This window comes from Mustela putorius, unplaced genomic scaffold (assembly GCF_011764305.1).
Source record: "Mustela putorius furo isolate JIRA1106 unplaced genomic scaffold, ASM1176430v1.1 tig00001021_pilon_pilon_pilon, whole genome shotgun sequence".
NCBI lineage: Eukaryota > Metazoa > Chordata > Mammalia > Carnivora > Mustelidae > Mustela > Mustela putorius.
This window is the reverse complement of record NW_025421534.1, coordinates 875080-1163437: the sequence shown is the minus strand read 5'-3', so window position 1 is coordinate 1163437 and position 288358 is coordinate 875080. Positions and strand designations below refer to the sequence as shown.

Here is a 288358-nt window from a genome sequence, read left to right as displayed (position 1 = left end):
ACCCCGTGTGTGCTTCGCCCCAGTTTAGCCTCTGGAGCAATGTCCCTCAGCGGAACAGACTTTTAAAAGTCCTGATTTTGTGCTCTGTTGCTCTGCAGCTTGCCGGGAGCCGGCCCCTCCCCGCAGGGTCTATCTTCCCGTCGCTTTGGATTCAGTTCTCCGCCAGTCCTACCTTTCAGAAAGTGGTTGTTTTCTGTTTCTATAATTGCTGTTCTTCTCTTCAATCTGCCGATGAATTTGCAGGTGTTTGCAATCTTTAGATAAGCTATCTAGCCGATCTCCTGCTAGCTGAAGTAGTCTCAGCCTGCTACTTCTCTGCCATCTTGACTCCTCTCTCTATTTATATAATTTTAAATGTATATGTATAATTTTTTGCTTACTCATTTTTAGATTTTATCTTGCATTTCATCAAACAGTTCATACACAGGCATTTTGTAATATATATCTAACTATTCTAATAACTGAGGGAAGTCTTTGGGAGTTTGAATTTGCTGTTTGCAATGGCTACAATCACCAAACTGTGTAAAGAGTGAAGATGCCCTTCAACAGATGAAAGAAGATATGGTCCATATATACAATGGAATATTATACCTCCATCGGAAAGGATGAATACCCAACTTTTGTATCAACATGGACAGGACTGGAGATTATGCTGAGTGAAATAAGCAGAGAGTGTCAATTATCATATGGTTTCACTTACTTGTGGAGCATAAAGTATAACATGGAGGACATTAGGAGAAGGAAAGGAAAAGTGAAATGGGAAAAATCGGAGGGAGAAATGAACCCTGAGAGACTATGGACTCTGAGAAAGAAAGTGAGGGTTTTGGAGGGGAGGAGGATGGGGTGTTAGGTGAGCCTGATGGTGGGTATTAAGGAGGGCACTTACTGCATGGACCACTGGGTGTGGTACATAAACAATGAATCTTGGAACACTGAAAAAATAAAATTAAATTAAAAAAAATGAATCTGCTGTTTGCTTTTTTTTCTGTTGACACTCATTCATAATGGTTTTGTTCTTGTGTATTTGTGACCTTCTGTTCTATGCTCTTATTTTACTGGTCATCTGTGCATGTCCAAGGAGTTGAAATTAAAGGTACTTTCCCTCAGAGAATATTTGCTTTTGTCATTGTGTGTGCCAGGTTATACTACTAACCTGGAACAACTTTAGCTCCTTTCTGGATAGGGGTTTCAGCTTAATGCCCACAGCCTCAAATCCAGCTCTCCTGCTTGATGCTAAACCAAAGTTAGTCTTCGGACTATTTTAGTGATGATTAATGACATCCGCCCTTATATCTAAGCCATTTTCCTGCTTGCCTATTGCTATCTGCTCAGTTTCAGGTTACTTTCATTCTAGCTAGCAGGGAGTGTGTCTCAAATTTTTCTCTGATTTTCTAAGTCCAGCAGTACATTAAATAGTTGTTACATTCAGGATCTAGTGGATGCATTGTAAGAAATCTTCTCAATATAGGTAGTCCAGTACACTACTGGAAATTTTATTTCCATTCTTTCTTTAACTTACTGGAAACTGGCCAGTTTTATCTGAAATTGCCACCACCAACATTATCTAAAAGCTTCATATAGAGCCAAATCTAACATGTTTCTGTCCTTGTCAGTACTTAACCATCCAACCTTGACTCTTTCAGGTTCTTTTTTAATTTTTTATACTACCCATTCCTTAAATGTTGATGTTCCTTGGGGGTTTAACCTTAATCTTTTCCTTTTTAAACCCACACACTTTCTATGATCAATTCTAATCCATTGTGGTGATTTCAGCTCTCACCTATATATTGATGACCCCCAATACTGTGTCTCCATCACAGACAAAACCTATTTAGTGAATTATAGCCTTTCTGAATAGAGGATTCTTGGCTGAAAATTTTTGTTCTTTAGTATTTTGAAGATATCATTCCACTTCATTCTGGCTTGTACTTTCTTTCTTTTTAAGACTGTATTTATTTGTTTGTCAGAGAGAGATCACAAACAGGGGGAGTGGCAGGCAGAGGGAGAAGCAGGCTCCCCACTGAGCAAAGAGTCTTATGTGGGACTTGATCCCAGGTACATGACTGGGGCCAAAGGCAGATGCTTAACTGATTGAGCCATGCAAACAACTCTGACTTGCAGTTTCTGTTGAGAATCTCCTGCTAACCTTATGTGTTTTCTCTTATAATTTAATGCCTTCTTTTGTCTTGTTGCTTTTAAAATTTTTTCTTTATCACACTATATTTTACAAATTTCATTATAATATCATGGTGTGAATCTGCTTTTGTTGATTTTTTGGGGGGGGTTCTTGGTGCTTCTTGAATCTGGATATTTGGATATCTGTTTCTAGATTAAGGAAATTTTGTACTATTATTTCTTCAAATAAATTTTCTACTGCCTTTTCTCTTTTCTTCTTCTGAGACTTTTATAATACTAATATTAATACATTTGATGGAGTAAGTGAGTTCCTTAAGTCTATTTTCATTTCACATAATTATTTTTCCTACCTTTGTTTCTGTTTTAATACTTTACTATTCTCTTCCTCTAGGTTACTAATTTATTCTTCTCTTCTGTTGTTCTCTTCATTCCATCAAGAATATTTCTCATTTCATTTATTGTGCCCTTTTTTCCTACTATGTTTTTCCTTATCTCTGTGTTAAGGTTCTCATTCATGTCTTCTAATTTTTTCTCAAGTCTAATGAGTATCCTTGTGATAATTGCTTTAAATTCTCTATCAGGCATATTATTTATATCTGTTTGTCTTCGGTTTATAGCTGTGGCCTTGTCCTGTTCTTTCATTTGGGATAAATCCCTCTGCCTTCTCATTTTGTCTGCATTTCTGTGCCTGCTTCTCTATGTTAGAATTGTGAACTACATCTCCTGGTCTTGAAGGTAAATGCCTTTCAGAGACATCCTGGAGTGCCCTGGGATGCACTGTCTCCTGTTCCCCAGAACCTGACACTTCAGGAGATTATTATTTGTGTTTTGTTTATGCCCTTCTGTTTTGTCTGAGTCACTTTTCCTTTCAGTGTAGTCGTGCACACTGACTGTCTGCCTGTTGTGGGCTGTGCTTGCTCTCTGGTGTTAACTGGATCCATTCAGGCCAGCTCTGAGAGGATGTGCCCACCATCAGACTTGGAAGCAGGGTGGCAGTTAGTAAAATTTACACTGGGATACTAGTCCAATGCCAGATCCTTTGAAACAATGCTTTGACTTGGAGCTGTGCATGAGTGTAGCCTAGGGTGCAGTACTGGCCAGGGCGCATGAGGATGGCTGGTGTGGCTGGGTAAGGTGCACAGATGTGTGTGGTGCATGCTGGTAGACCTGCACCCCATGGCTGGACATGGTGCATGCATGACTTTAACAAAATTTGTCCTGAGCCCAGGGCCCAGACTAATAGGTTTGGAGTGGACAATTCCCCAGAAGAACTTGTGGGCCTGATGCACTGCTAGGAGGTTAGGTAACAAGTGTCTGTGCAGCTCTGCCTCCTGCTTGTGTCTCTGTTTATGCTGTGGGCAGAGGAGGAAAATGGCACCTGTCAGTTCTCATTTTTGGAGAAGTCCCTTAGCAGGCTCAGAAATCTGTAGGAACTGATCTTTCTCCCATTTTCCCCTAGCATTGTATAAACTACTATTTTTATGCTGCTTCTCCACACAGACTTCTGTCTCTTTAAGGGCAGCAATTCAACACTCACTACCCTCCCAGCTTGCCCAGTGCTGAGTCAGATGACTTTTAAAGCTTCAGGTTCCAATTCCCTAGTGTTATAAACTCATACAATTCATCCTTTCTGGTTTTTTTTTTTAAGATTTTATTTATTTGAAAGAGAGATCTCAAGTAGGCAGAGAGGCAGGTGGGGGTGGGAGGATGCAGGCTCCCTGCCGAGCAGAGAGCCTGATGTGGGGCTTGATCCCAGGACCCTGAGATCATGACCTGAGCCGAAGGCAGAGGCTTAACCCACTGAGCCACCCAGACACCCCTCATACCTCTGTTTTTTAAATCCAAACACTATGGAGATTAGTCTTCTCCATCTGAGCTCCTTGGTGTGAAGGCCTGTTTCTCTGCCCTCTCTTCACATGTATCTCCCTCCTACCTGTGGGCAGCCTCCCTCTATCTTTCTGATCTTCCTAATTTTTTAGATGCAGCTTCTTTTTATTTAGTTGTGGAGTTTGTTCTTCCAGTCTTTGGCTCACTCTCATTTATTGACTTGGATATGGATTGTATCTAGTTGAAAACATGGGACAGGGTGAGCCCAGGGACCTCTAAATCCACCATCTTCCCAAGTTCCCCTTGAAGTCCCTTTGAAAGTGTTGGGTTATAATTTAAGATATGTTTTCCAATTTATTTATCACTACCAAAAAATATTTCCTTCTAGTTAAAATGTGTTTTCATAGAACATTGTTGTTTATACTCAAGAACACCTTATGGTATTTTATCATTGCTTATACTGAATATTCTCTCTCTATATTTTTTTTCAACGAAATTAAGCTATTTTTGACAGTTAGTGCTAAGACTTAGAAGTTCTGTGTTTTCTATAAGAGTACATTTCTTTGAAATGTCTTCCTTTTGTCTACCTTCCCTAACTTATTTCAATATGGCCCTAATTTAATAGTAATTCTGATATTTGTTTAGGCAACTTTGCCTTAAAAAGTTAAAAGGGGCACATGGGTGACTCAGTTGGTTAAGCATCTGCCTTCTGCTCAGGTCATGATCCCAGGGTCCTGGAATCAAGTCCAACATCAGGCTCTCTGCTCAGTGGGAGCCTGCTTTTCCCTCCCTTCCCAGCTTGTGCTCTCTCTCTCATTATCTCTTTAGATATTTCTGTCTCTCTCTCTCTCAAATAAATACAATCTTTAAAAAAAAAGTTGAAAGAATAAGACTAATTTATCATGCTATTTTTTTCAGGGTGGTAGTGGTGGGAATTACTCCTGATAAATTACGTGCCTTCTTCTCAGTATTAAGTCCCTGGGTTTCCTAAAGCACAATGTTTAACATCAATATTTTTTCTTAATTAATAAATTTGTTGAATGACCAACTTATAGTAACATGTCACAATATCTCTTTTACCTGAAGTGACTTTTTGGTACAGATAAAATGTGCTGTTTATCTTTAGCTCCAGTACAGAATGTGAAAAAGAATCAATCGATGCATAAAAATGACATCAAGGTGACTAGGATTGTTCCATTATTATTGCTAATATCAGTGACTGTGACAAAAATAAATGCACTGGAAGGAATATCCTTAGATGCACTGGTTTCTAAAAGTAATAATGTTATCAATGCATTGACAGGTTCAAGAATTTAACCAAATATTTATCTGCAAACCTATGATGTGCCAACTAATCTAGATTAACAAGAGAGAGAAGGTCCTTGTTTTCATGGAGTTTCCAGTCTTGTGCCACAACAGAAAACACAAATAAAAATAATTCCAAATAGTGATGATTACTAGATAGAAAAGGATTATCCTTTAGATAGGATGGCTAGAGAAGACTTTTCTGAAGAGAAAATATTTGAGCTGACACTGAATGACAAGTAGCAGGCAACTTGGCAAAATATGATCCAGGCAGAGGGAATAGAAAGAACAAAGGCCATGAGGTAAGAGAAAAGGTACACATATGCCAGATCATGTATGGTCTTGTACATCACAGTAAGGAATGTAGATTTTATTCTTAGCTCAATTTATTTCAGTAGAGTTAAAATACCGTATATAATCTACCATAAAAAACTCGAAATCTTGATTCAGGATTTAACAGAATTAAGTGACAAATTCCTAACTCCTGTTATGGAGGACAAACCACTGGAAGTAAAACCTATTCTAAGTCCAATAAGTGATTACATTACTGCACCTTTTTTTTTTTTTACTAGAAATTTATGTTTAGAATAACAACCTCAGACACTACTGAGGCTTAGTAGTGATATAACTGGCTTAGTGATATAACTGCATTTTTGGAATGTTTTCATGTGGATTATGTTGTGATAGGAGAAAGCCTGACATTTTATTTGTATGAGTTTTAAAACCATATTTATGGTTTTAGGGGTCAAGCATGAGACACTTCAGACCAGAGCAATATAATAAACCACTTATTAATTACAATACAATCTTATAGAACTCATCGTATTCCAGCTAATCCCTATTCTTTGGAAAAGATAAGTTTTGGAATTAGGAAAGGGAATCTGGATAGTCATTGGGGTTTTGCCATTTTTATGGCCACTTCTTCACCCTTTCATCTAGCACTGTTTCCTGTCCTGCTTCAGAAAAAAGAACAGTGAGTTTTGGTAGGTCTAAATGTGATCTTAGTAAAGGACTAGAGTTACTAATAACCAGAGGGATGATGGAAGTGTGGAGAACTTTAAGAATTACTACTTCATCTGTTTGATGAGGTTCATTAGCTATCTCACATCACCACATTATATGGTGGATGAGAACCCTCCCCCCAAATATTTGTAAAGGGTGTAATATAAGAGTAATCTAAGAAGGCCTTGACATTGCTGCAGGTGATGATCCTGTTGTATTTCCCAGGAAACTAGATATGGAAATGACTTTTGTCACAACTCAGGGTAGCTTCCTGGTTATGGGAATATGTATCCTTCCTACAAAAAAATGATAATGGTATTTTCAGGTTAATATCCTACTACTGAAGTCATTTTGGCCTGGATTTGAACATTCAGAAGCAAATATCCTTCAGTAAATTTATTTGCATTAGCTGGGAACTCCTTACTCTTTTCCACACACCTATTTCTGGATACAGGTAATATTTCTTTCACACTCTTTCTGGTGGTTGACTCAGAACTGGTGGAAGATATGAGATTGGAATGATAGTGGTAAATTATTAGCAGGAAAAGTCATTCTTCAAATTTTTCACTTTCCTTTTGAAGTTTTTGATTGGAGTGGGAGAAGAAAAATGTTAATAAAAGGTTAGAAACATGATTTAAACCTACTAAACAAAAAAAACTCTAAATTTTGAAGTTTTTTTTACCACTTTTTATTTTTTTAATTTTTTTTAATTTTTTATTTTTTATAAACATATATTTTTACCCCCAGGGGTACAGGTCTGTGAATCACCAGGTTTACACACTTCACAGCACTCACCAAAGCACATACCCTCCCCAATGTCCATAATCCAACCCCCTTCTCCAAAACCCCCTCCCCCCAGAAACCCTCAGTTTGTTTTGTGAGATTAAGAGTCACTTATGGTTTGTCTCCCTCCCAATCCCATCTTGTTTCATTGATTCTTCTCCTACCCACTTAAGCCCCCATGTTGCATCACCACTTCCTCATATCAGGAAGATCATATGATAGTTGTCTTTCTCTGCTTGACTTATTTCACTAAGCATGATACACTCTAGTTCCATCCATGTTGTCACATATGGCAAGATTTCATTTCTTTTGATGGCTGCATAGTATTCCATTGTGTATATATACCACCTCTTCTTGATCCATTCATCTGTTGATGGACATCTAGGTTCTTTCCATAGTTTGGCTATTGTGGACATTGCTGCTATAAACATTTGGGTTCATGTGCCCCTTTGGATCACTACGTTTGTATCTTTAGGGTAAATACCCAATAGTGCAATTGCTGGGTCATAGGGCAGTTCTATTTTCAACATTTTGAGGAACCTCCATGCTGTTCCAGAGTGGCTGCACCAGCTTGCAGTCCCACCAACAGTGTAGGAGGGTTCCCCTTTCTCCGCATCCTCGCCAGCATCTGTCATTTCCTGTCTTGTTGATTTTAGCCATTCTGACTGGTGTGAGGGGATATCTCATTGTGGTTTTGATTTGTATTTCCCTGATGCCGAGTGATATGGAGCACTTTTTCATGTGTCTGTTGGCCATCTGGATGTCTTCTTTGCAGAAATGTCTGTTCATGTCCTCTGCCCATTTCTTGATTGGATTATTTGTTCTTTGGGTGTTGAGTTTGCTAAGTTCTTTATAGATTCTGGACACTAGTCCTTTATCTGATATGTCGTTTGCAAATATCTTCTCCCATTCTGTCAGTTGTCTTTTGATTTTGTTAACTGTTTCCTTTGCTGTGCAAAAGCTTTTGATCTTGATGAAATCCCAATAGTTCATTTTTGCCCTTGCTTCCCTTGCCTTTGGCGTTGTTCCTAGGAAGATGGTGCTGCGGCTGAGGTCGAAGAGGTTGCTGCCTGTGTTCTCCTCAAGGATTTTGATGGATTCCTTTCGCACATTGAGGTCCTTCATCCATTTTGATTCTATTTTTGTGTGTGGTGTAAGGAAATGGTCCAATTTCATTTTTCTGCATGTGGCTGTCCAATTTTCCCAGCACCATTTATTGAAGAGGCTGTCTTTTTTTCATTGGACATTCTTTCCTGCTTTGTCGAAGATTAGTTGACTGTAGAGTTGAGGGTCTATTTCTGGGCTCTCTATTCTGTTCCATTGATCTATGTGTCTGTTTTTGTGCCAGTACCATGCTGTCTTGATGATGACAGCTTTGTAATAGAGCTTGAAGTCTGGAATTGTGATGCCACCGACTTTGGCTTTCTTTTTCAATATCCCTTGGGTTTTCGAGGTCTTTTCTGGTTCCATATAAATTTTAGAATTATTGTTCCATTTCTTAGAAAAAGATGGATGGTACTTTGATAGGAATTGCATTAAATGTGTAGATTGCTTTAGGTAGCATAGACATTTTCACAATATTTATTCTTCCAATCCAAGAGCATGGAACATTTTTCCATTTCTTTGTGTCTTCCTCAATTTCTTTCATGAATACTTTATAGTTTTCAGAGTATAGATTCTGTGTCTCCTTGGTTAGGTTTATTCCTAGGTATCTTATGATTTTGGGTGCAATTGTAAATGGGATTGACTCCTTGATTTCTCTTTCTTCTGTCTTGCTGTTGGTGTAGAGAAATGCAACTGATTTCTGTGCATTGATTTTATATTCTGACACTTTCCTGAATTCCTGTATAAGTTCTAGCAGTTTTGGAGTGGAGTCTTTTGGGTTTTCCACATATAGTATCATATCATCTGCGGAGAGTGATAATTTGACTTCTTCTTTGCCGATTGGGATGCCTTTAATTTCCTTTTGTTGTCTGATTGCTGAGGCTAGGACCTCTAGTACTATGTTGAATAGCAGTGGTGAAAATGGACATCCCTGCCATGTTCCTGACCTTAGCGGAAAAGCTTTCAGTTTTTCTCCATTGAGAATGATATTTGCCGTGGGTTTTTCATAGATGGCTTTGATGATATTGAGGTATGTGCCCTCTATCCCTACACTTTGAAGAGTTTTGATCAGGAAGGGATGCTGTACTTTGTCAAATGCTTTTTCAGCATCTATTGAGAGTATCATATGGTTCTTGTTCTTTCTTTTATTGATGTGTTGTATCACATTGACTGATTTGAGGATGTTGAATCAAACTTGCAGCCCTGGAATAAATCCCACTTGGTCGTGGTGAATAATCCTTTTAATGTACTGTTGAATCCTATTGGCTAGTATTTTGGTGAGAATTTTCGCAGCTGTGTTCATCAAGAATATTGGTCTATAGCTCTCTTTTTTGATGGGATGCTTGTCTGGTTTTGGGATCAAGGTGATGCTGTCCACATAAAATGAGTTTGGAAGTTTTCCTTCCATTTCTATTTTTGGAACAGTTTCAGGAGAATAGGAATTAGTTCTTCTTTAAATGTTTGGTAGAATTCCCCCGGGAAGCCATCTGGCCCTGGGCTTTTGTTTGTTTGGAGATTTTTAATGACTGTTTCAATCTCCTTACTGGTTATGGGTCTGTTCAGGCTTTCTATTTCTTCCTGTTTCAGTTGTGGTAGTTTATATGTTTCTAGGAATGCATCCATTTCTTCCAGATTGTCAAATTTGTTGGCGTACAGTTGCTCATAGTATGTTCTTATAATAGTTTGTATTTCTTTGGTGTTAGTTGTGATCTCTCCTCTTTCATTCATGATTTTATTTATTTGGGTCCTTTCTCTTTTCTTTTTGATAAGTCGGGCCAGGGGTTTATCAATTTTATTAAATCTTTCAAAGAACCAGCTCCTAGTTTCGTTGATTTGTTCTATTGTTTTTTTGGTTTCTATTTCATTGATTTCTGCCCTGATTTTTATGATTTCTCTTCTCCTGCTGGGCTTAGGGTTTCTTTCTTGTTCTTTCTCCAGCTCCTTTAGTTGTAGGGTTAGGTTGTGTACCTGAGACCTTTCTTGTTTTTGAGAAAGGCTTGTACCGCTATATATTTTCCTCTCAGGACTGCCTTTGTTGTGTCCCACAGAATTTGAACCATGGTATTTACATTATCATTTGTTTCCATGATTTTTTTCAATTCTTCATGAATTTCCTGGTTGACCCATTCATTCTTTAGAAGGATGCTGTTTAGTCTCCATGTGTTTGGGTTCTTTTCAAACTTCCTTTTGTGGTTGAGTTCTAGCTTTAGAGCATTGTGGTCTGAAAATATGCAGGGAATGATCCCGATCTTTTGATAACGGTTGAGTCCTGATTGAGGACCAAAAATGTGATCTATTCTGGAGAATGTTCCATGTGCACTAGAGAAGAATTTATATTCTGTTGCTTTGGGATGAAATGTTCTGAATATATCTGTGATGTCCATCTGGTCCAGTGTGTCGTTTAAGGCCTTTATTTCCTTGTTGATCTTTTGCTTGGATGATCTGTCCATTTCATTGAGGGGAGTGTTAAAGTCTCCTACTTTTATTGTATTATTGTTGATGTGTTTATTTGATTTTGTTTTTAATTGGTTTATATAGTTGGCTGCTCCCATGTTGGGGGCATAGATATTTAAAATTGTTAAATCTTTTTCTTGGACAGACCCTTTGAGTATGATATAGTGTCCTTTCTCATCTCTTATAGTCTTTGGCTTAAAATCTAATTGATCTGATATAAGGATTGCCACTCCTTCTTTCTTCTGATGTCCATTAGCATGGTAAATTCTTTTCCACCCCCTCACTTTAAATCTGGAGGTGTCTTTGGGCTTAAAATGAGTTTCTTGGAGGCAACATATAGATGGGTTTTGTTTTTTTATCCATTCTGATACCCTGTGTCTTTTGACAGGGGCATTTAGCCCATTAACATTCAGGGTAACTATTGAGAGATATGAATTTTGTGCCATTGTTTTGCCTGTAAGGTGACTATTACTGTATATGGTCTCTGTTCCTTTCTGATCTACCACTTGTAGGCTCTCTATTTGCTTAGAGGACCCCTTTCAATATTTCCTGTAGAGCTGATTTGGTGTTTGCAAATTCTTTCAGTTTTTGTTTGTCCTGGAAGCTTTTAATCTCTCCTTCTCTTTTCAATGATAGCCTAGCTGGATATAGTATTCTTGGCTGCATGTTTTTCTTGTTTAGTGCTCTGAAAATATCATGCCAGCTCTTTCTGGCCTGCCAGGTCTCTGTGGATAAGTCAGCTGCCAATCTAATATTTTTACCATTGTATGTTACAGACTTCTTTTCCCGGACTGCTTTCAGGATTTTCTCTTTGTCACTGAGACTTGTAAATTTTACTATTAGGTGACGGGGTGTGGGCCTATTCTTATTGATTTTGAGGGGTGTTCTCTGAACCTCCTGAATTTTGATGCTCATTCCCTTTGCCATATTGGGAGAATTCTCCCCAATAATTCTCTCCAGTATACCTTCTGCTCCCCTCTCTCTTTCTTCTTCTTCTGGAATCTCAATTATTCTAATGTTGTTTCGTCTTATGGTGTCTCTTATCTCTCGAATTCTCCCCTCGTGGTCCAGTAGCTGTCCCTGTTTTGCTCAGCTTCTTTATTCTCTATCATTTGGTCTTCTATATCAGTAATTCTTTCTTCTGCCTCATTTATCCTAGCAGTGAGAGCCTCCATTTTAATTGCACCTCATTAATAGCTTTTTTTATTTCAACTTGGTTAGATTTTAGTTCTTTTATTTCTCCAGAAAGGGCTTTTATATCTCTCGAGAGGGTTTCTCTAATATCTTCCATGCCTTTTTCGAGCCCGGCTAGAACCTTGAGAATTGTCATTCTGAACTCTAGATCTGACATATTACCAATGTCTGTATTGATTAGGTCCCTAGCCTTCAGTACTGCCTCTTGTTCTTTTTTTTGTGTTGAATTTTTCCGTCTTGTAATTTTGTCCAGATAAGAGTATATGAAGGAGCAAGTAAAATACTAAAAGGGTGGCAACAACCCCAGGAAAATATGCTTTAACCAAATTAGAAGAGATCCCAAATCGTGAGGTGGGAGAAAGGGGATAAAAAGAGGTTCAAAAAGGAAGAAAGAAAAAAAAAGAGAAAAGATTTAAAAAAAAAAACAAATAAGAAAAATATAAAAAAGAAAATATATATATTGGATAAACTAGTTAAAAAACGTTAAAAAAGAAAAAGGTAAAAGTTAAAAAAAATTTACCAGAAGGCGAGAAAAAAAAACAAAAAATGAAAAAGAAAAAAATTAAATTAACTGCAATAAAAAAAAAATCACAGGCTAAAAGCCATGAGTTCCGTGCTTTGCTTTCTCCTCCTCTGGAATTCTGCTGCTCTCCTTGGTATTGAAACCGCACTCCTTGGTAGGTGAACTTGGTCTCGGCTGGATTTCTTGTTGATCTTTTGGGGGAGGCGCCTGTTGTAGTAATTCTCAAGTGTCTTTGCCCCAGGCGGAATTGCACCGCCCTTACCAGGGGCCGGGGTGATTAATCTGCTCGGGTTTGCTTTCAGGAGCTTTTGTTCCCTGATCGCTTTCCGTAGAGTTCCGGAGGACGGGAATACAAATGGCGGCCTCCTGGTCTCCGGCCCGGTGGAGCCGAGAGCCCAGAGCCCCACTCCTCAATGTGCCCTCAGAGAACTGCACCCTGTTACTCCCATCTGCCTGACCTCCGGCCGCGCTCCGAGCTCACCGACCCTGCGGCTGGTTCAAGGTAACACTGAGCTGTGAGCTTAGTCTCGGCTCTGTCTCTGTAGCCGGCTTTCCCGTTCCAATACCCGCAAGCTCTGTGACACTCAGACACCCCCGATCCTTCTGTGACCCTGCGGGACCTGAGGCCACGCTGACCCCACGTGGCTTCACCCCGGTTTAGCCTCTGGAGCGATGTCCCTCAGCGGAACAGACTTTTAAAAGTCCTGATTTTGTGTGCCGTTGCTCCGCCGCTTGCCGGGAGCCGGCCCCTCCCCCCGGGGTCTATCTTCCTGTCCCTTTGGATTCACTTCTCCGCCGGTCCTACCTTTCAGAATGTGGTTGTTTTTCTATTTCCAGAATTGCTGTTCTTCTTCTCTTAGATCTGCCGATGGATTTTCAGGTGTTTGCAATCTTTAGATAAGCTATCTAGCTGATCTCCAGCTAGCTGAATAGTCTCAGCCTGCCACTTTGCCATCTTGACTCCTCCCCTGGAAGTTTTTATTTAATTTCCAGTTAGTTAACATACAGCCTAATATTAGTTCCAGGTGTACAATTTAGTGATTCAACAATTAACATACAACACCTAATGCTCATCACAATAAGCACACTCCTTAATCCCCATCACCTATTTAACCCATCCCCCTGCTGGTCTCCCCTCTGGTAACCATTAGTTTGCTCTCTATAATTGACAATCGGTTTCTTGGTATGAATTTCTCTTTTATTCCTCCTATGCTCATTTGTTGTATTTGTTAAATTCCACATATGAGTGAAATAAGTATATATTTGTCTAACTCTGACTGACTTGTTTTGCTTATCATAATACTCTTTAGTTCATCCACATTCTTGCAAATGGCAAGATTTCATTCTTTTTTATGGCTAAGTGTATACACACACACACACACACACACACACACATATTCTTTCCCACATCTTCTATAACCTTTCCTCAGTCAATTGACATTGGGCTGTTTCCATAATTTGGTTATTGTAGATAATGCTGCTATAAATATTGGCATGCATATATCCCTTCAAATTAGTAATTTTGTATTCTTTACGTAAACACCTAGCAGTACAATTGCTGGATTGTAGGGTAGTTCTATTTTTAACCTTTTGAGGAACCTCCACACTGTTTTCCACAGGGGCTGCACAGCTTGAATTCCCACCAACAGTGTAAGGGGATTCTTATACTTTCTCCACAGCCTCACCTGACACCTGTTGTTTCTAGTGTTGTTGATTTTAGCCATTCTGAAAGGTGTGAAGTGGTATCTCATTTTAGTTTTTATTTGTATTTTTTTGATGATGAGTGATGATGAACATCTTTTTATGAGTCTGTTGGCCATCTGTATGTCTTCTTTGGAAAAATGTTTATTCATTTCTTCTGTCCATTTTTAAATTGTATTATTCATTTTTGGGGTATTGAGGTTATGAGTGAGAGAGTGAGAAAGAGCCCATGAGTGGGAGTGGAGCAGAAGGAAAAGCAGGCTTCCAGCTGAGCAGGCAGCCTGAGGTGGGGTTCCATCCCAGAACTCTGGAATCATGACCTGAGCTGAAGACAGATGCCCAACCAACTGAGCCACCCAGGTGCACCTGAGTGTTAAGTTTTATAAGTTCTTTATGTATTTCAGGCACTAACCCTTTATCAGATATGTCATTTGCAAATATCCCCTTCCATTCCATAGGCTGCCTTTCAGTTTATTTTAATTATTTTCTTCACTGTGCAGAAGCTTTTCATTTTGATGAAGTCCCAGTAGTTTATTTTTTATTTTGATTCCCTTGCCTCAGGAGATACATCTAGAAAGAAGTTGTTATGGCTGATGTCAGAGAGGCCACAGCCTGTGTTCTCCTCTAGGATGTTAATGGTTTCCTGTCTCTCATTTAGGTCTTTCAACCATTTTAACTATTTTTTTTTTAATCGTGTAAGAAATAGCCCAGTTTCATTCTGGTTTTATTTGCCTCAGGGGACATAGTTATTATGAACTACAACCAATGTAAAAGAAGTTAATGTCTGTGTAATACTGTATGATTTTTATGGTTTAATGTCCTGCATTTAGGTCTTTAATCAATTTTGTATTTATTTTTTTCTTTTGGTGTAAGAAAGAGGCCCAGTTTCATTCTTGTCATGTTACTGTCCAGTTTTCCCAAACACCATTTGTTGAAGAGACTTTTTCTTATTGGACATTCTTCCCTGCTTTGTCAAAGATTAATTTTCCATATATCTGTGAGTTCATTTCTGGGTTATCTATTCTGTTCCATTTATCTGTGTGTCTATTTTTGTGCCAGTACCATAGTGTCTTGATGACTACAGCTTTGTAATATAGCTTGAAGTCCAGAATTGTGATACTTCCAGCTTTGCTTTTCTTTTTCCAGATTGTGTTCACTATTCAGGGTCTTTGTGGTTCCTTACAAATTTTAGGAGTTTTTGTTCTGGCTCTGTGAAAAAGGTTGTTGGTATTTTAATAGGGATGTTCTAAATGTGTAGATTGCTTTGGATAGTATAAATATTTTAACAATATTTTTTTCTTCTGATCCATGAGCATGGAATGCCTTTCCACTTCTATGTGCCCTCAGTTTCTTCCATCAGTGTTTTATAGTTTTCAGAGTACAGGTCTTCCACCTCTTTGGTTAGGTTCATTCCTAGGTATCTTATTGTTTTTAGTGCAATGGTAAATGGGATTGACTCCCTATTTTCTCTTTCTGCTGCTTCATTATTGGTGTCTAGAAAGGCAACAGATTTCTGTACATTGAGTTTGTATCCTGTGAGTTTATTGAATTTTTTTGTTAGTTTTAGCAGGTTTTGGTGGAGTTTTTTAGTTAATAGCTATTTTCAAATTATTACAAAAAATAGGAAAGGAAGGAAACTTCTAAATTCATTCTATGAGGCCAGCATTACCCTGATACCAAAGCCAGATAAAGATGTCACTAAAAAAGAGGACTGTACGCCAGAGTCTCTGATTAACATGGACACAAAAATTCCCAACCAAATACTAGCCAAGCAGGTCTAACAGTAAATTAAAGAATCATTCGTCAGAATTAAGTGATATTTATTTGGGGGTTGTAAGGATAGTTCACTATTCACAATCAATCAATGTTGTATACCATATTAATAAAAGATAGGAAACATATGATCCTGTCAACAGATGCAGAACAACATTTGACAAAGTACAGCATTCATTCATGATAAAAACCCTAAACAAAGTGCAGTTAGAGGGAATACACCTTAACTCAATAAAGGCCACATAATGAAAAAAAACAAAACAAAACAGCAGCTAATATCATCCTCAATGGGGAAAGACTGAGAGGCTGTCCTCTATGGTCAGGAACAAAACAGAGATATCCACTTTCACCACTCTTATTTAACATAGTACTGGATTTCCTAAGCATAGTAATCAGACAACAAAAGTAATAAAAGACATCCAAATCAACAAGAAGGAATAAAAATTTCACTATTTGCAGATGTCATGATACTTTATATAGAAAACCCAGAAGACTCCACCAAAAAAAACTTTTAATTTTTTAAAATTTATTTTTTTCTTTTCAATGTTCCAGAATTGTTTATGCACCACACCCAGTGCTCCACACAATAAGTACCCTCCATAATACCCACCACCAGATTCACCCTACCTCTCACCCTCCTCCCTGCCAAAACTCTCAGTTTGTTTCTCAGAGTCCACAGTCTCTCATGGTTCATCTCTCTTTCCAATTTCCCCCAACTCACATCTCCTTTCGAGCTCCCCATGTCCTCCATGTTATTCCTTATGTTCCACAAATAAGCGAAACAATATGATAATTGACATTCTCTGCTTGGCTTATTTCACTCAGCATAATCTCCTTGAGTCCCATCCATGTTGATACAAAAGGTGGGTATTCATCCTTTCTGATTGAGGCATAATACTCCATAGTGTATATGGACCATATCTTCTTTAACCATTCGCACATTGAAGGGCATCTTGGTTTTCTCCACAGTTTGGGGACTGTGGCCATTGCTGCTACAAACATTGGGGTACACATGGCCCTTCTTTTCACTACCTCTGCATCTTTGGAGTAAATACCCCGTAGTTCAATTGCAGGGTCATAGGGAATCTCTATTTTTAATTTCTTAAGGATCTCCACACTGCTTTCCAGAGTGGCTGCACCAACTTGCATTCCCACCAACAGTGTAACAGGGTTCCACCTTCTCCACATCCTCTCTAACACATGTTCTTTGCTGTCTTGTTAATTTTGGTCATCCTAACTGGTGTAAGGTGGTATCTCAGTGTGGTTTTGATATGAATCTCCCTGATGGCTAGTGATGATGAGCATTTTTTCATGTGTCTGTTAGCCATTTTTATGTCTTCTTTGGAGAAGTGTCTGTGTCTTCTGCCCATTTTTTGACACGATTATCTGTTTTGTGTGTTTTGAGTTTGAGGAGTTCTTTGTAGATCTTGGGTACCAGCTCTTTGTCTATACCTTCATTTGTGAACATATTCTCCCATTCTGTGGGTTGCCTCTTTGTTTTGTTGACTGTTTCCTTGCTGTGCAGAAGGTTTTGATCTTGATTAAGTCCCAAAAGGTCATTTTTGCTTTTGTTTCCTTTGCCTCTGGAGACATATCTTGAAAGAAGTTACTGTGGCTGACATTGAAGAGGTTACTGCCTATGTTCTCCTCTAAGATTCTGATCGATTCCTGCCTCACATTGAGGTCTTTTAGCCATTTTGAATTTATCTTTGTGTACGGTGTAAGAGAATGGTCAAGCTTCATTCTACACATACCTGTCCAGTTTTCCCGGCACCATTTATTGAAGAGACTGTCTTTTTTCCACTGGATAATTTTTTCCTGCTTTGTCGAAGATTATTTGACCATAAAGTTGTGGGTCCATATCTGGGCTCTCTACTCTGTTCCACTGGTCTATGTGTCTGTACTTGTGCCACTACCATGCTGTCATGTTGATCACAGCTTTGTAGTAAAGCTTGATATCAGGCAATGTGATACCCCCTGTTTTGTTTTTCTTTTTCAACATTTCCTTAGCAATTCAGGGTCTCTTCTGGTTCCATACAAATTTTAGGATTGTTTGCTCCAGCTCTTTGAAAAAATGCCAGTGTAATGTTGATTGGAATGTCATTGAAAGTACAGATTGCTCTAGGCAGTATAGACATTTTAACAATGCTTATTCTCCCGATCCATGAGCATGGAATGCTCTTCCAACTTTTTGTGTCATTTTCAATTTCTTTCATGAGTGTTCTGTAGTTCTTCAAATACAGATCCTTTACCTCTTTGGTTAGGTTTATTCCCAGGTATCTTATGGTTCTTGGTGCTATAGTAAATGGAATCATTTCTCGTAATTTCCATTTTTGTATTTTCATTCTTAGTGTATAAGAAAGGAACTGATTTCTGTACATTGATTTTGTATCTGCCACATTACTGAATTGCTGAATGAGTTCTAGTAGTTTGTGGGTGCAGTCTTTTGGGTTTTCCATATAAAGTATCATGTCATCTGTGAAGAGAGAGAGTTTGACTTCTTCATTGCCAGTTTGGATACCTTTTATTTCTCTTTGTTGTGTGATTGCTGTTGCCAGGACTTCTAAAACTATGTTGAACAAGAGCGGTGAGAGAGGGCATCCTTGTCATTTTCCTGATCTCATAGGAAGGCTGTCAGCTTTTCCCCATTGAGGATGATATTCACTGTGGGTTTTTCATAGATAGATTTTATGAAGTTGAGGAATGTTCCCTCTATCCCTATACTTTGAAGCATTTTAATGAGGAAAGCATGCTGTATCTTGTCAACTGCTTTTTCTGCATCAATTGAGAGGACCATGTGGTTCTTCTCTCTTCTCTTATTGATTTGTTCTATCACATTGATTTGCAAGTGTTGAACCACCCTTGCATCCCAGGAATAAATCCCACCTGGTCATGATGGATAATCTTTTTAATGTACTGTTGGACCCTATGAGCTATTAGTCTTTGCCTGGTTTGGGGATCAGGGTAATGCTGGCTTCATAGAAATAGTCTGGAAGTTTTCCTTCTGTTTCTATTGTTTGAAACAGCTTCAGGAGAATAGGTATTCTTTCTTCTTTGAATGATTGGTAGAATTCCCCAGGGAATCCATCAGGTGCTGGGCTTTGTTTTTGGGGAGGTTCTTGATCACTGTTTCAATCTCATTACTAAATATTGGTCTATTCAGGTTGTCAATTTCTTCCTGATTCAGTTTTGGAAGTTTATAGGTTTCCAGGAATGCATTCATTTCATCTACATTGCTTAATTTATTGGCATATAACTGTTGGTAATAATTTCTGATGATTGTTTCTATTTCCTTGGTGTTAGTTGTGAACTCTCCCTTTTCATTCATAATTTTATTAATTTGGGTCCTCTCTCTTTTCTTTTGTATTAGTTTGTCCAGTGGTTTATCAATATTATTGATTCTTTCAAAGAACCAGCTTCTAATTTTATTGATGGTTCTACTGTATCTCTAGTTTCTATCTAATTGATCTCTGCTCTGATCTTGATTATTTTACTTCTTGTGCATGGGGTTGCCTTAATTTGTTGTTGATTCTTCAGTTCCTTAAAGTGTAAAGAGAGCTGGTGTATTCTGGATTTTTTCCTTTTTTTTTTTTTTTTTTTTTTTTGAGGGAGGCTTGAATGGCTATGTATTTCCCCCTTAGGACTGCCTTTATTGTTTCCCATAGGTTTTGGAATGATGTATCTTCATTCTAATTGGTGTCCATGAATTGTTTAAATTCTTCTTGGATTTCCTGGTTGATCCAAACATTCTTAAGTGTGGTGGTCTTTAGCTTCTAGGTGTTTGAATTTCTTCCAAGCTTTTGCTTGTGGTGGAGTTCCAGTTTCAAAGCACTGTGGTCTGAGAATATGCAGGGAATAATCTCAGTCTTTTGGTATTGGTTGAGTCCTGATTTGTGACCCAGTATGTGGTCTATTTTGGAGAAAGTTCCATGTGCACGTGAGAAGAATGAGTATTCTGTTGTTGTAGAGTATAGTATTCTGTGTTTATCTATGAAACCCATCTGGTTCAATGTGTCATTCAGTGCTCTTGTTTCTTTATTGATTTTCTGCTTGGGTGATCTGTCTATTACTGAGAGTGGCATGGTAAGATCCCCTACTATTAATGTATTCATATCAATAGGACACTTTATCTTGATTAACAGTTGTCTTATATAGATGGTTGCTCCTGTATTAGGGGCATAAATATAATTGTTAGATCTTCTTGGTGGATAGACCCTTTAAGAATGATGTAGTGTCCTTCTTTACTTCTGACTACAGTCTTTAGTTGAAAATCTAATTTATCTGATATGAGAATTGTTACCCCAGGCTTCTTTTGAGGCCCATTCGCATGAAAGATGGTTTTCCATCCCTTCACTTTCAGTCTGTATGTATCCTTAGGTTCAAAATTGTCTCTTGCAAAACATATGGACGGGTTCTGTCTTTTTATCCAATCTGCAACCCTGTGCTGTTTTATGGGAGCATTTAGGTCTTTCACGTTGAGTGTGATTATTGAGAGATATGTTTTTATTGACATCGTGTTGCCTGTTAAGTCCTTGTTTCTATAGATTGTCTCCATGAATTTCTTTTCTATGATGCTCTTGAGTTCTTTCTTCCTTTATAGATTCCCCCCTTTATATTTCTTGTAGTGCTGGCTTGGTCACACACTCTTTTAAACCTTGCTGATTTTGGAAGCTCTTTATCACTCCAACCATTTTTATGTCAGCCTTGCTGGATAAACTATTCTTGGCTGCATGTTTTTTTTCATTTAGTGCCCTGAATACATCTTGACAGCCCTTTATGGCTTGCCAGGTTTCTGTGGACAGGTCTGACGTTACCATGATGGGCCTTCCTCTGTACATAAGGAGTCTCTTACCCCTAGCTGCTCTTAAGAGCTAGTGTCTAAAATTATGATTCATCAGTTTCACAATCAGGTGTCTCCAGGCCTTTCTAGATTCTATGAACTTGGGGGAAAATCCTTCTGCCTCAAACGCTGGTTTCATTTGCCAGATTGGGAAATTTTTCATGAAGAATTTCTTCAACTATATCCTCTAGTCTTCTTTCTTTCTCCTCCACCTCAGGGATTCCAATAATTCTGACGTTGGAATGCTTCATGATGTCATTTATTTGCCTTATTCTGTTTTCATAGCTTCTAAGCTGTTTGTTCCACGCCTCCTCATTATCCTTTTTCTCTATCAGTTTGTTCTCTAGATCACTAATTCTATCTTCTGCCTCAGTTACCCTAGCTTTTAGGTAATTTAGATTAGATTGGAACTCATTTATAACATTTTTAACTTCTTCCCTGATGGCTTTCACTTCTGCCCTAATCGATTTCATGTTGTCATTAATGGTTTTCTCCAAACTCGCCATTGCCTGCATAATTGTTAGCCTGAATTCCCTTTCTGACATACTGTTTATGTCCATATTCAATAGCTCTGATGGGGAGGGCACAGTCTCTGAAATTTTCCTCTGTTGGGCATTCCACCTCCTAGTCATTTTGGTTAGAGATGTCTAAGGGGATATGTAGCTGAAGGTATCAACCATGATCCAGGCAAGGTGCACCCTGAAATGCTTCTGAGGAATAGGGAGTCCACACCAAAAAGAAAGAAAAAAGAAAAAAAAGAGAGAGAGAGAGAGAGAAAAAAAAAAGACCCAACCAGAATGGGCCCCAAAGGTAAGATTTATAAAATACACAAACAAAAACGGACAAACAAAAAGACTGACAAAATGACAAGGAAAAAAAAAAAAAGAACCCAGCCAAAATGAACTCCAAGTGTAAGATTTATATACCACCAGAACAAAAACAAATACACGGAAATACTGACAGAAGAAAAAGATGGGAGGGTGGTTATAAATCCTCAGTGTGGATGAGGAAGGTTATTTTCTTCCTGGGTGTATCTTGATATCTTTGTTAAAGAACTCAACTTTCTGGAAATAAAGGGGGATTAAAACTGGTTTATATATAGGGGTAGTATTCATCGGGGAAAGAGGATTACCTTGAAGCTTATCTCTATATGAATATTTTAAAAAATAGAAAAGCAAAAGAAAAACACAGGTAATATATCAAAAAGTTCAAATGAAAAGATTATTATGGAATTTGTTGTATTTAGCCTCTCATTGTGATGATAAATAGGTTAAAATTATAAAAAATTAAAATGAACAAGAATAGTGGGTACAAATTAAAACTAAAAGTTGTATCTATGAAGTATACAGGTTTTAGGGCAATACTGGGAGCTTAGTATTTTCTTTTCCCCTGATATTGGGGTTTTACAGTTTTATTGGAACCCTGTGGTGGTTGTCCTCTTGTTTTTGGGGGCTGGCTTTCTAGGGGAGGGGCCTACCGTGTGGTTTTTCAGGCAGTCTTGCTTGGGTTGAGTCCTCCTGCCCCCTGTTAAGGGGCTCGGCTCTGAAGAAACCTGTCCTTCAGGCTTTTGTTCTCTGGAGGTTGTGGGTTGTTTTTTTTTTGTTTGTTTGTTTGAGTGTTTGTTTGTTTTTCTCCCTTGGTGGCTTTTGGTGGCCCAGACCTCCACCTCAGAGAGAAGCTGTCTGTTCCCCTCTGGGTGGTCCAGAGAACATAGACTCCCCCTCTGCCACCTCCCACTGGCAGAGCACGTCCCCAGCCACCATCTCAGGGGTTGCAGGTGCTCCCCCTTGTCTTTGTACCCTGATGCTATTAAAACTGCAAGCAATATTGGTTCAGAGAGTCCACTTCCAGTGGCTGCTTTTGCTGAAGCTATTATCTGGGCAGGTCCAGACCCCCTGAGCCCCAAATCCCAACCAGAGACAGTGAGCTGAGATTTTCATTTGTGTCCAGGCTGGGAGTGTTCAGACTCTGGCAGGTCCTAGACGCACCACCTAGCCCCTTCCGGACCTTTCTCAGGGGAGGGTGTGGAGCATGACTCAGACCCAGGTTGTGCTGTGTGCATGGAGAGTGCAAAAGGCTGTGGTTCTAGAGAGCGCTGCCTGGCATCCACAGCAGACTCTCTCATGTGCACTGCCACCCAGATGCTCTCATGCTCAAGGGTGGCTCAAGGACCATGGCCTGGAGGCTTCTCTGCACTCTTTCTGGCACAGCACCAGTAGTGGCTGTCCTGAGTCCGTGGGCTTAAGCCTGTGTCCATAACCACCCGATTCCACCAATTTCCCCTTAAGATCTTTTGCTTTTTGAGTGCTTTTAACCTGACTCCAAGTTAATGCTGGGCCTCAATCCCAGGGCACTCTTGTATTGGGGTATTGCTTAGCAGTGGTCACTTCTAGTGGCTCCCTCCCCCTTCTGTTTATCCTCTGATATCAGTCCAATAATGGTCTGATCCTTCAAACTCCACTGCTCTAACTTACCACTGTCATCTTCTGACCCCATAGAGATCCAGAAGTGTATAATCCTACATCTCAGGCTGATTTCATGGGTGTTCAGAGTGTTCTGGTAGATAATCGGCTCACTTTAGGGGACCAATTGAAACAGCATCTCCTACTTCTCTGCCATCTTGCCCCTCTCCCAAAAAAACTTTTTTTTTTTAAAGATTTTATTTATTTATTTGACAGAGAGAGATCACAAGTAGGCAGAGAGGCAGGCGGAGAGAGAGGAAGGGAAGCAGGCCCCCTGCTGAGCAGAGAGCCCGACGTGGGACTCGATCCCAGGACCCTGAGATCATGACCTGAGCCGAAGGCAGCGGCTTAACCCACTGAGCCACCCAGGCGCCCCTCCCAAAAAACTTTTAATTTTTAAAGAAAATCTGGTATTAGTGACTTGTCCCAATTCAAGGAACCACACATTTTTTGCAGGCTTTTTTGAGATATAATTTACATATCATAAAGCTCACTATTTAAAATATATAATTCAATGATGTTAGTATATGTACAGAGTTGTACAATCATTACCTTAATCTAACTATACAACAGTTTATGATGTCAAAAAAATTAGCATACCCCACACTCTTCTCCCAAACACTAGGTAATCCTAATCTGTTCTCTGTTTTTATAAATTTACCTTTTCTAGATATTTTATATGAATGTAATTATATAATATGTGGTCTTTGTGACTGGCTTCTTTCAGTTAGTGTAATATCTTTAAGTTCATGTTTTTGCATGTATTATCAGTACTTCACTATTATTTATGGCTCAATAATATTCTACTGTATTAGTATATGGCATTTTGTTTATCTCATAAGTAGTTGATGGTCATTTGGGCTATCCTTTTGAACTCTTATGAATAATACTGATGTGAGCTTCTTTGAAAACCTTTTCATTTAAAAGTATGTTTTCAACATTTGGGTATATACTTTGTACTGGAATTGTTAGAACATGCTAACTCTATGTTTAACTTTTTGAGAAACTGCCAAACTTTTTCCAAAGCAGCTGCACAATTGCACATTCTCATCAGTAATGTATAAGCATTCTGATTACTCCACATCCTCACCAATGTTTACCATTTAAAAAAAATTATTATTATAGCCATCCTGCTAGATGGAAAGTAGCATCTCATTGGGGTTTTGAATTTGATTTCAATAATAAGTGTCATGTAGAGCAACTTTTCATGTGCTTATAGGCCATTTGTTTATGTTCTTTGGAGAAATATTCAAATCTTTTGCCCATTATTAAATTGGGCTGCTTTTCTTTTAGTTGTTGAGGTGTAATACTTCTTTATACATATCCTGGATACTAAACCCTATGTTATATATGATTTGCAACTATCTTCTCCCATTCTGTGAGTTATCTTTCACTTTCTTGATAATGTTCTTTGAAGCACAGAAGTGGTTAATTTTGATGAACTCCAATTTATTTATTTTTTTCTTTGGTTGCTCTTTTTAGGTGCTGTGTCTAAGAACTTACTGCTTAATCTAAGGTAACAAATATTTACACCTCTTTTTCTTTGAAAAGTTTTATAATTTTACCTTTTACTTTTAAGTTTTTGATCCATTTTGAGTTAATTTTTCTATGTTGCTTGATATAGTGGTCTAAATTCTTTTGCATATTGCTATCCTATTGTCCCAACACTAATAATTGAAAGAGCTGTTCTTTACCCCATTGAATTGTCTTGGCAACATTGTCAAAAATCAATTGATGGTAGACATATGGTTTATTTCTGGACTCTCAATTCTATTCAGTTGATTTACATGTCTATCATTATGTCAGTACCACATAGTGTCAATTGTAGTACCTTTTAGTAAGGCTAGAAATTGGGGAGTGTGAGTCTTCCAACTTTGCTCTTTTCAGTATTATTTTTGGCTATTTTTGGTCTCTTGCATTTCCATATGAATTTTTTAAGTTTCTGCAAAAAATCAGTTGGGATTTTGTTAGAAATTGGTTGAAAATGTGCATCAGTTTGGGTGTATTTCCACTTTAATATTGTCTTTCAAACCATGAACATGGTATACCATTCTAGTTATTTAGGCCTTCTTAATTTTATTCAGTATTTTGTAGTTTTCAGTGTATAGGTTCTGTAATAACTTTTGTTAAACTTGTGCCTATGTATTTTATTCTTCTGGATGCTATTATAAATGGAATTGTTTCCTTGACTTTATTTTTTGATTCTTCACTGATAGTGTATAGCAATATAACAGATTTTTACATATTTATCAAGCATTATGCAAAGCTGCTATATGCATTCTTTTGTTGTAACACTTTTTACATGCATTCTTTAAGATTTTCAGTATATAACAATGTAATCTGCAGATAAGAGATAATATTACTTCTTCCTTTCCATACTAGATGGCTTTTATTTATTTGCCTTGATTAAATGTTAATGTTAGGACTTCTAGGAAAATGTTGAGCATAAGTGAAGAGAACAGAAATCCTGTCTTGTTTCTCACCTTAAGAAAGTATTCAGTATTTCTTTATTAAGTCTACTACTTGTGTATTTTCACAGATACTCTTTATCAGGTTAAGAAATTTGTCTACTCACAGTTTGCTGCACATTTTTATCAAGATTTGGTGTTGGATTAGTAAAATTATTTTTTAATTTTAATGACAAGATCATGTGGTTTTCATTTTATTCTATTAGTATGGTATATTACATTGATCATATTTCTGATTTTAAACCAAACTACTTTCCTGAGATAAATTCCACTTGATCTTAGTGTATATACCTTTTTATATGTTACTGGATTTGCTAGTATTTTTTTACATTTTTTAAACCTATTCTCATAAGTAATATTGATCTACAGTTTTCTTTGCGATATCTTTGTCATATTTTGGTATCTGTATAATACTGGTCTCAAGAAAATGAATTGGCAAGTGTTCCTTTCCTTTCTATTTTCTGTAATAGTTTTTTTAAAATCACTGTTAATTTTTCCTTGCATATTTGGTAGAATTCACGAGTTAAACCATTTAGGACTGGGGTTTACTTTGAAGAAAATTTTAAAATTATGAATTCAACTTTTTTTTTGTCAGTTCAAGGTGTTATAACAAAAATAGCATAGACTGGGCTTCTTAAACAGCAAACATCTATTTCTCACAGTTCTGAAGGCTAGGAAGTCCAAGATCAATATACTAGCAGATTCAATATCTGGTGAGGGCCCTCTTTCTGGCTTGCAGGCACCCATCTTCTCCTTGTATCCTCACATTGCATAGAAAGTAAGTTCCAGTCTCTTTTTTAATGAAGACACTAACCCCTTCTTGGGCTCCACCCTCATGAACTCATCTAAAGCTACTTATCTCCCAAAGGTGTCACCTCCTAATACCCTCCCTTTGGGATTGTGGTTTCAATATATGAATTTTAGGAAGGCACAAATATGCAGTTCAAAAACACTTGTGATAGGTCTATCAAGATTTTCTATTTATTCTTAGTCAGTTTTGGCAGTTTGTATCTTTCCAGGAATTAGTCCACCCCATGTTTGTTATCTAATTTGTTGGCATGCAGTCTGCTATGGACTACTGTAGCCCTAATATGACTGTATTTGGAAATAGTCTTTAATAATCTAGTCCCTAATATGACTGTACTTGGAAATAATCTTTAAGCAGATAATTAAGGTTAAATGAAGTCATAAGGGTGGGAACTTCATCCAACATGATTGGTGTCCTCTTAAAAAGAGGAAAAAACATCAGGGATGCATGCTTGCAGAGGCCATGTGGGGAAACACTGAGGAGGCTGCTTTGTAAAAGAGAGAAGCCTCAAATGAAACCAACACTGTGAGCATGCTGATCTTAAACTTCCAGTCTCTAGAACTTTGAAACAATAAATTTGTTTTTTAAGCTACTCAATTTGTAGTATTTTGTTATGGCAGCCCTAGTGACTAATATACCACTGTTCATAGTATTCTCTAAAAATCCTTGATTTCTGTAAGGTAGGTTGTGTTGTCTTGTTTTATATTCCTGATTTTAGTAATTTGAGTCTATCTATCTTCATTTTTTCTTAGTGTATCTAGATGTTTTTCAATTTTGTTGATATTTTCATATAGTATTTTGTTTCATTATCTCTCATTTTTTCTATTCTCTATTTTTTATTTACACTCCAATTTTTTAAAAAATTTTATTTATTTATTTGACAGACAGAGATCACAAGTAGGCAGAGAGGCAGAGAGAGAGAGAGAGGAGAAAGCAGGCTTCCCGCTGAGCAGAGAGCCAGATGCGGGGCTCAATCCCAAGACCCTGAGATCATGACCTGTGCCAAAGGTAGAGGCTTTAACCTACTGAGCCACCCAGGCGCCCCTATGCTCTAATTTTTATTATTTCCTTCCTTCTGCTTGCTTTGGGTTTAGTTCTTCTTTTTTTAATTTCCTAAGGTAGAAGATTAGGTTATTAATTCAAGAGCTTCCTTTCTTTTTTATATAGGTATTTACAACTATAAATTTTCCTTTTAGCACTGCTTTTGCTGATCTCAAGTTTTGGTGTGTTTCATTTTTATTCATCTCAATGTATACTCTAATTTCCCTTATAATTTATCTTGATCAATTGGTTATTTAAGAATATTGTTTAACTTCTGCATAATTGTAAAATTTCGAATTACTTCCTATTGTCAATTTTCAATTTCATTTCACTATAGTGGGAGAACATACCATGTATGATTTTAATCCATTTAAATCTATCACAACTTATTTTATGGCTTTGCACATAGTATATTCTGAAGAATATTCCATGTGCACTTAAGAATGGGTGTCTTACTGTATTGGGTAGAATGTTCTATATATATGTCTTTTAGGTTTAGCTGGATTATAGTGTTGTTCAAGACTTTTATAACTTTGATTTCCTTCCTAGTTATTCTACCTATTATTGGAAGTGGGGTATTGAGTCATCAAACATTATTATTAAACTGTCTATTTCTCCATTTTGTTACTTTTTGCTGGATGTATTTGGGGATGTTATTAAATGCATTTGTTTATATCCCTGAGGGATTGGTCCTTTTATTATTATAAAATGAATCTCTTTATCTCTAATCAGTTTTTGTCTTAAAGTCTATTTTTTCCTTTTCCTTTTTCTTTTCTTCTTCTTTTTTTTAAAAAGTAGGCTCTACACTCAGCACGGAGCCCTTAAGGCTTATTTGAGCTTCTATTTACTATTTCCTCCCCACATTTTGTCATCCTTTCACTTTCTTCCTATGTGGATCTTTAACTCTAAAATGTCTCCTGTAAATGGTGTATAGTTTTTTTTACCCAGTCCAGCATATCTACCTTTTGACTATATTGTTTATTCACATTTAATGTTATTTATATGGTTAGATTTGCTTTTGCCATTTTAGTTTTAATTTTCTATGTCTTATAATTATTTTGTTGGAAACTGGATGTTTCAAATAATGTATTGCAGTGACTGTGGCTAGTGATCTTCCCTACTCAGGACTTATTGTTATTTGCATGTCTCTTTCTTTAGTAAATGGTTAGATTATTTTAGTGAGGTCTATTTTTCCTCACACAGTGTCCATAGTCTAATGTTGTTTCTTGGGGAGCTTCAGTTTCTGGTCTGCCACAATCACCCTAGGATGACAGTGGTTTGTGAAATGATGTCTTTCTTTCCCTGACTGCATGCAGCTGTTAAACTCCCCTAGTTGCAAGCTGATTACTCACTTGTTTTCAACAAGTCCCTGTGTAAACTGTTTTACAAACTAACTTTTTTGAGGTCAGTATTTGATATTCTAACCTTAGGAGGACTCCTCCCAATTGTTCTTTTAAAGATTTTTTTTTTTATTTGACACAGAGAGATAGAGCACAAGCAGGGGGAGTGGCAGACAGAGGGAGACAGAGAAGCAGGCTTTCCCCCCAAGCAGGGAGCCCAGTGCGGGGCTCAATCCCAGGACCCTGGCATCATGACCTGAGCCAAAGGCAGGTAACTGACTGAGACACACAGGCACCTCTCCTCCTAACTGTCTTATTTTCTGGTTCTCCCCTGCAAACTAGCCTCTCTACAGTTTAGCCAATTTCTTGAATCTCCTTTTAATTGTCTTTTACCACAATGTCAACTATTTTTGAGTGCACTTAAGCAAATAAATTCAGTTATTTCAGGAAGACATTATATACCTTTTTTAATGGCCTCCTTATTCCATCAGGCAAAATCTGGGTTGGGACTCAAGCCAGTGGTGGGGACAATGACAGGCTTCTCTCTCAGTGACACCCCCACTCTAGGAATTGAGCACTATGTTAGGCCATAGGCAGCAGCCTGAGGTTTTCTCCAGGTATAGAACCACTACAACATGAACGGTGGTAAAGATGATCAGGGGCTCAATCTTCTTAGCCCATAATAGCAAAATAGAGGCTGGACTGGGCAGAAGAAGGGAGCCTCCACCCATCAACCTCACTCATTTGGACTTAGCCTCAGTAGGGTATAGCTGGGGGAAGTTTGAGAAATGCTAATGTCCTGCTTCTATCTGGAAGAAAGCCCTTGGACTTGGAGCTGTGGGGAGAGAAAGCCTGTGTTCTTGGCTATAGCAGTCTACAGTCTCTGCCTTGCTGACCTGGGATGGCATAGGAAGAGGAGTCTTGATGTCTTGGTTTTGGTTCAAATACCATAGATTCTCATCTTTCTTACAGAATTTTCAAATTGTCTTAAATAGATTTTTTTTTTCTAGTTGCCATTTGCACTTAGGACAATTTCCAGAGGTTTTTTTGTTTTTTGTTTTTTTGGTTTATTTTTTAAAGTTTTCACCAGTTCCACTGAGAAGTCTGTGGAGTTCTTCACATTGTCATTGCTAGAAGTCAACATTTCTATTTACTTTTTTACACTTCCTAAATAGCATTTTGTAAGCCTTCTTTTGTGAAAATTGAAACCTAAAGCCGTCCAGATGGGATATTTGTCTCCAAATGAATAATTTAATTGGTAGGATAGTGGGATCATCAAGATTTCTAATTTATTCATGTGGGTGATACTTTTCAAAATCTACAATATTTGAAGTTAAAACAAAAAAAATGGAGAAAAAAGATTTCTAAGAAAATTGAGCCTCCAATAGAAGTATGTCTCAGAGAATAGGAAGATGCATAAAGAAAGGACAAGTAAGAAATTTAAAACAATAGAATCATAAGGACCTGCAAAATCATTTAGTAATTAGCTTCAACCCATGTAGCTAAACACTGAAACAAACAAACAAACAAAAACTGTGGCCAAAGACACTCAAGTCTCTGACAGAGGTAGAACTATAAAACTAGCCCAATGGGAAGTGGCATAATAGTTAAGCGCACAGCCTTTGTAAAAAGGACTGGAGTCAAATTGTAGTACAGCAATTCTGACATTAAAAGTCAACCATCACCACCAATGACTGTTTTGCAACCTCTCTTGCCTCAAATAACAAAAAAGTAATGCTTCCCCTAGCCTGTTTCTGACACTTCTGTGCTTGACACTCAAAACCTGAACATTAGGGGAATTTATTATTCATTAACCCTCTAAATCCCATTGCTTTCTCTCTTCTGGTTAAGAGAGACCTTAGAACTGAAAGTTTCCCCTTAGGTTTCCATTTCCCCTTACCCTCCACCATAACCACAATACCTGACTCCATATCAGGCTACTTCTACCTAAATACACATTGTCAAACAGAGGTCAGGTCACAAAATGGCATTTAACCACAGCATAAGACTCCAACTCAGATTTCTAGGTTACATTTTTCTAATGTAGGCAAGAATTAATAGAGATATTATCAGCAAAACCTGATTTGCTCTATCTAGCTAGAAAAATAAACTCTATTTTGAAACCCAAAATAAAGCAGAACTGAGTTTCTAGAAATTAGGCAGCAAGCCTAGAGAAAATTAATATACTCTATTTTCTACTCCCTTTCAGTTTAATTTTTACAGCAATCTTTGCTGATAGATAAACTCAATAGTCTATCTGTGAGACACCAGCATTTCTGTTCCTTAGATAATAATCAGAATGAGTAGAAAGTGGCTATGAAATATGCCATGGTGAATTATGAATGAGACCAATATAAATGCCATAAACACAATACAACTTGGACAGTCCTAATTGCTTTTCAAAACACACTGCAAAATCCCAGGAAGAGAAATCTACCACGTAACAAACACCTGGACCCTAAGTTAAAATAATTGAAAGTTTTTGTCCCAGATAGCCACATATATTCTACAGAGAGCAATTATAAAACTCAAATTAGCAGAGGTTCAAATTCAATATTACTGTATTTACAGGGCTAGTTAAACCACACCAACTAACAACCTCTCCCCAGAGTCTTAATTGGGAAAAAATCCTTATAATTAAGATGATACCGGGATGCCTGGATGTCTCAGTTGGTTAAGTATCTGCTTTCAGCTCAGGTCATCATTCTGGGGTCCTGGGATGGAGTCCTGCATCTGTCTCCTTGCTTAGTGGGGAGCCAGCTTCTCCCTCTGCCTGCCACTCCAGCTGAATTCCAGGTACCAGACAAAACTAAGGACCCCTACTCTTCCACCATCTTCCTCCCCCACCCTAAGCCTATACCATTGACATACTGTCTGTAAGAGACTCATTTTAGACAAAAAGACACCTCCTGATTGAAAGTGGGGGAGAACCTGATGATTTTGGGGAGACAAGATGGCGGGGAACTAGGAGGAGGTGCCGTTTCAACCTGTACCCTAAAGTGAGTTGATTACCTACCAAAGAACTCTGATCACCCATGAAATCACCCTGAGATTAGAATTATACACGTCTGGATCTCTACGAGGGCAGAAGATGCCAGTGGGCAGGTAAAGTGGAGTGAGAACATTGGACTGATATCAGAAGATAAACAAAAGGGAGAGGGAGCCACCAGAAGCGACCCATTGGAATGTAATACCCCAATATGAGAGTGCCCTGCGACTGGGGACCAGCATTAACTTGGAGCCTGGTTGAAAGCAATCAAAAAGAGCAAAGGATCATGGGGGAAATTGTGGGAATCGAGGCGGTTATGGACAGGGGCTTAAGTCCCCAGACCAAGGACAGCTACCCTGGTGCTGAGCCAGAGAGAGTGCGGCAAAGAAACCAGGTCTTGGTTCCTGAGCCGAGAGCAAGTGAGGCTAAGGGTTCGTGGGGTGCAGCTCCCAGGAGGGGCTGGGAGCCTCGCCAGCTGGCAGAACCACAGCCTTTTGGCATTTCCCAAGCACACTGCGCTGAGCTATCAGAATCTGAGTCGCGCCCACACCTCCCCCTGAGAGAGGTGTGGGCAGGAGCCAGCCCGGGTGCTCAAGGACCGGAGAGTCTGAGCACTCCCAGCCCAGACGAGTGGGAAAATCTCCATGTTCTATTGCTGCTTGGGACCTCTCTGGTGGTCTGGAGCTGCCCAGACAGCTGTTGCTGTCATGGTTTTGGGTACAAGCAGGAGTTCCTGCATCCCCAGGGACTGCTACTGGGAACATGCTCTGCAAGCGGCCAAGGGGGAATCTATGTGCTCTGGAGCACCCAGAGGAGAATAGTCTGAGGCTTCTCTCTGAGAGAGAGGTCTGGGTGCAGTTTGCTTTACTCTAAACCTCCAAAAACCATCAAAAGCTGTCAAGGTGAGAGAAAATGAACAAACAAAAAAACCTCCAGAGAACAAAAGCTTGAAAAACTGGTTTCCTCAGAGCCCACCCCCTTGAGGGGGGTGGGAGGACTTAACTCAGGAAACATAGCCTGAAAACCCATGCAGCAGGCCTCTCCTGCAGAAAGTCAACAGAAAAAAAAAAAAAAAAGACAAGAGAACAACCACCACTACTTCATAGATACAACTTTTATTTTTAATTCCTTCCCACTATTCTGGTTCTTTTTTGTTTATAGATAATTTTTTAACCTATTTACCATCAAAGGGAGATGTCCAGTACATCAAATTCCATAATAACCTTTTAACCTGAACTTTTTGATACATATACCTGTGTTTTACTTTTGCTTTTCTATTTTTTTAAGTTTTTTTTTAAATTTTACTTTAGTTTAGTTAAGTTTATTCTTTTTTTATTTTTATTTTTTAACATTCATAAAGAGTTAAACATCAAGGTAATCCCCTTTCCTCAATCAGTGCAACCTGTATAGGTAAACCTATTTTTAATCCCTTTATCTTAGCAAAGTTGAGTCCTTTAACAAAGATACCAAGATACATCCAGAAAGAAACAAAATAACCTTCCTCACCCACACTGAGAATTGATAACCACTCTCCCATCTTTTTCTTCCACCAGTGTTTCTGTGTATTTGTGTTTGTCCTGGTAGTATATAAATCTTATACTTGAGGTTCTTTTTGACGAGTTTCTTTTATTTGTTTTGCATATATATATATATTTTTTTTCTCTTGTCATCTACTTTCAACAGTCTTTTCGTTTGTCTGTTTTTGTTTGTATACTTCATAAATCTTACCTTGGGGGCCATTTGCGCTGGGCCTTCTCTTTCATTTTATCTCCCCCCCCCTCTCTCTTTTTCTCTAGTTTGGGTGGGGACTCTTGATTTCTCAGAAGCGTTCCAGGGTACACCTTGCCTGCACCATGGCCGATACATTCAGCTACATCAGTTCAGCCAACTCCCACCAAAATGACTAGGAGGAGGAATGCCCAACAGAAGAAAAATTCAGAGGCTGGGCCTTCTGCAAAAGAGGTAATGACTATCGACATAGACAATATGTTGGAAAGGGAATTCAGGCTAAAAATTACCCAGGCAATAGCTAAGTTGGAGAAAGCCATAGATAACAACATGGCATTGATTAGGGCAAAACTGAAAGCCACCAGGGATGATGTTCACAATGTTCTCAATGAATTCCAATCTAATCTAAATTCTCTAAAAGCTAGGATAACTGAGACAGAAGAAAGAATTCATGATCTGGAGGACAAACAAATAGAATGCATCAGGAGGAAGCCTGGAACAAACAGCTTAGAAGACACGAAAACAGAATTAGGGAAAATAAATGATGCCATAAAACGTCCCAACGTCAGAATTATTGGAGTCCCTGAAGGGGACGAGAAAGAAATAAGTCTAGAAGATATAGTTGAACAAATTCTCCATGAAAATTTTCCCAATCTCTCAAATGGAACCAGCGTTCATGGACTAGAGGCAGAATGGTCTCCCCCAAGATTATAGAATCTCGAAAGTCCATGAGACACCTGATAGTAAGAATGAGGAATCATAATTGTAGACAGGCTCTCTTGAAAGTAGCTAGGACAAAGAAGCTCCTTACATACAGAGGAAAGCCCATCAGAATAACGTCAGACCTGTCCACAGAAAACTGGCAAGCCAGAAAGGGATGGCAAGATATATTCAGGGCACTAAATGAGAAGAACATGCAGCCAAGAATACTTTATCCAGCAAGACTGACATTCAAAATGGATGAAGAGATAAAGAGTTTCCAAGACTGGCAAGGCTTAAAAGAGTATGCAACCACCAAGCCAACACTGCAGGAAATATTAAGGGGTTGTTCTATAAAAGAGGAAAAATCCTAAGAATATCATTGAACAGAAATATGGAGACAATCTACAGAAAGAAAGACTTCAAAGGTAACATGATGTCAATAAAAACATATCTATCAATAATCACTCTCAATGTGAGTGGCCTAAATGCACCCATAAAATGGCACAGGGTTGCAGATTGGATAAAATGACAGGACCCATCCATATGTTGTCTACAAGAGACCCATTTTGAACCTAAGGATACAGCCAGACTGAAAATGAAGGGATGGAGAAACATCTTTCATGCCAATGGGCCTCAAAAGAAGTGATTCTCATATCAGATAAATTAGTTTTTAAACTAAAGACTAGTCAGAGATACACAAGGACACTACATCATTCTTAAAGGGACTATCCACCAAGATGATCTAATAATTATAAATATCTATGCTCCCAATATGGGAACAGCCAATTACATAAGAAATCTATTAATCAAGATAAAGAGTCATACTGATATGAATACATTAATAGTAGGAGCTCTCAACACAGCTCTCTCAGTAATAGATCATCCAGGCAGAAAATCAATAAAGAAACAAGAGCATTGAATGAAACATTGGACCGGATGTACCTCCTAGATATATAGCACATTCCACCCTAAAACAACAGAATACTCATTCTTCTCAAGTGCACATTGAACCTTCTCCAGAATAGACCACATACTGGGTCACAAATCAGGACTCAACTGATACCAAAAGACTGAGATTATTCCCTGCATATTCTCAGATCACAATGCTTTGATACTGGAGCTCAATAACAAGGAAAAGTTCAGAGGCAACTCAAACACCTGGAAGCTAAAGACCACCTTGCTTAAGAATGCTTGGAACAACCAGAAGATCAAAGAAGAACTGAAACAATTCATGGAAACCAATGAGAATGAAGACACTTTGGTCCAAAACCTATGGCATACAGCAAAGGCAGTCCTAAGGGGGGAAATACATAGCCATCCAAGCCTCCCTCAAAAAAAACTGAAAAATCCAGAACACACCAGCAGTCTCTACACCTTAAAGAACTGGAGAATCAACAACAAATTAAGCCAAATCCACACACAAGAAGGGAAATAATCAAGATTAGAGCACAGATCAATGAGATAGAAACTAGAGACATAGCAGAATGTATCAATAAAACTAGGGGCTGTTTTTTTTGAAAAATCAATAAGATTTATAAACCATTGATCACATTAATCCAAAAAAAGGAGAGATAGCCCAAATTAATAAAATTATGAATGAAAAGGTAGAGATCACAACTAACACCAAGGAAGTATAAACAATCATCAGAAGTTATTATCAACAGTTATATGCCAATAAGCTAAGCAACCTAGATGAAATGGATGCATTCCTGGAAAACTATAAACTCCCAATATTGAACCAGGAAGAAATTAACAACCTGAATAGACCGATATCTAGTAATGAGATTGAAGCAATGATCAAAAACCTCCCAGAAAAGAAGAGCCTGGAACCTGACGAATTCCCTGGGGAATTCTACCAAACTTTCAAAGAAAAAATTACGCCTATTTTCCTGAAGCTGTTTCAAAAAAATTGAAGCAGAAGGAAACCTTCCAGACTCTTTCTTTTATTTTTTTTTTACAATATTAATTATTAGTTTGACAGAGAGAGAGCACAAGCAGAGGGAGTGGGAGAGGGAGAAGCAGGCTTCCCATAGAACAGGGAGCCTGATGTGGGGCTTGATCTCAGGACCCTGGGATCATGACCTGAGCCAAAGGCAGATGCTTAACAACTAAGCCACCTAGGTGTCCCAGACTCTTTCTATGAAGTCAGCATTACCCTGATCCCCAAACCACAGACCCCACAAGAAAGAATTTCAGACCAATATCACTGATGAATATGGATGCTAAAATTCTCAAGAAGATCCTAGTAAATAGGATCTAACAGCACATTACAAATATTATTCACCATGACCAAGTGGGATTCATCCCTGGGTTACAAGGATGTTTCAACATTCATAAATCAATCAATGTGATAGAACAAATCAGTAAGAGAAGAGAGAAGAACCACATGGTCCTCTCAATTGATGCAGAAAAAGCAGTTGACAAGATACAGCATGTGTTCCTGATTAAAATGCTTCAAAGTATAGGGATAGAGGGAACATTCCTCAACTTCATAAAATCTATCTATGAAAAACCCACAGCAAAAATCATCCTCAATGGGAAAAAGCTTGCAGCCTTCCCGTTGAGATCAGGAACACGACAAGGATGCCCACTCTCACCACTCTTGTTCAACATAGTATTAGAAGTCCTAGCAACCGCAATCAGACAACAAAGAGAAATAAAAGGTATCCAAATTGGCAATGAAGAAGTCAAAATCTCTCTCATCGCAGATGACATGATACTTTATAGGGAAAACCCAAAAGACTCCCACCCCAAACTACTAGGACTCATTCAGCAATTCAGTAATGTGGCAGGATACAAAGTCAATGTACAGAAATCAGTTGCTTTCTTATAGACTAACAATGAAAATACAGAAAGAGAAAGTAGAGAATTGATTCCATTTATTATAGCACCAAGAACCATAAGATACCTGGGAATAGACCTACCCAAAGAGGTAAAAGATCTGTACTCGAGGAACTACAGAGCACTCATGAAAGTAACTGAAGAAGACACAAAAAGATGGAAGACCATTCCGTCCATTCCATTCCATTCCATTCCATTCCATGGACTGGAAGAATAAACATTGTTAAAATGTCTATACTGCCTAGAGCAATCTATACTTTTAATGCCATTCTGATCAAAATTCCACCAATCAAAATTCCACCAGTATTTTTCAAAGAGCTGGAGCAAATAATCCTAAAATTTGCATGGAATCAGAAGAGACCCCAAATTGCTAAGGAAATGTTGAAAAAGAAAAACAAAAACAAAATGGGAGCATCCTGCTACCTGCTTTCAAGCTTTACTACAAAGCTGTCATCACCAAGATATCATGGTACTGTTATAAAAACAGACACACATACCAGTGGAATAGAGTAGAGAGCCCAGATATGGATCCTCAACTCTATGGGTAAATAATCTTCAACAAAGCAGGAAAAAATATACGTGGAAAAAAGATAGTCTCTTCAATAAATGGTGCTGGGAAAATTGGACAGGTATACGTAGAAGAATGAAACTCAACCATTCTCTTACACCGTACACAAAGATAAACTCGAAATGGATAAAAGACCTCAGTGTGAGACAGGAATCCATCAGAATCCTAGAGGAGAACATAGGCAGTAATCTCTTCGATATCAGCCACAGCAACTTCTTTCAAGATATGTCTCCAAAGGCAAAGGAAACAAAAGCGAAAATGAACTTTTGGGACTTCATCAAGATCAAAAGCATCTGCACAGCAAAGGAAACAGTCAAGAAAACAAAGAGGCAATCCACGGAATGGGAGAAGATATTTGCAAATGACAGTACTGACAAAAGGTTGATATCCAGGATCTATAAAGAACTTCTCAAGCTCAACACATACAAAACAGATAATCATGTCAAAAAATGGGCAGAAGACATGAACGGACACTTCTCCAATGAAGACAGACAAATGGCTATCAGACACATGAAAAAATGTTCATCATCACTAGCCATCATGGAGATTCAAATCCAAACCACATTGAGATACCACCTCACACCAGTTAGAATGGCCAAACTTAGCAAGACAGGAAACATGTGTTGGAGAGGATGTGGAGAAAGGGGAACCCTCTTCCACTGTTGGTGGGAATGCAAGTTGGTGCAGCCTCTTTGGAGAACAGTGTGGAGATTCCTTCAGAAATTAAAAATAGAGTTTCCCTATGGCCCTGCAATTGCACTACTGGGTATTTACCCCCCAAAGATTCACATGTAGTGAAAAGAAGAACCGTCTGTACCCCAATGTTTATTGCAGCAATGGCCACGGTCGCCAAACTGTGGAAAGAACCAAGATGCCCTTCAACAGACGAATGGATAAGGAAGATGTGGTCCATATACACTATGGAGTATTATGCCTCCATCAGAAAGGATGAATACTCAACTTTTGTGTCAACATGGACAGGACTGGAAGAGATTATGCTGAGTGAAATAAGTCAAGCAGAGAGAGTCAATTATCATATGGTTTCACATATTTGTGGAGCATAACAAATAACATGGAGGACATGGGGAGATGGAGAGGAGAAGGGAGCTGAGGGAAATTGGAAGGGGAGATGACCCATGAGAGACTATGGACTCTGAAAAACAATCTGAGGGTTTTGAAGGGGCAGGAGTGGGAGGTTGTGAGAGCCAGGTGGTGGCTATTATGGAGGGCAGGTATTGCATGGAGCACTGGGTGTGGTACATCAACAATGAATTCTGTTATGCTGAAAATAAATAAATTAATTTAAAAAAATAAAAAAAAAAGAAATTTGGGAAAACCATTGTGCCAATGGACATCAAAAGAAAGCTGAGGTAGCCATTTATATTAGATAAATTAGATTTTAAACCAAAGATTGTAATAAGAAGTAAGATGAGGAAGGACACTATATCATAATTAAAGGGTCTATCTAAAAGATTTAGGAATTGAAAATATTTATGCCCCCAACTTGGGAGCAACCAATTATATAAACCAAGTAATAACAAAATTAAAGAAATACATGAATAATACAATAATAGTAGGGGACTTTAACACCCCACTGAATGCAATGGACAGATAATCTAAGCAGATCAACAAGGGAACAAGGGCTTTAATGACACACTGGACCAAATGGACTTCACAGATATATTCAGAGTATTCCATCCTAAAGTAACAGAATGCAAATTCTTTTCTAGTGCACGTGGAACATTCTCCAGAATAGATCATATGCTGGGTAAAATAGGTCTCAACTGGTAGCAAAAGATTAAGACCATTCCCTGCATATTTTCAGATGACAATGCCTTGAAACTGGAACTCAATCAAAAGAGGAAATTTGGACAGAACTCCAATATATGGGGACTAAAGAGCATCCTACTAAAGAATCAATGGGTTGACTAGGAAATTAAATAATTAAAAAAAATTCAGGGAAGCAAATGAAAATAAAAACACAACTGTTCAAAACCTTTGGATGCAGCAAAGGTAGTCCGAAGATGGAAGAATATAGCAGTACAAACCTTTCTCAAGAAACAAGAAAGGTCTCAAATACACCCTAACATTACACCTAAAAGAGCTGAAGAACAGCAAACAAAGCCTAAACCAAGCAGAAGATAATTAATAAATATTAGAGAAGAAAATCAATGAAATAGACACCTAAGGAATAGTAGAAGAGATTAATGAAACTAGTAGCTGGTTCTTTGAAAAAATTAATAAGATTGATAAACCCCTATCCAGACCGAGAGAGAGACTGAATGTGGGAGATGATAATAAAATCTAGAATGAAAGAGGAGAGACCACAACCAACACCAAGGAAATACAAACAATTATAAGAACATATCATGCACAGCTATATGCCAACAAATTATGCAATTTGGAAGAACTAGATGCATTCCAAGAGCTGTATAAACTATCAAAACTCAAACATGAAGAAACATAAAGTGTGAAAAGATCCATAACCAGCAAAGAAATTGAAGCAGTAATAAAGAATCTACCAACAGAGTCCAGGCCAGATGGCTTCACAGGGGAATTCTACCAAACACTTAAAGAAGAGCTAATACCTATTCTGCTGAAGCTGTTTCAAAAAATAGAAATGGAAGGAAAACTTTCTAACTCTGAGGCCAGCATTACCTTGATCCCAAAACCAAAGTCCCCACTAAAATGCAGAATTACAAACCAACATCCCTGATGAATACGGATGCAAAAATTCTCACTGAGATACTACCCAATAGGATCCAACAGTACATTAAGGTGATTATTCACCATGACCAGGTGGAACTTGTTTCTGTGATGCAAGGGTGGTTCAACATCCACAAATTGATCATTGCAATACATCAGTGATACATCACATTAATAAAATAATACATCAGTGATACATCACATTAATAAAATAAAGGACAAGAACCGTATGATTCTCATTAGATACACAAAAAGCAATTGACAAAGTATAGCATGCTTTCTTAAGTAAAACTCTTCACAGTGTAGGGATAGAGTGAACATACCTCAATATCATAAAAGCTATCCATGGAAAGCACATAGTGAATATCACTGAGAGCTTTTCTTCTAAGGTAAGGAACATAGCAGGAATGTCTACTATTACCATTGCTGTTCAACATAGTACTAGAAGCCCTTGACTAAGCAATCAGACAATAAAAAAGAAATAAGAGGCATCCAAATTGAGAAAGAAAAAGTCAAACTCTCATTATTTACAGATGACATGATATGGTATGCAGAAACCCTAAAAGACTACATCCCCAAACTGGTAGAACTCATATAGGAATTCAGCAATGTGGCAGGATATAAAATCAATGCACAGAAATTGGTTCTATTTCCATACACTACCAATGAGACAGAAGAAAGACAAATTAAGGAGTTAATCCCATTTACAATTGCACCAAAAACCATTAACACACCTAGGAATAAACCTAACCCAAGAGGCAGAGGACCTGTTCTCTTGAAACTGTAGAACACTCATGAAAGAAACTGAAGAAGACACAAAGAAATGGAAAAAATTTCCATGCTCATGGTTTGGAAAACAAATATTGTGAAAATATCTATCTTACCTAAAGCAGTCTACACATTCAACGAAATCCATATTAAAATACCATCAACATTTTTCATAGAGCTGGAATAATCCTAAAATTTGTATGTAACCAGGGAAGACCCTGAACAGCCAAAAGAATGTTGAAAATGAAAACCAATGCTGGTGGCATCACAATTCCAGACTTCAAGTTATATTACAAAGCTGTAATCATCAAGGCAGTATGGTACTGGCATAAAAACAGACACAAAAATCGATGGAACAGAACAGAGAACCCAGAACTGGACTCTCAACTTCATGGTCAACTAAACTTTGACAAAACAGGAAAGAATATCCATCGGAAAAAAGACAGTCTCTTCAACAAATGGTGTTGGTAAAACTGGACAGCCACATGTAGAAGAATGAAACTGACCATTTCCTTACATCATAGACAAAAATAGACTCAAAATGGTTGAACTACCTAAATGTGAGACAGGAATCCAGCCAAATTCTACAGGAGAACACAGGCAAGAACCTCTTTGATGTTAGCCACAGCAACTTCTGGATAAACACATCTCCAAAGACAAGGGAAACAAAAGCAAAACTGAAATATTGGGACATCTTCAAGACAAAAGCTTTTGCACATTGATGAAACAGTTGACAAAACCAAAAGACAACCTACAGAATGGCAGAAGATATTTGCAAATCTCTCATCACATAAAGGGCTAGTATCCATAACCTATAAAGAACATATCAAACTCAATACTCAATGAACAAATAATCCAATCAAGAAACCAAGATGCCCTTCAACGGACAAATGGATAAGGAAGATGTGGTCCATATACACTATGGAGTATTATGCCTCCATCAGAAAGGATGAATATCCAACTTTTATAGCAACATGGACAGGACTGGAAGAGATTATGCTGAGTGAAGTAGGTCAAGCAGAGAGAGTCAATTATCATATGGTTTCACCTATTTGTGGAGCATAACAAATAGCATGGAGGATATGGGGAGTTAGAGAGGAGAGGGGAGTTGGGGGAAATTGGAAGGGGAGGTGAACCATGAGAGACTACAGACTCTGAAAAACAATCTGAGGGGTTTGAAGTGGCAGGGGGGTGGGAGTTTGGGGGAGCCAGGTGGTGGCTATTATGGAGGGCAGGTATTGCATGGAGCACTGGGTGTGGTGCAAAAATAATGAATACTGTTATGCTGAAAATAAATAAAAAATAAATTTAAAAAAAAAGAAATAGGAGACATGAACAGAGATTTCTCCAATGAAGAAATACAAATGGCTAACAGACACATACCTCAACATCACTAGCCATCAGGGAAATACAAATTAAAACCACAATGAGATACTACCTCACAAGGGTCAGAATGGCTAAAATTAACAAATAAGGAAATGACAGATATTAGTCAGGATGTAGAGAAAGGGGAACCCTCTTCCACTGTTGGTGCAAATGGGAGCTGGTATAGCCACTCTGGAATACAGGGTAGAGGATCCTCAAAAAAGTATAAAACAGAGCTGCCCTAGGACCCAGGAATTGCACTACTAGGTATTTACCCCAAAGATACAAATGTAGTGATCCAAAGAGGCACCTGAACTCCAATGTTTATAGCAGCAATGTCCACAATGGGCAAACTATGGAAAAAGCCCAGATATCCATCAGCAGATGAAAGGATAAAGAAGCAGTGGTATGCATATTCAATGGAATATTACTCAACTGTCAAAAAAATGAAATCTTGCCATTTGCAATGACGTGGATGGAACTAGAGGGTATTATGCTAAGTGATATAAATCAGAGAAAGACAATTTCATGATTTCACTCATATGTGTAATTTAAGAAACAAAACAGAGGATTATAGGGGAAGACAGGGAAAAATAAAAGAAGATGAAACCAGAGAGGGAGACAAATCACAAGAGACTCTCAATCATAGGAAACAAACAGGGTTACTGAAGGGAAGGTGGGTAAGGGATGGGTAACTGGGTGATGGACATTAAGGAGGGTACATCATGTCATAAGCACTGGGTATTATATAAGAGTGATGAATCACTGAACTCTATTTCTGAAACTAATAGTAGAGTATATATTAATTAATTGAACTTAAATTAAAAAATAGTGAAAAAAAGGAAGGGTGCCTGGGTGGCTTAGTTGGTTAAGCATCTGCCTTTGGCTCAGGTTATGATCCCAGGGTCCTGGGATTGAGCCCCACATCGGGTTCCCTGCTCAGCCAGGAGCCTGCTTCTCCCTCTCTCCCTCTGCCTGTTGCTCCTCCTACCTGTGCTCTCTCTGTCAAATAAACAAAAAAAAAAAAAACAAAAAAAAGTTAAAAAGATGGTTTTACTGCCTTAAAATTACTTGACTACACAAAATTCTGAAATATAAATTAACATGTTGCTATATAAATTTTACTTAGGGTTGTATCACAATAAAAATAAACTGCAAAAAAACCCTAAAAATAAATTCCACCAAGTAATATTAGTAACCTAAATCAACCAATCTGAAATGTTTTGATTTCTTCATATATTTACTACAAAATGTATTCTCTATAAATAATCATAAAGATGCTGAGCAGGAAAGCTGGCAATTCAAAGTTTATGCATTAATGAAAAGATACTCGCTTTTGAATTTTTTTGAATTCTCCAATATCAAATTAAACCTTAATTTGTTAATAATTAATAACTTAGATAAAATTATTAGGTATTTATAATCTCTAGATGAAAGATAATATGTTATTAAAGTAATTGCCACAGCTGGCAAATGAAAACATTCTAAAGTTGCAGAGAAAGGAAAGAAAAAGAAAAAAAAATCCTCAAAACTTTGGGAAAACATTGGTACCATAAAAAGTTTATTTTATTTAATGATATATTTGGTTTTCGGCAGTATGTAGCATAAAGTATCTTTTAAATAGTAATATAAAAGACCCAAGATTGCAAATGTAAGTGTATGGGCTTAAATATCCTAAGAAAACCAACTCACAGGCTCAATATATATCGACTTCAATTATTTTGTTTATTTTTGGCAAGTAGCTTTAAATCGTCAAGGACATATAACAGAGAAAGAGGGTAGAGAGTACTTTGTTCTTGACCTTGTCAACTAGGAAAAAATGGTTCTTCTTATGAATATTGCTATAATAGCTTGTTATAAAAATTCTTTATTTTAAGAAACCTAGCAGGTAAAGTCAGAAAACATCAAAGCCCACTAATAATTTTTAACATATACTTTTGTATCTTTAATAGTGCCACTTTTAACCAATCAAGCAACTAAACACAACAATCAATGTATCTTTGCCTCACTCTGCAAATGTGAAAATTCCTTTCATAGCCACAGAACACATTTAAGAAGTCAAGAATGATATTTTTTTCTAAATACCTTACTTCATGATTCTGAATATGTAAAACAGACAATATATGTATAAAACATGCAGCCCAGTCTTTGGCTAGCTTACTTACCTTGAACCAAGTGAAGTTCTTGTCACTGGGAAGAAAACTGTCAATGCATAAATTGAAAAAATGTTCCTGTTAGGGCTTTCAATTTCTGGATCAAAAATTACCTTTCAGTTTACTTCTCTCCTTCCTTACGTTACATTTATAATGTAATTAAGCCTCTGTGGGCAACACTACTATAAATAAAGATGCTATGGATTCACTGATCAGTTGTTAAAACTTATAACCCATAAAGACATTAGAAATCTATTGATTTCAAAACAAAATGTTGACTAAAGCTTTGCATGCTGTTATTTAATGCACCAAGCAGCCCACGTTTAAAATGTCAAAACATTACTTAAAAGTGACCCAAAGAATATCTGCAACGACTAAGGCAAAAAAAAAAAAAAAAAAAGCCTTAACTTTCTATGATAAGCACCCTACTTTTTCAAATAACAAATAGTAATATTATATTGCAAAGAAACAAAAAGGAAAGAATCAAGAGTTAAATGTTAAAATCTCTGAAGCTGAATAATGGAAACTCCTTCTTTCTTTCTTATTGTTAATTTATCTTCAGTACCTGAGTTAAAGCATAAAGCAGGAAGAGTGCAAGTGATTCCAAACACCTTGGAATTTTATTGTAAACATCCCATAAAGAATGGCAACAAATTAATCCAGTTTTTGTCTTTGAAGATAATTGCTTATAATGACTGGTAACTGCCAAACAAAACATCTTTTATAAACCAAGCCAGTTAGTTTACCTTTCTTTACTGAATTTTAGTTTAATGGACATTTTGTCCATATATAATGTCACATCAACTATTCACTCAATGACTTTCCATCTTAAAATTTTATGGATACTAAGAACAAACATAAGGTACAGTTTTGTTAATACTTTTTAAGGGATTACAAAAGACAAAGATGGTAAGTTACAGGACAAAGAAATAAATTACTGATTGCCATCACCACAGTATTGTTTAAAGAATTAACATTTCTAGTACTGCCTAATGTGTATCTGGTGACATATGTAAAAACACATTTCCCAACTGGGTTTCTAAATATTTTTGTATGTTATTTTAAAAGTCAATTACCAATGGTGATTACATGTATCAATACTTTTATTTTTTAGAAAATACTTATCATGCTTTTATATGTCAAAGTCTCATATTATAAATTTAATATAGGTATAAGAATAACAAATGGGCATACATATAAATAAACACACCTTAACTCTAAACTGCAGGGCCTTTCTACTGTACTTCTCCCATCAGTGAATCATAAATTGCCAGTCTTGTTGAAGTGTGTTAAATTAGGTGCAGTCTTTATTGCAGTAAGAGAAGTGAGGATAAAAATAAGCAGGAATGATTGAAAAGAAAATAATCAAGGCTATATAAGAAATAAATTCTAGAAACTTGAGGGTAATTCATATTTCACAAAATATAGCACCATGAAAAAAATTAACTTTATATTAGAATTTAAACAAAACTTGGTAAACTTTGTAATTAAAACGCAGTATAGAAACTTTACTAAGAGATAAAAATTTTAAAAAAGCATGAAAATATTTTCACACTAATTTTTTAAATAAGCTTTAAAAGTTATCATACTCTATTTTCAATAAAACTTTCATAAAGCCTCATGGTACCATAAAAATATTGGGGATAGGGTTAACATTTAAAACAGTGAATTTCAAATGTCAAAAGTTCTATTCCGTCCCCCAGAACTGAACTATATTCATTTTGGAACTCAGTGTGTTAGTAATTGTTTAAAAGTTTGGATATCGAAGTAAACTGAAAATTATACAGGATGTAAGCTTCCTTCTTGTAGATGTGAAAATTCCAACTTTAAAGATAAGTACCAGTTGGTAAATGTGCATAAAATAATTCCTAAGATATATAAGCAAGTAATAAAGGTGTTTATCACTACCACAAACATACAAATTTTGAAAAATGCTCAAAAAGCTTTTTCAAAAACTAAGAAGTGACATTCACATTTTTCTTTTCAATCACTCTGTTATTGTCTGATGACAACTTACAGGATTCCAACAAAACAATAAAATAGCAGATCACTCAAATTTCCTTCAAAGTATTACAAGGCCAAATTAGATATCTGAGCACACAGTTGTGCATTATGAGATTTATGAATTTTACTCAATTTCTTAGCTTCTGGGTGAAACAAAGTGCTATAAGAAGAATTCTAGCACAAGCCTGATCTCTGGGAAGGGAAACATTAAAAGAAACAAGTGTAAGAATAAAAAAAAAAAGATAGAGGGACACATGTATCTAATAAAAACCTAGTTTATCTAGAAGGCATAAAGAAATGGATGATGAAGCAGTATATATTCAGGCTAAGTGCTTTAAACAGAGGCAAAGACTGGTAGACTGTGAATACAGCTGTCTTCCATATAAAATATTGTTTTTTTAATGTCCAAGACAAAGTGTGTCAAGTTGGGGAAAAGATCTACACGCACACGCGCGCACACACACACACACACACACACACACACATTTAGTCATTAAGCTGACAGGTTAGTGAATGTTTTGGAAAGCATCCTATTGCTGGAAGAGTTACACACAGCAATACAGAAGACACAATTCTGTTTTCATAAACAGAAACACATGCTAAGACCTTAAAGTTGGGAATTAAAAGATTAGCATTCATGAGAAATATTATAGTTCAGTGACTATTAATATCCAGCATAGGATTAGGTTTATACATATGTATGTTCTCATGGACCTAAATATAAGTTAATTTCTTAGCAATTCATTTAAGATTAAGACTTTTCTTCAAAATTTTCACCTCATTTCCTACTTGCTTTGCTATGCCTGAACCTGAAATTGTTTAAAGGTACTCTAAAAAATTAAAGTGTACAATATTCAATGTGATACAAATTACAACACATTCACAGGAGGCGGCATTACAAACAAGCAAAGTATAAATTGGGGGAAGTGTTCAGATATAAAAGTAAAAATACTATCTTCCAAACTTTTATTTTCACACGTATTAAAATAATTTGCATGCAAACAGAAAATAATCTGTTTGTTTTGTAATAAATGGTAAATATGATCATCTAACATACCCTGGTGACTTTTAAATCCTAATAACTGAAATCAACATTATAGCAAAATGCTGTTCACTAGTATTTTCACAGTATTTCACTACATATAAAATGTGCTTAAAAATGTCTTCAGCCTTATTCTAATGATCTAAACCTAGAAAATCTTGACATATGGGAAATAAATGTGGCATTTTTATTTTTCAAAATAAATTATAAATAAAGCTTGAGATAGCTAAAATCACACAAACAGCGATTCTTCTACATTTGAAGGGGTCAGCTCTTCGTAGAAGAATGTCAACTTAAAAATTTCACACTAAAATGATACACGTAATACACATTTGAGAATATCCATGAATTTAAGTAGCTATGTTACTTTGATTAGTGTAAGTCAAAGTGTTATTGATTCTAGGAAAACACAGGCACAAATTTAGTCCAAATGCCCATGAGACGAATAATTAAAATAGTGTATTTTAGCAAAAATCAAATGCAGAGGTTCAAATGTGAATGTTTTTGAATTTATAGTATGGTTAATAGTGTCAGCTGACTTTAACCAGCAGTAGTTTTGGTTTAGTGAAAAACAACAACAGTAACAACAACAACACTACAACAACAAAAAAATCAGCTTGATCTACCTTCAGTAACAGAAGTTAGTGCCATTAACAATTCACAACAATACTTTCTTAAAGCCTGAACATCATTTCTACTGCAAGTGAAAATTGCTTAAAGTTGTTAGTACAGGAACAACCCCCCACCTGACCCAAACAAAAGAGCAAAGTTATGTGTGTACTCCTTCCTTTGCACTTAAGGATTTTCAGATGCATAAAACGACTGGAAACGTGAAACAAACACATTAGGTTAAGGAATATCCTGGGATTACTAGGCATACATTAAGAAGTTTCTTTTATCTCCAAAGTCTGATCTAAGTGCAACAAATCTGCTGTTATAATAACAGAGATTAATATTATCCCACTCACCAAAACAAATTAGTGAATTTGAAATTTCTCAAATTTGAGGACTAAAATTCATCTTGGAACTCAAGCTCATTTACAGAATCATGTGCACTCTACTGCTGTAAACAAGATTGTAAGGGTTTTAAAGATTTTTTTAATATATAAAATAATGACTTGAATATCAGTGTGCATTGTAATGAGGTTCTTTTCTAAAAGATTATAATAGAAGAACCCTTTGGAATGGTATGAGCAAAACTTATTAAAATTGTCTCAAAATATTTGCTAGCCAAAACATTCCAATTCAAACTAGCTGCTTTGTTACATTTTAAAATTCAAATGAAAACCAATCACTCATAGCTGTTAAGTAGCAAGTGGTAGCAGAGATACATAAGCAGTAGACCAAGTCTACTTACACAAGTATGTACTAAGAAAAGCCTAAGGTACAGCATACTACACGTAGGAAAGTTTGTTAATTACAACTATTAATTTGAGAGCCAATACAATTATTAACAACCTCTCAGCTTATAACATATGAGTATTCATTCCTCCCAAGATTGTTGTATTTTTTTTTAGTTGGTAATGAAAAACAGCATCTATTTTCCTTAACATTTCCAGTAGTTGTAGTTAATAGAGGTAGCTGAGCTACTATTCAAAGAAGTTATTCTTTGTGGATGAGGATTTTTTTCAAATGTTTAAGTTGTTCTTTAAACTACACAAGTTCTGTTAATGCAATAAAATATAATAGGAAAAAGAAAATGGATGCAAGTAACTTTTGCATTTGGCACCTTGTCTAGATTGATACCTCAAATACTCTTTTTTAATAAAGTTAATGCAAACATCAGGACACATCACAAAGATTTGCTACATATTTACAAGGCACCAACCCTTTCTCACCTTTAACATGAATTAAGCAAATCAATGAAAAGCATATCAAGTTCCCCCCACCCCCAAAAAACTGTAGTATAAATATATACTTCAGTTCAGTACAATTCATGAAAGTTTGGCCTGGGAAGAGTAAAATAATCCAGATCGTTCTTACAATATAGAAACTGTAAACATTTAATAGCTGCCTATAGGATTGGTGTACTGTGCAAAAGTTATTATTACTGGGTACAAGAATCAAAATGGCAAAAACAAACTATATAAAACTCTGTAAGAAGGTGCTATACTTCTGTGATACAAAAGCAAAAGAGGGATATTCAATTGAGATAAAAATGTCATGCTACTCCTAAGAAGCTGAATGCTCCTTTAATGTAGTAAATCTGTAGTGTGTTTGTGATGTGTTTTGTGTGTGTGTGTGTGTCTATATGTGGGCAGAATTTTTTAAAATTTAAGGCCTAATGAGTAAGGCTTGTTTGAACAAATGAAGTGTGGAGATCAAAAGTCTTGAAACAAATGTATACTGGCGTAATGGAAAAGCACCAATGTGAAAGGAAGCAGAAGTCCCCACACAACTTGCTTTGTAGATTTCCTAGTAAATTCCCTGCAGTAGAAGGCCATTGAATTTTTTTAAATTACTCTAAATTTATTAACTGTTAATAATTCCATCCCATGAGATGGCTAACCCTGGCTTTTTCTGTCATTTTACGCACTCTGCCTGATCTGGATGTACCAAGATTCAGAGGATCTTCAGTGGACACAAAATTGTCATTATCAGAATCATCATTATATAAAACAGTCCTCCTGCCTTGGTTTCTTGTTTTAATTCGAGGCAGTCTACTGAAACGTCCTGAAAACATTGTATCAAATTCATCATCTGCAATACGTGCACGTTTGGCTCTGGTGGATCCTCTAGAAGCACCTCTTCCTCCTCTCCCTCTCCCTCTCCCTCTAGTGGCACCTGCACCTCTTCCTCGACCTCCTCGTCCCCTGCCTCCTCTTCCCCGGCCTCCTCTACTCCATCTACCCCATCTTCCCCATCTGCCCCTTCCTCCTGTGCCTCTTGTCTTCCAGTTTCTTTTTCCATTGGCATATTGCTTTCTTAGTTTTCTTTTAGGCCTGGTTTGTATGAATTTGCTATAGTCATGGTCTCCATCTATGTAATCTTGATCTGTTCTGGAAGTTGATTCAGAATCAGAATCAGAACCACAGGTACTTTCAGAACTTAAACTGGATCCTAACTCTCCACTCTCTGAGGAGGACAAATGTGATTTCTCCTTTGTTTCTTTTTTCTCTTTCTCTTCTCTTCCCATGTTTTCATCTTCTTCTGATGCACTAAGTAGTTTTCTTTTGATTCCTGTCCGAGGCTCTCTGCCATCACCATTTGTAAGGGGTCCATCAAGGGAGTGATCTAAATGAAGATGAATAATTTTTTGAAGTTAAGCTTTGACATTGAAGATAGTTATTTAAATTCAAAAGTAAAATAAAAATTCTATCAAATGGGGCGCCTGGGTGGTTCAGTGGGTTAAAGCCTCTGCCTTCAGCTCAGGTCATGATCCCAGGGTGCTGGGATCGAGCCCCGCATGGGGCTCTCTGCTCAGCAGGGACCTGCTTCCCTCTCTCTCTGCCTGCCTCTCTGCCTACTTGTGATCTTTGTCTGCCAAATAAATAAATAAAATTAAAAAAAAATACTTAGCACCCAAAGATAGATGGGGTAAAGTAATGGAGAATATTGGAATACAGATTTAAATCTGTTAAAAATGGAAGATACAATTGTTCTGAGTTTTGTCTGATTGTGTTTTGGGGGGTGCAGGGAGGAGAGTATGGGGGGATAATAGGAGGAAGCTGGGCAGAAATTTCAAGGGCTTGAACTCTATATGAAGAATTATGTAAGAACATGTATCAGAATAATTTCATTTGTTCAATGAATATTTACTGTTACCTACTATATTGCTGGAAGTTTTAAATGTGGCAATAATGAGACAAAGTCCTTGCTCTTTGAATTTATATTTTAGTGGGGAAAGCATGATAGACAATGAAATAAATTAAAAAATATGATTTCAAGTAATGACATGATATAAAGAAAAAAGAAAGGAATATTAAAAAATCTCATGTGTATACATGGTGGATATTTTAGATAAGAAAGACTTTCATGTAGAGGTAGTATCTGAGAAAAGAACTGAATGAAATAAGATCTGGGAAAAGAATATTCCACTGGAGGAAACAGAAACCCACTGTAACTGGAATGGAAATAAAAACAGAGTGGAAGGAGATAACTGCCAGGGATGAAGGGTTTTAGAACAAGAAAATGACAGGATATGATTTGTATTTTTAAAAAAGCACTATGGTTCTTGTACATAGAACAAATTATGGAAGGGATTAGAAGCAGAGACCAGTTTGGGAGACCATTGCAACTGTCCAGATAAGACATGATGAGGGATGTACCAAGAGAGGTGATGAGGAGTGATTATATTTGGAGTGATTCCTTCTAGAGGAGCCATCAGAACCAACCTTTTATTTTTAAAGTATGAACTAATAGGAATTGCTGATGGATTGGATATCAAGTGGTAAGCACAGAATGAAGGTCAACTCCAGGGTTTTATGGCCTGAGAAAATGGTTGAATGGTAAAGATATTTTGCTTAGTTGGAGAATACTGAAAGAGGAATAGGTTTAAGCAGTCTGGTAGAAAAAAAAAATCAAGATTCCAGTTTTAAATACTAGAGTTCCAAGTAAAGACAATTAATAAAAAAAAAAAAAGGAAAAAAAAAGCAGGTATACATACCTGTCTAGTGATCAGGGCAGACTCATTTAGAGGTAGAGATATAATTTTGGAAAATTTCAGTATGAGATAACATTTAGGGTCAAGAGAACTGAGGGTACTTATTAAGAGAACAAAGAAAGAAAGAGAATGTGACCCATGACAGACTTGGGATATTCCAGCATCTAAAGATGAAGAACAACTGGCAAAGATAATTGAGAAGAACAGCTAGTGAGGTAGGACAAAAAAATAGGAGTGGACTGAAAAGCTTGGTAGGAGCAAAGATTAGGATTGTATGTGAAGCAACAAGTAACAAGTAACAAGTAACAAGATTAGTTTAACAGTCTAGAGATGTTATAGACTGGATTGTGTTCTTCTCTCAAAAAAATATACATATTGGTTTTGAAGAAGATGGCAGTGGAGTAGGAGAACCCTAGGCTCATCTTGTATCACAAACACAACAAAACCAATCAAATCATCCTAAATACAGCAGAAATTAATATGGAGACTGACAGAACAAACTCCACAACTGAAGGGAGAGAAGAGGCCTTATTAAATTTGGTAGGAAGTATGCAGATGTGACTTAGGAGAGAAAAGGATAATGGGCACTGCAGAGGGGAGGGAGGGAGCTGCAGTCACAGAGAAGGGTGAGAAAGAGAGCAGAACACACAGGGGAATGCAGAAGGAGAATATTTACCCAAAGCCACTGGCTTGGAACATGAGAGGGGCCGATTTTCATGAGTTCTTAAAACCAGTGAGGCTTAAAGCTCACAATTTTAAAGGTTAGTAGGCTTGGCTGGGACAAAGCCCTGAGGGCACTGCTGTGCTCTTGGAGGGAGAAGGCAGGCAAACAACCTGGGAACAGAACATGGAAAAAGCGATCTGAAGGATACCTGAGACATACAGGAGGGAGATTATTCAATCTCCTTGGAGGGCTTTCCTGAGAGGCAGCTTTCATATAGAGATGCCGCTCCAGAAACAAAGGAGTGGGCCAGAGCCATTTCCCTCCAGTAACCCTCAGCATAAACACAGAGCTACCAGTGGCAAACAGTGTAGCCCTGACAACAGCTAATTAACTTGCTTATACCAAGTCTCAAACCCCTGCAGTGGGATTGCCCATCTTAGTCAAGTTTGCCGAAGTCCCAGCATGTGCGCCCATCCCCCAGAATATCAGCACAAGCCCCTACCACACCACGTCTCTAAAGCCTGTTGCAGTTTAAAAGGTCATCAAGATTATTTGGGATAGAGCCTGGAGGACATTATACTTCTGGAGAGAAGGTAGGCAATCCCCCCCCCAAAAAAAACCTGAAGGTGTACAGTTTGAAAACAGAAAACTAGAAAATGCTTGGGGCACACAGGTGGGAGATTATTTGCTCTTCTCACAGTGCTTCCCTGAGAGGTAGCATTCATGGAGACTGCTCTCAGAGAACGAGAGCTGACTGGTACCATTTTTCTCCCCTGCTCCTCAGCATAAACAGAGCCAGCTGCAGGAAGCACCACAGCACATATACCGGCTGCCTAACATGGTTGCACTAAGTCCCACACCCCAGCTTTCTGATGAGACTGCCCTTCTCAGTCACGCTTGCCCCAGTACCAGCATGGTGGGCTCCTCCCTCAGAAGATCAGCAGAAACCCCTGCCCAAACTATGTATCCCTACAAGAGTTTTACAGGGCTTCAGTTGGAGTAGAAATAGTATCAGGTCTCATTTGATAAGCAGACCAGAGCACAGTAGTTAAAGCTCACCACATTTTGGCCAAGGAACAAATACTGTACACTGCAAGCAAGGAGAGCCTCTGCAGGCAACTTAGGAGTGATCCTGTCCTTTAGCCTGAAGGACAGAGCAATCAAAACACAACAGCAGAGCATACAAAGAACATAGCAAAGAGAAATCTCAGAAGTGACAGGTACTAGAAACTAAATGACTGTTTCTTCATAAAGCCATTAATTTCAGGAGCAGGAAACATACTGGTTTTCCTAACACACAGAAGAAGGCAGAAACCTAGACAAAATGCCAAGATGGAGGACTTCATCCCAAATGAAACAACAAGAAAAGATCACAGCCAGGGATCTAATTAAAGCAGATGTAAGTAATATGCCTGGTCCAGAATTTAAAGTAGCAATCATATGGATACTCACTGGGCTTCAGAAAAGAATGGGAGACATCAAGAAGATACTTATCTCAGAGACAAAAGAGTTAAAAAAACAGTCAGAAATGAACAAGGCTATAAATGAGATTGGAACTTAATGCAATGACAACCAGGCTGGAAGAAGCTGAGGAATGATTTAGTGATATAGAAGACAAAATAATGGAAAATAATGAAGCTGAACAATATACAGAGAGAATTATCTAATATGAGAATAAACTTAGGGGACTTAGTGATTCTATCCAATGTATAATCATTCTTATTATATGAGTCTCAGAAGAGGAAGAGATAAAAGGAGGCAGAAAATTTATTTCAAGAAGTAATAGCAGAAAACTTCCCTAATCTGGGAAAGAAAACAGACATCCAGGCCAGGAGAAAAGAGAACTCCCATCAAAACAAATCAGGCCAATACCAACACATATTGTAATTAAACTGGCAAAATCTAGTGATAGAGAAAAAAATCTTAATAGCAGCAATACTAAAGAAATCCTTAACTTACAAGGGAAGACCCATAAGGCTGGATGGATATTTCTCAATAGGAACCTGGCAAGCCAACAGGAAGTGACATGATATATTCAATTTGCTGAATGGGAAAAATCTGCAGCAATGAACACTATCCAGTAAGGCTGTTACTCAGAACAGAGGAGACATAGAGATTCCCAGATAACCAAAACTAAAAGAATATGTGACCATGAAACCAGCCCTGCAAGAAATATTAATGGGGAATCTTGGCATGGAAAGGACCAAAAGTGACAAAAACTAGAAAGGAACAGAGAAAATCTCCAGATACATTGACAAAACAAGTAATAAAATGGTACTAAATACATGTATATCAATGATTACTCTGAATGTAAAAGGACTAAACACTCCAAAAGACACAGGCTGTCAGAAGGCAAAAAAACAAAAACAAAAACAAAAACAAAAAAAACCCAAAAAACAAACAAACAAACAAAAACCCACAAAAACAAACATTAAAAAAAAAAAAGAACAAAACCAAAAAACCAAACAGACAAGACTCATCTATATGCTGTCTATAAGAGAATGATTTTAGACATAGAAACACCTGCAGATCTAAAGTGAGTGGATGGTGAAACATTAATGACACAAATCCATGTCAATAATTAGCTGGAGTAGCAATATTTATAACAGATAAACTAGATTTTAAAACAAAGACTGTAAGAAATGAAGAAGGCTATATATCATAATAAAGCAGACAATACAAGAAGATGACAATTGCAAATATTTATACACCTAATATGTGATCACCAAAGTATATATAACAATGAATAACAAACATAAGGAGATTAATAAGAACACAATAATAGGAGGGGGCATAAATACTCCATTTATATCAATGGACAGATAATATAAATAGAAAATCAACAAGGAAACAATGGCTTTGAGTGCCACACTGATTCAGATAGAGTTAACAAATATATTCAGAACACTCCATCCTAAAAGCAGAATATGCAATCTTTTCAAGTGTACATGGGACATTCGCCAGAATAGATCACATCCTACATCACAAATCAGGCCTCAACAAATAATGATAATACTGAGATCACACTATGCATCTTTTCTGAATACAGTGCTATGAAACTTGTCAAGCACACAAAAAAGTTGGAATAACCACAAATACATGAAGTTTAAACAACATGCTACTAAACAATTAATGGTTCAACTAGGATATTAAACAAAATGTATAAAAACAAATGAATATGAAAACACAAAACTACAATACAAAACATTTGAGATATAGCAGAAGCAGTCCTAAGAGGGAAGTATATAGCAGTATATGCCTACCTCAAAGCAAGAAAAATCTCAAAGAAACAACTTAATCTTACATCTAAAGGAGTGAGAAAAACAACAAATGAAGCTTAAAGCCAGATAAAGAAAGAAAATAATAAAGTTTAGAGCAGAAATAAATCATATAGAACAAAGAAAACAGTGTAACTGATCAGTGAGCCAGGAGCTGGATCTCTGATAAAATCAAGAAAACTGAGAAACCTCTAGGCAGGCTTAATCAAAAAGAAAAGGAAGGACCCAAATACGTAAATTCACAAATGAGAGAGGAGAAATAACAACCAACGCCACAAAAATACAAAAATTGTTAAGAGAATATAATGAAAAACTATAATTCAAAATTTGGACAACCTGAAAGAAATGGATAAATTCCTAGAAACATATAAACTACCAAAACTGAAACAATAAGAAATAGAAAACCTCAACAGAACAATAACCTGCAAAGAAACTGAATCAGTAATCAAAAATCTCTACAAATAAAAGCCAGGACCAGATGGTTTCATAGATGAATTCCATAACACATAACAGAAAAGTTAATACCTATCCTCAATCTATTCCAAAAATAAGAAAGGAAAGAAAACTCAAATTCATTTGATGATACCAGCATTACCAAGATTCCATAACCAGAGGAAGACTCTACTAAAAAAGAGAACTGTAGGCCAATATTGATGAATATGGATGCAAAAATTCTCAATAAAATAGTAGCAAACTATTTTATACAATAATACATTAAATACATACAACAATAGATTAAATACAGTAGATTAAAAGAATGATTCACCACAATAATGGGATTTATTCTTGGGTTGCAAGAGTGGTTTAATATTTGCAAAAAATTCAGCATTACACTTTATTAATCACAACATTAATAAAGGAAAGAATAAGAACCATATGATCATCACAATATATTCAGAAATAGTATTTAACAAAGTACAATATCATGATAAAAATGCTCAATGAAATAGGTTCAGAGGGAACATACATCAACATAATAAAGGTGATATATGAAAAACCCAGAGCTACTATCATTCTCATTGGGGGAAAAGCTGAGAGCTTTACCTCTAAGGTCAGGAACAAGACAGGGATGTCCACTCTCACTATGGTTATTTAACATAGTACTGGAAATCCTAGCCCTAGCAATCAGACAACAAAAAGTAATAAAAGGCATATGGATAAGCAAGGAAGAAGTAAAACTTTCACTATTTGCAGATGACATGGTATCATATATATTAAACCCAAAAGACTCCAGCAAAAAACTGCTAGAACTGATGAACAAATTTAGCAAAACTTCAGGACAAAAAATCAATGTACAGAAATCTGTTGCATTTCTCTAAACCAATAATGAAGCAGCAGAAAGAAAAATTAAGAAAATGATCCCTTATGTAACTGCACCAAAACTATGATACTTAGGTATAAACATAACCAAAGAGTTGAAAGACCTGTCATCTAAAAACTATACATCACTGATGAAAGAAATTAAAGATAACACAAGGAAATGGAAAGACACTCCATACTCAGGGAACAGAACAACAAATACTGTTAAAATATCTTTATTACCCAAAGCAATCTACATATTTAATGTAATCCCTATCAAAATATCAATAGCATTTTTCACAGAGCTAGAATTAATAACACTAAAATTTCTATGGACCTCAAAAGACCCCAGATAGGCAAAGCAATCTTGAAAAACAAAAGCAAAGTTGGAGGCATCAGAGTTCTGGAATTCAAGTTACATCACAAAGCTGTAATGATGAAAACAGTATGATACTGGCACAAAAACAGACACATAGATCAATGGAACAGAATAGAGAACCAGGAAATGAACCCACAATTATATGGCCAATTAATCTTCAACAAGGGGGGGAAAGAATATACAGAAAATCTCTTCAAAAATGGTGCTGGTAAAACTGGACAGAGACATGAAAAATAATGAACCTGACTCACTTTCTTACACCAAACACAAAAGTAAATTCAAAATGGATGAAAGACCTAAATGAAAGACAGGGAACCATTAACATCCTACAGGAGAACACAGGCAGTAGCCTCTTTGACATCGGCCACAGCAATTTCTTTCTAGATATATCTCCTGAGGCAAGGGAGATAAAAGCAAAAATAAACTACTGGGACTTCATCAAAATTAAAAGCTTCTGGGGGTGCCTGCGTGGCTCAGAGACTGACTAAGTAGAAAGGCACCTATAAAGTAACTGGACGGGGATGCCTGGGTGGCTCAGTCAGTTAAACACCTGCCTTCATCTCAGGTCATGATCCCAGGGTCATGATCCCAGGGTTCTGGGATTGAGCCCCACACTGGGCTTCCTCCTGCTTCTCCCTCTCTGTTGCTCCCCCTGCTTGTGCTCTCTCTCTCTCTCAAATGAATAAATAAATATCATTAACAAATAAAAATGAAAAACTTCTGCACAGCAAAGGAAACAATCAATAAAACTAAAAGGCAAACTACAGAATGGGATAATATATTTGCAAATGACATATCTGATAAAGGTTTAGTATCCAAAATACATAAAGAAGTTATAAAACTCAACACCCAAAAAACAAATAATCCAATTTAAAACTGGACAGAAAGGGGGAGGAGTCAAGATGGCGGAGAAGTAGCAAGCTGAGACTGCTTCAGCTAGCCGGAGATCAGCTAGATAGCTTATCTAAAGATTGCAAACACCTGAAAATCCATCGGCAGATCGAAGAGAAGAAGAACAGCAATTCTGGAAACAGAAAAACAACCACTTTCTGAAAGGTAGGACCAGCAGAGAAGTGAATCCAAAGCGACGGGAAGATAGACCCCGGGGGGGAGGGGCCGGCTCCCGGCAAGCGGCGGAGCAACCGCGCACAAAATCAGGACTTTTAAAAGTCTGTTCCGCTGAGGGACATCGCTCCAGAGGCTAAACCGGGGCGAAGCCCACGCGGGGTCAGCGTGGCCTCAGGTCCCGCAGGGTCACAGAAGGATCGGGGGTGTCTGAGTGTCGCAGAGCTTGCGGGTATTGGAACGGGAAAGCCGGCTACAGAGACAGAGCCGACAGTAAGCTCACAGCTCCGTGTTACCTTGAACCGGTCGCAGGCTCGGTGAGCTCGGAGCGCGGCCGGAGGTCAGGCAGACGGGAGTAACTGGGCGCGGTTCTCTGAGCACGCACTGAGGAGTGCGGCCCTGGGCTCTCGGCTCCTCCGGGCCGGAGACCAGGAGGCCGCCATTTGTATTCCCGTCCTCTGGAACTCTACGGAAAGCGCTCAGGGAACAAAAGCTCCTGAAAGCAAACCCGAGCGGATTACTCACCCCGGCCCCGGGTAAGGGCGGTGTAATTCCGCCTGGGGCAAAGACACTTGAGAATCACTAAAACAGGCCCCTCCCCCAGAAGATCAACAAGAAATCCAGCCAAGACCAAGTTCACCTACCAAGGAGTGCGGTTTCAATACCAAGGAGAGCAGCAGAATTCCAGAGGAGGAGAAAGCCAAGCACGGAACTCATGGCTTTTTTTCCTGTGATTTTTTTTAGTCTTGCAGTTAATTTAATTTTTTTTTTTTTTTTTTTTTTTTTTTTTTTTCTCGCCTTCGGGTAAAATTTTTTTTTTAACTGTTACCTTTTTCTTTTTTTAACGATTTTATACTAGTTTATCTAATATATATATTTTTTTTTCTTTTTTACATTTTTCTTAGGTGTTTTCTTTTTTAAAAAAATTCTCTTTTCTTTTCTTTTTTTTTTTTTTTTCTTTTTTTCTTTTTTTTTTTTTTTTTTTTTTTTTTTTTTTTTTCTTTTCTTTCTTCCTTTTTGAACCTCTTTTTATCCCCTTTCTCCCCACTCACGATTTTGGATCTCCTCTAATTTGGTTAAAGCATATTTTCCTGGGGTTGTTGCCACCCTTTTAGTATTTTACTTGCCCCTTCATTTACTCTTATCTGGACAAAATGACAAGACGTAAAAATTCAACACAAAAAAAAGAACAAGAGGCAGTACCGAAGGCTAGGGACCTAATCAATACAGACATCGGTAATATGTCAGATCTAGAGTTCAGAATGACAATTCTCAAGCTTCTAGCCGGGCTCGAAAAAGGCATGGAAGATATTAGAGAAACCCTCTCGAGAGATATAAAAGCCCTTTCTGGAGAAATAAAAGAACTAAAATCTAACCAAGGTGAAATCAAAAAAGCTATTAATGAGGTGCAATCAAAAATGGAGGCTCTAACTGCTAGGATAAGTGAGGCAGAAGAAAGAATTAGTGATATAGAAGACCAAATGACAGAGAATAAAGAAGCTGAGCAAAAGAGGGACAAACACAGCTACTGGACCACGAGGGGAGAATTCGAGAGATAAGTGACACCATAAGACGAAACAACATTAGAATAATTGGGATTCCAGAAGAAGAAGAAAGTGAGAGGGGAGCAGAAGGTATACTGGAGAGAATTATTGGGGAGAATTTCCCCAATATGGCAAAGGGAAACGAGCATCAAAATTCAGGAGGTTCAGAGAATGCCCCTCAAAATCAATAAGAATAGGACCACACACACCCCGTCACCTAATAGTAAAATTTACAAGTCTCAATGACAAAGAGAAAAAATCTGAAAGCAGCCCGGGATAAGAAGTCTGTAACATACAATGGTAAAAATATTAGATTGGCAGCTGACTTATCCACAGAGACCTGGCAGGCCAGAAAGAGCTGGCATGATATTTTCAGAGCACTAAACGAGAAAAACATGCAGCCAAGAATACTATATCCAGCTAGGCTATCATTGAAAATAGAAGGAGAGATTAAAAGCTTCCAGGACAAACAACAACTGAAAGAATTTGCAAATACCAAACCAGCTCTACAGGAAATCTTGAAAGGGGTCCTCTAAGCAAAGAGAGAGCCTACAAGTGGTAGATCAGAAAGGAACAGAGACCATATACAGTAACAGTCACCTTACAGGCAATACAATGGCACTAAATTCATATCTCTCAATAGTTACCCTGAATGTGAATGGGCTAAATGCCCCTGTCAAAAGACACAGGGTATCAGAATGGATAAAAAAACAAAACCCATCTATATGTTGCCTCCAAGAAACACATTTTAAGCCCGAAGACACCTCCCAGATTTAAAGTGAGGGGGTGGAAAAAGAATTTACCATGCTAATGGACATCAGAAGAAAGCAGGAGTGGCAATCCTTATATCAGATCAATTAGATTTTAAGCCAAAGACTATAATAAGAGATGAGGAAGGACACTATATCATACTCAAAGGGTCTGTCCAACAAGAAGATTTAACAATTTTAAATATCTATGCCCCCAATGTGGGAGCAGCCAACTATATAAACCAATTAATAACAAAATCAAAGAAACACATCAACAATAATACAATGATAGTAGGGGACTTTAACACTCCCCTCACTGAAATGGACAGGTCATCCAAGCAAAAGATCAGCAAGGAAATAAAGGCCTTAAATGACACACTGGACCAGATGGACATCACAGATATATTCAGAATATTTCATCCCAAAGCAACAGAATACACATTCTTCTCTAGTGCACATGGAACATTCTCCAGAATAGATCACATCCTCGGTCCTAAATCAGGACTCAACCGGTATCAAAAGATTGGGATCATTCCCTGCATATTTTCAGACCACAATGCTCTAAAGCTAGAACTCAACCACAAAAGGAAGTTTGGAAAGAACCCAAATACATGGAGACTAAACAGTATCCTTCTAAAGAATGAATGGGTCAACCGGGAAATTAAAGAAGAATTGAAAAAAATCATGGAAACAAATGATAATGAAAATACAACGGTTCAAAATCTGTGGGACACAACAAAGGCAGTCCTGAGAGGAAAATATATAGCGGTACAAGCCTTTCTCAAGAAACAAGAAAGGTCTCAGGTACACAACCTAACCCTACACCTAAAGGAGCTGGAGAAAAAACAAGAAAGAAACCCTAAGCCCAGCAGGAGAAGAGAAATCATAAAGATCAGAGCAGAAATCAATGAAATAGAAACCAAAAAAACAATAGAACAAATCAACGAAACTAGGAGCTGGTTCTTTGAAAGAATTAATAAGATTGATAAACCCCTGGCCCGACTTATCAAAAAGAAAAGAGAAAGGACCCAAATAAATAAAATCATGAATGAAAGAGGAGAGATCACAACTAACACCAAAGAAATACAAACTATTATAAGAACATACTATGAGCAACTCTACGGCAATAAATTTGACAATCTGGAAGAAATGGATGCATTCCTAGAAACATATAAACTACCGCAACTGAACCAGAAAGAAATAGAAAGCCTTAACAGACCCATAACCAGTAAGGAGATAGAAACAGTCATTAAAAATCTCCAAACAAACAAAAGCCCAGGGCCAGACGGCTTCCCGGGGGAATTCTACCAAACATTTAAAGAAGACTAATTCCTATTCTCCTGAAACTGTTCCAAAAAATAGAAATGGAAGGAAAACTTCCAAACTCATTTTATGAGGCCAGCATCACCTTGATCCCAAAACCAGACAAGGATCCCACCAAAAAAGAGAGCTATAGACCGATATCCTTGATGAACACAGATGCGAAAATACTCAACAAAATACTAGCCAATAGGATTCAACAGTACATTAAAAAGATTATTCACCACGACCAAGTGGGATTTATTCCAGGGCTGCAAGGTTGGTTCAACATCCGCAAATCAGTCAATGTGATACAACACATCAATAAAAGAAAGAACAAGAACCATATGATACTCTCAATAGATGCTGAAAAAGCATTTGACAAAGTACAACATCCCTTCCTGATCAAAACTCTTCAAAGTGTAGGGATAGAGGGCACATACCTCAATATCATCAAAGCCATCTATGAAAAAACCCACCGCAAATATCATTCTCAATGGAGAAAAACTGAAAGCTTTTCCGCTAAGGTCAGGAACACGGCAGGGATGTCCATTATCACCACTGCTATTCAACATAGTACTAGAGGTCCTAGCCTCAGCAATCAGACAACAAAAGGAAATTAAAGGCATCCAAATCGGCAAAGAAGAAGTCAAATTATCACTCTTCGCAGATGATATGATACTATATGTGGAAAACCCAAAAGACTCCACTCCAAAACTGCTAGAACTTATACAGGAATTCAGTAAAGTGTCAGGATATAAAATCAATGCACAGAAATCAGTTGCATTTCTCTACACCAACAGCAAGACAGAAGAAAGAGATATTAAGGAGTCAATCCCATTTACAATTGCATCCAAAACCATAAGATACCTAGGAATAAACCTAACCAAAGAGACACAGAATCTATACTCAGAAAACTATAAAGTACTCATGAAAGAAATTGAGGAAGACACAAAGAAATGGAAAAATGTTCCATGCTCCTGGATTGGAAGAATAAATATTGTGAAAATGTCTATGCTACCTAAAGCAATCTACACATTTAATGCAATTCCTATCAAAGTACCATCCATCTTTTTCAAAGAAATGGAACAAATAATGCTAAAATTTATATGGAACCAGAAAAGACCTCGAATAGCCAAAGGGATATTGAAAAAGAAAGCCAACGTTGGTGGCATCACAATTCCGGACTTCAAGCTCTATTACAAAGCTGTCATCATCAAGACAGCATGGTACTGGCACAAAAACAGACACATAGATCAATGGAACAGAATAGAGAGCCCAGAAATAGACCCTCAAATCTATGGTCAACTAATCTTCGACAAAGCAGGAAAGAATGTCCAATGGAAAAAAGACAGCCTTTTCAATAAATGGTGCTGGGAAAATTGGACAGCCACATGCAGGAAAATGAAATTGGACCATTTCCTTACACCACACACAAAAATAGACTCAAAATGGATGAAGGACCTCAATGTACGAAAGGAATCCATCAAAATCCTTGAGGAGAACACGGGCAGCAACCTCTTCGACCTCTGCCGCAGCAACATCTTCCTAGGAACAACGCAAAAGGCAAGGGAAGCAAGGGAAAAAATGAACTACTGGGATTTCATCAAGATCAAAAGCTTTTGCACAGCAAAGGAAACAGTTAACAAAATCAAAAGACAACTGACAGAATGGGAGAAGATATTTGCAAACGACATATCAGATAAAGGACTAGTGTCCAGAATCTATAAAGAACTTAGCAAACTCAATACCCAAAGAACAAATAATCCAATCAAGAAATGGGCAGAAGACATGAACAGACATTTCTGCAAAGAAGACATCCAGATGGCGAACAGACACATGAAAAAGTGCTCCATATCACTCGGCATCAGGGAAATACAAATCAAAAACCACAATGAGATATCACCTCACACCAGTCAGAATGGCTAAAATCAACAAGTCAGGAAATGACAGATGCTGGCGAGGATGCGGAGAAAGGGGGAACCCTCCTACACTGTTGGTGGGAATGCAAGCTGGTGCAGCCACTCTGGAAAAAACAGCATGGAGGTTCCTCAAAATGTTGAAAATAGAACTGCCCTATGATCCAGCAATTGCACTATTGGGTATTTACCCTAAAGATACAAATGTAGTGATCCAAAGGGACACATGCACCCGAATGTTTATAGCAGCAATGTCCACAATAGCCAAACTATGGAAAGAACCTAGATGTCCATCAACAGATGAATGGATCAAGAAGATGTGGTATATATACACAATGGAATACTATGCAGCCATCAAAAGAAATGAAATCTTGCCATTTGCAACAACATGGATGGAACTAGAGCGTATCATGCTTAGCGAAATAAGTCAAGCAGAGAAAGACAACTATCATATGATCTCCCTGATATGAGGAAGTGGTGATGCAACATGGAGGCTTAAGTGGGTAGAAGAATAAATGAAACAAGATGGGATTGGGAGGGAGACAAACCATAAGTGACTCTTAATCTCACAAAACAAACTGAGGGTTGCCGGGGGGAGGGGGTTTGGGAGAAGGGGGTGGGATTATGGACATTGGGGAGGGTATGTGATTTGGTGAGTGCTGTGAAGTGTGTAAACCTGGTGATTCACAGACCTGTACCCCTGGGGATAAAAATATATGTTTATAAAAAATAAAAAATTAAAAAAAAAAATAAAAATAAAAAAAAATAAAAAACTAAAAAAAAAAAAAAAAAAAAAAAAAAAAAAAAAAAAAAAAAACTGGACAGAAAAAAATAAATAAAACTGGACAGGAGACATGAATAGATATTTTCCAAAGCAGATATACAGATGGCCAATGGACACATGAAAAGATGTTCAACATCACTCATTATCAGGGAAATACAAATCAAAACTATAATAAGATATCACCGCACATCTGTCAGAATGGCTTAAAGCCAACCAGAGAGGAAACAACACATGTTTGTGAGGATGTGAAGAAAGGGGAATCTTCTTACACCACTGGGTAGGAATGGTAACTGAGGCACCCACTATGGGAGATAGTATGGAAGTTCCTCAAAAAGTTAAAAAACACAACTACCCTATGATCCAGCAATTGCACTACTAGGTATTTACTCAGAGAATACCAAAATACTAATTCAAATACATGCCCTCCCATGTTTATACCAATATTATCTACAATAGCCAAATTATGGAAAGAGCCCAGATGTCCATTGACAAATGAATGAATAAAGATGTGGTATACACAAACAATAGAATATTACTCATGCAATGGCATAAATGGAGCTAAAGAGTATTTTGCTAAGTGAAATAAGTCCAAGAAAGATAAATACCATATAATTTCACTCATATGTGGACTCGAAGAAAGCAAACAAATGAGCACAGGGAAAAATAAAGAGCAAGAGAAGCAACCTAAGAAAAATAATTTTTTTAAAGATTTTATTTATTTATTTGACAGACAGAGATCACAAGTAGGCAGAGAGGCAGGCAGAGAGAGAGAGGGGAGGAAGCAGGCTCCCTGTGGAGCAGAGAGCCCAATGCAGGGCTCAATCCCAGGACCCTGGGATCATGACCTGAGCCGAAGGCAGAGGCTTTAACCCACTAAGCCACCCAGGTGCCCCAAGAAAAAGAATTTTAACTGTTTAGAACAAACTAATGGTTATCAGAGGAGAGGTTGGTGGGTGGTAGGTTAAATAGGTCATGGGGATTAAGGAGTGCACTTGTGTTGAGAACCAACTATTGTATGGAAGCATTGAACCCACATATACTTGAAACTAATATAAAACATTGTATGTTAACTAACTAGACTTTAAATAAAAACTTTGAAAAGTTATATATGCTAAAGTCCTATGCCCCAATGTGTCTGTATTTGGATTATATTCTATAAGGAAGTCATTAAAATTAAATGAAGTCTTAAGTGTAGGTGTTAAAGTCCTAGAATTGTTGTCCTTAAAAGAAAAGGAAGAGAGCAGAGCTCACTCTCTCTTCCTGTCTGTGGATATACAATGAAAAAGTCATGTGATGACACATCAAGAAGGCAGCCATTAGCAAGCTAGGAACAGAGTCCTGACCAGATACTCAGCTGGCACCTTGATCTTAGACTTTGAGCCTCCAGAACTGTGAGGAAATAAATGTTTGTTGTACGTATATGAAAAAGTGCAAATCAAAACTTCAATGAGGTATCACCTCTCACCTAACAGAACTGTTAAATTCAGTAACACAAGAAACAACAGGTGTTGGCAAGGATATAGAGTAAGAGGAACACTCTTACACTGTTTTTAGGAATGCAAACTGGTGCAGCCACTCTGAAAAATAGCAGGGAAGTTCCTCAAAAAGTTAAAAATAGAACTACCCTATGATCCAGCCATTGCACTACCAGGTATTTATCCAAAGAATACCAAAATATTAATTCAAAGGGATATATGCACTCTTACATTTATTGCAGCACTATTTACAACAGCCAAATTATGAAAAGAGCCCAATTGTCCATTGATACATGAATGGATAAAGAAGGTGCTGTGTGTGTGTCTGTGTGTGTGTGTGTGCGCACGTGCATGTAATGGAATATTCATCAGCCATAAAAAGTGAAATCTTGCATCTACCATGACATGGATAGAGCTAGAGGGTATAATGATATACAAAACAAGTCAGTCAAACATAGAGACCATATAATTTCACTCACATGTGGGATGTAAGAAACAGAATAAATGAGCAAAGTAAAAAAGAGATTAAAAAAAAAAACAGGGGACATTTTTAACTATGGAGAACAAACTGATGGCTACCAGAGGGTGAAGGATGGGTGAGATAGGTGAAGGGGATTAAAGAGCACACTTATCATGATGAGCACTGAGTAATGTATAGAATTCTTGAATCACTATATTATATACCAAAAACTAATATAACATTGTATGTTAACTATACTGGAATTAAAACAGAAAACTTCATATAAAAGAGAGAAAAAAAAGACAAGAGGAGAGATGAGTTTGGGAAGATGATGGAGTAGGAGGACCCTGAGCTCACCCTGTCCCATGTTTTCAGTAGATTATCATCCATGTCCAAGTCAATAAATGGGAGAGTGATCCAAAGATGGGAAGAACAAACTCCACAACTAAATACAGAGAAGAAGCTGCATCCGAAAGGTGAGGAATATCATAAATGTGGGGGAAGCTGCTAGAGGAGAGAGCTATGTGAGTAGAGATGGCAGAGAAATGGGCCCTCACACCAAGGAGCTCACATAGGGAAGACTGCTCCCCCTAATGTTTGGCTTTGAAAACCACAGGGGCTGAATTCTTGTGTTTGTTTAACCACTGGGGCTTGGGAGCCTGGAGCTTTAACACTGGACAACTTTGGAGGGTGAGTGATACCTGGCTAGCTGCCCTTAAAGAGATAGCAGCCTGTGCCAGAAGGCAACATAAAAATGGCAGTTTACATAACCGTGGGGTCAAAAAGGAGACCTGTTCATACCGATTTTGGAGCATGTTGGGGGACTTCTCCAAAGACAAGAGAGCTGGCAGGTGCTGTTTTCCTCCCCTGCTCTCTAGCATAAACAATGGGCCATGTGCACGAGGTGGAGCTGCACAGATACTTGCTACCTAACCCACTAGCAGTGCACCAAGCTCACAAGTTCTCCTGAGGATTTGCCCACTCCAAGGCTGCTGGCCTGGACCCTTGACTAAGGGTAAATTTTGTTAATGTTGTGGGGACCTACACAGCCACCAGGTGCACAGCTGCCAAAGCACACCATGTCCAGCTGCCAAGCTCTGCCCTGTTGCCTGGCCATCCTGAGACACAGACATTGTGACACACCTAGCCACCCTGATGCATGGACCCAGCTGCTGTAGCACCTCAGGATTTTGACTTAAAACTAAAAATTAGTAGCCCAGCACAAATTCTGCTAACAATCCTTCCATGCCCCTACTTCCCTGGTGGGCTATCCCCCAGAGCTGGCCTGCCTGGTCCCCCTAATACCACAGAGAGCAGACACAGTCCAGAAAAAGCAGAGAGTCAGTTCAGATGACTGCATTGAAAGGGAAAGTGACTCGGACACAACAGCAAGGCATAAACAACACACAAAGGATACTCTCATGAAGGGACAGGTTCTGGTGAACAGGAGACTCTGCACTGAAGGTGCCCTTCTTCATAAAGTCACTACTTTTAAGAGCAAAAGACACAGATGACTTTCCTAATTCATAGACACAAAGAGAGGCACACAAAATGAAGATAAAGAGAAATTTATCCCAAATGAAAGAAGAGGACTAGGCCATGGCCAGAGACTGAAGTGAACTCTAAGTAACATGCCTGATAGAGAATTTAAAGAAACCATCATAAGGATCCTCACAGGACTTGAGAAAAAAGTGAAAGACAGAATTGAGAACCTTAACACAGAGATAAGGAAGAACATAGCAGAGATAAAGGGTACGATAAACAAAATGAGAAACACTCTTGATGGAATGAAGAGAACAACAGAAGCAGCAGAGGAACAAATGAGTAACCTAGAAGACACAATGACGTAAAGTATTAAAGCCGAACCAAAGACAGAGAAAAGAATACGCAAAATGAGGATATATATAAGGAACTCACTGACTCATCCCCAACAAGACCAACAAAAGCAGATCTATACTAAGACATATTGTAATTAAATTGGCAAAATACAGTGATAAAGAGAAATTTTTTAAGTCATCAAGACAAGATAGTAACATAGAAGGGAAAACCCCTAAGACTAGCAGGAGATTTTTCAACAGAAGGGAGTGGAATGACTATTCAGAGTGTAGAACGGAAAAAATCTACAGCCAAGAGTACTCTATCTAGCAAGGGTATCATTCAGAAAAGAAGAAGAGGTAGAGTCTCCCTTTCAAGAACTAAAGGAGTTTATAACCATTAAACCAGCCCTACAAGAAATATTTAAGGGGACCCTGAGTCCCCTTAATAAGGGAGAGACCAAAAGTTACAATATAAAGGTAGGAAACATTAAAGCACTAAAGATGAATATTTCTCTGAAAACATCAGGAAAGGAACTCACAAGATAAAAGGATATAAAACAACATGTATTTAAAGCATGGGGAGAGGAGTAAAGAATGAGTTCAACCTTAAGGATTACCAACTTAATATACACTCCTATATATACAAGAGGTTACATATAAATGTACTGGTAACTATATATTAAAAACCTCTAATAAATATGCAAAGAATAAAGAGAAATATATCACTAAAAAATCAGCAAAACATGAAAGAGAAAATTCAAAAAAGGATCAGAGAAAATCTTCAGAAAACTACAAAACAAGTCATAAAATGTTACTAAATACATACCTATCTATAATTACTCTGAATGTAAATGGACTAAAAAATGTTAAAATCAAAATATACAGGGTAACAGAAAGGATTAAAAAAATGAGATCCATCTATAAGGTACCTATGATGAGATTCATTTTATGTGTTTATTTGCTTATTTATCTATATTTGGGGGGTTATTTCATATTTTATTGGATTGATGTACATTTCACCATTTCTGAGACATAAAGGTAGCATAGGACTAAGAATGTGTAACGGGAAAGGGAGAGAGGACTTCCACAAATTTGACTAAACTAGAAAGGTACATAATTTTTTGGGTTGGAATATAGAGATAAACCTGCTCGAAACTGAAAGGAGGTCCTTGGTTTCTATCAAAAATCTTCTAAAGTCTCTATGAATACAAGGGCCAACTTATGGAAAAGTACCCAAATGGCACAAAAACCCATTAGGCAGGAGAAATGGGCAGGACAGAAGGATATGGGTTGCGGGGGAAGCTGGTCTACAACATGGACGGACAGCTGGGTTGGAGGCCATGGCTCGGGCCCAGGAGCTGGAGGTAGGAGTAAGCTGTGAAGAAGTCTGTAGACAGAGGTTAGTACATTCACCCAAAGCCTGGGCTTCCCAGTCAGTCTCCAGGATGCAGATGCTTTCCTCAAATAAGGGAGATTCATTTTAGACCTAAAGGTACATGCAAACTGAAATTAAAGGGATGGAGAAGTATCTATCATACAAATGTATGTCAAAAGAAAGCCAAAGTAGCAATACTTATAAAGAACAAACTAGCTTTAAAACAAAGACTGTAAGAAGAGACCAAGGACACCAGCTGATGAAGAGTTCAATAAGAATATAAAACAATTGTAAATATTTATACATCTAACATAGGAACACTCAAATATATACAATTAATAACAAACATAAAGCAACTAATTGATGATAATACAACAATAGTAGGGGACTTTAACAGCACATTTACATGAATGAACAGATCCTCTAAACAGAAAATCAATGAGGAAATAATGGCTTCGAATGACATATTGAAACAGATGGATTTAACACATATATTCAGAACATTCTATCCTAAGATAGCAGAATATACATTCTTTTCAGGTGTACATGGAACTATCTCCAGAATAGATGCTGCATTAGGACACAAAAGAAGCCTAAACAAGTTCAAGAAGATCAAAGTCATACCATGCATCTTTTCTGACCATAATGCTGTGAAACTAGAAGTCAACTACAAGAAAAAAATGAGGAAAGACCACAAATATATGGAGGACAAATAGAATGGTACTAAACAATGCATGGTCAACTAGGAAATTAAGAAGAAGTAAAATATATATGGAAACAAATGAAAATGAAAACAGAATGGTCAAAAACTTTTGGAATGCAGCAAAACTGGTCCTAAGAGGGAGGGTAATAATAATATATGCCTACCTCAAGGTGAAAGAAAAATCTTAAACAATGTACCTTTATACCTAAAGGAGCTAGAAAAAGAAAAACAAAACCTATAGCCAGCAGAAAGAGAGAAACAGCAAAGATGAGAGGAAAAATAAATGATACAGAAACTAAAACAATAACAGAATGGATCAATAGAACCAGGAGCTGGTTGTTTGGAAAAAAAAAAATCAATAAAATTAATAAATCTATAGTTAGACTTAAGATGAAAAAAGGATAAAGGATTCAAGTAAAATCACAATTAGAGAGGAGAAATAACACCCAATACCACAGAAATACAAACAACCATAAGAGAACACTATGAAAAACTATATAAACCAACAATATACCAACTGAACAACCCTGGAAGAAAAGCATACATGCTTAGAAACATATAAACTATCACAAGTGAAACATGAAGATATAGAAAATCTGGACACACTAAAACCAGCCAAGAAATTGAATCAGAAATCAGAAACAAGGAAGAAACAAAAGTCCAGAGCCAGAAGGCTTCACAGGAGAATCCTACCAAACAGTTAACAAGCGTTAACACTCATTCTCTTCTAACTACTCCAAAAAATAGAAAAGGAAGGAAAATTTCCAACTTCATTCTATGAGGCCAGCTTTACCCTGATACCAAAACTAGATAAAGACACCACTAATAATAGAATTACAAGCCAATACAATACCTTTGGTGAACATAGATGCAAATATCCTCAACAAAATAGTAGCAAACTGAATCCAACAATAAATTAGAAGAATCATTCACCATCATCAGGTGGGTTTTATTTCTGGGTTGCAAAGGTAGTTCAACATTCACAAATTAATGTGATACATGACATCAATAAGAGAAAGGATAAGAACCATGATTATTTTAATAGACACAGAAAAAGCATTTGACAAAGTACAACATCCATTCATGATAAAAACTTTCAATAAAGTAGGTTTCAAGGGAACATACCTCAACTTCATAAAGGCCATATATGAAAAACCCACAAATAAAATCATCCTTAATATGGCAAAACTAAGAGCTTTTTCTCTAAGGTCAGGAACAAGACAAGGATTGTCCACTCTCACTACTTTTATTCAATATAGTACTGGAAGCCCCAGACAAAGCCATCAGGTAACAAAATGAAATAAAAATTCATCCAAATAATGAATACTGTTATGCTGAAAATAAATAAATTAATAAAAAATTCATCTAAATAGCGAAGGAAGAAATAAAACTTTCACTATTTGTTGACGACATGATACTGTATACAGAAAACTTGAAAGACTCCACACACATACAAAACTGCCAGAACTGATAAACAAATTTAGTAAAGTCACAGGATAAAAACATCAATGTATAGAAATCTGCTTCATTTCTATATATCAATAATGAAGCAGCAGAAAGAAAAATTAAGAAAACAATTTCACTTACAATTACTTAGGAATAAAACTAACCAAAGAGGTGAAAGAGCTTGACTATAAAAACTACAAAATGCTGATGAAAGTAATTGAAGATGACACAAAGAAATGGAAAGACATTCTATGCTCATAGATTGAAAAAATAAGTATTATCAAAAAATCTGTAGTACCCAAAGCAATCTACAGATTTATTGGAATCCCAATCAAAATACCAACAGCCTTTTTTTACAGAACTAGAACAAACAATCCTAAAATTTGTATGACAATGGAAAGACCCCAAATAGCCAAAGAAATCCTGAATAAAAAAAAAAAAAAGCAAAGCTGGAGTCATTAGAGATTTCAAGTTATATTACAAAGCTCTAGTAATCAAAATAGTATGGCACTGGCACAAAAAAAGACAAACAATAATGGAACAGAATAGAAAACCCAGAAATAATCCTACAGCTATATGGTGCTGGAAAGAAAAGTGGAAAGAAATATCCAATAGGAAAAAGACAGTTTCTTCAACAACTGATGTTGGGAAAACTGGATAGCAACATGCAAAAGGGTAAAAGTAGATCCCTTAATTGAAACACACATAAAAATAAAATCAAAATGGATTAAAGACCTAAATGTGAGACCTGAAACCACGAAAGTCCTAGAAGAGAACACAGGCAGTATCCTTTTTGACACTGGTTGTAGCAACTTCTTACTACATATGTCTTCTGAGTGAAGGAAAACAAAAGCAAAAAGAAACTATTAGGACTACATCAAAATAAAAAGCTTCTACACAATAAAGGAAATATATATAAAGAACTTATAAAACTCAACACTCCAAAACAAATAATCTAATTAAGAAATGGGCAGAAGATATGAACGGACATTTCTTCAAGGAAGACATCGAGACATTCAGATGGCCAAAAGACACATGAAAAGATGTTCCTCGTCACTTACTGTGGAGGGAAATGCAAATCAAAACTATAATGAGATACCACATCACACCTGTCAGAATGTCTAAAATCACCAAGACAAGAAACACAGGTGTTGGCGAAGTTGAGAGAATGGAACCCTCTTGCACTGCTGATGGGAATGCAATCTGGTATAGTCACTGTGCAAAACATTATGGTCCTCAAAAAGTTACAAATAGAACTACCTTATGATCCAGTAATCACACTACTGGGTATTTACCCAAAGAATAAAATACAAAGACATACATGCACCCCCACATTTACAGCAGCATTATCAACCACAGCCAAGATATGGAAGGAGCCCAAGTATCCACTGAATAAATAAATGGATAAAGAAGATGTGGTACATGTACACAAATGTGCACGCACATGCATGAACACACACACACACAGTGGAATATTATTCAGCCATAAAGAGAATGAAATATTGCCATTTGCAATGACATGGATGGAGCTAGAAAGTAATACATAAATGAAACAAGTCAGAGAAAGACAAATACCATATGACTTCATACACTGAATTTAAGAAACAAAACACATGAGCAAAAAGAAGAAAAGAGAGAGAGACAGATCAAGAAAAAAGAGTGCACTTTTTGTGATGAGTACCAAGTGATGTATGTAACTGCTAAATCACATATTATATACTTGAAACTAATATAACAGTGTATGTTAACTAACTGGATTTATTTAGTTTTTTAAAGATTTTATTTATTTACTTGACAGAGAGAGATCACATGTAGGCAGAGAGGCAGGCAGAGAGAAGGAGGGAGAAGCAGGCTTCCCACTGAGCAGAGAGCCCGATGCGGGGCTCAATCCCAGGACCCTGAGATCATGACCTGAGCAGAAGGCAGAGGCTTAGGCCACTGAGCCACCCAGGTGCCCCTTAACTAACTGGATTTAAAATAACAATTTTTAAGGAAGGTCAGCACCCAATGTGGCTGTGGGCATGATACCACATGTCTATGTCCTACTGTCCTGCTTCTTCCAACCATCATCCATACCCTGTACCAGTACACTTCATTTTTCCCAGTTCTCATGCACTTTGCCACTGAGGGAGGAAATGCAGAGAATGGGAAATGTCTGATATACATGGGCCTATAGTGGTCTTTTTGTACACTCACCTTGTTTTACAGAAATAAATATTACCGGCCAAGTTCTCTTTCTTTGAAAAAAAAAAAAAGGTAAAAGACAACAATTGTTGGCAAGGATGTGGAGAAAGAGAAAATTAATATAGCCATTATGGAAATATTTATGGGGGTTCTTCAAAAAATTAAAAATATAACTATTATTTGATCTAGTAACCCCACTTCTGGATATATATACAAAGGGACTGAAGTCAGGGTCTTTAAGAGGCATCTGTACTCCCATGTTCACTGCAGCATTAGTCACAGTAGCCAAGATACGGAAATAATCTATATGTCCTTCCATAAATGAATGTAAAAAAATATAATGCACACACTCACACCCCACAGTGGAATATTACTCAGCCTTTAAAAAGAAGGAAATTTTGCAATTTGTGATAATATGTTCAGAGCTGGGAAGGTACTATGCTAAGCAGAATGGGAAGATGGGGCAAGAGAAATACTGCATGTCACTTACATATATAATCGAAAACAGTCATATTCATAAAAACAGAGAGTAGGATGGTGGTTGCTAGGGGCTGGAGGAAGATGAATTTATTTATCTGACACAGGTCAAAGGGTATAAAAATTCAGTTATTCAGAATGAATAAGTTCTGGGTATCTAAGGTACAGCATGGTGATTACAGTTAACAATACTATACAGTATACTTGAAATTTGCTAAAAGGAGAGATCTTAACTTTTAACACACAGGGTAACTATGTAGAGGTGATGGATCTGTTATAATTAGTTTGTGGTGACCATTTCACAATGTATACATATACCAAGACATCAAGTTATACACTTTAAATATATACATTATTTTATATGTCAGTGGTATCTCAATAAAGTTGCTAAAAGCAAATATCTGCTTTTAAGCCATCCAGTCTGTGGTATCATATTGTAACAGCCCAGACTAAGAAATATAGTAGGCTAGAGACTAAGGTGATAGCAACAGAAACTGTGGACAAAGGATTTAAGTGGTATTAAAAAGTTTTAGAATTCACAAAACTTAGCAACTGACTAGATATGAGGGGTGAAAGAAGTGTCTAAGAACACTGCAAGATTTTAAGTTGGATGACTAGGAAGATGGTGGTGACATTAACTAAAATAGTGAGTGCAGAAATAGAAATAAGTTTGACACAGAAAGATGGATGATAAGCACCCAAGGAAATTATCTTAGGAAGCACATGGAGATAAAACTGGTAGAATAACAAAATGTTAGGGCTAGATATGTGAATTTGGAGAGTCATCAGCATAAAGATGATTGACATAGTTACCAGATAATTTGCAGAAGACCCCCCCCCACAAAAAGCCCAAAACAAACAAATCAAGAAACCTGTGGAAAACTCTGCAAATAGGAGGTAAGTACAGTCAAAGAAAAGAAACAGAAAATACAGAAATGTAAGAAAACAGAGATGTACGATAAGATCAGGAAAGAAGCCTGGCAGGAGAGTTCCTAGGAGCGGTATTTAATAGTATGTAAAGACAGATAAAATCAAGGATATAGAGTCTAAGAACAGAACACTGGTTGGTTACTAAAGAGAATAGGTGATTCTGGAGAGAACAGCTTTTGGAGAGTGGTGGTGTCAGAAGCCAGACAATAAAGGATAAAGGAATTTTTAGATAGAAAGAAAAGAGAAACAAGAAATAAAGGCTATTCTAATAGCTTGACAGTGAAGGGGAGGGGAAAAAGACAAGAAAGTGGCACGAGTTAGTCAATGTGTAGCACAATCAGAGAAGATAATAAAGATACAAATTGGGAAAAATAAAGGCACTAAATATTTTAAGTAATCAAATATTTCAATACTTTTCATATACCAATACAAATTATATGTTAAATATAATTAATTTAATATATTAATATAAATTAATATAAATATAATTAATTAAATATAATTAATTTAATAAATTAAAGTCCATTTTTAAGTCATTGATAGTTCAAGAATAATGGATATGCTACTTAATCATTCATTAAATTTATAAAAAATAAAAATGTTTCATATATTAAACTATATTAATAACAAAGGAAAAAAATTCCAAAATCATCTTTAGATAGGCTTTATATTTTTAAGGGCTATCTCAATTTCAAAAAAGGATTTGGTTTGAAATACCTCTTCATTTAGTTTTTCCTCTTTATTATTTCATATTTTATTTTAAAAGACTAAAATATATTTTGAAGTAGTTATTGAAATCTGCTCATGGCTTGTTCCTGATTGTGGATATGAACCCCTATCTTACTCAAATTTAATACAACATTAAAATTGGCATTAACTATAAGGGAATGCTAATTTTTACTACCTAAACACATCAGCTTTTAAATAATTCATCTGTCACCAAAAGAGAACAGAGAATAAATGCCCTGTCCATATTTATTTCCTACCTTGTTTAATTGGTAAAACTCTATTCCGAAATGATTTGGCTTTCCCTGGGTCATGGCTATTTCCACTTCTGCTATAACCACTGAAGCTCGATGAAGAAAATGGCCCATCCATTTCATCATCCAGTAAATATAATGAAAGGCCTTCAGCAGCATCTGAAACTTACATTTAAAAAGACTGTAATATTAACATATATTAGAATGTTTTCAGGAAAATTAAACAAGCTGTTTTTAAAACTATATCTCACTCAGTTACTTTATACCAACATCAAAAATACAAGCTGTCCGAAGAGGGAAATATGAATATATTGAGAACAAATATTTTATCACATCATTAAGTTTTCAAGCACAGAATGTCAGAAAAACTTGTCCAATAAAACCACCTCCCCAGATGATGAATTTTTAATTTTTATGTTTGCAAATATGTTATAAATGAGTGCTCTGAGATATTATAGAGTTAAAAATTATAGTTAACAGAATTGTAAAACAAAAAGACTTCAAAATTCATCTAGTCTCAATACTTTCATTTTAAAATTAAAACTGAATTCTATGGCCTAATGTCTTACCCAGGGCCACACAGAAGAAATGGGAATAAAGCACAACTTTCTACATCCAAATCCAATGCTTTTCATACTATAAATCATGCTGCCTCTTCTACATGCTTAATATCAGTATTAAACTGAAATACAGAACAGCAAAAACAAAAGATATTTACCAGGAGACGAGAAAGGAGAGCTAGTCCTGGCATAAGACACTGAGGTATTCTGGTCATTTTTAGGCTGCAACTTCATTTGTTTCTGCTTCCCTTTGGGACTATAATTTAAAATATATAAAAATGAACATTTTTTCTACTACCAACATATTATGATAGACAGTATGATACAAATGCTTAAGCTGACTAAAGAAATGCCTTATAATTTAAGTGAAATGCTTCAAACTGGTAATTATCAAAATTAAAAAAAAATAGCTTTTGGCATAATAAAATCCACATAAACAAAGCTTTGGGTTACCAACTCCATCTTTACACAATAATAAGAGTTCTTAAAAAAATCTTTTTGGTCTTTGGATCTTCTCAAACTATTCAATAAACCTTAAAAAATGAGATAATATATACAAAGTGCCTTAAAACATAAAATCCTACATATGTGTAACATACCTAGGAGCTCTGCTACTAGATAATGAGCTGCTACTGCTTCTTAGACGTTTTCTGTACCGTGGCCGCCTCCTCTTCTGACTCTGCATTCCTGACTTATATTCAGAGATGATATTTTTAATATGACTTTCAAATAAGGCAGATAATCGCAGTGTCATGCTATAGATCTGAAAAGGTAGAAATCAACTACTTTAATTATATAAAATAGAAAGTATAAATATACCTAAGACTAGCATCAGCGTCAGTCTTTCAGACAAAATAAATGTGCAATTTCATATACTTGAAAATCTCTTCCTAAAGAATTAAAATATAATTTTAATATAATTATTAAAAAAATCATATCAAATGTTGGGAAGGGTAGAAAAAAGATTCTCATACATTGCCAGTGAATATTTTAACTGGAACAACATTCTAAAATAAAATTTGCATTATATACCAAAAATATTAAAAATATATTGATCCTTTCACTAATAATTTTGCTTCTGGGAATTTATTCTAAATAAATATCAGAGAACTGCACACACAAAATAATTATGTTCAAGGATGTTAAAGATGAAAGCCACAGCATTATTCATGTAAAGTTAAAAACTAGAAACCACCTAAATCTCAAGCACTAGGGTACTGTTTAAGTAACATAAAACAACCACAAAGCAGAATACTATGGAGACATTAGAAGTATTCTCAAAGAGTCGTAATGACATGGGAAAATGTTCATAATATATAAGTTGATAAAGGGCTTCAAAATATGAAACTTAGAGTTTCAAATAGTATATAAACATATGTCATACTGTAGGAAGAAAACCAAAAGTGAAAAAAATTATGCCTGCAGAAATTAGTGAAAATTCATTTTATACAAGTTGAAAGTGGGCAAATATATATCTAGTGCACAACTGATTTAAAAGTTAATTAGACACCAGTGATTACAAAAAACAAAAATTATTATTACTACTTTTTTGTTCATAAGATATTTAAGTTCTAACAAAACATAGGGAAAGTATCACACTCCAGTAACCATGTCAGAACTGTAATATACTTCTTTAGAAAGTATAAGCAGTTTTAAAACTAATGAAAGAAAACTACCTGATATACATATATATGTAAATACTTAAGTAATTAATCCACAGAGTATTTTTTTTTGCATACCCTTGACTTTTTATTAGAGGTATAAGTTTTAGAGTTGCTGAATATTTGGCGAACATCTTTATAAAATTCCAGAGGACTACCATAATTTCCTGCTTCCAAAGTTTCTTTCACAGTGCTGAAGTCCATAGGCGTGTCTGTAATATCTGGAAAATCCTACAAGGAAGGATGTGTTATTAAATATACAAGCTGGGTAACAATACTACATAATACAATGGTACTGAGATTTGCATCACCAATCCACCATGAAATAAACACACTGCTTTTCAAACTGCCAACTATCTACTCTAATCAAAACCATTCATTTAAACAGAATTCTTTTGGTAGCTCAGGAAAAGAGCAGGGTCTCTGGGAGAGTCTTAGCCTTCACCCTGAAATTGATAACCATATTCTCTCAAGAGACAGAATAGAAAATGCACAGCCACTGGCTTTATCCCTACAGAATACAAAATTCCATTTTTTACTTAAAGGCTGAAGGAGCCCCCAATTGCCTAGCAAAGTGCCCAATGAAGGTATAAGATGGGTTTATTCACATATAATTAGTTCCATGTCACAAATTAATTACACATTTCCAAGCTATTTCTAGATAGGAGGGCATTCTACCTAAAATGTCATTAGTTGAAGGTCAAAGTCAAACTGGCCATGTCTGTGGCTAGCTCCTATATTTTTGCTTTTTAATGAATATGACACTTGTGCTTCATTGGAGGTCTGTGTCTCATAAATTATGAATTAGTTTGATTTTTATTAGGGAAGGGAGAAGATTCTATTTTAACCTAAATCTGTCAAGTCTTGTTAAGATATGCCTAGGTTTATCATATAGAATGTAATCTAAAAGTCATACTTATATATATCATAACCATCAAGAACTAAACATTTTGGAGTGAAAACCATAGTCAATATTAGATCTCTCATCCCATTTAAATTCATTAAGTAACAATCACCACATTTCTTTCAGAGAAGAAGCCAAAAATCCAGAAGAATGGGCAGAGGAAAAGTGTATTATAAATTACAAATTATAAAAAAAAGTGAAAATATTTTTCCAAGTGTAAGAGACCACAATTGCTCTTAATCTATCTTTAAAAATATTTTTGTCTTAAATCATAACAACAAAAGTATATTCCTACATACATAGCTTAGGAAACAAAGATTTTCATAGAGGAAGTATGTTGGACTTGTAAAATGTAACCAAAACTCAAAAGATCCCATAAGGTGGCTGAATGAAGTCCCAGTGGATATAATCAGCTGCAATACAGACATATTGTGCAATTAATGTTTTCTACTCCACTACAGTAACTTTAGGTCTATAGAAACAATTATGTGTATGCAAATGCCATAAAGAACATACTTGGAAACACATGATGATTTAAAAACCAAAAACACAAGGGTGCTTGGGTGGCTTAGTTGGTTAAGCATTTGATTCTTGGCTTTGGCTCAGGTCATGATCTCAGGGTCTTGAGATCGAGCCCTGTGTCAGGCTCCGCACTCAGCACGGAGTATGCTTCTCTCCCTCTCCTTCTGCCCCTTCCCACTGTTTGTGGTCTCTCTCAATCTAAACAAAATTAAAAAATCTTCAAAACAAAATAAAACCTTAAAAGAACCAAAAAAACCCCACAAACAAACAAAACAAAACAAAAACATAAACCACCAAAAAAAATCAAAGACAAAAAAAGTACGAAGAATTGGAAAACAGCTTTACAAATTATAAAAGTTTCATTTACAGTATGGAAATTTTAAAAAGTAGAACAATATAAAAACAACCAGTGCATGTCTTTTAAGAGACAACCTAGGTCTACCTCAGAAAGAGACGGCTCTTGTCTTTCTGCAACAACTGACTCTGAAGATTCTCCCTCTTGTTCTTGATGGCCCTATTAGGGTAAAGAAGATATATTTTATTTCCAGACTACTACAACGAAATATCAAGTTGGCAAAGCAATAATGATTTAAAGCTTTAAGTAATAAATAGGATTTAGGTTTTTACTGACTATACTTTAAGATGAAAGAATTCTACATTCACCATTGTCCTCTACTATGAGAAACACAAGACTGATTTATTCTAGTCAAACTCCTTACAAACAAAATGAGCTTCGTTGAACATAATTTTGTTTTTTATTTGAATATTTTTTTCCCAACTAAAACCTGTATATGCAGAAAACATTTATGTTTACTAATTTCAGAGGATGGTCTGATGCATTTCTGAAATACTGCTATAACTTTTCTCTGAAAAAGTTAAGACAGATTTGCTATCTACACTGAACAGTTATTCAACAGATACACTCCTAAAAAAAGAATCCTATAATAGGTCTCATGTTTTTATCTTTGATGAAAAGTAATATGGCATACATTAATTACTCTAAGTGATCCTACTGGATAACACATTAAGTATAAATTAAACAGGCTGATATGTTATGAGGGGTCTCCAGTGAGTAGAAATGTATTAGAAATCAGTAAAATTTATTTAAAAATATCCAAAATGAAAGCAGGAAGGGATTGCAAAGATATTTAGATTCAGATTTGGTTCACAACTATATAATTTACACACAAAGTACATGACTGGAATTTCATTATCATTAATCATACTACCTACTTTCACAATTAAAAGACATATGAAAAAGGAAGGAAGAGGAAGGAAATAGGGAGGTAAGAAGGGATGGAGGAAAGAAGGAAGGAAAAAAAGAGGAAAAGTGGCTTCAAATTATATTTTAGCATGTGTAGTTGTGGGGAAATTACATATTGGCAATTATTTAAACAAGTGTATGTTTACTAGATAAGAAAGATGATCGGCTGGCTGTCGAAATGGCTCTGCATCTTCACGTTCATAAATGAGGCTCAACAGTTCTTTGCATTGTTTTCTCCAAGCATCAGGATTACACCTTAAAGACTGTTTTCTGCCTCGGCATTTGACCTGTAGATTTTAACAGAATTATATATAAAAGCTCTTTTCTTAACTATTCATTGATTTTCTCCTGCGTTCCTATGTTAATAAATCTATGTAACATAGAGGAGCTGCTATTTAAGTTTCTTAATTTAGACATTATTCTGCCTGACAAAAATATATATAATAAAAACTAGACAGTATATGCATGGAAATAGCAAGAATTCTAGTATTCTGAAATTTCATTTTAAGAAAATCTGAACCACAAATAAAACACAGAGGAACATATATTTTTCCTTAATATTTACTGGTAGTTAAGTATACTTAACAATGGCATTATAATTTTCTCAAAACTCAAACAAATATATGTTTATATATTATCTATTTATTAATTGTGTATGAGTATATATATATATCTTTTGTTGTGTATGTGTGTGTATACATATATATATATATCCATATTATCCATATGCTCTGTGTATCTATATCTATATATCCTTTGTTGTCATGGTCCATTCTAGCCTTTACCATTTGATGCCTTTTTATAAGATTTCTTTCAGTATTTCAAAGAAAATATTCCTTATATAAAATAAGAATTTGTTTAATTACTATGGAAGGGAAGTGTACAGAACAGAGCTAACATAACAGACCTGAGGCTGTTTATCTTTACCAGGGCTTGCTTATAAGGTTGGCCTTTGGTTGGCATTCTGGATAACTGGCACGTGAAACATTCCTAAATACTAAAGGTGGTTTACTGTGTCTACACTGTTTGTACAATGTGATTTGTATGGGACACTTGCTTTCCTGTACTTTTCCTATGCCTTCTTGCTTTTTGGGAGCCTGGAATCTTGGGATGTACTAGACAGACAGTGTCTATATATAACCAGTTCCAAATAAATTCTTGGGGTGTTAGTCTCTAATCACATATACATTGCTAAATTTTCATTGTACAGGAAGAGTGTGCTCTGTTTGGCCCCTCAAAGAAGGGAGAAAGCAAAAAAAGCCTACACGTGGATTCCTCCAGATTCTGCCTATGTTTATTTCCCTGTGATCCAACTGTGCATCCTTTATTATACGTCACTGTAATAAACCTTAGTAATGAATCACAAGTATATATACTGAGTTCTAAGAGTCTTTATAGAAATTTTCCAAACAGGTGGAGTTGGTCTTAGGGATCCCTGACACGGGAAGCCTGAAAATTCTTCTTTTTGGCAGGTTATTTTACTCACTCACCCTTCTCCCAGATGAAGTACCAGGACCATCTGAATCTAAATCAACCAATTCTGTATCCTAAAATTAAAAGGGACGAGTGAGAAAACATGTTAATTTAAATTCAAAGTCTTACAAATTTGATAAACATTTACAAAGAAATGGCAAATACAATCACAATTAACTCCCTCATTGGAGCAGGCAGCAGGCAGAACGAAGTTTAAAGGAACAATTACTCCAAACTTTGCCTATATGCTAGATACAAACTGAGAAATATATAGGGAGAGAAGGAATAAACAAGGTCTCTTTAAATCAGAATAGGAAATGAAGAAAATAGTATAGTGACTGGTGTCTAAAGTTGTACCTAATATTAATATTTAAAAAAAAAACTTACTCTATATAACATGCTACTTCAATATATTATAATCATGAATTATTCATGATTAATCTTTTACTATGTCAAGAAATACATCTATTTTCTATAGGGAACTATGAATGTATATTAAAACTTAAGATTCAAATGGCAACATTTCGTTTCTTTTGATGGCTGCATAGTATTCCATTGTGTATATATACCACATCTTCTTGATCCATTCATCTGTTGATGGACATCTAGGTTCTTTCCATAGTTTGGCTATTGTGGACATTGCTGCTATAAACATTTGAGTGCGTGTGCCCCTTGCGACAACATGGATGGAACTAGAGCGTATTATGCTTAGTGAAATAAGCAGAGAAAGACAACTATCATATGATCTCACTGATATGAGGAAGTGGTGATGCAACATGGGGGCTTAAGTGGGTAGGAGAAGAATAAATGAAACAAGATGGGATTGGGAGGGAGACAAACCATAAGTGACTCTTAATCTCACAAAACAAACTGAGGGTTGCTGCAGGGGGGGGGGTTTGGGAGAAGGGGGTGGGATTATGGACATGGAGGAGGGTATGTGCTTTGGTGAGTGCTGTGAAGTGTGTAAACCTGTTGACTCACAGACCTGTACCCCTGGGGATAAAAATATATGTTTATAAAAAATAAAAAATTAAAAAAAAAACACAAAAAACCCCTTAAGATTTAATTAAGTATCCCTCTGAGCAATAGTTTTTTAATACAAAGAGGCAAGGCCCACATACCATTATTACCCTGGTGGTGGTAAAGCACATAGGTAATGCGTAGGAGAAAATAAAAGCATCAAAATCCACGAGGTACAGATAACCCCCCTCAAAATCAATACGAACAGGTCCACACCTCATCATCTAATAGCAACATTTACAAGTCGTAGCGACAAGAAGAAAATCCTGAAAGCAGCCCGGGACAAGAAGTCTGTAACATACAATGATAAAAATATTAGACTGGCAACAGATTTATCCACAGAGACTTGGAAGGCCAGAAAAAACTGGCATGATATTTTAAGAGCACTAAATGAGAAAACATACAGCGAAGAATACTATATCCAGCTAGGCTATCATTGAAAATAGGAGAGGTAAAAAGCTTCCAGAACAAACATAAACTAAAAGAATTTATAAACACCAAACCGGATCTACAGGAAATATTGAAAGGGGTCCTCTAAGCAAAAAGAGAGCTTAAAATTAGTAGATCAGAATGGAACAGAGATAATATACAGTATTAGTCACCTTACAGGCAATACAATGGCACTAAATTCATATCACTCAATAGTTACCCTGAATGTAAATGGGCTAAATGCCCCAATCAAAAGACACAGGGTATCAGAATGGATAAAAAATACCATGAATATGCTGTCTAGAAGAAACTCATTTTAGACCCAAAGACACCTCCTGATTTAAAGTGAGGGGGTGGAAAACAAATTACCATGCTAATGAACACCAGAAGAAAGCTGGGGTGGCAATCCTTGTATCACATCAATTAGATTCTAAGCCAAAGACTATAATAAGAGATGAGGAAGGACACTATATCATACTTGAATGGTCTGTCCAACAAGAAGATCTAACAATTTTAAATATCTATACCCCTAACATGGGAACAGACAACTACATAAACCAATTAATAATAAAATCAAAGAAATGCATCAACAATAATACAGTAGTAGTAGGGGGACTTTAACACTCTTCTCACTGAAATGGACAGATCATCCAAGCAAAAGATCAAGAAAATAAAAGCCTTAAATGATACACTGGACCAGACGGACATCACAGATATATTCAGAACATTCCATCCCAGAGCAACAGAACACACATTCTTCTCTAGTGCATGTGCAACATTCTCCAGAATAAATCACATCCTGGGTCATAAATCAGGTCTCAACTGGTATCAAAAGATTGGGATCATTCCCTGCATATTTTCAGACCACAATGCTCTAAAGCTAGAACTCAATCACAAGAGGAAATTTGGAGAGAATCCAAATACATGGAGACTAAAGAGCATCCTTCTAAAGAATGAATGGGTCAACCAGGAAATTAAAGAATAGTTGAAAAAATCATGGAAACAAATGATAATGAAAACACAACGGTTCAAAATCTGTGGGACACAGCAAAGGCAGTCCTGGAAGGAAAATATACAGTGATACAAGCCTCTTTCAAGAAACAAAAAAGGTCTCAAATAAACAACCTAACCCTACACCTGAAGGAGATGGAGAAAGAACAACAAAGAAAGCCTAACCCTAGTAGAAGAGAAATAATAAAGATCAGAGCAGAAATCAATGAACGAGAAGCCAAAAGAACAGTAGAACAAATCAATGAAACTAGGAGGTGGTTCTCCGAACGAATTAATCTGATGGATACACCACTGGCCAGACTTATCAAAAAGAAAAGAGAAAAGACCCAAATAAATAAAATCATGAATGAAAGAGGAAAAATCACAACCAACACCAAAGAAATACAAACCATTATAAGAACATACTATGAGCAACTCTACGCCAACAAATTCGACAATCTGGAAGAAATGGATGCATTCCTAGAAACATATAAACTACCACAACTGAACCAGGAAGAAATAGAAAACCTGAACAGACCCATAACCAGTAAGGAGATTGAAGGAGTCATCAAATATCTCCCAACAGACAAGAGCCCAGGGCCAGAAGGCTTCCCAGGGAAATTCTACCAAACAGTTAGAGAAGAATTAATTCCTATTCTCCTGAAACTCTTCCAAAAACTAGAAATGGAAGGAAAACTTCCAAACTCATTTTATGAGGCCAGCATCACCCTGATCCCCAAACCAGACAAGGATCACATCAAAAAGGAGAATTATAGACCAATATCCTTGATGAACACAGATGTGAAAATTCTCACCAAAATGCTAGCCAATAGGATCCAACAGTACATTAAAAGGCTTATTCACCACCACCAAGTGGGATTTATTCCAGGGCTGCAAGGTTGGTTCAACATCTGCGAATCAATCAATGTGATACAATACATTAATAAAAGAAAGAACAAGAACCATATGATACTCTCCATAGATGCTGAAAAAGCAATTGACAAAGTGCAGCATCCCTTCCTGATCAACACTCTTCAAAGTGTAGGGATAGAGGGCATATACCTCAATATCATCAAAGCCATCTATGAAAAACCCACTGCAAATATCATGCTCAATGGAGAAAAACTGAGAGCATTTCCGCTAAGATCAGGAACACGGCAGGGATGTCCATTATCACCACTGCTATTCAACATAGTACTAGAAGTCCTAGCCTCAGCAATCAGACAACAGAAAGAAATTAAAGGCATCCAAATCGACAAAGAAGAAGTCAAACTATCACTCTTTGCAGATGATATGATACTATATGTGGAAAACCCAAAAGACTCCACTCCAAAACTGCTAGAACTTGTACAGGAATTCAGTAAAGTGTCAGCATATAAAATCAATGCACAGAAATCAGTTGCATTTCTTTACACCAACAGCAAGACAGAAGAAAGAGAAATCAAGGAGTCAATCCCATTTACAATTGCACCCAAAACCATTAAGATACCTAGGAATAAACTTAACCAAAGAGGCAAACAATCTATACTCAGAAAACTATAAAGTCCTCATGAAAGAAACTGAGGAAGACACAAAGAAATGGAAACATGTCCCATGCTCCTGGATTGGAAGAACAAATATTATGAAAATGTCTAGCTACCTAAAGCAATCTACACATTTAATGCAATCCCTATTAAAGTCCCATCCATTTTTTCCAAAGAAATGGAACAAATGATCCTAAAATTTGTATGGAACCAGAAAAGACCTCAAATAGAGGAATTTTCAAAAAGAAAGCCAAAGGGGCGCCTGGGTGGCTCAGTGGGATAAAGCCTCTGCCTTCGGCGCAGGTCATGATCCCAGTGTCCTGGGATCGAGCCCCACATTGGGCTGTCTGCTCCGCGGAGAGCCTGCTTCCTCCTCTCTCTCTCTCTCTGCCTACTTGTGATCTCTGTCTGTCAAATAAATAAATAAAATATATATATAAAAAAAAAGAAAGCCAAAGTTGGTGGCATCATAATTCCAGACATCAAGCTCTACTACAAAATTGTCATCATCAACTCAGTATGGTCCTGGCAGAAGAACAGACACATAGATCAATGGAAGAGAAGAGAGAGTCCAGAAATAGACCCTCAACTCTATGGTCAACTAATCTTCGACAAAGCAGGAAAGAATGTCCAATGGAAAAAAGACAGCCTCTTCAATAAATGGTGCTGGGAAAATTGGACAGCCACATGCAGAAAAATGAAATTGGACCATTTCCCTACACCACACACGAAAATAGACTCAAAATGGATGAAGGACCTCAATGTGAGAAAGGAATCCATCAAAATCCTTGAGGAGAACACAGGCAACAACCTCTTTGACCTCAGCTGCAGCAACTTCTTCCTAGGAACATCGCCAAAGGCAAGGGAAGCAAGGGCAAAAATGAACTATTGGGACTACATCAACATCAAAAGCTTTTGCACAGCAAAGGAAACAGTTAACAAAATCAAAAGACAACTGACAGAATGGGAGAAGATATTTGCAAACGACATATCAGATAAAGGGGTGGTATCCAAAATCTATAAAGAGCTTAGCAAACTCAACACGCAAAGAACAAAGAATCCAATCAAGAAATGGGAAGAGGACATGAACAGACATTTCTGCAAAGAAGATATCCAGATGGCCAACAGACACATGAAAAAGTGCTCCACATAACTCGGCATCAGGGAAATACAAATCAAAACCACAAGGAGATACCACCTCACACCAGTCAGATTGGCTAAAATTAACAAGTCAGAAATGACAGATGCTGGCAAGGATGCGCAAAAAAGGGAACCCTTCTACACTGTTGGTGGGAATGCAAGCTGATGCAATTACTCTGGAAAATGGCATGAAGGTTTCTCAAAAAGTTGAAAATAGAGCTACCCTAGGACGCAGCAATTGCACTATTGGGTATTTACCCTAAAGGTACAAACGTAGTGATCCAAAAGTGGCACGTGCACCTGAATGTTTATAGCAGTAATGCCCACAATAGCCAAACTATGGAAAGAACCTAGATATCCATCAACAGATGAATGGATAAAGAAGATATGGTGTGTGTATATATATATACAATGGAATACTATGCAGCCATCAAAAGAAATGAAATCATGCTATTTGCAACGGCGTGGATAGAACGAGAGCGCATTTTGCTTAGCGAAATAAGTCGATCACAGAAAGACAACTATCATATGATCTCCCTGATATGAGGAAGTGGAAATGCAATGTGGGGAGTTTGGGGGGTTGGAAAAGAAGAAATGAAACAAGAGATCAGGAGGGGGACAAAGCATAAGAGACTCTTAATCTCACAAAACAAACTGAGGGTTACCAGGGGGAATAGGGAAGGAAGAGGGTGGTGGGGTTATAGACATCGGGGAGAGTATGTGCTATGGTGAGTGCGGTAAAGTGTGTAAACCTGGCAATTCACTGACCAGTAACGCTGGGGCTACTAATATATTATATATTAATTTAAAAATTAAAATAAATAAAATACACACAGAATAAGAGAATTTCAGACCAATATCCCTGATGAATATGAATGCCTATATTCTCAGCAAGATCTTAGCTAATAGGATCCAACAGTACATTATAAAGATTATCCACCATGGCCAGGTGGGATTTATTCCTGGGATGCAAGGGTGGTTCAACATTTGCAAATCAATGTGATAGAACAAATCAATAAGAGAAGAGAGAAGAACCACATGGTCCTCTCAATGGATGAAGAAAAAAGTATTTGACAAAATACAGAATCTGTTCGTGATTAAAACACTTCAAAGTACAGGGATAGAGGGAACATACCTCAACTTCATAAAATCTATCTATGAAAAACCCATAGCGAATATCATTCTCAATAGAGAAAAGCTGACAGCCTTTCCTTTTAGATCAGGAACACAGGGATGCCCACTCTCACCACTATTGTTCAATATAGTACTAGAAGTCCTAGCAAAAGCAATCAGACAACAAAAAGAAATACAAGGTATTCAAATTAGCAAAGAAGAAGTCAACCTCTCTCTCTTTGCACGTGATATGATACTTTATATGGAAAATCCTAAAGACTCCACACCCAAACTACTAAAACTCATACAGCAATTCAGTAATGTGGCAAGATACAAAACCAATATACTCAAAAATCAGTTTCTTTCTTACACACTAACAGTGAAAATACAGAAAGGGAAATTAGAGAATCAGTTCCATTTACTATAGCACCAATAACCCTAAAATACCTGGGAATAAAACTAATTAAAAAGTTAAAGGATCTGTACTCAAAAACTTATAGAACACTCATAAATGAAATTGAGGAAGACACAGAAAGATGGAAGACCATTCCATGCTCACGGATCAGAAGACTAAAACATTGTTAAAATGTCTATACTGCCTAGAGCAATCTATACTTTCAATGCCATCCCAATCGAAATTGCACTGGCATTCTTCAAAATGCTGGAAGAAACAATCCTAAAATTTGTATGGAACCAGAGGAGACCCCAAATTGCTAAGGAAATATTGAAAAAGAAAACAAAACTGGGGGCATCACATTTCCTGATTTCAAGCTTTACTACAAAGCTTTTCTAATCACCAAGACAGCATGGTACTGGCACAAAAACAGACACATAGATGAGTGGAAAAGAGTAGAGAGCCCAGATATGGACCTGTACCTCTATGGTCAACTAATTTTGACAAATCAGGAAAAAATATTCAGTGGAAAAAAGACAGTGTCTTCAATAAATGGCGTGGGGAAAATTGGACAGCTATATATAGAAAATGAAACTTGACCATTCTCTTATACCATACAAAGATAAATTAGAAATGGATAAAAGACCTCAATATGAGACAGGAATCTGTCAAAAGCTTAGAGGAGAATGTAGGCAGTAACTTCTTTAACATCAACCACAGCAACTTCTTTCAAGGCATGTCTCCAAAGTCAAAGGAAACAAAAGTGAAAATGAACTTTTGGGACTTCATCAAGATTAAAAGCTTCTGCACAGCAAAGGAAACAGTCAACAAAATAACGAGGCAACCCACAGAATGGGAGAAGATATTCACAAATGACACTACAGACAAAGGGCTAATATCCAAGATTTATAAAGAACTCCTCAAACTCAACACTCAAAAAACAGATAATCACATCAACAAATGGGCAGAAGACATGAAGAGACACTTCTTCAAGGAAGACATACAAATGGCTAACAGACACATGAAACATGTTCATCATCTTTAGCCATGAGGGAAATTCATATCAAAACCACATTGAGATACCACCTTACACCAGTTAGAATGGCCAAAATCAAGAAGACAGTAAAGAACAAGTGTTGGAGAGGATGTGGAGAAAGGGGGACCCTGTTACACTGTTGGTGGGAATGCAAGTTGGTGCAGCTGCTTTGGAAAAGTGGGAAGATACCTTAAGAAATTAAATTAGAGCTACTCTATGACCCTAAAATTACACTACTTCAAGATACAGATGCAGAAAAGAAGGGCCATGGGTGCCTGGGTGGTTCAGTGGGTTAAAGCCTCTGCCTTCACCTCAGGTCATGATCCCAGGGTCCTGGGATCGAGCCCCGCATCGGGTTTTCTGCTCAGCGAGGAGTTTGTTTCCTCCTCTCTCTCTGCCTGCCTCTCTGCCTACTTGTGATCTCTGTCAGATAAATAAATTAAAAAAATCTTTAAAAAAAAGAAAAGAAAAGAAGGGCCATCTGTACCCCAATGTTCAAAGCAGCAATGGCTCCAGGTGCCAAACTGTGGACAGAGCCACGATGTCCTTCAACAGATAAATGGATAAAGAAGATATGGTCTATATATACAATGGAATATTATGCCTCCATCAAAAAGTATGAATACCCAACTTTTGCATGAACATGGATAGGGCTGGAGGAGATTATGCTGAGTCAGATAAGTCAAGCAGAGAGAATCAATTATCATATGGTTTCACTTACTTGTGGAGCATAAGGAATAACAGGGAGGACATACGTAGAACGAGAGGAGAAGTGAGTTGGGGGAAATAGGAGGAGGTGAGGAACTATCAGAGACTGTGGACTCTGAGAAACAAACTAAGGGGTTTGGAGGGGAGGGGACTGGGGGTTGGGGTGAGCCTTGTGGTGGGTATTATGGAGGGCACGTATTGCATGGAGCACTGGGTGTGGTGCATAAACAATGAATCTTGGAATACTGAGAAAAAAAAATGAAACTTGACCCATATCTTATCTTATCTTATACCAAACATTAAACTCAACACAAAATGGATTAAGGACTTGAGTCCTTAATTTAAAGACATGAAACTTTAAAACCCCTAGGGGGAAAAAAAAAAAAAAAACACATGGCCTGAGTGCATTGACAGTGGTCCTGGCAATGAATATTTTTGGATTAGACAAAATCCAAAAGCAACAAACAACAACAAAAGCAGAAGTAAACAATTTCAAAGTACAAAGCTTCTGCCCAGCAAAGGAAACCATTGACAAATGAAAAGGGAACCTACAGAATGGGAGAAGGTATTTGCAAATCTTGTATATGATAAGGGTTTAATTGTCAAAACATATAATAATTTCATATAATTCAATAATAAAAATAAGATCCAATTTAAAAATGGGCATCAGGGTCCACTGGGTGCCTCAGTTGGTTAAGCAGCTGCCTTCATCTCAAGTCCTGATCTTAGGGTCCTGAGATGGAGCCCCACATTGGGCTCCCTGCTCAGTGGATAGTCTGCTTCTCCCATTCCCTCTGCTCCTCCCCCACCTTGTGTTTTCTTGATTGCATGTTTTCACTCTCCCTTAAATAAATAAAATGATAAATTCTCTTAAAAAAACAAAAAAATAAAAATGTGCATTAGAATTGAATAGACATTTTTACAAAGAAGACATCCAAATGGTCAACAAGCATATGAAAAAGTATTCAATGTCACTAATCATCAAGGAAATGCAAATCAAAATCACAATGAAATATCACCTCACACCTATTAAAATGGCTATCATCAGTGTGCCTGGGTGGCTCAATGGGTTAAAGCCTCTGCCTTCAGCTCAGGTCAAGATCCCAGGGTCCTAGGATCGAGCCCTGCATCGGGCTCTCTGCTCAGCAGGAAGCCTGCTTTCTCCTCACTCTGCCTGCTTCTCTGCCTACTTGTGATCTCTGTCTGTCAAATAAATAAATAAAATCTTTAAAATGGCTATCATCAAGAAGACAAGAATAAGTATTCATAAAGATATGGAGAAAAAGGAACCCTTGAGCATTTGTTGTTGGGAATGTAAACTGGTATACCTATTATACAAAACAGTATGGAGAGTCCTCATAAAAATAAAGATAGAACTATCATATGATAGTTCTACTGCAATCCTACTTTTGAGTATTTATCCAAAGACAATGAAAACAGGATATCAAAGAGAAAAAGCTGTATTTACATATTCACTGTAGCAATATCCACAATAGCCAAAATATGGAAACAACCTAAGTGTGCTCAACAAATGGATGGATAAAGAAGATGTGATATATATACACAATAGAATACCATTCTGTCTTGAGGGAAAAAAGTAATCCTGCCATTTGTGACAGTGTGGGTGGACCCAAAGGGCATTATGCTAAGTGAAATAAGCCAGAAAAAAACAAATACAGCATGGTATCACTTACAGATGAATCTTTTAAAAAAAAAGTTAAACTCATAGAAAGAGAGAATAGAAAAGTGGTAGCCAGGGGCTAAATGATGAGAGAAAGAAGGAGAGACTGGTAAAATTAAATTTTCAGCAAAATAAGTAAGGTCTGCGCATCTAAGGCTCTCATGTAAAACACGGTGACCATGACTGATAACACTGTATTGTATAATTGAAAGTTGCTAAGAGAGAAGAACTTAAATGTTCTCACCAAGATAAAAAAGAAAGTTGCTGAATTACATTTTACTTTCAATTTTCCATTCTAACATAAGTAGTGCTACTCTGAGGAGTAATTCTTGCTCGATCAAATCCCGAGTCAAAATACATTTATATGAAAGGTCAGAGAAATTATCAGAAGAAAGAATGACAAATTCTTCACTAGTTTCAGGAGGATAATATCTAATTGAAATATCTCAGTTTTCCTTATTATATCAATAAGGATATTGATTAACTCTGATAATACAATATTATATAGTCAGATACATTTTTAGGGAAGATTGAAAAACAACACTAGGACAGAGAACAAACTGATGGTTGTAGGAGGGAAGGGGATGGAGTTGATGAGTGAAATGGGTGAAGGGGAGTGGGAGGTACATACTTCCAGTTATGGAATGAATAAATCACAGGAATAAAAGGTACAGCATAGTGAATACAGTCAATAATACTGTAGTAGCATTGTATGATGATAGATGGAAATTCGACTTGGGGTGAGCATTGTGTAACATGTAAATTAGTTGAATGACTATGTTGTACACCTGAAACTAATGTAACATTGTGTGTCAACTATACTCAAATAAAAGAAATAAAAAACAAATAAACAAAAACAAATAAAATGAGCAGAGAATCTAAATAGACATTTTTCCAAAGAAGATATAGATGACTGACCAGTAAATGAAAAGGCGTTCAACATCAATAACCATCAGGGAAATGCAAATCAAAACCACAATGAGATATCACCTCACACTCGTTAGAATGGCTGTTATCAAAAAAACCAAGAAATAACAAGTGTTAGTAAGGATTTGGAGAAAGGGAACACTTGTGCACTTTCGGTGGAAATGTAAAATTGGTGTAACCTACGGAAAACGGTATGGAGGTTCCTCAAAAAATTTAAAAAAAAGAAAAAAGAACTACCTTATGATCTAGGAACTCCACTCCTGGGCTTTCCAAAGAAAATGAGAACACTAACTCTAAAAGATAAATGTATTCTCATATTCATTACAGGATTATTTACAATAGCCAGCACATAGAAACAATGTTTAATTGCACATTAATGAATAAATGGATAAACAAAAAAATGGTAATATATACCTAATAGGATATTATTCAGCCATAAAAAAGGAACTTTCCATTTGGAACAAAAGTAGATGGACCTTGAGAACATCATGCTTAGTGAAATAAGAGAAATGCATCTATAATCTCATTTGTATGTGGAACCAAAAAAAAAATTACAGAAGCACAAAACACATTGTAGTTGTCCGAGATGGGGAGAACTAGAGAGAGGCTGGGGGGCAAAACACATGTAGTTGGTAAAAAGGTGCAAGCTTCAGTTACAAAATAAATGAGTCTTGGGGATATAATGTACAACATAATGGCTATAGCTTAATAATACTAGGTTGAATATATGAAAGTGGCTAAGAAAGTAAATTTTCAAAGTTATTATCATGTGAGAAAAACTAACTATGTATGGTGACTAGTCACATTTTGGTGATTCTTCCAAATATATGCAAATATAGAATCATTCGTTATACCTCTGAAACTAGTATGTTACATTAACTATACTTCAAAAAATAGAGAAAAAAACATTGGGGACTTACTGTTCTAGATAATAACAGTAGAGACAACATAAACATGTAATTATCTCTATACAATAGCCATTTCAATAAAATCTAGCATGTCTGAGTCACTCATCCTTGGGGCAAATTGTTTTCCACTAAAGATATTTGAACTATCACATTCCATTATTGTTTCATCCTCTTCTTGGTTTCTCCTTCTCTCTATCATAGCTTTCAGTCAAAAATGGTTTTATGTAAACTGGGAATATGGCTAGGTGGGGAAACCAGATATGTGAAGATCTGCTGATAATATGAATTTAATTTCATTAAGGAAAACTGGCTTATGCATGCAAATTTCCAAAAAGGAAATTAAAAAGCAATCTGAGGGTTTTGAAGGGGCGGGGGGGGGAGGTCGGGGTACCAGGTGGTGGGTATTATAGAGGGCAAGGATTGCATGGAGCACTGGGTGTGGTGCAAAAAGAATGAATACTGTTATGCTGAAAATAAAAAATAAATTTAAAAAAAAGAAAATTAAATAGCAATTCCATGAAACTACTAAAAATGTACTCTGAAACCTAAAACTTAAGAATACTTTAATATATTGCACATATTGCATAGAAAATGAATCCCTATTAAAATTTCTAAAAACTAATAATTCTTTTAAAATATTTAGTGCTTTGTCTTGTTTTTAAGACTGGAAAATGAATTGTTGATTTCTCATCACTGAAACCCACTGAGTCAAACATGATAACTGGCAACCTGTCTCTGACTAAAAATTGTAGCACCACTACATTTCTAATATATACCATCTAAATACAGGTTAAAGAGTTTTATATAAAAAGATGCGGGTGCTCAGCCAGCTTTTAGAAATCAGCTTCAGTGCTTATCGCCAGTTATAACACACACAATACTTACTGTACTTCAAAAAACAGAAAAGGAATTCATGCCTATTAATCACGCTCTGATTCTCACCTCCTCTGCATCTGTACTGTTTAGTTCTTCTGCTTTAATTTTATTATAAGTATCCAGTATATCAGTACAGCTCTGATCCCTAAGAAATAAGAAAGTCAAAACACTTCAATATATATATTTTTTAAATCAGAAATCAGCTCTTGTGGAAGATAAAGCTGCTACTTACCCAATAAATCGAAGTAAGACATCAGTTACAATTTTGGCTGCTTTAACTATAGGACTGTCTGGCTCATTGAAAGTCCTGGCATTATGCTCAATGTAGCGCACCTCCCACATTAATGCTGATATTCTCCTATGAAAGAAAAACATACCCTATTACTCTTGGTTGATACATTTAGAGTCTATTCTAAGAATATACAACATAGAACAACTAGGCACTCAATCATGGTATGTCAAGGGTGTTCTACTATCTGCATGTGACTTAATACATGTGTATAATGGATGTTCACTAATAAAGATATATAGTTAGAGTATTTGAGCACAGGTAAGCATTAAGAATCATTGGACTTCACATTAAAAAGAACTGACCCAGGACATTATGAGGAAATAGTGATTTAACCATTTAAGTATAAACACAAAGAAACAGTGTTTTGATAAAGTCCAAAGAATGTTCAGTTTTCAAGGGAAGAAATGAGAACATCATGGAAAAAAATAAACCAGGTTTTAGAAAAAGATTTTTATCCAGTTACTTTTATGATATATTTTATTAAATAAAAATTATAGGCAATGTTATAAAATATACCCAACTGGTTATATTTATAACCAGTTCATGTTGGGATGAATAACTATGGTTAGGATATAGTAGACTTTGGGATGAGAGAGGTACCAAAAGCTGCCCTCTACCGCTCTCTCAAAATTACTCCACTCCCAAATGAAACCAACAAAAAAATTATTTGGCTCTTTATCTAAACATATTTTGGGGCTGTTAATTAAATCTAGCTGCTGCCTAATTCCTCAACAGGGGATTTAATCATGCTCCAACTTTCTGTAGCACCTTAATTATGATGAATCCACAAACTAATCTGCCTCTAATTAAACTAAAGTTAACTGTAGTTTTTGTTTCACGTGATTTGTGCTACTCAAAATTTCATTTCTGTCCTTTATTCCATACTCCTCCTTACCCTGGAAGACTGAGAATCTATTGAATAAAGGGAAATGGTGTTCCAAATTTTTAGAAGAAATTTTGGAGTGGGTATATTGAATGATTATTTTACACTGCTAAAATACAGATTCTCACTGTATCATCATACAAAAAGGAAAACAAAAGATGTGAAGCTATGAACTTTATAGTAAATAATAAAACTAAACAAACCTGTAAAAGCGATTTTCAAGTCTCCGCCTAATGGTGTTGAGGTCAGTTGGATAAGCAACTACAGTGCAATACAAGGGATAGGCACTGAGATCCACTGGAACAGCAAAAGGGCTGGCAAAATCTATATTACCAAAATAAGAAAAGGTAGTCATAAAAGACATTAATATTTCATATTAACAAACAAAAAACTCATATATAAATAAGAAGAGAGGGCAATATACTACATTACTAAAATGATAATGATTCAATTATGCAAATATTAGATGAATATTGTTAAAATGTCATTCTCTTTATTTGGACATAATATCTATGAATCGTGCATGACACACTGGTTCAAATCAGGTGAAATCAGGCTAATTAAAGGAGAACTGGGTTTAATTTCAAACTGGTATGTTTTCTAGATAAATCCCAAATAGCTCAAGTGATATAGTTTAGATAATATAGCTTAGGTATGTGAGTAAAATATATTACTCATCTACTATCTACCAAAAAACTCATCCAAAGTCAGGCTCAGGAAATACTTGGAGAGCCAAAGTGATTCAAGAAAGTAAAAGATAATTACATGCCTATTTTTACTACTGTAAGTCCCAAGAGAATAGAATACATTTATCAGTCATTACATTGGCCAAACATATCAAAATATTAATGTTAAGCTAGAAACACTTGATTAAAAGTGCCTCTTAAGTTAAAAGTGTACAGTGAAAAAATGTATTTCTTCTTGTAGAACTTAAAATTTTGCTGGTTTTCCTTGTTTCTTCCTAATATCCTTTCACAGCCACCATACCCAGGGAAAGAAGGTGGTTGATGCCCTGAATAACCCGTTCACATTCCTCATCTCTGGAATGAGCCCCCCACTCTCCTTCCTGGGGTTTGTATAGCAAAGCAGTCAGTTCCTCCTGGGACACAGGAACACCAGCACCAACTTCATCTGGAAAGGCAGCTATGTATAAGATGAAAAATCAGGAATCATTAGTTTCCAATATTATGCTATTGGTATTTTTTAGAAGAATTTTAATTCATTTTTAAAAGCATATTTACTTCCTTCTGGAATTGGCTCCATATCCCAGGGGCTCATCTTTTCTCTCTCATTATTGTCCCAGCTATTGAAAAATAATAAGATACTAGTGAAATTCACACGATACTTTCATATACTAGCATAATTTGCATGACTTCTTGAGGTAAAATTCTGAAAAGGGCAATACAATTTTCCTTAAAGTATAATTTCACTTACATAAAGATAGTAATAAACCTTAAATAGAGAAAACAAAAAAAAATAGAGAATAGTCTACCAATAGGAAATACAAAGAGCAGTAAGCTTACACTTAGTTTTACCTGGCTTTTTAAAAAAATTCCAATCGAGCATATATTCAATATTAAGCCAGGATACAGAATGAAAAGATCTTTTTGGAAAATTTCTTTCAGGTTAAAAAAGTCAATTTGATAGATCAATTCTTTCTGTAGGATAATCTACTTTATACTAACAGACTAAGTATTACAGTATCTCCAAAGTTTTATGATTCCCTTTTCATCAGCAATATGGAGATTAAAAGTCAATCTTCACAGAATAAACCTTTATCACTCTTGAGAAGAAAGCTTCATTATTAGGAATCTTACAGTGATGGGATTTAATGAAGAACTAAAGTAAATGTTGTAGACAAATAGTATACCCAAATATGATACCTCTGCCTAGAATTCATACCATTAAATAAAAGACTGGGTACTAATATTCATTGCTATATTCCAGCTATAACAATTACTTTAAACATTGAATTAATTTTAGTATTCTTCCTGAAATAATATTTGCAATTCTCGTTTAAAATAGAAATATTTAAAAGAAAATACAGGCATAAGGGCGTCTTATGTTATCTTATGACTTAATAAGTCTTCAGTTCCTGCTTTGTTTTAGCATGTATATTGGACCAAGAGGTTTATCATCAAATTTCTTCCTTACAGGTACTATGATTACTTCTTTACAGGTCAGATAAAGATAAGGTGAAGATAAAATTAACAAGGTGTTATTCCTAATAGGGTTTATAGAAAGTCCATATAGTACTACAGTATTATATCAGGCATAAAATACCATAACTATACTTACTGAACACTGTAACACTGGAAAGAACTATCAGGATACTCTGGTTGAAAAGGCTGCTGACTCTCCACAGTCCCAAACCACCAGGCGTCATCTATTATACTGCGGAATCTATCACCTACAATGTTTTTAGAAATTCTTAAAAGGATGTTTTTGAGAAAAATCGCTTTGTTCACATTCTGAATTGCTACTTTGTGTTAGACACAGAAGCAGCATTACTAGAGTTTTCAATCTGAGTTTTCCAGATAAGTAAATTTTATACTTTACCTTAAGGATTTTGATTTCTAAGTACTAGTAATCTTTCTGAAATAAATCAAACATGTCCATGTCTTCTTATATAAAAGCTACAAAGTATAATCTTTTATTAATTATTTAGGATCATCATTAAGCGTACTTTTTCTTGTACTATACATGTTACTACAGTTGTTTCTTTTCCTTATTGCTTTCAGCTTTTTGCCTTTTTTTAAAAAAAGATTTTATTTATTTATTTGACAGACAGAGATCACAAGTAGGCCGAGAGGCAGGCAGAGAGAGAGAGGAAGGGAAGCAGGCTCCCTGCTGGGCAGAAAGCCCAATTCGGGGCTCAATCCCAGAACCCTGGGATCATGACCTGAGCCGAAGGCAGAAGCTTTAATCCACTGAGCCAACAAGGTGCCCCTCAGCATTTTGCCTTTAAAAATCTCTTCATACTAATTTTCTGCCTCTAAAGGGATAAGGATTATAAAACCAAATCACTGTGAACAAAAATTTTCTCCCACGTAAAAAAGGAGAATTTAAAAGTACTAATAGCAAACAATTACATAGTATAAATTTTAAGTACTTAGGTACCATTTTAAGTGTTTTTAATATGTCAACTCATTTATTGCTCATATCAACCTTATAGGTGTGTTTTGATGATTCCCACTATAAAGATAAAGGAAGTGGGACAGAGATTAAAAACTTGCCCAAGATCAAATAGCTAGTGAGGAAGTAAGGAAGGTGGAAGAGGAGTGAAGGAGGGGGAGAGGAAAAGAAAAGGGGTAGAAAGAGGTAGAGGTACAGAGAGAAACAGAGAAAGAGAAAGAGTGACAGACAGACAGAGGGAGAAAAAGAGAAAGAAAGAAAATCACAATCAGTAATGGTCTGCTTAAGAGCCCAAGTGTTAAGTATTTTATACTAGGGCAACTGACATTTGATGCTTTTCTTTGTAATTCATATTTGTATTCTAACAGATTAGATATTTGCAGAGAGTTTAGAGGCTATATGCCACATAGGATGTACATAAAATCACCTCAACATAACTGAGAAGGAAAATTTAATTTGATCTAATTTGGCTAAGAGCTTTACCAATTACATATTAAACTAGTTTATGTCTATTAAACTGGAGTTAAAAAGTTACATTATTTCAAACTTAATGGTTATTAAGTAAGAATTTTATATTTACCTATCTGCCAGTTCCTTTCTTTGGCTTCATTATAAAACTGATGTAGTACAAGGAAGTCAATGACATCTGGCATGTCATGATACCTATTCAAGAAATAAAGCACATATGAATCAATATACAGAGCACCATATGTTACTAAATATCCAGAGATATATGTTTAATGTGGAGCCATTTAAAAACTGTTGAAAGCCTCAAGATTTCTGCAAATGTCTTTAATTAAACTCCATCTGCTTTTATTTGTTTGGGAGTTCCCTACCTACTACGATATCACTTCAAAAACATAAAGACACCAATGAAGATACTTAAAGCTTAATATAAGGTATTATATATTAAGACCTCTTTAAGAAAGGTATGAATTGATGTTCTTTCAACTCCTTAGATTTCAAAGTTCAAGAAATGAGCCACTGATTAGCTATTCCTATTATTATTAACAGAAATAAAAGCAACTACCATGTCTCAACCACACTCATATATTATATATATGATATATGATTATGATATGATATATAATATTATATATATATGTGTATATATATATATATATAAAATCTCCAATTGACCCTTGAACAATATGGGTTTGAACTGTGCAGGTCTATATGCAGATTTTTTCAATAAATATAGTACTGTAAATATATTTTCTCTCCCTTACAATTTTCTTCTTTTTCTCTTTTTTATTAGATTTTTTTTTCATTTGTCAGAGATAGAGCACAAGCAGGGAAAGTGGCAGGTAGAGCAGGCAGAGCAGGCAGAAGCAGGTTCCCTGTCAAGCAGGGAGCCCAGTGTGGGACTGGATCCCACAGGGATCATGACTGGAGCCAAAAGCAGATGCTTAATTGACTGAACCACCCAGGCATCCCATCCCTTATGATTTTCTTAAAAATGTTTCATTTTCTCTAGCTTACTTTATTGTAAGAATACTAAATATAATACATATTAGTCAAAAGTTTTTGTTATCAGTAAGGCTTCTGCTCAACAGCAGGTATTAGTTAAGTTTTGGGGAATCAAAAGCTATATATATATGCAGATTTTCAACTGTGTGGGAGTCAGTGCCCATAACCCCTTACATTGTTCAAGGGTTAACTGTATACACACATACACACACACACTACATTACATATCTATTAGCTACACACATGCATGCATACACTATGCAAGTTTTTATATCTACACACACACACACCACACACACACTATTATGTGGAGAAACAAACCAGAAATTAAACATTAAACCCTGGTTTTTATTTGTTTATTTTTTAAATTTAAATTCAATTAGCCAACATACAGTACATCATTAGTTTTTGATGTAGTGTTCAATGATTCATTAGTTGTGTATACACCCAGTGCACATCAAGTCTTTAAAAATCTAAAGCCTATAGTGCTATAGTATTTTCTCTCCCATTAAGCCCTGTACTCCACAGAATACATGATAGGGATTAAAACACACAGACACACAGACACAAACAGAGATAGCTACTCACTTAATGGAAAAAGATTCTCCAGTCATTTTGCCTGAAATAGGGTCCAGAAATGCAAGCTTCAAGCAACATAGTGTAGGTGGTCCAACCTCATATTTGATTCCTACAATCTTAACAAATTCTTGTTCCTATTCATGAGAATACCAATGAATTATTACTTTCAATATAAATAATTGCCTGATATTTGCATATTATTTCACTATTTTTCAAACAATTAAAAATTATCTGAATATCCACCAAATATTAAGCATTCCACTAAGTGCTAAAGACAATAAGACATGGTTCTTGACCTTTAATACTTAACAGCAGGCTGTAGCATAATGCAGGGCTCTAAACCAAGGATAAGCAACAGAATCCCCTTAAGAACATTTTTAAAATTCATATTCCCAAACCCTACTCCTATAGAATTGAATTCAGTAGGTCTGGGGTACAAGCTTAGTCATGCATATTTTGAAAGAACTCCCCAGGGGAGTTAAAAACCAAGTAATGAGTGAGGAAGTAGGGAAGGGAGGGAGGAGTGAGGAGGGGGGGAAGAGATAATAGTGGAAAGAGGCAGAGGTACAGAGAAACAGAGAGAGATGGAGAAAGACAAGAATGACAAAGAGGGAGAAAAATGAAAGAAAGGAAACCACAATCAATAATGGTCTGCTTAAGAGCCCAATTGTTAAGTATTTTATATTAGGGCAACTGAATTTGATGACTGTTAAGATTCTTAGTTAAGAATTACTCCTTCAGCAGAAATATGGTATGTAAGAAGGCAGGTAGAAATGTATGTATACATTTGGGGAAAGGACTTATATTTTTTTAATGCCCACAATATTATTTTACAAACCATCCTTGTAACTGATTATTAGTAACACTTAACAGATGACAAAACTGAGCCTCATTGGTATAGTGACTTGCTTAAAGTTATGTACTTGGGTATGTGTATATATATATCAGATCTGGATTGAAATTCAGGTTATATTCCAAAACCCACATTCTTGCACCCACACAAATGCTGCCTCCTATAATTTCCTAGAGCCACAATGTTAGAATTTAAAAAATGAAAAATCGTGTTTTATTCATTCTTGATTTAAAAACAACAACAACAACTCAACTTTCACCTGATTCAGAACAGATGATGGTATCACTATCTACCAGGAGATGACTGTGTAAAGGTCACTTGATAAGATACTTTGGTACCTTACAACCTTAATGTAATATTTTACAAGTATCTATATCTTTATTTAAATAAATGTACCCGCTTTCATGTATCCTTCCTGCTATACATCATCACACAACAATCCTTCATTTACCTGGAAACCACTCTAAAATTGCTCTTTAGTCTCTTTTTCTTCAATTGGAAAAATAAAAGAAGAAAACACCCATAAACCTAACTAGAAATGATGGTGTATGTATACTTATGTCTGTTTCTTTGTATGTATCTATGTATACATGGATAAATGAATGAATGAATATGTATTTATAGTCAGAAAAAACTCCTCTAAAAATAAATATATCTATCTTACTTAATACAATGTAGCTATAAGGTAATATATCAAAATAGGTAATTCATAAAACACCATAAAATTCTGAGTTTCTTGGGATTTATAATTACTAATTATCTTAATGTCACTGTAACCTCAAGGATGTCTGTAGTCCACACATGCAGTCAGCTTCCAGAGCTTCCAGAATGTACAAAGCTGCTGAGGAAAATATCCATACCAGGGAACTGCTGTTTTGCAGTATAATATATATTATATGTAATAATATAATATAATATAATATAATATATAATATATAATATACACTAGATAATTTGAAGCATGAAGGAAATTAGGTCAAATAATCAAGACAACAGGTAGCATACAAATTTCGGGAAACATAAAATATGACCCATAACACTCAATTGTATCAGAGTATGGTACATCATGTTATCTTAGACACACAATCAACACTGAAATACGTAGGACACAAAAACATATAAGCAAATAACTTAATTCCGAAGTTATTTCAACTGCACACTTATGAATATGTCAAATTTACCCTGAGATCCATTTTATTCCATGGCTGTTTTTGTAAATTAAGGCTGTATATTTTTGACTTCCTTACAGCCCGCACATAAGCTTCATGTCCTTGCCTGAAATAGATAAGCTAAAACAAAAAACATATGGTATTAAACAGCAGCATCTTATTTAACAACTCTATATATCCCAATATATACTCTTACAAATGTCCTCTTCTGTTTAAAACAAACATATTTATAATTTTAAAAAATGTATAATAAAGGTATTTGTCATCATTAAATAATGTTCATTCAGTACTTATAACTGTGTTGCCCTGCACTAAGTACTGCATATAAATAGAACACTGTATACACAATCTTTATCCCCCTAGCTGCTTCAAAAATTTCTGAAGAAACAGGGATCAATGACATATTGTACAGAACACTGGTCATATTTTAAAGTACTATATTTCAAACTGTAATTAACATTCTAAACATCAACATTTTAATAGTGAGCCTATACATTTTTTGTGTGTATGTGTGTGTGTGTGTACACATATATATACACATATATAAAATTCTAACCACAGGCTACTAAATAGAGTAATTTCCAAATAGACTAGAATTTTTATTTCTAAGAATTAACATCAGAACTGGCATAGTATGGAAAGAAAATGAATTCAAGTGCTTAGTTAACACATTTCACCTCCTCAGGACAGCATTAATATTCCTTTTTTTTAAAAGATTTTATTTATTTATTTGACAGAGAGAGATCACAAGTAGGCAGAGAGGCAGGCAGAGAGAGAGAGAGGAGGAAACAGGCTCCCTGCTGAGCAGAGAGCCCGATGCGGGACTCGATCCCAGGACCCTGAGATCATGACCTGAGCCGAAGGCAGCGGCTTAACCCACTGAGCCACCCAGGCGCCCAGCATTAATATTCTGATTCGTTAAAAAAGGTTTCTTGTTCTCAATAATTTTAAAGTGGTAGTAGAGTTAATAAAATTTTTTAAAAAATGTAACATTGAAAAATACTGAGATTTAAAAAATACACTGACATACTCTACCAATCAACTGTCTTTTTTTAATTTTTATTTTTTAAAGATTTATTTGTTTATTCATTTGACCCAGAGAGAGAGAGAAACAGCGAGAGAGGGAACACAAGCAGTGGGAGTGAGAGAATGAGAAGCAGGCTTCCCACTGAGCAGGGAGCCTGATGTGGGACTTGATCCCAGGACCCTGGGATCATGACCTGAGCTGAAGGCAGACACTTAATCAACTGAGCCACCCGGGTACCCCCAATCAACAGTGTCTAAGTCAGAATTCTTAATACTTAAAAATACAAGTAGAACACTAAAAAGATTTAAATACTATTATATAAACATAATTATAAGGGTAAAATATCAATAATAAACAAGTTATTTATATATCATTAATTATATATTTATTCCTGTACTCAACAAATATTGATTGAATGTGTGTATAAGGCATTAGGTGCTGTGGTTAACATATCAAAATACAATCCTTTCCCTCAAGGATATGGGCAGACATGTGAGTATAAAATAAGGCAGAATATACCAAGTATTATAAGAGATAAATAAATAAGGTGTGAAAGCTCAGGAGGAAAGAGTGATAGGCAAATGGCAAGCAGAAGTTGGCATTTAAGTTAGACTTTGGCCAATGAGCATTTTCAAAGGCAATGACCTGTGGGTATGGCCAGTCCAGGCAAAATACTGAAGGTTTAACATTTACAGTAAAAAGTAATGCTGTCATTAAGAACTTATTTTATAAAAAGTATGAGTTTTATGAGTTCTTTAAAAACATTATTTATGTATTTCACTAAATCACTTATATACCTCCTCCAATATCTAAACAACTATCATTACCTAATACACACTAATCTTGAAGCATATAAGCATATGCTAAGTTTAGTGATACAACCAAGATAAATATGATCCTATAGAGAGGAGTCTCATAATATTAAAGAATATACATATCCTTGTGTTGCTTTATAAAGTGATCTTTTTGTACACTTTATTTATTTATTTATTTATTAGAGAGAGAGAGAGAGAGAGATTGAGAGACAGCGTGAGCAGAGGGAATGGGCAGAGGAGAGAGAATCTCAAAGAATACTCCCCATTGAGTGCAGAGCCCAACATGAGGTTCAATCTCATAAATGAGATCATGATCTGGGTCAAAATCAAGAGTCAGATACTTAACTGACTGAGCCATACAAGTTCCCCACATCTTATAAAGTCTCCTAAAATTAATTAAAAATTACTCCCCTTAGACAAAGATGGCAGCCAAGTAGGATGACCCTAGGCTTGCATGGTCACCAAAACACAACTAGATAACTATCAAATCATCCTAAATATCCCAGAAATATATCTCAAGAATGACAGAACAAACTCCACAACTAAAGGTAGAGAAGAGGCCTCACTGAAGAAGGTAGGAAGGTAGGAAGTATGGAGACACGTAAATTTAAAAAAAAAAAATGATTTCGCGTTTTTACATTTAAATTCAATGTCTTCCTTCCCATATGTTCATCTGCTTTGTTTCTTAAATTCCACATATGAGTGAAACCATATAGTATTTGTATTTATCTGACTGACTTAGTTCACTTAGCATAATATACTCTAGCTCCATCCATATTGCTGCAAATGGCCAGATATCATTCTTTTGTACACACATGCCACTTCTTCTCTACCCATTTATCAAAGGCCATCTGGTCACTTTTCATAATTAGGCTATTATTGATAATGCTACTATAAACATTGGGATACAAGTGCTCCTTTGAATCAGTAATTCTGTATCTTTTAGATAAATACCTAGTAGAAATCTTCAGTCTTAGGATAGTTTTATTTTCAACTTTTTGAGAAACCTCCATACCGTTTTTCAGAGTGGCTATACCAATTTCCATTCCCACCAACAGTGCAAGAGGATTCCCCTTTCTCCACATCCTCTCCAACACCTGTTGTTTTTAAGTTGTTAATTTTAGCTATTCTAACAGATGTGAGGTGGTATCTCACTGTGGTTTTGATTGGCACCTCCCTGATCATGAGTGATATTGAATATTTTAACACATGTCAGACTTCTGAAGATCTTGTTTGGAAAAATGTCTATTCATGTGTTCTGCCCATTTCTTAACTGGATTATTTGGCTTTTCGGATGTTGCTTTTTGTTAGTTCCTTATATATTATGGATAATAACCCTTTATCAGATACATCATTTACAAATATCTTCTTCCATTCTGTGGGTTGCCTTTTAGTTTTGTTGATTGCTTCCTTTGCTGTGAAGAAGCTTTTTAACTTGAAGAGGTCCCAATAGTTTATTTTTGCTTTTCTTTCCCTTGCCTCCTGAAACATGTCTAGAAAGAAGTTGCTATGGTTGATGACAAAGACACTTCTTCCTTGTTCTCCTCTAGGAATGTGATGGATTCCTGTCTCACATTTAAGTCTTTAACCTATTTTGATTTTAGTTTAGTATCTGGTGTACGAGAGTGGTCCAGTTTCATTCTTTTGCATGTTGCTCTCCAGTTCTCCCAACACCATGAGTTGAAAGTGACTGTCTTTTTTCCACAGGATATTCTTTCTGCTTTGTCAAAGATTAGTTGACCTTCTAGTTGTGGGTTCATTTCTGGGTTCTCTACTAGGTACTACTGATCTATATGTCTGTTTTTGTGCCAGTCACATACTGTCGTCATTGCTACAGCTTTGCAATACAGCTTGAAGTCTGGAATTGTAAGGCCTCCAACTTTTTCTTTTTTAAGATGCCTTTGGTTATTCGGAGTCTTTTGTGGTTATACTAGTTTTAGGATTGTTTTTCCTTGCTCAGTGAAAAATGCTGGTAGTATTTTGATAGGGATTGCATTAAATGTATAGATTGCCTTGGGTAGTATACACATTTTAATAATACTAGTTTTTCTAACCCATGAGCATGGGATATTTTTCAATTCCTTTGTGTCCTCTTCAATTTCTTTCATAAGTATTCTAGCTTTCATAGTGCAGATCTCTTCTGTGGTTAGGTTTATTCATAAGTATCTTCTAGTTTTTGGTTTTTGGTAAATGGGATGGATTCCTTCATTTCTTTCTGCTGCTTCATTACAGTGTTTAGAAATACAAAATGTTTCTATACATTGATTGTGTATCCTTCTACTTTATTGAATTCATGTACAAGTTCGAGGAATTTTTAGTGGGGTCGTTTGGGCTTCCTACAGAGTATTATGACATTTGTGAATAGTGAAAGTTAGTTCTTCCTCACTGAGTTGGATGCTTTTTATTATTATTATTATTATTATTATTATTATTTTGTCTATTTCCTGTGGCTATTATTATTATTATTATTTTGTCTATTTCCTGTGGCTAGGACTTCCAGGTATGTCAAATAATGGTGATGAGACTGGACATCCATCCCTGTTTTCTTCCTGACTGAAAAGGAAAAACTGTTTTTCCCCATTGATGGTATTAGCAGTGGGTCTTTCACATAAGGCTTTTATAAAAATGTTGAGTTATGTTCCCTCTATCCCGACATTGTTGAGGGTTTTTTTCAAGAAAGGATGCTATACTTTGTCATATGCTTTTTCTGTATCTATTGAGAGGTCATATGGTTCTTACTCTTTATTAATATGGTGCTACCATGTTGATTCATTTACAAATATTTCATTACCCTTGCAGCCCAGGAATAAATCTCACTTGATTGTGGTGAATATTCTTTTAATGTATTGTTGGAGTCAATCTGCTAGCATCTTCTTGAGAATTTTTGCATCCATGTTCATCAGGGATACAGGCTTATACTTAACCACTTCTCCATTTTAGTCTATTTTTTTTTTTTAAGAGAGAGCAGGAGGAATAGAGGAGGGAGAGGAACAAGCAGACTGAGTGTGGAGTCCAGAGTAGGGATCAAACTCACAACCCTGAGTTCATGACTTCTACTGAAACTAAGAGTTAGTGCTTAACTGATTTAGCCACCCAGGTGCCCCCGTAGTGGGGTCTTTGTCTGATTTTAGAATCAAGGCAAGCCTGGCCTCGTAAAATGAGTCTGGAAGTTTTCCTTCCAATTCTATTTTTTGCAAAAGTTTGAGAAAAATGGATATTAACTCTTCTTTAAATGACTGGTAGAATTTCCCTGTGAGCCCAACTGGCCCTGGAATTTTGTTTGTTAGATTTGTGATTACTGATTCAATTTTTTGGGTGGTTTTTGGTCTCTTCAAGTTTTCTATTTGTTCCTTATTTCAGTTTTGATAGTTTATGTGTTCTAGGAATTTATCCATTTCTTCTATATTTCCCAATATGGGCCATACAATTTTTCACAATACTCCCTTATATATATTTTTTAAATATTTTTTGTGGTGTTGTGATCTCTCCTCTTTCACTCATGATTTTACTTATTTGGGTCCTTTCTCTTTTCTTTTTGATAACTCTGGCTAGGGGTTTACCAATTTTATTAATTCTTTTAAAGAATCAGCTCCTAGTTTCACTGATCTGTTTTACTGGTTTTTCTTTGTTCCTATATTATTTATTTTCTGCTCTAATTGTTATTTTATCCTGTCCTCTTCTGACTTTCTTCTACTTTAGAAGTAGACTTCTTCTGATTTCTTCTACTTTAGGCTTTGTTTGCTGTTCTTTTTCTAGATGCTCAAGGTATAAGGTTAGGTTGTATGTTTGAGATTTCCTTGCTTCTTGAGGTAGGCCTGTTTTGTATACACTCCCTTCTTATGACTGCTTTTTCTGCATCCCAAAAGTTTTGGACTATTGTGTTTTCATCTTCATTTGTTTCCATGTATTTCTTTATTTCTTCTTTAATTTCATAGTTAACCCATTCGTTTTTTAGTAAGATATTCCTTAACCTCCATGTATATGTGGTCTTTCCAATTTTTTTCTTGTAGTTGACTTCATGTTTCATAGTGTGGTCATAAAATATGCATCGTATGATCTCAATCTTTTTTATTTGTTGAGGCCTGATTTGTAACCCAGTATGTGTATATTCTGGAGAATACCCCATGTGTACACAAAAGAATGTATATTCTGCTGCTTTAGGATGAAATGTTCTGAATAAATCTGTTAAGTTTACCTCATCCAGCCTGCCATTCAAAGACATTGTTTCCTTGTTGATTTTCTGTTTAGCTCATTTGTCCATTGCTGTAAGTGGGATGTTAAAGTCCCATAATAAACTTGTACTATTATCACTGAGTTTTTTATGTTTGTTATTAATTCATTTATATATTTGGATGCTCTCAAGTTGGCAGCATAAATATTTATATGCATTATGTCTTGTCTTTTTGTCGGATAGACCCCTTTATTATGATATAGTACCTTTCTTCATCTCTTGTTAAATAGTCTTTGGTTTAAAATCTAGTTTGTCTGATATAAGTATGCTTACTCCAGCTTTTCTCTTCTTTTCTTTTTTCTTTTTGATGGCTATTAGCATAATAGATGGCTCTCCATCCCTTCACTTTCAGTCTGTATGTGTCTTTAAGTCTAAAGTGAGCCTATGGTAGGTAGCACATGGATGGGTCTTGTTTTTTGATTCATTATGATATCCTTTGTCTTTTAATTGGAGCATTTAGTCCATTTACATTCAGAGTAATTATTGATAGACATAAATTTAGTGTCATTGTGTCAACTGTATTACCTCATTGTTTCTGGAGATTTTCTCTGTTCCTGTCTAATCTTTGTTGCCTCTGGACTTACTTTCCCACTCAAAGAGTTCCTTTCAATATTTCTCGCAGGACTAGTATAGTGTCCATGAACTCCTTTAGTTTTTGTTTGTCTAGGAAACTCTTTATTTCTCCTTCTATTCTGAATGAAGGCCTTGTTGGATCAAGTATTCTTGGCTGCGTATTTTTCCCATTCAGCACATTGAAAATACCATGTCATTCTCTTCTGGCCTGCCATGTTTCTGCTAGTAAGTCTGGTGCTAGCCTGATTGTCTTCCTTTATAAGTTAGGGATTTCTTTTCCCTTGCTGATCTGAAGATGTTCTCCTTATCTCTATATTTTATAAATTTTACTATGAAGTCTTTATTTTGGCCTGCTTTTGTTGATTTTAATGGGAGTCTTCTGTGCCTCCTAGATTTGGATGTTTGTTTCCTTTCACATTTTAGGGAAGTGTTAAGTTATAATTTCCTCAAAAACACCTTCTGCCTATTTTCCCCCTCTTCTTCTTCTTCTGTGACTCCTATGACATGAATGTTACTATGCTTTATGGAGTCACTGAGTTCCCAAAGTCTGCACTGATGATCCAATATTTTCCTTTCACTGTTATTTTCAGCTTGACTTTTTTCCACAATTTTATCTTCTATACCACTTATTCGTTCCTCTTCTTCCATCCTTTTCATTACATCCAATCTGTTTCATATCTCAGTTATAACATTTTTTATTTCAGCCTGACTAATTTTTGAGTCTGCAGTAAAGGACTCTCCAGTGTCTTCTATGGTTTTCTCAAGCCCAACTACTACCCTTATGATTGTTGTCTCAAATTCTAGTTCAGGCATATTATATCTGTTTTGATTAGATCCTTGACTATGATCTTGTTACTTCTTTGGGTATGAATTCCTCCAATGTGGCATGTTGTCTAGGTCTCTGCCTTCTGTCTCTTAGGAAAGCCTGTTATGCTTCCTGTTCCTGAGAGTTATGGCTATATGAAGAAAATGTCATATATTGACCAGGACCTAGTGCTTCAGGAAATATTTCTGTGTCTCTTGTATGCATTCTGCTGCTGTGTTTTGACTGCTTTTTCCCTTTTGTTGGTCCTCTGCATCATTTCTTCTTGCCTGCAGTAGGGAGTGTTTGGACCTTGTCCAGTGCAGTTTTAGCTAGGTTTTCTCTGGTCAGCATGTTAAAAGAAGCTAGATCCAATTTCCACTAGATCTTAAGTTTGGCCACACTCTATGGTCAGTAGACTTGGTGAGGGCAGGGTAGTTTGTGTTGGCTTTCTGGGGGAGGTGCCTGTTGCTCTGGTTCTCAGGCAAGCCTGCCTTAGAAAAAAAAAGACCTGCAGAGCTCAGGCGGACAGGGTTTAGTGCACGCAGCTCCAGGCTCCACTTTGGGCACTATGCTGTTCACTGAAGTCTGTCTGTGCTTCCACAATGTGGCCTCTTTTCTCCCTCTAGTTGTTCAGTTTGTTATCTCAGTCCTCATACTGATTTTGTGGGCTTTTGGAATGACCCAATATTTATCTAGCTGTGCTCAAGAGGCAAGGCAAACATAGGGTACCCCTACTACTCTACTATCTTAACTCTTTATAAACCTGATCATTTCAATAGATGCAGAAAAAGCATTTAACAAAGTACAGCCTCCATTCATGATAAAAACCTCCAACAAAGTAGGTTTAGAGGAAACATACCTCTCAACATAATGAAAGCCATATACCCAAAAACCCCCTACAGTTAATATTGTCTTTATAAGGGAAAAACTGAGTTTTTTCCTGGTCAGGAACAAGACAGGGATGGCCATTCTCACCACTCTTATTTAACAGAGTACTGGAAGTTATAGCCTCATCAATCAGACAACAAAAGGAAATAAACAGCATCCAAATCGGCAAGGAAGAACTAAACCTTCCACTATTTGCAGTTGATGTGATACTCTATATAGAAAACCCTAAGGATTGTACTAAAAGAGTGCTAGGATTGATACACAAATTCAGTAAAGTTGCAGGATACAAAATGAATGTACAGAAATCTGTTACATTTCTATATACCAATAACGAATAAGTAGAAAGAGAAATTAAGGACTCAATTCCATTTACAGCTGCAGCAAAGCTAGTAAGATACCTTGGAACAAATTTAACCGAAGAGGTTTAAGATCTGTATTCTAAAAACTGTAAAATGCTGATAAAGGAAATTAAAGATAAGACAAAGAAATGGAAAGACACTCTATGCTCAGGGATTGAAAGAACAAATATTGTTAAAATGTCTACAGAACCCAAGATAGCCTACACATTTCACACAATCCATATCAAAATACTATCAGCATTCTTCACAGAACTGGAACAAAGAATCGTAAGATTTCTATGGAGCCACAGAAGACATCCAAATAGCCAAAGCTACCTTGCAAAATATAAGCAAAGCTGGATGAATCACAATTTCAGACTTCAATTTTTATTATAAAGCTGGAGTAATCAAAATAATATGGAATTGGCACAAAATCAGATATGTAGATCAATAGAAAACCCAAAAATACATCTACAACTACATGATCAATTAATCTTTGACAAAGGAGGAAAGAATATCCAATGGGAAAAAGACAGTCTCTTCAACAAATGGTGTTGGGAAAACTGAACGGCAACATACAAAATAATGAAAATGGACAACTTTCATATACCCAAAACCAAAAATAAATTCCAAATGGAATAAAGACCTAAATGTAAGACCTCAAATCATAAAAATCCTAGAAGAAAATGTAGGCACTAACTTCGTTGACACTGGTACAGCAACTTCTTTCTACCAACTTCTTTCTACATATGTTTCCTGAATCAAAGGAAACAAAAGTAAAGATAAACTATTAGGACCACATCAAAATAAAATGTTTCTGTGCAGCAAAGGCAACAATCAACAAAGCTAAAAGGCAAACCACAGAATGGGAAAATATATTTGCAAATGACATTTCTGGTAAAGGGTTAATATCTAAAACATATAAAGAAGTTATAACATTCAAAACCCAAAAAACAAATAATACAATTAAAAAATGGACAGAAGATATGAATAGACAATTTTTCAAAGAAGACACCCAGATGTCCGACACATGTGAAAAGATACTCAACATTACTCATCATTGGGGAAATGATAATCAAAATTACCATGAGATACCACCTCACACAAGTTAGAATGGCTACAATCAACAACACAAGAAACAAGAAGTCTTGGCAAGGGTGTGGAGAAAAGGACACCCTCCTGCATTGTTGGTGGGAATGCAAAGTGGTGCAGTCACTGTGGAAAACAGTAAGGAGGGTCCCCAAAAAGTTAGAAATAAAATTACCCTAGGATACAGAATTTAACCTACTAGATATTTACCTAAAGAATACAAAAAATACTAATTTAAGTGGATACATGCACCTCAATGTTTATTACGGTATTATGCACAAAGGCCAAATTGTGGAAACAGCTCATGTGTCCCCTGACTTATGTATGGATAAAGCTTTATCCATACACAATGGAATATTACTCAGACACTGAAAAGATGGAATTTTGCCATTTTCAAGGACATAGACTTACCTAGAAAATATTATGGTAAGTGAAATAAGTCAGTCAGAGAAATACAAATACCATGAATTCACTCATATGTGGAATTTAAGAAACAAAACAAAGTAACAAAGTGAAAAAAAGAGCAAGGGAAATCAGGAAAGAGACTTAACTAGGGAGAACAAACTGATGGTTAATAGAGGGGAGGTAGGGGGATGGGTTAAATAGGTGCTAGAGAGTATGGCGTACACTTGTGATGAGCACCAGGTATCATATGGAAGTACTGAATCAATATACTGCATACTTGAAATAAACTAATATAAAACTATACATCAAGTAACTGGGATTAAAATAAAATCTTAAAAAATTTACTCCCCTAAAGCCTCCATAAGAATAGGCAATAAGTTCAACAAATAATGATTTTGAATATGCCCCTGAAAAAGTTCTTTAGGTTCTTTTTTTTAAATATACCATTCATCAGAGCATGTTCTACTAAAACAACCACACAAAAAAGCATTGCTCCCAATTTCAATACTCGTTTGGAGACAAAATTATGAAAGAGAATCAGCAAGTAAGTATAAGACTACTTGATCACAGAAGAGGAGTCAAGATGCTGGAGAAGTAGCAGGCTGAGATGACATCAGGTAGCAGATCAGCTAGATAGCTTATCAAAACATTCCAAACACCTACAAATCCAACAGGAGATTGAAGAGAAGAAGGGCAACAATTCTAGAAACAGAAAATCGATCACTTTCTGAAAGGTAGGACCTGCAGAGAAGTGAATCCAAAGCAATGGGAAGATAGACTGCCAGGGGAGGGGCTGGCTCCTGGCAAGCGGCAGAGCAATGGAGCACAAAATCAGAACTTTTAAAAGTCTGCTCCACGGAGGGACATTGCTCCAGAGACAAAACCAGGTTGAATCCCACGCAGAGACAGCATGGTCTCAGGTCCAGCATGATCACAGAAAGATCGGGGGTGTCTGAGTGTCACAGAGCTCACAGGTGTTAGAGCAGGTAAGCCAGCTACAGAGACAGAGCCGAGGAGTGAGCTCTCAACTCGGGGTTACCCTAAACTATGATCTGTCGCAAAGGCAATGGCTCTGTTAGTGGGGACCCCACAAGATCTGGAGACACACCCCTGGAAGAGTGCAGGGATGTGCGGGGTTTGGAGACTCCAGGAGGGGCTGTGTGCCAGAGACAGCTGTGTGCCAGAGACAGAAATGCTTGGTCACAGGCTGGGTGAGCTCGGAGCGCAGCTGGAGGCCAGGCAGACAGGAGTGATTGAGGGCTTTTCTCCAAAGGCACACTGAGGAGTGGAGCCCTGAGCTCTCGGCTCCTCCAGGCCAGAGACTGGGAGGCCACCATTTTCATTCCCATCCTCTAGAACTCTATGGAAAGTGTTCAGGGAACAAAAGCTCCCCAAAGCGAACCAGAGCGGATTACTTGGCCTGGCCCAAGGTAAAGGTGGTATAATACCGCCACAGGCAAAGACACTTGAGAATCACTACAACAGGCCACTCCCCAAGAAGATCAGCAAGAAATCCAGCAGAGACCAAGTTCACTGACCAAGGAGAACAGCGGAATTCCAGAGGAGGGGAAAGCAAAGCATGGAATTCATAACTTTCTCCCCATGATTCTTAAGTCTTGCAAAGTTAATTAATATTTTTAATTTTTTTTTCTTCTGTTAATATTTTTAACTTTTACCCTTTCCTCTTTTAACATTTTTTAACTAGTTTATCTTAACAATACCTTCCAAAAAAAAATCATTTTTGAACTTTCATTACTATAGTCATATTTTATCATTCATTGTATCTAACTTTATTTTTTGTGCACACATAGGATTTTTTATTCTAAAAAAATTCTGGGATACAACTTCTTCTAAGAGATAAAAATATAGCCTAAATCTAGCACAGGGCTTTGTTTTAGTCTCCAGCCTGAGCAAATTCTCTGCACTTTCTTTTTCTTTATTCTTCCAAACATCTTATCAACCCCTTTAAAGAATTTTTAAAAAAAATTCATCTTTATAGTCATATTCCATCCCTTCACCATGTTTACCTTATATATGTTTTTCATTCTTTAAAATATTGGGAGGTAGTTTCTTCTAAAAGACCAAACTACTCGCAAAATTAAGTGGGTGACCCTGTTCTATTCACCAGTCTAATATATATGTATATTCTTTTTTATATTTTTCTTTATTCTTTTTATTTTTTTTAATTTATTTTTTTCTTTTTTTAATATTTTTTTCTGAACTTCTTTTTATCCCCTTTCATCCCCCGACGATTTGGGGTCTCTTCTGATTTGGTTGAGGCACATGTTCCTGTGGTCTTTGCCACCCTTTTAGTATTTTATTTACTCCTTCATATATTCTTATCTGGATAAAATGACAAGGTGGAAAAACTCACCAAAAAAAAAAAAAAAAAAAAGAAACAGGCAGTACCGAAGGCCAGGGACCTAATCAATACAGACATTGGCAATATGTCAGATCTAGAGTTTAGAATGACAATTCGCAGGGTGCTAGCCAGGCTCAAAAAAGGCATGGAAGATATTAGAGAAACCCGGTCTGGAGAGATAAAAGCCTTTTATGGAGAAATAAAGAACTAAAATCTAAGCAAGTTCAAATGAAAAAAGCTATTAATTAGGTGCAATAAAAAATGGAGGCTCTTACTGTTAGGAAAAATGAGGCAGAAGAGAGGATTAGTGATATAAAAGACCAAATGACAGAGAATAAAGAAGCTGAGCAAAAGAGAGACAAACAATTACTGGACCGCAAGGGGAGAATTCGAGAGATAAGTGATACCAAAAGATGAAACAACATTAGAATAAATGGGATTCCAGAAGAAGAAAACAGAGAGAGAGGAGCAGAAGGTATATTGGAAAGAATTATTGTAGAGAATTTCCCTAATACGGTAAAAAGAACAAGCATTAAAATCCAGGAGGCACAGAGAACCCCCCTCAAAATCAATAAAAACAGGTCCACACCCCATCATCCAATAGTAAAATTTACAAGTATAAGCGACAAAAAGAAAATCCTGAAAGCAGCGCAGGACAAGAAGTCAGTAACATACAATGGTAAAAATATTAGATTGGCAGAGTACTTATCCATAGAGACCTGGCAGGCCAGAAAGAAGTGACATTATATTTTCAGACCACTAAACGAGAAAACATGCAGTCAAGAATACTATATCCACTTAGGCTATCATTGAAAATAGAAGGAGAGGTAAAAAGCTTCCAGGACAACATAAACTAAAAGAATCTGTAAACACCAAACCGGATCTACAGGAAATATTGAAAGGGGTCCTCTAAGCAAAAAGAGAACCGAAAAGTAGTAGATCAGAATGGAACAGAGACAATATACAGTAATAGTCACCTCACAGGCAATACAATGGCACTAAATTCATATCACTCAATAGTTAGAATGTAAATGGGCTAAATGCCCCAATCAAAAGACACAGGGTATCAGAATGGATAAAAAATACCATGAATATGCTGTCTAGAAGAAACTCATTTTAGACCCAAAGACACCTCCTGATTTAAAGTGAGGGGGTGGAAAACAAATTACCATGCTAATGAACACCAGAAGAAAGCTGGGGTGGCAATCCTTGTATCACATCAATTAGATTCTAAGCCAAAGACTATAATAAGAGATGAGGAAGGACACTATATCATACTTGAATGGTCTGTCCAACAAGAAGATCTAACAATTTTAAATATCTATACCCCTAACATGGGAACAGACAACTACATAAACCAATTAATAATAAAATCAAAGAAATGCATCAACAATAATACAGTAGTAGTAGGGGGACTTTAACACTCTTCTCACTGAAATGGACAGATCATCCAAGCAAAAGATCAAGAAAATAAAAGCCTTAAATGATACACTGGACCAGACGGACATCACAGATATATTCAGAACATTCCATCCCAGAGCAACAGAACACACATTCTTCTCTAGTGCATGTGCAACATTCTCCAGAATAAATCACATCCTGGGTCATAAATCAGGTCTCAACTGGTATCAAAAGATTGGGATCATTCCCTGCATATTTTCAGACCACAATGCTCTAAAGCTAGAACTCAATCACAAGAGGAAATTTGGAGAGAATCCAAATACATGGAGACTAAAGAGCATCCTTCTAAAGAATGAATGGGTCAACCAGGAAATTAAAGAATAGTTGAAAAAATCATGGAAACAAATGATAATGAAAACACAACGGTTCAAAATCTGTGGGACACAGCAAAGGCAGTCCTGGAAGGAAAATATACAGTGATACAAGCCTCTTTCAAGAACACAAAAAAGGTCTCAAATAAACAACCTAACCCTACACCTGAAGGAGATGGAGAAAGAACAACAAAGAAAGCCTAACCCTAGTAGAAGAGAAATAATAAAGATCAGAGCAGAAATCAATGAACGAGAAGCCAAAAGAACAGTAGAACAAATCAATGAAACTAGGAGGTGGTTCTCCGAACGAATTAATCTGATGGATACACCACTGGCCAGACTTATCAAAAAGAAAAGAGAAAAGACCCAAATAAATAAAATCATGAATGAAAGAGGAAAAATCACAACCAACACCAAAGAAATACAAACCATTATAAGAACATACTATGAGCAACTCTACGCCAACAAATTCGACAATCTGGAAGAAATGGATGCATTCCTAGAAACATATAAACTACCACAACTGAACCAGGAAGAAATAGAAAACCTGAACAGACCCATAACCAGTAAGGAGATTGAAGGAGTCATCAAATATCTCCCAACAGACAAGAGCCCAGGGCCAGAAGGCTTCCCAGGGAAATTCTACCAAACAGTTAGAGAAGAATTAATTCCTATTCTCCTGAAACTCTTCCAAAAACTAGAAATGGAAGGAAAACTTCCAAACTCATTTTATGAGGCCAGCATCACCCTGATCCCCAAACCAGACAAGGATCACATCAAAAAGGAGAATTATAGACCAATATCCTTGATGAACACAGATGTGAAAATTCTCACCAAAATGCTAGCCAATAGGATCCAACAGTACATTAAAAGGCTTATTCACCACCACCAAGTGGGATTTATTCCAGGGCTGCAAGGTTGGTTCAACATCTGCGAATCAATCAATGTGATACAATACATTAATAAAAGAAAGAACAAGAACCATATGATACTCTCCATAGATGCTGAAAAAGCAATTGACAAAGTGCAGCATCCCTTCCTGATCAACACTCTTCAAAGTGTAGGGATAGAGGGCATATACCTCAATATCATCAAAGCCATCTATGAAAAACCCACTGCAAATATCATGCTCAATGGAGAAAAACTGAGAGCATTTCCGCTAAGATCAGGAACACGGCAGGGATGTCCATTATCACCACTGCTATTCAACATAGTACTAGAAGTCCTAGCCTCAGCAATCAGACAACAGAAAGAAATTAAAGGCATCCAAATCGACAAAGAAGAAGTCAAACTATCACTCTTTGCAGATGATATGATACTATATGTGGAAAACCCAAAAGACTCCACTCCAAAACTGCTAGAACTTGTACAGGAATTCAGTAAAGTGTCAGCATATAAAATCAATGCACAGAAATCAGTTGCATTTCTTTACACCAACAGCAAGACAGAAGAAAGAGAAATCAAGGAGTCAATCCCATTTACAATTGCACCCAAAACCATTAAGATACCTAGGAATAAACTTAACCAAAGAGGCAAACAATCTATACTCAGAAAACTATAAAGTCCTCATGAAAGAAACTGAGGAAGACACAAAGAAATGGAAACATGTCCCATGCTCCTGGATTGGAAGAACAAATATTATGAAAATGTCTAGCTACCTAAAGCAATCTACACATTTAATGCAATCCCTATTAAAGTCCCATCCATTTTTTCCAAAGAAATGGAACAAATGATCCTAAAATTTGTATGGAACCAGAAAAGACCTCAAATAGAGGAATTTTCAAAAAGAAAGCCAAAGGGGCGCCTGGGTGGCTCAGTGGGATAAAGCCTCTGCCTTCGGCGCAGGTCATGATCCCAGTGTCCTGGGATCGAGCCCCACATTGGGCTGTCTGCTCCGCGGAGAGCCTGCTTCCTCCTCTCTCTCTCTCTCTGCCTACTTGTGATCTCTGTCTGTCAAATAAATAAATAAAATATATATATAAAAAAAAAGAAAGCCAAAGTTGGTGGCATCATAATTCCAGACATCAAGCTCTACTACAAAATTGTCATCATCAACTCAGTATGGTCCTGGCAGAAGAACAGACACATAGATCAATGGAAGAGAAGAGAGAGTCCAGAAATAGACCCTCAACTCTATGGTCAACTAATCTTCGACAAAGCAGGAAAGAATGTCCAATGGAAAAAAGACAGCCTCTTCAATAAATGGTGCTGGGAAAATTGGACAGCCACATGCAGAAAAATGAAAATTGGACCATTTCCCTACACCACACACACGAAAAAAAACAAATAGACTCAAAAAATGGATGAAGGACCTCAATGTGAGAAAGGAATCCATCAAAATCCTTGAGGAGAACACAGGCAACAACCTCTTTGACCTCAGCTGCAGCAACTTCTTCCTAGGAACATCGCCAAAGGCAAGGGAAGCAAGGGCAAAAATGAACTATTGGGACTACATCAACATCAAAAAGCTTTTTTGCACAGCAAAGGAAACAGTTAACAAAATCAAAAGACAACTGACAGAATGGGAGAAGATATTTGCAAACGACATATCAGATAAAGGGGTGGTATCCAAAATCTATAAAGAGCTTAGCAAACTCAACACGCAAAGAACAAAGAATCCAATCAAGAAATGGGAAGAGGACATGAACAGACATTTCTGCAAAGAAGATATCCAGATGGCCAACAGACACATGAAAAAGTGCTCCACATAACTCGGCATCAGGGAAATACAAATCAAAACCACAAGGAGATACCACCTCACACCAGTCAGATTGGCTAAAATTAACAAGTCAGAAATGACAGATGCTGGCAAGGATGCGCAAAAAAGGGAACCCTTCTACACTGTTGGTGGGAATGCAAGCTGATGCAATTACTCTGGAAAATGGCATGAAGGTTTCTCAAAAAGTTGAAAATAGAGCTACCCTAGGACGCAGCAATTGCACTATTGGGTATTTACCCTAAAGGTACAAACGTAGTGATCCAAAAGTGGCACGTGCACCTGAATGTTTATAGCAGTAATGCCCACAATAGCCAAACTATGGAAAGAACCTAGATATCCATCAACAGATGAATGGATAAAGAAGATATGGTGTGTGTATATATATATACAATGGAATACTATGCAGCCATCAAAAGAAATGAAATCATGCTATTTGCAACGGCGTGGATAGAACGAGAGGGTATTTTGCTTAGCGAAATAAGTCGATCACAGAAAGACAACTATCATATGATCTCCCTGATATGAGGAAGTGGAAATGCAATGTGGGGAGTTTGGGGGGTTGGAAAAGAAGAAATGAAACAAGAGATCAGGAGGGGGACAAAGCATAAGAGACTCTTAATCTCACAAAACAAACTGAGGGTTACCAGGGGGAATAGGGAAGGAAGAGGGTGGTGGGGTTATAAACATTGGGGAGGGTATGTGCTATGGTGAGTGCTGTTAAGTGTGTAAACCTGGCAGTCACAGACCTGTACCCCGGGGCTAATAATACATTATATGTTATTTTAAAAAAATAAAGCACCAAGCCAGCTAAAAATCAGCCTTGTTTTTAAATATTTCTTGAATAAATGAAAATAATTTTTCTCTGAAAAAAAAAAAGAGACTACTTGATCACTATGTCTGGTATAAGATATCTATAAATGTCAGTTACAGAGGCATTTGGTGGAATTCTTATTGGTCCCATGGCTTTTAAATCCATTTGCAAAGTTTTTCCCCTTTTTGATTATGATGACAATATTACTTTCCTATTATTAGTCTTAAATTAAAAACTGCAAACATTTATTCAATCCGAAATGAATGACTATCAATATATCAGAGAACATACAAGATAATTTTAGTTAAAGTATTGCAATTATTACCATAATTTTCAAACAGAAAATGAAAATTTTCTCACAAGATAGAATTTAAATCAATTATTGACTGACCACTGACCAGCGTGTTCCATCACGCTTAGCAGGAAGGACTTACTCACAAAATAATATTCTTCTAATCACTGAAAGGGGTAATTGTCCTACAGTAGGCATTCTATCAGGTTGATCATGGGCTTTTTTTTAAAGGACTCAAAATACAACTTTATTATTTTAATTTAATTTATTTTAATTTTTTAATTTATTTTATTTTCAAAATACCACTTTATTTATTAGGACTCAAAATACCACTTTAATCTTACTAAGTTGCAATTAGGCTAAAAATAAATACAATTATTTTCATGAGTTCATTAGCCAATCAATTTATTTAAATAGTCTCTGAGCATCTATTATTTTGGAGATTCTATGCTAAATACTACAAGTGAAATCATTTAAAGCATGAAGTTGAACAGAAATCAAAATGGCTATGTAAAGCAAAATAAGTCAATCAGAGAAAGACAATTATCGTATGATCTCGCTGATATGTAGAATTTGAGAAACAAGGCAAGGACTATAGGGAAAGAGAGGAAAAACAGAAACAAGATGAAACCAGTGAGGGAGACAAACCTTAAGAGACTCTTCATCTCAGGAAACAAACTGAGGGTTGCTGGAGTTGGGGAATGGCAATGGGAGGGATGGGGTGGCTGGGTAATGGACAGCGGGGAGGGTATGTGCTATGGAAGCACTGTGAACTGTGTAAGACTGATGAATCACAGACCTGTACCCCTGAAACAATACATTATATGTTAATAATAAAAAAAGAAATCAAAATGACTACAGTAATGCTTCAGTGAAGCTAGATTTTAAAGTAACCTTTTACAACTCTTTTGCAAACCTCCCTTCCTCCCTTCTTAACCTTTTGTTTCAGGAACCTGTTACCACCCTAAAGACATGACAAAACAGCTGGTAGAAAGTACACAATTCCTATCAAAACTGGTTTGATTTTATATTTCCCTAAACACCCCTATCCCCTTCTTCTAGTGAAACTGCAGTTTTTGAAGGCCATAGCCTGCTGTAGCTGCCTTTGCCTGGGAAGGTTAATAAAGCTACTGTTCCTCTTTGCCCAAACTCTGTCTTCAAGTTATATGTTTCTGAAGTACAGAGGTAGGTTTTTGACAACATTAAGGATATAAAAATTATTAAGATTCCATCCATATATAACAGAGGTGGGCAGTAGACAGTGTACATATAACTATAATAGAATTGAGAATATAAATGCCCTAAGACTGACTAAAGTGAGTGTTCTTGAGGTTCTAAGAGAAAAAGATTATAACAGGTAACAATTACCTCATCTCCCATCTGTGGGACAAATGGGGAACGTCGTGGTATGGTATCCAAAATCCACTGAGGGGCAAACCATTCTTCATTGGGTTCACCTGCCATAGAAAGCAGTCCTCCTTTCTAAAATATAGTTCACAAATATATAAACCATAAATATATGAATAGTAGTATGAAAAATAACAGAATGTTAAAAAAAATCATGTTATAATAAAACCTAAAATATACAAATTTTAAACATTTCATTTATCAATTACAATTATGTACAATCTTGTACCAATAAAATAGTCAAGTGAATTCTTTAATATTTGCTCAATTTTGGCTGACAGATAATAATATGACATTATATACTATGTAAGAACCACAAATTTTCAAGTCCCCAAAATACCATGTGAATTTGAGTGTAAGTAACACGGGATCTTTTTGCCAATAAAATGGTGACAAGAAGATAATTCTACTAAAGCAACAGGATACTGGATACCTGATACATTGTATATATGTACAATATGTACATAGCTAATTTTTAAAATAATATTTAAATAACTGTGTGGATTAAGTCTTTACCTGAAATTATAGTGAGGAAGAGAAACCATCATTGGGATGAAATAAAAACATATAAAGAAATGGAAGAACCCCTATAAGATTTATTATACCCTTCCATTTTAAAAGTCAAAAATGTATAGAAATTTATGACCAGAAACATGACAAGAATAACTTTTTTATACTACAGTAGCTTATTATTTAAAACTCAACTATATTTTAAAAAGTAATTATCAATATTTTAATTTAACAATAACTAAATAATAATGTAGATATTCTAGCCTCTACTTTTGATAACAAAAAAATTAAAACATCTTTTTATTTTAAAGTCATTTTAAACAGTTTTACTCATTTGCTCAGATGGAATGTTATTTTTAGAGAAAAGTTAAGTGTTACTATTTTTCAAGTGTCAAAGGCAAAAACAAAAACAACAGAAACAACTTATAAATTTACAAACCTTCTTTCTAGTTTGTTTAGGTTTCTTTTGCCTTTCTTCTAGTGACTTCAAGTTCTCTTCCTCCGAGCTGCTGCATATTTTCCGTGTTGCCTGTCTGGTTTGTCTTTTTGGAGGTTGCAAATTTATTCCAGCATCTGCTGTCCAATCAGAATATTCACTTGATGAATCACTATAAATATATCAAAATTATGAATATATAAGTTTAGGAAAGGAATACTTTGTCTCCTAATTTAAAGATGGTCATTTTGTAATAAAACAGCATTATAAAAGACATGACTTGATTTTGTTCTAACTGAACAGAAAAAATATCAATACAGATTTTAGATAATTAAGTGATTTCAGTGAAAACCTTCTTGGATAAAGTATAATGGTTAGTTTCCCATAAAAGAATTTAAAATTCAAAATTCCTGTCCAAGTAACAAAAGCCTCTTTAAATAAAGATGCCCCTAATCCCTAGAAATGTTAAATGTAGCTGTTTTAAAACTCAACTAAATAAATATAGCCTGCTAAGATGCAGAATCTTGGATTTACAAAGCATCTTATTTTACAAATGAGGAAACTAAAGCCCATAGTGACATGCCCAAAAAGATACTGGTAGAATCAGGATGAAAGAAGTCTCTGAATATCCAACCCAGTACTCTTTCTACTATAAAATACTATTTTAACTCTAGTTTTACCAAATTCCTCCTAGAACATAATTTCACATTAAAATGGTCAGATAATTTTGACCAAATCAAAACCATTAAAACTACCTGGAAGAACTTTCACTTTGCCATTCAATAACAGGATCCTCTACAGAAGCATCACTTGTGCCAATTGTTTCATCTTCCTGCAACAAGGAACCAGCAGTTGAGATATATGGTTATTAACTAGTATATTATTAATTAGCACATACTACCTATTTTATAACACTTTTTGTATTTCCTCTAACCAAAACAACAATCCAGGTAAAATGAACATAATTAGGGGCACCTGGCTCAGGAGGTTGAATGTCCGACTCGGTTTTGGCTCAGGTCATGATCTCATGGTGGTGGGATTGAGCTACACGTCAGGCTCTGCACTCAGTGGTGAGTCTACTTGAGATTTTCACTCTCCTCTCCCCCTGAACCTTTTCCCACTCTCCCTTTCTCTCTCTCTAATAAATAAATAAATAAATTTTAAAAAATAATCATTTTTCTACATCTATCTATAACTCACAATTAAGCCTACCAGGTATTTAAAACCTTCTAACATCTACTATCTTATTGATATGGGACATCTTTTATTACTTCAAAGACTGAACAGACTCCTTAAGGTTCCCAGATATAATCCTCTTAAATATTAAAACCATTGCTTAAAAAAATATATCTGTATGCCTCTGCCAAGTTAATGTAATTACTCTTCATAAAATAATCTTTTTATTACGTAAAACTTCAAACATTCCAAAGTAGAGGGAATAAATTACTCTTGTGTACATAATCTCCAGTATAGACAATAACTCACTGCCTATCATGTTTTATCTGTACCATCACCAACTGCCTCATACCCAAGAGATTATTTCAAAGTAAATCCTTACCAAAAAAAGCATTTTAACTATAAACATTTAATAAGATTATGATTCTTTTTAAACAGAAAACCATACCACTATTATGACCTTAGAAAGGAAATAGTCCTCAATACCTGACTATTCCTTTTAGTTCAAGATTTTCACAGGTGAAGGAGAAGAGGAAGGACATCATAGGTAAGAATTAAAGAGCTGTGAATGCTGGAAGAATAATAGGAGGGCCATATATTATCAATGAATAATTAAGCCCACATTATCCACTTAATAATGAAAGTTGTTAAGAGAACAAAAGGAAAGGACTGGAGAAGAGAAGAAAAGAATTGGTAAACTCTATTCTATTACCATAAAAATGTAGGTCTGAAAAAAGCCATCACTTCATAATCTCCATACTAATGAAGTCAACAATAACGGAAAATGTGCCTTTCTGCTGATTACACAGTAAACCAGTTCCGGGACTGTAAATTAGTTATTATTGTTTATATTCTACTTCTTATTTATGGGCAGATTTCCTTTCACTCTTTTCTCATTGTCCCAAAGTTAAACTTACTGGCATATTTGATACTCTCAAACAAGATAGTATCTTAGGTATAAATCAGAGAAGATACCTAAAGGAATTCAATGTAATGTTCAAACTTGCCTATTAAATACCTTAATAATGGAAAATCTTAAAAGAAAATCATTAAAATTAGTTTCTATTAAAATCACTATTAAAAGTAAACCCAAGGTAATGATACTAACTGGTAAACAAAAAATTACACTGAGTAAATAATTGCAGATATCTAACCTCTGAGGAGCTGTCTGAGTCTTCCTGTACACCTGAATTTTGACACGATGCTTGTGAATTATGCTCTATGTTGGACCGTGTTTGGTAAGTATGTTGACGTTTGCGCTGTGTCCTCCGTAAAGACCGCCCACAGCTAGGCTGATAATCAGTCTATAAAACAGAAAGAAAATTTCGAAAAATGAAAGGCCTGGAGTGCCTGGGTGGCTCAGATGGTTACGTGACTGCCTTTGGCTCAGCTCATAATCTCAAGGTCCTGGGATCGATCCCCATATTGGGCTCCCTGCTCAGTGCAGAGCCTGCTTCTCCACCTTTCTCTGCTATTTCCTCTGCTTGTGCTCTCTGGTTCTATCCCTCTGTCAAATAAATAAAATAAAAATCTAAAAAGAAATGAAAGGCTCAATGAACAAACACAAATATATAAAGCAAATAATTTGGGTGGGGGAGGGGAAAGGGATAGATAAAATAATTAGGAATAAATCCCCAAAAAGAAAATATAAGATATATCTATATATATTTCAGCTATTTTCATTAATATTTATTACTCTCCTATTTCAAAAATTTTGTGATCAAATTAAAGAGTGTGCTGAAAGTTTGGGCTGCAAGAATGGGCCCACTCAGAATTTACATATACTGTATTACTCACAATTTATTGCAAGATAAAGCAAGATACATATACCATACCTATGTATATGTAATTCTTAATATAATATGTACTTCTTTGTTCATTAAAAAAACTACATTTAATAAACTGACAAAATATTTAATTTTTAACAACTTAAAGCAAAAACTATTTTCTTCTAACCTTTGCAAGTATAAAATATTAATGATATTACCTTATGTTAAACTTACAACCATAGCATGCTATCAGGAGTAAACAAGTTTAAAAGTCATAAATAAATCAGTAACAAGGACTAGTTTCTTGCCCCATATGTAAATATTTCTCATTTTTGATATAAATAAAAATGTTTATAGACCCAACAACCCTGTTTATTATTAGTAGTCTCTCAGACAATTATGATATTTGAAAAATCAGCTTAGCAGGAGAAAATAATATAAATCATAGATCTGAGTCATTCAAAATGTCTAAGAAAATAACATTAAGAGAGAACATCAAATAAGCTACCAAACCTCAACAGAAATTAAGAAAGTGGGCATCAAAACGATCTAAGGATATTTAAAGATATTCATAAGATACTTACCTAAAACTGTGTTTATCAATACTGAAAAAAAAACATTTAAAATTCAGTGCCCATTGCCTAGATTTCTTTAATAAAATTAAAATCACCTAGACTCTCCAAATTACCATACTTTTTAGGAGTTACAGTTAGATCTGGGAATAAGAATATACATCGTTATGCAACTAGTTTGTTCGATCTCAGAATACTAGTAAGGGGTTTACTATGTACCTAATGAAGTATAGGAATCTGACTCCCTGCCTAGCTGTTTCTACTGGGAGTATGAATCTTCCCAATGTATAGATCAGATTGTGCTTCTATATGATTAGGTAGGCAAAGAGTGGGCCTTTCTGTAAAGGGTCAGAGTGTAAATGGTTTTGGCTCTGCAGGTCATATGATCTCTGTTATAACTACTCAACTCTATAGTGTGAAATCAGCCATAGATAATATGTTAATTAGTAAGTGTGGCTGTGTTCCAATAAAACTTTTATTAACAGGAATAGGCTATAGACTAGATTTAGACCATGCATAGTAGTTTGTCAACCTCTGACCTAGGATATCTAAACATTTATTTTATACTGTGATTAGTGACCAGCCAACAATTTTAAGGTTTTACTCTAACCATATGAAGATGTTATTTTAATACAAATGTTTTATACCTACAATGACCACATGTCCTAAATTTTGGAGGACAGTCCTGACTTTGAGTGATTTTATTTTTATTAATAATTGCCATATATTTCAATTTCAGGATTAAAAAACAGGTTATCCATACATGTAGTTAGCTAGCAAAATAGCCCCTTAATACATAATTGCTACCTTCGAAAAACCCAGTATCTGCAAATATTTACAAGTAGTGTAACCCAATGGACTGTAAAACTAAACTTACCCTTTGGGTAGTATAAGATGGCTTTTTCTTCTTTTCAACTGTATAAAGACTGATTTCTATGTCACCTTTTGCAGTTCGACATTCTTCCTGAACCCTAATAACAAAGGTCAAAGTGACAGAAAATCATAAAAATAAAACCAACAGTCTAAAGGTCAGATAACAAAAATACCTTCAAATGTAAAATTTTCCATTTTAACTATTTTTAGGTGTATGTTAATGACATTTACAAAGTTGTGTAACCACCATCACCACTCTTTCCAAAACTTTTTCATCACTCCAAACTTTGTAACCATTAAGCAGTAACTCTCAATTTTTCCTTCTATCAGTCCTTATTAACCTCTAATAAACTTTATGTCTCTATAAATTTGCTTTCTCTATATATATCATATAAGTGGAATCATATGCTGTTTTTACTATTTATCCACGTGAGAGCAGTTATTAGAACTTCATTCTTTTTTATGACTGAGCAATATTCCATTTTATGTATATATCACATTTTGTTTATCCATCCATTTGAGGACAGACACTGGAGTTATTTCTACTGTTCTGGTATTGTGAATAATACAGCAATGAACATTGGCATACAAGTATCTATTTGACTTCCTTAATTGTACTTTAATGTTGTGAGTAAAGAATTATTTCAAATTCCTCTACTGCTAAGACTTCATAAATTACCTATGTTTCCCTAAGAAAAGGCAAAACTAAATCATGTTTGATGCCTGTTGGATGAGAGGGTAAAAGGATTGGGAAAGGAAATAGCATTATTAAGAGATTTTTGTATGTTCTCTGTCAAATGTCCTTTTTCTTTACTAAGTCTATTTCCAGCCTCTGTGGATTATCTGTTAGGATTTATAAATAAGAATAGGTATTCTAAATACCTATAAATAAGAATAGGTATTCTAAATTAAAAATTCATCCTAATAAATTCCTTTCATACAAGGACATCTACTTAAAGGGCATTTCAAAATATGCCTTAAGCACTGGGGTCTACAACATATCTATGCTGCATTCCCAAACTATTCCAATATCAAAGTGATGGCCTTTTTCCTCAGAACCACTGCTGAATTTTGGGTCTATATACCAAGGACATATTTAATAACATATGGTCTCATATTCTTACTTAATACTATTTGTATTTTTATGTTCTAACCTAGACTATAAACTCATGGAAAACAAACAATGTTTTTCATTTTTCAGTATTTCCCAAACCATTTAGTACAGAGCCAAGTAAATAAAAAATAATCATTAAATAGTTGTTATGGAATGAACTAACTGGAATAATATAGAAAAACTAATACAAATCTCAGCTTGATTAGAATATACCTTAGTTATTAAAATTTCCTAACTAAACAATAAAGTTCTCAATTTTCTTATCAATGCTATCTTATTGACTCACCTGCTAACTCCACTATTTAGTTCATTGACCACCACCCTTCTGCTCCATGCCATGAGATCTCGTTCAGTGGCCATCTGGCTTCGAGGAGCATTGTTATGCATTTGTCGGACACCTTCAATCTGACCACTGCGTCGAAGCCCAATATTTGGGGATGAATATATGTCCATATTTGGACTTCTCAGAGCTAAAATAAAAAGAAAGGTACCACTTTCTCTGAGTAAAGGCACAAATTTTTAGAGATCAGTACTTCAGAATAGGAAAGTCTAAGATGGTACTTCTAGACAATATTGCTATATTTTTGTTCTACATTTTCTGTACCACCCTGAATAAAGTAAGGCACTAAATAATTGTTTAAAGTTTCTATCACTCTTTTAAATTTTTTCAAAGTACATTCATATCTGTCATCTAGTAAATACTGAGGAAATACAAAAAGTATATTTAATATGATTTGGTAGATTCACAAATGTTTAATAGTACTATTTCAGAAAGCAGCTTTTAATCTAAATCCTGCATTAAGCCCATGAAAAGGTCTATGAATAAAATTTCAATAGGCTTTTGAATATAGTAATAAGAGAAAAAATATAAGCAAAAAATATTTTTTACTATCAAAATTTCATTTTCAAAACTGGTAAGCAATGAAAGAAAGGGGAAATAAAGTAATGAAACCTTTTTTAAGCACCTAGACATTCTCTGTTAATTTATTTTGTTGTATTTGCAAATAAAATAAAAATGGAAATTGCATGATTCACTCAACTGTTAAAATAAGCACTCAGGAAAAACAATAAAAATAAACATTGGAAACAAAAGTCAGTGGGGTCGCTTTTACTATGGCATTTCAAATCTATCAACAGAAATCTAGTATTGAGGGTAGAGCTGAATGTGGATTTCATTAATGAATCTCTAAATCAGGGTTCTAAGAAAGTTTTATGTCAAGAAACAAAAAGGGCCTGGTTATGTAGGATTATCAGCTCACTTCTTGTTTTGTTCCAGGTTAAGGAAAGCCAATCTGAGTTAGATGCTCCTTGGGTGAACAAAGAATGTTTTTATTTTAATTTTATGGGATACTTAAGAATCAGGAAATGAGTATAATACCTTGTGAATCATGTCTAATTTAAATTGTTTTATTCAATTCTTGGACTCCAAAAGCTATGATACCCAAATAAACCCCAATTTATATGAATGTAAAAAGAAACACATGCCAAAATCCCTTAAGATGGCATTTTGGAATACAACTAATAGTTCTTGATAAAAGTAAAATTGATGGTGCTCACTTTGGCAGCACTTATATTGAAATGATACAAAGAAGATTAGCATGGCCCCTGAGGATGACAGGCAAATTCATGAAGTATTCCATCATTAAAAGAAAAAAAGTAAAACTGACAGAAGCTAAGATTTATATAAAATTCAGATATATAGGGCACCTGGGTACCTCAGTTGGTTGGGTGTCTGCCTTCAGCTTGGGTCATGATCCTAGAGTCCCAGGATCAAGTCCTGCACTGGGCTCCCTGCTCAGCAAGGGAGTCTGCTTCTCCATTTGGCCCTCCCACCTCTCGTGCTTTCTCTCTCACTCATTCTTTCTCAAATAAATAAATAAAATCTTTAAAAGATTCAGATGGACAGTCACATTTCATGTAAAGTGAAGAAAAGATACAATAAATTAGAATACTGCTAGTATTTAAACTGTTGTGAAAATCAATCCACAAGTTGCATCTGTATTTCCTATGAATAGGGCTTATCTTCCAGTGTATTTTTGTAAATTCAAGAGTTGAAGGAGATAATGTTGCCTTTTTTTTTTCTTCAACAAAGGTGGATAAAATTTTTCTTAGTTATTTTTACATTCAAGTGGTTTTAATTTTGAAAACATTATAGGTTGGTTCTTCTTTTACAAAAATCATGTACTTACTACAGTACCTCATTTACTATAACAAAAGTGAAGACTGAAAATACATTCTTGAGTTAAGAGAAAACAGTATATTAAAATATACCACCCATATTTCATGAGATACATTAAGACCTTTAGCCACAAATGACATGAGATTATGGCAATTCAGTGTATTTGATATCACAATTTTAAATTAATAAAAATGTTCTTATTTAAAAACCTAAAATGTTCCTTACATGTGATTACTTAGTGCAAATAAAATGAATAAAGTATATCTATCACATATATACATACTTACCACCATTAGCAGAATATGATCTATTAACTGGAAAATGTGGAACATCTCCTTCATTAATTAGTCTAAGATCTTGTTCTCTCTGTAGCTCCCTGATTATCCCATCAAGAATGCTTTCGTCTTGGTCATTGGTTTGTTGTCCAATTACTTGTTCTACCACCTCACCATCACCTTAATGAGACCAAAGATATAAGGCCACAAAATTTTAAATAACCTAAATGGAGTAAAACAATATAGTAAATACAGTAAAAACAAACTTAATCTATAACTTTTTAGATAAATACTAAAAATAAGATTAAAATGAAAATAAAACATATATCAAACAGTACTTATAAAGAACTTTTAAATTTTAATTTAATTTTTTCAGTGTTCCAAGATTCACTGTTTATGCACCACACATTGCTCCATGCAATATGTGCCCTCCTTAATATGCACCACAAGGCTCACCCATCCCCCCACCCCACTAAAACCCTCAGTTTGTTTCTCAGAGTCCACAGTCTCTCATGGTTTGTCTCCCCCTCTAATTTCCCCCAATTCACTTTTCCCTTCCTTCTCCTAATGTCCTCCATGTTATTCCTTATGGTCCACAAGTAAGTGAAACCATATAATTGACTTTCTCTGCTTGACTTATTTCACTCAGCATAATCTCCTCCAGTCCCCTCCATGTTGATACAAAAGTTGGGTATTCATCCTTTCTGATGGCTGAGTAATATTCCATTGTATGTATGGACCATATCTTATTTATCCATTTGTCTGTTGAAGGGCATCTTGGCTCTTTCCAGTTTGGAGATTGTGGGCACGGCTGCTATGAACATTGGGGTACCTATGGCCTTTCTTTTCACTATATCTATATCTTTGGGGTAAATACCCAGTAGTGCAATTGCAGGGTAATATGGAAGCTCTAATTTTAATTTTTTGAGGAATCTTCACACTGTTTTCCGAAGTGGCTATATCAACTTCCATTCCCACCAACAGTGGAAGAGAGTTCCCCTTTCTCCACATCCTCTCCAACATTTGTTGTTTCCTGTCTTGTTAATCTTTGCTATTCTAACTGGTGTAAGGTGGTATCTCAATGTGGTTTTGATTTGAATTTCCCTGATGGCTAGTGATGATGCACATTTTTTCATGTGTCTGTTAGCCATTTGTATGTCTTCTTTGGAGAAGTGTCTGTTCATGTCTTCTACCCATTTTTTGATGTGATTATCTGGTGTGTGTGTGTTGAGTTTGAGAAGTTCTCTATAGATCTTGGATATCAGCCCTTTATCTGTAGTGTCATTTACAAATATCTTCTCCCATTCCGTGAGTTGCCTCTTTGTTTTATTGACAGTTTCCTTTGCTGTGCAGAAGATTTTTATCTTGGCATAGTCCCAAAATTTCATTTTCACTTTTGTTTCCCTCGCCTTTGGAGACGTGTCTTGAAAGCACTTGCTGTAGCCAATGCCGAAGGGCTGACTGCCTATGTTCTCCTCTAGGATTTTGATGGATTCCTGTCTCATGTTGATGTCTTTCATCTATTTTGAGTTTATCTTTGTTTATGGTATAAGAGAATGGCCGAGTTTCATTCTTCTATACATAGCTGTCCAATTTTCTCAGCACCATTTATTGAAGAGACTGTCTTTTTTCCACTGTATATTTTTCCTGCTTTGTCGAAGATTACCTGACCATAGATTTGAAGAACTTTTAAACTGTTTGCTATGTCAGTTTGTGTGTATGTATGATGTAACAAATATCCCCAAATTAGCCATTATTAGGAAGGTCTTAAGGAATAATTATTAAATTATGAATTTCCAAATGTACTTTTTTGATGAAATATTCCAAGCAGAAAGTCCAGAGTAGAGATCTGAGTAAAGTTTAAAGTTCAACTACAGATATAGAAAATGTTCTGCATCATTCTTTCATGAGAATTTCCTTTCCGAAATAAATCAAAATGATTTATTTATTTCAAATACTATCTCTTTTGAAAACACCTCAGTATATTGATAATTACAGAAATTATTTCTATTTATACACTGAAACACAATGATTACATCTGAATACTTTATTTATTTCTATACTATTTTTTCTTTTAAAGATTTATATACCAGAGTGGGGAGGGAGAGGGGAGAGAAAGAGGGACAAAATCCACAAGCAGACCCTATGCTGAGTATGGAGCCACAGGGGGCTGGATTCTAGGTACCTTAGATCATGACTTGAGACAAAATCAAGAGTCAGATGTTCAATAAATTGAGCCACCCAGGCACCCTTATATTCTTTTTCTTAAATACATCTTAGACATGTTTTTCACCTTGTCCTCTAGGTGAAATGTGAAGATTATCTGCCCATCTCAGAGTGTGTCCCAGAGAGACAGGATACATGGAAAGACCTATATGAGAACAAAATAACTGGCAGCTGCCATTTCCCTCCCCATCAGCATAAGCACAGGGTCACCTATGGGAAACAGTATAGCACCAGAACTTACTACCTAAATTGCTTATACCACATCCTACCCCATTGTGCTCAGATGGAACTGACCTTCCACATCACACTTACCACAGTCCCAACACAACAGTTCTTTTCCCTTGGACCAGCCCAAACTCCTGCCAACACTGTATCTCCTGACCCAGGAGTTTTGCAGAACCTGGATTCCAGTGGCAGTGACAAAATACCCCATTTCACAAGCAGACCAGAGCACAAATAATTAAAGCTGACCACAACAGGCCAAGGACCAAAACTGCTGAAAACAGGAAAAAACAGCATCTACAAAAGATGGGCCTAAAGAATAAAGTGGACAGCACACAACAGCAGAGTGCATGTACCACACGTTAGAAAAACTCACTGAAGTGCCAGGGCCTAGGGAAAAGGGGACACTACACTGAAGGGGACTGCAAGGATTTCTTCTTCAAAAGGTCAATACCCCCAAGAAGAGGAGACATAGCTGACTTTCCCAACACACAGAAACAGACACTGAGAGGCAAACAAAATGAGAAGTCAGAGGAACTTCTCCCAAATGAAGAAAGAGGACAAAGCCACAGCAAGAGGTCTAAGCAAAACAGATATAAGTAACATGTTTGACAGAGAATTTAAAGTAATGATTATAAAGATACATACTGGACTTGAGAAAAGAGTGGAAAACATAAGTGAGACACTTAAAAGATAAGGAATAATATGCCAGAGATAAAGGATTCAATAAACAAAATGAATAATACACTTAACAGAATGAGCAGCAGTCTGGAAGAAGCAGAGGAACAAATCAATGACCTAGATGACAATAATGGAAAGTAATCAAGCTAAACAAAAGAGAGAAAAAAGAATTAGGTAAAAGAATTATGGAGGTCAGTGACTCCATCAAACATAATAAAATTCATATTATGGGAGTCCTAGAAGAAAGAAAGAAAGGGAGAAAAGAGGGCAGAGAATATATTAGAAGAATTAATAGCTGAATACTTCCCTAATCTGGGGGAGGAAACAGAAACCCAGATCCGGGAGACACAGAGAACCCCCAAAAAAATAAAAAAAAAAAAAAAAGCAGATCCACATAAAGACATATTATAATTAAAATGGAAAAATACAGTGATAAATAAAAAGAAAATTAAGTCAGCAAAACAAAAGAAGACAGTTTCACATAAGGGAAATCCCTTAAGGCTATCAGCATAATTTTTCAGCAGAAATGTTACAACAAAAAGGGAATGCCATGATATACTCATAGTGCTGAATGGGGAAAATCTTCAGGCAAGAGTACTCTATCAAGCAAGGTTATTTCAGAATAGGAAAGCTAAAGAGTTTATCAGACAAATAAAAACTAATGGAGTTAATGACCAATAAATCAGCTCTGTAAGAAATATTAAAAAGAATCTTGAGTGGAAAGGAAAGACCATTAAGTGACAGTATCAAGTAGGAAATACAAAAGCAGTGAAAATGAATACTTCTGTAAGAAATCAGTCAAGGAAAACACAAAATAAAGGAACACCATATACCTAAAATGTGGGCAGTAAAGAATGGGTTGACTCTTAAATGACTTTCAACTTAATATAGATATCTAAAAGATGGTGGTGTAGTAGGTAGACCCTGGACTTGTCTCATTCCTCAAATACAACTAGACAACTATCAAATCACTCTGAATACCCAAGAAATAAACCTGAGGACTGACATAACAAACTCCACAAAGAGAGGGAGAGAAGAGGCACATCAAGAAAGATAGTTGAGTGTTGGGGCGCCTGGGTGGCTCAGTGGGTTAGGCCGCTGCCTTCGGCTCGGGTCATGATCGCAGGGTCCTGAGATCGAGCCCTGCATCGGGCTCCTCTGCTCAGCCGGGAGCCTGCTTCCTTCTCTCTCTCTCTGCCTGCCTCTCTGCCTGCTTGTGATCTCTCTCTGTCAAATAAATAAATAAAATCTTTTTAAAAAAAGAAAGATAGTTGAGTGTGAAGACATGGTTTGGGGGAGAAACAGAATGGGTGCTCTGAGGAAAGGGAGTGTTGGTCACAGGGAAAGGTAGAAGAGTGAGGAGCACACAGGGAAATAGCAAGAACATTTCCCCAGTCACTGGCTGGGAAAATAAGAAGGGCTGATTTTGTGAGATTTTGCAACCAGCGGGGTTTGAAGATGGAGGTTTAAAAGTTGGTGGACCTGGCTGAGATAGAGCCCTGAGGGCACTGTGTTGCTCCTGGAGATTAGGTAGGCAAACAACCCTGGGGCAAACAGCATGAAAACTGCAACTGAAAAACACCAGGATACACTGGGAGAGATTATTTGCTCTTTTCAGAGTGCTTCTCTGAGAGCAGCAAGCAGAGACCCCTCTCCTGGGACAAAAGAGCTGGCTGGCACCACTTCCCTCCCCTGCCCCTCACATAAACATAAGCTACCTTCAATAAACAGTAAAGTGCCAATGCTGGCTGCCCAACTTGCTTACACCAGGACCCACACCCTTGCACTCTGTCCTTCTAGGAAAAGATTGCCTCGGTCCTAGCACAGCAGGCCCCTTGCCCAGAAGACCAGCAGAAATCCCTGCACACACCACAACTCCTGAGCAAGGAGTTCTGCAAGGCTTCAGTTCTAGTAGAAGTACCACCAAGTCTCATTTAACAAGCAGAACAGAGCACACATAATTAAAACACACCACACTCTGGCCAAGGTACAAACACTGCCCACCACAGGCAAGGAAAACCTCTGAAGAGGAATGGTCTGAAGGACAGGGCAACTGAAACACAGCAGCAGAGTACACTCAGCACACACCAGAGACATTCCTTGAAGCACCAGGCCTTGGACACTTTATGACTTCTTCATAAACCCATAATTCTCAGGAGCAGGAAGCAATAACAGGCTTTTCTAACACAGAGAAGTAGACAGAGACTTGGAAAAAATGCCAAGATGGAGGAATTCAAACATAAGATAAGGTAATGGCCAGAGATTTAAGCAAAACAGAAATAAGTAATAGGAAGATGGAGAATTTGAAGCAACAGTCATAAGGATAATCACTGGGCTTGAGAAAAGCCTGGAAGACCTTGGGGAGGCCCTTAACCCAGAGATAAAAGGGTTAAAGAACTGTTAGAAACAAAGAATGCAGTAATTGAGATTCTAAACAAACTGGGTGCAATGAAGTTAATATAGACAGCTACATGCACAAGTGATTCTACATAAACCTAATGATAACCACAAATCAAAAAAACATTAATAGATAGGCAAAGAATAAAGAGAAAGGAATTCAAATACATTACCAAAGCAAATCAGCAAAACTTAAAGAATGATAAGAGAGGATCAAGAAAAACCTTCAAAATAACCACAATACAAGTAATAAAATAGCAATACTACATATCTATCAATAATAACTTTGATGTAAATGTAAATGGACTAAATGCTCCAATCAAAAGACACAGGGTGACAGAATACACTTAAAAAAAAAAAAGAGTTATCTATATACTATTTACTGGAGACTCACTTTAGACCTAAAGATAGATGCAGACTGAAAGTGAGGAGACCAAAAAACAATTATCATGCAAATGCATGTGAAAAGAAAGCTGTAGTAGCAATATTTACATCAGAAAATACAGATTTTGAAACAAAGACTATAACAAGAGACAAAGAAGGACTCTATATAATAACAAAGGGGACAATCTACTACAAAGAATGATTGTAAATATTTACACATCCAACATGAGAGCACTAAATACATAAAACAGTTAATAACAAACATAAAGGAACCAATCAATAATAATACAGCAATAGTAGGGAACTTTAATATACTACTTACATCTAAACATAATTAAGAAACAAACAATGACACAGTGCACCGGGTGGATTTAACAGATATATTTAGAACATCCCATCTTAAAACAGCAGAATACACCTTCCTTTCATATGCACACAGAACATTCTCCAGAAGAGATCAAATATTATGCCAGAAAGAGAGTCTCATCAAATTCAAAGAGATTTAAGTCATACCATGCATATTTTTAATGACAAAGCTATGAAAGTAGAAGTTTAACACAAGAAAAAATCTGGAAGACCACAAATACATGGAGGTTAAATAACATGCTACTAAACAATTAATGGATTAACCATGAAATGAATGAAGAAATACAAAAGTACACGGAAATAATGAAAATGAAAACACAATGGTCCAAAAGCTTTGGGATGTAGGAAAAATGGTTCTAAATGGGAACTTTATACCTATACAGGACTTACTCAAGAAGCAAGAAAAACATCAAAAAAACAACTTACCCTTATATCTAAAGGAGTTACAAAAAATACTAAACTACCTAAAACCAGCAGAAGGTAGGAACTAACAAAAAGTAGAGCAGAAATAAATGACATAGAAACTAAAGAAACAGTAGAACAGATCAAAGAAACCAGGAGCTGTTTCTCTGAAAGATAAACAAATTTATAAACCTCTAGCCAGACTCATCAAAAAACAACCAAAAAAGACACAAATAAATAAAATAAGCATGGTGGTGGGTATTATGGAAGGCACGTATTTCATGGAGCACTGGGTGTGGTGCATAAACAGTGAACTTTGAAACACTGAAAACAAACAAATAAATAAATAAATAAATAAAATTGCTAAGGAAAGAGGAAAAATAGCAACCACACCACATAAGTACAATTAGAATATTATGAAAAACTATTCGCCAATAACAACGTAGAAGAAATGGATAACTTCCTAGAAAAATACAAACTATGAAAGCAGAAGCTGGAAGAAATAGAAAATGTGAATAGACTGTCAGCGAGAAGGTTGAATCAGTAATCAAAAAACACCCAAAGAACAAAAGTCCAGGACGAGAAGGCTTCACAGGTGACTTCTACCAAACATTTAAAGAAGAGTTAATATCTATTCCTCTCAAAGTATTCCATAAAATAAAAGAGGAAGAAAAATTTCCAGAATTATTCTATGAGCCCAGAAATATCCTGATAACTAAAAACATGCAAAAATCCTCAACAAAATACTAACAAACAGAATCCAGCAATCAAGTAGGATCTCCTTCTTGGCTGCAGTGGTGGTTCAGTATTCACAAATCAATCAATGTGATACATCACATTAATAAATGAAAGGATGACCTGGGGAATTCTACCAAACTTTCAAAGAAGAAATAACACCTATTCTCCTAAAGCTGTTTCAAAAATCTGATGCAGAAGGAAAACTTCCAGAATCTTTTTATGAAGCCAGCATTACCCTGATCCCCAAACCAGGCAAAGACCCCAAAACAAAGAATTTCAGACCAATATCACTGGTGAATAAGCATGCTAAGATTCTCAACAAGATCCTAGCAAATAGGATCTAACTGCACATTAAAAAGATTATCCACCATGACCAGGTGGGATTCATTCCAGGGTTACAAGGATGGTTCAACATTCACAAATCAATCAATGTGATAGAACAAATCAATAGAGAAGAGAGAAGAACCACATGGTCCTCTCAATTGATGCAGAAAAAGCATTTGACAAAATCCAGCATCCGTTCCTGATTAAAACGCTTCAAAGTATAGGGATAGAGGAAACATTCCTGAATTTCATCAAATCTATCTATGAAAGACCCACAGCTAATATCATCCTCAATGGGAAAAAGCTCACAGCCTTCCCATTGAGATCAGGAACACGACAAGGATGCCCACTCTCAACACTCTTGTTCAACTGAGTATTAGAAGTCCTAGCAACATCAATCAGACAACAAAGAGAAATAAAAGGTATCCAAATTGGCAATGAAGAAGTCAAACTCTCTCTCTTTGCAGATGACATGACACTTTATATGGACAACCCAAAAGACTGCACCCCCAAATTACTAGAACTCACACAGCAATTCAGTAACATGGCAGGATACAAAGTCAATGTACAGAAATCAGTGGCTTTCTTATATACTAACAATGAAAATACAGAAAGGGAAATTAGAGAATCGATGCCATTTACTATAGCACCAAGAACCTGGGAATAAACCTAATCAAAGAGGTAAAGGATCTGTACTCGAGGAACTACAGAACACTCATGAAAGAAACTGAAGAAGACAAAAAAAGATGGAAGACCATTCCATGCTCTCAGATTGGAAGAATAAACATTGTTAAAATGTCTATACTGCCTAGAGCAATCTATACTTTTAATGCCATTCTGATCAAAATTCCACCGGTATTTTTCAAAGAGCTGGAGCAAATAATCCTAAAATTTGTATGGAATCAGAAGAGACCCCCAATTGCTAAAAAAATGCTGAAAAACAAAAATAAAACTGGCGGCATCATGTTACCTGATTTCAAGCTTTACTACAAAGCTGTGATCACCAAGACAGCATGGTACTGGCATAAAAACAGACACATAGACCAGTGTAACAGAGTAGAGAGTCCAGATATGAACCCTCAATTCTATGGTCAAACAGTCTTCGACAAAGCAGGAAAAAATATACAGTGGAAAAAAGACAGTCTCTTCAATCAATGGTGCTGGGAAAATTGGACAGGCATATGTAGAAGAATGAAACTTGACCATTCTCTTACAATGCACACAAAGATAAACTCAAAATGGATAAAAGACCTCAACATGAGACAGGAATCCATCAGAATCCTAGAGGAGAACATAGGCAGTAATCTCTTCGATATCAGCCACAGCAACTTCTTTCAAGATATGTCTCCAAAGGCAAAGGAAACAAAAGCGAAAATGAACTTTTGGGACTTCATCAAGATCAAAAGCTTCTGCACAACAAAGGAAGCTGTCAACAAAACAAAAAGGCAACCCACGGAATGGGAGAAGATACTTGCAAATGACAGCACTGACAAAGGTTGATATCCAGGATCTATAAAGAACTCCTCAAACTCAACACACACAAAACAGACAATCATATCAAAAAATGGGCAGAAGATATGAACAGACACTTCTCCAATGAAGACATACAAATGGCTATCAGACACATGAAAAAATGTTCATCATCACTAGCCATCAGGGAGATTCAAATTAAAACCACATTGAGATACCATCTCACACAAGTTAGAATGGCCAAAATTAGCAAGACAGGAAACAACGTGTGTTGGAGAGGATGTGGAGAAAGGGGAACCCTCTTACACTGTTGGTGGGAATTCAAGTTGGTGTAGCCACTTTGGAAAACAGTGTGGAGATTCCTTAAGAAATTAAAAATAGAGCTTCCCTATGACCCTGCAATTGCACTACTGGGTATTTACCCCAAAGATACAGATGTAGTGAAAAGAAGGGCCATCTGTACCCCAATGTTTATAGCAGCAATGACCACGGTCGCCAAACTGTGGAAAGAACCAAGATGCCCTTCAACGGACGAATGGATAAGGAAGATATGGTCTATGTACACTATGGAGTATTATGCTTGTATCAGAATGGATGAATACCCAACTTTTGTAGTAACATGGCCGGGACTGGAAGAGATCATGCTGAGTGAAATAAGTCAAGCAGAGAGAGTCAATTATCATATGGTTTCACTTATTTGTGGAGCATAACGAATAACATGGAGGACATGGGGAGATGGAGAGGAGAAGGGAGTTGAGGGAAATTGGTAGGCGAGATGAACCATGAGAGACTATAGAGTCTGAAAAACAATCTGAGGGTTTTGAATGGGCAGGGGTGGGTGGTTGTGGGAGCCAGGTGGTGGTTATTATGGAGGGCACGTATTGCATGGAGCACTGGGTGTGGTGCAAAAACAATGAATTCTATTGCCCTGAAAAGAAAAATAAAATAAAATAAATAATAAATGAAAGGATGAGAACCATATGATCCTTTCAATAGATGGAGAGAATACATTTGATATAGTATAACAGACATTTATGATAAAAACTCTCAACAAAGTAGGGATAGAGGGGACATGCCTGAACATCATGAAGGCTGTACACAAAAACAACAACAACAGCAACAACAACAAAACACAAAACAAAAAACCAGCTAATATAATCATTGATGGGGAAAAACTGAGAGCTTTCCCCTTACAGTAAGGAACTAGAAAATTGTATCTGCTCTCACCACTTTTATTCAAGATGGTACTGGAATCCTAGCCATAGCTATTAGATCATACACAAAAAATATAAGGCATGCAAATTGGTAAGGAAGAAGTTAACTGTTCACTATCTGCAGAAAACCCACTATATAGAAAACCCTAAAAACTGTGCCAATAAGCTACTGGCACTGACATATGAATTCAGGAGTCATGGGATAGAAAATGTGCAGAAATCTACTACATTTCTATATACTTATAATGAAGCACAGAAAGAGAATTTAGGAAAAAAAATCACAATGAAAATGATACCAAAAATAATGTTACCTAGGAGTAAATCTATAACAAAAGAGGTGAAAGACCTATCCTCTGAAAACTATAAAACACTGATGACAGTAATTGAAGATGACACCAAGAATTGGAAAGACATCCATGCTTATGGATTAGAAGAACAAATATTTAAGAATGTCTATACTGGGGAGCCTGGGTGGCTCAGTCCATTAAATGGCTGACTCTTGATTTCAGTTCAGGTCATGATCTCAGGGTCCGAGGATTGAACCCTGAGCTAGGCTCCATGTCAGCAGGAAGTATGCTTGGGAGTTCTTTCTCCCTCTGCCCTTCTCACCTCTCTCTTTCTCTCATAAGTAAACACATCTTTTAAAAAAATTTTAAAAGACCTAAATGCAAATTCTGAAAACATAAAAATCCTAGAAGAGAGTATAGGCAATGATTTCTCTGATATCAGACATAGTAACATTTTTGTAGATAGGTCTCCTGTGGCAAGGGAAATAAAAGCCAAAATAAATTATTGGTACTGCATCAAAATAGAAAAGTTCTGCACAGCAAAGGAAACAATCAACAAAACTAAACATTATCCTACTGAGTGGGAGAAAATAGTTGCCAAGGACATATCCAATAAACAGTATCTAAAATACATAAGGAACTTAGCTAAATCAACACTCAAAACCAAATAATCCAATTAAAATATAGGCAGAAGAAATAAACAGACATTTCTCCAAAGAAGACATCTGAAGTTCCAGTCAGAATGACAAAAATTAATGAGGTAGGAAACAATAAATGTTGGAGAGGATGTGGAGACAGGGGAACCCTCTTACACTGTTGGTGGGAATGTAAGTTGGTACAGGCACTTTGAAAAACAGTACAGAAGTTAATCAAAAAGTTAAAAATAGAGCTACCCTATGACCCAGCAATTGCACTACTGGATATTTACCCCAAAAGTATAGATGTGGTGAAAAGAAGGGGCACATGCACCCTAATGTTCATAGCAGCAATGTCCACAATAGTCAAACTGTGGAAGGAGCCGAGATGATCTTCAACAGGTGAAAAGATAAAGAAGATGTGGTCCATATATACAATGGAATATTATTCAGCCATCAGAAAGGATGAATACCCACCATTTACATCAATATGAATGGAACTGGAGGGGATTATGTTAAGTGAAATAAGCAGAGAAAGACAATTATCACATAGTTTTACTCATATGTGGAACATAAGGAATAGCATGGAGGATATTAGGGGAAGGAAAGGAAAACTGAAAGGGGGGACATCAAATAGGGAGACAAACCATGAGAGACTATGGACTCTAGGAAATAATCTGAGGGCTCTAGAGGGGAGGGGGTGGGAGGATGGGTTAGCCCCATGATGGTTACTAAGGAGGGCATGTTTTATAATGAGCACTGGGTGTTATACACAAATAATAAACCATGGAACACTATATCAAAAACTAATGATGTACTGTATGGTGTCTAACATAACATAATAAAAAAATAAGACGTCCAAATGGCCAACAGACACATGAAAAGATGCTCAACCTCACAATCAAGGAAGTGCAAATCCAAACTACAACGAGATACCACCACACACTCTTCAGAATGGCTAAAATCAAAAACAAAAGAAACATCAAGTGTTGGCAAGGATGTGGAGGAAAAGGATCCCTTTTGTGCCTTTGGTGGGAATTCAAACTGGTGTAGTTACTGTGGAAACAGTAACGAGGTTCCTCAAAAAATTAAAAATAGTGGGGCACCTGGGTGGCATAGTCAGATAAGTGTCTGACTCTTGATTTTAGCTCAGGTCATCATCTCAGGATCATGAAATGGAGTCCAGTGTTGGGCTCTGCACTCAGCGGGGAGTCTGTCTGAGACTTTCTCTCTTTCTGCCCCTCCCCGCGCTTGTGCTCTCTTTCTCTTTCTCTCTCAAATAAATAAATCTTCTTTAAAATGTTAAAAATAGAAGTACCCTAAGATCCAGTAACCACACCACTGGGTATTCACCCAAAAAACACAAAAGGCCAATTTGAAATGATGCATGTATGTTTATAGCAGCATTATTTATAATAGCCAATATATAGAAGCAGCCCAAGTGTCCATCAAGAGGTGAAAGGATAAAGATATAGTATACATACACACACATACACACATACACACACAAATGCACAATGGAATATTACTCAGCCATAAAAAAAAAGAATGAAATCTTGCCATTTGCAATGACAGGGATAGAGCTAGAGAATGTAATGTTAATTGAAATAAGTCAGTCAGAGAAAGACAAATACTGTATTACTTCATTCATATGTGGAATTTCAGAAACAAAAAAAAAAATGAGCAAAGGAAAATAAAAGAGAGAGAACGAGTCAAGCCAGGAAATAGTCTCTTAACTATAATGAAAAAGCTGATTGTTAGTAGAGGGGAGTTGGGTGGGGTGTGGGTCAAACAGGTGACAGGGATTAAGGTGTGCACTTGTGGTGATGAGCACAGGACGATACAAGGAATTGCTGAATAACTATATAGTATATAGTATGCTGAAATAAATGTAACAATGTATGTTAACCATACTGGAATTAAAATTTGAAAAAGAAGAGTTGCTTTGACAGGGACTAGCATAGTTCAGTGTCTTATTCTAGTATCCTTACATCATGTATCATGCTCATCACTGCTTCCTTTACATCCTTCAGAAGTGACTGTTATTTAAACACTAAATAATTCTTTGCATTTCATACAAGAGAATGGGTAAATGGCCATATCCTAGTTTATAGTTTTTGAAATTTCTTTATCTTTGGTCTATTAACTACAGACTGTCAAATTAAAATACCAATAATATGAGCAGTGGAATTTCACCAATGAGAAAAGCTTGACACATTAAAGTTTGTAAATTTAATGTTCAGGGTTCTAAGGAAGCAGGTCAATACATTTTCTGCTTGAGCACATGCCTATTGTCTTAATCCATTTTTCTGTGTTTAAGTGACATAAAAAATATAAAACTACTCTGGTAAGTACTATAAAACTGCAAATTAATAGATTAGGTAAAATATATTATAACTTACTACAGAGTTTAGCAAGGGACATATAGAGAGAACAGCAGCAAGTGTAACATTTTGTAAAATGTTTTACATTTAATTTTGGAAATAACATACCATTAGCCACATATCCCAGCTGTGGTATAAGTTGTTCATCTTTACAATTTTCCCGTCCTGGTACTAGTCTTTGGAATTTTGTAGGATGAGGATTGCCATCAACATCCACCAAGAATGGGGGAGGCATGAGGTGAGGAGCTTGTTGGGTTTGTTCATCCAGTACATAGTTGTTGGCATCACGGATAAGGGGTCGATAATCCGTGTGGAAGAACATCTGATCTGGAATCTTTATGACAGATTTTAAGTATTTAACATGCATAGGGAATTAATTTTTATTCCTAGAGAGAGTGCATTTTTCAAATCAGACACTTTTTTACATCCTCTTATAGCCCTCTATTGCTTTGTGCTCCCTCCAGGTAGAAATCAATCACCTAAATGTTAATCTTATCTCTTCTCCACAAAAATCCTATAATCGGTATTACTTTCTGGCCCTATATGTATTTCTCCAATTAGCACATGAAGGAGAGCAATAACACAGTGGATAAAGTTAGTTATTTCCGTTTAAGTTGCAAACATCATACAAACTATTACAGCTATTTTTATTGCTTATATATACCCAAGTAAGGATAGATGGGAGTATAATATAAATGGCAAAGCAGGTAAGTACAAAATACATAAAAAATACTCAAAGATGTTATAAGTATTGAGCTAAAAATGATTCTGAGTTCTCTTCCAACTTTAAGAATCTATAATCTATTTCAAATTCATAGCTAATAAAATATAAAGAACCAATTAAATTAGCTTCCAAAGTATTTTAACAAGATGACTAATAAAGTGGCCAAGCAAGAAAATTAACATTTTGTTACCAGCTGTTTATTTCTAACTTATGATGAGTTATAAGATGCAACCTGGTAAAGTTGTTCTCCATTACACCTGAAGGACAGTACAGGGAATATGTTCTAAGCCAAAGGATTTCCTAATGAATTTTTATATCTACATCACCCTATATCTTAATAGTGATTAAAACTGCCAAGCCTATGTTCTGGCAGTGATGAAAACTTTTATCAAGAAAGGTGACTTTGTTATTTTGTGTCTACTGACACACAATGACCCTTATTAAATTGAAGACTTGAAATAAAATTTATGAATGATACAATCCAAAATTAGAGTCTGTAACAAAAAATTAAATAGACTAACCTTTTCATAGTATTTACTGCATCCAAAACCAAAAAGCAGCAAGTGACCATGAGAGTCTGTGCAGGCAAAATGGTTTCCATCTGGTGAAAATTTACAATCAAACACTGCACCATGGCCTTGGCCTTCAATCTGAAATTTAGAGGAGTCACTCTAAGTCATCTTTAAGAGGTAATTTTCAAATAATAAGTAGGCAATAGATTCAGCTTCCTAATATCTTGGAATCTGTGATGCATCAGCATTCCAATGTACTCTCTGGCTTCTGTAGCCAGAACCCTACTGAAACAGTAAAGCTCTGAAAGAAGTTAAAAAGAAGATATGCAATAAATGGTAAATGCAATAGATGGTATCAAACATTACTAGCATGGTCATATCTCAAGAAGTACTAAATGAATGACTGAGAATAAGAAAAGACCTAAACACAACCAAAATGACAAATGTGCTATTTAAGCAAAGTCAAGATAATATCTTCACACCTTAAATTTTAATGCAACTAAGTCTTTAAAAAATCTTCTTAAAATTAAAGCACACAAATCAATTTTACTAAAAAAAAGACAAGGTATTATTAACACTCTAGAACTATACAAAGCCTATAAGAGAGGGCTCAAAGGTTGACAATTTAGAAATGTTTCCTCAGAACTGTTCTTCAGAGAGGAATATGAAATATGGAGGATATGAGTATTCCCATTACCATAGGAGGATGTTCTACTGAGAGAAAAGATAGCTACCAGATTTTTCCATGGTTTGAATGAAATATATCTTAAGAGTATCTATACCTTCAATTCCATGTTTGCCAAACAACTTCCTGATTACTAACTAAAGCCATACGGGGTTTACCAGAAGCAGATACAATATAGTCACTATTAGGATTTACACATTGTGATTATTGTTTAAGCATTACACTTCCTGTGATTTTGGTTACTGTTAGCTCCAAAAGCTTTTAAACTTTAGTTTCTAGAATTAAGAGCTGGGGACAAGAATTTAGAAAATACTAATGCCATGACAACAGAGTCACTCTGAAATGTGTAACTCTTGATTGGCCTTACTCTCAGGTCTTGAGACATTCTCTAAGTTATTGTATGGAGTTAAACAAAGATGACAGAGGTTCCTTGGCACTAAGTATACTGTAATTACCAAGTTGTCATATAAGAGATATCTGCCTTAATATGAATTAAATACAGATTTTTCTTACCATGTTAAAATAATTCCGAATTTTGGTCCCCCGGTCAAGGTCCCAAATAAAAATGTTCCCATCATGACCCGCTGAAAGTATGATCCTTTGATCAAATGGATGTGCTTCTAAAACAAATACTTCATCATCATGTCCCTGTGATAAAAATCAATATTAAAAATGAAAAGCGACACCAAGTATTTGGTTTATTTGGCCAAAAGTTCATGGGAATGTGCTATTAATCCCACTCAGATGAATTTATGTACATAACAGCATTTACTACACGGTCACTACAAGAAATAGTTCAATTAGAGTTCCTTCTATGTTTAGGTGCTGATTTCAAGAAGTATTTAATACAGAATACCCAAAAAGGGGTTTAAAGTACAGTCCAAAACAATTATAGCTCATTAACCAGGCCCCTGAAATCGAATTTGTATTTCTATGACTCTGCTATTTAAAATACCCACAGAAAATGGGACAAACAGAATCTTTCATTAACACCCAATTCTGCCACAGAGATGACACACAAACCTTTACTATTCTTTATCAAATTATTTGAATAAATCAAATTTATTCAGATTATACCTTGGAAGACTCCATGGTACATTCAAACAAAAAAGTATAGTGGCTCTGCTCTTTTATCTACTTTATAGTTGAAGGTTTCATTTAACATGCTTTCTGAAAAATGGGTTCGCTGCTAAAAAATGCTTAAAACCCAATGGGTGGTTGGGTTATGGACATTGGGGAGGGTATGTGCTATGGTGAGTGCTGTAAAGTGTGTAAACCTGAGGATTCACAGACCTGTACCCTTGGGGCAAGTAATACATTATATGTTAATTTAAAAAAGGGAAAAAAAAGTAAACAACAACGACAATACTCTGTATATATGTTTCCTTTACTAATGAATATCAGTAGATAGAGACCTTAGATCAGGAGTCTGCAACTGTAGCCGGCAATCCAAATCTAGGTCCCAGACATTTTTGTACACACAGTCCATGAGCGAAGAATGGTTTTTACATTAAAAGGCTTTAAAAAACAAAGAATATACAACAGAGACCATACGTGGCCTGCAAAGCCTAAAATACTTACTATCTAGCCTTGAAGTAGTTTGCCAACACTTGAATTTAGATCATTGATAAGAATACATGATTATACATGATTAACGATAGGCAAAGCATGTACGACATAGTGAAGTGGCATTTCACTTAGGAACACATGAGCATATTACACAATAGGAGCTTTTAGAAATCATCATATAGGGTGCCTGGATGGCTTAGTGGGTTAAAGCCTCTGTCTTCAGCTCGGGTCATGATCTCAGGGTCCTGGGGTCGAATCCCGCATCGGGCTCTCTGCTTGGTGGGGAGCCTGCTTCCCCCCCAACCCCACCTGCCTCTCTACCTACTTGTGATCTCTGTCTGTCAAATAAATAAATAAAATCTTTAAAAAAAAAGAAATCATCATATCTTATGACCCTAAAAAGTGCATTTTATCCCAAATCATTATAAAACATGTAATAATAGAGCACCTTACCATATCACCTTTATATAGAAAAAATATAACTTATTAAAACCTAACTGCAGACTGGCTCAAAATGTGTAGGTAAAATCCCATTGCAATAAATACTTTTACAACTGATAATCTACTAAAACTTTTTTTCCCAGGGACCACTAAAAAATCACTTCGTTATATGCTAAATAATCAATCTGATATAACAAATAGTTTCTCAGGTCTCTAACAAGTAAACAGTAAATTACTTTGTTAAACTCAAATGATAATGATACAACTATTTCACTGTACATTAGAAAATAAAAGATTTTAAATAGGGGATTTAATTTGTTGGTCCTGTCATAGGATAGGACATAATCACTGGAGCATAGAGAACAAAACCTAACCAAATTCAATAATGTCTTAATATATATCATCTGTCTTATTATTATTTAATTAATTATTAAGCACACCTCTATTTTCACAACTGCCACAAAAATCCAAATTATTATCATGGCTCATCCTACCATAGACTCCTACAGCATACCAGAATCACTCTTATCTTCATTTCAATCTATTCTCTCTATTCTGTTGCCAGAATTATAGAGTATCCTTCAAAAGCAAAATTCACATGTCATCCCTTAGCTTTTAAATCTTTTAATGGTTTTCTATTGGTCTAGAATAGATCCTATATGACCCTGAATGGTCTGGTCTCTGTCTATTTCCCCAGTCCTATCTGGTGATACTTTCTGTTCTCTGTGCTCTAGCCAAAAATTGGCTTTATTTCAACTCCATTCTACCTGAAGACCTTTGATGTGCTTTTCCCTCTTCCTATAAGGACCTTCCAACTCTCTCACATATCTAATATATCAAATATTTATTGATATCCTACCATATTGAGACAGAAAAGAAAAAAATATCAGATACTGATAAATGCTATGATGAAAATAAAGTGAGGTGATAGAATAAGACAAAGACTGCAAGGCTACTCTAGAATGTTTGATCAGGGAGGGCCTTGTCAAGGAGGTAACATTTAGGCTGAGACCCAGGTGATTTCTATCTTTCAAATCTTAACCCAAATTGAACTTCCTTAGGAAACCTCTCTGACCCTATTTTGACCAGGGTCAAGTAGTTTTAGACCAGGTTTGGTCACCCTATTAGAAACTTGCATTGTATTTTGCACTTCTTTTCTACTGACCATTTATTTTAATTAATTTTTGTGTGGCTTTTCTTGTTATTTTTATTTTTTTCTTAAAATGCTGTAAATCCCAGGATGATGGGAACTCTCTAATTTACTGTTTATTCCTAATATCTAACTCAGTTGCTGGCACACAGTAAATGCTCAGTAAGTATTTGCTGAGTGGAAGAACTTTACACTACACTAAGACCCCAATAAACAAATTGTTAATACAGAAAATATAAATATCAAAACTAAATAGATTTGACTATTACAAGGACTAAAAATAAACATATTCTGTTCTAAATTTTTTTAGTAAAATTCACTGAAAACAGATGATCCATGAATCGACCCATGGGAAGAGTCCCACTAAACAAAATTCTAAATTAAGGTACTTGTTAAGACAGAATTTTACATAGATCTATAAAGCCAGTGGCTATGACACAAACTTTGAAATTGTGATTTTGAGAGATACAGACCTGTGCAGTCTCATATGCAGTTAGCCCCATGTGGCTATTAAGCATCTGAAATGTGGCTAGTCCAAATTGAGATGTTATGTAAATATAAAATACACACTAGATTTCAAAGATTTTGTATTTTAAAAACAGAAAATAGTTAATAATTTTCATATTAGTTACATGCTGAAATGCTACTATTTTGGATATACTGGGTTAAATAAAATATATATATATATTTTTTTAATTTTTTATTTTTTTATAAACATGTATTTTTATCCCCAGGGGTACAGGTCTGTGAATCGCCAGGTTTACACACTTCACAGCACTCACCAAAGCACATACCCTCCCCAATGTCCATAACCCCACGCCCCCTTCCCGTCAAGCAGAGAAAGACAACTATCATATGATCTCCCTGATATGAGGAAGTGGTGATGCAACATGGGGGCTTAAGTGGGTAGGAGAAGAATCAATGAAACAATATGGGATTGGGAGGGAGACAAACCATAAGGGGGAATAAAATATATTTTTAAAATTAATTTCACCTATTGTGCTTTACTTTTTCTCTTGCAGCCACTAGAAAAACTATTTATTACATATGTGGCTCATACTATATTTCTACTGAAGCATGCACACAGATGAACATTTTTTAATCAAGAATCAAGCAAATAGTATATATTTTTCTACACATAATTAACAGAAACTTCTATCAGGGAATAGGGAAAGGCAGAAGGGGATAAAAATTGGTTAAGCAAATTAAAAAAAGAATCTAAAACTCCATTAACATAGTGTTAGCAAAGAGAATTGGGAGGTATATGGAAATCTTCCCAAAATTAAACAGATCTTTAGAAAACCTGACATAGGAGTCAAATAAGGATGATACCATGGTATACTACAAAGTGAATTTTGTCAGGAGAGCTGGATTCTAGTCCTTATCACTTAACTGCTTTGTAAACTGCATGGAAATCATTTGGCCCTGTCCTAAAGTATTTAGGAACTGATAATTGAAGCAGATAGGAAATAAGGCTTTTAAGTGGTATTTAACCTGAAGTGTGCATGATAAACCAATAAACAACCCCACCTATGTGACTTCTGTTATTAATCCTATCTTACTACAACAAATACATTTTTAGAAGAGGAAAAACCACCTTTTCTCTTACTTTTTCCCCTTACCTCTATGTCTTGCATAAATGAATCCCTGAAAGTAGAACATAAAGGAGGCTCTTGTCAAAATAAAGTTAGCTCTACCCCTAAAACAATAATAACAAAAATCCCAACTACTGCTAAAAACAGAATAACTTACATATCCTTAAATGCATTTTACAAAATAAATAATTACCAGACTTCAAAAGGATCTTGAAATGTTTTCATATCTGCTTTTAGCAGCTATACCATGTGCCATCCTTATTTTGTAGATACGTCAACAAAGGTAACTGAAATATTTACTTCTCCAAGGGTAAGTAAGTCATAGAAAGTAAACTAAAATTTAAATTTCCTGTATTCTGGAATAATGCCCTTTTTGATCAGTTCAATTATTCCAAAAATACTTACAGATAAAGTATGAAGAAGTTGCCCTGTGATAGAATTCCATACTTTCAAAAGGAAATTGTTCACTGCAGTAATAACTGTGGTGTCATAGCGATCCCAGGCCACCATAGTCACCTTAAGTTTAGTGACCTTGTCTTCTCCAGATGGCACATTATTCCTAAATAAAATAATTTGCAGTATTCACACACTGTAAATTACTGACAACGGTATATCTAAAATAGCAAATTATGGAAAAAAAAAAACCTCTCCAGTAGCTTGCAAATTTTTAGATAAAAAAATCCTAAACTATGTTTTTAAGTACTCACAAAATAAAATAATAAAAAGTACCTAAGTAGGGCAAAACCCATAATCTTATGTTAGGAAGAGAGAAGACACAAAATGACAAAAAAAATTTGTTACACTAGAACAAAAAAAGTGAAACTACAAAAAAAATCTATAATCCCTTGAAAAATAAAATATAAGATCATGTTGGCTACCAGAAAATATGAAGGAAACATAAAATGGACACTTGATTCCCTTAAGTAATACATTTTGAAACTAACAGATCTTGTAAAAGAGCAGCAAGAAATTCATTAACTTTTAATTTAGTTGAACATGGTAAGAATAGCTGGCTAGGACTACAATGTCAGTTCCATATTGTTATTAATGGGAAGATAATTGATTCCAGAGCCTTACCCTATAGAAACTGTAATGCCCTAAAGATGTAATCATGTATCTTCCAATCAACAGGGAAGAGGATGAAACAGAATGCTGATTAAGTGTACTTATACTATTGAGTAGGAATGCTAACAATATGTAACATTATAAAGGTAACCCCAGTAAGACAGATAAATAGTTAAGCTTATGATGACATTTGGACAACCCTCAAAGTAGAAAGTAGTATAGACAGATATTAAAAATGACCTATAGAAAACTAAGGCAGAAATAACTCTGAGGGCATTAGCAGAGTAGAGCTCTTTGGTTCACAAGAGATCAGAATTTTGAATGACTATTAATGTTTCTATCATACAGTCTGTCAACAGCAAAAGGCAATTTACTTAGAGACTAAATATAGGTGTATACTTCAAGTCTACCAAAGAACTACAAACTGTTTACGAATCCATATAATAATATATAATTCAGTAAATCAAAAGACAGTATACCATATGAGAACCACTGAAATATCTAACAGCCAATCTTACCCAGTCATTTTAGTAGCCATATCTAGCACTATACTCTTCCATTCTTGTTGCTGATATTGCCAAATTCTTGCTGTTCCATCTCTACTTCCACTAACAAATCTTAAACTGCAGAGAAACAGTGAAATACCCTTATTACTTTTTTCCAAATTAAGAAATCACTTTTTTTTTCAATTATGAAAGTAATACGTTCATCCCCATACACTACTGGGAGGAATGAAAATTATACACTTTGGAACACAGTTTTGCAGTTCCTCAAAATGATAAAGAGAGTCACCATATAACTCAACAATTCTACTCCCAGGTATAAATCCATGAGAAACCAAACATTAAGTCTACATAAAAACTTGTATAAGAATATTCATGGTATTATTCATCACAAGCCAAAAAGTTATAACAATCCAATGTCCATCAACTAATAAAGGGATGAACAAATTGTGGCATCCATACAATCAAATATTATTCAGCAATAAAGAGAAATGAAATAATGATACATGTTGCAACAGGACTGAATCTTGAAAACAATACATTAACTGATAGAAATCAGTCACAAAAAATACATTGTATAATACAATTTATTTAAAATCTCCAGAAGAGGCAAATCTATAAAGATAAAAACTGGATTAAAGGCTGCCCAGAGTTAAGGGTGGGCAGGTAAAGATACTGGAGAGTGATAGCTGAAGGGTATGGAAATTCTATTTTGGGGTGATAAAAATGTTCTGAAATTGTGGTAAAGGCTGCACAATCCTGTGAATATATCAGAAAACACTGAAGTTATGTTATTTGCATTATATCTCAATAAAACTTACAAAAATACATTCATTCACCCATAATTCTATCACTGTTTATACTTTCATTTCTATTCCACCAAACTTAATTAAAAACATACATAAATACTTTTCTATTTTCCCCTACAGGAAACAGAATTATACTACATATAATGTTTTATGTTTATTTTATAGATACATCTCTAGGTTTATAGAAAACTACTGTCACTTTTAATAGGTACTCAGCTATATGGATGCATAAAAATTTAATAACTCCCTAATGAAAATATTTATACTATTTCTATTCTTCACCATTAAAAATAATGTTGTGATGAATATCTCTGTATGTATCTTTGTACAACCTTATACATATCTTTGCTGAGTCAAATGGTCAGCACATTTTTAAAGCTTTTGGTGAGTTATTTGCCTCAAAAGTTTTTTTTTTTTTTTTAACATTTTACTATCTCTTAAAAGTTGTGGGAGAGTGAGTGCTCACTTTTCCTAAACCCTTGGCAATACTATATGCTAAAGTACTTTAATATCTTGTTATTCTGAAAGAAAAAAAATGTTACTTTTATTCTAAACTGCATCTTTATTAGTAAAATTGGACATCCTTTGTTTATTGTCCACATAACTAATGTAAGATAAAATAATGTTTTTCCTTTAGGGAAAAGGCAAAGAATTAAAAAACTTCAGATTCCTCTAGCATGAAAGAATCATAGCTGTACAAACCTTCAAGTGTATACCTCAGTATAGTGCAATAAATCAACCTCAAAAAATTATCTGAAGGTTTTCTCATTCCTAATATAAACTTCACTCTATGTGGACCATCATTATTTACTCTTGCATTTAATAAAGATGAACAAATTCATCATAGCAATCACCCACTGTCTGAAAAATATTTAAAAATAAAACATGGTCAAAAAATTTAAAAAAATAAATTTAATTAACATAAAACATGGTCACCCACATAAAGTTCTTATAGAAATATATGGTTACACATTTATGTTAAGTGGTTACATTTTAAAATCTATTCTAGGTTAATTTTTAGACCAGGGCAAAAAGATTATCAACCTTTTGGGGTCAAACATTTGAGAGGGTGTACAAATACCTGTACATAATTTCTGAGTTTACAGATACAGGAAATACATATCATATGAGTAAGAGAGACAATAAGTAAAACAGATGTTCAAAGGAAGACAATATGGATAAAATCTGGAGCAGTCAGAAAATGGTTCAGGTAGAACATGGGAAGACAGGACTCAGAAGAGAAAGGGACTCGAGGGAGAAGAAAAGTAGAGTAAAGGAAAGCAGAAGGGAGAGGGAGACTGTAGGAGGGAAAGAGAAGTGAGGGGGAGTAGAGGGTGATATTTCTGGTTAAGAATGGTGTGAGGTAAAGTATAAGCAAATCAATGAACAGGAGAAAAAATACAGATATATGGATGTAACAAGAGCAATGATTAAGTCAATTAGGTTAAATGTAATGATTTATATGGGAGATAGTAAATGAGAAAAGAATGTAGGTCTAAGTTAAGTTATAAAAAGTTTTGAATTCATAAGACATTTGAATTCTATTCTATAGACAAAGAGGAAACACTAAAGATTTCTGAACAGAGCAATGTGGATTTGGCAGAAATAGACAGGATATATTTTGAAAGGAGAAGAAAACTGGAGGTAATGGGTTAAATAATGGAATCCTTGGCCAAGGTGAGTGATAATAGGAATGGAAAAAAACCAAAATAAACAAAAAAGAAATCACTCAGAAAGGAAGAACTAATAAAGTATGGCTACTACTTGGATAGGAGTTTAAAAAGAACAGGGTAAGGATGTTATCAAAAATAGACAAGGGCTTTCAGCTTAAGAAACTGAACAGAAATAAAGTACTACAGTAGAGGGAGCTACTTCTGAAAGAATAGAGGTAAAATATGTCAAACATCTGTATACACAGATATGTACTACATAGTTACCTGTCTCCATTGTTACAGAACTGAACAGCAACAACTTTGTCCTAAGACATAAAACAACAGATTTTTGGTTAGAGTTAATTTATTTGTAAAATAAAGTACTCTTCCCTTCAAATTCACATGCAAAAGCATCATGGAGTAGACTTTTTAATGCTATAATTTTCTCAGAAAAAACCTCCAGCTTTCTTTAAAAAAATTAATGAAGGTTGAAACAATGCATTGACTGAGGAGGAATACTTATTAGCAGTAATTTGAGACAAACCAGAATAAGCAAACCTGTTTCTAAATCATAATCTCAAGAGACAGTTTTGAATAGATATTGGTTTTTATGTCCCCCATAATAGGAGCACACTAACCTACAATATGACCTTAAAGTAAGACTTAATAGAAGTTGAACTAATTTTCCCACTTATTTTTTAATTTCAGAAAATAAATCAATCATTTCCTGTTTCTCAGACGGATTCTTTCTTTTACAAAGGATTCATCTGTCTTTAGGTACAATATTTCAGATACTTCTCTTTGAATCTTCTTTTATAATGACTAAACTAGTAACTTTTACAAATATAATGTGTATTATAGTGATGAAAAGATTAAAGTATAAGGCAGAATATGCACTTTTCTTCTCTTTATTCCTTGGTAATAAAGCTAAAATGCACCCTCAAATGTTGTACATATTTTCACAAAACACTCAGTTACTGAACTGCATTTGAATTTTTAATAAAAGCTCAGACATTAAATATCTTTATATTTATTTTTCATTTTTAAAAATTAAACTGTCTTCATATGTTCAGAGGTATATTTACACTGTTCCATGATTTCACTATAGTATATATTTGACAAATTCTGTATTCTCACTGCCAATTGCAATAACTGGTTTTAGATGTTCTGAAAGTACATCTTATTTTCAGTGACTAACAATAGCCACTGACTTCAACAGGGAGTATTTAGGCTTTCTGACTTTGTCGTAGCAGCACCCTGGCAAAAAAACGCACAAAACTCTACTAATCAATTTTTCTTTATCTTTCCCCCAACTCAATTCTTGCCCATTGTTTCTACTACCACCTTTTCACTCAGCTCTCAATAAACTTGACTGCACTTGTATACATACCCTGCTTGGGTGGTAATTGTAAAGATGCCTCCTTTGCATACTCTAGTACAAATGGATTTCTCCCAATGGATAGTCTCAGATTGAGATCTTTATATATTTCCTAAGTTTTTCTCTTTCACAATTTAAATAATACTCCAGGATTTTAGTATCTAGGAATAAGTAACAGCAAGGTGAGAGCTCAGCTTGGTTCAGTAATGGTTTATAAGTAACTGTTCAGTTATGTTTATGGGATAGGACAAAACCAGGGGATTGTTTCCAAAAGCTCAAGGTTTCTAACAGGTCTCTTTTACTACAAATTTCAGGAACATGACTGATTTTGTAACTCACAAAGTATCTTTTTCTAATAGTGATGATTCAGGAAAACTGTGTATTTTGTTGATGTGCACTAATGCTATCCCAAATGAGAGATCAATAGTACCGAAAACAGTAATCTTAATTAAGACTTGCAAAGCTGAGTGCTTTCAACTGCTGACTATACAGCTTTGACAATAAGGTATATGAGGTGTACAGTGAGCTGAAAAACATGTACTCCTATATTCCACAGTGAATAATTAGAGAAAAAGGTATGGAAAGGAAGAGGAGAAAGAGATGAAAGGTACACAGAGATATGAAAACAAACATTACTGGCGCCAAGCTTCCTAAATAAAGTAGAAATAGCTTTGAGGAAAAGGTCCAGACACCAATGGCCAGTCACCAATGGCTGTCACCCAGGCATAAAGCTGTTCCCTGCCGTTGTTGATAACTAAGTAGAATTAGATTTCAGAAGTCTGTGATGGCATTCTGAAAATAATCAAACTAAAATCAACAAGCTAAATTAGTAAATTATTTTTTTCCTCAAGATATACTTAATATGTCTTTTATTATTTGAGGTAAAATGGGCCTACAGCATTATATAGGTTTCAGCTGTAAATATTATAATTTGATATTTTCATATACTACAAAGTAATGACCACTGTTAGTTACCATCCACCACCATACAAATAAGCTCTCTCACCCATCCCCCAACACACTTTCTCCTCTGGTAATCATGGATCTGTGTATCTATGAGTTTCTTTTTGTTTGGTTTGGTTTGTCCATTTGTTTTGTTATTTTAGAAGCCACATATAGTAAAATCATGTTATTTGCCTTTTTCTATCAGATTTTTCACTTAGCATAATACCCTCAAGATCCATCCATATTGTCACAAATGGCAAGATTTCCTTATGTGTGGCTAAGTAGCATTCCAGTGTGTGTGTGTATGTGTACCACATCTTTATCCATTCATCCATGGATGGACACTTAGGTTGTTTCCATATTCTGGCTACTATAAATACTGCCGCAATGAACATAGGGGTGCATATATCTACTTGAATTAATGTTTTTGTATTCATCAATAAATACTCAGAAGTGGAATATCTGGATCCTACAGTCATTCTATTTTTAATTTCTTGACAAATCTCCATACTGCTTTCCATAGTGGCTACACCAATTTACATTTACATTCCCACCAATAACATATAAGAGTATCTTTTTCTTCACATATTCTCCAACACTTGTTACTTCTTGCCTTTTTGATAATAGCCATTCTAATAGGTATGAGATGACATCACATTGTGTTTTTTTTAAAAGATTTTATGTATTTATTTGACACAGAGAGAGAGAGAGAGAGATCACAAGTAGGCAGAGAGGCAAGGAGGGGAAGTAGGCTCCCCGCTGAGCAGAGAGCCCGATGCGGGGCTTGATCCCAGGATCCTGAGATCATGACCTGAGCCAAAGGCAGAGGCTCAACCCACTGAGCCATCCAGGCGCCCCGCACATTGTGGTTTTCATTTCACTGATAATTAGTGATATGGAACATGTTTTCATGTGCCTATTAGCCATCATTATATCTTCTTTAGAAAAAAAAAAGTCTATTTAGTTACTCTGCCCATTTTATAATTGGGTTGTTTTTTGTTGTTGAGTTATATGAGTCCTTTATATATTTTGGATATTAACCCCTTAATAGATAAATTATTTGCAAATATTGTTTCCCATTTACTAGGTTGCCTTTTTGTTTTATTGATGTTTTCCTTCACTGTGCACTAGCTTTTTACTAAGAAGTAGCCCCATTTGTTCATTTTTGCTTTTGTATCCCTTGCACTTAGAGCCAGAATTTTTTAAAAATCACTAAGACCAACGTCAAGGACCTTACCAGTGCTGGAGAGGGTCATGAAAAAGATATGACCACCAGGTTACCTGTGAGCTGGACCCCAGGCAATTAAAAGCTCCTTACCCTCTTCCCTATCCTAGGATATACGTTCCACTTGCCTTTCCTGCTCCCAGAGGCTGCTCTAAGGACACAGCCTTGAGACGATGATGTGATATTGAGAACACCTGCACAGTATACTTGACTGAACCCAGTTAAGGCTTCTTTATAAACTTTTAAGATTTGGTGGGTAGGTTGGGGGCACCTGGATGGCTCAGTCAGTTAAGCAGCTGCCATCTGCTTGGGTCATGATCCTGGTCCTGGAATCGAGTCCCGCATAAGGCTCCCTGCTTGGCGGGAAGCCTGCTTCTCCCTCTCCTCCCTGCTCATGCTCGCTCTATCTCTGTCTGTCTCTCTCTCAAGTAACTAATAAATAAAATTAAAAAAAAGAAAGGTTTGGTGGGCAGGCACAAAGATCCATTCATCCTGCTGCCACCCAAAACAAACTTCATATTTAAATTCCCTTTGCTAATTAAAACTACCACCTACCAACCCAGAGTGGACTACCTCTTTCTTTGGTCTTTCTTTGTCCTCTGAGTATAGGGGTCAGTTTCAGATTATAGCTAAGAAGCTCCCAAGAGGGCTATAAAGACAATTGGCAAGCCAGCACAGAGACCAAAGAAATAGGCTTTGGGAATGAGGCATCCACAGGAAAAACCCCAAATTAGCCATCAAATTCTTTGTAAGGAAATGTGGCCTGTATTTTCGATGCCTATGGACTACTACATGAATATGTGGACACCCAGAAAATGCCAGCCAATCTAAGGTAAACTTGGAGGAAATGCACATATCACACTGGGACAGAGAAGGGAAACATGGTTGCTATAGTGGGCTTCTGCTGTGGGTAGTTCAGCTGGCCAGTGATGCCCAACTAGAGGCTGAAGAAAGAAGAACTGAGTTTAGAAAAGGAGAAGTGAGGGGCACCTGAGTGGCTCAGTGGGTTAAAGTCTCTGCCTTTGGCTCAGGTCATGATCTCAGGGTCCTGGGATTGAGCCCCACATTGGGCTCTCTGCTCAGCAGGGGGCCTGCTTCCTCCTCTCTCTCTCTGTCTGCCTCTCTGCCTACTTGTGATCTCTCTCCCTCTGTCAAATAAATAAATAAAATCTTTAAAACAACAAAAAAAAGAAAAGTGAGTTGGGGGAATTTGGAGGGGGAGACAAACCATGAGAGACTGTGGACGCTGAGAAACAAACAGGGTTTTGGAGGGGAGGGGGTTGGGGGGTTTGGTGAGCCTGGTGGCGGGTATTACAGAGGGCATGGAGCACTGGGTGTGGTGCATAAACAATGAATCCTGGAACACTGAAAAGAAATAAAATGGAAAAAAAAAAGGATATGTGACTGTCCACTACTCTGCTAGCTCTGGGGGTGGCAGACAAGATGGGAGAGGAAAGCAATAAATTGGAGACCTTAGTGTCCTGTTTTACAAAGCAAAGAGGGTACAATGTATTAAGATATGAGAACTTAGAAGAAAGCCTGACTAGGATGCTATGGTAATTGATGAGGAAACAGACAAAATGCCCCATACCTTCTAACCCCTACTTTTTTTTTTTAAAGATTTTATTTATTTCTTTGAGAGAGAGACAGTGAGAGAGAACATGAGAGGGAAGATGGTCAGAGGGAGAAGCAGACTCCCCTTGGAGCTGGGAGCCTGATGTAGGACTCCATCCCAGGACTCCAGGATCATGACCTGAGCTGAAGGCAGTTGCTTAACCAACTGAGCCACCCAGGTGCCCTCTGACCCCTACTTTTAAATAGCAATTACCCCAAAACTCCTAGGAGAAAACTTACATCTTTCTCTGTCCCCTTAAGTTTATAAATCTTATCATGTCTTTGAAATATAAATACTTCTGGAGATAACAAAAACATTGCCAGAAAAAAAAAGGGAGGGGCTTTTAATAATAGAGCTATAGTTCTCTTGTTCATTGCATAATAATGAACCCTCATCAAATCAAATGACCATTTTTAGGCTTCTGTCATTTGCAGTTACTGTTTTGCTCTGATGCTTTGCAAAAAGTGTCCCTACAACAGTGCTTCATCTTTAAAAACACTCATGGAAAAGAATTTAATAGGTTTCTGATAACTAAGATTAAATTGCTTTCATGTTGGAGAGATAATAATGAACTTTACAAGTGCTCCCCTAAAATTATGTGTACAAGTGCCACGATATGTCATACAATGGTAGCTGGGGACCTATCCCTATTCTCCTTCCCCACATCAGCAAAATGGGCCCAATACACTGATAATACAATGTTAACATGTAAAGATTTTACCTCTGCTGCAGGACACCTGCAGGCTTTGCTCAGGAACATCTGTGAGGAAGAAGATGGGCAATGAACCCAAAGAAAATTCAATGCCTACACACTGCTAGAAGTTTTAAGGTATGATCTGGTAGGCTAAGAGTCATAAAGCTGTAACTGAAAAGGTACAAGGCTATCCAACTTCTAAGAATGGGAAAGAGGTGCAGTCCTTTATAGGGATTTTGGGGTTTGGGAAGACTTTTAAGGTCTACCTGGCACAGTGCTCCCATTCCTTATGCTGCCTGGTAAAAAAAGGACACATATAAGACTGGGGGCAATAGCAGCATGTTGCCTTTGAGAAGGCAAAAATATTAATAAAACAGATTAAAGCTCTGGCCATCTCCTAAGTATTGCTACTTTTTAATTTGATGTGTCTATGACTCCAAAAGATATGGGTCAGACACTATGGCAGAGATAACAAAAGGGGAGAATGCCTCTGGAATTTTGGTTCCAGCTCTGGAAGGGGGCAAAACCTCAATATACCCCCAAAGAGCAACAGTGCCTAGCAATGTACACAGTGCTCCTCCAGGTAAAACTTCTCACACAGCAGCCAGTATAGCCACTAGTATACTGAGCTTATGGTGGTCTGGCTACTGATCACTCAGGAGCTATTGCCATTAACCCTTTGTACTGATAATTAGACTGTTTTGAGGGATTAAATTTATGGCTTGAACAATGGAAAGCTCATCATTAGAAAGTCTCTGTGGGGTCAAGATATATATATAATATGACATTCGGGTCCATCTTCAAGAGCCTGAAGTGATTCTCAATGTTCTTCATGTCCCAGTTCTTAAGACACTGACACCCCTCTAGCAATCAGGAAGTCGGTGCCCTAGCTTGGGAATGAGCCCTAGCTACTGACCCGTCAGTAGTTTAGGCAAATTGGGTGCATATAAAGAGTGGCTCCCACAATGCCCAAGTAGGATGGCATATTGCTAAAGATGCCAGGCCGCCCTCATAGTACACTGACTTGATTAAAGTAATAACAGCATGCTGTGTGTCCTAAATAACACCAAAGGCAACTGCCGAAAGAATCAGGCCATCCACTGGAGTTCCTAACCTGTGAGAAATTGGCAAATTGATTATATTGGCCTCCTCTAAGTGAGGGTTCTAAATATGCCTTGGTTTATGCAGATATTGCATCTGGTCTAACCCAACCCACACTTTTCCCTGCCACCCTACAAACCAGGCTGTCATCATTAGGGGATTAAGGAACTGAGTACCATGTATGTAAAAACCCCATCAAACACATAATTATCAGAGGTCAAATTTGAAAGGCCAGGATGTGCAAGAATGAATAATAAAATGTGACATTAAACAAAGGTTCCATCTCCCCTACAACCACAAGCAGCAGGATTGGTAGAAAGGAAAATGGGTATTAAAACAGCCCATTAAATACTTTGCAAATACTTTGGCAAAGTTACCTCAGCCAACTGGACAAAAAGTACTGTCTGAGGTTTTAATATATTTAAATGACCAAACAATAGGGCCTATTGCCTCATATGCCAGACAAGGGATCCCTGCTCAGAGACCCAATACTGTAAAGACATAGAAGTTTCTGGAAACAACCAAAGCCCAAAATCTCACAGTGGATCAAAACACTATGTTGTGGAAATCACATCCCTCATTCTTGAAAAAGGAATTACCTACTAAAATTTACAATGCAATACCACACTGAGACAGGTGAGTTTCTTCACACCCTTAGGTGAAGAACCACTCAATCTCCACTAAGATCTTCCTGTCCTGCTGCACGCTGGAACTGTTAAAACGCACTATATCTGAAAAGAAGCATGTACCACGGAAAGAATAGAGAAAATGGGGGTCCTGGTAATGGCATATCCTGTCCCCAGTTCATGTCTTCACACCTGACAGTGCTGCTTCCCGTGGACAACATGTATGGTATGTACAACCAGGTCAAGTTTCTAAAGGTGCTAACCTCCCTTTCCTCAAGTCAGGGGAAATGTTTGGTTTTTCCACTGGTAAGACCATTTTGCCATGGTCTCTGTCCCCTCCATTGGCTTAGATTTAGAAGACATTAATAGCAAACGTGAAGCCCTTAATAGATTCACTCAGCAAGCACTGAATGATAGCAATAAAGCCTGTCCTTAATGAATACTGAAATGTCTCTGGTAAGCTGTACTTACTTATTACTTATAAAGCTGTACTCCAAAATAAAATGGCCTTAGACATTCTTACTGACTCATAAGGAGGTACCTGTGCCATTAACCAAACACAATGTGTGTTCATCCCAATGAATCTGCTAATGTGTCATCTTTATTAAATCACATGACATACAAGTGAATGCCCTAAGTAATCCAATCCTCAGCTTAGGAGACTTAATAAATCAATAGCTCAGATCAAGGGTTCTTATAAAAGAACTGTCATCGATTTTGTAATCACTGTCTTATTTAATCTGTGTTTCCTTACATGCACCTGTATTGTTGCTATAGCATTAGACTCCAATGCAGCAAAACAGTCACCAAAGGAGCCACTCCAAGACAATAAAACCTCTTGCTGTGGGGCGCCTGCATGGCTCAATGGGTTAAAGCCTCTGCTTCAGCTCACGTCATGATCCCAGGGTCCTGGGATTAAGCCCCACATTGGGCTCTCTGCTTGGCAGGGAGCCTGCTTCCCTTCCTCTCTCTCTCTCTCTCTGTCTGGCTCATTTCACAAGGGAGCACATGAGTTTATAAAAGCTGGTCATGAGGGGTGGAATATTGGGGAAGCTCATTGAAAAGATGTGACGACCAGTTGACCTGCGAGCTGGACCCCAGGCTATCAAAGGCTTGCTACCTCCTCCCTTGGAATGTGGGTTCCTCTTGCCTTTACTGCTTCCAGAGGTTGCTCCAAGGACAAAGCCTTGAGATAATGATGTGGTGCTGAGAATACCTGCACAGTATACGTAACTGGACCCAGTTATGGTCTCTTGCTAAACTTTTAAGATTTGGTGGGTGGTCATGGGGATCCATTTGCTTTGCTGCCACCCAAGACATGCCTTACATGTAAGTTCCTTTTACTTATTAAAAATATCACTTACCAACCTGGAGTGTCCTACCTCCTTGTCCTCTGAGTATAGGGGCCAGTTTCAGATTACACTCAATAAGCTCCTGAGAGGATTACAAAGTGACAACTGCATACCTTTTCTTCTAGGAATTTTGATTACACGTAGGTCTTACTTTTGAGTTAATTTTGGTGTATTGTGTAAAATATTAATTCTTCCAGTTCATGAGCATGGAGTATCTTTCCATTTATTTGTCTTCTTCAATTTCTTTCATCAGAGTTTCATTCTTTTGCATATGGCTATCCAATTATTCCAACACTACTTACTGAAGAAACTACCATTTCTCCATTGTATATTCTTTGCTCCTTCACTGTAAACTTATTGACCATGTATGTGCAGGTTTATTTCTGGGTTGTTTATTTTCTTCCATTGATCTATTTGTCTGTTTTACAGCCAATACATTCCTGTTTTGATGACTAGAATTTTGTAGTACAGTTAAAAATCAGAAAGTGTGATGCCTCCAGTTTTGTTCTCCTTTCTTAAGTTTGTTTTGGCTACTTGTGATCTTCTGTGATTTCTACAAATTCTATATCTGTTCCAGTTCTAAGTATCTGTTCCAGTTCTAAAAATTGCCACTGGGATTTTGATTTTGATGGGGATTGCATGTAACCTCTACATAACTTTGGGCAGCCAGCCTGAACATGATATTAATTCTTCCAGTTCATGAGCATGGAGTATCTTTCCATTTATTTGTCTTCTTCAATTTCTTTCATCAGTTCTGGCTTTCAGTGTGTAGATCTACGTTTCCTTGGTTAAATTTATTCCTAGGTATGTCATTCTTTTCTAAAGAATTTGAAATTGAAATTTGAAATTGCTTCTAGCAATTGTAAATGGGACTGTTTTCTTAGTATATATATATTTTTCTTATAGTCTATTCTCAGTGTATAGAAACACAAAAGATTTCTGCATATAGATTTTCTATCCTGCAACTTTACTAAATACATTTATGAGTTCTAATAATTTTTTAGTGGAACCTTTAGGGTTTTCTATATATAGAACTATGTTACTTGCAAATAGTTTTACTTCTTCCTTTCCAACCTGGATGCCTATTATCTCTTTTAGATGGCTAATTACTGTTGCTAGGAATTCCAATACTATGTTGAATAAAGTGGCAAAATGGACATCCTTGTCTTGTTCCTGATCTTAGAGAAAAGAGTTCACCTTTTCGACATTGAGTATGATGTTAGCTGTGGATCTTTCATATATGACCTTTATTATATTCAGTTCCTTCTGTCACAATTGATATTTTATCATAAACAAATGTGGAATATTGTCAAATACTTTTGCTACAACTATTGAAATGATGATATGATTTTTATCCTTAATTTTGCAATGTGGTGTATCAGGTTGATTGATTTGCAGATGTTGAATCATTCTTGCTTGTAGGAATCCCCACCTAATTATAGTATATGATCCTTTGAATGCATTGTTGAATTCAGTTCACTAATTTTTTTTTGAAGATTTTTGCATCTCTATACATCAGGGATATTGGCTTGCAATTTCCTCATTTTCAGTGTCCTTGTCTGCTTTTTTTGTTATCAGAAATTGACCTTATAAAATGAGTTTGGAAGCATCCCCTTAATTTTTAGGAAGAGTCTGGGGACAGTAATTAAATCTTTCAATGGTTAGCACTAGTCAGTGAAGCCATCTGTTTATGGACTTTTTTATGTTAGATGGATTTTGATTACTGATTTGGTCTCCTTTCTAGGAATCAATCAATACAGATTTTTTATTTCTTTATCATTCATTCTTAGGAAACTGTATGTTTTGAGAACTTATCCATATCTGAGTCCAAGATGGCATAGGAGTAGGAGACAAAATTTCATCTGGTCCCAGGAATTCAGCTAAATAGGTATCAAATCATTCTGAATGCCTGTGAACTCAACCAGGGACCAAAGAATAAAATTGCTGCAACTATATGAATAGAAAACAACCACTTTCTGCAAGGTAAAAGATGTGGAGAAGTGAATCTGAGGTGTTAAATAGGAAGACAGACATGGGGGTAAGGAGCCTCTGTCATCCAGCTGCTCCCAAGTAATATAGCAGCAGAACACAAAATCAGAACTTTTAGAAGTCTGCTCCAGTGAGGGATGAGGTCAGGGTGGATCCCCAGATAGGACAGTGTGGTCTCAGGATACTCAAGGTCACAGGGAGACCAGGGGTGCCTGAGTGTGGCAGAGCTCCCAGGCATCAGAGTGAAAAACCCAGCTGCAAAGAATGGGCACATAAGTGGGCTCTCAGCTCAGGATAGCCATAAACTGTGAAATGCAGCATTCAGGTGACTGCTCTCTAAGAAGGTGCCCAGTAAGCAGCAGAACCTGTGAGATACCCTCCCTCCCCCAAGAGAAGCAGCATAGGAGCACCCAGGAGAAATCTGCAGGGTTCAGAGACTCTAAAAGGGGTGGCCTGCCTGAGACAGAAACACTCAATCACAGGCTGTGTGAACAGGACGTGTAGACAGAGACCAGGGAGATAGGAGTGATTCACTGTTTTTCCGAGGGCACATTGAGGAGTGCAGCCCCAAGTGATAGATTCTGAGGATAGAGATTGGGAGGCGGCCATTTTCATTCTTATCGTCTGAGATTGTGGGGAAAGCTTTAGGGGAAAAAAGCCTGGCCCCCTGGCAAGGGCTGTACAATTCTGCCTAGAGCAAATACACTTGAGAATTAATGCTACAGGCCCCTCTCCCAGAAGATCAGGAAGAACATCCAGCCAAGACCAAGTTTACCAATCAAGGAGAACTGCAAAACAAAATTCCAGTTCTAGGGGAATACAGCACATAGAACTCATGGCCTTTTTCACATGATTCCTTAGATTTTCAACCTTAGCATTTTTTAATTGTTTTTCTTTTGATTTTCAACAAAATTTCTTATTTTATCAATTCGTTTTTAAAATGTTTTTAAATGTTCATTTTTACAATTATATCCTATCCCTTCATTGTATTTAATCTTATTTGTGTGTATACATAAGTTTTTCTTGATTTATAATTTCAGGAAACAGTTTCTTCTAACAGAACAAAATACACCCAAAATCTAGTGCAGTCAGATGCTCTACCACTGAGCTATACCCCCACCCCCACCACAAATATAGTGTAAGGCTCTGTTCCAATCACCTGTTGGATCATTTTCTCTTTTAGGTTTGGTTTGGTTTTGCTTTGTTTTTGTTTTTTATTTCATCTTTTTCTGTTTTCTTTTTTTATTTTGTTAAAGTCTTTTATAATTTTCATGTTTACAGTCATATTCTAGCCCTTCAAGGTATTTTAGATTTGTATATTCTCTCTTCTCAATTTATTTAATTTTATTTTTGTATATACATGGTTTTCTTTCCTTAAAATTTTGAGACATAATTTCTTCTAACAAACTGACCAAAATAAACTCATGGGATAGTGTACTGCTTTGTGCTATTCACCTGTTTATCTCACTTCCATTATTTTTTCTGCAGTTATTTTATTTTCCTCTTTTGTTGTATTCTTATATATGATTTCCATATTTACAGTTACATTCTATCTTTTCATTGATTTAATTTTATTTTTGTACATATATATTTTTTTTCCTTATTGATAATGTTGGGATCTAGTTTTCTAAAAAACAGACCAAAATACACAAAAGAACCCAGTGTATTGCTCTATTCTGCTCACCTGTCTGATTATATTCTCTTTTTTCTTCCTTTTTCCCTTTTCTTTAACTCTTGGTTTCAGATTTCTTCTGATTTGTTTAGTATATAATTCTCTGGGGTTGTTGTTGCCATTTTAGTATTTTGTTCTCTCATTCAGCTATTCTCCTCTAGACAGAATGACAAAATGAAAAAAAACTCACGTCAAAAAAAGAGAATAAGAGGCAGTACTGACTGCCAGGGACCTGATTGGGATGGAAATAAGATGTAAGATCTAGAGTTCAGAAAAAATTATTATAAAGATAGTATCTGGGCTTGAAAAAAGCATAAGAGACACTAGAAAATCCCTATCTGGAAAAATAAAAGAACTAAAATATAACCAAGTCAAAAACAAAAAGGCTATTAGTGAGATGCAATAGCAAATGGAGGCTCTAACTGCTAGAATAAATGAGGCAGAAGAGAGAATTAGTGATATAGAAGACAAAATGATGGAGAATAAAGATGCTGAGAGAAAGAGATATACAACTACTGGATCAGGAGAGGAGAATTTGAGATATAAGTGATACAATAAGGTGAAAAAAATATTAGAAAAATTGGGATCCCAGAAGAGGAAATGGGGGCTGGGGAGAAGGTATACTGGAGGAAATAATAGTGGAGAACTTCTCTAATCTGGGGAAGGAAAAAGGCATCTAAAGTCCAGTAGACACAGAAAATCAATAATTTGATCTATTAAAATTAAATACCCAACTTTTGTATCAACATGGATGAAACTGGAAGAGATTATGCTGAGTGAAATAAGTCAAGCAGAGAGAGTCAATTATCATAGGGTTTCACTTATTTGTGGAGCACAATAAATAACACGGAGGACATGGGGAAATGGAGATGAGAAGGGAGTTGAGGGAAATTGGAGGGGGAGATGAACCATGAGAGACTATGGACTCTGAAAAAACAATCTGGAGGTTATGAAGGGGCGGGGGGTGGGAGGCTGGGGGAGCCAGGTGGTGGCTACTATAGAGGGCACATATTGAATGGAGTACTGGGTATGGTGCATAAATAATGAATTTTGTTACACTTAAAAGAAATTAAATTTAAAAAAATGGAATCTTTAAAAAAAAAAGAAAAGAAAAAGGGAAAACAGGTCAAAACACCGACATATAATAGTGAAACTTAAAAATCTCAGAGACAAAGGGAAAATCTTAAAAGCAGCCAGGGACAAGAGATCTCTATGTAACATACAACGGTAGAAACACTACACTACCAGTAGACCTATCCACAGAGACCTAGCAGACCAAAAGGGACTGACTGGCATGATAACTTCAGGTTGCTAAATGAGAAAAATATGCAGCCAAGAATATGTTTTCCAGCTAGGATGTCACTCAAAATAAAAGGACTGATAAAAAGGCTTCCAGGACAAAAAGAAACTAAAAATTTGTGATCACCAAACCAGCCCTACAGGAAATATTACAAGGGATCCTCTAAACAAAGAGAGAGCCCAAAACTAATACAGATATATATATATATATATATATATATATATATATATACACATATATATGTGTATATATATATTAATATATATTAATATATTAATATATATTATATATATAGCAGTCATCAACTATATATATATTAATATATATATACACATATATATATTATTAGTAAGAGTCACTATACAGATAATACAATTTTACTCAATTCACATCCTTCAATAGTTACTCTGAATGTAAATGGGCTAAAATGTCCCATTCAAAGACACAGGGATTCAGATTGGATACAAAATCAAGACTCATCAATATGCTATCTGTAAGAGATTAATTTTAAACCCAAAGACACCTCCAGATTTAAAGTGACAGGGGTGGATACAATTTATCAAGTGAATGGACATCAAAGAAAGCTGGGGTGGCCATCTTTATACCAGACAAATTAGATTTTAAAACAAAGACTGTAATAAGAGATAAGGAAGGAGACTATATCATAATTCAAGGGTTTACCTAACAAGAAGATCAAAAACTATACATATTTATGTCCCTAACATGGGAGCAGCCAATGACATAAGCCAATTAATAACAAAACCAAGAAACCACATCAATAATAATAAAATAATAGTAGGGGATTTTAACACCTCCCTCATTGCAATGGACAGTTTGTCCAAGCAGAAGGTAAACAAGGAGATAAGGGCTTTCTTTAACACACAGGACCAGATGGAATTCACGGATAGATTCAGAACATTCCATCCTAAAAGTAAGAATACACATTCTTCTCAAGTGCACACGGAACATTTTCCAGAATAGATCATATACTGGGTCACAAATCAGGTCTCAACTGGTACAAAAGGATTGTGACCATTCCTACATATTTTCAGGACACAGTGCTTTGAAACTGGAACTCAATCAAAAGAGGAAATTTGGAAAGAACTCAAACAGACGGAGGCAAAAGAGCATCTTACTAAAGAATGAATGGGTCAACTAGGAAGTTAAAGAAGAATTTTTTTAAAAATCATGAAAACAAATGAAAATGAAAATACAACTGTTCAAAACATAGGGGGTGTAGCAAAGATGGTCCTAAGAAGGGAGTATATTGCAACACAAGACTTTCTCAAGGAAAAAGAATGGTCTCAAAAGCACGACCTCCCTTTACACCTAAAGGAGCTGGAGAAAAAAACAGCAAATAAAGCTTAAATCCAGCAGGAGAAGACAACTAATAATATTAGAGTGGAAATCAACGAAACAGAAACTAAAAGATCAGTAGAACTGATCAACAAAATTAGGAGCTGGTTCTTTGAAAGAATTAATAAGATTGATAAACCCCTGGCCAAACCTAAAAATAAGAAAAGAGAAAGGACCCAAATTAATAAAATCATGAATCAAAGAGGAGAGATCACAACCAATACCAAAGAAACAAAAAGGCTATTAATGAGATGCAATAAAAATGGAGGCATGAAATCCTAAGTACATACAAGCAAGTATATGCCAACAAATTAGGCAATCTGAAAGAAACAGATGCATTCCTAGAGACATATAAATGAACAAAACTGAAACAGGAAGAAATAGAAAAACTGAACAGACCCATGACTAGCAAGGAAACTGAAGCAGTCATCAAAAATCTCCCAACAACCAAGAGCCAAGTGGCAGAGAGCTTCTCAGGAGAATTCTACCAAACATTAAAGAAGAAATGCCTATTCTTCTGAAGCTGTTTCAAGAAACAGAAAATGGAAGGAAAACTTGCAAACTCTTTCTATGAGGCCAGCATTATCTTGATCCCAAAACCAGACAAAGACCCCATCAAAAAGGAGAATCACAGAAGAATATCCCTGATGAACACTGATGCAAAAATTCTCACCAATATACTAGCTAATAGGATCCAAAAGTACAATAAAAGGATTTTCACCATGACCAGATGGGATTTATTCCTGGGCTGAAAGGGTGAGTCAACATTTACAAATCAAGCAATGTGATACACTGCATAAATAAAAGAAAGAAGAACCATATGATACTCTCAAAAGATGCAGAATAAGCATTTTACGAAGTACAGTATCCTTTCCTGATTACAACCCTTCACTATGTAGGGACAGAGTGAACATACCTCAATATCATAAAAGCTATCCATGAAAAGCACCCAGCAAATATCATTCTCAATGGGGAAAAACTGGAGCTTTCTTCCTGAGGTCAGGAACATGGCAGCAGTGTTCACTATCACTGCTGCTATTCATCATAGTACTAGAATTCCTAGCCTCAGCAATCAGACAAAAAGAAGAAAAAGGCATCAAAATTGGCAAAGAAAAAAATCAAACTCTCATTCTGCAGATGACATGATACTTTATGTGAAAACCCCAAAAAAACTCTACCACAAAATTGCTAGAAAAACCATCACTCAGCATCAGGGAAATACAAATCAAAACCACAATAAGATACCAACTCACACAGGTCAGAATGACTAAAATTAACAAGTCAGGAAATGACAGGTGTTGGCCAGGATGTGGAGAAAGGGGAACTCTCCTACACTGTTGGTGGGAATGCAAGCTGGTACAGCTATGCTGGAAAACAGTATGGAGGTTCCTCAAAATGTTGAAAATAGAGCTACTGTACAACCCAGCAACTGTACCACTGGGTATTTACCACAATGATAGAAACGGAGTGAAACGATGGGGCAGCTGCCTGCCAATGTTTATAGCTGCCATGTCCATAATAGCCAAACTATGGAAAGAGCCCAGATGCCCACTGACAGATGAATGGATAGAGAAGATGCGGTATATATATAAACATATACAGTGGAATGTTGCTCAGCCACAAAAAAAATGAAATCTTCCCATTTGCAAGGACATGGATGGAACAAGAAGGTATTATGCTAAGCAAAATAAGTCAATCAGAGAAAGATGATTATCATATGATCTCACTGATATGTGGAATTTAAGAAAAAAAAAAAGAGGATCATAGGGGAAGAGAGGAAAAAATAAGATAAAACCAGAGAGGGAGAGAAACCCTAAGAGACTCAATCACTAGAAACAGAGGGTTGCTGGAGGTGACAGGGTGGAGGGATAGGGTAACTGGGTGATGGACTCTAAGGAGGGCATGTGATTTAATGGGCACTCCGTATTATATAACACTGATAAATCACAGGCTTCTATTTCTAAAACCAATAACACAAATATGTGAATTAATCACATTAAAATAAAAATTTAAAAAAAGAATTTTTCTAGGTTATCCCATTGTAGGCATATAATGGCTTATATGCTTTTTTTTTTAAAGATTTTATTTATTTATTTGACAGAGAGAAAGATCACAAGTAGGCAGAGAGGCAGGCAGAGAGAGAGGGGGAAGCAGGCTCTCCGCTGTGCAGAGATCCCGATATGGGGCTTGATCCCAGGACCCTGAGATCATGACCTGAGCCGAAAGCAGAGGCTTAACCCACTGAACCACCCAGGCGCCCCGGCTTATATACTCTTTTATGACCCCTTGTGGTTTTATGGTATCAACTGGAACTCCACTTTTGTTTCTGATTATACATTTGCGTCCACTCATTTTTTTCTTGATGAATATAGCTAAATATCTGTCACCTTTATTATTTCAAAGAACTAGCTCTTATTTTCATTGATCTTTTCTACTGTCATTTAGTCTCTATTTCATTTATTTCTCCTTTGATCTTTATTTCCTTCCATTAGTAACTTTGGTCTTTTTCTTTTTCTTTAGATCTTTTATGTGTAGAATAAGATTATTTTTTATTTCTCTTTTGAAATATGTATATATATATATATTTATACACTACTCTCTCTCTATATATATATACTTTATATATATATACTACTCTCTCTCTCTATATATATATACTTACTCTACACATATATATATTTGAAATATATATATATATTTCAAAAGAGAAATCAAAAATAATTTAACTTTACACACACACACATATATATATATATATATATATATGCGCCTGTATTGCTGTTAAATTTAACTCTTAAAACTGCTTGTGTTGTATTATACCTGTTTTGGACTGTCATATTGCCATTTTTATTTGTCTCCAGGTACTTTGTTTTCTCTTTTGATCTCTGAATCAATCCAGTGAATATTCAGTAGCATCTTGTTTCATCTCCACATATCTGTGATTTCCTACCAGTTGTCCTTGTATGATTGATTTGTATTTTTATAGCACTGTGATCAGAAAAGATAGTTGATATGGCTTCAACCTTTTTGAATTACTGAGACTTCTTTTGTGGCCTCAATATGATCCATCCTAGACAATGTTTCAGGGGTATTCTGTACTTTTAGATGGAGCATTTTTTTAATGTATCTATTAAGTCCATCTGGTCTAATGTGTCCTTTAAGGCCAATCTTTACTTATTGTTTTTTTTGCCTGGAAAATCTATCCAGTGATGTCAGTTGGATATTAAAATCCCCTACTATTATTTTATTGCTTTCAAATTCTCCCTTAAACTCTGTTAATCTTTGCTTTGTATATTTTGGTGTTTAAATATTTACAAACACTATATCCTCATGTTGCACTGATGCTTTTATCATTTGGTAACACCCTTCTATACCTTTAATTACCATTTTTGTTTGAGAGTTTGTCCGGTATATGCAGTTTCACAAGGGTTCATTTTTTTCTCCTTGAAAGCTTTCATTTTTCAAAGTTTTAGTTTAAACCCAGTTAGTTAAAATTCAAGGTTATATTGGTTTCAGGTGTGCAATATACTGATCACCACATCCATACAACACCCTGTGCTCATCACAAGTACACTCCATAATCATCAACAACTTAATCCATTGCATAACCACCACCCCTCTGATAACCATCAGTTTGTTCACAATTGTTAAGTCTGTTTCTACATTTGCCTCTCTTTTTTGTTCCCTTTGCTGTTTTGTTTTGTTCCTTAAATTCCACACATGAGTGAAGTCGTACGGTATTTGTCATTTTCTGATTGACATTTTTCACTTAGGATAATATCAAGTTCCATCCACATCATTGCAAATGGCAATATTTTAATACTTCTTATGGCTAATATTCCAGTGTGTATTTATGTGTGTGTGTGTGTGTGTGTTCTTTATCCATTCATCAATCTATGAGCACATATTTTTCCATTCATCAGTCAATGGACACATCTAATTTATCCATTCATCACTTGATGGACACGTGGGCTGTTTTCATAGTTTGACTATTATAAAAACTAGAATGCATGTATACCTTTTTTAATTTTTTAAATTTTTTATCCCTTTTTAAAAAACATAGCCATTTTAACTTTTATTTCATTATGAGTATGTATCCCTTTGAATTAGTATTTCTGTATTCTTTGGGTAAATACCAAGTACTGCAATTGCCAGATCATAGGGTAGTTCAATTTTTAACTTTTTGAGGATCCTCTGTACAATTTTCCAGAGTTGCTACACCAGTTTCCATTCCCACCAGCAGGGTAAGAGGGCTCCCCTTTCTTCACTTCCTCACCAACACCTGTTGTTTCTTGTGTTGTTGATTTTAGTCATTCTGTCAAGTGTGAGGTAATATATCAATGTTATTTAATTTTGTATTTCCCTGATTATCAGTGATGCTGAGCATCTTTTCATATGTCTGTTGGCCTTTTGCATGTCTTCTTTGGAAAAAAGCCTATTCATGTCTTCTGTCCATTTTTTAACTATATTGTCTTCAGAGGGTTGGGGGTTTGTCTTTTTTGTTTGTTTGTTTTTTTGTTTGTTTTTTGTTTGTTTTTATGGGGCATCTGGGTGGCTCAGTTGGTTAAGCATCTGTTTTCGGCTCAGGTCATGATCCCTGGGTCCTGGGATCAAGCCAGCATCAGGCTCTGTGCTCAGAGGGGAGCCTCCTTCTCCCTCTCCCTCTGCCCTTCCAACCCCACTCATGGTCTCTCTTGTTCTGTTTTTGTTTTCTTGAGAGCGAGAGTGAGTGGGGGCAGGTGCAGAGGGAGAGGGAGAGAGTATCTCAAGCAGACTCTATACTGAGCAGAGTCTGATGCAGGGTTTGATCCAATACCCTAAGACCATGACCTAAGCCGAAACCAAGTGTTGTACAAAACCAAACCACCCAGGTGCCCCTAGGGTTTGAGTTTTATAACTTCTTAATATAGTTTGGATACCAAACCATTAATAGATATATCATTTGAATATATCTTCTCCCATTCCATTGGCTGACTTTTATTTTTGTTCATTGTTTCCTTCCATATCCACTAGCTTTTCATATTGATGAAGTCCCAAAAGATTATTTTTGCTTTGGTTTCATTTGCCTCAGGAGACATATCTACTAAGTTGCTACAACCAGTGTCAAAGAGGTTAATGCCTAGGTAATACTCTAGGATTTTTATGGCTTCAGGCCTTGCATTTAGATCTTTAATCCAGTTTTTTTTTTTTTTGGTGTAAGAATGAAGCCTATTTGCATTCTTTTGTATGTTGCTTTCCAGTTTTTCCAACCCAATTTGTTGGAGTTACTGTTTTTTTTCCATTGGATAGTCTTCCGTTTTGTCAAAAATTAATTCACCATATAGCTGTGGGCTCCTGGGTTATCTATTCTGTTCCATTGATCTATGTGTCTATTTTTGTGCAGGTACCATACTGTCTTGATGATTATGGCTTGTTGTAGTTCTGTGAAAAAGGCTGTTGGTATTTTGATAGGTACTGTATGAAATGTGTACATTGCTTTGGGTAATATAGACATTTTAACAGTGTTTGTTTCAATCCATGAGCATGTGATGACCTTCCATTTCTTTGTGTCAGCTTCAATATTTTTCATCCAGTGTTTTATAGTTTACAGAGTAAAGGTCTTTCATCTACTTAGTTAGGATTATTCCTAGGTACATTATTTCTGATGCAATTGAAAATGGAACTGATTTCTTAATTTCTTCTTTCTGCTGCTTCATTATTGGTGTATAGAAATGGAACAGATTTCTGTACATTGATTTTGGATCTTGCAACTTAACTGAATTTCTTTATCAGTTCTAACAGTGTTTTGGTAGTCTACTGGGATTTCTATATAGAATATCATGTTATCTGTAAATAGTGAAAGCTTGACTTTCCTTACTCATTTGGATGCCTTTTATATCTTTTTGTTATCTGATTTGTGATTAAGACTTCCAGTATTATGTTAAATAACAGTGGTGAGAGTGGAAATTCCCACCTTGTTGCTGAGTGTAATTCCCCATTAAATATGCTGTTAGCTGTGGGTTTTTCATATTAGGCCTTTATGATATTGAAGTATGTTTCCTCTAAACCTACTCAGTTGAGGGTTTTTATCAAGAATGGATGCTGTCAAATGCTTTTTCTGCATCTATTGAAAGGTTCATATATTTCTTATCCTTTCCCTTATGAGGTGTATCACATTGATTGATTTATAAATATTGTACGACCCTTATCACTGAGTAATAAATCCCATTTGATCATGGTGAATGATTTTATCAATATACTGTTGGATGTGTATTACTGGTATTTTATTAAGAATGTTTGCATCCATGTTCATCAGGGATATTGGCTTATACTTCTCCTTTTTATTAGTCTTTATCTGGTTTTGGTTCAGGTTAATGCTGGTTCACAGAATGAATGTGGAAGTTTTCTGTCCTTTTCTACTTTTTGGAATGGTTTGAGAAGAATAGGTTTTAATTCTTCTTTACATATATGTTAGAAATTGCCTCTGAACCATCTGACTCTGGACTTCTGTTTATTGGGAGTTTTGGGGATGCAGGAAAACTGTCCTCAAAAGGTAAGTTTACAGTAATACAGGCCTCAAGAAGCAAGAAAAATATCATATAAGCATTCTAAACTTACACCTAAAGGAGTTAGAAAAAGAACAACAATGAAGCCTAAAGCCAACAAAAGGGAACAAATAATACAGATTAGAGCACAAAATAATGATATAAAACCTAAAAACAACTACAACAACAACAAAAACCAATAGAACAAATCAAGAAACCAGTAGCTGCTTCTTTGAAGAAAAAAAAATTGATAAATCATTATTCAGACTTAACAAAAAGCAAAGAGAAAGAACCCAAATAAATAAAATCACAAATGAGAAAGGGGACATAACAACCAACACCACAGAAATACAAACAATTATAGGAGAATACTGGGAAAAACTATATGACAACAAATTCAACAATCTTAAAGAAATTAATTCCTAGAAACATAAAAACTACCAAAAACTGAAATAGAAATAAATAGAAAACCTGAAGATACCAATAACCAGCAAAGGAACTGAATTAGAAATCAAAAGTTCCCAACATGCAAAAGACTAGTTTTCTTTTCATTTCCATTTGCATTGAACATCTTTTTCTATAATTTCACTTTCAGTTTCTTTGTGTTCTTAGACCTGAAATGAGTATGCAGGCAGCATAATAATGAGTTTTGGTGTTTTTTTTTTAATCAATTTATCTACTCTATGTCTTTGACTAGAGTATTTAGTCCATTTAACCTTACAGTATTTATAGATAGGAATGTACTTATTGACAATTGTTGAGTATTTTCTGGCAGATTTTTTACTTCCTCTCTTTTCATTTCTTCCTTTCTTTCTTTCTTTCTTTTTTATTCAGCACTCTTACTTGTGGTTGGGTAATTTTCTTTAGTGTATGTGTTTTTCATTTTCTGTGTTCTACTATAGATTTCTGCTTTGTATTAAGTGAGTTTCACATTTAATATCCTATACATATCACTCTATTTTAAGGTGATAGTATCTGATGCATGAATACATTCTAGAACTACACATCTTTATCGCCCCTCACGTGTTATTTTTTTTATGTTTATTTTTTTAACTTATTTTTTATTGATGTTGATTTTAACTCTGGTCATTTTGGATGCCTACCAGGAAAGATGGTAGAGAAGGAGGACCCAAGCTCACCCTATACCACGAGATATAATCCACATCTTAGTCAATAAACTGGAGAGTAATCTGAATACTGTCAGAACAAACTCAACAACTAAATACAGAGGAAAAGCTGCATCTGAGAGGTTAGGAAGCTCAGAAAGGCAGAGAGAGGCTTCTGCAGAAGGGAGGGAGCTGTGTGTATGGAGAGGGTAGAGAAACGGGCCTTAACACCAAGAAACTTGCAGTGAGAAGAATAATCCCCATAATGTTTGACTTTGAAAACCAGAGGGGCTGAATTTTTTAAGATTGTATAATCAGTGGGACTTGGAGCCTGCAGCTTTAAAACTCAGCTGACTCAGCACTAAAGCAGCCAGGAGGGTGAGCAATTGCTGGGCCACTGCCCTTAAAGAGACAGCAACCTGCACAGAGAAGCAACATAGAATTAGTAGTTTACACAATGCTGGGGAGCAAACAGGAGACAGATCTATTCGTACTGATTTCAAAGCAAGTTGGGGGACTTTAAAAATGAAGGACCCAACAGATAAGATTTTTACCCCCACCTCTCAGCATAAACAAATTGTCATCGGCAGGAGGTAGAACTGCACAGACACTGGCTATCTAACTTACGGGCAGTAGTTACCTCCGTGAGTTCTCCTGAGCACTCAACCACTCCAAGCCTGCATCCCTGTGACTGTGGGCTCAGGGCAAATTTGCTAAAACCACACACTCTTCACCCACTCACCAGTGCATAGGTGCCCCTATCCACTAAGCCCAGCCATCTCATAAGATATAGCTACCTTGCCACACTGAGCCATAATGACCATACAATAACCAGCTGCTGAGTGGTGCTGCTGCTGCAGGCCACTCCTTACCATATGCTCCAAGCCACTATCGTGTACCAAGCCCAACCACATCCAGGCATCATGACGTACAGCTCCCAGCCTCTGACCCCAGGCCAACCTGGCAAGCAGTTCCCAGCCAATGCAGTATTTCTGTGGATGCAGCATAGGACTAGTGGCCCAGTACAACTGTTGCTAACACTGCTACCCTACTCCCAAGTTTCTGGGTAGGCATGACCCTTATAGCTACCCTGCTTAGATCCCACTAACAATACAGAGAGCAAATACAGCCCACAACAGGCAGAGAGAAAATACAGCCCACAACATCCCACAAAGGAAAAGTGACTCAGACACAACAGCAGAGCACAAGCAACACACAAACACACACAGAGGATATGCTCCTGAAATGCAAGATTCAGGCAAACATGGCATAGTGCACTTGAGAGAACTCCAGGATCTCTTCCTTATAAAAGCACTACTTTGAAGAGCAGAAGACATAGCTGACTTTATTAACACAGAGAAATAGACACAGAGAGGGAAGGGAAAGGGGAAAAATTTCTCCCAAATGAAAGAAGAGAAAAAAGCCATGGCTAAAGATCTAAGTGAAACAGATATAAATAATGTGCCTAATAGAGAATTTAAAGTATTGTTCATAAGAATACTCATGAACTTAAGAAAGGAGTAGAAGACATGAGAGACCTTAACACCCAGATAAAAAATAACATAGCAGAGATAAAGGGGCCAATAAACAAAATGAGACACATACATGCTTGATGGAATGAAGAGAACATTAGAAGAAGCAGAGGAACAAATTAGTGATCTAGAAGACAAAATAATGAAAGGTATTCAAGGTGAACAAAAAAAGAGAGAAAAAGAATTATGCCTAATGAGAATAGACTTTGGGAACTCACAGACTCATCAAATTTAATAACATTTGTATTATGGGAGTCCCAGAATAACAGCAGAAAAGGGGGCAGAAAATTTATGTGAAGAAATAACAGCTGGAAACTTCCCTAATCTAGGAAAAGAAACAGATACATCGATCAGGAAACAAAGAAAATTCCATCAAAATCAACAAAAACAGGCCAACACCAACACATACTGTAATTAAATGTGCAAAATATAGTGACAGAGACAAAATCTTAAAAGCAAAAAAACAAAAGAGACAGTAACTTAAAAGGGAAAGCCAACTATCAGGACACTTTTAAATGGAAAATTTGCAAGCCAGAACAGAGTGACATAATATATCAAAGTGCTGAAAGGGAAAAATCTTAAGCACAGAATACTTTATGAAAGGCTACAATTCAGAATAGAAGGAGACAGAAAGAGTTTACGGACAAACAAACAAACAAACAAACATCAACTTAAAAGAATTCATGACAACTAAACCAGCCCTGCTACAAATAGTTAAGGGGACTCTGAGTAGAAAGGAGAAACAAAAAGTGACAGTATAAACAAAGATTGACAGGAAACAAAAGCAGTAAAAATGAATATTTCGGTAAAAAGTCAGTCAATGATTTCACAAAATAAAAGGATATAAATTATAACAACATACACATTAAGCATGGGGATTAGAGCAGTAAGGAATGGGTTCAAACTTAAAAAACCATCAACTTAATATAGACTCCAATAAAAAGAACAGGTTACATACAAAACTAATGGTAACCATATAAAAAGAATCATCAATAAATATGCAAAAAATTGAGAGAAAGAAATCCAAATGTTACAGTAATGAAAATCAGGAAAACATGAAAAACAAGAATCAGAGAAAATATTCAGAAACAACTACACAATAAATAATAGACAATAAACACATATCTATCAATAATTACTTTGAATATAAATGACCTAAAAGCTCTAATCAAATAATAGGGTGATGTAATGGGTACAAAACAAGACCCATCTATATGCTATCTAGAGAAGACTGATTTTAGACCTAAAGAAACCTGCAGATTGAAAGTGAGGGAATGGAGAAACATCATGCAAGTGTTAGCCAAAAGAAAGTTGGACTAGCAATGTTTACATCAGAATGTTTACATCAGAAAAAAAAAGACGTTAAAAAACAGTAGGAGGGAAAGATGGCAGAGGAGTAGGGACCCTATTTCAACCAGTCCCCTGAATTGAGCTATATATCTACCAGACCACTCTAAATACCCATGAAATCAGTCTGAGATAGAAGATATATCTGGATCTCTACAAACAGAATATCTCTGGTGGCTGGTATCAAGGTATGACGTGGGAAGTTGTGATACTGGACAGATACTGGAAGATAAATGGAAGGGGAAGGGAAGGATCCAGGAACCTCTGCAGCCAGAGTACAAAAGCCTCCCGTGCCGGGAACTGGGCAAAGACTCACAGACTGGTAGTGGGGTAGGGAGACAATGGGGCAACCCCCCAGACTGAAACCTGGCGCTGCAGGAGCACACATGCAAACTGGGGGTGGCTGGCAATTTTAGAAGCACAAAGAGCAGTAACATGCCTGGACCTGGAAGTGAGGGCTGGGAGTGCTACTGTGGGGCTCACAATCCAGGACACTGTGGGTTTTAGCAGCACAAACAAAATGGAGACAGTGTGGGGCTCACAACCCAGGACACTGTGGGTTTTAGCAGCACAAACAAAATGGAGACAGTGTGGCATGGAGAGCGCACTGAGAGGCAGACTGTGATCTCTCTGTTCTGAGATAGAGCTTTGGATCAGTCAATTCTGCTCTGACTCACGAGGGGGGGAAATGCAGAAAGCCACCAGAGAACAAAAGCCCCCCAAAACTGGTTTTCACTGAGCCCATCCCCCCATAGGGGACAGGGCAACTCTGCCCAAACAGGGTTGCCTGAGTAACAGCATGACAGGCCCCTCGATCAGAAGACAGCCTGGAAGAACAAAAGGTCAATAACCCTAACGTTCCTAAAAAACAGATACATCTCATTTGGGTGGTAGTCAGTAATTTGGATTCTATACATTCCCTAAACCACACTGCAGCAGAATGACTAAGAGAAGGAATCCCTAACACAGGAAAAATTCAGACTGTGACCTCTGCCACAAAACAAATAGATACACACATAAGCAAGATGTCGAAAACAGACTTCAGGGTAAGTTATGCAGACAATAGCTACAATGGAGAAAACCATTAATGGCAACATAGATTCTCTAAGGGTAGAACTGAGAGCTGATCTAGAGGATCTTGAAACAGCTATCTATGAGATCCAATCTAATCTACATACTCTAACAGCTAGGGTAAACAAGGCTGATGAAATAATTACTGATCTAGAAGACAAACTGATAGAAAAGAAGGAACAGGAGGAATCCTGGAAAAATAGCTTAAAATCCATGAATACAAAATTAAAAAAATAAACAATGCCAACACACATTCCAAGGTCAGAATTATTGGGATCCTTGAGGGTGGGTGGACACAGAGAGAGGCCTAGAAGATACATTTGAGCAAATTGTAGCTGAGAACTTCCCTAATCTGGGGAAGGAAATGAGTATTTGTGTCCTAGAGGCAGAAAGGACCCCTCCCAAGATCAAGGGAAATACCAACGCCCAAGTATATAGTAGTAAAACTCACAAATCTTAGAACCAAGGAAACCATCTTAAGGGCAGTTAGGGGCAAGAGATATCTTATGTACAGAGGAAAGAACATCAGAATAATGTCAGACCTGTCCACAGAGCCCCAGCAAGCCAGAAAGGAAAGGCAAGACATACTGAGGGTAATAAATGAGAAGAACATGCAGCCATGAATATTTTATCCACCAAGTCTGTCATGTGCAATGGATGGAGAGATAAAAAGCATCCAAGACTGGCAAAAACTGAAAGACTATGTGACCACTAAACCAGCCCTGCAAGAAAAATAAACTGGGATTCTATAAAAGAAGAAGGACCCCAAGAGTGATATGCAAAAGAAAAGTACAAAGAAAATCTATAGAGGGGAGCCTGGGTGGCTCAGTGGGTTAGGCCGCTGCCTTCGGCTCGGGTCATGATCTCAGGGTCCTGGGATCAAGTCCCGCATCGGGCTCTCTGCTCAGCAGGGAGCCTGCTTCCCTCTCTATCTCTGCCTGCCTCTCCATCTACTTGTGATTTCTCTCTGTCAAATAAATAAATAAAATCTTTAAAAAAAAATCTATAGAAACAAAGACTTCACAGACAACATGATGACAATAAACTCTTATCTTTCAATAATTACTCTCAAGGTGAATGGCCTTTTAGGCCATTTTATGCTCCTCTTAAACAGCACAGGGTTGCAGATTGGATAAAGAGACAGTACCCATACATATGCTGTCTATAAGTGACATATTTTGAACCTACAGATACATCCATACTGAAGGGAAACAGATGGAGAACCATCTTTCATGCCAATGGACCACATAAGAAAACTGAGGCAGCAATTCTCCTATCTGACAAATTAGATTTTAAGGTAAAGACTACAGTTAGAGATACAGAAGGATACTATATCACTCTTAAAGGGTCTATCTAATAAGAATATCTAACAATTGTAAATACCTATGTCCCCAACATGGGAGCAGCCAAACACATAAGTCAACCCTTAACCCAAAGACACATACTGATAATAAAACATTAATAGTAGGAGACCTCAACACTCCACTCTCTGTAATAGATCATCTATGCAAAAAATCAACAAAGAAACAAGAGCTTTGAATGACACACTGGACCTCATAGATATAACATTCCACCCTAAAACAACAGAATACTCATTCTTCTCAAGTGCATAAGGAACTTTCTCCAGAATAGACCACATACTGGGTCACAAATCAGGTCTCAACCCATACCAAAACACTGAGATTCTTTCCTGCATATTCTCAGACCACGATACTTTGAAACTGGAACTCAATCCCCAGAAAAGTTTGGAAGAAATTCAAACACTTAGCTAAAGACCATCCTGCTCAAGAATGTTTGGGTCAAACAGGAAATCAAAGAACTTAAACAATTCATGGAAAACAATGAGAATGAAAACACTTTGGTCCAAAACCTATGGGATACGGCAAAGGTAGTCCTAAGGGGGAAGTACGTAGTCATCCAAAACTCACTAAAAAAAAAGTAGAGAAATTCTGAATACACAAACTATCTTTTATACCTTAAAGTACTAGAGAATCAACAACAAATTAAGCCTAACCCATGCATGATAAGGGAAATAATTAAGATTAGAACAGAGATTGATGAATCAGAGATAAAAAAAATATAGTAGAACATATCAACGAAACTAGAAGCTGATTCTTTGAAAGAATTAATATGATCAATAAACCACTGGCAGACATGTCCAAAAGAAAAGAGAAAGGACCCAAATTAATAAAATTATGAACAAAAGGGGAGAGAACACAACTAACACAAAGGAATAGAAATAATCATCAGAAATTATCATCAACAGCTATATGTCAGTAAGTTAACCAATCTAGAAGAAATGGATGCATTCCTGGAAACCTATAAAGTACCAAGACTGAAACAGGAAGAAATTGACAACCTGAATAGACCAATATCTAGTAATGAGATTGAAGCAGCAATCAAAAACCTCCCAAAACACAAGAGTCCAGGACGTGAAAGATACCCTGGGGAATTATACCAAACATTCAAAGAAGAACTAATACCTATTGCCCTGAAGCTGTTTTAAAAAAACAGAAATAAGGAAAACTTCCAGATTCTTTCTAGGAGGCCAGCATTACCTTGATCCCAAAACCAGGCAAAGACCCCATCAAAAAGGAGAATTTCAGACCAATATACCTGATGAATATGGATGAAAAAATTCTCAACAAGATACTAGCTAATAGGATCCAGCACTACATTAAAAGGATAATCTACCACACCAGGTGGGATTTATCCCTGGGATGCAAGGGTGGTTCAACATTGTTAATTAATTAACATTAATTAATTAGCAACTTAATCAATAATTAATTAATTAATTTTTGAAAGTTGATATAAATTAAGTAATTTAATTAATAAAATTAATAGAAAAATAATAAATTAATAAAAATTAATAGAAGAGAGAAAAATTATAGAAAAAATTAATAGAAGGAGAGAGAAAAACCACATGTTCTTTTGAATGGATGCAGAAAAAGCATTTAACAAAATATAGCATCCTTTCCTGATTAAAACTCTTCAGAGTATAGTGATGGGGGGAACATTCCTCAATTTTATAAAATCCATCTATAAAAAACCCAGAGTAAATATCATTCTCAATGGGAAAAAGCTGATAGCCTTCTCTTTGAGATCAGGAACATGATAAGAATGGCCACTATCACCACTGTTGTTCAACATAGTACTAGAAGTCCTAGCAACAGCAATCAGATAACAAAAAGAAATAAAAGTTATTCAAACTAGCAAAGAAGTCAAACAAATTCTCTCCCCCCACAGATGACATGATACTTTATATGGAAAACCCAAGACTCCACCCCCAAAGCAATTCAGTAATGTGGCAGGACACAAAATCAATGCACAGCAGTCAGTTGCTTTCTTATACAATAAAATATAACTGCAGAAATAGAAATTAGAGAATCAACTGCATTTACAATCGCACCAAAAACAAGATATCTTGGAATAAACCTAACTAAAGGGGTGAAGGATCTATACTCTAGGAACTACAGAATACTCCTGAAAGAAATCAAGGAAGACACAAAGAAATCAAAAGAAGATACAAAGAAATCAAGGTAGACACAAAGAAAAATATTCCACACTCATGGATCGGAAGAATAAATTTTGTTAAAATGTTGATGGAGCAGCCTATACTTTCAACACCATCCTGTTCAAAATACCAACAGCATTTTTCAAAGTGCTGGAACAAAAAATCCTAAAATTTATATGGAACCAGAAAAGACCCCAAATTGGCAAGGAAATGCTGAAAAAGTAAACAATGCTGGGGGCATCATGCTTCCTTATTTTGAGCTATATTACAAAGCTGTGATCACCAAGAGAGCATAGTACAGGCACAAAAGCAGATACATATACCAATGGAACAGAATATAGAGCCCAGATATGGGCCCTCAATTCTATGGTCAACTAATCTTCAAAAAAGCAGGAAGAAGTATCCAATGGAAAAAAAGACAGTCTCTTCAATAAATGGTGCTGGGAAAATTGGACAGCTATATACAGAAAAAGGAAACTCGACCATTCTCTGACACCATACACAAAGATACATTCTAAATGGATGAAAGCTCAATATGGGACAGGAATCCACCAAAATCCTAGAAGAGAACATAGGCAGTAACATCTTTGACATCAACCACAGCGGCTTCTTTCAAGACAGGGGGAAAAAAAGCAAATATGAACTTTGGGGCTTCATCGAGTTTCCTGCCCACCAAAGGAAACAGTCAACAAAACCAAGAGGCAATCAGGGAATGGGAGAAGAAATTTGCAAATGACACTACAGACAAAGGGCTGATATTTAAGATCTGTAAAGAATTTCTAAAACTCAACACTCAAAAAACAAATAATCAAGTCAAAAAATGGGAAGAAGACATGAACAGACACTTCTTCAAAGAAGACATACAAATGGCTATCAGACACATGAAAAAGTGTTCATCCGCATTAGCCATCAGGGAAATTCAAATGAAAACCACACTGACATACCACCTCACACCACATAGAATGGCAAAAATTGACAAGGCAAGAAACAACAAATGTTGGAGGGGTTGTGGAGAAAGGGGAACCCTCTTACTCTGTTGGTGGGAATGAAAGCTGGTACAGCCACTTTGGAAAACAGTATGGAGGTTCCTCAAGGCATTAAAAATAGAGGTACCTTACAACCCAGCAACTGGACTACAGGGTGTTTACCCCAAACAGAGACATGTAGTGAAAAGAAAGGACACATGCACCCCAATGTTCATAGCAGCAATGTCCAGTATAGCCAAACTGTGGAAAGAGCTGAAATGCCATTCAACAGACAAATGGATAAAGGAGATGTGGTCCATATATACAATGGAATATTACTCAGCCATCAGAAAGGATGAATATCCAACTTTTGCATCAATGTGGATGGAACTGGAGGAGATTATGCTGACTGAAATAAGTCAAGCAGAGAAAGTCAATTATCATATGGTTTCACTTACTTGTGGAACATAAGGAATAGCATGGAGGACATTAGAAGGAAGGTTAAAAGGAAGGGAGAGAGGAATCAGGAGGGAGATAAACCATGAAAGACTATGGACTCTGGGAAACAAACTGAGAGTTTTAGAGGGCAGGGGTGTGGGGGGATGGTTTATTAGCCCGCTGATGGGTACTAAGGAGGGCATGTATTGCATGGAACACTGGGTGTTATACACAGACAATGAATCATGGAACACTGCATCAAAAACTAATAATGTAGTGTATGGTGGCTAACAAAAACAAACAAACAAATAAGTAAATAAATAAAAATGCATGGTAATCCAGGGCAAAAAAAAAAAAAGACACTATAAAATGACTAACAAGAGACAAAGAAGTACACTATATAATAATAAAAGAGGGACGCCTGGGTGGCTCAGTTGGTTAAGCAGCTGCCTTCGGCTCAGGTCATGATCCCAGCGTCCTGGGATCAAGTCCCACATCGGGCTCCTTGCTCAGCAGGGAACCTGCTTCTCCCTCTGCCTCTGCCTGCCATTCTGTCTGCCTGTGCTCGCTCTCTCCCCCTCTCTTTCTCTGATAAATAAATAAAATCTTTAAAAAAAAAAATAATAATAATAAAAGAGAAAATCCAAGAAGAAAATATAACAATTATAAGGATTTATGCACCTAACATAGCTGCACACAAATATATAAAACAGTTAATAAACAATTATGAAGGAACTAATTGACAATAATACAATTATAAAGAGTATTTTTTTAAGATTTATTTTTTAATTTGACAGAGAGAAATCACAAGTAGGCAGAGAGGCAGGCAGAGAGAGAGGGAGGAGGAAGCAGGCTCCCCACTGAGCAGAGAACCCGACGCGGGCAGAGGCCAAAGGCAGAGGCTTAACCCACTGAGCCACTCAGGTGCCCCGACAATAATACAATTATAGTACAGAATTTTATCACCCCACTTAGGTTAATGGACAGATTATCTGAACAGAAATGCAAGAAGGAAACAATGGCTTTAAATGACACACTGGAACACATGAATCTAACAGATATATTCAGAACATTCCTTCCTAAAACAGCAAAATACACATGCTTTTCAAGTGTACATGGAACATTATCCAGAATAGATCACATATCATCCCACAAAACACCCTCAACAAATTAAACAATATGAAATTCATACCATGCATCTTTTCTGACCAGAATACTATGAAACTAGAAGTCCATTACAATAAAAAATCTGGAAAGAGTACAATAAGTGGAGATTAAATAACATGTTAACTCAACAATGATAGGTCAAAGAGGAAACAAAGGAAGAGATTTAAAAATACATGGAAGCAGATAAAAATGAAAATACAACAGTACAAAATCCCTGGCACAGAACGGTGATTGTAAAAGGAAAGTTTGTGGCAATATAGACCTTCTTGAAGAAGCAAGAGAAAAACCCAAATAAACAACCTAACATTACACCTAAAGGAGCTAGAAAAGGCAGGACAAACTATACGTAAAGCCAGTAGAAAGAAGGCAATAAAAAGGGTAGAGCAGTAATAAATGACAGAGATACTAAAACAAACAACTGAACAGATCAATAAAACCTAAAACTTGGTTTCTTGAAAAAATTAATTAAACTGATAAACTTCTAGCCAGACTCAAGAAAAAAACGAGAAAGGGCTCCAATAAATAAAATCCCATATGAGAAAGGAGAAATAACCAATACCACAGAAATAAAAAGAATGAAAATAAAATAAAAAGAATGAAAAATATGCCAACATATTGAACAACATGTAAGAAATGGATAAATTCAATAAATATATTACCAAACTGAAACACGCAGAAACATACATTTTTAAAGATCTTATTTATTTATTTATTTAATTTGACAGAGAGAGAGAGAAAGAGAGAAAACGAGTAAGGAGAAGGAGCAGCAGAGGAAGAGGAAAAAGCAGGCTCTCCACTGAGCAAGGAGCTCAATGTGAGGCTCAATCCCAAGACCCCAGGATCATGACCTGAGCCAAAGGCAGACGCTCAATGACTGAGCTACCCAGGTGCCCCAAGAAACATAAAATTTGAACAGACCAATAACCAGCAAAGAAAATGAGTCAGTAATTAAAAAAACTCCCAGCCACAAAAGTCTAGGACCAAGGGGCTTTACAGGTAAATTACACCAAATACTTAAAGAGTTAATACCTCCTCTTCTCAAACAATTCCAATGTAAACTTCCCAATTCATTCTATAAGGCCTTCATTACCCTGATACCAAACCAGATAAAAGACACCACTAAAAACAAATGACAGGCTGATCCTTGATGAATGGAGATGCAGAAATATTCACCAAAATGCTAGTAAACGAAATTCATCAATACATTAATAAAATCATTTAACAAGACAAAGTAGAATTTATTCCTGGGTTGGAAGGGTGATTCAATATTTGCAAATAAATCAATGTGACACATCACATAAATAAGAGAAAAGATAATAATCATGTGCTGAACATCTGTTGAACGGTCAACAGATGCAGAAAAAAGCTTTTGACAAAGTACAGAATCCATGATAAAAAACCCTCAACTAAGTAGGTTTAGAGGGAACATACCTCAACATGATGAAGGCCATATACAGAAAAACGGACAGCTAACATCATCCTTAATGGGGTACAACTGAGAGCTTTTCCTCTATATTCAGAAACAAGATAGGGATTGTCTATTCTCACCACTGTTAACATAGTACAGGAAGTCCTGATCACAGCAATCAAACACAAAGAAATAAAAGGCATCCAAATCAGTAAGAAGAAATCAAATTTTCACCATTTCCAGTTGTCATGATACTTTATATAAAAAAAACCAAAGACACCACCAAAAGACTGCTAGAACTGGGGCGCCTGGGTGGCTCAGTGAGTTAGGCCGCTGCCTTCGGCTCAGGTCATGATCTCAGGGTCCTGGGATCGAGCCCCACATTGGACTCTCTGCTCAGCGGGGAGCCTGCTTCCCCCTCTCTCTCTGCCTGCCTCTCTGCCTACTTGTGATCTCTATCAAATAAATAAATAAAATCTTTAAAAAAAAACACTGCTAGAACTGATAAATAAATTTAGTTAAGCTGCAGGATACAAAATCAACATAAGAAATCTGTTGCATTATTATACATTAATGATAAAGCAGCAGAAAGAGAAATTAAGGATTCAATCCAACTTATAATCGCACAAGAAATAATAAGATACATAGGAATAAACCTAACCAAAGAAGTAAAAGACCTAGACTGCGGAAAGTATAAAACACTGATGAAAGAAACTGAGGATCATAGAAATAGAAGACATTTCATGCTCAAGGATCAGAACGAATATTGTTAAAATGTCTATTCCACCCAATGTAATCTACACATTTACTGCAATCCCTATCAAAATACCACCAGCATTTTTCAGAGTTAGAACAAATAATCCAAAAATTTGTAGGGAACCACAAAATACCTTGAATAATCAATGCAATCCTGAAAAAGAAAAGCAAAGCTGGAGGCATCACAATTCTGGACTTCACATTATATTACAAAGCTATGGTGATCAGAACAGTATGGTAGTAGTACAAAAATTGACACATATATTAACAGAAAAGAACAGGAATCCCAGAAATGAACCCACAAATATATGGCCAATTAATCTAGAAACACAGAAAGGGTCGCCTGAGTGGCTCAGTGGGTTAATATCTGCCTTTGGCTCAGGTCATGATCTCAGGGTCTTGGGATCGAGTCCCACATCTGATTCCCTGCTCAGCAGGGAGCCTACTTCCCCCCTCTCTCCCTGCTGCTCTGCCTACTTGTTATATCTCTCTCTGCGTCAAATGAATAAATAAAATCTTTAAAAAAAAAACAGGAAAGAATATCTAACAGGAAAAAGAGAGTCCCTCCAACAAATGGTGTTAGGAAAACTGGATAGCCACATGCAAAAGGAAGAAACTGTACCACGTTCTTACACTGCACACAAAAATAAATTCAAAATGGATGAAAGACCTAAATGTGAGACAGGAAACCATCAAAAATCCTGAAAAAAAACAGAGGCAGTAATCTCTTTGACTCAGCCATAACAACTTCTTTCTAGATATATCTCCTGAGGCAAGGGAAACAAAAGCAAAAATAAACTACTGGGGGCACATCAAAATAAAAAGTGTCTGCACAATGAAGAAAACAATCAACAAAACTAAAAGGGAACCTAAGCAATGGGAGAAGATATTTGCAAAGGACATATCTGATAAAAGGTTAGTATCCAAAATATATATGGAACATATAAAACCAACAACTCAGAAATCAAATAATCCAGTTAAAAAATGGACAGAAGAAATAGTCTTCCAAAAACAGACATACAGATGGCCCACAGACACATGAAAAAATGTTCATCATCACTTACTATCTGGGAAATTCAGATCAAAACTACAATGAGATATCACCTCATACTTGCCAGAATGGCTAAAATCAACAACACAAGAAACAAAAGGTGTTGGTGAGGATATGAAGAAAGGAGAACCATCTTGCACTGTTGGTAGGAATGCAAACTGAGTGCAGCCACTCTGGATAGTATGGTGGTTCCTCAAAAAGTTAAAAGTCAAACTACCCTATGATCCAGCAACTGCAATACCGGGTAATTACCCAAAGAATACAAAAACACTAATTCAGAGGGATATATGAATCCATATTTTTATAGCAGCATTTTTTTACAATAGCCAAGACACATACAGCAACACACATGTGCATCAATTGATGGATAAAGAAGAATACAGACAATGGGATATTATTCAGTTTTTAAAAAGAATGCAATCTTGTCATTTGTGATGACATGGATGGAGCTACAGAGTATAATGCTAAGTGAAATGGCAGTCAGAGAAAGACAAATACCGTTATGTTTTCATGCACCCGTGGAATTTAAGAAGCAAAAGAAAGGAGCAAAGGGAAAGAAAGAGACAAATCAAGAAACAGACTCTTACTTATAGAGAACAAACTGATGGTTACCAGAGGAGTTTTTGGGGAATGGGTTAAATAGGTGATAGGGATTAAAGAGGGCACTTTTCATGATGAGCACCAGGTGATGTATGGAATTGCTGAATCACTATATTGTCCAGCTGAAACTAATAAAACACTGTTAAGCAACAAAATTTAAAACTAAAAAAGAAAAGATTCAATAAATAAAACTTTTCATTTTGTGTATCCCTGTACCAATTACTATATAATTTTATCAATTTTTTTGTTCTGAAATTCATATTAGCTTTATATATATTTAATCCCCTATCTTTAATACATGCTTGTCTTTTTCAGTGAGATATTTTACTTTCATACAATTTCTTATTACTAGTTAATTCCTTTTCTTTTCTGAAGAAAGTTATCTCAACATTTTTTTTTAGATTTAATTTTTTTTCAGTGTTCCAAAATTCATTGTTTATGCACCATACCCAGTGGTCCATGTAATACATGCCCTCCACAATACCCACTACCAGGCTCTCCTTACCCCCACACCCCTCCAAAACCTTCAGTTTGTTTCTCAGAGTCCACAGTCTCTCATGGTTTGTCTCCCCTCCAGTTCCCCCCAACTCACTTCTCCAACATTTCTTTTATGACTGTTTTAATTTTGACAAGTTCATTTATTTTTTGCTTGTCTGGAAAACTATTTATCTCCCCTTAAATTCTGAATAATATTACCAAGTAGGATTCTTGGTTGGACATTTTCTTGTTGTTTTTTTTTTTTTTTTCCTTTCAGCACCTTCAATATACCATGTCATACCATGCCACTCCCTTTTGACCTACAAAGTTTCCAGTGAAAAATCAGCTGATGGGCTTATGGGGGCCCTTTTTAAAATATTTTATTTATTTATTTGACAGAGAGAAAGATCACAAGTAAGCAGAGAGGCAGGTAGAGAGAGAGAGAAGAGGAAGCAGGCTCCCCACTGAGCAGAGAACCCAATGTGGGGCTTGATCCCAGGACCCTGAGATCATGACCTGAGCCGAAGGCAGAGGCTTTAACCCACTGAGCCACCCAAGCACCCCTGCGGGGGCCCTTTTAATGCAACAATTCATTTATCTCTGGCTGCTCTTAAGATTATCTTTAATCTTTAACATTTTAAATTGAATGTTCTTTATTTTTTTTAAAAGATTTTATTTATTTATTTGACAGAGATCACAAGTAGGCAGAGAGGCAGGCAGAGAGAGAGAGAGAGAGAGAGAGAGAGAAGCAGGCTCCCTGCAGAGCAGAGAGCCTGATGTGGGGCTCGATCCCAGGACCCTGAGATCATGACCCGAGCCGAAGGCAGCAGCCCAAACCACTGAGCCACCCAGGCGCCCCTTGAATGTTCTTTAATGTAGATCTCTTTTTTTCTTATTTGGAACTCTGTGGGCTCCCTGGAACTGAATATCTGTTTCCTTCCCTACGTTAGGGAAATTTTTAGCCATAATTTATTGAAATAAGTTTTCTACCTTTTTTGCTTTTTCTTCTGTCTTCATTTGGGACTCCCTATAATGCAGATGTTATTCTGCTAGATGTTGTCTAGTATGTACCTTAAACTATCTTAATTTTTCTATTTTTTTCCCCTTTTCCTATTCTTGGTACTTCTGATGTCTTGTCTTCCATGTTGCTCATCTGTTCTATTTTGTTTATTCTGCTATTGAACCCTCTAGGTATATTTACCACTTCACTTATTGTATTCTTCAGCTTTGTGACTTCTCTTTGTTACTTTCTTGTGGTTTATATCTCTCTGTTGAAGTTTTCACTGTGTTCATCCATTCCTCTCCTGAGTTTGGTAAGCATATTTATGACCATTACTTTGAATTCTTTATCAGGGAGATTACTTATCTCTACTTCATTAAGGTCTATTTCTGAGGTTTTCTCATTCTTTCATCAGGAACATATACCTGTCTGCTCATTTTGCTTGACTCCATTTATGTTTCTATGTGTTCGGTACAATAGTTACCTTTCCTCTTTAAAAAAAATTTAATTATAGCTAACACACAATGTTATATTAATCTTAGGTGTACAACATAGTAATTTGATAAGTTTACACATTATACTATGTTCACCAGAAGTATAGCTACTGTCTGTCACCATATACTGCTATTAAAATATGAATTACTACATCCCCTATTTGGTAATTTTTACCCTATGATTTATTTATCCCATAACTGAAAACCTGTATCTCTCATCCCCTTCACCCATTTTACCAATTACACTACTTCCTTCCCGGATGGCAATCACAAGCTTCTTCTCTGCATTTATGGGTCTGCTTCTGCTTTTTGTTCATTGGTTTTACTTTTTAGATTCTACATATAAATGAAATTATATAGTGTAATCTTGCATTGGAGATAAATCTTATCAGTTCAACCATGGCCTAGCTTATGGCTGTTTCTCATACCCCTGAGATTGTCTATAAGTAGCACAATTTGTTCTTGATAGGTCTCAGTTGTTGAGGGTATGCCAAGGAAGGGATCTCAAGACAGTGTCTAGTTTCAGGCTAATTTTAAGACAGATTATCAGGCAATATATTCTTAAGATATGCAAATTTGTAGTCTTTGGGTCCACAATCATAAACCCTGTTGACTTCCAGACCAATTCCAGAGGTGTCCCTGCACAATAGTTGCAAAAATCATAGATTTAGACGTGTGTATAACGTCCTTTCTGTGAGGTATCAGTGAGCTACAATGATGTCAAGATAATGCCAAGTGAGGGTTCTAATATAGTGAATACCCCTGCCCATGTGCCCTGAGAGCCTTTCTATAGCCTCTGGATGTGTGAGCTGCCCCCATGACAAAAAAAATAGGAATTTTTTCATATCAAGAACAGGGGTGTATTTTAGTCTTAGTTGTGCAATTCCCTGGGTATGATAGCCTGTCAAAAACTGTCTCTCTAACTTCTTCAAACACATTGGATCCAGAAACAATATCCTGGGCCTCTAGAGCCAGGTGGTCAAGGGGTGTCCTGTGTGGGGTGTGCATGCCCACCAACTATGGCAGGCAGGCTGTAAATGTGGTAGGGGGGTGGGGTACTCAGCCCACCTGGTTGTGGTGGGATAGGCCACAGCTGCAGAATGCATGGGTAGGGTGCTCCCATTGAAGCTAGTGGACTTAAAGACTTAAAGGAGGGGTTCCCAACAGTGCCCATCTACACCATCACCAACAAGGGAGGAGAATCCAAAAATGGTGCCCACTTCTGCCCCTGGAGAGAGTCCCAAGAGGTTCCTGCTTCTCCAGCAGATGCATTAAGAATAGCAAAGGAGTCTCCTTCACATAGAGTCTAGTTGGCTTGCAAACTATTGTTTTTGAGCTGGGTCCCATGGCAAGTGAGTCTGTGCAGGACCCTTTAAGAGTATATTTTTCATTCCCTACAATTCTCCTAGAAGTAAGCCCCACTGGTTCTTATAGCCAGATGCTTTGGGGGCTCATTTCTCCACTGCAGGTCCCAAGGGTTGGAGTGTCTGATGTGGGACATAGATAACTTGCTCCTCAAGAACAAGTTCCGTATTATGAGATCACTCCCAACTGTGGATTGCTGCTCCTGAGGTGGAGTTTTTTTGAAGGACCACATCTCTACCTCTTCTACCCTTCTCAATGTGGTCCATTTATGCTTTGTTGTAGAGCCACTGTTTACCTAGCTTTCAGGTCCTTTTCAGAGGGAATTGTCCCATATATAGCTGCAGATTTGTTGTGTTCATAGAAGGAGGTAGTTTCAGGATCCTTCTAGGCCACCATTTTTCAATGTGTCTTTTAAAAAGTATGTAGATTGTAAATGCCTAAGAACAACTGATTGGTCATATTTGAGCATCACCAATACATGCTACTAAAGAGAATATGGTTTATTTATTTAAAAAAAGTATGTAATTTTAAAGTAACAAACAGCTCACATAATTAATTAAATACAGCAGGCTCAAAGAGGATTTTCATTAACTGTTACTATAATATGTGTTTTCTTCCTTTCTATGTAATCAAATAGAACTTGTTTTATATACTACAGCCATACTAAATCCAGAATTTCACACTGATCTTCATTACTACCGAGATATCTTACCATGTAGATTTCAGCACCAATATATATTAATTAAGGTACAGATCAGAAAAGAAGAAATAAAACCAACTTTCCAGAGATATGAAAAAAGAAAGCAACATACTTAAGTTTCTCATTTTGCTCTTACCGTATGTGATTCTAATTCAGCAATTTTCTCAGGGGTCTCAGAACCCAAATAATATATTCTAATCACATGGTCAGTGCTACCTGTTGTAATGAACATACCACCTGGAAGATTAAAAAACAAACAAGCAAACATTACACCAAGTAACTTTAAAAAACCTTTTAATTGCCTTCTTAGTTATATGCTACCTTATATTAATAAGAGGATATCTTATCATTAAAGACAGGTTATCTTCTAATCATTAAAGACATATAAAATTTCAGAGAAAAATACATAAAATTCAGGAGAAGTATTTAAAGGACAACTATACCACTCACCCAATAAAAATCCAACAACTATACACTAAATACAGGCCTTTGAATAATAAACATTAAAGGTCAGAGCCTTGAGGAATTCTTTATAATTTATGCAAAATCCTAACGCTCAAAATTTTTTTATAAAATGACCTATAGCTACAGTTCTCTTTACAGTGGCTATAATGGTGTAACCTAAAAACTCAACCACTTTTTGGATTATGAAAAAATTCTAGAGATGGAAGGTGGTAATATATCAAAAACATTGTGAATATACTTAATGTCAAAAAACTACTCACCTAAAAATAATTATTAAAATAGTAAATTTTAGGGGCACCTGGGTGGTTTTGTCAGTTGAGTGTGCCACTCTTGGTTTCAGCTCAGGTCATGATCTGTGGTCCTGACATTGAGCCCTATATCCATGCTCAGCATGGAGTTTGCCTGAGAGTCTCTTCCTCTGTCCCTTCCCCAACTCAAGTGCTCATGGGCACATGTGTGCACTCTCCCTCTCTTTGTCTCAAATAAATAAATCTTTTTTTTTAAATAGTAAAATTTATGTTAAATTTACCACAATGAAAGAAAAGGTCAACTAACATATAATTCTTAGCAGTAGAAAAGCAACCTTTACACACTGTAAAAGTGACTTCTATATGGAACTACAGTATATATTTTCTGAAACGTCAGGTCAGGATTTTAATGTTGAACTGTGTGTGTATGGGGGGAGAGCTGTACTTTTTACCAACCAAATTCTGATTTATATAAAAACATATTAGAAAAATTAAAAAAAACCTTCAAAAGCTATTACATGTTAGTTAAAATCCACAAAGGTCCATCTATTATATCATATGGTTCACATTTTGGGTATGTTTCTATTAAAAAACATATACCTTTTTCTCCACAAAATTAAACATATATCTTTTACAACTGGATCATTTAGTATTTTGGGTACTTGAAACTTTCAATTTTTACACATACCAGAACTGAAAGATGAGCAAGATATCTGAACTCCAGGTCTGGATCTCTCAGTAAATTTCACTGGGCGATCTCTAAGGGAAAAGTTAAGACATTTGTATTTTCCATCATGTTCATTTAACATACAAGAATCTTTGCACACTGCTACATATTGACAGATTTAACATCAGCATTATAAAAAACACAACTGAAGTAGTCAGTACTATTGCCATCATTTGGGTTAAAAATACATTAAACCTTGCAAATATACATTAAGATACCAGTATTATTATTATAACTTTACATATTACCACATAACTTACTACCATTAAGAAGTTCAAAGTCTTTTTTAAATTTTTTATTTCTTTTCAGCATAACAGTATTCATTGTTTTTGCACCACACCCAGTGCTCCATGCAATCCGTGCCCTCCCTAATACCCACCACCTGGCTCCCCCAACCTCCCACCTCCTGCCCCTTAAAAACCCTCAGATTGTTTGTCAGAGTCCATAGTCTCTCATGGTTCACCTCCCCTTCCAATTTCCCTCAAGTCTCTTCTCCTCTCCATCTCCCCTTGTCCTCCATGTTATTTGTTATGTTCCACAAATAAGTGAAACCATATGATAATTGACTCTCTCTGCTTGACTTATTTCACTCAGCATAATCTCTTCCAGTCCCGTCCATGTTGCTACAAAAATTGGGTATTCATCCTTTCTGATGGAGGCATACTATTCCATAGTGTATATGGACCACATCTTCCTTATCCATTCGTCCATTGAAGGGCATCTTGGTTCTTTCCACAGTTCGGCGACCATGGCCATTGCTGCTATAAACATTAGGGTACAGATGGCCCTTCTTTTCACTACATCTGTATCTTTGGGGTAAATACCCAGGAGTGCAATTGCACAGTCATAGGGAAGCTCTATTTTTAATTTCTTAAGGAATCTCCACACTGTTTTCCAAAGTGGCTGCACCAACTTGCATTCCTACCAACAGTGCAAGAGTGTTCCCCTTTCTCCACATCCTCTCCAACACATGTTGTTTCCTATGTTGCTAATTTTGGCCATTCTAACTGGTGTAAGGTGGTATTTCAATGTGGTTTTAATTTGAATCTCCCTGATGGCTAGTGATGATGAACATTTTTTCATGTGTCTGATAGCCATTTGTATGTCTTCATTGGAGAAATGACTGTTAATAACTTCTGCCCATTTTATGATATGATTATCAGTTTTGTGTGTGTTGAGTTTGAGGAGTTCTTTATAGATCCTGGTATCAACCTTTTGTCTGTACTGTCATTTGCAAATATCTTCTATTTGCAAATGACAGTACAGAAAAAAGTTCAAAGTCTTCTTACCAGAATAATAAATGATACAAATACTCTTTACAAAAATTTTGTGTATAAGTTAAATCGTCTCTTCAACACTAGTTTCATAAGAATTTTATTCTAAAATCTCTAACATCTAATTGAAGTAGGTATAGATGTATTTTATATATTTATACACATGCATACATATATTTTATACTTAAATACATGGACTAAAGAATTTCTCAAGGTAATAAAGAAAAACAAACAGGATTGATTTTGTACAAAATTTCTAATCCAATTCTAAACTTACCTAAACTTCATTGTTTTTACATGCCATTGCCAGAAACAGATTGTTCCATCAGCACCAGTAGAAGTGAGGTATCTGGTTGTGCCTTTAGTTGATGGACAGAACTAAAAAAAAAAAAAATCTAATTGAAATAGAAAGCTTTCATGTTCAAATTTATTTTAAACACAGCATGTTCTAAAATTATAATCATTTAAAAAATAATTTAAATAAATTCAATCAAGAATTTCAAGAAATCAGTTAAATTTCCTAGATTAATGGATACCTTACAAAAATTGAAAATATCAAGAAACTGTAGAAAAAAAAGTCAGTCAACAAATTTAGGATTAAATATATTAGTCTTAAAAATAATTACTTTTAGGGGTCCCTGGGTGGCTCAATCAATAGAGCATGCAACTCTTGATCTCAGGGCTATGAATGTAGAGATTACCTAAAAATAAAATCTCAAATAACTATTTTAAAGTACTGAATATCACACTTTAAAAGATTACTATTTCATTGCTTCTAATGGAGAAAAAAAAAAATCACAAGGTGGTTACTAGGTAAACCATTACAAATTTGCTAAATATATGTTTAACAGCAATGACTGTGGAATTTTCATAGTTTTTATGACCACAGCATCAGAAACCATTCTAAAATCAATGCCTAGGAAGTTACTATCTAAATATTTTGGTATTAATGCTTAACTTTAAATTCCAGCTTTAATGACATATGATATAAATTTTGTCCTTTTTAAATTTAAATCATTTTCATTTGTTATAATAGAATAAATAAAATGGTCAAATCACTATATCATTGTAGAAAAAACAGATTAAAAAAATATACTTAAGTTGACAATTTAAAGGATGACTAATACCCTAGATGAAACATGGACAGCCTTATCATATAGGATTCTCAAGCTGTGACTCTCAGTATTTTATACATCCTCAGAAAAGAATCACAGATAAGGGAAGAGCCACTGGGCTCCTGATGCCTGAGATACAGGAAAAAGCTGAAAATCAAACCAGGGTCTCTGCATGCCATGAGTTTTAAAAATCCCAAATAGAGATAATCAACACCATGAAGATAAATATTAAGAATCAAGATGCATAGGGTTTGAATAAATTTTGACCACAAATCTGAAGAAAATGGTCACTACAGATTAGAAATCATTTATACAGTTCTCGATTGGAAACACATAACTTCTTAAAGACTAGAGTTTAAATAAAAAATTATCAATTAATGTTAGCCATTAATAATTGATAATATAGTAAAGAAACCAGTACTCAGGTAGCATGCCTACACTTTCCTTTCTGAGATAGAGAAGCTTGCATTGGAGAACTTAATCCACAATTTATAGGCAGAGTCTGCAAGCTACAGCCCACAGGCCAATTCCAGCTTGCTGCGTATTTCTGTAAATGAAGTTTTACTGGAACAAATTCACCTTACACTGCCTATGGCTGCTTTTGCACTGGAATGCAGAGTTAAGTAGGTGTGACAGAGACCATATGGCCTGCAAATCCTAAAATATTTACCTATCTGATCTGTAAAATTTGCTGATCACTGATTTATACAAATGGGAAATATGAAACTCTATAATTTTATTAAGTTTGAAGAAACACTAGAACCTTTATTATCACCATTATATTTAAATAAATTCAGTCACAAAGGGGTATCTGGCCCATTAATGTAGTCTAATTGAATTGTTTTTAAATAATAAATCATGTTAGAGATTATAAAACATTTGTATTTGTATTTCTTAATATAAATTAATATATCATTATTGAAGAAAATTTAGTAAATACAGAAAACAATAAAAGATACTTATAATCCCACCATCCAGAGGCAACCACTATTGAAATCATACCATTTTATCTCAATTTTGCTTACAAAAAAGAATCTGGAAAGATAAACACCATGATGTTAAGAGAGACAGTTAATTAGCCCAGAGTAAGTAAAACATATAGAATGCTAAATAAAATTAAGAGGAGATAAAGAGTGCTGGTGCAGGGAACAACTTAAAATTTTAGAATGGTAAAATGGTCAGAGAAAGTCTCCCTGTGAAAGACAATTTGCACAAGGTGGTTAGAAAGGGAAGGAGGGGCGCCTGAGTGGTTCAGTGGGTTAAAGCCTCTGCCTTCAGCTCAGGTCATGATCCCAGGGTCCTGGGATTGAGCCCTGCATCGTGCTCTCTGCTCAGCAGGGAGCTCTTTCTGCCTGCCTCTCTGCCTACTTGTGATTTCTGAATTTCAAATAAATAAATAAAATCTTTTAAAAAAATTAAAAAAAAAAAGAAAGGGAAAGAATAAGCCATGTGACTATGCAAGAAAGAGCCATTCCACGGCCATGAAACAGAAAAAGCAAAGGCAGCAGTGTAGATAGAGTGATCTAAAAAGGCAGAGAGGTAGCAGCTAAAGCAGAATGGAAATGGGAAACAAGTAGTAGACAATGAGTTCAAAGAGAGAAAGGGGTTGAGAATATACGCCTTACAATGTGGGTCATTTAGACTTCCACTTAAATCTGAATTTGGAAGCTACTGAAGTTTCTGAGTACCAGTGAAATGATTTAACTTCCATTTAAAAAATCACTCAGCTTGCTATGCAGAGGTTAGACTGGGGCAAGAAAGAGGGAAGGGAAGAAGCAGGAAGATCAGTTAGATGTCTGTCTCAATAATCTAGGTTACCAAGGATAATGGTTTGAAATGGAATAGTAATGATTAAGGTCATGATAATTTGTCAGATTCTGGATTTATTCTGAGGGTAGCCAACATGATATGCTAACAAGTTAGATATGAGATATAAGAGAAAGAAAAAAAGCCAGGGATGACTACTCTGAGCAACTGAAAGGATAAAACTGCCGTATGTTGAGTTGAAGAAAGCTCTTGGAAAAGTAGATTTGAGGAAGAAAGACAGAAGTTCAATTTTGAATATGTTGAATTTGAGATTCATGACATTTATGTGATGGTACCAAGTAGGTATTTGAATATATAAGTATGGAACTAAAAGAAAGGTCCCAGAATAAAAATTTAAGTTTGAAAATCATCAGCCTACAGATAAACCTAAAGCCATGAAACTTAATGAGATCACTAAGAGAAAGAATGTGATAGAGATCCATGGATCTTTAGGGATTTCCCACGTATAAATGAAATGAGATAGAAAGTAGAAAATCAAACTATGAAGGAGCCAAACAGTATCATAAACATTTTTCAATATAAGCAGTTTTTTTTTTATGTTATGTGAGAGTTGCTTCCAAATTCCAGAAATAATCTGTCAGATAAGATGGTAGAAATACAAATAACTAAATAATCACCTAAAACAAAGTCCACGAAATAATTTCCATTGATCAAAAATTTAAATCTAATATACGTTAAACCTAATTCATGAGGCGCCTGGGTGGCTCAGTCGGTTAAGCAGCTGTCTTCAGCTCAGCTCATGATCCCAGAGTCCTGGGATCAAGCCCCAAGTTGGGCTCCTTGCTCAGCAGAGAGCTTGCTTCTCACTCTCCTTCTGCCTGCTACTCTGCCTACTTGTGTGTGCTCTCTTTATCAATTAAATAAATAAAATCTTTTAAAAAATCTTGCTAACTCCTCATAAACAGGTGATATTAAATTAAATAACAGACAAAAATTAATGGACATACTTTCTAGTGACCAAAGAACAAAGAAAAGTAAATGGGAGTAATTATCTCATCCACAAAAGTAGTCTCCTTGACCATAGTATAAAATAGAGTTTCAGGATTCCTTTTTGCTCTCAACACAAAGAAGAGAACAAGTTCAACTTAGTTTTCTTAAATTAAAGGTATTTTTGGAGGTATCCAGGATTTTCACTATCAACATTTAGTAAAAACACTCTGTGAACAAGAACTGAAAAGAAGTCAATGCATTTTATGTCAAACATCAAGCTAAAACAGGAAATCACTGAAACAAAGAATAAAATTTTAACATTAAACCATACACACACAATCTGACTGACAAACATCTTGCATTAAGTATTAACACAAAGTATGCCAATATTCAAATTAGAACCTGTTTCCAACCTAACAGGTATCAGTGTTGCTTCCTTACAATATTTGTAAGTCTTTTCCCTTCTTCACAAATACTAGTCAGATAAATGTCTTGCCCTATATTTGGAAAACTAATTCAGTGATTTTTGAATGATCTCTAAAACAATAAATTTATATGAAAAAGGAATTTAAAAAATACCAGAGAAAGGTAGGGCAAAGCCCTTAGAGATCATTTTTCTGTTGCCATTCTTTATAATAATATCCACACAAAATAACAAAAACTGAGAGAATTTTCATCCTCATTACATAGGTAGTGATACCTTTTCATTTTTCTTACCTGTATGGAAGTAATAGAAGCTGAATGTCCCTGAAGGACTGCAACTGGTGCACAAGTTCGAAGACACCACACTCTTACAACCTTATCACAGCTGCCTGCAGCAATAAGAGTGTTTTCATAGTTAACAGCCATATCAGAAATTTCAGCAGAGTGCCCTCGGAGTGTAGCAAGGAGACGTCCATCATCCGTTGCCCAAATTTTCACCAAACAGTCATCTGAACCCTATAGTAACACAGAATGACAGATTCCCAATGAAGCAAAAATTTGCACCACCACCCCTCTTCCCGGAAAAAAAGAGCCAAAATGACAAAGGGAGGATTTTTCTTTAAGATTTTATTTATTTATTTGACAGAGAGAGAGAGAGAGATCACACATAGGAAGAGAGAGAAGCAGAGAGAGGGGGAAGCAGGCTCCCTGATGAGCAGAGCCGAATGCGGGGCTCCATCCCAGGACCCTGAGATCATGACCTGAATGAAGGCAGAGGCTTAACCCACTGAGCCACCCAGGTGCCTCAAAGGGAGGATTTTTATTAAGTTACTTCTAAGCCTTTACTTTCTAATCTCCTCTGTCCATATAATATGGATCCAGGAAGAAATATAAATGATCTTCAAATGACAGCGTTGACAAAGCATTATGTAAACTGATGAAATTTGTGAAGAACTCCCCAAAACTACCAATCCTGACAACTCAAATATTAAAACTCACTTTAAGTGATTTGGCATTAAATATATCTGACATTATTTATTTTTTTTAAAGATTTTATTTATTTATTTGACAGAGAGAGAGAGATCACAAGTAGGCAGAGAGGCAGGTGGGGCGGGGGAGGGGAAGCAGGCTCCCCACTGAGCAGAGAGCCCGATGCGGGACTCGATCCCAGGACCCTGGGATCATGATCTGAGTGGAAGGCAGAGACTTAACCCACTGAGCCACCCAGGTACCCCTGCCATTATTTCTTTCCTTATGCCTGACAGCCTTTTATCATGATTCCTTGAATATTTTTCTACAAATATTTAAAAATTTAGCCTAAACTCTACATGCATTTCTCAATAACTTGTGTCCTTGTTAATAAACTCTGCTGAAAATGTTAAGTTGAACTTCCTATTGATAATTTCAAGAGCTTTAAAAATAGTAAAAAGCAATTCTACTCCAATGTAGTAAATAAGTTAGTTCATAATTATTGGTTTATAAAAAGATAATGGGACATCTGGGTTGCACAGCCAGTTAAATGTCTGCCTTCAACTCAGGTCATGATCCCAGGGCCCTGAGATCTAGCCCAGAGCCCCAGGTCAGGCTCCCTGCTCAGCGGGAAGTCTGCTTCTCCCTCTCCCTCTTCCCCCAACCCCACCACCCCTGCTCATGTTCTCTTTCCCTCTCTCTCTCAAATAAATAAAATCTTAAAAAAATAAAAAATAAAAATATAGCAATTGTCATTCTCGTCATGATCATTAACATCCAAATACTTAGGTGATGCATTTGGAGTTAAGAAAATGTCAATGGAAGAGTCTTTAATGAACTCCAAGGAGTCATAAGTTCCCAAAATGCAAACTATTTCATTTACTATAGCACAGAAAGTTAAAAAGAAAATTATGACACTAAATACACTTCTATGTTAACTTACTACTAAAATAGTGAGACTAAAACCCTTCTTAGAAATATTAGCATGCTACAATTTTGTACTCAAAAGCCCACAATATTATCTGGTTAATAAAATGCTAAGCAAAGTAAGTCAGTCAGAGAAAGACAAATACCATATGATTTCACTCATATGTGGAATTTAAGAAACAAAACAAATGAGCAAAGGGGAAAAAAGGAGAGAGAGAGGCAAACCAAGAAAGACTCTTAACTATAGAGAACAAACCTATGGTTACCAGAGGGGAGGTGGGTGTGGGGAAGAGGTAAAATATATGACCAGGATTAAGGAGTATGCTTGCTGTGATGAGCACCAGGTGATGTATTGGAAGCGCCTAATCACTATATCGTACACCTGAAACTAATATTACACTGTATGGAAACTAACTGGAATTTAAATAAAACTTTAAAAACCCAGATTTAAGGATGCCTGGGTGTTTCAGTTGGTCGAGTATCCAAGTCTTGATCTCAGTTCAAGTCTTGATCTCAGTTCAGGTCTTAATCTCAGGATCCTGAGTTCAAACCCCATGTGTAAAACTTTTTAAAAACTTAGTATTGGGGCACTTGGGTGGCTCAGTCAGTTAAGCAGCTACCTTTGGCTCAAGTCATGATCTCAGAGTCCTGGAATTGAGCCCAGAGATGGACTCTCTCCCTACTCAGGCGGGAGTATGCTTCTCCCTCTGCCCTTTCCCCCTGGCTCTCTCTCCCAGAAAAATAGATGAAATCTTAAAAAAAAATTATTAGTACTGAAATAAAAGAAAGATATACACAATAAATGTAATTTTGGTTACAAACTGTGTATGGAGTACAATTACTCAACCATAAGAATGACATAATCATTTTAATTAAGAAGAATAGGCACCATTTACACTAAGTGACAAATGCAAAATGCATTTTAATAAATGTTTGCGAAAATGAAATAGAATGGAGTAGATAAGTTTGTTTCACACAAATTAACCTCTAGAATATAAGGCCTTCTTAAGATTTAATTTTTTAAATTAGATTTCCCAAAACATAGAGAACATTATAGTTCACCCATTTATTTATATAGAATGAGCAAAGATTTTCAATTTCTTTTTTTAAGTTACATATTTCTTCCCTTTTTTTTAGATTTTACTTAAATTCAAATTAGTTAACATATAATATATTATTAGTTTCAGAGGTAGAATTTGGTGATTCATCAGTTGCATATAACACCCAGTGCTCACTACATCAAGTTCCCTCCTTAATGTCCCTCATCCAATTATCCATCCCGCACCCACCACCCCTCCAGCAACGCTGTTTGTAAATTCATCTTTTTACTCATCTTTGTACTCATCTTTCCTTGCATTCATGTGTCTAAGAAGGATGAATTGCTTACAAAGCATAATTCAATACCATGAAGCCTACCTTCAACTGTAGTAAATAGCAAACATGCTACAGTATCATTAATTTTAAACTCACTGTAAAAATTCTTCTCCCACTTCGGTCAAATGCTACACAATAGACAGAAGACAAGTGCCCCAGAATTCTCTTATGCATCTTAATGTGCTGATAAGCAGATGAAGGGAAAATATGGCTGAAGCGACTGCATCCAGTTAATTGCCGGGCAGAGGTGATATTCACTGAAAAACATAGAATAGAAGATTCCTTCTTAAAACCTAAAAGCAAAACGTTATTCATAAAGTCAAATCATAAGTATTAAGATGAGATAAAATAGGGTACACACACCATAGCAATTTTACCCTGTGAAAAGCCTAAATTCCATTATACATTTCATGATTTTATGAATTCAAGTTTAATACCACAAAGCACTAAGAATACTCTTCTTTTAAATCCCGTAAGTCTGATTTTCTGTTTGCCTTACTATGGGTTCTCAAGTACATTTTTGTTTTACCTTTCTTGGTAAACTATAGTCAAAGACACTGTCACTTTAAATATATAGGTAAATCATACCATAACATAAAGGAATTTTAGAATACAGACTGCATTTGATTAAATAAATACATTTTAAAAGTTACATAGGGAACTGTATGAACTCCTATCCTACCTCCTCAAACCTATTCACTGCATATGCAGCTACACAGCTGTCTCTAAACTTTCAAGAGTAATAGGCTTATACAGTGGGATGCCTGGGTGACTCAAGTCAGTTAAGCATCTGCCTTTGGCTCAAGTTATGATCCCAGGGTCCCAGGACAGAGTCCTGCATCCAGCACCCTGCTCAATGGGGAGCCTGCTTCTCCCTCTACCTGCTCTGCCTGCTGCTCCCCCTGCTTGTGCTCTCTCTCTGACAAATAAATACATAAAATCTTAAAAAAAAAAGACTTATACAGTGAAAAAAGAAAGGAAGCTATGATAATACATTAAGCTTTTAGTAACAAACAATCCTTTCTAAGTTTGTATATAGGTTCTCCATTTTTTGGTCTCTGAAACAGTAGACTCTCCACTAGTTACCAATAAATTTTTGAAACTGCATCTCCTATATAAAGTCATCATAGTTCTTTTTGTTTGTTGTTTTGCCTTATTAATTTCCTTTATAAAAACAGACAGAATAAACCAGAAGTCTGCCCAGTTCTCTTTCAAATGCCACCTGGATTCTTCTCACTTACCTAAAATGGAGATCTTAATCCCCATGTAAGGATTTACAAGCAGCCGCTTGCTCTGTGAAATTCCTCCAGTCTTCCCTTATACACTAAAAATATTTAACATCCCATACATTATATTTTAATCAAAACATAAGATCCTTATAAGCGCGAAGTTACCTTGAAACAACATAACATTTTACTGTAGTGCATAAATAATATAGTACAGATGGTAACAGCTTTATGTTGAAGTAAGGCAAAATTAAGGCAAGAATGGGTTTGTAGCTAGATTAAAACAATTAGAACCATGCCACAACAGGGGTGCCTGGGTGGCTCAGTAGGTTAATCCTCTGCCTTCCGCTCAGGTCATGATCTCAGGGTCCTGGGATTGAGCCCCACATTGTGTTCTCTGCTCAGCAGGGAATCTACTTCCACCTCTCTTTCTGCCTGCCTCTCTACCTACTTGTGATCTCTCTCTCTCTCTCTGTCAAATAAATAAATAAAAATCTTTAAAAAAATGTCAGGGTCATGTTAAAAAAAATGCCACAATAAAAAATATGGAGTTTTCACACATCTCAATCTTAAAAGCAAAGGAGTCTTTTTTTTTTCAAAGGCAGATCCACTGGCCATTTTAAATTCAAAAAATGACAAAAAATGAATGATGAATAGCAAAACCAATTAGACTTTGAATGCCAAACAATAGAGATCTGAGGATTTATAGAACACTGTGAGATGCTGAGTAAATAATGGTAGAAAACCCACAAGCATCACTACTACCAGCTCGGAGGATTTCTTTTTGGCACCTTTCCCCATCCCAACCTCTAGAAATTTTCACAACTCTAAGATGGAAAGAGCAAACACCATTAACTTTGGGACTTAGTAATCTTCCTTTACCAGTCAAACATTTCTTACTGCTCTTAGTTCTTAAAACAATCAACCATCACTTCTGCTTTGCTTTTTTTCTACCCATACTTTTCAAATAGATAGAAGAAAAGGTGTGTTACTTTAAGGCAGGGTTTTTCAGCCTCAGCAATACTGGACTTTGGGTCTGATGAACCTTCACTGTGTGGGGCCTGTCTACTGAAAAGTATTCCTTAGCCTCTACCCACTAGATTTTAGTAGAACCCTACCACCATTAAGCTGTGACAAGAAAAAATATCTCTAGACATTGCCAAATGTCTACTGGTGGTAATAAACAAAAACAAAAAACATTACAACTGTCCCCAGTTAAAAAACACTACTTAAAGTAGAAAAACAAAAAACAATATCAATAGGAATAAAAGTAATCAGAAAAGCAACTCTAAGAAGAAAAGCAGAAACATAAGGAAAAAGAAGTAGTGAAAGACACAGGGTAGAGATAAAGAGCTACCAGAAAGCTACCAGAAATCATTCCTCTAATAAATACCTGCATTTTTTGAAGGCCAAAGGAATATAACTAAGCATATAAACAGTATATTCTTAACCCCACTAAGAGATCCCATTAGTACCACAGGTCAAAACTATTAAATCAGGAAAAATGACTAAAAACTTTATGTATCTTTACAGTCTATACCAATTAGCTTTTACTTTTTAAGACTCCTTTACAAAGAAAACTATTAATTGAAAAAAAATGGAAAATATATCCAACAAATATGACAAAATCTTAATATTTTAAAACACATATAAAACTAACCATCTATAAGAATATCATTAAGGGGGCGCCTAAGTAGCTCAGGTCCTGATCCCAGACTCCTGGGACAGAGTCCCACATTGAGCTTCTAGCTCAGCAGGGAGCCTGCTTCTCCCTCTCCCTCTGACCGCTCCCCCTTGATCTCTTTCTCAACTCAGCTCTCTCTAATAAATAAATAGAATCTTTAAAAAAAATTCCACTAAGATCTAATAGATGAACGGATAAAAGGAAATTAACAGGTAAGTCACAATATAGGAAATACAAATAAACAGAATCATAGAATATATTTAACTATTTTGCCAACTATCAAAAGAAATTTAAATGAAAATAATAAAATACAGTACTATACCTAATAAATTAGCATTTTAAAAATTATAAAACCTAAGGCCAGCAATTACTACTTGAAACTGTTATATGCCTACATTTCTAGATAGACTATAAAGTGACATGATCCATTTGGAAAATAATTTTGGCAATACACCTCAAGAGTCATGAAAATAAACACACTCATTGCCCAACCCTTGAGAATCTATTCTAGTGACACAACTTATTAGCAAAAATGAGCTACATGCACAAATGTTTAATGAAGTACTACTTACACTACCAAAGAATGATAAATAACCTAAGTCCAACAACAGGGGAATGGTTGATCAAATTACAGAATATGTGATGGACTATTCTATAGAAATTAACAATTAAAATACAAAACTAGGCACTGTGGAAAAATTTAGGAACTACAAAGCACAAAATATAAAATGCAACCTTACAAGTATACTATGACTTAAATTATGGGAAAATATGCAAAATATGCATAATAAGGACTTAAAAGAAACAAAGGAAATGAAACTATCTGCTTTGTGATTAAACTATAGGTAAATTTTTAAAATTTCACCTAACACACTTAACAATACATTTTTAACTTAAACACAACTTTTCTATTGGGTTCTTCCTAGTTACTGTTAATAGCTATTCAAAAAATTTCTAATATAAGGTACATTGTATATTTGACAGCAGCAGCATCAAATATTCCTTCTTTCCAACCTCAGTGATTTTTTGTTTATTCATCTAGCACCTGAGATGCTAACATTTATATATTTTCTGTTATTTGATATCAACAGGGCTTAAGTTCTATATACACTAAGGAGTTCTGTCAACACTCTTTTTTGCATGCATTGTCCATTTAACCAGTATTTTTCACAATTGCTGCTTTCTGTTTTTCTTATATATTTACAGAGCACTTTATCAGAAACATTTTCCTCAATTGTTAATGGCTGATAACTGACTACAAAGATACAAGAGTTCACTTTTAACCAACACTTGAGTATTTTACTAAGAAGAATTGGGTCTCATTCTTCTAAGCCTGAATATTATTCATGCTCCCTTTAAGAGAGAAGAATGCTCAAAGTCATTATTCTTTTGTTCAAAATTAACAATAAAATAAATGACACACATAAACACACACACAATTATCACAGTCCTGTATCTGAATGTTTCTACCTAATGTACTATTTCAGTGAATTTTTTTCTATTTTAAGTATAATGCAAGTTGAAAGATAAGCAATTTAAAATTTAAAATTTAAAAATTCCCACAATCTTATGCCAATATATCCACTATAATGTCATTACTGCATTCTCACTATTAAGCCTTCCTAGTAAATCCATAGGTTCTTCCCCTATATGCTAATTGGGACTTTTAAGACTGCTGAATGGTCTTTGAGAAAAAGCACAGAAAAATGTCATAATTTGAAGTGCATGATATTCCAGTAATCCTTTATGGGTTGAGCTGAATGAAACTTGGTATTTGACTACTTTCTACATAAAAATAGTGATTTTAGATGGCTCAGTGTAATACCTATAATTGGAGTGCAGGGATGGGCAGACATCAAGCTTTAGTTTGATGTAGGTATCTTGCCCTATTTACTTCTCCATTAAGAAAGCATCATCCACACTGTCAGGTCTATAGTATCATCCCACATAGATTTCTCATTTCTTTTATCTCTACCCATTGTTTTTCATAGTATAGTCACATTTATACCATTTCAAGTTTGTATCTCCTTATGTGAAATTTTCTAGTTCACTTTCTTGCATTATACCTAGTAATTATAAATAGTCTGTCCAACCTAATGTTTTCTCTTGTGACTTACTGGTCACTTCCACCTTTGTGGATTTTTTTTTAAGATTTTATTTATTTATTTGTCAGAGAGAGAGAGAGAAAGAGAGCATTGACAGACAGAGTGGCAGAGGGAGAAGCAGGCTCCCCACGGAACAAGGAGCCCAATGTGGGACTCGATCCCAGGACGCTGGGATCATGACCTGAGCTGAAGGCAGCTACTTAACGAACTGAGCCACTCAGGCGTCCTTGTGGATCTTTTTCCTATGTTACAGGCACTGTTTTTCATCATGCCCTTTTCTTAAAAACTGGGTGATTTTATAAGTGTCCCTAACAAGCAGTAAAATTAACTTATTTCAGTTTAATTTTCTATGCTTCCTCAACATCAATTAGAAGTGCTAGTGAATAGGGGCACCTAGGTGGCTCAGTGGGTTAAGCCTCTCTTCGGCTTGGGTCATGATCCCAGGGTCCTGGGATCAAGTCCTGCATTGGACTCCACTCAGTGGGGAGCTTGCTTCACCCCCTCTCTCTGCCTGCCTCTCTGCCTACTTGTGATCTCTCTGTCAAATAAATAAATTAAAAAAAAAAAAAGAAGTACTAGTGAATAGTAAAAGGGAGAGAATATGAGATCACAATTATCCCATAAGAAGACTCAAAATTTTATCAAGCATTTTTTTAAGATTTTATCTATTTTTTTGAGAGAGACAGAGATAGTGACAGAAAGCCCAAACAGGGATGAGAGAGAGAAGCAAGCTTCCTGCCGAGCAGGGATCCCGATGCAGAACTCGATTCCAGGACCCTGGGATCATGACCTGAGGTAAAGGCAAACACTTGTACAACTGAGCCACCCAGATGCCCATCAAGAATATTTTAAATAATTAATTAAAACTGAGTAAAATTCACATAAAGGTTCTCCTGAAATGTTATTTTTTCTAATACCATTTTATTATTTATATTTATTTGAGAGATAGAGAGAGAGAGAGAGAGGACAGAGCACAAGCAGGGGGGAGAAGCTGAGGCAGAGGGAGAAGGAGACTCCCTGCCAAGCAGGAAGCCCGATGCAGGGCTTGAGATCATAACCCAAGCTGAAGGCAGATGCTTAACTGTCTGAGCCACCCAGGCACCCCTCTATTAACATTTTAAACGCTACTGAAATGCCTTTAGAAATTAAGACTGCTGAATGGTCTTTGAGAAAAAGCACAGAAAAATGTCATAATTTGAAGTGCATGATATTCCAGTACATGCTACGTATTAATACATCATTTCATATACTAAAATTCTATTTGTTTTGTAATTACAATATGGAATGCTGTAACCCAAATTAATAAGGTTCAAACGAGACTGTTTTTTTCAGGTAGTCTTCAACAATAGCTTTGCCTTGCTCACTCTGTGGCATTCTGAATTTATTATAAGGATGTGCTTCTTTTCTTATGTTAAACCTTTCTTCACTGTTCTCTCCATTAGTGATCCATGCTGTCATTTTAGAGGAAAAAAGCTACCAACAACCCGATAAAATCCTGGTGTTACAAAAACTGTGTCCATTTAGAATATTTGTTGCATGCAGCACGAGATGTACTATTTATTATCTTGGTTAAAGCTTAGTATTAGAATTTCAAATATTAAATGGTAACAAAAACCCTGAAAAACAATACAGGACCCAGTATCAAGAACACTTAAGAATAAACCAAGGGGCGCCTGGTTGGCTCAGTGGGTTAAGCTGCTGCCTTCGGCTCAGGTCATGATCTCAGGGTCCTGGGATCGAGTCCCACATCGGTCTCTCTGCTCAGCAGGGAGCCTGCTTCCTCTCTCTCTCTCTGCCTGCCTCTCCTTCTACTTGTGATTTCTCTCTGTCAAATAAATAAATAAAATCTTTAAAATGCAAACTATAAAAAAATACAATAAACCAAAATCAAAGATTTATTACAGGGTTACAATACTAAGAAAACTTTATTACTATATAAGCTTTTCTTACAACAGTTAAGACCATGCAGTCTGTTCTCCTAAATTCAGTCAATCATATCACAAGACCTAGGTCAGTAAGCAAGAAGAAACAGAAGGATCACTGCAAATGCATAACTTCTGTGAAAAACACCTCAAAGCAAAGTAAGAAGGGACATTACTAAACCAAAAAGATCAGGAAGCATATGCAGAAAGATACTGAAACAACTGTGTAACAAGTAGGATAAAAATTGTAAAGTAATAATTTAAAAACTGGAAAAAGTACAAAAGTAGTAATAAAGTATACAATATTTATTTTATACTAAACTTAAGGTTTTACATTCTATATATTTAGCAAAGAAAAATCTGACTTTCCATGAGTCTGACTTAGATTTCTAAAGTATTTTAAGAGTCCTAGCTTATTACATAATATATTCAAAATAATTCCATTTTAGAAATAAAATTATTTTTTCTTCTGGAGTCTCATATCACACATGCTTTGCTAGGATACAACCATCAATAGCAAAACCCAAATTTAAAGTTTGTTAAGGGAATGATGTCAGCATCATGGCAGATTAATTGTTCTACTTTTCTCTCCACTTTGATTAATAACTAATTAGACATTCATAGCGGAACAAAAGTGCTTCTGCACATCATACCAAAACACCCCGGAGGTTTTTACCTACCTGTACATGTATGGGTAGACAGGGCTTTGGTGGAGGCTGCAACCCAAGGTTTGGGCAAGCATGCCCCACCTCAACTTATAGTGATCATGGGATAAAAGTAACCTGGACAGCACAAAAGAAGTGGATATCCACAGGCAATAGAGACTTTGTGGAGGTCCAGCCTGCATGAAGGGAAAATCTGGCATGCTATCAGAGTGGAATAAAGATGAACTTTGACACAGAGGAGATGGAGGAACTTGCCAAGGATGCACTGCTTCCCAGGATGACAATGCAAGGGTCCGAGATTTTGGCAGCTTCAGTAGCACCCTCTTCAGTAGAGGTGGAATACTGCAACCACTCCCACAGAGAAGGAAGAAATCAAAAGTGGTTAAGTGACTGCCCAGCTGCTGCAAAAGTGCAGGTTACAACTGAAGGGACCTATTTCTCTCAGGCAGCACCAGAACTTTCGAGGACAGACCTCCTTGACTGGGGGGAGGGAGAGGAATAGGGGAAAAGCAGATGAGAATATCAAAGGGCACTGAAGGAACAAGTTTCATGCTGTCTGCTTCAGATCAAAAGGTCTACCCCACCGATCTCTGGGAGTGCTCTAACTTAGAGGATCCACCCACTGGCCAGTGGGCACCCTCAAAGCCCCAGGTGCTAAGCCCATGCGACTCTCACTCCACTGCCAGGTCCCAGTGCATCTGAGGGAACTAACGCCAGACGGAAGAACCACACACATGAGTTACTGTGATATATTCTAGAATAAAAAAAAAGGATTCTAATAGCCAACCTGTTTAATTATAAGGATCAAAGAAGACATAAGAAAAATTAAGGAAACAAAACTGAAACATACTTTAGACCAAATAGATATAACAGACATTTATAGAACATGTCATCCAACATCATGAGAATACATTCTTCCAAGTGCACACATAACACTCTCCAAAGATAGATCATATGATAGTACACAAAACAAGTCATAGCAAATTTAAGAAGACTGAAATCATGCCACTTATCTTTTCAGATCACAACAGCATTAAACTAGAAGTCAACAAGAGGAAAGGTGAAAATTCTACAAATGTGAAAAATAACCAAACTTCTGAACAATCAATGGGTTAAACAAAAAAAAAAAATCAAAAGGGAAATAAAAAATACCTTGAAAAAAAATGGAAACACAACATATCAATTCCTACGGGATGCCAAGAAAGCAGTTCTGAAAGGAAGGCTTATAAAGATAAATGCATATATTAAGAAAGTATAAAAATCTCAAATAAACATAATTTTACACCTTAAGGAACTAGAGAGAAAAAGAACAAATTAAGCACTGATTAGCAAAAAGAATGACAATAAAGATAAGAGCAGAAATAAATGAAATAGAGGCCAAAAGAATAAGTATAAAGATCAACAAAACTGAAAGCCAGCTTTTCTGAAAGATAAAATTGCTGCACTAAGAAAAAAGAGAGATAAGACTCAAAAAATATTATAAATGAAAGAGGACATATTACAACAGAAATGCATAGGACTATGAGACTACAATCGAAAATTATACGCCAACAAATTAATTAAACCTAGAAAAAACGAATATATTCTTAGAAATGAACAGCCTAAAAAGACTGAATCAGGAAAGAGACTGAATCAGTAGTCAAACCCCCCCACACACAGAAAACCTCAGGACAGGAAGCATCACAGGCAAATTCTATCAAAACTTAAAGAATTAACGCCAATCTTTCTCAAACTTTTTCAAAAAATTGAAGAAAGAACATTTCCAGAATCATTCAACAAGACCAACATTACTTTGAGACCAAAGTCAGATAAAGACACTACAAGAAAACTATTATAATAGACCAATATCCCTGGTAAACACAAAAGCAAAAATTCACAACAAAATATTAGAAATGAAATCCAAGCACACATTAAAAGAATTATACATGAACGAGTATGATTTAACTCCAGGATTCAAAGATAAATCAACATACTCAAACCAATAAATGTAATACACCACATTAATAGAAAGATAAAAATCACATGATTATATCAATAGATGCTGCAAAAAGTATTTACAAAATATGACATCCTTTCATGACAAAAACCTTCAAAAGGATTGGTATAGAAGGAGCATACTTCAACATAATAAAAGTCAAATACAACAAACCCAGAGGTAACATTATACTCAATTGTGAAAAATTGAAAACCTTTCCTCTATAATCATGAACAAGACAAGGATGCCCACTCTCATCTTTCTTTCCAATATAGTACTGGAAGTCGTAGATATAGCAATTGGGTAAGACAAAGAAAAAGCATTTGAATCAGAAAAAAAGAAATATAATTGTTATTTGTACATAATATAATTTTAGAAAATTCAAGCTTTAAACAAAAAACTTGGAAAAAAATCACACTCTCAGTAAAGTTGCAGGATATAAGATCAACATGCCATTATGTTAGATTTCACTTATTTTATAAAGTTTTTATTTAAATTCCAATTAGTTAAATACGGTATACTATTAGTTCAAAAGGTATGCTTTCATTAAACACTCTGTGAGTTCAAGGCTTTCACTAAACACCCTGTGCTCATCACACCAGGTGTACTCCTTAATACCCATCACTTATTTTACTCCCACCACCACCAATCTACCCTCCTATAACCAACAAGTTGTTCCCTATACCTAAGGGTCTGTTTCTTGGTTTGCCTGTTTTTTCCCCTTTCTTTTTTGTTGTGTTTCTTAAATTTCACATATGAGTAAAATTGTATGGTATTTCTCTTCATCTGATTACCTTGTTTTGCTTAGCATAATACACTCTAGCTATATCCCCACTGTTGCAAATTGCAAGACTTTATTCTTTTCTGTGGCTAAAAAGTTCCATTGTATATACATGTATATATCACTTCTTCTTCATCCATTCCCTGGTTGATGGAGACTTCAGCTGTTTCCATAAGTTGGCTATTATGGATAATGCCAATATAAAAATCAGGCTGCATATATCCCTTGGAATTAGAATTTGTGTATTCTTTGAGTACTTAGAAGTGTGATTCCTGGATCATAGGGTAGGGCAATTCCATATTTAAGATTTCCAGGAACCTGGGGCGCCTGGGTGGCTCAGTGTGTTAAGCCGCTGCCTTCGGCTCAGGTCATGATCTCAGGGTCCTGGGATCGAGTCCCACATCGGGCTCTCTGCTCAGCAGGGAGCCTGCTTCCCTTCCTCTCTCTCTGCCTGCCTCTCTGCCTACTTGTGATCTCTCTCTGTCAAATAAATACATAAAATCTTAAAAAAAAAAAAAAAAGATTTCCAGGAACCTGTATCCTGTTTCACGAAGTGGCTACACCAGTTTGCATTCCCACCAAGAATGCAAGAGGGGTACCATTATTCCACATCCTTGCCAAAACCTGTTGTTTCTTGTGTTGTTAATTTTAGCCATTCTGAATAGTGTGAGGTGATATCTTATTGTACTTTTGACTTGTTATTTCTCTGATGATCAGTGATGCTGAGTATCTTTCCATGAGTCTTGTTAGTCATCAGTATGTGTTCTATAGAAAAATGCTTGTTCATGCCTTCTGCCCACTTATTAATTGCATTATTCATTTTGGGGGCATTCAATTCTTTAAGTTCTTTGAATATTTTGGATACTAACCCATTACCATGTCATCTACAAATATTTTTTTCCCATTCCACAGTATAGCTGATTGATTCCCTCACTGTGCAGAAGCTTTTTATTTGTATTAAGTCCCAATACATTATTTCTGCTTTTATTTCCCCTGTCTCAGTAGACATACCTAGAAAGAAGCTGCTACAACCAATGTCAAGAGGTTACTCTCTATGTTCTCCTCTAAGGTTTTTAGGGTTTCAGGTCTCATTTTTTAGATCTTTAATCCATTTCCTTTTTTTTTTAAAGACTTTATTTATTTATTTGACAGAGAGAGATCACAAGTAGAAGGAGAGGCAGGCAGAGAGAGAGATAGAGGGAAGCAGGCTCTCTGCTGAGCAGAGAGACCGATGCGGAACTCGATCCCAGGACCCTGAGATCATGACCTGAGCCGAAGGCAGCGGCTTAACCCACTGAGCCACCCAGGCGCCATCCATTTTGAATTTATTTTCCTGTGTGGTGTAAGAAAGTGGTCCAGATGCATTCTTTTGCATGTTGCTGTCGTTTTCCCAACACCCATTTGTTAAACAAACTGTCCTTTTCCCATTGGATATTCTTTCCTGCTTTGTCAAAGATTAATTGCCAGATAGTTGTGGGCTCATTTCTGGGTTTTCTATTCTATTCCATTTATTTGTGTCTATTTTTGTGCCAGTTCCGTATTGTTTTGATCACTACACCTTTTAATACAGCTTGAAGTCCAGAACTGTGATGTCTCCAGATGTGCTTTTCTTTTTCAAGGAAGCTTTGGCTATTCAGGAACTTTTGTGGCTCCATACAAATTTTAGAATTGTTTATTCTAGCTCTGAGAAAAATGTTGGGTTTTTTTTATTTTTTTAAATTTTTTATTTTTTATAAACATATATTTTTATCCCCAGGGGTACAGGTCTGTGAATCACCAGGTTTGGGTGAGTGCTGTGAAGTGTGTAAACCTGTTGGTGTTATTTTGATGGGGATTGCATTATACATGTAGATTACCTTGGCAGCATGCATATTTTAACAGTATTTGTTCTTCCAATCCATGAGTATGGAACGTCTATTTCTTTGTGTCATCCTCAATCTCTTTCATCAGTGTTTCATAGTTTACAGAATTTGGGTCTTTCACTTATTTTGTTAGGTTTACTCCTAGGTATCTTACTGATTTTGGTGGAACTGTAAATGGGACTGATATCTTGCTTTCTTTTTCTGCTACTTCACTGTTGGAGTATAGAAATGCAGCAGATGTCTGAATATTGATTTTGTATTCTGTGACTCTACTGAATTCATTTATCAACTGAAGGTTTTCCATTTACAGTATCAAGTCATCTGCAAATAGTGAAAGGTTGACTTCTTCCCTGCCTATTTGGGTGCCTTTTATTTCTTTGTGTTTTTATCATTGCTGTGGCTAGGACTTCCAGTACTATGTTAAATAACTGGTGAGAGTGGACATCCCTGTCTTGCTCCTGACTATAGAAGAAAATGTCTCAGTTATTCCCCATTGAGAATGATTATTAGCTGTGGGTTTTTTTTAATTTTATTTTATTTTTGTGTGTCCCAAAGTTCATTGTTTATGCACCGCACCCATTGCTCCATACAATATATGCCCTCCATAATACCTACCACCAGGCTCACCCAACCCCCCACTCCCCCTCTTTTCCAAAACCCTGTTTGTTTCTCAGAGTCCACAGTCTCTCATGGTCCATCCTCCCCTCCAATTTCCCCCAACTCACTTCTCCTCGCCATCTCCCCATGTTCTCCATGTTATTCCTTATGCTCCACAAGTAAGTGAAACCATATGATAATTGACTCTCTCTGCTTGACTGATTTCACTCAGCAAAATCTCCTCAAGTCCCATTCATGCTGATACAAAAGTTGGATAGTCATCCTTTCTGATGGAGGCATAATACTCCATTGTATATATGGACCATATCTTCTTTATCCATCAGTCTGTTGAAGGGCATCTTGGTTCTTTCCACAGTTTGTGGTCATTGCTGCTATGAACATTGGGGTACAGATGGCCCTTCCTTTCACTACATCCGTATCTTTGGGGTAAATACCCAGTAGTGCAATTGCAGGGTCATAGGGAAGCTCTATTTTTAATTTCTTGAGGAATCTCCACACTGCTTTCCAAAGTGGCTGTACCAACTTGCATTCCCAACAACAGTGTAAGAGGGTTCCACTTTCTCTACATCCTCTGGCCTTTCTGATGTTGAGGTATATTCCCTCTAAACCTATTTCATTGAGGGCTTTTATTATGAATGGATGTTGTACTTTTTCAAAAGCTTTTTCTACACCTATTGAAATGACCTATGGTTCTTATCATTTCTTTTATTAATGTGGTGTCTCACATTGATTGATTTGCAAATACGGAAGCATGCTTGCAACCCAGGAATAAGTCCCATTTGATGGTGATGAATGACTTTTTTTAATGTATTGTTGGATTCTATTTACTAGTATTTTACTGAGAATTTTTGAATCCATATTCACCAGGGATATTGACTTGTAGTTCTTTTCCTTAGTGGTGTTATTTTGTTTTGTTTTAAGATTTTATTTATTTATTTGAAAAAGAGAGAGAGAAAGAGAGAGAGCATGAGCAGGGTGGAGAGGGAGAAGCAGGATCCCCACTGAACAGGGGGCCTGATGTGGGGCTAGATTTTAGGACCTGAGCCAAAGGCAGAGGCTAAACCAACTGAGCCACCCAGACACTCTCTTAGTGGTGTTTTTATCTCATTTTAGTATCAGAGTAATGCTGCCCTCATATAATGAACTTAAAAGTTTTCCTCATGTATTTTTTAGAAGACTTTGAGAATAGGTATTAACTCTCCTCTAAATGTTTGTACAATTCTCCTGTGAAGCCACATCATCCTGGGTTTCTCTTTCTTTTTAATTTCTTTCATGTTTTTTGTTTGTTTATATTTATGTTTACTTAAATTTATTTGAATTCATTTATTTAAATTGATTGACTGAGCATGTAGGGGGCAGGGGAGAGAGAGAGAGAGAATCTCAAGCAGACTTCTCATTGAGCATGGAGTCTGATGAGGAGTTCAACCTCACATCCCTAAGATGAGCCAAAACAGAGAGTCAGAAGCTTAACTCACTGAGCCACCTTGGTGCCCCCAGGCTTTTCTTTGTTGCAAGTTTTTTGATAACTGATTCAATTTCTGTGCTGGTTATCAGTCTTTTCAAGTGTTCTTTTTCTTCCTATTTCAGTTCTGGCAGTTTATATGTTTCTAGGAATTTATCCATTTCTTCCAACTTGTCAAACTCCTGACATAAAGTTTTTCATAATATTCTCTTTACTTGTTTTTATTTATGTATTGTTGGCTGTCATTTCTCCTCTCCTTCATTTATTTTATTTTATTTATTTTGGGTCTTTTCTCTATTCTTTTTGATATGTCTAGCTAGAGGTATTCCAGTTTCATTATTTTTTTTTCATTATTTTATTTTTTTTAAGGTTAGGTTGTTTCTTCAAGATTTTCTTCCATCTTGAGGTAGGCCTGTAATTCTGTATATTTCCATCTTAGGCCCATTTTGGCTGCAACCCAGAGTTTTTGGACTATCATGTTTTCATTTTCAACTGTTTCCATATTTTTTAATTCCTTATTTCCTGGTTGATTCATTCACTGTTTACTAGCATCTTGTTTAACCTTCATATATTTGTGGGCTTTCCAGCCTCTGTGTGTGGTTTACTTCTAGTTTCATAGTGATGCAGTCAGAAAACAGGCATGGTATGATTTCCATTTTTTGTATTTGTTGAGGCCTGTTTTGAGGGCTACTATGTGATCTATTCCGGACACTGTTCCAGGTGGGCTTGTAAAGAATGTGTATTCTGTTGCTTTAGGGTGGAATATTGTAAATATATGTTAAGTCCATCTGGTCCAGTGTGTCATTCAAGGCCATTGTGTCCTTGTTGATTTTCTACTTAGAGGATCTGTCCATTGATGTAAGTGGGATGTTAAAGTCCCCTACTATAATTGTATTATTATTAAGTTCCTTTATGTCTATTATTGTTTTATATATTTGGATGCTCAGATGTTGGAGGCTAAAATATTTACAATTATTAGATGTTCTTGTTGGATTATCCTCTTTATGATTATATAATGCCATCTCTTTGTCTCTTTCTGAAGTATTTTTATTTTTATTAAGATTTTATTTATTTATTTGTCAGAGAGAGAAAGCACAAGCAGGCAGAGTGGCAGGCAGAGGCAGAGAGAGAAGCAGGCTCCCTGCTGAGCAAGGAGCCCGATGTGGGACTTGATCCCAGGACCCTGGGATCATGACCTGAGCAGAAGGCAGCAGCTTAACCGAATGAGCCACCCAGATCCCCAAAGTATTTGTTTTAAAGTCTAGTTTGCTCAATATAAGTATTGCTAATATGGCTTTCTTTTGACGTCCTTTCCCATGATAAATGTTTCTCCATTCCCTCACTTTCAATCTGTAGGTGTCTTTACTTCTAAAATGAGTCTTTTGTAGGCAGCATGTAGACGGGTCTTATATTTTTATCAACTCTGACATTCTGTCTTTTGATTGAAGCATTTAGTCCATTTATATTCAAAGTTATGTACTGATAGATATATATTTATTATCATTTTATTTCTTGTTCTGTTGTTGTATATGGGGATTTTCTCTGATCCTTTCTTGCCTTTGTCACTTTTGGAATCTTATTTGCACTCAGAGTCCCTCTTAGTATTTCTTACATAGCTGGTTTAGGGATCAGGAACTTCTTCAGGTTTTGTCTGGGAAACTATTTTATCTCTCCTTCTATTCTGAATGATAGCCTTGATGGAAAGAATATTTTGGCTGAAGATTTTTCCCATTTGATACTCTGAATATATCATGCCACTCCCTTCTGGCTTGCCGAGTTTCTGTTGAGAAATCTCCAGTTAGCCTTATGGGTTTTTTTCCTGCAACTTAAGGATCTCTTTTGTCTTGCTTCTTTTAAGATTTTTTTTTATTTATCACTACACTTTGCAAATGTAATTACAATATATCTTGGTGTTGGCCCACTTTTGTTGAATTTGATGGGAATTGTGTGTGTCTCCTGGATCTGGATGTCTGTTTTCTTCTCCTGGCTTAGGGAAAGTTTCTGCTATTTCTTGAAATAAATGTTCTGCCCCCTTCTCTCTCTGTCCCCTTCTCCTATAATACAAATGCTATTATGTTTGGTGGAGTCACTGAGTTCCCTAAGTCTATTCTTGTGATGCATAATTCTTCTCTCTTTTGTTCAGCCTCATTATTTTCCAATATTTTGTCTTCTGGATCACTAATTCATTCCTCCACATCTTATAATGTGCTGTTCATTGCATCAAGCCTGTTTCAAATCTCATTTATTGCATTCTGCATCTCTGACTCTTTTTTAAATTTCTTTTATCTCACTCTGGTTATTTGCCTGCCTTCTCTCCAGGAGCAGTTTAGTGTCCTCCTTGGCTCTATTCCAGCCAAGCCCACTGGCATTCAAAACTCCAGGCTTTAAGTCTTGCTGTTTTCAAGAACTCATGAAATTCATCCCCTATTATTTTCCAGGCCAATGGCTTTGGGGGAAAATTCTCTTTATGCATTCCCCTGTGTCCTCCTCTCTCTTGACTCTTATGCAACCACAGCTCTCTCCCTTTCACAGCACCGAGGACCTTTTTGTCCCCTAAACAACTCTTCTCTTCACTTCCTACCTTCTTTGATGTGGCCTCTTCTTTCCTTTCAGATGTGGAGTATTTTTCTGTTGGTCATCAGGTCAGTTTCTGGGGTATTTAGGATGACTTGATAGTTATCTCATTGTGTTTATGGGACAAGACGAGTCTAGGGTCCTCCTACTCTGCCCCCATCTTCCCCTCCATCAGTTGCATTTCTATATACTGATAATGAAACACTAGAAAACAAAACTTCCCTATTCACAGTAGCATCAAAAAATAAGACACTTAGGAATAAATTTAACCAAGGAAGTAAATGATCTGAACAACAAAAACTACAAGACTCTGTTGAAAAAAAAATCAAAGACATAAACAAATAAGACATCTCATGTTCATGCGTCAGCATTATGAATAATATTAAAATGTCCATACTACCCTAAGCCACCTATAGATTCAGTGCAATCTCTATCAAAATTTTAATGCCAGGGGCAACTGGGTGGCTCAGCTGGTTAAGTGTCCAACTCTAGGTTTCAGCTCCAGACATAATCTCAGGAGGTCAGGTTCTGCCCTCCGAGCAGAGTCTATTCAAGTTTCTTTCTCCCTCTCCCTTCCCCCTCCGCTCTTCTCCTTGCTTTCTTGTTCATGTGCACACTTTCTCTAAAATAGGTAAATAAATAAAATCTTTAAAAAAATCTTAATGGCATAATTCACAGAAACAGAAGAAAAATACTCCTAAAATTTGTATGGAACTATAGAAGACTATAAGTAGTCAAAGAAATCCCGAGAAAGAACTAATTCAGAGGTATCACACCTCCTAATTTCAAATTATACAAAACTATGGTAATAACAACAGTATCGTACTGGCATATAAACAGACACACAGACCAGTGGAACAGAATACAGACCCCAGAATGAATCCTATCATATACAGTCAACTAATATTCAAAAAAGGGACCAAGAACACCCAATGGAAAAAAAATGGTCTCTTCAATAAATGGTGTTGGATACCAACGGACCACATGCTGAACAATAAAACTGGATCTCTAGAGCTTATACCACTCACAAAAATCAACTCAAAATGGATTTAAACATAAGACCTGATGCCATAAAACTCACAGAAAGAAACAAGAAACTCTTCAACATTGGATTTGGTAACAATATTTTGAACATGACACAAAAAGCACAAACAATGACAGCAAAGAGAAACAAGTGGGACAACATCAAATTTAAAAATTTATGCACAGTAAAAGAAATAATCAGTAAAATGAAAAGGCACCCTAAATAATGAGAAAGAAATGTCTGCAAACAGTATTTTGGACAGAGGGTTAATATCTAGAATATATAAAGAAATGTACAACTCAATAACAATAACAACAACAATAAAACACAATATTTGATTTAAAATGCACTTTAAATCCCACTGAGCCAACCAGGCACCCCTGAAAACAGGATATTAAAGAGATATATGCACTTCAATATTTATTGCAGTACTTTTCACAGTAGCCATAATATGAAACAACCCACATTCCCATCAATGGATGGGTGAATAGAAATAGAAAAAATGTGGTATTGAGGCACCTGGGTGTCTCAGTTGTTGAGCGCCTCCTTCAGCTCAGGTCATGATCCCAGTGTCCTGGGATCAAGCCCAGCACTGGGCTCCCTGCTCAATGGGGAACCTGCTTCTCCCTCCCAAGCTCCCCCATGGCTTGTGTTCCCTCTCTTGCTATCTCTCTCTGTCATAAATAAATAAAATCTTAAAAAAAAAAAAGATGTGGCATATATGTAAATGGAATATTATTCAGCCATGAAAAAGAAAGGCATCCTGACATTTGTGACATGAATAGACCTTGATCAAATTATACTAATTTGATGAAAGAACTCAACCAGGGATCACTTATATGTGGAATCTAAAAAACTCAAACTTGTAAAACCAGAGAGACAAATGGTAGTTACCAGGGGCTGGTGGTAGGGGGATAGGATAGTTGTTGTATGGGTACAAACTTGCAACAAATAATAAGTCCTAGGGATCTAATGCATAGTAGGGTGACTATAAACAAATATATTGAATTAAAACCAACAAAACTACTAAGAAACTAGAACTTAATTATTGCAATAAAAGGAAACGATAATTATATAATGTGATAGAGTACTAATTATTGTCACAATGGCAATCATATTACAATATATAGATATATCAAATTAACATAGTACAATTTAAATCTATACAATGCTTTACATCACATATATTTCAATCTGAAAAGTACATTAAGAAGGCCTTTTTCTAGAAAGCATAGGTTCAAATAAGCATTTGAATCAACCACATGAAGAGACACTTGTCCACATATATAACTAGAAATTTAATATTTCTACTCATTTTCTATGACTTCAGGAAATTTTCATTGTGATTATAAAATTTTACTGAGCTTTGTGCTCTTTAATTCTAAACACACAAAATGCAGGAGACAAAAAAACAACCAGCTGCCTTTGGCAAGAGGTAAATGCAATCCTACCTTCTGTAACAACAAGGATGAGCTTGGTGGACATTATGCTAAGTGAAAGAAGCCAGACAAAGACAAAAATCACATGACCGAACTGATACATGGAATCTTATAAAAAAAGTTCAACTCATATTAACAATAATTTGAATGGTGGTTACCAGAGGCTGGAAGGGTATGGGAAAAGGGGAAACACTGATCAAAAGGTATAAACCTTTAATTACCTCATATACAGTATGGTGACTATAATAGCTAATAATGTACTGTATACTTGCAATTTGTTAAGAGAGTAGATCTCAAGTGTTCTCTTAAAAGAAATGATTACTATAGTAGTTGATGAACATGTTAATTTTTTATTGCAAAAATCACTTCACAACATAGACATATATCAAAACATCATGTTGCACACCTTCAAAATACACAATTTTAATTTATTGAAAATAAATAAGAAAAAAATGCAAACCATCAACAAGGAAATAAAGATCGAAACACCAATGAGATATCACCTCACACCGTCAGGATGGATAAAATTAACAACACAGGAAATAAGAGATGTTGGCAAGGATCTGGAGAAAGGGGGATCCCTCTTATACTAATGGTAGGAATGCAAACTGGTGCAGCCACTATGGAAAACAGTATGGATGTTCTTCAAAATGTTAAAAATAGATCCTACAATCGAGAATCATACTACTAGGTATTTACCCAAAGGATACAAAAATATGGATTCAAAGGGATACATGCATCCCTACGTGTATAGTAGCATTATCAGTAGTAGCCAAACTATGGCAATAGCCCAAATGCCCATGGACTGATGAATGGATAAAGATGTGGTACACAAACACACGCGCGCACATGTGCGCATAAAACATACTGGAACATTATTCAACCATCAAAAAGACTGAAATCTTGCCATTTGCAATGATGTCACATGTATAATGTTAAGTGAAATAAGTCAGAGAAAGAAAATACCATATGGTTTCACTCATATGTAGAAGAAAGAAAACAGATGAACATAGTGGAAGGAGGAAAAAGAAAAAAGAGAGGGAAACAAGCCAAAAGTAACTCATAACGATAGAGAACAAACTGAGCGTTCATGGAGGGAGGTGGGAAGGGGATGGGTTAGATAAGCATTAAAAAGGGCACTTGTTGTGATGAGCACTGGGTCTTGTATATAACTGATGAACTGCTGGGTTCTATTCCAGAAACCAACATTGCACTGTATGCTAACTAACGAAATTTAAATTAAAAAATTACCCATACTACTATGAACACTGGGTTACAGATGGCCCTTCTTTTCACTACATCTGTATCTTTGGGGTAAATACCCAGTAGTGCAATTGCAGGGTCATAGGGTGGCTCTATTTTTTAATTTCTTAAGGAATCTTCACAGTTTTCCAAAGTGGCTGCACCAACTTGCTTTCCCACCAACAGTGTAAGAGGGTTCCTCTTTCTCCACAGTTGCCAAACTGTGGAAAAAACCAAGATGCCCTTTTACAGACGAATGGATAAAGAAGATATGGTCCAAATATACAATGGAGTATTATGCCTCCATCAGAAAGCATGAATACCCAACTTTTGTATCAACATGAATGGGACTGAAGAGATTATGCTGAATGAAGTAAGCCAAGCAGAGAGAGTCAATTATCATATGGTTTCACTTACTTGTGGAGCATAAAGAATAACATGGAGGACATGGAGAGATGGAGAGGAAAAGTGAGTTGGGGGAAATTGGAGGGGGAAACAAACTATAAGAGACTATGGACTCTGAGAAACAAAATGAGGATTTGGGGTGGGGGAGGGCGGGGTAAGCCTGGTGGTAGGTATTATGGAGGGCACATATTGCATGGAGCACTGGGTATGGTGCATAAACAATGAATTTTAGAACACTGAAATAAAATAAAATTAAATGAAATTTTAAAAATTACCCATACTTTTCTGACCAAAATTAACAAAAACATCCTTTGCTATATATAACAAAACTTAACATTTAAGACTTTCCATGTGCCAGGCATTGTGCTAAGCACTTTATATATTTAACTTATTTAACCCTATAAATTATTATTAATACCCCTTTTTAAAGATATGGAAAATGAAAAATAGAGGGGTAATCTCCCCAAGATCCCTATCTAGTAAATGGCAGAGCAAGGATTCAAACCCAAGCAATCTGGCTTCAGAGATTAAAATGAGAAAAAAAATTTAAATTTTCATTTGCCCCAAAGTTATACTATGTTCCAATGACTATAATAGTTTTCACCCAAAACTTTAAATTCTAGCTCAAACCAACCTAGAACATAATTAAATCTGTCAAATCATCCAATTCCAAAATTGCAATATAAAAATAGCAGATGGAGTATGTTTTAAAAGAATTTGAATACTTCTAGAAATAATAGAAGAACTAAATCAGGCAGGAGGAAATAAGATCAACAAACACAAATTAATTGCATTTCTATACACTAATAATGAACACAGAAATCAAAATTAAGAATATGATACCATTTACAATCATTCAAAAATTAAATACTTAGATATAAATTTAGAAAAGCATGTATAATATTTGTATAGTGTAATTGTAAAATGCTGATGAAAGAAATCAAAGACCTCAATAAATGGAGAGACATACCATGGTCATGGATTAGAAGGCTCCATATAGTCAGTTTTCCCAAATTAATTCATAGGCTGAAAGCAATTCCTTTCAAAAGGCTTTTTCAGATACCAACAAGCTTACTCTAAAATATATGTGGAAGAGGTACCTGGGTGGCTCAGTTGGTTAAGTGTCCAACTCTTGATTTCAGATTAGGTCATGATCTCAGGGTTGTGAGATCGAGCCCTCCATCAAGCTCCATGCTGGGCATGGAACCTGCTTAAGATTCTTTCTTCCCCTCTTCCCCTCCTTCCTCCCTTTCAAACATAAAAAAAAATAAAATAAAAATAAAAATTAATAAAATAAAATAAAATGGAAAAGCACTGACCCTAGAATATTGCAAATAATCCTGACAAAGAAAAAGTCGGAGGTATTACTCTTCTCAACATTAAAGCTTACTATGCAACTATAGTAATCAAAACAATCTGGTACTGGTGAGGAGATAAACACATAGACCAGTGGAACAGAATAGAGAACCAAAAAATAGATTCTTGAAGATGTGAGAAATATTCTTGACTGATATTTGAAAAAAGTGCAAATCAAATTCTATGGAAGAACAGACTTTCCAACAAATGGTGCTAGAGCAATTAGACATTCATAGGTTAAAAAAAAAAAAAACAACGACCCTCCACCTAAAATTCATACATTACACAATTTAACTCAAAATGGATCACAGAATTAAATGTAAAACTATCAAGCTTCTCAAAAAACAGATACAGTAAAAAAATCTTCAGAATTCTCAAGCAAAGAATTCTTAGGCTTGACATGATCCAAAAAGAGAAAATATGATATGTTGGAAGTCATCAAAATTTAAAACTTTTGGTCTGTGAAAGCCTATGTAAAGAGGATGAACAAAACAAGCTATACACAAGGAGAAAATATTTGCAAATGACATCTAACAAAGGAATGGTGTCTAGAATATATAAAGAACTCTTAAAGCTCAAGAGCAGAATGAAAATAATCCAATCAGAAAATGGGTGAAAGATTCAGACATTTTATCAGAGGATATGCATACAGTAAATAGCACTAAGAAAGATATTCAACATCAGTAGCCATTAGGGAAATGCAAAACCACAATGATACAGCACACTGCACAGGCATGAAAAAAACCTAAAATAAAATATTGTGCCAATACCAAATGCTGGCAAAGATGTGGAAATTGGATAGATTGCTGGTGGGAATGTAAAATGCTACAGCCACTCTGGAAAACAGTTCAGCAGTTTCTTTAAAAACTCAACATGTAATTACCATATGACCCACAATTGTACTCTTGGGATTTTATCCCAGTGAAATGAAAGCTTACCAGAGAAAAGAAAGCTTATGTTCACATGTACACCAAAGCAAAACAAAACACCTATGCACAAATGTTCATAGTATTTTCATTTCTAACTGCCAAAAGCTAGAGTCAACCTAGAGGCCCTTTAACTGGTGAACAAATAAACTGTGGAATACCCATATCATGGAATACCACTCTGCAATAAAAAGGAATGAATATTAACACAACTTTAATGAATGTTCAGATAATTATACTGAATGAAATAAAGTCATAGATTATATGATTCCATTTACATAACATTCGTAAAATGACAAAAGTATACAAATGGAGTATAGACTAGTAGTTGACAATATAAAGGCAGTGAGAAGAGGCAGGCAGATGATAGGTAGATGTGGTTATAAAAAGTTAATATGAGGGATCCTTGTGGTGATAAAAACTCTTAACTGTGGAGGTGAATACATAAGTGATAAAACGGTATAGACTTAACTATGCACATACAATCATATAAATACCAACAAAACTGACAATCTCTGATTAAGACAACAGGAAATTCCAAGTCTTACACTTAAACTAAACTTCTCACATAGTTTACCACCCTGACACCTTTTCTATCCTATTCCTTTCGCCTTATGCCTATGTCTGCTATTTTACCCTGTCAATATCTTCCTTGACCTTGGAAACATAGCCTAAAATCACCTCCTTAAAAAAATCTTTCTCAATCACTTCAGCCGAAAAAGAACTCTCTTACTTCACTTCTGGACATTATCATGGTACACTGCTTCTGCATATCTCTGATCTTATAAGATTATAAGCATTGTAAAGACACAGATTAATGTTTAATACATCATGGAGTGACCTAGCTCAGTCCCTTGGAAGCAAGACACTCAAGTATTTGTTCAATTAATCTGGTCCCACCTTTCTCAAAATATCTAACCACAATTCCTACTTCCCTTGGACATAAATTTTCCACTTGAAATCAGACAAATCTTGTCTGTCCTATGCAGATATCCTCTTATCTGGAATGTTCCACCCCTCAGCCTTCAAAGTTCACCTCAAAGGCCACTTATTCCTTAAAATTGTTCCTTGTTTCTCTTAATCAGTTTCATCTCTCCTTCCTGAATGCCAATTACACTTTGTATTTCCCTTAAATCACTTAGTCTACATGTCTGCTATAGACTTGTTTGTGGTCCTACCCACAAATTCATGTTGAACACCTCATGTCCATTATGATGGTATTGGGACATGGATCCTCTGGAGAAGTGATTATTAGATCATGGGGCACAGTGCTCACTAATGGAATCAGTACCCTTTAGAGAGGCCTGAGAAATCTCCCTTGCCCCTCCTTCCACGGGAAGTTACATTGAGAAGGTAACATCTATGCACCAGAAAGTAAACCCTCACCAGACACTAAATGGGCTGATGCCATGATCTTAGACTTCTCAGACTCCAGAACGGTGAGAAACAAATGTTTATTGTTTAGAAACCACCTAGTCTATGCCAGTTTGTTGTAGTAGCCTGAAAGGACTGAGACAATGCCCTATACTATAATCATATTCTGTCATCTGTCCAAACATCCTCAAAAAGTAAAATCCTTGAGAGCAAGGACTTCCTTAAACACTTGGAAAAGGCTTTGCATATATTTCATGTTCAAATATTTGTTAAATTGAATTAAAAATTATTTCTAGAAAGTTAAGTAATTTTGATTATCCTTCAATCTTCCAAAACCATTCAGAATTTACATTCCATAGTCAATAAGTTTTATAGGGAATCTTGATCAAGTCTATAATCCTCTTCTTAGGACTTATAAGATCTTATTTCTGATTCTCCCCTACTCTCTAAACCTTGCCCTCTTCATTTCTTATATTGTTTTTTATCCTGACTCACTATTGATGAAATGCTGACAGTTCATTCAAATGTTATCCAGGGTTCTCATCTATCTTCATGCTACTGGCAATCTCACTTACCCAAATACTAATTACTGCCAAATTTTTATCTCTAACCTTTGTCCTTCACCTTAGCTCCTGCCCCACATTTTCAACCACCTCATGGATATCCATCCCCTCTACCTGGGTATGACATAGATGGAGATTTCCCATATCAAGTTAATTATCCTTCCATTCCAAGTTTCTTATATTCTCCCTCTCTTCAATTTTGTCACTAACATTATTTCTTATATTTCCTCTTTTATTCACCATATCCAACCAAACTGTATTATTATCTATCTCCAAATTTTTGCTTGAATCAATTTAGTTATCTCCATTTCTATTGCCACTGATGTCATACTTATCATTTCCCATCTACATTCACATTGATATCCTTCCCTCTGATTTCCCTGTCTGCTTCTTCCAGTCTCTCTTCTCTCCAATTTACCCTACTCTCTGCCATCTGTGTTATCTCTTCAAAATAAAAATCTGATCATATAATTTTCTTATTCAAAAATATCCAGTGGTACATTCATCTATACAAGATAAAATCTAAACCCATCAGTATTATCATAGAACAGAGGTTGACAAACTATAGTCCATGGTCCAATTTCAGCCCACCACCTCTTTATGTAAAGACATTTTTATTAGAAAACAATGATTCTCATTCATTGACATATTATCCATGACTGCTTTCACATTACCACACAGTTGAGTAATTGCAACAGATCAAAGGGATATACACAAGGCCAAAAACTTACTATCCAGCCCTTTATCCAAAAATTCTATAGAATCCTAGCATGGATGGTTCAGAATAATTGGGCCCCAACCTCCCTTTCTAGTCACATCTCCACTGAAAATTCCAGGCGCTTATTTTATCAAACAGCAATTCTCTTCTCAGTACTACTACTCTTTGATACAGTTGGACCTCAAAGTATATTGAATAAAATAGTGTTTACTAATTCCCATATTATCTCATGTCTTATTTAAAACACATATATCATATGTGCAAACTGTAACTCTAAACATAAATCAGAGGTTGGTAACTATTTGGGAAAGTGATAGCAAATATGAAGATTATAAATATTTCGGAATACCTACAATGGCTGACAAAAGGTTCTACTATGGCAACCAGTTAATATATTTTATTGACTTTGCTAAGAATTTTGTGGGAAGACCACTAGAATTACAGTCAAAGGACAGGTCTGACAAGTTTACATACTAAAGTAGTACCTCACTATAGTTGTGTGTGAGTTAGACAATATTTTCACAAAGATAACTAAAATTCATCTTTAATCTATGAGTAATTATTATCATTATTCACATTACTATCAGCACTTGTGACCTAATAACATAATTACAAATTACATCTACATGACATTTTAAAGCTTATGAATTAATTATATAGACATCTCATTTGAGATCACAGTCATTCTGTGAGATATGAAAGAAAACATTTTCTTCAATTTGTTAATAAGAAAATTAAGGCCCAAAGAAACTAAGAGATTTGTCTAACATCACAGAGCCATTGAAGAGCCAAGCCCAGGCTCAATCCAGGTCTCCAAATTCTAGTTCAATATTCTTCACACTTTTCAGTGTTAACGACTTTAACGAAATTATACAAAGGGTAATTTCCTATGAGCCTGAAAAACTAACTTTAACAGCAAAAATTCTACATTTTTCTACATTATGTACTTACATCATACTCTAAAAGTCAGTAACAGTATCAACAGGAACTCTGGCTCTATTGAAATTTGGTTTCACTAGAAAGTTCAACCGATTTAAAGACTATTCTAAAATGGCAATATCAGGGGCACCTGGGTGGCTCAGTGGGTTAAGCCGCTGCCTTCAGCTCGGGTCATGATCGCAGGGTCCTGTGATCGAGCCCTACATCGGGCTCTCTGCTCAGCCAGGAACCTGCTTCCTTCTCTCTCTCTCTCTGCCTGCCTCTTTGCCTGCTTCTGATCTCTCTCTGTCAAATAAATGAATAAAATCTTTAAAAAAAATAATAAAATAAAATAAAATGGCAATATCAGAGCTCTTAGACCACAAGTCTATTCAAATCATTCTCTAATTACAGTGAAGAAAAATCTGTTTTAAAATTATTTTACAGTGGAAACAAAAGTGAAAATGAACTTTTGGGACTTCATCAAGATCAAAAGCTTCTGCACAGCAAAGGAAACAGTCAACAAAACCAACAGGCAACCCACGGAATGGGAGACGATATTTTCGCAAATGAGAGTACAGACAAAAGGTTGATATCCAGGATCTATAAAGAACTCCTCAAACTCAACACACACAAAAGAGACAATCATATAAAAAAAATGGGCAGAAGATATGAATAGACACTTCTCCAATGAAGACATACAAATGGCTATCAGACACATGAAAAAATGTTCATCATCACTAGCCATCAGGAGATTCAAATTAAAACCACATTGAGATACCACCTTACACCAGTTAGAATGGCCAAAATTAGCAACATAGGAAACAACATGTGTTGGAGAGGATGTAGAGAAAGGGGAACCCTCTTACACTGTTGGTGGGAATGCAAGTTGGTGCAGCCACTTTGGAGAACAGTGTGGAGATTCCTTAAGAAATTAAAAATAGAGCTTCCCTATGACTGTGCAATTGCACTCCTGGGTATTTACCCCAAAGATACAGATGTAGTGAAAAGAAGGGTCATCTGTACCCCAATGTTTATAGCAGCAATGGCCACGGTCACCAAACTGTGGAAAAGAACCAAGATGCCCTTCAACGGACGAATGGAGAAAGAAGATGTAGTCCAAATACACTATGGAGTATTATGCCTCCATCAGAAAGGATGAATATCCAACTTTTGTAGCAACATGGATGGGAATGGAAGAGATTATGCTGAGTGAAATAAGTCAAGCAGAGAGAGTCAATTATCATATGGTTTCACTTATTTGTGGAGCATAACAAATAACATGGAGGACAAGGGGAGATGGAGAGAAGGGAGTTGAGGGAAATTGGAAGGGGAGGTGAACCATGAGAGACTATGGACTCTGACAAACAATGTGAGGGTTTTGAAGGGGTGGGGGTGGGAGGTTGGGGAAACCAGGTGGTGGGTGTTAGGGAGGGCACGGATTGCATGGAGCACTGGGTGTTGTGCAAAAACAATGAATACTGTAAAGCTGAAAAGAAATAAAAAATTTAAAAAAATACTAATGCTACCACAAAAAAAAAATTATTTTACAGTGACATGGAAAATTTAACTGGTGTCAAAAATATTTCTAGGGTGAAACACATGATTTGTTTTGAAAAAAATCATTTGTTTCAACTCCACAGCCTAAAAATATGCAGAAAAGCCCTTAAGTAAAATTAATAACAAATTATTGTATGCTAACTATGTGTTTTTAAAAGATTTACAATCATGAATAATCATGTACCCAACAAGAGAGCACCCAACTATATAAAATAATAAATAGCAAACATAAAAGAATTAACAGTAACACAGTATGTGGAAAAAACTTTAATATCCCAATTACATCAATAGACAGATCATCTAAACAGAAAATAACCAAGGAAACAATGGCTTTGATGACACACTGAACCAAATGGACTTAACAGATATATTCAGAATATTCCATCCTAAAGCAGCAAAGTACACATTCTTTTCAAGTACAAATGGAAAATTCTCCAGAACAGATTACACCTTAGCCCTCAAAACAGACCTCAACAAATACATAAAGATGGAAATCATACCATGAACCTTTTCTGACCACAAAACTATGTAACCAGAAGTCAACCAGAAGAAAAATGGGGTAAGACCATAAATACACGGAGGTTCAATGACATGCTACAATACTTGGGTCAACCAGGAAATCAAAGAAGAAATTTAAAACTACATGTTAACAAATCAAAATGAAACACAAAACAGTCTAAACCTGTGGGATACAGCAAAAGCAGTCCTAAGAGAGAAGTACACAGTAATACAGATAGTCTACCTTGATACATATAGCCTACCTCAAGAAGCAAGAAAAATCTCAAAGAAAAGACCTAACCTTACAACTAAGAGAACCAGAAAAAGAATCCATGAAGCCTAAAGACAGCAGAAAGAAGGGAATAATAATGATTAGAGCAGAAACAAATTATATAGAAGCTAAAAAAGAAACAATAGAACAGGTCAATGAAACCAAGAACTGGTACCTTGAGAAATGAAATAAAATTAACAAACCCATAGCCAGACTTCTAAAAAATAAGGACCCAAAAAATAAAATGACAAATGGGAGAGGAGAAATAACAACACCACAGAAATACAAACAATTATAAGAGAATATTATGAAAACCTATATGCAAACAAATTGAACAACCTGGAAGAAATGGATAAATTCCTAGAAACATTAACTGTCAAAACAGAAACAGGAAGAAATAGAAAACTTGAACAGAGAAATCGACAGCAAATAAATTGCATTAGTAATGAAAAAAGTTCCAACAAAGAAAAGCCCAGAACCAGTTGGCTTCACAGGTGAATTCTAGCAAACCTTTAAAAAACAGTTAATGCCTATTCTTCTTAAATTATTCCAAAAAGTAAAAAAAACTTCCAAATTCATCATATGAGGTGAGCATTACACCAAAACCATACAAACACCCCCACTAAAAAAGACAACTACAGGCCAATATCCCTAATGAACATAGATCCAAAAATTTTTAATAAAATATTAGCAAACCAAACCAACAATACATTAAAAATATCATTCACCACAATCAATTGATATTTATTCCTGGTGTGCAAGGGTGGTTCTATATTCATAAATCAATCAACATGATACACCACATTAACAAAAGAAAGGATGGGGGCCACCAGAGTGGCTCATTGGGTTAAGCCTCTGCCTTAGGCTCAGGTCATGGTCTCAGAGTCCTGGGATTGAGCCCCACACCTCAGGCTCTCTGCTCAGTGGGGAGCCTGCTCCCCAACCTCTGTCTGCCTCTCTGCCTACTTGTGATCTCTCTCCCTTTGTCAAATAAATAAATAAAACCTTAAAAAAATTAAAAGATAAAAGAAAGAATAGGAAACATATGTCATTTAGACAGATGTAGAAAAAGACTTTGAAAAAGTAAAACATCCATTCATGATAAAAGCCCTCAACAAAATAGGGTTAGCAGGAATATACTTCAACGTCATAAAGGCCATATATGAAAAACCCACAGCTAATATCATCCTCAATGGGGAAAAACTGAGACATTTTCTTCTGTAGTCAGGAGCAAGACAGGGATGTCCACTCTCACCAGTTATTTAACACAGTACTAGAAGTCCTAGCCACAGCAATGATACAACACAAAGAAGTAAAAGGCACCCAAACAAGCAGGGAAGAAGTCAACCTTTTGCTATTTGCAGATGAAATGATACTGTATATGGAAAACCTGAAAGACTACCAAAAACCTACCACAGTTGATAAATGAATTCAGTAGAGTCACAGAATGAAAATCAATATTCAGAGATCTGCTGCATTTCTATACTCCAACAGTGAAGTAGCAGAAAAAGAATGCAAGGAATCAGTCCCATTTACAGTTCCACCAAAATCAGTAAGATACCTAGGAGTAAACCTAACAAAATAAGTGAAAGACCCAAATTCTGTAAACTATAAACTTTGAGGAAGACACAAAGAAATAGGAAGACATTCCATACTCACGGATTGGAAGAACAAATACTGTTAAAATATCCATGCTGCCAAGGTAATCTACATGTATAATGCAATCCCTATCAAAACACCACCAACAGGGGCGCCTGGGTGGCTCAGTGAGTTAAAGCCTCTGCCTTCGGCTCATGTCATGATCCCAGGGTCCTGGGATCTAGCCCCACATTGGGCTCTCTGCTCAGCAGGGAGCCTGCTTCCTCCTCTCTCTCTGCCTGCTTCTCTGCCTACTTGTGATCTCCATCTGTCAAATAAATAAATAAAACCTTAAAAAAAATACGACCAACATTTTTCACAGAGCTAGAACAATCCTAAAATTTGTACAGAGCCACAAAAGACCCTGAATAGCCAAAGCTACCTTGAAAAAGAAAAGCAAACCTGGAGACATCACAGTTCTGGACTTCAAGCTGTATTAAAAGCTGTAGTGATCAAAACAGTACATAACAGGCACAAAAATAGACACCAATGAATGAAAGAGAATAGAAAACCCAGAAATGAGCCCCCAACTATATGGCAATTAATCTTTGACAAAGCAGGAAAGAATATCCAATGGGAAAAGGACAGTTTGTTCAATAAATGGGTGTTGGAAAAACAACAGCAACATTGAAAAGAATGCAACTAGACCACTTTCTTATACCACACACAGAAATCAACTCAAAATGGATTAAAGACCTAAAAATGAGACCTGAAACCCTAAAAATCCTAGAGGAGAACACAGAGAATAACCTCTTGACATTGGTCATAGCAGCTTCTTTCTAGGTATGTCTCCTAAGACAAAGGAAATAAAAGTAGAAATAAAGTACTGGGACTTAATAAAAATAAAAAGCCTGTACACAGTGAGGGAAACAATCAACAAAACTAAAGGCAACCTATGGAATAGGAGAAGATATCTGCAAATGACATACCTGATAAAGGGTTAGTATACAATATATTTAAGTAACTTGTAAAACTCAGTACCCAAAAAATAATAATCTAATTAACAAATGGGCAGAAGACATGAATAGACATTTCTCCGAAGAAGACATGCCAATGGCCAACAAACACATGAAAAGATGCTCAACATCATTCATCATTAGGGAAATACAAATTAAAACTATACCTGTCAGAATGGCTAAAATTAACAACAAGAAAAAACAGGTGTTGGCAAGGATGTAGAAAAAGGGTAACCCTCTTGCTTTGTTGTTGGGAATGTGAACTGGGAAAACCACTCTGGAAAAGAGTATGGAGGTTCCTCTAAACTTAAATATGGACTTACCCTACAATCCAGCAATCACACTTTTAGGTGTTTACTCAAAGAATACAAAAATACTAATTCAAAGGGATTCAGGCACTCCTATGTTTATAGCAACATTATGTACAATAGCCAAACTATGGAAACAGCCCATGTGTCCATCAACTGATGAATGGTCAAAGAAGTTGTGAGGTGTATACATATATACGCGTGTGTGTGTGTGTGTGTGTGTGTGTATAAAATATTCTTCAGCCACAGAGAGGAATGAAATCTTGTCATTTGCAATGACATAGATGGAGGTAGCTAAGTGAAATAAGTCAGTCAGAGAAAGTCAAATACTGTATAACTTCAGTGCTATGTGGAATTTAAGAAGCAAAACACAAAAGCAAAAGGGAAAAAAGTGAGAAAGGCACACTAAGACTCTTAACTATGGAGAACAAACTGATGGCTACCACAGGGGAGGTAGGTGGGAGAATGGGTTAAACAGATGATGAGCATTAAGGAGTGCACTTGTTGAGATAAAGATCAGTGATATATGGAAGTGTTAGATCATTACATTGTACACCTGAAACAAATATTGCACTGTATATTAACTGGCATTTAAATAAAAACTTTTAAAAAAGACTTGTAAGACCATATGTTGAAAGAATCAAAACATACCTGGGACTAAAAGAACGAATATCAGCTATGAATTAAAAAAGAAAGAAAGAAAGAAAGAAAAATCAGCCCTGTAATTAATCAGGCTAGGAGGACAGACACAGATAAAGTGAACTACAAAGTTAACAGAAAACACTGTTTTTCCCAAGGTCATGTACCAGTTGTAAAATATCATAATGACCTCTTATTGGAGTGATTATTGCTTTCTTACCAATGATGTCTCCAGACTTGCTTTGCTATTTTCATTTATTACTGGCAGAAGATACCAAATTCCTAAACCACCCTGCTTCATGACAGCACCCAATCCCTAGTTAATTCCTACTTCTCTCAATCTGCTTCAAAAGGAGCCACCACTCTAGAACTAATCCTGGCTGACTTCAGACTCTCTCAGAATTCTTCAGCAGCAATCCAAAATTTACAAAAAACACTTCCCTTTTCCCCCTTATCCAAAGGCCTTGTGTGGTTCTTCTGGAGTATATTCCCTCACTAATGAATGAATAAATCTGATTTTGTCATACTATGGGCTTGTTCCTTGTGGTCTCTAGTTGGTAAGGCTTTAACAAGGTAAATTTTTTTTAAAGATTTATATTTTATTGAGACAGCGAGCAGGGGTAGGGGGTTGAGGAGGGAAATGGAGGAAAGAAAGAAAAAAAAAGAAAGGAAGGAAGGAAGGAAGAAAAAGAGAGAAGAAAAAAAGAAGAAAAGAGAAGAAAAGTCTTAAGCAGACTCCCATCTGACTGTGGAGCCCTGAGGGCTCTATCTCGAGATCCTGAAATCATGACCCGAACCCAAATCAAGAGCTGGACTCTTAACTGACTGAGCCACCCAGGTGTCCCCCAAGATAAATTATTTTTTTAATTACCCTAGAGATTCAACAGTTTAGTACTGACAAAAAGCACCACCCTCCCTCTCTTCTCAAAACATAAAAAAAAACAATACTTCTGCACTTAAACCAGAAAATCATTAGCCATAAGTGACTTTCACTACCAAGATGAACTTACTGAATTCTACTACTTATATCACAGGAAGTATCTGATCAATTATGCTGAGAGATATAATATTTAACCAAAGCCAGGTAACTACCATACCTGCTGGGAGAAGCAGTATATTATTAAATTGGCATCAAGCTCCAGACAAAAGTATACAAATTGGTGCTATTATCTGATTTTTAATATGTATCAGTCACATAGCTCAAGAAATTTTACCTGTCACCCATAATCTACTAATGTGCTATACCTAGTGCTCATGAAATTCTTGTATAATTTTCTAGCTTTTCATTTTTAAACTTTAAACAGATTATATTTAAAAAAAAAACAGACTATTTCCAAGTCTTCTATAAATGGCATTGAAAGATAAAATTAGTCTTTTTAACCGCAAGCCAATACAACTTCATATCCAAAGAATCCATAAACAACCTAGAGAATTTTTTTTTTTTAATTTAAGATTATTTATTTATTTATTTGAGAGAGAGACAGTGAGAGAGATCATGAGTGAGGAGAAGGTCAGAGAGAGAAGCAGACTCCCCATGGAGCTGGGAGCCTGATGTGGGACTCGATCCCGGGACTCCAGGATCATGACCTGAGCCGAAGGCAGTCGTCCAACCAACTGAGCCACCCAGGCGTCCCCAACCTAGAGAATTTAAATATGACTCATCACCAGTAACACTGGAAGGTAGCAGGTCTAGCTATTTTAAAGAATAATCTCAACCCGACTTTGGTAGGCCAACCTTATGAAGGGAATGAAGGACAAAGGATATTACCAAAACTATATTCTAATAGGATGCCTGTTGGATCAAGAAATGTTTTAAAATCCACTAAAACAACTTCAAAACAATAAAGCAAAGATTCAAACTTCTAAGAAATAGTAGCTATACACCTACCTCAAAGATAAACCTCAGGAATATGGGGGTTGGGTAGAGGATGAAGTAGAGAGGAATGCTTTCAGCAAAAGCTTAAGACTAAATCAAAAACATTACCAGAGACTCAGCCAAAAACTGCTAACGAAAAATAGTCTTAAGGTTTCATTCACAAAAGTGAAAAGGACTACTATTCATAAATCAGGCTTCTAATACCACACCCATCACCATCAAAATTATCTTCAAATACAAAATTTTTCAGAAAACAAGATATATTTAAAAGTTAAAATAATTTTGGATTAGCCTTTTCTTTTTTACAAAAAGATCATGTGATCAACATTTATTTATTTTTTTTTAATTTTAATGAGAAAACAGAATCACAGCAAATAAGCAAACTTCTGACTGTTTAAAACGCACTTGAACAGGGAGCTTGGGTGGCTCAGTTGGTTAAGGGTCTACCTATGGCTCAAGTCATTATCCCAGGGTCCTGGGATGGCACCCTGTGTTGGGCTCCCTGCTCAGCCTGCTCCTCCCTCTCCCTCTGCCCCTCCTCACTGCTTATGCGTGCTCGCTCTCTCAGATAAATAAATCTTTACAAATAGATAGATAGATAATGCACTTGAACATAATGGCTCCGATTAAGTAGAGAGGACAATAAACTAAGAAAATACTCTTTCGAGAATAGTGGAAAGTGACTCATGAAATTCAGTGTCAATTCTAGATTTACAATGACTAGTAATATTTTCTGTGTGAAGCTTGGCTTGAGGGCTCCCCAAAAAAAGTCCTAACAACTAAACGAAAAAAGTGTTGTTAAAAAGGTCAGAAAAAGATCAGAAACAAATTTCAAAAGAAACCTGAAAACTACAGTAAAAACACAAGACAACAGAGTTACTTCGTATTTCATGGATCAAATTATGTCTCTGAAGCCTTAACTACATAGAATAGCTTTACAGTCTTAAAGGTTGATGCCTTTCACACCTTACAACACCCAGCCACACTACAATTCAAATTACACCAGTAAGTCCCACCGAGTATTAACATTCATGATCACTGAATGTCTTATTCCTAGGATAATATTAAGTGAGATACAGCAAATAAACAATTTTCTAATTCCATTTCTAGTTACATTCAACCTTTCACTTAATATAATTTGGGAATACGTATCCTAAATCTTTATTTTACTGTCTTCAAAACCATTTAACTACATCTGGATATTATACACAGATGTTTTATTAGGCTGCCTTTTCCTCCAACAAACCAAATCTGAAATTGCTTTACAGCATACTTTTATGAACTATAAATACCTAAGTTCTATTTCTATAAGGTACTGAGTAAAATGTATAAAACAAATACTAAAAGATTATTTTAGAACGCTTTGGTGTATGTTGAAAGAAAAAGCTAAAGGAATGACAAAAAAATAATGAGGAAGGGAAAAAATGTTCAAAATAGGAATAAATTATTTTCTGTTATACATGATGATACTAAGACTCATGTAATAAAAGCTATTTTTCTTTCAAATAAAGAAACAAATTAATCCTAATATTAATACAATGTTGACTCCAGAAATGGATACAAACAACAAACTCATGAGCTATATAAAACCATATCAATGCCTTTAAAAGGCATGCCTAAGTTTCCATGTGGCAGCAATTTTACTACTTCTATTCATGTAATTTCTTAGTGAACACTCACAATGTAGCACTTTAAAAAGATTCTGAGTTTATTTTTCCAGTTCTGATTACTTGAAGGTGTGACAAGAAACCCCTGCTCCTCTCCAGATACATAAAAATAATGCCTTTAGAATCAACTTGTTTCATGCACAATTATGTGAGTACAATAAGGAGGAAGATGGTAAAGTACAGAGGAGGAGGTAAGGAAAAGCAAGGCCTGGCAAAAGTGTTATCTACGGACAAGATAAGAACTATATAAAATTAGAGAAGGAGGATGACACATATTCCTGGCAGAAACCCAGTCATATAAGCCAAATTAAAAAAAAATTAAGATTTTATTTATTTATTTGACAGGCAGAGATCACAAGTAGACATAGAGGCAGGCAGAGAGAGGTGGAAGCAGGCTCCCTGTTGAGCAGAGAGCTCGACGTGGGGCTCGATCCCAGGACCCTGGGATCATAACCTGAGCCGAAGGCAGAGGCTTTAACCTACTGAGCCACCCAGGCACCCCATAATAAAAAATTTAAATTAAACTTTCTTTCAATTTACATTTACAAATTAACAAGAGGCAAGTTTCCCACCACCAAGTGAATTATGGGTTAAAGTGTGACATATAACCATACAACGGCCAATAAGTCGAGAGCCAATCAATGCTAAATGGAAGCTCACAGCAATATATAAATATTAATTTGGCTTTAGAGTTAATGCAAGCCTCCTGAGCAATATACAGTATAAATCAAAGGCCTACTATGAAATTATAGGACAATGCTATGTATCAATTTTACTCAAGATAAAAGAGAAAAAAAAGGCTTAAAAATAGTCCTGTCGTATCATGCCCTCGATTCAGTTTAGAAACTTAAGTTTGCACATTTGTTCCTTGGGTAATAATGTCAGTCTCAAACTAGAATAAACAAGCTATCCTGTCATCATTTCTACAGATAATTTTATGGAAACTGTTTAGAATATAATAATTAGGAAATTTTCTGAAACTTTTAATATGATATAAAAATAGACTATAAGGCTAGTTCTTTCAAATATTCATTTCAAATGGACAATAAATAGACCTTTGAAATTACTTCTGTACTGAAAAACTAGCTAATTAGCAGAGTTGTGTTTGTGTGAAATTTTATTTTCCCAAATTTTAGTACAACTACTTACAAAGTTTCCAAAACAAATACTGATCTTTAAAGGAATGAAAAAACAACAATATTTAGTTATTATAGTATAAGATCTCAAATGACACTACAAATATTAATTACATATGATCCAAGATTTTTTTGAGTGGTATTAGGTATTAATATTATTTTCAATTTAGTTCAACATTCTTCCTTTGATTTAAGCCAAGCATATAGCTAATGAAATGGCATGACTGGAGCTTAGATTTGTAATAACATAAATATCATAGGTACCTGTGCTCTTTCCCTATAGGGATTATGAAATTCACCCTTGGCAAACTTAAGTACACATATATATAAAGTATTACAGTAGTTAATCTATTCTATGCCATGCTCCCCAACCTCCATTTCATTAAATTACTAAATAACACTGTTGGGTTAACTGCACAAAGGATGGGAACATTTGAATAAATAATCTCATATTGTGGAAAGTCCAGATAAGGTCAGCATCTTATTGTTTTTGGCCAAAGACAATTGTGAAACTCATTAGAAAGAAGTGGCACAATACGATCTTTGAAGTGAGTTACTAAAATCAAAATAGGAAAAGCTAAAGGTTCTAAGTACAAAAGTAGAAAACATTCCAGGCTAAATTTGTAAAACGAATCACTAGTTAATACATTATTACTAAATTGTGTACCTATCCAGAAAGCTGCTTATTGGTTTTCATATTGTTCTAGATCCTCACTGTCTATTACAGTACTCATTAGCCATATGTGGTTATAGAATTTAAAATTAGTAAAAATTCTGTAAAATTAAAAATTGAGTTTCCTGGATATGAAAGCCACATGTGGCTGGTGCCTACTATTTTAGATGGCACCAAATAGAACATTTCCATTATCACAGAAAGTTCTATTGGGTAGCACTATTTTACATAAAATGCCAATTAAAATGAGCCCCAAGAAATAACTGGTATAAGACTAACTATACTGGATAAAATTAAAAAGTGAAACATATCTATTTATGATAAAAGTTCTATGCAAAGTAGGAACAGAAAGGAACATCCTCAAACTGATAAAGGCATCTACAGTTACACTTAAGAGTTAAAGACTGCCTGCTTTCCCCCTACAATCAGCAACTAGGAAAGGATATCCAGTCTCATCACTTTAATTCACCATTATACCTGAAGCACTAGCAGTTCACCAGTCCAGGACAAAGAACCGTAACACAGACAAGATTAGAAAGGAAAAGTAAACCTATCTTTATTTGTAGACAAGGTGATTATCTATGTAGAGAATTCTGAAGAATCTAAAAAAAAATGCTATTAGATCTAGGTGAATTTAGCAGGATCAACATACAAAAACAAAACAAAACCCCTCCATTTACTGTCAACAAACAAGTGTAAATTTGAAAATTAAAAATATGTAATTTAAAATAGCACCAAAAAAACCATGAAACCCTTAGGAAAAAAATTCACAAGAGATGTGCAAAACCTATACACGGGAAACTACAAAATATTGCTATGAGAAATTACAGATGACCTAAATAAATGGGAAATTATACCATGTTCCTAGATTATAAGGTTCAATATTGTTAAGATGTTAATTTTCCCCCAAATTATCTACAGAGTCAGTGTAATCCCAAACAAAATCCTAATTGTTTCTTGGTAGAAACTGAGAAGCTAATTCTAAAATTATACATTGCTAGTAGAAATACAAAGTGGGATAGCCACTTCCAAAATAGTTCTGCAATTTTTTAAAAAGTTAAACCAATACTTACCATATGATCCAACAATCCCATTAACTAGATATTTACCCATGAGAAATGAAAACCAATATTCATGCAAAGACATATATACGAAAGTTTATAACAGCTTTATTTATAGTAGCCAAAATCCAAAAAACCTCAAATGCCCATCAATTGATGAATTAACAAACGTATCACAGTATATCCATCCATACAATGAAATTCTGCTCGGTAATAAAAAGGAATAAATTGCTGATACATGAAATGACATGCATAAATTTAAAAAAAAAACTAGGTTCCAAGCAAAATCAGATATAAATAAAAGACTATGTGCTTATTATTTCATTTAGATAAAACTGTAAAGAGGTAAAAGTAGAGTGGACAGAGAGGTTCCTGATTTCCAGAAATATAGGGAAGGGCAGAGGATGGACTACAATGAGACATAGGAAATTCAGGATATGACAGAAATGTTCTATATTTTTACTTGCTGTTATTTATACAAATGCATATGTTTGTCAAAACTCATTGGACACTTAAAAAGGGAAAATTTTATTTTATATGAATTTATATATATTTTTATGAATGAATTTATATGAATTAATATTTGACTTAAAAAATAAAAGTAATAGGGGCACCTGGGTGGCTCAGTCACTTAAGCATCCAACTCTTTTTTTTTTTAATTTTATTTATTTATTTGACAGACAGAGATCACAAGTAGGCAGGGAGGCAGGCAGAGAGAGAGGAAGGGAAGCAGGCTCCCCACTGAGTAGAAAGCCAGATGTGGGGCTCCATCCCAGGACCCTGGGATCATGACCCGAGCCGAAGGCAGAGGCTTTAACCCACTGAGCCACCCAGGCACCCCACCATCCAACTCTTTTTTTTTTTTTTAAAGATTTTATTTATTCATTTGACAGAGAGAAATCACAAGTAGATGGAGAGGCAGGCAGAGAGAGAGAGAGAGAGGAAAGCAGGCTCCCTGCTGAGCAGAGAGCCCGATGCGGGACTCGATCCCAGGACCCTGAGATCATGACCTAAGCCGAAGGCAGTGGCTTAACCCACTGAGCCACCCAGGCGCCCCCCACCATCCAACTCTTGATTTCAGATCAAGTCATAGATCCAGCCCCAAGTCAGGGTACCCACTTAGCAGGGAGTCACCTTCCTCCCTCTCCCTCTGCCCCTCTCCCCCACCCATGTGCGCATGCACACACACTCTCTCTATAAAAATAAATAAGCAAATCTAAATAAAGAAATAAATGTAATATGGCTAACCTTCTATTTTGGTGCTCTATAAGTACAGATCTGTTATACCAAGGAAATATAGTATAGAAATAGACTGTCTGGAAGGCAAACAGCATAACTTCTGTCAGTCCCAAACTTCTCTGGACTTTAGCTTCTTCTGGTGTAAATGGGAGTTTATAACCCAGTTTCTCAAATCTGTTTCCAGGAAATTTTCAGAATGTTACAGGTATTTTGGGAAAGGAGTTTCTACTGTCAATTTACCTAAGAAACATTCCCCATAAGGTGATTTCACAATGCATTTAGCATATGAAAAGCTCTGAGCAGGTCTACATGCATTCATTTTTTTCCTATAATTCTTTAAACTCAGTTTTTCCCACATTTACTTGACCAAGAAACACTTCTATCAAAAAATGGTCTTAGTTGGGCAACTGGGTGGCTCAGTCAGTTAAGTGTCCAACTCTTGATTTTGGCTCAGGCCGTGATCCCAGAGTAGTGAGATGGAGCCTGCTTAAAATTCTTTCTCTCCCTCTCCTTCTGCCTTTCCAACCCCCACCCCTGTTCCCTCTGTCAATGAATGAATAAATAAATAAATAAATGATGTTTTAGATGGTATTGCTAAAGTACTAAAATTCATTGAACTTTCAAGATTACCTTCTGGATTAAGTTTTCTTAAAACTTATTTATTAGAAAGAGAAAGAGAGACAGAGCATGCACATGAACACACACACACAGACACACACACACAAGCACACACACGAGTAAGTTGGAGGAGCGGCAGAGGGACACTCTTTCAAGCAGACTCCTTGCTGAGCACAGAGCCTGACAGGAGGCTCAATCTCAGGACCCATGAGATCATGACCCACGAGATCACAACCTGAGCTGAAACCAAGAGTCAGATCTTCAAGGGACTAAGTCACCCTGGTGCCCCACCTTCTTGATTAAGTTTTATTTACATTGAGAAACTATATAACTGATTGACTTTAAAGCAGCTATGCAGAACTGTAGCCCTTAATGAGAATACTTTTAAATCACAAATTTTAAAGGACTTTTTACTCATCTTGCTACTTTCCTAGTCAACTCCTCTGAGTTTTTACCAGGTTCTGAATTCTAAATATCCTAAACTTAAATATTTTGACTCCTATATACTACAGGAAAATACATCATGATTGAATTGTCTCTATTTGAATAGCTCCTCTTCAAATAACAGGGCAGAATTAAGAATGTGAAAACATCAATGCCAGGAACACTAAAATTCCTGAGCAATTACTATAAAAATAACAAAGTGATCTAAGAAAGTAAGTGTTCACTGAACAAAACTGGTATAAGTTGGAATATATATAGTTAAAATAGTTTTTAAAAAGGGAAGTAGGGCGCCTGGGTGGCTCAGCGGGTTAAGCCACTGCCTTCAGCTCAGGTCATGATCTCAGGGTCCTGGGATCGAGTCCCATGTCAGGCTCTCTGCTCAGCAGGGAGCCTGCTTCCTCCTCTCTCTCTCTCTCTCTGCCTGCCTCTCTGCCTACTTGTAATCTCTGTCAAATAAAATAAATAAAATCTTTAAAAAGGGAAGTAAAGAAAGACTACACAAAGATGGAAAACCAATATTCTAAATGCTGCTCTTCAGCACTTTACATGGGATCACTGAAAGAAGTACAAAGCATTACAAATAATGTTGATAGTGTGGTTAAAAATATTGTATCTTTTGAATGTAAATAAATAGATGAATAATAAGAGCCATCTTAATTTAAGTCAGTAAGTTAATTAGGAATAAAGCTTTAGGGGAAAAGTGAACACTGGAAAATTCTAAAGGGTAAACAAACCACTCCTGAAAATGAAAAAAAAAATGTTAGAAATGCCATGTCCAATTAGATCCAAATCAGTAGTCTTCTTTACCCAGTAACAGCCAAGCTATGGAAGAGTGTTGTTAGTAATGTATACCGAAGTATCTAATTTACTTCAATAACCCTTATGACTCTTTATCAATAATTTTGTCTACATAACTTTTGAAATTATTTCTAGCCTAAATTTGTTTAAACTCTTGGGGTAAATAACTTCTATAAGATTATTATATAAAATAGTATTCCTTTTAAAAAGTATTTTTATTTTTCAATTTGAATTTAAGGAATATTCTCTGGGCCCTAGGCACTACATAAAATAATTTTTTAGAAGAGTAAAAAAATAGGGAAGCAAAGTGGCAATTACTCATCTAGCTGTTTATATTCTTTTTAAGAGTTAAATTTTAGTACAAATGGTTTCATAGCTAGGTCTCCTTGGAAACCACTAGCAGTATTTCTCCATAATGGTCTGGCCAGAGATGCCTCAGGAATAATCCAAATGGAACATGCAAATTTCAGTGTTCACTTTTCCCCTAAAGCTTTATTCCTAATTAACTTACTGACTTTAAAAAGGGGAAGGATGATTTTTCTTGTTTTAATAAAGACATATAAAATGTATCATATCATTATGTTTAGTAAACAGATAAAAGCAGAATGCATTTTGTTTTGTTCTTTACATAGTTACCCATCTTTACATAGTTCCCTGTAAAATCTTTAAGCTCGGCACATAGATATGTAAACAGGCATCCATATGGTTAAAAACATGTATAGTATATAAAAAAGTAAATTCTTCTGCTAACAAGAAAGAAAGAAAGGCAGAAAGAAAGAAAAAAACACAAGATCACAAAACCATAATCATATTAAATAAAAATGTTTTTAAAAAGTTGGACTAACCATGAAGCCTCTCAAGAATGTAAGCAGCTTGTTTATATTTCAAATTTAATTCTGGTACCTATTTTTGGCTGTATAATGAGTTCAGGAAGAAAAAAATCAAGAATATGTTCATAGTTCACATGGATGTTACTCACCCACATTTGGAGGTTTCACATAATTTGCAGGTAGTTCTGGAGGTCTGCCTCTATGCAGAGCTGCAAAAGCAGACCCATTCCATAGTGTACTCTTACAGTCTATTCAAAAAGATTGAAAAGTTAGTCAAGAAATAGAACAGTGTTTTTTAAAATTGTACCTTAGAGGTAAATGTCTGTGGTTTAATTTTGTTTGTTGGAATATATTTTTAACTACTAATACCACATTAACAAATGACATGCATATTTTTGAACATGCTATAAACTACATTATGATTGTTAAATAACAACACATTAATATAACACCCAGATATTTTATTTCTGTGCTGATCTAGAATTAAGGCTTTTATTCAGCATGTATTTGAATCATATAAATATGTCATGGATTAATAAGGTTTTAATTTTATATTGGTCCTTCATGATCTTTAGGCTTATATATTTCTACTTATATAAAACCATATAAGCAAGGTTAGGACTACAGCACAAGTATTCCAGGTAAAATTCAGAAACATTTATACTTGGCATAGTCATACTATATAGAATGCCTGCCAATTGTGCCGTAATAGGTAACAATATTGCATATCAGATGATAAATGATTATAAATAGTTGTGTTTTTTGTCTTTCATGTTTATGTTAAGAAACTCAAGTAAATGTGAAATATTCCTAATAATTCAACTATGATACAAGAATATTGCACTACTCTCTTTTGAGGGGGGAAAGAACAGAGGGAAAGGGAGAGAGAGAATCCCAAGGAGGCTCCATGCCAAGCATAGCACCTGACACAGGGCTCGGTCTCACAAACCCAAGATTATGACCTGAGCTGAAATTAAGAGTTGGACACTTAACCAACTGAGTCACCCAGGCACCCCTCTACTGCTCTCTTGAAAACTTCCAATTTAATGATTTGAAGACTTTCCTTATATTATAAAACTAGATGTTTAATACTATTTTATATATTTTACATATTGGGGTTCCATGAAAAACTTTGGGAAAAATCTTTAAAAGACTGAAAACAGCGGAGTACAAAAACTATTACTGAATGGTCACTAATAGGTTGATATATGTTTTTAATATTTTCACAATTATAAAAATTTTTATATATCACATATAAATTTTTACATATTATTTTTCATTTTCTTGTTATAAAACATACAATGTGATTAGGATGATATAAAGACTCATAATACTAAAATCTAAAAATATTAAAACATAATAAAAGACTTTTAAGCATTCATACTATACTAATCAGAGCAATGATCTTTAAAATCCCATTCCACAGGATTACAAAAAAAGATTTTACATTCTATACTTCGATTGTATTCACTGTTTTATAGCAGAGGGCTTCTTTTAGGCCTCTAAAAATTTATTTGTACTCTAAGAAGATAAGATTGGCAAAATAAGAAAAACTAGAAGAAAATTAGTATTTAGGAAAGCATGGGAACATTTACTTAACATAAAAATACGTTGTTCTCCACTCCTTCCTCTGAAAACTATGAAAATCTTACCTTTGGCATCCCGTAACAGAGACTGCCGACCAACACCTAGTAATGTCTGTACCCCAGGAACACTCTGAGGGATCTCCTTATCTAGTAAGGGACCAATCCGCTCACAAATTTTAAGGAGGTAGTCTGGAGGAATGTGTGCATTGGCTGCCACCTAAAAAGCATAAATAAAACAGAAAAACGAACATGGTTTAAACACATAATTTACTCCATTACCAAACTGTTCCATCATGGAACAAAGCACAATTTTTATATATAGGATCAGAAAATAACATTTTAAATATTTAATACTTTAGCCAAACTAAAGAAACAGCTACAAAAATTAAGCACATCTAAATGATAACATTTAAATGACATGGCACTCAAACTTACTTTTACATGCCTTGATTAAATCATTTGCTTAGCTGTTAATCTTATGAAATAAGTGTTGCAAAACAGCAAAAGTGCGCATGCCTAAAATTAAAGTACAAAGACAACGGGTAAACTCTACTAGTACTTCATTTATTCAGTAGTGATGAAGTGATCAAAAATCAGAGAATCTAGATTCTATATAAATGATAAGAATACAAACAAAAGGTATTACTTGCATCAAACTCTCACCTAAATCCCTTTAGGATTAACAGGACAAATCTGCTTAAAGAGCAGAACTGGTTTTCCTTAAAAAAGTTAACTGATTTCCAAAACAGTATCCAATTAATGTTTTTATAAATACTATGATCCAAATAACTACACTATGTACTCAAAATTCATCACAACATTAACTCATTGTTTAAACACACAAGAAAATTCCTGAAGATAGTAAACTTATGTACACAGGGATGAGAAAATTAACAAAACTATTCATTTTTTTATCTAAGTTAATGGTCAAGTCCCAGATGTGTTTCATAAATACCTAATTATTAAAGGAGCAAACAGAAAACTAAATATTAAAAATCCTTATATTAAAAAAATTTACATTCTCATCTTGACATAAAGGGAAAAAGAATGAAAAATATAAATAAAAATTTAAAAAATATATTAAATATGTTATATTAATATATAATAAAATGTAAATAAATAAATATTTATTTATACCGTCACATAGGACCCCACATCAATATATTATCACCAGGTCAAGAACAATACAACATAAAAGAATAATTTTGAAAATCATCCCTAATGATCACCATGAGAAAATAAATTATGTGTGTTCTTGGTAGGTATTTGTTCAATGAATCAATGAACATTAAAAAACAAAGTAAATAAACTGAGGGTTTTGGAGGGTAGGGGGGAGGGGTTTGGGAGGACCTGGTGGTGGATATTAAGGAGGGCACGTATTGCATGGAGCACTGGGTGTGGTGCATAAACAATGAATCTTGGAACACTGAAAAAATTAAATTAAAAAAAAATAAAATCCATCTATAAGAAATATAACATGAATTCATAGAGGAAAAATCTTAGTTTCTCCTATCAAGGTACCTTTTTTGTTTTCTTAGAAAACATACGTTAAAGAACTACAATCTAACATGTATTCAGAATTCTGTGAATAAGGTATTCTATTGTGATTTTTAAAAAATTATTTCCTGCCAGTTATCTTTTTTAAATCCCAGCAAAAATTAATTTTAATCTACCAAAATAAGTGGCTCTTGGGAACTGTCACGATGCTCAGAAAGAATGGCAACCAAACCTGATTAATTTATATTTTCGTCAACATGGTTTGGCTTCTAGATTGGGACAAAGGATCAAGCAAATTCTTTCTGTTATTTCTCCCATCTCTAGTTTGTTTTCCAAGCAAATAACTCTATAGAACCACCTCTTAGAAAAACACACAGGTAACATTAAAGTCAAAGCAGCTGATGATTCAATTTAATCTAATTATTATCTATAGACAATGATATCTTAAAATCCTAGTTTGTAATTCATTCCCTCCACATTAAAACATTTCTTAAATATGCCTACAGGCAAGTACACTTAGTACCCCAAAAAAGACGTATCTCAAAGAAAAAAAGCTTTAAAATACTGTATATGAACATCTATAACAGCTTACGCCTTTTTTCCCCACCAACAGTCTCGGATATACTCCACTTCTGTTATCAGTCATTATTTTTTCAAGTAAACACTATATGAAGTCTTTACATAGGATAGCAGTTCATGTCTTTACTGGCATTTTCTTTTTTGTTTGTTTGGGTTTGGGGGGGGAGTTGGTTTATTTCTTTAATTTAAATTTAAGTTATTTAACATATGGTATATTATTAGATTCAGGATAGAATTTAGTGATTCATCAGTCTGTATCACACCCAGTGCTCATTACAAATGACCAGTACTCATTACAAGTGAAAATGCCTCCTTAACTGGCATTATCTTTCTGATCAATTTTCTTTTTTTCATCCTGTTACCATTTCAAGAGTTATTCACCTGCCTAGAAATTGCAATATATCTAGTCATATATAATCCAGAAAATTATTCTCTAATATGAATTTTTTAAATCACCTCCTTACAGAAAATCCGTCAGAACTATATCCTAAACAGACAACTTAACTTTCCTAGTCACTTCATTGTGTAGAAACAATGATGTTTGAGTTTCAGTGAATTACATAAATCTTTGTATCAATTCGTCAGTAATACATTTTAAAATATAGAATCATTAATTAAGCAACCAAAACAAGGGTTATCTACACCCAAATTCTCCCCCTTGAGATTTTTATTATAAGCCATTAAATAAATTTTACACGTTTGAATTCCACCCTATACAATTGGAAATTCCTTTATTTCTAAATGGTTCCATTCAAAAAGTCCGTTCTTCCAAAACCAGTAAAAATTTGACTACAAAGCAGTAGTAGATAAGCATATTCTATCAATACAATAGCAATAACAATACATTTGAGTTGAACATGCTAGAGTCTCCTTCAAACAATATCAACAGGCTTCCAGACTATATCAGCTCAGTTCCTGCAATAGTAGTTTTTTTCTAAATCAAATTTCAGGACTTGTAAGTGGTAGTCAACATTTATTTCAATCCATTTGCTTTGAATAAAGTTGAAATTTTTTAAACACAATCTTTTTTGGCTTAAGAACTTCTATATACCCTCAATAATTACATAAGTCTTTTAAAAAATTCTACATTGGAATTATGTATGAATATAATATATAATAAAATGTAATATTAAAAGTATATATTAAAATATTCTATGAAATTCATAACATAATATTATAAGCCACTCTTTTCAATTAAAGCTCAAACCTTCTAGTTTCAGTGATTTTTCTCTCTGGAATATAATGGCCAAGTAACACAACAAGCACTTTGATATGTGCAGAAGAAAAGCATTCTCCAAAAACAAAGTTCAAAAGTATAATACAAACTTCTATATTATTCTGTAGAACAGCTCCAAGGAGTTAAATTACAGAATGTTTGATTTAGAAGGATCCTTAACACAATTAGCCTAACTTCACATCTTACAATAGGAAAAACATCCAGAGAAGTAAAGTCCAGTGGTCACAATGAATGTACAGAAATCTGGGTTTCCCTGTCCACAGCTCTTCCTATTACTTAGTGTCTTATTAAGGCAACTGGAAATTTATGAAGATAACTAACACAAAGACTGCAAAAAAAATAAAACCATAAATTCAAATAAACTGAAAGAAATTAAATGAAGCCTAGATTATAAACCTTCTTGATAGGAAGACTTGTTGACCTAAACAGCAAACTTAACAACTGAATTACTAAACTTCAGAATTATGACAAGTGAGAAGACCAGAGTGTTCACAGAAATGATCCTACTCATCATAATTAGTTAAAAGGAACCCAGATAAGAACTGAAAAAAATGCAAAAGGTACCTAACTTCAGGGTGCCAGGCCCATACCAAGCACTACATTTGAAATACTAAGTTTCAGATAGCAATAATGACATTTCTACCTTGGCTTTTAGAAATTACAGGATAAGTAACTCCAAAAAACAAATAAAAGAGATAATTGTTTCTGTGTTTTGTTTTCTAAGATCATGACTACACAGGTAAATGAAGAATCAAACTGGACCCATACAAGAAGTGAAATCATAACATTTTATCTGAGATTTCAATTTTTTTGGTGTGGGCAGAGTAAGGGGAGAAGCACATATAAAAAATTAAGACACGTGATTCTTTTTTATATTTATGGAAAACAAAATAGATTTTGAAAAATACAGCAAGGTTTTAAATACATCAATATAAGTATAATATAAAAATATGCATGATACTTTGAAGTCTGGAAGCCTGGATTTTTCAGGTTCTAAAATCTACTAGCTATTACTCCCTCTGGCAGTGTGACACAGTAGAAAGGACTTAGATTTTAATTTCTCTACCATCCTCAGTTCCTACTTCTGTGACCTGCAAAGCTACTCAGTCTGAGAGCCTAAGCTTCTGCATCTGTAAAACAGGGAGTAATGATTACTACCTCATACGTTTTGTAAAACAAAAACAGAATCATTCACTCTTGCATTCATTCATCCAAACATATATAGAGATGAAATGGGAAGACAAACTGCTGCCCCAAGGAAACCCACAGTCCTAGTAGAGGAAACAAACTAGTAAATAAAACAAACAAATAAATAAAACAAATAAATAAATAAAAATAAATAAATAACAAATAAACAAACAAATAAATAAAACAAATCAAAGTATAAGTACCTAGAGGGAGTACAAAGAGCTAAGAGAAGCAAAGAAATACAGTACCTCCTTCAGCCTAAAGGGTTCATGTCTAATCTCACACTTGAAGACTAAGAGAAAATTCACAGGACAGACAAATGGAAGGGAAGGCATTCCATACAAATAGAAAGGTAACTCTACCCAGTAAATGTACTTTTGCACAGTTACTAACACATAATATCCCCCAATGTTTAAGATTCTCCTCCATGTTGAGTTAAAAAAAGTAAAAAACTCACAGAGTATCATCTGATTCTGATGTGAAAAAATACAGGTACAAAAAAGTAAGACTAGAAGAAAACACAAAAAACTAATTGTTTATTTTCTTCCTGATACTTTTCAGTATATAAATGTCCACAATAATCCAATATTATACCATAAAGTGTTGAGTTTTAATGTTTGCTGAATTTGAAGGAAGAAAGGGAAAAACTAGGCAGAATGGGAAATAAAACATAATAATAAATAATAAAATAATAATAAATAATAAAAAAATTTTCCACTACAGCAATATACTGGTTTGCACATGGGCTACAAAGTGTTAAGACTTCCTATCACTTTTCTTTGAAAATGTTTATCATTGTTCATAGCATTTCTTTTTCTATGAGTTTTAGGATTTTCTCAGGAATGAGAGAGCCAAGAGCAACCCACTTCAGCTCAAATATTCTCTGGGTTATGATATCATAAGCAAACACCAAAAAGACTATAACCTTGAGGACAAACAGTATCAAGATAAGGACAAGGGATCCACTCACATTCTGGAAGTTTCTCGGTAGAGAAAGGTCCAATAAATGAACTTGGTTCCAACTAGCATATTAAATAAGCCTAATAAATATATATTGAAATATATATTTTCATATATATTGAAATATATATGAAATGCTCCTAACAAAAGTTAAGAAAATTACACAAAAAAAACAACTGAGGGCCAGATTATTATAAAGTACTACAGTAGATATTAAAGAGCATGAGAAAACATCTTCAACAAGGTAATTTAAAATATAAGAAATTACTTATAAATAATGTACAGAAAATAAGTTCAGGATTAGAAAAGATCAATCAGAAGTGTTGAGGATCCCTGCAACAAGACATCAGAAAGACCTATCTCCCACTTCTTAAAAAAACAGAGAATACGACACCGGTATCATACTAAGTTACCTTTCTCTAATTAATAAAAATGCAAATAACACTAAATATATTTTGACATAACAATCATTTCTTGCTTGAGTTAATACAGATACACTTCAAAGCACTCAAACCGACTCAATTCTAACACTTTTTTAAATACTTTTTCCCATCAATGGTACTGTTTTATATATTCCTCACTTTATAAAAATATTAAGAAAATGAGGTTGTGATATAGGTAACTATGAACATATAAATTCTGGGGTCATAGTTCTTTAGATATCCATTTCCCACTCAACCTCTATGTCCTATTTTTCAAATGCAGTAAACAATCATTTGCACTGCATTTTCAATTAACAAAAGGTATTCTTTTTATTTAACTTGTTTCACACAACAACCTTGTAAAATGGATAGGGGAGTTTATTTTATAAATGAGAAAACTGAATCCCTAAGAGGTTAAGTAACTTGCCCAGGGTCACTCAACAATACTATCTTCCCAACTAAATGTTATGGTCTTTTCTACTATTCACAAAATCCTTTATGAAAAATGTCAAACAAGAGCATCTCTGAAATTTGACCCAAACACTAAATTGACTTGAAATTACTTTTTTGCTCTTTACCAAAAAACAAAACAAAATAAAAACCTGTTTATCAATCAATCAATCAGTAATCAACATCAGTAAACCAAGAACAAAAATAAACTAATATTCAAATTGACAAAGGTGCTTTCAGAACAAATTTTTTTTTTAAAGTGGGTAGAAGAAGAATCAATGAAACCAGATGGAATTGGGAGGGAGACAAACCATAAGTGACTCTTAATCTCTCAGAACAAAATTTTTTAAGGAACATTCACCCAATCCAAATTCTTATTCCCAAATAGCAGCTCTCTTCACTTTCTTAATGCCATCTCATTTGTATTGAGATAGATACCAGTTTCCTAGAACTAATGATAAATCTCCAAAAGGTTTTTAATCATTGAAAGTATGTTCTTAGAGCCAGTGTGAAAAAAAAGACAATTATCAATCCAGACAAATAACTAAAACCAAAGTATTATAGAAAGCAAAACTGTACATGTGGCTCAAACAAATCAAAAGTGAGGAATACTAGTTTCCAGACACTGATTGCTCTCTACCAAGACCTATCAGTTAGCATTATATCCACACTGGGGCTGAGCAGCACAAAACTTTTGGTTTCCCATGATGCATTCTGTTCTTCCTAACTATGGCTGTGTAGCCACACAGCAGTTAATAAATCAGACACACTTAAATTACTTCCACACTTAGAGATACAAAAACTATGCTGCCAGCACTAAACAACTGTTGGGATGTTCTACATTCATTCTACTGTTCTAATAGACAATTTAAACTATTACTAGTAATTAGAGAACAAGAGCTAGGTAAGGTAAGGAAAAAAATACAGGTATATCTGGAATTCAAATACAGTATTTTAAAGTACTTGGTGAGTATCAAATGAGATAATGTGAAAGCACTTTTAGACTTGCATATATTACATGCAGATGCAAGTTCTTATAATGACATATATTATCATAGATGTATACATTTTTTAATGATAATAGTGAACATATAATCTTTATAAACTTTTCAGTAGCATAAGAACTGCTTCAAGTCTTTTGAATATAAAATGAAGGAAATACAATCTATGTCACCCTAAATGAAAGCACTAATTAGGGCTTTCAATTCTATACACGAAAAATGCTGAATAAATGTGAAAATATATAACATACCTAAAGGTAATTATGACTTTGGTTCAGTCTTATGATACACGTCCCCTTAAAATGATTAAAAAAGGGGCGCCTGGGTGGCTCAGTGGTTTAAGCCTCTGCCTTCGGCTCGGGTCATGATCTCAGGGTCCTGGGATCGAGCCCCGCATCGGGCTCTCTGCTCAGCAGGGAGCCTGCTTCCCTTCCTCTCTCTCTGCCTGCCTCTCTGCCTACTTGTGATCTCTGTCAAATAAATAAAAAAAATCTTTAAAAAAATGATTAAAAAATATTAAAACATGTCTTTAAAAACAGAAGTTTCCAAGTCACAATTTCAATATGTAAAATTTATGTTAACAAAAACTTCATTTAAACACATACGTACACACATACCCCTCATTATTATGTTTGTAGTTCCCAATAAAGCTCCAAGGAGGAAGCAATAAAACAGCCAACAATTCAACAGGGTCACCATAAATGAACAGACATCTGTAATTATTTAAATTATCTACCATAAGATGAATTGTAAGAAGCAAATCTAATACTATTATGTTGTAAATAAGAGTCAAGGAGAAATGAAAAATGTCCAGACCAAATTTCAAAAACACTCACCATGACTTCAAATTTCTCCCTGTATCATTACTTAAAATTCTGAAAGTTAATTTAGCATGTTTTATTTTGAATGCCATATTCAAAACCCTTTACAGTTTAACAAAAACTGACAAACATTTCATTTACAGGCTCATATTTCAAAAGGCACTTCAGATCTGAATATGTCAATACTTGCTGGCTAGTAGCTTTAACAAAATACCTGCTGCCTTTTGTTCCAAATTATAAGTAAAACACTAAATCTGATTTCAGTAAGAAAAAACAGGGATTTCTAGAATGCATAATAGTAACAGTAATGAAGTACTGAAGAAATCCAACTTATTATCTTACTATTTTTCTGGATAAACCAAGTTAAGCAACATATACAATTTAAGTGAAAGTACACACACAGACAGAAAGGCAGAGGAGTTCTGTTTCATAGATGTAGCATACATGAAGAGGTACAGGATTATAAACAAGGATATCAAAATGCTGATACCCATTTTTGATATCCTTGTTTATAATCCTTCACCTCTTCATCATACATCTGCATTCTTTTTTATACCCTAGTATACCTTCAATTTGAAGTACTGTTATATAATTTAACATACAGGATTATACTACTTATAAATACTGTAAGTACACATAAGGTTTTACTAATTACTAATACTTGCCCTAAACTTCAACCTGAAACATGTAGCTAAATCAAAGATCACATTGTATAAATCCATTGTCTAACAGCATTTTAAAAAATACATACACTAAGGAAAAAAAAACCATCTCTCCCACAATGAAGCCACACAAAATCAAAGGTCATATGTGAAATAATTTTAAGCAACTATACAACTGTTGTATCTATCTAGCAATCAATCTAACACAGCACATTCTGTTCTCAACCACTATACTTCTTTTTTTCGGTTCAAAATCTCACTTAGCCCTAGCCCATTTTCCCTTAAAAAGAAACCTGTAAGTAGAGAACAGATATTTGACTTAAAATAAGACCATATTACCAAAGTATAATATTCCTAGAAACACTGGATCCCAGAAAGATAAAAACCTCTGTACAATATGAAAATTAAATGAAAAACAAAAAAAGATGCACTATCTAAACTATAGACAATGTTCAAATAATAGATGGAATTTTGTGTATATAAAAATAAAAATATGTAAGGAAATATAAAAAACAATAAATTTAAAAGATAAATGTGAAAATCAAGTATATGTAGGGATATACAAATGGATTAACAACAATTAAAAAAATAACTGGTTAAAATTTAAGCTTCACTAATCATGAAAAAAAGAGCTAATTAAATCAACCAGCAGCTATTTCACCTATTAAAGCCACCAAAAGATTGAAAAAGTATTTAAAAACTCACTCTAAGTACCTAGATGGTAACATCATAAATTAGTACTATCTTCTGGAAAACAATTTATATATATACATAAATACACATATAAGCAGTAATATATAAGAAAAGTTACAAAACCCATGAGACCCTTTGACCTGATAACTACGCTTTAGAAATACAGCTCAAAAAAAAAAAAAAAAGAAGAAGAAAGACTACTTAATTATGCAAAGATATTAATGAAAAACTGGAAGTAACCTAAATGTTCAACTGAATGTTGAGTTCAAATCATAGCCAATCTAAAAGTAACTGAATTTTTTACCATTTAAATGACAATGTTTATTCAAAAAAGATAATTGCATGTGAAAGTGTTAAGAAAATACAGAGTTTAAAATGGACATTAATTAACATTGATTACCATTATGTAAAAATATGCCTCTAAATATAAGGAAAGGAAGTCTAGCAAACTGGATTTTGGGGGGGGGGTTGTTTTTATGTGTCTTTGTGGCTAATAGACTGTTTTTAATTATTTTGATGTCCATTTGCTTTTTATCACTGTCAAGTAATTTTTAAAAAGCTTTTCCTTGTTTTAAAAAAGCTTTTTCTTTAAAGTTTCATTTTGTTATTTGCTTAAAATGGTATCTTTAGAGACAAATGTAAATGAAAACATCTTGGACACATCTCAGTATAAAACTCTATTTTCAAAACCACATTAGTTATAAAGTGTTTAAACAGATATTAGTAGGCACTGTTTTGGCCCTTTTTGGCAGGACTTCAGTCCAACAAAAGTCTGACTACAAATTAAATACACTGATTAATACATGCAGTTTTTCCAAAATAATTTTTATCCACCTAGAATTTTTTACCATTAATAGTATAGATGGTGGAGTTTATTCATTAATTGAATAATTAATTGTAATCAATTAATTGTAATCAATTATTACACCATTCTGTGATTTACAAAAAATTCAATATTTAGTCAGCAAACTAAAATTATTATTTAGTAATAATTATTAGCAGGCCTCATTACTGTAACTTAATATAAAAATTGTCAAATAAACACTAAATCAGTTTAGATATTGTTATTAAATCATTTTATTTATATTTAGAGTCTACCATACCCCAACTTTCTTTAACTTTGATTTTCCTGCATTTGGATCTTATTTGAAGGGAATATAGCTGAATTTAGATTTTAGTAACATCATCCTTTTCTCCTTTCACTTCCTTCCAATTCACTGTACCAGAGGCTAATGCAAGAGGCCATCTTCCCCAAAATAAAAAAAATAACAACACCTTTTTGTGCTGAAGAGAAGTGCATGGACACTATGAATTATATTTGCAGGATAAACAACACTGTCAACCCAATGCCTTTGGTCTTTACTGAAGCATATTTTAAAATATAACCATTGTTGTCTTTTCTAAACTCCAAATCGTGTTTCATCAATTCTCAAAAAGGTCATAATCCGTGGTTGTTATGCAGTGAAAATAAATATATCTTCAGGAATGCGATCTAATGATTTAATGAGCTATTTTCTAAAATGTGATACATACAGTAATTACGCTTTTCATTCGGTAGCCGATTACCTAAACCCCGCAAATTTTGGAATTCGCTTGATGCTTCCTATTATTTTTAATTGTGTCGTGTTGCCCAATCCAGGGTCGGTTAACTCCCCTCCTAAACCTCCTCCCCCGTAATCCACCCCCCCCAACCCCACCAAAGACTAAGCCTGGCCTCAGTTCCCGTATTTCAAGCCAGGACCAACCAGAAACCAGTTTTCTTCCACTAATCCGGAACTCTGGGCTGTTACCAACGCTGTCATTGGCCGACGTCAGTCCTTGGTACGTGCCCCAAGATAACCCCCAGGTTTCTCCCTTTTTCCCCTACAATGGGCCTTTCTCAATGTTTGTAACATATTCATAATCCACAAAACGGTATCTCTGATAACTAACTAACATCATCAAAGTTTCCCAGTGGAAACAGGAGAGGCCGGGGGGAGGGCAAGGTACCCTTTCTCCGACTGGCAGGGAGGGGGGAAGGGGCAGTCGTTCTTCGGCCCAGCACAGAGCTCTAGAACCATGTAGGCTAAGGGATCGGGAATGGGCCGGAGGAACAAGGTGGGGAGGGAGTGGAAAAAGAGTTGAATTAAGTTGAAATGAAAACTTTACTCACCAGATCCTCGAAGCTTCTTCGGTGCTCTTTTCCCTCCCAGTCTAAGCGGCGCGGAATCAACTGGGGGCGGGAGAAAAGAAAGGATCGGGGGGTGGGCAAACCATATAGGCCATGCCTGGGCTTCCAATGAAACCGACCCAACCCGGGTCCTGGTCCCCGACCCTCTGGCGTCTGTATTTCTCTAGGTCTAATAGCTGTCGCCTCGAAGCTAGTCCAGTGTAGGAAGGAGGAGGTCGAGGGGGAGGAAATCCTGAAAAACCGCCTCCCTTGGTCATAAAGAGGGGGCGAGTTAAGACCCCGGCGATATCCGCCTCTTTTGAGGGAATAAGCTGGTTCACTCCAGTGACAACAGTTATGAGTGCCCAGATCCAAGCTTCCCTCCCAGCCCCTGTCCTCCGCCCCTGACTTGCCCTCCCCTTTCTCCAGTCTCACCCCAGCCCTCCCCACGTCTTCCCGAAGGGGCTCCGTACCTGATGCTCTTCGAGCTCCTGCACTAGCACCTGAGCAAAAGGGAAACACGAGTATGAGGAGCAGCTCTGGCCATCAACACATTCCTCCCTCCCCACTTCGAACCCAGCCGCTGATGGCAGGTCTAGTCAAGGCCGGCCTTTCCCTCACCCTCAGTGAAATCGTACACCCAATGCCTCGATTTCCCCATTGGGACCATTCCCTATGACTCCCAGATCTCCTTCTCCCTCTCACCTGGGCGGATTTGTTGCAGGGTCCGGACTGCAAGAATCTAGCGATCAGGTAATACAGCTCTGTGGAAGAGGGGAAAAAGGCTGAGAGAAGGTAAAGAAAAACAAGCTTTTTCAAAAGAAACTGACAGCCGTCGCGCTAAGCTCCCATCTCCTTAGCCCCCAGACAGTTACCCACCGGCTTCGATCTGGGTAGGTGCCGCCGCCATCCTTTTCCCTAGGGGGTTTGGGGGCTCCACTCCGGAGGAGATAGCGGGGGCGGGTGGGGGCGCTGCCTCTATTGTGGTGAAGCCCCCATGCCCAGGAGTCCCAACGCTTCCGCCCCACTCCTCGTCCTAGTTTCCGTCTTTCTGGTCTCTCTCGGATTCATCGCATCACGTTTCGACCCATAGATATTCTAGCCCTAGAGCGAGGAGGCGGAGAGGAAGGAGAGGGAGAGGGAGGGAGGGAGAGAGAGAGAGAGAGAGCGCGCGCGAGCGAGCGCGAGCTAGCGAGCCCGAGAGAAGAGAGGGGAGGAGCCGAAGCGGCGGGGTGGGGGTGGGGGGGTGAGGGGTTGGGGGTGGGGAGGAGGGACGGGGCAAAGGGGGTGGAGAGAGGGGAGGGTAAAAACTGTGAGAAGAGCCTGCAGCTCTCGCTGTTCGCCGCTAGGGGCACTAACACAACCGAATGGCCTCCTCTCTTCCTGAGGCCGGCGGTTGCCTAGCTACTGCTCCCGGAAGCAGGGGGAGGTGCTAACTGACGGCCTACGCTCTGGCCGACGCCTTAGAACTCCGTGTTGGCGTCCTTTTCCGAGAGCACTCGAGTGTGTTTCCTTTCCTGTGAGGGCGGTCAGTCTCTTTCCTGTTGAGGACTTTTCCTTCTGCCGCTGATGGAAGGAACTTGTGAGGGGCTGACTTGATTCAGCCAATTTCTAATTTTTCCTCCGGTCACCGAAGAGGCTTTGTTGTTATTTTGGGGGAAGGGGGTTGATTTGTTTTGTTGCCTCTCCAAAATGAGGCCAGCCCCTGAAGGATCTTGTGATTGAAGGAGAAAAAGGAGACCCTATATGGGCGTCACTTGAAAATGTTTTTTTTGTGCCAGATGAAAATGTTCTACTTACCAGTCCAGAGTGCAGGGCCCATATTGTTAAAAAGACAATAAAGTTCTAAAATCTGATATTGTGGGGGGAATATGCTGTCAGATATGAAGCATTTTATTTCTTCCCCTCCTGAAAGTTTAACACGTGCCATACCTGTCTCATTCCCGTAGGATAATTTCCCGTTTATCTTAAAGTACTGCCAAAGTATTTTATATTAACTATGGATTTGTGTTTTTTATTACGTATGTATACGCAAGGTGGTCTTATGTATTATTACAAATCTGTATGCAACCTTTGGGACAATGTTTTTTAATGCATAGAATCCTAAATTTTTGGTACAGTACTGACTTTCAGCATTTGGTTACTAAAATCCTAAGTAATTAAAGGATTTGTAGAATCGATACATATGCAATGAACTGATTCTCCTTTTCTATTTTTCCTTAATATTTTGTTCCCACCTCCAGCCTTGACCAAAAAAAGTAAAAGAAACTGAACCCGATGAAACCAGAGATTATGTTTAAGCTGCATGTACTATTTACGTTCATTAAAATAATCAAATTTGAAGGTTTACCTTTAAAGTTTAGGGATGGATTCTTGGGAATTTGGTTTCCTCACTACGAGTTTAGCCATTGATCACAGTTCGTCTAGAATTGTATTACGCCAATACAGTCTTAGCCTAGGATGTTTAGCTCTCACTCTGGCTCGATTTCCCATTAGAAAGAAAGAACCACACGGGGTAGTTATGATATGATAGTTCTATCTTTGGTGATTACACTATAGTACTTGAAAAACGCCATTAACCGAAAAAGAAAAAAAAGATACTAAAAATATATATAAGCCCTAGACAACTCATTGCAAATAGTTTAGCAAGACGTGAGATGGAAAATTTGTTTACAAATCAAGTATAATATATATATAACAGTTAAGTTTTATCAAGCCACAACCGTGCACTAAGCACTTAATATCCTTCACCTCATTTAATCTTTATAGTTATCCTAGGAGGTAGGTTTTATTGTTCTCCCCATTTTACAGATCATAAAAACAACTATATGACTTTGGAAAACTTACTTGTATTCTGTGAACCTTGTTCCTCCTCTGTAAAATAGGATAGTACTTGCTGTGCCCACTTCACAGGAAAGGCTTGCTGTATAATCATGTGAATATATTCATATCATATTTCAAGGTTTATGGGACGTTGTTATTCCATTGGTTACCTCAGTATTAGTCTGGATGCAATCAGGGAAAATTACTATGAATTACTATGTGCCTTTTAAGAGAGTTTAAGATACAAAATTATTAACAATAACAGGAGATTAGAGTAATAAGGGATTACCTTGTAAGGAGTAAAGAGAACTCTAACAAATATAAGAATAGCAGATATATAATATAATAGTAGATAAAGTAGCCACTACCTCTAGAATTGAGATAGAGTACCTTCAGCCCCTACACCCCCCTTAGGGCTAAGATCCAGACTTGGTTGGAAAGAATAAAGCCAGACAAGACTTATTAAATGTCAGGAAAGATGCTATAGTACCTTGTGGGTAGAACTTGCTGAAACTACAACCTCTGGAAGTCACTGGAACTCTGCCCTGGTATCAGTCTTCTAGGATGCCTGAGAAATGTGTTCATGGCGAAATGTATCACCAGAATGACTTTTCTACAAAGGTACTTAGAAGAAGGATGCCAAAGGTGGGGGAGCAGCCTACCCAGTAAAAATGCCAGAAGCAAGAAGCAAAACCCTTTATTCCTACACTGTATTTCCAGCTCCATCTACTGACAAAGCTTCAATTGAGGCTGACAAAAGGAAAAATATTTAAATGTTCCAGATCAGGGGGGATGGGTGGCTCAGGCAGTTAATCGTCTGCCTTCAGCTTAGGTCATGATCCCAGGGTCCTGGAATCTAACCCTTTGGAGCTACCGGCACAGCAAGGAGCCTGCTTCTCCCTCTACCTCTGCCTGCTGTTCCCCTGCTTGTGTGCTTGCACTCTATTTCTCTGTCAAATAAATAAAATCTTTAAATAAATAAATAAATGGCCCAGATCCATTTTCAGAGAGCAGTCAAGAGGGGAGAATTGAGATGATAAGCAGCAAATCAGTAAACTGGCACAATTTCCTTGCTTTGCTCTTTACTGTAATGACTACATTGACAAAAGGAAAGTTATTTAAATGTGCATGGTAGCATAAGTTTTAATTTGTTGTTTGTGATAAGCCAAATGCTTTGAATTACTTTGTTGCTATTAAAGTCACCAGTATTAACCCTGTGCCCAAAAGCATAACCATAAGGGGAAGGAAATTTTTATAAATGAAAGGAAACATGCATTTACAAAGAAAAAAAATCTGAAATGTTTTCCTGAATGGGTGTATTAGTTTCCTAGGACTGCCATAACTAACTACCACAAATAGGGTGACTCAAAACTAAAGAAATCTGTTCTGTCATAGTTCTAGAGTCCAGAAATCTAAGATCAAAGTATCACCAAGGAGACACTCCCTCCAAAATCTCTGGTAAAGAATCCTTCTTTGCCTTTTCCAGCTTCTGGTGGCACCTGGCATTTCCTCACTTGTGGCAGCATAACTCCAGTCTCTGACTCCAGCTTCATATGGTCTTCCTGTGTGTCCCTATGCTAAAATTCCCTCTCTTCTTTCTTATAAAAACACCAGTCATTGTATTTCAAGTCCACCCTGAATTCAGAATAATATCACCTCAAGAACCTGAATGATTTACATGTGCAAAGACACTATTTTCCAATGAAGTTATATTCACACATACTGGGGATAGGGAAATGGACATATATTTTGGAAGGGACATAATTAAACCCACAAAGTTATTTATTTCATTCTGTCTCCTTAGAAATAATGTTAATGGAAGACCAAGGTTGAAAATTACAAATATCCCTAGTATGGCAAAAAAAGAAAGTTAAAAGGTAGGGAATCCTGAGATGGAGAGACAGAAATGGTAAATTAGAAAATTAATATAATAAACCTTGTAAATAAACAGTTCTATTTTCTTATCTCATTTTCTTAAAATGTATACAACATAATAAGTAATGTATTCTTAGATTTTTAAATATATCACATACATTATGATAGCTAATATATTTTAACATATTAAACATAATATATGCATAACAAAAATAGGGAAAAGAGGAGGGAATAGAACTTTATAGGATTAACATTTGTATATCTCAAGGGAACAAAGTATAAAAGTGAACTATATTCGCTAAGAGATATATGCTAAGCCCTAGGACCACTAAGAAAGTAACATTAAAAATAGTGAAAAAAGGGGCACCTGGGTGGCTCAGTGGGTTAAAGCCTCTGCCTTCAGCTCAGGTCTTGATCCCAGGATCCTGGGATGGAGCCCCCCCCCATTGGGCTCTCTGCTCAGCGGGGAGCCCGTTTCCTCCTCTCTCTCTCTCTGCCTGCCTCTTTGCCTACCTGTCATCTCTCTGTGTCAAATAAATAAATAAAATCTTTTTTAAAAACTTTAAAAAATTCCACTAGAACATATTTGCTTAATGCAAAGAAAGAAAGAATAGTACAAAAGAGACATAAGACATATAGAAAAAAATTTTAAATGATAGATGTAAATTCAACTATTCAATAACATCATTACATGTGAATGGATAGAATCTACTTATAGGATAACAGCATGAAGAGCTTTGTGGATAAGCTCACAAGTGAAACTAGTGGAAATTATAAAATATCAACAACCATTTAAAATTTCCAGAAATGGTCTTAAAATGGCATAAAATAAAATCTAAAAAGCATGTATTTAAGAAAACTTAAAGCTTTAGAAACAGTGAACGTTTATATTTGAACGAAGAACCACTCCCTTCTTCCTCCCACGCAAACTTATCTAGGGAGAAACTCCACTACAGAGTAGAATAACTAAAAATATATGGCTTTCTCTCCCCTAGTTCTCAGTTGAAGGGCTACCTTCTTGGGTAGCACAGGACATAAGTGTTTCTCATACTTCTCCCAACTACTTGTTCCTGAGGCTGAGTTCTAATCCAGTGCATCCAAGATATGGTGGTCATCATTCTTTCACCCAGCCCCCATTCATGGGACAAGGATAAATATGGGACATGGGTGACACTAATAGTAGGGCCTTGATCACCTTTGCACCAAAATGTGACACAGGAGATGCATGCTAAGACAAGCAAGGCAAAGAAAACTAAGTCTGCTGCATCCCTCCCACACTAAGCACTCATCTCCAAAACCTGGGATGTCATACAGAAGCGTGCCATTTGCTGACCTTCAGTACCAGAGCTGAGCCTTGGAGATTTTTCACTAGGAAAGAAGGAGGGCTTAGAAGAGAGAACTATGAATCTTTCCCCATAAGAACTGACTTTATTTACAATAGGATATAAAGAAATTTAAGCCTAAGAGTACTCTAAAAAAGAGTGAACAAATAAATAAATAAAATCGGGGCACCTGGGTGGCTCAGTGGGTTAAAGCCTCTGCCTTCGGCTCAGGTCATGATCCCAGGGTTCTGGGATCGAGCCCCACATCAGACTCTCTGCTCAGCGGGGAGCGAGCTTCCTCCATTCTCTGCCTACTGTGATCTCTGTCTGTCAAATAAATAAAATCTTAAAAAAAAAAAAAAAGAGTGAAGATAATGGCAAATTGTAACTGGAAATAAATTGATACAACAACTTTAATTATAGGCTAAACCTTAGACTGGTTATTTCCTGGAGAGAAACAGAGAGAAAGGCGTCTGAAAAGAGCCATCCAGAGATCAAAGTAAATCTCAAACGCCGATCTTGGAAGATATCCCTTCAAAGATCTCAAATTTGACTGGGTCAGACTGTAAGTCAGTTTATGCCCTAGTGCATATGTAAAAAATAAATAAATAAATAAAAAATAATCACAGGCAATTAGTGAAACTTAAGATCTGGGAGTGATCAGAGAAAGAGACAAGGAAAGCCCTGCCAATATGAGTGTTCTCCCAAGGTGAATGTGTGTGTAATCAAGGTTGCACCCTCTGAGGGGCAATGTCAGAGGCTTTGCATAGTAATTTAAACAAACATATAATAATAACAAGACCTGAGGGAAAGGTGTACTAGTTCCCAATTTTGCCACAGTATATTATTTAAAGTGTCTAGGCTCATACCGTGGTTAAATGGATAAAAAACAAGAAACATCTATATGTTGCCTAAAAGAGACCCAGTTTAGACCTAAAGACAACTGCAAGTTGAAAGTTAAAGGATGGAGAAACACCTATCATGCAAATGGAATTCAAAAGAAACCTGGGGTAACAGAAGAAGATGGCAGTGAAGTAGGAGGACCTTAGGATTGCCTCATCCCATGAACACAACAAGATAACCATCAAATCATCTTAAATACTGCAGAAATTCACCCAAAGACTGACAGAACAAACTCCACAAATAAAGGGACAGAGGAGGCCACATCAAAAAATGTAGGAAGTGTAGAGACATGGTTTAGGAAGAAGCATATGACTGGTGCTATAGAGAGGAGGGAGCTGTGATTGTGAAGAAGGGAGAGAGAGAGAAGGAGAGAGGGAGAGAGAGAGAGAGAGAAGTACACAGGGGAATGCACAAGGAGAACACTTCCCCCAGAATCCATTGACTTGGAAAATGAGAGATGCTCATTTTCCCCTCTCAGGGGCTGAGAATGAGTTATTGCAACAAATAGGGCTAGAACTTTTTAAGTCTAGCACTTAAAAGGTCAGTGGGATTAGCTGGGATAAAGCCTAGAGGGTGCTGCTGCTTCTGGAGAGAAGGCAGGCTAACAACCAAGGAGCACACAGCCTGGGAACAGCAATCTGATGAAAACCAGGGGCACTCAGATCTTATTCACTCTTCTCAGAGTGCATTCCTGAGAGGCACCCTTCACAGGGACACCCCTCTGGGAGCAAAAGAGCTGCCTGGTGCCATTTTCCTCCCCTACCCCTCAACATAAACAGAGAGCCACCTGTGGGAAGCAGCACAGCACCAACACTAGCTGCCTAACTTGCTTATACCAAGACCCACCCCCCTGGACTACACTGGGATTGCCTACCTCAGTCACACTTGCCACAGTCCCAGGGCAAGCAGGCCTCTGAAGATCAGCACAAACCCCTTCTGACGCACTTCTCACAACTAGAGAGTTCCGTAGGGTTTCATTTCTAGCGGAGGTGGTGACAGGTCTCATTTCACAAGCAAACCACAGCACCATAGCTAAAACTCACCACATTCATGCCAAGAACCAAACACTGCCCACAGCAGGCAAGGAGAACTTCTTCAGAAGGATAGAGGAACAAAAGCACAATAGCAGAGGGCATATAGCATACACTGTAGCTACCCCCTGAAGTGCCAGGGCCTGGGCTGTACATGACCTCTTCTTCATAAGGCTGTTACTGCCAAGAGCATGAGACATAATTGGGTTTTGGTTTTTTTTTTTTAACACAAAGAAGATGGCAGGGATATAGACAAAATGTGAAGGTGGAGAAATTTATCACAATGAAGGAACAAGATAAGGCCACTGCCAGATATTTAAGTGAAACAGATACAAGTAACATGCCTGATAGAGAATTTAAAGCAAAGATGATAGAGATACTCACTGGGTGTGAGAAAAGAATAAAAGGCATCCATAGGACCTATAACAGTGATAAAAGAGTTTAAAAAGAATAAAAGATGAAGATCAATAATCAATAATCAAAAAGATCAATAAGAGATGAAGAGTGCAATTAACAAGATAAGAAACATACTTGATTCAATAAACAGCAAGCTGGAAGAAGCAGAGGAACAACTTAATAACCTAGAACACAAAGTAATGGGATGTAATGAAGCTGAACAAAGAAAGAAGAATTATGAAACAGAATAGACTTAGGGAACTCAGTTACTACATCAAGTGTAGTAACATTTGTATTATAGGAGTCCCAGAGGAAGAACAGGGAGAAAAGGGGGCAGAAAATTTATTACAATAAATAATACCTGCAAATATCCCTAATCTGGGGAAGAAAACATATATCCGGATGTACAATGCATAGAGACCACCTATCAATCAACCAAAGACATACCAAGACATATTGTAATTAAATTTGCAAAATATAGTGATAAAGAAAAAAATATCAAAACTATCAAAACAAAAGAAGTCCATATCTTACAAGGGAAAACCCATAAAGCTAGCTAGAGATTTCTCAAAAGAAAATTGACAAGCCAGAAGGGAGTGGCATGATTTATTCAAAGTGCTGAATGAGAAAATACTGTAGCTAAGAATACTCTATCCAGCAAGGCTGCCATTCAGATGAGAAGGAGTCATAGAGTTTCCCAGACAAACAAATATTAAAGTAGTTCATGACCACTGAAGCAGCACTGTAAGAAATAATAAAAGGAGAGACCAAAAATGACAAAGACAAGAGAAACTCAGAGAAAATCTAAAGGAACAATCATAAAACAAGTAATAAAATGGCAATAAAAACATATCTATCAATAATTATTTTGAATGAAAACAACCAAATTCATTCTATGAGGTCAGCATCACCCTGGTAGCAAAACCATAAAGAGACCCCATTACCAAAGAAAAAAACAGTCTACTGTAACTGATACACATAGATGCAAAAATTCCCAATAAAATAGTAGGAAAGTGAATCTAACAATACATTAAAACAATCACTTACCACAATCATGTGGGATTTACTCCTAGGATGCAAGGGTGGTTCAATATTCACAAGTCAATTAATGTGATACATCACATTAATAATATGAAGTCTAAGAACCACATAATCATTGTCAATAGATGCAGAAAAAAACATTTGAGAAAGCACAACATCCATTCGTGATAAAAACCCTCAACAAAGTAGGTTGGGAGAGAACATACCTCAACATAATAAAGGCCATATATGTAAAACCAATGGATAAAATTGTTCTCAATGGAAAATAAAAGAGGTTTCCTCTATGGTCTGGAAGAATACAGGGATGTCCACTCTTACTACTTTTAATTATTATGGTACTGGAAGTTCTAGCAACAGACAACAAAAAGAAATAAAAGACATCTAAATCAGCAAGAAAAAAGCAAAATTTTTAATAATTGCTGATGACACGGTATCTATATAGAAAACCAGAAAATTTTTCCCCAAAAACTGCTAGATCTGAGAAATTCAGTAAAGTCAAAGGGCATAACAGCAATGTACAAAAATCTGTTACTTTTCTATGTGCCAAAAATGAAGCATCAGAAAAAGAAATTAAGAAATCAATCCCATGGGGCGCCTGGGTGGCTCAGTGGGTTAAAGCCTCTGCCTTCAGCTCAGGTCATGATCCCAGGGTCCTGGGATCGAGCCCCGCGTCAGGCTCTCTGTTCGGCAGGGAGCCTGCTTCCTCCTCTCTCTCTCTCGGCCTGCCTCTCTGCCTACTTGTGATCTCTGTCTGTCAAATAAATAAATAAAATCTTTAAAAAAAAAAAAAGAAATCAATCCCATTTACAATTACACCAAAAGCAATTAGTTACACAGGAATAAACCTAACTAAAGAGGTAAAAGAGCCAGACACCGAAAACTATGAAAAACCTGTTAAAGGAATTGAAGAAAACACAAAGAAATGGAAAGACATTCCATGCTCATGGATTAGAAGAATAAATATTGTTAAAATGTCTATACTACCTGAAGTAATCTACACATTTAACGCAATCCGTATCAAAATATCAACAGCATTTTTCACAGAACTAGAACAAACAATCCTAAAATTTGTATAGACCCACAAAAGGCCCTGAATAGCTAAAACAATCTTCAAACAGAAAAGCCAAGCTGAAATAGCTTCAAGAGAATAGGTGTTATTTCTTCTTTGAAAGTTTGGTAGAATTCTCCAGGGAATCTCAGGTCCTGGGCTCTTGTTTTTTGGGAGGTTTTTGATCACTGCTTCAATCTCATTGCTAGATATCGGTCTATTCAGGTTGTCAATTTATTCCTGGTTCAATTTTGGAAGTTTATAGTTTTCGAGGAATGCACCCATTTCATCTAGGTTGCTTAACTTATTAACTGTTGATAATAATTTCTGTTATGATTGTTTCTATTTCCTTGGTGTTAGTTGTGATCTCTCCCTTTTCATTCATAATTTTATTAATTTGGGCCTTCTCTCTTTTCTTTTGGATTAACTTGGCCAAGGATTTATCGATCTTATTGATTCTTTCAGTAAACCAGCTTCTAGTTTCATTGATGCATTCTACTGTATCTCTAGTTTCTATCTCATTGATATCTGCTCTAATCTTGATTATTTCCCTTCTTGTGTGTGGAGTTGGCTTACTTTGTAGTTGATTCTCCAGTTCTTTAAGGTGTAGAGACAGCTGGTATATTCTGGATTTTTCAATTTTTTTGAGGGAGGGTTGGATGGCTTTTCAAATATTGAAAAAGAAAAAACAAAACTGACGTCATCATGTTGCCTGATTTCAAGCTTTACCACAAAGCTATGACAACCAAAACAGCATGATAATGGCATAAAAACAGACATATAGACCAGTGGAACAGAGTAGCCCAGATATGGATCCTCAACTCTATAGTCAAATAATCTTTGACAAAGCAGAAAAAAATATACAGTGGAAAAAATACAGTCTCTTTAATAAATGGTGCTGGGAAAATTGGACAGCTATGTGTAGAAGAATGAAACTCGACCATTCTCTTACACCATACACAAAGATAAACTCAAAACGGATAAAAGACCTCAATGTGAGGCAGGAATCCCTCAGAATAATAGAGGAGAACATATGCAGTAACTTCTTCAATTCAGCAACAGCAACTTCTTTCAAGATATGTTTCCAAAGGCAAAGGAAACAAAAGTGAAAATGAACTTTTGGGACTTCATCAAAATCAAAAGCTTTTGCACAGCAAAGGAAACAGTCAACAAAACAAAGAGGCAACCCAAGGGATGGGAGAAGATATTTGCAAATGAAAATACAGACAAAGGCTGACATACAGGGGGCCCCTTGTTGGCTCAGTGGGTTAAGCCTTTGCCTTCAGCTCAGGTCATGATTTCAGCATCTTGGGATCAGCCTGTATTGGACTCTCTGCTCAGTGGGTAGCCTGCTTCCCTCTCTCTCTGCCTGCCTCTCTGCCTTCTTGTGATCTCTCTGTCAAATAAATAAATAAAATCTTTAAAAAAAAAAGGCTGACATTCAGGATCTATACAGAACTCCTCAAACTCAACACATACACAACAGATAATCGTGTCAAAAAGTGGGCAGAAGACATGAACAGACAGTTCTCCAATGAAGACATACAAATGGCTAACAGACACATGAAAAAATGTTTATCATCACTAGCCATGAGGGAGATTCATATCAAAACCACATTGAGATACCACCTTACACCAGTTAGAATGGCCAGAAGTAACAAGACAGTAAACAACGTGTGTTGGAGAGGATGTGGAGAAAGGGGAACCCTCTTACACTGTTGGTGGGAATGCAAGTTGGTGCAGCCACTTTGGAGAACAGTGTGGATATTTCTTAAGAAATTAAACATAGAGCTTCCTTATGACCCTGCAATTGCACTACTGGGTATTTACCCCAAAGATACAGAGGTAGTGAAAAGAAGGGCGATCTGTACCCCAACGTTCATAGCAGCAATGGCCACGGTCGCCAAACTGTGGAAAGAACCAAGATGCCCTTCAACAAACAAATGGCTAATGAAGATGTGGTCCATATACATTACGGAGTATTATGCCTTCATCAGAAAGGATGAATACCCAACTTTTGTATCAACATGGATGGGACTGGAAGAGATTATGCTGAGTGAAATAAGTCAAGCAGAGAGAGTCAATTATCATATGGTTTCACTTATTTGTGGAGCATAAGAAACAACACGGATGATTTGGGGAGATGGAGAGGAGAAGGGAGTTGAGGGAAATTGAAGGGGGAGATGAACCGTGAGAGACTATGGATTCTGAAAAACAACCCGAGGGTTTTGAAGGGGCGGGGGGGGGGTAGGAAGTTGGGTGAGCCTGGTGGCGGGTATTATGGAGGGCATCTATTGCATGGAGCACTGGGTGTGGTGCATAAACAATGAATTCTGGTACACTGAAAAGAAATTTAAAAAATTAAAAATTAAAAAAAAAACACAGCTGGACATATCACAACTCTGGACATACAGAGTAACAACAGACAAAGCAGAATACTATATAATTGGGGCGCCTGGGTGGCTCAGTGGGTTAAAGCCTCTGCCTTCGGCTCGGGTCATGATCTCAGGGTCCTGGGATTGAGCCCCGAATCGGGCTCTCTGCTCAGCAGGGAGCCTGCCTCCCCCCCTCTCTCTGCCTGCCTCTCTGCCTACTTGTGATTTCTGTCTGTCAAATAAATAAATTTAAAAAAAACCTTAAAAAAAAGAATACTATATAATAATAATGATCACAAACCAAGAAGAAGATATAGCAACTGTAAATGTTTATGTACCTAACATAGGAGCACCTAAATACATAAAAGAGTTAACAACAAGCATAATTAACTAATTGATAAGAATAGAATGATTTTAGGGAACTTTAATACACCGTGAACATCCATGGGCTGATCTAAACAGAACATCAGCAAGGAAACAATGAATATGAATGGCACCCCGGAACAGATGGATTTAATATATTCAGAATATTCCATCCTAAAACAAGAGAATACACATTCTTTTCAAGTGTAAATGGAACATTCTCCAGAATAGATCACATATTGGCCCTCTAAACAAACCTAAAATATTCAAGAAGTTTGAAATCATACCATGGTTATTTTCTGACCACTAATCTATGAAACAAGAAGAGACGAAAAACTCTGTAAAGACAACAAATACATAGAAGTTAAATAACATGATACTAAACAATGAATAGGTCAATCAGGAACTCAAAGGAGAAATTAAAAAGTACATGAAAACAAATGAAAATGAATACAAAATAGTCAAAAACAACTGAGATGCAGCAAAGTGTTTCCAAAAGGGAAGTTTATAGCAATACAAACCTACCTTAAAAAAACAAGAAAATTCTCAACAACAAGAGTATTGCACCCAAATGAGCTAGAAAAAGAACAACAAATAAAACCTAAAAACAACACAAGGAAAGAAATAATAAAATTAAAGCAGAAATAAATGCTACAGAAACAAAAACAAACAAACAAAATAATATAACAATGAAATCAAGAGTTGGGTCTTAGAAAAAAATCAATAAAATTGATAATTCTCTAGTCAGACTTATCAAGAATAAAACAGAAAGGACTCCAAAATAAAATCACATATGAAAGAGGAGACATAACCAACACCAGACAAGTACAAGCAATCATAAGAAAACATTATGAAAAATTATATGCCAAAAAACTGGACAATCTGGAAGACATGGATACATCTCTAGGACATATAAACTCCAAAAACTGAAACAGGAAGAATTAGAAAATTTGAACAGATCAATATCCCTGATGAACTTAGATGCAAAACTCCTCAATAAAATACTAGCAAACTGAGTTCAAGAATACATTAAAAAAAAATCATTCATCACAATCAAGTGGTATGTATCCTTGGGTTCCAGAGGTGGTTTAATATTCTCAAATTAGTCAAGGTAATATGGCATATCAATAGGAGAAAGGAAAAGAACTACAAGAACCTTTCCACAGATGAAAATTAAAAAAAAAAGTATTTGGCAAAGGTACAACATGCATTCATGATAGGTTTGGAGGGAACTTACCTCAACATCATAAAGGCCATATGAAAAACTACAGCTAAAATTATCCTTAACTGGGAAAAACTGAGAGCTTTTCCTCTACAGTCAGGACAAGAGAGGGATGTTCACTGTCACTTTTATTTAACATAGTACTGGAAGTACTAGCTACAGCAATTAGACAACAAAAAGAAATAAAAGGCAATATTTGCTGATGGCATGATATTCTATATAGAAAACCCAACAAAGACTCCACCAAAAAATTACCAGAATGGATGCACAAATTCAATACAGTTGCAGAATACAAAATCAACATATAGAAATCTGTTATATTTCTATGTAACAATAATGAAGCAGCAGAAAGAGAAATCAAGGATTTGATCCCATTGACATTTGCACCAAAAACCATAAGATATTTAGGAATAAACCTACCAAAGAGGTGAAAGACCTGTACTCTGAAATCTATAAAATACTATGAAATAAATGGAAGATGATACAAAGAAATGGAAGGACATTCCATGCTCATGAATTGGAAGAACAATTTTTTTATAATGTCCATATTACCCAGTGAATTCTACACATGCAATACATTCCCTATCAAAATGCCAACAGCATTTTTCACAGAATTAGAACAAACAATACTAAAATTTGTATAGAACCACAAAAGACCCTGAATAGCCAAAACAATCTTGAAAAAGAAAAGAAAACTGGGAATCATCACAATTCTGGACGTTATGTTATATTACAAAACAGTAATGATCAAAACAGTATGGAACGGTCACAAAAACAGATATATAATTCAATGGAACAGAATAGAAAACCCAGACGTGAGTCCACATCTATATGGGCAATTAATGTTCAGCACACAGGAAGAAATATTCAGTGGGAAAAATAGAGTCTCTTCAAAAATGGTGTTGGTAAAACTGGACAGTTACATGCAAAGAAGGTGACTGAATCACTTTCATACACAAAAATAAATTAGAAAGAAAAATGAAAGACCTAAATGCGAGATAGGAAAACTTTAAAATCCTGGAAGGGGAGCCAGGAAGTAAGTTCTTGACTTTGGCTGTAGCAACTTCTTACTAGATATGAATCCTGAGGCAAAACAAAAGCCAAAATAACCTATTGAGACTTCATCAAAATAAAAAGCTTCTGCACAGCAAAGGAAACAATTAACATTAAAAAAGGCAGCCTACAGAATGGGAGAAGATATTTGCAAATGACATAACTGATAAAGGATTAGTATCAAAAATATAAAGAACTTATAAAACTCAACACCCCCAAAACGAATAATCCAGTTAAGAAATGGGCAGAAGACATGAATAGACATTTTCCCAAAGAAGATATGCAGGTGGCTAACAGATGCATGAAAAGATACTCAACATCACTCAGCATAGAGGAAGTACAAATCCAAACTAAGATGAGATATCAACTCATACCAGTCAGAATGGCTAAAATGAACAAAACAAGAATCAACAGGTGTTGGTGAGGATGCATAGAAAGGGGAACACTCTTACACTGTTGATGGGAATGCGAAGTGGTGCAGCCACTGTGAAAAACACAATGGAGGTTCCTCAAAAAAGTTAAAAATAGAACTACTCTACAACCCAGCAATTGCACTAGTAGTTATTTACCCCAAAGATACAAAAATACTGATTCAAAGGAATACATGCACTCCTATGTTTAAAGTCACATTATTAACAGCAGCCAAATTATGGAAAGAGCCCAAATATTCATAGACTGATCAATGGATAAAGAAGATATGATATGATATATACAATGGAATATTACTCAGCCATAAAACAGTCAGAGAAAGAGAAATGTCATATGATTTCACTCATATGTGGAAGACATGAAACAAATGCACATGGGGGGAAATAAGGCAAGCCAAGTATGGAGAACAAACCTGGTTCAGGATGGTTACAGGAGGGGAAGTGGATTGAGGGGATGGTTTAAATAGGTGATGAGTATTAAGGACAGCACTTGTTATGATGAGCACTGGGTGTTGTATATAACTGATGCAACACTAAATTCTACACCTGAAACTATTATTATACTGTATATTAACAATTTAAATAAAATTAAAAAAAAAAGAATTAGAGAAGGATAACCACACTGACTAGTCATTCAATATAGTACTAGAAGACTAGGGAGAGCAATTAGGCAAGAAGAATAAATAAAATGCATCTAAATTAGAAAACCAGAAAATTGTAATTATTTGCAGTTGATATGATTTTGTACAGTCCCAAAGACTCATGAAAAAACAGTTGAAATTGATCAACACATTCCATAACCTTGCAGGATGTAAAATCAACATACAGACATCAGTGACCATGTCTCTACACTAATAATAGGATATCTTTAAATAAATAAATAAATAAATAAATAAATAGAATGATCCCATTCAACATAGAATCAAAAACAATACAGTAATTAGGGTTATATTTAACAAAAGAGTGAAATATCTGTACAATGAAAACTAAAAGACTATTGAAACCAATCAAGGAAGACAAATGGAAAGACATTCCATGTTAATGAGTCCAAATAATAAATATTATTAAAATGTATATACTACCCAAAGCTTATCTATAGATTCAACACAATCCTTATCAATGTTCCAATGGCATTTTTCATAGAAATAGAAAAAAAGTCTTCAACTTTGTATGTCACTTCAAAAGATCTTGAACAGTTAAAACAATCATGAGAAAGAACAAAGTGCTGTCATCACACTTTCTGATTTCAAACTATACTACACAACTATAGTAATAAAAACAATATGCTACTTCCATAAAATAGACATAAAGACTGATGGAATAGTATGGAAGACCCAGAATAATACATGCATATATCCTGAACTAATATGCAACATGGTAACTAAAAATACCCAAAAGTGAAAGGACAGTCACTTCAACAAATGGTGCTTGGAAAATTGTATAAACATATGCTGAACAATGAAATTAAATTTCTTACACCACTAACAAAAATTAACTTGAAATGGATCCAGTACTTAAACATAAGACCTGATATCATAAAATTCCTTGAAGAAAACAGAGAAGAACCTTCTCAACATTGATTTTAGCAATGATTTTTTGAATATGGCACCAAAAGTACAAGCAACCAAAGTAAAATTAAATGAATAGGACTGCATCAAACTTAAAAGTTTCCGTTCAGCAAAAGAAACACTAAAATAAAAGACAACCTTAAGAATGAGATACTTATAAACCATATATTGGATTATGGGTTAATACCCAAGATATATAAAGAACTACTTAAAACTCAATAGCAAAATAATCCCAACAATCTGATTTTAAAAATCTGACTTTAAAATGGGCAGAGGCACTAATTAGTGTCCCAAAGAGAATAAACAAATGACCAACAGGTACATGAAAAGATGCTCAACATCAATATCAGGGAAATACAAACCCAAACCACAATGAGATACTATCTCAAATCTATTAGAATGGCTATCATCAGAAAAATAGGAGATAGCAAATACTGGCACAGACGTGGGGAAAAGAGAACACTTTTCTACTGTTGGAGGGAATGTCAATTGCTCCAGCCATGGAGAATCCTCAAAATATGGAAGACCCTCAAATGGAGAGCCCTCAAATAAATTAAAAATAGAACTACAATAAAATCCAGAAATTCCACTTCTGGGCCATTGTAAAGGAAAAGATATCGAAGAGATATATGCACTCCCATATATACTAAGCATTATTTATAATATCCAACATTGAAAACAATCTCTGTGTCTACTGGTGAATGAAAGGATCAAGAAGATGGGATATATATGTACAATAAAATATTATATGACCATGAGATAAAAGGAAATATCCCATTTTCAACAATGTGAATGGATACTGAGGACATTATTATAAGTGAGATAAGACAGAAAAAGACAAGTACTCTATGATATCACTTATATGTACAATTTAATAAATAAAAAAATAAAAATGAATAAATAAATAATAAATTTATTAAATAAATAAATGTTTTAAATGAAAAATGAAGTGGTGGGGAAATAGATATGTTTTTAAGGATACACAACTTGAACTATCAGAAAAATAAATCATGGGTATCTAATGCACAATACAGTGAATACAGACAAAAATATTGTATTCAAATCATCAAACTTGCTAAGAGATTTGAGCTTGAGGAAGTAAGAAGGAGTCAAGATGGTGGAGGTGTTGGGGACCCCATTTCCACTGGTCCCCTGAATTTAGTTGGATATCTACCAAACAATTCTGAACATCCATGAAATTATCCCAAGATGTAAGAATATGTATTTGGATCACTACAAGCAGAAAAACACTGCCTGTTAACAGGTAGGAAGGGTGGAGTGTGAATCTGCAGGGAGATATGGGAAGATAGCATAAGGGGGAGGAAGATTCCTTAAACTGGCAGCTGGAAAGTGATATAACACTGGACCACAAAAATGTCCTTCACCAGAGACTGGGCAAAAACTTGCAGCGTGGTAGCAGCAAGGAAAGGACTTTAGAGCATCCTTTAGAGAGGATCCAGGAGCTGTGGGTGTGTGCTCACGCCAGCAGCTATTCAAGGTTTTAGAAGAAAAAAAGGCAGGGACACCTAGGCCCCTGGGACAACCTTTAAGAAAGTCACTGTGGTGTGCACTGTGGGAGGATGCTGTTTTCAGTGGCACATACAGAAACAAGAGACTGTTTGTCCTGGAGACTGTTTCTGCACATACAGAAAGAGTGCTCTGGGCCAGAGGTTTGGTTGTGGCCATTTTTGCTCTAACCCTCAGAAGAGGTGCAGAAATCTTCCAGAGAACAAAAGCTCAAAAAACCTGTTTCCACTGAACCAAGACCCACTGAAAGGTGCCAGGACAATACTGCCCAAGCAGGGTTGGGAAGTGAGAAACATCATGGCATTCCTCTACCCCAGAAGACAGGCTGGAAGAAGATGACAACCCTCCATTCCCCTTAAGACTGTAAAATCCCAGCACCAGGGGAAAATAGTATATTGCGCTCCAGGCTCCAGCCATGGAGAATTGCTTCATGCTTTATTTTTCAGATACACTCTCTTTTTATTTTTTTTTTCTTTCTCTTATGCTTCTTCTGTTTTTTTTTTTCTTTTTATCTTTTCCCATTTCAGCTAGATGTTTACTATATCAATTTATATTTCATAGTAGCTTTTTAACTTATACTTTTTCACACACACATATGTATGTATTTACATATATATATATATATGCTTCATTGTAGTCATTTTTTCTTATTCAATATTACTTTAATATATATACAAGTTTTACTTCCTCTGTAATTTTGGGAAGTAATGTCTTCTAACAAACAGAACAAAATACACCCAGGAAAAACTGAAACACTCAACAATGTCCACACTGAGATATTATAGCTCTCCTTCCCCTAACTGAATTTTATAAAATTTTCATTTTTTTTTACATTTTTAGATTTTATTAATTTTATTCTTGTGTTTCATTTTGGCTTTGTTTTTTGGTGGTGATTTTCAACCCTTCTGGATTTTCCTAGGGTGCATTGTGCTTGGGCTATGGTTGGTATTTTCCACTTTGTCCACTCCCTCAACCATTCCTCAACAGAATGACTAAGAGGAGGAACTCCCAACAAAGAAAAGAACTAGAGACAATGTCTTCTGTCACAGATCGAATGGATATGGATATAAGCAAGATGTCAGAGATAGACTTCAGGGTAGCAATTATGAAGTCAATAGCTAGGCTTGCAAAAACCATTAACAATAATATAGAATCTCTAAAGGCAGAAATGAGGTCAATCAAGCCAAATTTAAAGATGCTGTGGATGAGAAGCAATCTAAACTGGACACTCTAACAGCCAGGGCAAATGAGACAGAAGGTATTAGTGATCTAGAATATAAGCTGATAGGAAGGAAGCTGAGAAGGATAAGAATAGGCCTCTAGAAGCCCATGAGAACAGATTTAGAGAGATCAATAACACCATAAAATGTTCCAATGTCAGAATTATTGGGATACATGAGGGGAATGGTGAGATAGATGACTAGAAGATGTATTTGAGCAATCATAGCTAAGAACTTCCCCAATCTGGGGAAGGAAATAAGAATTTGTGTCCAAGAGGCAGAGAGGATCCCTCCCAAAATCAATAAAAATAGACCAACACCGTGGCATATAATAGTAAAACTTGCAAATCTTAGAGTAAAGGAAGCTATCTTCAGAGTAGCTTGGGGGAAGAGATTTCTTATGTATGGAGGGAGGAATATCAGAATAAATTCAGATCTATCTACAGAGACCTGGCAAGCCAGAAAGGGCTGGCAAGACATATTTAGGGTACTAAATGAAAAGAATATGCAGCCAAGAATACTTTAGCTAGCAAGGCTGTCATTCAGAATGGACAGGGAGACAAAGAGCTTCCAGGACTGGCAGAAACTAAAAGAGTATGTGACCACCAAGTGAGCCCTGCAAGAAATATTAAGGGTGATTCTATGAAAGAAGAAAGACCCCAACAGTAATATAGACCAGAAATTTAAAAAGACAATCTATAAGAATAGGGACTATGTAGGAAATAGGATGGAACTAAATTCATATCTTTTAATAGTTACTCTCAATGTGAATGGTCTAAATGCTCCATGAAACACCACAGGATTGTAGATTGGACATAACCTATTCATATGCTGTCTATAAGAGATTCATTTGAATCTAAAGACACCTCCAGATTGAAGGTGAGAGGATTGAGAACTATTTATCATGCTAACAGACCTCAAAAGAAAGCTGGGGTAGCAATTCTCATATCAGACAAATTAGATTTTAAACCAAAGACTGTAATAAATTTTGTAGAGGGACTCTATATCATACTTAAGGGTCAATCCAACAAAAATATCTAACAATTATAAATATGCCCCCAGCATGGGAACACCCAACAACATCAGCAAGCTGTTACCCAAAATAAAGAATCATATTGATAAGAAGACATTAATAGTAGGAGTCCTCAACACTCCACTGTAAGCAATGGACAGATCACCTAAGAAGATCAACAAGGAAACACGAGCTTTGAATGACACATTGGACCAGATAGACTTCATAGATATATAGAGAACACTCCACCATAAAATTACAGAATACTCATTCTGTTATCAGACCATGATGCTTTGAAACTGGAACTCAATCACAGGAAAAAAAAATTGGAAGAAATTCAAACTCTTGCAAGTTAAAGAGCATCTTGCTAAAGAAAGATTGGGTCAACCAGGAAATTAAAGAAGAATTTAAACAATTCATGGAAACCAATGAGGATGAAAGCACATTGGTCCAAAGCCTATGGGATATCACAAAGTCAGTCTTAAGGGGGGAATACATAGCCATCCAAGCCTCTCTCAAAAAAGTAGAAAAATCCAAAATGAACAAGCTAACCTTACACCTAAAGAGTTGGACAAAGAATAGCAAATATAACCTAAATCAAGCTGGAGAGGAGAAATAATAAAGATTAGAGCAGAGATCAGTGAAATAGAAACCAGAAAAAGCAGTAGAACAGAACAATGAAACAAGAAGCTGGGTTTTTTGAAAGAATAAATAAGACCGATAAACCTTTGGCCAGACTTACCCAAAAGAAAAGAGAAAGGAACCAAATCAATAAAATCATGAATGAATGTGAAGAGAGGATGACTAACACTAAAGAAATAGAAAAAATTATTAGAAATTACTACGACAACTATATGCCAAATGGGAATTTATACACTTGAGAAAAGGGAATTTATACACTTATACACTACCAAGACTGAAACAGGAAGAAATTGACAACCTGAATAGACTAATATCCAGTAACAAGATTGAAGCAGACATCAAAAACCTCCCAAAAACAAAAGCCCAGGACCTGATGGATTCCCTGGGAAGTTCTACCAAACATTTAAAGAAGAAATAATATGTATTGTACTGAAGCTATTTCAAAAAATTATAAACAGAAGGAAAACTTCAAAACTCCTTCTGTGAGGCCAGCATTATCTTGATCCCCAAACCAGGCAAAGACCCATAAAAAGGAAAATTACAGAACAATATCCCTGATAAATACGGATTCCAAAATATTCAACAAGATCCTCACCAATAGGATCCAACTGTACATTAAAAGGATTATTCATCACTCTCAGGTGGGATTTTCCTGGGACGCAAGCGTGATTCAACATTCACAAATCAATCAATGTCATAGAGCATATTAATAAAAAAAAAAAAAAGAACCATATGACTCTCTCAATGGATGCAGAAAAAGCATCAGACAAAAAACAACATCCTTTCCTGATTAAAATTCTTCAAAGTATAGAGATAGAAAGAACATTCCTCAATATCATAAAACCCATCTATGAAAAATGCACAGTGAATATCATTCTCAATAGGGAAAAGCTGAGAGATTTTCCCTTAAGATCAGGAACATGAGAGGGATGCCCACTCTCCTGATCATTGTTCAACGTATTACTAGAAGTCCTAGTATCAGCAATCAGACAACAACAGCAAAAATAAAATGTATTCATATTGGCAAAGAGGAGGTCAAACTTTCTCTCTTCACAGAAGACATGATACTTCACATGGAAAACCCAAAAGGCTCCACCCCCAAATAACTAAAACTCATACAACAGTTCAGGAATGTGGCAGGATACAAAATCAATACTCAGAAACCAGTTGCTTTTTCTATACACTTTATGTAGCTTTTTTCTATACATTTTATGTAACTTTAAAGATTTTATTTATTTATGTGACACTCAGAGATCACAAGTGGACAGAGAGGCAGACAGAAAGAGAGGAGGAAGCAGGCTCCCCGCTGAGCAGAGAGCACGATGCAGGGCTTGATTCCAGGACCCCGGGATCATGGCCTGAGCCGAAGGCAGAGGCTGTAACCCACTGAGCCACTCAGGTGCCCCCATTTTATGTAACTTTAGAAGGAGAAATTAAGGAATTGATTCCATTTACAGTAGCACTAAAAAAACATAAGATACCTAGGAATGCACCCTAACCAAAGAAGTAAAGGATCTATGTTCTAGAAATACAAAACATTTATGAAAGAAATTGAGAGAGACACAAAAGATGGAAAAACATTCCACGCTCTTGGATTGGAAGAAAAAACATTGTGAATATATCTATGCTGCCTAGAGCAATCTACACTTTAAATGCAATCCCCTATTAAAATACCACTAGCACTTTTCAAAGAGCTGGTACAAATAATCCTAAAATTTATATGGAA

At 36.1% G+C, this 288358-nt stretch overlaps 1 protein-coding gene and 1 pseudogene across 6 annotated transcripts; one reads left to right on the top strand and one right to left on the bottom strand.

Moving 5' to 3' along the window:
• Nucleotides 1-45179: 45179 nt before the first annotated feature.
• Nucleotides 45180-265968, bottom strand: BRWD3 (bromodomain and WD repeat domain containing 3). Of its 6 annotated transcripts, none has more exons than XM_013050048.2 (41): nucleotides 265663-265968; nucleotides 265489-265568; nucleotides 265257-265286; nucleotides 264787-264846; nucleotides 253191-253341; nucleotides 251688-251786; nucleotides 208584-208744; nucleotides 205512-205733; nucleotides 201200-201300; nucleotides 199610-199680; nucleotides 198345-198445; nucleotides 157726-157766; nucleotides 154995-155099; nucleotides 153817-153970; nucleotides 149170-149304; nucleotides 147981-148109; nucleotides 146844-147069; nucleotides 133018-133185; nucleotides 130838-131021; nucleotides 129442-129535; nucleotides 127378-127527; nucleotides 125803-125879; nucleotides 125051-125219; nucleotides 124063-124176; nucleotides 104580-104687; nucleotides 102555-102679; nucleotides 101077-101159; nucleotides 99660-99771; nucleotides 98603-98664; nucleotides 98349-98504; nucleotides 97565-97685; nucleotides 96419-96544; nucleotides 96253-96331; nucleotides 83459-83515; nucleotides 82115-82255; nucleotides 81147-81218; nucleotides 79357-79509; nucleotides 78217-78380; nucleotides 77776-77873; nucleotides 77064-77222; nucleotides 45180-50861 (listed from the first exon to the last, which is right to left on the bottom strand). In XM_013050048.2, the coding sequence occupies exons 1-41, from the start codon at nucleotides 265691-265693 to the stop codon at nucleotides 50107-50109; spliced, it is 5424 nt and encodes a 1807-aa protein (XP_012905502.1). In that variant the 5' UTR covers nucleotides 265694-265968; the 3' UTR covers nucleotides 45180-50106. The 6 variants fall into 6 exon arrangements, with proteins under 6 accessions (XP_012905502.1, XP_044943009.1, XP_004780629.1 ...); XM_045087074.1 differs by having other exon boundaries at nucleotides 77064-77216; XM_004780572.3 differs by having other exon boundaries at nucleotides 265489-265547.
• On the top strand, nucleotides 132101-132197 carry LOC123393833 (annotated as a pseudogene).
• Nucleotides 265969-288358: the final 22390 nt, after the last annotated feature.

Coding starts and splice junctions, on each gene's coding strand:
- BRWD3 (XM_013050048.2), bottom strand. CDS start 265,693: ATGGCGGCGGCACCTACCCAGATCGAAGCCG. Junction 198,446..199,609: donor TTGCTCATCTTTCAGTTCTG/GTATGTGTAAAA, acceptor TTAATCTTCCAG/GTGGTATGTTCATTACAACA. Junction 127,528..129,441: donor CATCTTATACTACCCAAAGG/GTAAGTTTAGTT, acceptor TCTGTTTTATAG/ACTGATTATCAGCCTAGCTG.